General features: G+C 40.5%; 2 protein-coding genes, 1 long non-coding RNA gene and 1 pseudogene across 5 annotated transcripts; 2 read left to right on the forward strand and 2 right to left on the reverse strand.

The window, feature by feature from the left end:
• The first annotated feature begins 30,111 nt into the window (after positions 1-30,111).
• On the forward strand, positions 30,112-170,910 carry MARK1 (microtubule affinity regulating kinase 1). Of its 2 annotated transcripts, XM_055581927.1 has the most exons (18): positions 30,112-30,308; positions 111,340-111,543; positions 112,796-112,849; positions 124,556-124,604; positions 125,706-125,771; positions 129,768-129,838; positions 134,376-134,432; positions 140,314-140,550; positions 140,638-140,757; positions 145,981-146,080; positions 147,118-147,230; positions 150,233-150,386; positions 150,695-150,888; positions 154,376-154,476; positions 155,924-156,088; positions 158,426-158,680; positions 164,860-164,904; positions 168,786-170,910. In XM_055581927.1, exons 1-18 carry the CDS (start codon positions 30,258-30,260, stop codon positions 169,138-169,140), a joined length of 2,391 nt encoding a protein of 796 aa, XP_055437902.1. In that variant the 5' UTR covers positions 30,112-30,257; the 3' UTR covers positions 169,141-170,910. The 2 variants fall into 2 exon arrangements, 1 of the variants encoding a protein (XP_055437902.1); XR_008714818.1 differs by lacking the exons at positions 140,314-140,550; positions 140,638-140,757; positions 145,981-146,080; ... (6 more) ...; positions 164,860-164,904; positions 168,786-170,910 and adding an exon at positions 130,252-130,318.
• Positions 89,477-91,084, reverse strand: LOC129652864 (craniofacial development protein 2-like; annotated as a pseudogene).
• LOC129652865 (uncharacterized) lies at positions 115,876-118,726 on the reverse strand. The gene is made up of 3 exons (XR_008714819.1): positions 118,668-118,726; positions 116,561-116,652; positions 115,876-115,977 (listed from the first exon to the last, which is right to left on the reverse strand). It is a non-coding gene; the product is annotated as an uncharacterized LOC129652865 (long non-coding RNA).
• A 20,056-nt stretch (positions 170,911-190,966) lies between the features above and the next one.
• Positions 190,967-203,601, forward strand: C5H1orf115 (chromosome 5 C1orf115 homolog). Of its 2 annotated transcripts, none has more exons than XM_055581930.1 (2): positions 190,967-191,351; positions 201,124-203,601. In XM_055581930.1, the coding sequence occupies exons 1-2, from the start codon at positions 191,055-191,057 to the stop codon at positions 201,241-201,243; spliced, it is 417 nt and encodes a 138-aa protein (XP_055437905.1). In that variant the 5' UTR covers positions 190,967-191,054; the 3' UTR covers positions 201,244-203,601. The 2 variants fall into 2 exon arrangements, with proteins under 2 accessions (XP_055437905.1, XP_055437904.1); XM_055581929.1 differs by lacking the exon at positions 201,124-203,601 and adding an exon at positions 191,838-192,233.
• The last annotated feature ends 35,982 nt before the right edge of the window (positions 203,602-239,583 follow it).

The following is a 239,583-nucleotide window of genomic DNA, read 5'->3' on the forward strand; positions in this document are numbered from 1 at the left end:
CCAAAGTATTGGAGTTTCAACTTCAGCATCAATCCTTCCAATGAATATTCAGGAATGATTTCCTTTAGGATGGACTGGTTGGATCTCCTTGCAGTCCAAGGGACTCTCAAGAGTCTTCTCCAACACCACAGTTCAAAACCATCAATTGTTTGGTGCTCATCTCTCTTTATAGTCCAACACTCATATCCATACATGACTACTGGAAAAACCATAGCTTTGACTAGACGGACCTTTGTTGGCAAAGTAATGTCTCTGCTTTTTAATATGCTGTCTAGGTTGGTCATAACTTTTCTTCCAAGAAGCAAGCATCTTTTAATTTCATGGCTACGGTCACCATCTGCAGTGATTTTGGAGCCCAAGAAAATAAAGTCTGACACTGTTTCCCCTGTTTCCCCATCTATTTGCCATGAAGTGATGGGACTGGATGCCATGATCTTAGTTTTCTGAATGTTGAGTTTTAAGCCAACTTTTTCACTCTCCTCTTTCACTTTCATCAAGAGGCTCTTTAGTTTCTCACTTTCTGCTATAAGGGTGGTGTTGTCTGCGTATCTGAGGTTATTGATATTTCTCCCGGCAATCTTGATTCCAGCTTGCGCTTCATCCAGCTTGGCATTTCGCATGATGTACCCTAAGTGGATTAATAAAATACTAATCCTCAAAGATTGACCACAGGAGAATGACCAGCTCTTCTCTGGACTTTTAAAAGCACTGTATGTTTTTTTTTCCTCCTGTCTCATCTGGCCCTTTTCCAGGCAAGTCCCGTTCAAACAGCCTTGCTGCAATCTCCAGTTTCTACTTAGGCAGCTTCAGAGCTAGACAAAGGCAACAACAACTAGTATTTATCAGGAATATACCAGGAGCCAGGCACCGTATTATATGCACTACCATGATTTATTCATTTCATGCTCATAGCTATCCCATGAAACAAATACCACATCCATCTCCATTTTACAGATGTGAAGACTGAGATACATGAAATTAAATGACTGCTAGTCCTCATTCCTGTCTGGTTGGCTCTGTCCTGGGTCACTTCTTACTCAAAACTGAGAAAGTCTTCCTGGTGATGAATGATAACTAACCTGGGGTGAATATCACAGTCTCCTGGGTTTTCAAAGTACACTGAATCAGAGACTATGCAGTGAAAGGGGTATTTTGAAAATTCTCCCTAGTTAAACTGAATAATCACCCTCAGAGCTTCTTGTCCCATAGATGTGGGACTAGAAGTCAGAAGTCCGAGGCTATCTCCATGCCTGGTGACCACGACCACATGGATTTCAACCAAACCATCAGCCATAGTTTGTAGAAAGAAAGCAAAGGTGAGATGAATTAGAAGATTGGGATTGATATATATACATTAACATGTATAAAATGGATAACTAATGAGAACCTACTGGATAGCTCAGGGAACCTTCTCAGTGCTCTGTGGTGACCTAAATGGGAAGGAAATCTAAAAAAGAAGGAATACAAACACACACACACACACATATATATATATATATTCACATAGCTGATTCACTTTGCTGTACAGCAGAAGCCTAACACAACATTGTAAAGCAACTATACTCCAAAAAATATTATTTTTAAAAAAGTCAATTTAAAAAATGTAGAAAAGTTACCTCTCAGACTTGTCAAATTGTACCAATGTATAAAAAGAGCCTGCTATTCTGTTGAGTGGTCACATCATTTTAGCTACTTCCAACATAGACTAACGCCTCCATGGGGACTTCCACCCATTTGGGAGGTGCTGTGCTTCTGGGAGGTGCTGCCTGCTCCCTCCCTTCCCTTTGTGGGGAATGATGGAGGAACACCCCTGGGGATTGGAGGATGGGGACTTTCCCGTTCTTTTCTTCCATCAACACGGGCTCTGACACAGTCTAAATTCCACTCATTCCTCCTGTCTTTCAAGTAATGTTGGACATATTATTGGGTATCGATGTTTCACTGCCATTTCGGGGAGCCCCTGCCTTGAAATTAGAGTCAATATTAATAAGTCCAAGTCCACAAAGTGTTCCAGACTCCTGTAAGTGTGTAGGGCTGAGGTGGAGATAACTTGAAAATATGAAAGGAAAAGCTACTGACATCTTTTCTTGACTTGACCCCTGCCTGATCATCCCCCCTTCTCTAACTGTATCAGAAGTTTCAGAATTACTGACCAAGGTGGGAAGACCATCCTTATGAAAGCAAGGGACAGACTTTCTTTCAAAGGACATGTACTCTTTGCATATAGTGCATCTTTATCTCAGAATGCATAGCAGGAGCTCACGGGCACGTATGCCCTAGCCCTAATCCTTTAAGGTGGAGCTTCATCTAGCATCACGTAGTTTGTGCCCACCTAGCCCATCACCAAGGCCACTGGTGTATTTACAATAGTGTTCTTTTTTGGTTATACTTGCCACAGGTTCTTCACTTTGAATCCTTTGCAGGACTTTCTATAGTGTCACGGCATACATGGTTTCTCCCTAAAGATTTTATTTTCTTGTTTTTCCAGAGAAGCATAAGAATGCTCCTACTGAATACCAAGGATGTTTATTAGAATTTTTAATTTTGAGAAGAAAGTTTCTCTCTCTCTCTGTCTTGATTTGGAATCTAGACCTGAAAAAGTGGGCTGCTTCTCTGTCTAGTTTTTTATCACTGCATTGGAACGCTCAGATGTGTACATAAAAACTCAGGTCATATTGATGATAAACATAAGTAATGTGCAAAGAAAATCTACTAACAGACGTATCAATATAAAACGATATCCTGTATTTCTACAGCTCACTTCCTTGCTTCACTAGGGTGTTGATAAATATTAGCAGATTTTCTCTATCTTCCAAGGTAATTGGAAAAACTTGCATTTGTGGTGGAGGCTAGATAAAGTCTCTGCTGAGTCACATACCTGCCATTTAAGAGTGACATTTTGAACAGCTTTCTCACAGGTATGATCTGGTTTCTAGTTCTTTTGATGGGAGAAGAAGAGATTGATGCCACAGGATAGGGATGCCATATTTTGGGAACACTTGGGGTCTTTTGATGCTCTGAAAGTTAATCCTTCTCACAAAACCGCCTCTGTTATTGGCTAATATCTGCAATACAGAGCACTTTCTTCTTGCTCCGTTATGATGTCACATGTGGTTATATAGGATCATAATATTGGTTTAAATGCAATTATTTCAAGACTATTTAATGGACATTTATTATTTAAGAGTGCCTTTAAGGTCACTTGCAATCAGGAAGGAGAAACTACCTTCTACAACCTCTCTACTCTGCTAAGAAACATACGTTCATTATTGAAAATACCCGCTAATGACTTGGGCTTATTTGTTAATTTAGGAGGTTTATTTCTTGATGAAACGGGGGTGCAGCTATTTGGCTACCTTAATGGGGTAGCAAAGAGCCTTTTGAAGAGAAACATTCACTCTCATTACTGCACTGTTTCTAAAAAGCTAGAAGCTGCTATTTAGAGGCGTTCCTAGACGTTCTCCCCATATGAATTCATCTTTCAAGCCACCCTCCTCAAGGTTATTATCCCACTCAGGCAGAGACTGCTATTATAGAAAGTCAGAGAGCTTTCTCCTATTCACTAGTGACCTCTAAGACGTCTTCACCAATTATCATTTCGATTCTAGTCTCTCCTAAGCCACTGTCGGTAAAATCTATAACAGTTGTTTGAGCATCTTCTGCCCATGATCCTTCATCCCAGGATAGCAGCTGGCCTGTCTCTGAATTGACAGCAATTCAGCCCTCCCAGCTGTTAGGAGGTCCCAGGGAGCATTTATAACATCAGCCTTCAGATGTCTGTGGAGCTGAGGGCAGCTCTGTGTTCTCTCCTGTGGCTTCTCTTGTGTAGAAGCAGGGCTTGGCGCAGGAGAGAGAAAGGAAGGTGGCATCAAATGACTTTTTAGATTTTTGGAGCTGGAGGGGCTCTTGGAGTTTATTTAGGCGATCTTCCTCATTTGTTGTTGTTTAGTCGCTAAGTCACGTCCAGCTCTTTTGCAACCCCACGGACTGTAGCCCACCAGACTCCTCTGTCTCTGGAATTCTTCAGCCAAGAATATTGGAGTGGGTTGCCATTTCCTCCTCCAGGGCATCTTCCCAGCCCAGGGGTCAAACCCAGGTCTCCCGCATTGCAGGCAGATTCTTTACTGTCTGAGCCATCCAGGAAGCTGCCCGATGATTAAAGGAAACCAATTATTGGCTTCCTCTGTTGGCAGGCAGATTCTTTACTATTGTACCACCTGGGAAGCCCATCTTCCTTATTTGTCTTTATCTTAACATGGAAATATGACATGAAAATGTTTCTGCTACCGGCAGCAGTGGGATATCCAATCACGGATTTCACCAAAAGTGTAGACCAGTAGAAGGAGGAGGGACCTCCTAGGATATTTACACCCCACCCCCTGCCCCCCAGGAAAGAACAGGGAGAGAAGTGATGTAAAGTCTGTGCAGCCCAGCACTGGGCATTGGATATGAGACAGTGTTCTGGCTTTCCACTGCTCCTAGCTTGGGAGAGGAAAACAGACCAGTCAGTCAGTCCCTCTTCTGACCACGGTAATAAATGCTATTATAGAAGCCTGCACTTTGCAGAGAACAAGGTGGAGGGCATTTTAATGTGATTGTGCAGCAGGCCTTCAAATGCTTCTTGCAGGAGGTAAGCCTGGAGCTCATTTTGAAGAATGTTAGAATCAGCTGCTCTGGGGGTAGAAAACCTGAATTCTGCATGCAGCAATCTCCCTCCTGTGACCTTGGACTAAAATCTCGTGATAGGAAATGCATGTGGCCAGAAAACCTTATGTAAGAGCATAGAGAAAAGCAAGGCCATGTTCCTTTCTTAACTGTTCTGTCTTTGGACCTCGTAGGTAGGTGAGAAGACTCGGAGAGGAAGTCTTCATTATGGGGCTTGTCAACAGCACTGGGCCCTGGGAATCTGGTGACATTTTGTGTGTGTGTGTGTGTGTTTGAAGTGACAAGTGGAAACAATTGCTCTCTGAGGTCTTCTACCCAGAAAGCCATAAAGGTTTGCAAGTGAGGGTTTCTCTGATTGCACTGGGCTCTTGTACAGGCTATTGCTGTTCACACTTTGGACACATGTGACATTGCTTCTGCCAGTAGCTCTTTAACAGCAAGATCAGGGTCCTTTTTTCAGACTTAAAGGCTCTATCTTGTTGTGGCATATTTAATAATTTATTATTTACATGTACTATCTTTTTTGTGCCATGTACTAGACTAGAAACCACTATACCAAAATGACACGATCACAACCCCTAAGACGCATGCAGTTCAGTAGGTGAGACTAACAGAAAATCCATAGTTACAAGACACTGTAATAAATCCTGTGACAGTCTCCAGTATTGGCAGGTGGGTTCTTTACCACTAGCAGCACCTGGGAAGCCCTCCCTTCCTGTATATTCCCTTTATTAAAGAATGAGGCCATCATCAATTCTAGTGGCCCCTGAGTTCTTAGTTAGAGAAGACTCTTGAGAGTTCCTTGGGCTGCAAGGAGATCCAACCAGTCAATATTAAAGGAAAGGGATTCCCTGATGGCTCAGAGGGTAAAGAATCTGCCTGCAATGTAGGAGACCTGAGTTTGATCACTGGGTTGGGAAGATCCCCTGGAGAAGAAAACGGCAACCCAGTCCAGTATTCTTGCCTGGAGAATTCCATGGATGGAGGAACCTGGCAAGCTACAGTCCACGGGGTTGCAAAGAGGTCAGACAGGACTGAGCAACTTCACTTTCACTTTCATATGTGCTCAGTTGCCTCAGTCGTGTCTGACTCTTTGTGATCCATGGACTGTAGCCCACCAGGCTCCTCTGTCCATGCGGTTCTCCAGGCAAGAATACTGGAGTGGGTTGCCATTACCTTCGCACTTTCCTAAATCAAGTGTTATTTTATTTAGATGTCTTCCCTGACTTTTTGCCCCTTAGGGTTGGGAGTCATTCTGTACGTGCTCATGGACGTGATTCCTCTGCTCTTCCCACCAGAATCTTGTAATGCTGTACCGTGATCGTCTGCTTCTCGAATTGTCCGCCTCCCTCACTAGGAGGCAAACTCTGGGCGAGCAGGGCCATGTGTACTTTGTTTGCCATTAATATCTTAGAGCATAGCAGAAGCTCTTGCACTCAGTAGGCATTCAGTGAATACTTGGGGGTTGAATTAAGTCTTTTCAGCAACTCAGATTCCTTCCTCTTTTTTTTCCCTTCATGCCTCTGCCTCTACTGCTGCCTAGCCTCTCACTGTCTCCCATATAGATTATGGCAAAGCTTTCATCCCCTCAACACCCCATTATTCTCATCTTCCCCATCATCATATGCACCAATGACAGATACTTACGCCTATGCTCTTGCGATTGCTTCCTTGAAAAGAGTTGGCTCTTTGTTGACTATTCGATTAAATTCAAAGTCCATTCATCATTTCAAGACTTCGATGTTCCAGGCTGACATAAACATACAAACTAAGGTGCCTTTTATTCCCAAATATAAACTCCTATCTTCAGACAAGCTGATTTTCTTACTCATTTTCCATGCTGCTGCTGCTGCTGCTGCTAAATCGCTTCAGTCGTGTCTGACTCTGTGCGACCCCATCAACGGCAGCCCACCAGGCTCCCCAGTCCCTGGGATTCTCCAGGCAAGAATACTGGAGTGGGTTGCCATTTCCTTCTCCAATGCCTGAAAGTGAAAAGTGAAAGTGAAGTTGCTCAATCGTGTCTGACTCCTAGCGACCCCATGGACTACAGCCTACCAGGCTCCTCCGTCCATGGGATTTTCCAGGCAAGAGTACTGGAGTGGGATGCCATTGCCTTCTCCCGTCATCTTCCACACATCCAATCAAATTGCCAACATCCATTAGATCATTGAAAAAGCAAGAGAGTTCCAGAAAAACATCTACTTCTGCTTTATTGACTACACCAAAGCTTTTGACTGTGTGGATCGCAAAAAACTGTGGAAAATTCTGAAAGAGATGGGAATACCAGACCACCGAAAATGTGTATGCAGGTCAAGAAGCAACAGTTAGTACTGAACATGGAACAATGCACTGGTTCCAAATCGGGAAAGTAGTATGTCAAGGCTGTATATTGTCACCCTGCTTATTTAACTTATATGCAGAGTACATCATGAGAAACACTGGACTGGATGAAGCACAAGCTGGAATCAAGATTGCCGGGAGAAATATCAATAACCTCAGATATGCAGATGACACCACCCTTATGGCAGAAAGTGAAGAAAAACTAAAGAGCTTCTTGATGAAAGTGAAAGAGGAGGGTGAAAAAGCTCCTTTAAAACTCAACATTCAGAAAATGAAGATCATGGCATCTGGTCCCATCACCTCATGGCAAATAGATGGGGAAACAATGGAAACAATGACAGACTTTATTTTGGGGGGGCTCCAAAATCACTGCAGATGGTGACTGCAGCCATGAAATTAAAAGACGCTTGTTCCTTGGAAGAAAAGTTATGACCAACCCAGACAGCATATTCAAAAGCAGAGACATTACTTTGCCAACAAATGTCTGTCTAGTCAAAGCTATGGTTTTTCCAGTGGTCATGTATGGATGTGAGAGTTGGACTATAAAGAAAGCTGAGGACTGAAGAATTTATGCTTTTGAACTGTGGTGTTGGAGAAGACTCTTGAGAGTCCGTTGGACTGCAAGGAGATCCAACCAGCCCATCCTAAAGGAAATCATTCCTGAATATTTATTGGAAGGATTGGTGCTGATGCTGAAACTCCAGTACTTTGGACACCTGATGCAAAGAGCTGACTCATTGGAAAAGCCCCTGATGCTGGGAAAGATTGAAGATGGGAGGAGAAGGGGACAACAGAGGATGATATGATTGGATGGCACTCAATGACATGAGTTTGAGTAAACTCCAGGAATTGGTGATGGACAGGGAAGCCTGGCATGGTGCAGTCCATGGGGTCGCAAAGAGTCAGACACAACTGAGCAACTGAACTGAACTGAACTTCCATACGTGCTGGACTCAAGCTTACCTTGTTTATGCCTTGTGTGTGCTTTCTCTGTCCCTCAGTCGTGTCCGACTCTTATGACCCCATGGACTGTAGTCCACCAGGTTCCTCTGTCCATGGGATTTTCCAGGCAAGAATTCTGGAGTGGGTTGCCATTTCTTCCTCCAGGAACGTGAAGTCACTCAGTCGTGTCCGACTCTTTGGGACCCCATGGACTGTAGCCTACCAGGCTCCTCTGTCCATGGGATTTTCCAGGCAATGGTACTGGAGTGGATTGCCATTTCCTTCTCCAAGGGATCTTCCCAACCCAGGGATCGAACCCGGGTCTCCCACATTGTAGACAGACGCTTTACTGTCTGAGCCACCAGGTAAGTCTAGGAGTCTCTTCCTCCAGGAGATCTTCCCAACACAGAGATTGAACTTATGTCTCCTGCATTGGCAGGCAGATTCTTCTGAGCCACCTGGGAAGCCCTCTACTTTGTGATTTCCCCCAATTGTCTTTTCTTGTCTCCCTTCTATCTTTGTAAACTCTTTTCATCCTTCAGAGTTCAATCCCAGGCCCACCTATAAGCAGCCTTCCTTCAGCCATTCGTGCACATATTAATCTTATAACTGTGTAACTATCTCTGAAATTTATAGCCAGTTATACAATGTCAGGATCCTCCAATATGTTTCTAATTTCATAGACAATTCTCTCAACTTGATTTTAAGATGCTTGAAAAATTATGCCTTGAAATAGTGTGCCAGAGCCTGACCTAACATGTGATTGATTGACATACTATTCTTCAGTCTGTGGACGGATTGATATATCAGAGCAGTTGCTAGATATCAAGACATCCTGCAAAGTCATGCAAGAAATTCTCCAGGCCAGAATACTGGAGTGGGTAGCCTATTCCTTCTACAGTGGATCTTCCCAACACAGGAATCAAACTGGGGTCTCCTGCATTGCAGGCAGATTCTTTACCAACTGAGCTATTAGGGAAGCCCTGCTTAAATTTTAAGTACTTTCAAATTGTGTTACTTTGTTATCCAATGACGTAAGTAGAAGTCCTACACATCTCAACTCCATCCCAGGAAAATATTTCTTTTTTCCTCTGTCATTCAGCCTATTCTTTTTAAAAAAAGATTGATGAATAGTTAATTTATGATGCTGTGTTAGCTTCAAGTGTACAGCAAAGTGATTCAGTTATCTATATATATCTATTCTTTTTTGGGGTTCTTTTCCATTATAAGTTAGGACAAGATATTGAATATAGTTCCTGGTGCTGTATAGTAGATCCTTATTGTTTATCTAATTTCTATAGTAGTGTATGTATATAGTAACCCCAAATTCCTAGTTTATCTTCCCTCCAGGCAAATATTTCTTAATGGAAATACAAGAATTGCAAATGGTGACATTTGGATTAAGTCTCAAGAATTAAGCAGCATTTAGTTGTTGCAGTCAGTGGGGTAACCAGAGCCTTACTTGGCAACCTGAACAAGCAGCAAGGAAGAGAAGGTGGAAATGCTCAAGGCAGGGCTTACTGTGTGTGCCCTCCACCCTCTATCTCTATGGAAATGGAGGATGGACTTATGCTGATAGGGCATTTATAAAAGAATAAATCACAGTTCCTGCCCTCTAGAAACTTGAATTCAGTAGGGTCAATAGAGGAGCATATGCATAATTATAATACAAACAATGTGTATTATGTGTGAAAGGTGTATGTAGGAATAAGCTGGAGAGAAACCCGAGGTCTTGGGATGGGGTACTGAAACAAACTGCCAAGTCTGAAAGAGAAGCCATGCTGAGGAACAAAGACGCAAACTTTGGTTTCAAGCCCATTTGAGATTAAGGCTTTTAAGTAGAAATATACTTAAATTTCCTTGGAGCTAGGTCAGAAATGAATGACCTTGGTGGGAGTGTCATTTGGGGAGTCAGGAGCAGAGAGATAATGATGGAAGCATGTAGACAAGTCGCCCAGAGGTTACAAGTTAGTTTTTCTACATGTTATTTCTTCATCTCTAAACCATGTTAACCATACTTGATTTCTACTTCACATGAAGTTCTGAGAATTAGATCTTGCAAGTGCTTTACTGAACTTAGGTACTGACAGATCAAGGGGGTGGGCTTTCATCTTGCTGCTGCGAAGTTCCTGGAGACAAAGGGGCAAGAGGTTGCTGTCCCCTCACACTCCCAGGTGCTGCAGCTGAAAGGATCATCTGTGATCCCTCCTCCCCTACGTCTAAGACACGCCTGAAATGAGCCTGTGGTTCTGTTGGGCTGACCAAAAAGTTCGTTCAGGTTTTCCATACTATCTTATGGAAGAACTCAAACGAACTTTTTGCAACCCAATACAATGGCACCCCACTCCAGTACTCTTGCCTGGAAAATCCCATGGACGGAGGAGCCTGGTAGGCTGCAGTCCATGGGGTCGCTAGGAGTTGGACACAACTGAGCGGCTTCACTTTCACTTTTCACTTTCATGCATTGGAGAAGGAAATGGCAACCCACTCCAGTGTTCTTGCCTGGAGAATCCCAGGGACAGGGCAGCCTGGTGGGCTGCCGTCGATGGGGTCGCACAGAGTCGGACACGACTGAAGCGATTTAGCAGCAGCAGCAGCAGCATATACACTATGGTTCTTCTTTCAAACCACCTAACTATAGAACAAATCACCCTAAGGAATTTCCAATCAACTCATATCAGCATTGTAATAGTTACTGTAAGCTCATAACCTACCTCTATTAAGGTCACCAGCAGATTTCTAGTAAGCAGGTCTTGTGTGGAAAGGGTCTGGGAATATGCATTTTAAGTCACTGCCCAGGTGATTCTTATATATATGCAAGTCTGAGGACTAAATCTCTACATCTGCAACTTTCAACCCATTTTGGCCCTACCGTGTAAGAAATATATTTTACAAGATCTCATACACATACATGATAAAAGTGTCATGAAATAGTACAGATCCTGAATACATGTGAGGCTGGTGATGATTATGACTGGTGATTATTTCATTCATTTTAATTCATTTTTTAATGTCCATAGTGATTCATAGTACAGATCACAACTTGTACTTTGGAAAATACCGTGTCTAGATGGAGAGGAAATATTATATAAGGCTTGAGGTTAATACTGTAGAAAATCATTTATGATTGCTTAAGTTAGAGGTTTTAACTTTTTTAAATGCAACTCTTGTAATCTGATCAACACGAAGGCTTCATCTTATAGAAAAAGTCACAAGCACACATACTTTCTCATATCTTTTCAGGGAGTTTTTGGATCTTCCTCTGTCTCAGAACTCTAGATAAACAACCGTTCATTTAATTGCAACTCTATCAGAAGCAAGAGTAAAGAGTGGGCAACCTCCTGTCATGATGTCATGGTGGGGAGGGCTTGGTCTTTTCATCTTACAGTCATAAAGACTGATACCCATTGGCAGTTCTTTTTTTTTTATGATTATCTGATATCACAGGAATGTGGTCATTAGAGAAAAATGCTGCCAGAGGATAAGAATGGCTGATGGGAAAAAAATCTAATTTTTTTTTTTTTTTTTTGGAGAAGAGGTCATTACCAAAGGCCAGAATACTGGAGTGGGTAGCTGTTCCCTTCTCCAGGTGGTCTTCCCAACCCAGGGATCAAACCCAGGTCTCCCGCATTGCAGGCGCATTCTTTTCCAGCTGAGCCACAAGGGAAGCCCAAGAATACTGAAGTGGGTAGTCTATCCCTTCTCCAGTGGATCTTCCCAACCCAGGAATCGAACCAGGGTCTGCTGCATTGCAGGTGGATTTTGTAACAGCTGAGCTATGAGGAAAGCGAAAGTAAAGTGAAGTCACTCAGTCGTGTCCGACTCTTTGCGACCCCATGGACTGTAGCCTATTACGCTCCTCCATCCATGGGATATTCCAGGCAAGAGTACTGGAGTGGGTTGCCATTTCCTTCTCCAGAGGATCTTCCTGACTCAGGGATCGAACCCAGGTCTCCCACACTGTAGGCAGACACTGTACCATCTGAGCCACTAGGGAAGCCCACCAAAGGTGGCAGAGGTCATTAATACAAAGCGTAGGAAGGAGGAGGACTTCTTCAGAGCCTGACTCTCTTGGGCCGCTCTGGCTCTGGGTCAGGAATTAGGACGTGAAAGATCTAGCTTTAGACTGTGACTAAGCACCTTCATGGCATGTCTCAGGAATCCCCAAGGTAGCCCAGAAATGGTATGTGACTTTGGAGTTGTTTGGGCAAGCCTAGAATATTTAGCTTTCTTTCCAAGAAGGCTATGTAATAAAGAAGAGTCAATTTTTACTCTTCCATGCTTGATCTTTTTCTTTGTCCACTTTTGTTATTATAATCACACATAAAGGCCTGCCTCAGAGAATCCAGCCCCTCTGCCTGACCGTTAAGCTAAAGTGCTTTTGTTCAGAACACTGTTCTGCTGTAGATGGCAAGAAGGAAGAAATGAACACATTCCTTGTATGATGCTTGCCATTCTAGGAGATACTTGCAAGATTAAATGAGTTTTTACTTTGTTTCCTCACCTCCCCAATCTCTGATCCATAAAAGAACCTGGCATCCAGATCCTGGGAAGAGAGTTAATTTGAGACATTAGTCTCAGTCAGCTGGCTTTATGAATAATGTCATATTCCTTGCCTCAACACCTTGTCCCTCGGATTTATTGGCCTCTTGTGCAGCAAGCAGAGTGAGCTTGGACTCGGTAATAGCTGTTTAATTAAGGAATGACTCAGATGTATCTCTGCACTTGAAATGGAGACAAAAGCTGAGAAGATGCTCTGCCTCCCAGCACTGAAAACTCCTCTGTGCATAGTCATGCTTCAGTTTTAAGAAGAGTTTCTGGGAGGGCACAGGAGAGAGTAGAGGAAAGAGAGTTTGGGGTGTGCCAACTGAAAAAAAAAAAAAGCACAACCTAAAAGTTGAGAGTTATGTTCTATATGGTGCACTTTATGAGGACTTCAAGCCCAGGACACAGCATCTCAGATAATGCTGAGAAAGCTATTCTAAAGAGGCAAGGAGGGATGTTGGGATATATAGAAGTTTCTGCAGTGAAAGACCAGGTAGTCAGTGCAGCAAAGGATTACTGTTAATAAAACCTGATAATTCAAGTTAAAAGAATTTAGCACTTTTCTACATACTGGAAGATACAAAGTCTGGACTCACTGAAATCTTTCGTTTGATATGCTATGGAGCATATGAGCTATGCTATGAGCTATGCTATGAGCTATGAGCTATGCTCAGCTATGGAGCAGCCGGGATCCTGTGTTTTCTCATCCTGAGGCTCCTCTGGGTACACTGTTGGGAGGTGGCTGCCATGGCTGACTGCCAGGTGGGGGGGCAAATCCTGCTTCCATCCTGAGTTCCCTCAGGGCAGAGGGCCAGCTGCAATGTGATGGCTTGATGGCCACAACACTCTTTATTTACTGATATGGCAGGCAATATTTGAGTTCTCAGGAGGGTGCTTTAGAGCAGTGCTCCTCAAAACACAGTCGTTCCCTTCACCAGTGCCACATCCAGAAGTGTTCATCGTCTCTCAGCAACACACTAAGTACATGTTGAGAATGCTTAGAAACATCTAGAATTTTACAGTGATTTTATGTCTGTGGGGTCTAATAATATTTAACCTTTTATTGTGTGTGTCTAATTTTAAAATATTAGTATTTATATGAATAACATGTATTTTTACAAAAGTGCCAGCTGGGACAGATTTGAAATTGGGATGAAGGAGGAAACAGAATAGGTCCTATCTTGAAAGCAGGACTCCATCTTGGGCCGGACTGTGGACTTCGAGCTGTATGCCCAGTATCTATGGAAATGACATACCAACTGGAAAACCAGGCCCCTGGAAGGAAGAACCCTAGGGCTCTCCGTTGCCAAAAAAATACCCTAGTTATCTGTGTAACCGAATAGAATCATACATTCTATTAAGCTTATTGGGGTGTGACCACAGGCCTATTGATAATTGTCCACTGTTAACTTCCTAGGCTTAAGGCCTATGAATCACGGGTTAACTTTGATTGTATCTTTCTTTCTCCTTTGTTCAGACTAGTTTCAGGGAATTGGGGGAGGTGGGTTTGGGCACTTACACTTAGGGTATATAAGGTTTTCACAAAAACTGTTTGGGGTCCTTGGCTAAGAGGAGACTCTGCCTCGGGCCCCCCGGTGTAATAAACTGCACCCCACTGTCTGCATCGTCCTTCTGAGTGAGTTTGTTTTCCAGAATGCGTGGCTACAACGGGGGGAGAGGGAAACCTGGCCCTTGAGTGTAATTCTTTTGAAAAGCACTGCTCTAGAGCAATAAGACACGAGTTCAGAAGCCTAGAAGAATGATGCAAAGACCAGAGCAGTGAACACCTCCCTCAGAACCGGGCCTTGTCTCCATGAATATGATTTCCAGTGGCACTTTGGTCGTCATCTGAGAGGGCTGAGGTGGATGAGGAGTGCTCTATTCTTGGAACATGACGTCATGGAGATTTTGAATTTTTACCATAAATAGAAGGGAGTGAGTACTTTAAAGCCTATGTGTGCATGTTTGGGTGTGTGTGTGTGATTTTTCTATTGTACCTCACTAGGGCTTTGAAGATATTTTAGAAGCATTTATTATGAAGTGAAAATGGCTCTCTCCATTTAATAGGTAGCAAAACTGAGAGCCAGGGAACAAGCACTACACAGTTACATTATCTGTGTGACTGAACAGGATCATACATTCAGTGTGGCACCTGAAACCAGAAGTCAGACCGAGAGTTCCGACCATTCCATCCATCTGGTCTGGCTTAACATCTAGACCCTGCTTTTTCCCCAGAGGAGATTCTGGGGAGTCAGGACACTGTTCATGCATTGTTTATCATTTAACGTTCTTGCTATCACGAAGAAATGGTCTATAAAAATAACAGGCAGCAGAGCAAAGCAAACATTTCTTCAGTAATGCATGAAGCTATCTTAGTGAAATGAGTTTCCACATGTCAAACTGCAAAATAGTCTTGCAGTCCAAATAGTTGTGGTCTTATTTGGGGAAAGAATGTCAGAAAACACACAATAATACATTTCAATTTTAAATTGAAATTGTATTTACTCAGGGAAAGAGAGAGTTTTGTGATATTTCTATTTTTGGGTCTAATAGACCCAAGGGAGTGAGTTCTGTTAGAATTCAGAGCAGCCCAAAGACAAGGAGGATTGAACGGTCCCCCCGGGACAAAACTGTTAAGGAATTAAAAAGAGCAAGCGATGGTTCCCAGCATTATTTTAAAGCTGGCTCAGTAGAAGCTCATGGTTCTATTCAGGGAAAGACTGACTTTCACGTATAAGCACACAGAGTTGAGTCCTTAAATATTTTTGCACATGAATGATTTTTCCGGACTGCTGAAAACTCTGTGGCTATCCAACAAATCTGCTTGTCATCTCCTGTCCCCAGCATGCTCATTCTTGTCTCCGTGCTGTTGCCCATCACTTGCTCTTCACAGAATGCCTGATTCACACCTCTTCTCGTATATTGGTCTTTTTGTCTTTTAAAATGCAGCTTAAAGCTCTGCTCCCCAGAAAGACATTTTTAATGAGCCCCATGTAACTCTGACCCACTTAGCTGTTTCCTCATGGCCCTAACACGTGCCTTGCGTACTATCTTCCTATGCAGTTATTTTCCTTTATAGTTGCTTTTGATTTTGTGGTGTGTGTATGTGTTCAGATCCTGGTGGTAGATCAGGGTGAGTGGAGATGAGAGCAGGGGTCTTGGTCTAACTGACTCGAGCATGAGCTCCTTGAGAGTAGGGACAATTCCTTCTGCTGGCATCTGGGCACAGTGGAGTCTGACATATTCTATAACGGCGTGCATGACTCTGGACAAGTCCCATAGGGCTCCTGTGGAGATTAAACAAAACAATAAATGGAAACTGCCGGGTGTTCAGTAGGTTGTTAAATAATAGGAGCCTTCTATTTCTGCAGATTCTAGTATAGAAGGCACACGATGGGAGCTCTCACTTCCTGATGGCTGGTTGTTATGTTGCTGTTGTGGTTTGCTTACTAGAAATGGCCCACATTTACTCTCCTGGGCTGGATAGATGGTCATTTAGTCTGACACTGGCATTAGGACACACCCAGATTTCCATTTATGGCTTATCCTTTGAGGCAGGTGGTTATGAATTTAGTGACACTTGCTGGACTGAGGTCATTGCCTGGTTTCCCCGTATTCCAGGAGCATAGCTAATAATAGTAATTAATAATAATAATAATGATAATAATGTAAAGCACTATAGAATTTAAAGAGTCTTTCATTCAATTAAAAGAAGAGGAAGAAGAAACAATAAATAACATTACTGAGAGGCAGTTATGGTGTTTAGAACTATTTAATGTATCTTACGTGTATTAATTTGCTTAATCCTCAAAAGAATTTGGCAAGAAGGACTGGCTGCATGAATTGTGGGCTCAGGGCAAGTCCCTCATTTAAAAATTATTCAGAATTTCAAGGTGGTGGGAGCAATGGATTAACTTAAGCTCAGGTTCAAGCCCAGGTCCTCATGAGTAGGGCCCTGTGTGACTGCATGGATTGTGTGCCCGCAAAGCCAGCCCAGCCTACATGAAAGTTATTGTTATTCGTACTTCTGGCAATTTATATCTTTTAGTTCAATTGACAAAGAGGACTGAAAGTTTCCTCAGTCTTCTGAGAGTGGACAGGCAGGGTGGAGTCTGACATATTCTATAACGCCTGCCCTTTCTTCATTGTACCAGTTCCAGACATTTTCTCAAACATCCACCTACTGTAACTGCTAGACAGGAGTTCATATCCACAACCTTTGCCCTGTGGGAGCCTGTCTATTCATAAGTGTGTACCAATTGAATACACTTGGAGTTATTTACGCTTGATAGTTGCCTACTCCCACTGACAGTAAAGATCTCACAGGCTTTGAAAATAAACTTACAGTTACCAAAGCAGAAAGATGGTGGGGGAGGATAAATTAGGAGTTTTGGATTAACATATACACACCGCTGGGTTTCCCTGGTAGCTCAGCTGGTAAAGAATCCGCCTGCAATGCAGGAGACCTGGTTTGATTCCTAGGTTGGGAAAATCCCCTGGAGGAGGACATGGCAACACACTCCAGTATTCTTTCCTGGAGAATCCCCATGGACAGAGGAGCCTGGCAGGCTACAACCCATGAGGTTGCAGAGTTAGACACAACTGAGTGACTAAGCACAGCACAGCACATACTACTATATATAGACTACTATGTATAAAATAGATAAATCAACAATATAATCAACAAAGACCTACTGTATAGCACAGGGAACTCTACTTGATATTCTGTAATAACCTATATGGGAAAAGAATCTGAAAAAGAATGGTTATATGTATATGTATACAGCTTCCCTGGTGGTTCAGATAGTGAAGAATCTGCCTGCAATGCAGAACACTTGGGTTCGTATAACTGAATCACTTTACTGTACACCTGAAACTAACACAATATTGTAAATCAAGTATACTCTGAGATAAAATAAAATTTAAAAAAAATCTAATGCCTTTAACTATATAATTAGTCCACAAGCTCTCTCACAACCCTCGCCCAGGCAACTCCTCTGTCTCCATCTCTACACATAGGCTTAAAATTCAACATTAAAAAACTAAGATCATGGCCTCCCATCCCATCACTTCATGGCAAATAGATGGGGAAAGAATGACAGACTTTATTTTCTTGGACTCCAAAATCACTGCAGATGGTGACTGCAGCCATGAAATTAAAAGATGTATGCTCCTTGGAAGAAAAGCTATGACCAACCTAGACAGCATATTACAAAGCAGAGATATTACTTTGCTGACGAAAGTCCATCTAGTCAAGGCTATGGTTTTTCCAGTGGTCATGTATGGATGTGAGAGTTGGACTATCAAGAAAGCTGAGTGATGAAGAATTGATGCTTTTGAACTGTGGTGTTGGAGAAGACTCTTGAGAGTCCCTTGGACTGCAAGGAGATAAAAATAGCCAATCCTGAAGGAGTGAGTGAAAGTCACTCAGTTGTGTTTGATTGTTTGTGATCCCTCAGCCTATACAGTCCATGGAATTCTCCGGGCCAGAATACTGAATTGGGTAGCCTTTCCCTTCTCCAAGGGATCTTCCCAACCCAGGGATCAAACCCAGGTATCCTGAGTTGCAGGTGGATTCTTTACCAACTGAGCCACAAGGGAAGACCAATGGAAATTACTCCTGAATATTCATTGGAAGGACTGATGCTGAAGCTGAAACTCCAATACTTTGGCCATCTGATGTGAAGAGCTGACTCATTAGAAAAGACCCTGATGCTGAAAAAGATTGAAGGCAGGAGGAGAAGGGGACAACAGAAGATGAGATGATTGGATGGCATCGCCAGCTCGATGGAGATGAGTTTGAGAAGGTTCCGGGAGTTGGTGATGGACAGTGAAGCCTGTTGTGCTGCAGTCCATGGGGTCGCAAAGAGCTGGACATGATTGAGAGACTGAATCGAACTGAACTGTCCTTTCCATAATCACACCCCCTCATACACAAACACATACTCTCCAGGCTGTAAGTTACATCTTTTCATTATTTCTTTCCTGATTCTTGTTTGCTCTTGGTTTTCATTCTAATCTGATATCCATATAAGAACATCAAAGAAGCTACATAATACAGTTTTGGCCTGGATCCTGCCTGTAGGGCCAGACTTGCTTTTACTTTATGTGTAAGAAGGTAAACTCAGCTATTCACATATATTCCTGTCCCTAACACGAACCTCCATGTCTCAGCTGCACTGATGTTCTCATTTTCAGGAGGCTAACAGTGGTTTTTAGGGTAAGTATAACGGAAGGGAAATGAGGGAGATGGGTGTGGGAGTCAGCAATCCTCAGGTAGATGCCTGGGTGTACAAGCAAGAGACTCAGAAATGAATGAAAAGAGGCCTTGATTTGGGGCTGGAGGATCCAGGTTTTCAGATGTTTGTTGTGAAATGTGTGCTACCAGGCAGTCATTTCACCTTTGGAGACTTGGTTTCTCCTTTGGGGAATAAACTAAGAATTTTTGTCTGCTTATCAGACTTTCAGTGTGGATTACATGAGATAATGCAAAGAAACAAGTTTAGAAAATACACAAAAACATTGGCTTATTCTATTTTTATTGAGATATAGTTGACATATAATATTAGTTTCAGGTATATACCATAATAATATGATATTTGTATACATTGAGAAATGATAACCACAATAAATCTCATTAACATCTATCACTTTACAGAGTTACAAAAAATTTTTAAGATCTACTCTTTTAGTAACTAGGATATATGTGATTATCATATTATTAATGTAGTATTATTGACTACAGTCACCATGCTATACTTACTTTCCCATGACTTATTTAGTTTTAGCTGGGAGCTGGGAGTTTGTAACTTTTGACCACTTTTATCTACTTTGCCCTCTGTCACCCCTCGCCTCTGGCAACAATCAATCTGTTCTCTGTGTATGTGAAGTTTTTTCTTTTTTAAGATTTCACATGTAAGTGAGATCATATGATATTTGTCTTTCTCTGACTTTTTTCACGTAACATAATGCCCTCAAGGTCCGTTCATGTTATTGCAAATGGCAAGTTTCCATTCTTTTTAATGGCTGGATAATATTGCATTTTATACATATATATATTCCCACAGTTTCTTTATCCATTCATCCATCGGTGGACACTTAGATTGTTTTCATGTTTTGGCTATTGTAAATACTGCTGCAATAAATATGGGGGTACATATATTTTTTATTCAAATATAACTGCTTTACAATGTTGTATTAGTTTCTGCTATACAATTAAGTAAATCAGCTATATGTATACATATATCCCTTCTCTTTTGGACCTCCCTCCCAACCCACCCCACCCTTCTAGGTCATCACAGAGCACTAAGTTGAGCTTCCTGTGCTTTATAGCAGCTTCCACAATCTATCTATTTTACACATGGTAGTGTATTACATTCCTAGAAGGCAATGGCACCCCACTCCAGTACTCTTGCCTGGAAAATCCCATGGACAGAGGAGCCTGGTGGGCTGCAGTCCATGGGGTCGCTAAGAGTAGGACACGACTGAGCAACTTCACTTTCACTTCTCACTTTTATGCATTGGAGAAGGAAATGGCAACCCACTCCAGTGTTCTTGCCTGGAAAATCCCAGAGACGGGGGGTCGCGCAGAGTCGGACACGACTGAAGCGACTTAGCAGCAGGAGCAGGAGGAGGAGGAGGAGGAGGAGGAGGAGGAGGAGGAGCAGCAGCAGCAGCAGCATATTATATTGGCTTCCCTGGTGGCTCAGATGGTAAAGCATATGCCCGCAATGCGGGAGACCTGGGTTCCATCCCTGGGTCGGGAAGATCTCCTGGAGAAGGAAATGGCAACCCACTCCAATACTCTTGCCTGGAAAATTCCATGGACTGAGGAGCCTGGTAGGCTACAGTCCACAGGGTCGCAGAGTTGGACACGACTGAGCAAATTCACTTCACTTCATTTCAGTGTATTATATACACACACACACACACATATATATATGTCAATTAGTGTTTTCACTTTCTCCTGATATATATATAGAAGTGAAATTGCTGGATCATGCGGTAGTTCTGTTTTTGATTTTATGGGGTATCTTCATACTGTTTTCCATAATAGTCGCCAAATTTACTTTCCCACCAACAGTGCACAGGGTTCCCTCTTCTCCATATCCTCACCAGCACTTGTGATTTCTTGTCTTTTGATAATGATCATCCTAACAGGTGTGAGGTGATATCTTGTGATTTTGATGTGCATTTCCCTGATAGTTAGTGGTGCTGAGTACCTTTTCATATGTTTCTTGGCCATCTGTAAACACTGCCTCTCATACCCATTGGGCACTTAGCAATTAACACAGTATTTGTTATTCAACTTCTCACATCATTCTATCAGGTGTTCATGTTCCTTAACTTTATGAGCCACATAACCACAAGCAGAAGTGATTCTGAAAACAATGATAAAACAATGAGAACATGTCTTAAAATAGTCACTTTTAAAGGTTCTATACTTATTCCAAAGAGGCTGTTATCTTTCAACTCTTTAAACACTTCTTTGAAACATGATCCAGCTTGAAGACTACAAGAAATATTTTGCAAATATTACATTTCTAATATTTGATCAAATGTGAGATTATGCAATTGAATCACCCATACTATGCCATGGAGTTTGTTCTGAATGACTCTTCATTAAAATAAACCCTTGAAAGACGACGACTTACCACCACTGAGAATATACAATAGCTTGTGTCACAGGCTCCAGAGGCAATTACAAAAGAGGGCTTCCTAATGTGTGACATCACAGCACTACAGACTTCTTCAGAGTGACAACCTGGAATGCTCAACTCAACTTATGATGCTACGTAAGCCTTGCTATATTCATGTAAAAATTATTTTTAACATGTCAGTGTCAGACTTTGGTATATCTCCTCTTAGCATGTATAGCACAGAGCACATAGTAGACATTAAACACTCGGTAATGTGCAATGGATTTGTAGCATGGTGTTAAGGTGGAATTAAGATTTAATATGAGATAAGGAGGCAGCAAGAACAACTGAAAATATTACAAAGGAAATACATTTTTTTCACATAAAAGTAAACTTGGATTCTAGCCATGGTAGTCTTCTAAGATGCATATTTCATGGCTGTGATGCCTTTAAAAAGAGGCATTTCTAACTTTAGGAATTCGGATACTTGTTTTAGAACTAGAAAAGAAAGAGACTGGCAAAGAGTGGGAAAATTTCATCTGGATCCTTGGCAACTGACCTATTAAGCAGTGGAAGGGCCTAAGGGGTGACTGTGAAGAGATAGTTTGAAAAAATTGAGGGAAACCTAAATTGGTTCCTTCATGTATGAGTGGCAATATACCAAGGTTGTCTGAAAGAAATCTAGGATCTGGAAACATATGTTTAAATTCAGAGAAGTTATAAAACTGATGATTCATTTCTCCAATCACTGTTGAGTTATCCCCATATTCTAGGCACTGGAAAAAAACACCCACAGAGCCTCCTTATCATCATTACTGTAAGAGCTGCATAGGAAAATAGAATTTTCCATTAAAATGAGTAGTGGGGCTTTTTTTCTTAGGACTGACAGGAAATTTCCAAAACCATTTCTTTATCTGAAAAAAATGTTGCTAAAATGGTTATAAATGCAGATTCCTGTCTATTATATGATTCTTGCTGAACTAAAATACTGACAGTTTATCTGGGGCTAATAGAAAAAGGAAAAAAAAAAAAAAAAACTACCAGTGATTGAAGATAAAGCAGTCCCTAATGATGAAATGTGGTAAATATGCTGGTGTCAAGATAATAAAGGATAGCATTACAAAATGTGGATCAAATACAAGCCACCTGGTCATGAAAGCATCTTTATTATGATTTTAAAGTACCCACGCTACTCGTGGAACCAGTTGAAGCCGTTTATACAAAAGCTTACTGGAGAAAGGCCAAAGTATTAAGAGAGAAAGCAATTACCTTTGGATTGAAGAAAAGATCTAACTACTGAAATTCATTACTTAAAAAAATAAATTAGACCTGGGAGCTTATGTTTGTTAAAAGCGCAAAATAACCAATGCATAGTTTCAGAAAATGGTATTTGTTTATGGAAGCCTCTGCTTTTGAACTGTCTAGACACTGAAAGTGCCTAGCCAAATGTTAACTTCCTGTGGATGGGGTCTTTTGTCTATTTTATCTACTGCTCTTTCTGAAGAGGTTAATATAGTGCCTGGCGTTAGCAGGGCTCAATATTTTTAACGAATGAATGAATGAATGAAAGAAAAGCGAAGTAACAAGTGGTGTCCATATTTAAGTAGGAAGGAAAGAAAATCATCAAAGTGTAAGTAACGTAACATTTAATATGGCAAAAACAGTTTGAAGGGATTGAGTAAATTAAGTAGAGTTTATGGAAAGAAGCTACAAAACTGATATTTTTATACTCAGAAAATAAGTATAAGAATTTAAAGGAACCATTCATCCAGTGTACTATCCATGAAGTCAGCTAATCAAATTACAGGTTGCTTAAATGGATGTTGAATTACATTATGTGTCAGTTTGTAGTTGTAAAGGCCAAGTGAAAGATGACCAAACTCTTGTTTTTGGGTGGCTACCATAAGACTTTGAAAGATTGTTTAGCTTCCTATGTGACATTACAAAACTACAGTTTGAGAAGTACAATAGTGTGGGTGTATCCACACTTGTATGAGTCTATACATAACCAATGTCCCTGTACTTGAAGATGATGCTATTAAGGCTGATTTTCATCTGTGGTTTTTTTGTTTTTTTTTTTTTGATGTTGCTAAAGACGCATGCATCACTCATCTCCAGTAGTCATTTTGCTCTTCCAATTTGCACTGCCAAGTGATGCTGCGGTGCTCAGTCTGCTGTTTTTGCTTAGAAAGAGCCACCTGATCGCTGATGACTCCTCCCTGGAGTTGATTTGCCAGCTTTATTGCTTTCAGCACTCCGTCATTGTGTGATTCCACTTTTAATTTTTCAGCCTACCTGTAAGTACTTCCTCCTAAGACTTACTGTTAGTACACCTTGGTTTATGAAGATACTCATTTAAAAGACTGTTTTATTGAAATATCAGTGAGCAGTAACTCTTCTGTATGGATAAAAATGAATGATTACAGTAAAATCACAAAATAGTAAAATGAGCAGCACTGCATTAAGCAACTGCTCTACAGGAGATAGAACAGTCTCTTTGCTATGCAATCAGTAACATTTATTTAGGAAGATATTTTGTATACTGTGTGAACTCTTGGGTATCCCTGAAGTCCCTGGTTGTAAACTTGAACCATTCTGCTGTAACATCTTTTCATTTCCATGTAATGCATGTATACCTGTGGTGGATTCATTTCGATGTTTGGCAAAACCAATACAATATTGTAAAGTTTAAAAATAAAATTAAAAAAAAAAAAGAAACTCAGAAGAATGTGGAAGTTCTGGAAAATTTACAACAGGAGACAACTCAGGAAAAGTCATTTAGGAAATTGAGTATCTGCTAATTTCTAGGTACTGCTGCTAGGCGTTGGGTGAAAAGTTAAATAGGACATTTTCCCCTCCTTGACTCAGCTCACAGTTGGTTGGGGGACCAGTCAGGTACACACAGCTCAAACGGACCAACAGTAGAAGACTGGGCAAGGTATAGACAGTGGGTGACACTCGGTCATGTCCGACTCTTTGCGACCCATGGACTGTAGGCTGCCAGGCTCCTCTGTCCATGGGATTCTCCAGGCAAGAATACTGGAGTGGGTTGCCATTCCCTTCTCCAGGGGATCTTCCTGACCCAGGAATCAAGCCCAAGTCTCCTGCATTGCAGGCAGATTCTTTACCATCTGAGCCACCAGGGAAGCCCGGAGATAGTGGGCCTGGGGGAGATTAATTAACTCTGTGGTATGGGGAGGAGTAAGTATGTCAGGGAAGCCTTCCAAAAGATGGTTTTTAAAATTCAACTTGAATTCCATCAGGCAGAAAAGAGGGGAGAATATTCCAAAAAGCGAGAACAGATGACAAAGGTGCAGAGGAATAAAGCAATATGCCACATGTGGGGAATTCCAAACAGTGAAATATTGCTGAGCCTAGAGTCCTTGGGGGGAGCGGAAGGAGAGTAAATGTCACCTTGACAGTAATTGTGTTTGCAATGTGCAGAGTGGCCCAACCTAAATAACAAAGACAGTTTATAAGATAAAATATATCTTTTGAGACCCTTTTCCATTTCAGTGATTCACCATTTTGAGTCGTGATTGTTGACATGCAGTAAAAACTTACCTTGTTAACCATAGGAGAGCAATCAGGATCCAGTTTATTTTATGAAAGGAACTAACTATGTTTCTCTTTAGCTGGGATAACTCTTGGGTGCTTTACAAAACCTCCCATCTTGTAGTTTCCTTGTTGTGGGTTAAATGAGAGATTGGAGACAGCTTTGTAGCCTATTGAAACAAAGTATGCCCTCAACAAACAGTTATTGATTGACTGGTCAAGTCTATCAGACACTGGATACATTTAAAGCACATGATAAAAAATGTACAGTTTTCTGAATTTGTTATAAGTTCTGCTGAATCTGTCACATTTGATAAATTGGTCATAAATGACTATTATCTGTGAACATTTGTATGAATTCACCATGTTTTTTATTTAGCTCTGTAAAAAGAATATTATAATGCTAACTGCCAGTAACTATTAGTTGAAGAATACATCCTTTGAGCAGTTCAATGCTTGGCATGTGGTAGAGCAGCACTTAATAAGTGTTTGTTGAGTCAAAGAACAAATTATTAACAACTTCTAATCAAGGCCTTTGATTCTTCAGCAATTAAATCTCTTTATTCTCATTTTTTACTTTATGGAGAAATGCTGACCAATATGATTTAAGTCACATACATAATTTTATGTTTTTCAGTATCCACATTTGAAAAAGTAAAAAGAAACAGCTGAAATTAATTTTAATAATGTATTTTATTTAACCCATGTCAATATATTATGATTTTGATATATAATCAATATAAAATCTATTAAAGTGATACCTTACACTTTTTCCCCTAAGTATTTAAAAATCAGCATGCATTTTATATTCAGAGCACATCTCAATCCAGATGATAAATTTTCTAAATTTATCTAAATCTGTATTTAGATTTAAGAATATCTATAGTTGCAAAGATAGATTCATTTACCCAAGTTTTACCCAACATAATTTAAAATTTTCCAATAACTGATTCAAATATCAGTTTTCAAATGATTTGAAGTGATATCAAATGAAAAAGTTAGTTCCTCAGTCACAGGGGCAACCAGTCAAGAGCTCAGTAGCTGCCTGTAGTTAGTACCTGCTGTATACAACAGTGTAGTTCTAGAGAATTCTGCTCCATAGAGCTGCTGGAAGACAGTGCTCATTCAGCACATTTCAGTATGGGTTTAGCACCTCATATATATTTTAAATTTTTCTTCTGTCTTTGCATTGTTTCAATTTTTTTCTGAAACCTGTATTATCCTAACACCTTAGAGGTTAGAAATCTCTACATTAAACATGCTCCATTTAGTTAATAATCCTAAGGAAAATTACTAAAAGCCTTAAGATATTCCTTTGGTTATTTCTTCATAGTCACTAGCACAAGAAGCTATACATGTGACACACAAAAATTTGCTTATGAGCAGTCTCACTATTAAGGACTATGGCTAAACAGTTTTCATTCAATCACAGTACTGCCTCATGCCATTCTAAGGAGGGGTGAGCTCACATTGTAGTACACACTCAATTTTGTAGTTGTTTTTCAGTCACTAAGTCATGACCAACTCTTTGTGACCCCATGGACTGCAGCACACCAGGCTTCTCTGTCCAACACTATCACTGGGAGTTTCCTCAAACTCATGTCCATTGAGTTAGTGATGTCATCCAACCTCTGTCATCCCCTCTCCTCCTGCCTTCAATCTGTCCCGGCATCAGGGTCTTTTCCAATGAGTCGGTTCTTTGCATCAGGTGGCCAAAGTATTGGAGCTTCAGCTTCAGCATCACTTCTTTCAATGAATATTCAGGACTGATTTCCTTTAGGATTGACTGGTTTGATCTCCTTGCAGTCCAAGGGACTCTCAAGAGTCTTCTCCAGCACCACAGTTCAAAAACATCAGTTCTATGGTGCTCAGCTTTCTTTATGGTCCAATTCTCACATCTGTACATGACTATTGGAAAAACCATAGCTTTGACTATACAGACTTTTGTCAGGAAAGTGATGTCTTTTAAAAGACACAATGACTTTTTTCTAACCCAAGTAAAGTGAAATTTATGTACCAAGCCTAAAATTGTGGGTATGAATAGGATTGTTTGAATGCCATTTTTGGATAGAGTTGTTTCTAGTCTATTTTGTTAACCATAATTACAGATTTGATTTATCCATCTAGTAACAACTGTCTTTGAATATAGCTCCATTGCTATACATCCACCTTTATGGGTTGATTAAAAAAAATAAGTATCCCTCATTATAGTATGTAATATTCAGTAAGTTTCAACATGTGAGCACAGTGTAGCAAATATAGCTAAGGGATTTACTGAAGACTTTTAAAAGTTTTTTAATGTAAAAAATTTTTATTGAAGTATAGTTGTTTACACTGTTGTGTTAATTTCTGCTGTACAACGAAGTGAATCAGCCACATATATACATATATCCCTTTCCTCTTGAACCTCCCTCTCTCCATCCCACCCCCCTAGGTCATTACCCAGCACCAAGCTGAGTTCCCTGCACCATACAGCATGTTCCCACTAAGCAGCACACACAGAAATGCACGTATGTCCATCCCAGTCTCCCAATTCATCCCCCCACCCTTGTTCACACGTCTGTTCTCCATATCTGCATCTCCATTCCTGCGCCTAGGTTCATCTGCACCATTTTCCCAGATTCCACATGCATGCATTAATACACGATATTTGTTTTTCTCTTTCTGACTTACTTCACTCTGTATGACAGACTCCAGGTTCATCCATGTCTCTATGAATGGCTCAATCTCATTCCTTTTTATGGCTGAGTAATAGTCCATTGGAAGGAAGATGTAGCATATACATACAATGGAATATTACCCAAGACTTTGAATGTGTACGTCAAAATTTTAGAAGCTATTAGGCCAGACGTATCATATCTCAGACGTATAATGACCTTATAGGGTCAGGGGAGGGCTGTTGATCTTTTGACCACTGCAAGATTGAACTGTACCATATATTCCAGTTATCTTTTTTTCTGTACACCATTAACCTGGTGCATCCATGATTTTGAATAAGCCAGTTGAGTGGAATTTTGTAAAATGGGAAGAAATATGCCTGTCTGGGTCACCACACGGATAGATAACATGTGAGTGGACACTGAAAAAACAACATCCAAGCTACCAGTTCAAGGACTGATTCATAGTCCAATGGGGTTGAACACACTTTCACAGATGCTTGTTTCCTCTCATGTTAACAGGTCTATGGGGTCGCACAGAGTCGGCCATGACTGAAGTGACTTAGCAGTAGCAGTAACAGGGTACTATTGCCACATAAGGTACTCTTGAGTGGCTGCACCGTGGATTGTAGCAGTGCCTGTAGTTGATCAGAAAAGTACAAGCTTCTATTTTGGCAACTTCAGTACATCTTGATGATTCAGGACCTCTGCAGAAGGACTGAGAAAGCTTGGCATTCCCAATTGCACACCATTTTTTAGTATGCAGCCTTGTAGTTCTGAAGCCTGAATTCTGTTAGAGGAATGGTGATGAACACCTAAGGGATCTTGTGACTTTTTTACTGGCTTTGTGAAATTGAGATGTGTCTACAAATAAAATGTTAAAGAAATAAATACATAGATGATGGTCTAGAAGCAAATTTATATGCTGGGTGAGATTTTTTTCCTCAGAGGACCTCCGTGCCTGGTATTTTTAAGTCTTTTGTACCATGTTTTAAGGGTGAAGCGTTAAGTTTTCAGAAACAACCTTTAATGAGTCAGGGTAAAAACCATCTGGTGCAAATGGATGAACTTCAGGAGAAAGGAGGGATTTCCCATCATCTTAAGATTCCCATTGGGTTTGAGAAAGTAGCTCAAAAAACTGGATTTATCCCCTTCTATCTCCTGCTCCTTTTATCTTCCAGTCATGAAAGAATGTGAAAAAGACATACTGGAAAGACGAGGAATAGGGAAATGGTAAGGTTTTTGTCCTAGAGGCTGAGTGTGCAAAATGTAAGCTTTCAAATTAGATAGAAGCAGCATTGCTTTTTAGGGGCTAATGGGCCCTGGGTAACGCGTTACAGAGGTGGGTCTGCAGGATGTAAGACGTGGCAGGTGGGTGGCAGGGTGATAAAACCACCTGGAGGAGGTGGGACAGGACAAATCAGAGCCAGCTCTCCGCCCTCCCTAAACAAGCTCGCCTAAGTGACACTTCCTTGCGTCCCAGGAAGTGACGATCAGCCAGAGTAGACGTCCTGACTCCCGGGTCTCAGCCACTCCGGGGGTGCCGCGGTGGGCGCCTGGCGACCTCTTCCGCCGGCCGAGTTCCCTAGGAGGCCATCCTGTCCCGGCACATCGGCGAGCCGTCTGGCCGGAGCCCATCGCAGAGTCCGCAGCACCGCCTCCGAGGCTGCTGGCGCTTTTAGGGGGGCTTTTATGCCCTCTTTCCCAACTATTAGGGTGACCCTGAACCCAACGGCTCCCGGGGGAGGGGGACCGAGAGGGCTCGGGGGAGGACAGAAACCGAGAAAGCTGGGGAACGGCGAAGGAGGCGATGAATTTAAGAATAGGAGAAGTCCCGAGATAGCAGATAGGATCCAGCGTAGGATCATGCCCATTCTCCCCCACCCCCCCCCCGCAATGAAACGGACAAAAAAGGACCACTCAATTGCATCAGCGCCCTCTCACCTCCCCACCCCCTCCGCCCCGGCAAAACCCAAACACTAATCAAAAATTAAATCCACCAGAAGCTCTGAAAGACTACCGTACTCCGCGGGTGGGGGCGAGAAACAAAAATAAACACGGGGACAGACGGGCGATGGAGCGCGGAAGGAGGAGGAGGAGGCGGCCCCGCATCCCTAATGAGGGAATGAATGGAGAGGCCCCCCTCGGCTGGCGCCCGCCCACCCGGCGGCGGCCGCCAAGTGCCTCTGGGCGCAGCGTGCCGCGCCCGCCGCTCCTCGCGCAGCCGGCTCGGGCCGCACCTCCCGGTTCAGGCGCGGCGGCGGCGGCGGCGGCGGAGACCGCGCGGGACTCTGAGTCTGGGCTGGCGCGCCGGCGGCGCGGGGGCGCCGCCGCGCTGGGCCCCGGGCGCGTGGCTGCGGCTCGGCCGGGCGGCGCCGCTCACCTGAGGCGGGGCGTGGGGGCGCGGCGCGGGCGGTGCTGTCAGGGCCGCGGCTCCCGGCTCCCGGCCGCGCTCGGCGGGACGAGCCAGGCAGTGATTTGCGGCGCCGCTTCGCCTTCGGCCATGGTCCGGAGAGCCTAGCGGGGCCCGGACCCCGCCCCCCCCTCACCGCCCCTCTCCGGCTCCCGCCCCGCCTCCCAGCCTCGGCGTCGCGTCCCGCCGGCCTCGCCGCCCGGCCCGCGCCGGGCAACCGCCCTCGCCCGGAGCCCTCCCTCGCCCCGGCCCGCGTCCCCCCGGCGGCGCCGCCGCGGGAAGCGGCTCCCCCTCCTCTTCCTCCGCGTCCTCTGTCCCCCCCGTTCCCCCGCCGCGGCCGCTTGTTGCACCGCCCGCGGCCTGCGGGAGCCGCTCTCCCCGGCCCGGCCCCGGCTTCGCGCGTAGCGGCCGCAACCCCTGCCTCTCGCCCCCGGGGCCCACAGCAAGCCCGGGCCCGGCCCGGCCCGCGAGACCCCGGCCCGACCCCGCCGCCCGCACAAAATGTCGGCCCGGACGCCATTGCCGACGGTGAACGAGCGGGACACGGAGAACGTGAGTAGCCGGAGCCTTCCCGGCAGCGGTGGGGCCGGGCGCTGCCCCCCGACCGCCGCTTCACCTTCCGCGTGGGCCGCCCGGGGTCCTCAGGGCGGCCACCCGCCGCAGGGTCTCCACCCGGAGCCCGGCGTGACCCTCGCCCCCCGGCTCAGCCCCTGTCCTCCTTTCCAGCCCCATTTCGCTGCTTTCCTCTGAAGGGTGAGGGTTGGGGGCGCCGTCGGTGGCGCCCTCCCCGCGGAGGTGATCCTCCGGGAGAAGGATGGGGGTGATGGAGGGCAGAGAGGCACAGGGAGATGGCAGAGTGGGCATCTCGGCGGGCTTTATTTCCACTCGGCATTCCGTATTCCCCACCCGAATGTTTGCTTTAGGATCACAGACGAGCCGGCCGACTGCCTCTTCTCCCCTTGCTTTTCTGGCTCTTTCGGTCCTTTGCACCCCACCCCCCTGCATTGCCCATGACTTTGCTTTTTATCACATTAGGTCCACTGTTGGGTCTTGGGCACCAAAGGGGAACGGTCGGGAATGGAAGGGACGAGAAGGGGAGTAGAGACGGGTGTGTGTGTGTGTGTGTGTGTGTGTGTGTGTGTGTGTGTGTGTTGGGGTGTGAGTTTATACTGCTGTATGATACTCTTCCATAGAAATGAGTGGAAGAATTTCACCACCCGCTTCTGTGGTCCCAGGGTGACGGCAAAATGTATAAAAGCCCAGTGAAGCCAATGGCTTTTTACTTCTCTTCCTCAAGTCAGTGGTAATAATTCAGGGCAGGTTTTACTTTAAATACCTCTCCTCCTCCTCGGAGTGTCACAAGGTGCATTTCTTTGAAGGAAGGATTTTCTGTGCCTTTGATCAAATTGCCCTCGGGAGTTTTCATCTCGCTGCCGTTGTCCCCGGTGTTTAAACTTCTGAAAACCGAAAGAACCAAATCAGTTGTATTTCCATGTTCTGAAAAGTACAATTGTGTGTGAATGCATGAGTTCCTTTGTGGCAAAGGGTTTAAAAAAAATAAATTTTTGTTTTGTTTTGTTTAAAGCCCTCATGACCTGTAAAGAGGGCCTTGGCTGATGTTTCTGACCGGTTTTGAGTACCCCTTAGAGGGGTACTGAGTTTTGGCCTGCTGTCCAATCTCTGTCAAGTCAACTCCATGACTCTCCAGCTCTTGGTTGGAGAGGCTTCATAGGGTTGGTAAAATAAAATAATGAAGGGCTTTGGCATTCTTAGACAAAAGATGCAAGAGAGAAAACATACAAACTCACCGCCAGAGTGTTGGAGGGAGGTATATAAACAGTTTATTTAATCTTGGAGTGTAGAGGAACGCAGAAACTTGATAGAAGGGAGACGAAATTCTGGTAAGAGACTGTCGAAGATCCAGGAAATTTCAGAGTATGCTTATGTGCTGTTTAGTGTCCTGCATTTCAAATGGTAAAGATACAGTGCAAGGCTGCTGACACCGTAAATTATAACTTAGTTTACAACATAACTGTTTTTTAAAAGCCTGTTTTTAAAAATATAATTGATACATAATTTTGGTTGGGAGATTGAAGAAGAGGACAGGAAAAAACCCAAAATTGGGTTAAAGCTGGTTTTAAAGCCAAGGTGGTACAGGATTTTTCTAATAGAAAATCTTCAAAAAACAGTGTCATTCAGTATGAATGAAAAGTAGGCAAATGATGACCTTTGCTTTTATGAGCAAAACACTGTGTTTTTAACCTAAGATAGGTGGAAAAATACATTGTTCTTATTTTCTTTTGGACTGTGACTAGTACAGCTTCTTCCAGAGTCTGATGTCTGCTTTATACAGACATGAGATAGCATTATACAAATATCTATCAGGGAATAGTACAAAATGCAGCATCACAGGTAAGCCGGAAAAAGGGGGGAGTTCAGTTAAACAATAGCAGTGTACTACATTTTGCTTCTGAAAATGAATATGCTATGTAAACTCATCTGCTCTGTTTCTGGACATGGTTTTTCTAAGTTGCTTTTATGATCTTGTCCCTTGTTGTTGGTTCCGTTGTGCATAACTCTTAGGCTGTCTTTACCCACATCCTGACTTTCTCCTGATTGCCATGGAAAGTATCTGTTGTACTATAGCTGTTAATTTATCAGCAAGTATGCACTCAGTTTTGTTTTTGAGCTACAAGGGATGCGGAGGTAGTATTAACATTTAAGACAAGGCCTCTCCCCTCAAGGAACTTAAGAAGGAAGGTAAATAGAGTCCCAAAGAAATAATGTACAGTAGAAAGCTGTGTGTAAATATGGCTGAATTGTTTTATAGGTGCTGGAGGTTTTTAATCAGCAGGATCACCAGTGATGGCTATTGAATCACCATTCGGGGCTCTGTCTATTCTCTGGTTGGTAGTAAATGTCATTACTCATTCTTGCTTGCTTCTCATCAGTGAGATAAAGCAACAAATCTACTTGTTAGCTAATATACAAATACCAGTATGGTAATCAAAATGAACATTTGTTTGTAGCTGTTTTCGGTGAAATTGACATTAAAAAAAAAAGATTGTGAAAAATTTACATTCGTGTGACTATCAAATGCTGGTAAGCCTTTTGGAATATTAAGGACATAACTAAACACCTTTTATGATTGCTAAAAATAATTTAAACAAAATAATTAAAGAACCTTTGAATTTTATTATCATTTGCACTTGTTATAAACATTTTAATTATACATGAATGGATTTGGTATCTTTGGGAATATGTAGTATCTACCCTTCACTAATATATATTGAGGGTATATAAGTAAACAATATTATATATAAAACAATTCAGAAGACTGATGTTACAGCACTGTTAACATTAGTAGTAAATATTCTCCTCTTTACTACTCATGTATAGTAGAATGAGAAAGAATTGCTTTTCTTTGAGAACATTCTGTGTGTTTTTTCAGAAGTATTTTCTTAGATGAAAGGTTTGTATGTGCATTGTTAATAGGCCTCAAATGGCTAAATACAATAGAACAACTGATGATTAACTTTAAAGGCAATGAATACTTCCTAGTGAAGTAGAAAACATATGTTGAGTATCGTAGAATTAATTTATGCAAACTGTGTTTGATTTTAGGTTGTAAATAAATCCAGAAAGAGAATGGATATTTGATTGGATATTTCCTTATTTTACCTCTATTAGATTATACTTGGATAATTGCAGCATGGATATAGAGAATTTATTGCCATTACTCTTTTGTGCTTTTAAATGAAACAATTTTTTTTTCATGTTTTAAGAAACAATTTTTCTACACAAATTTTCTAAACAATTTTCCTGAAATATGTTTTAGGAAACAATTTTTTTTTCATGTTTTAGGAAAACTAATTTTGCTGATTGCTATGGATCCAAAGTGTCCCAGCTAGCTTTCTGTTGTGAAATTTTGATCAGTACGAAGGAAATTAACTTGATTCCTTCTTGGGATCTTGTAAAATGGACTTTGGATAAATTTATCTTGAAACTTTTAATAACGAAACTCTTGATGATGATTCTTTTCAAAAATCTGAAATTCACTATGGTGACCATAATGGTACTACTAAGGTGGATGTCAGTAGTTTGCCTAATGGGAATAACTGTTAATTATGTGAAAAGGCAGGAGAGAAGCATGCTTTTGCCACTATTGTTGGGTTTTATCAGTACCATGTGCGTACATCACATGTCACGGGACCTATCACATTGCCTTCTAATTGCTAATTTACTTTGTCTCCTTAGTTGTGTATCTCCAGTGCCAGCACAATGACTGGCAGTAATATATAGAAGAGCAGTCCTATAATATTCCTCGTTTGAATTTTTTCCTTTGTCATCAGAATATATTAGTAACACTGGGAAGGGACCATAGTACAAAGCCCTCAGAGAGTGAAGTGACCTGCCCAAGGTCATAACCAATCTCTGATGTCTTCTACTGTTGCTGTGCTCATGCTATTGCTTCTTCAGGTTTTTGTTTTGTTTCTGTCTCAGAGATTTTAAAAGGACATTCATGATGATATGAAATAATTAGAGGAAGAACAGGGTATGCCATGCTCATCTGATTCCTGAACCTTTGCTCAAAGAAACCTTTGTTGTCCCAAACTTTCTTTAAGAAGACTTTTGAAATGATTGTAGCCAACATTGCTGTCTGCTGTAACTGAACATCTGTGTATGTATAGCCATACCATTGGTTTCCAGAGTGGGTATGCAGGACCATCCATTGTGAGAAAAAAAATCTTTGCCTTCTATCATCTTCCTTCTGACCTCAATGCTATTATTAACTCTCCTCCTCCTCTCCCTCCCCTCCTCCTCTAAATCTTAGGTTGTTTAGAATCAGCCACGTATTTTAAAATGACTGTTCCTTTGCCATTTCTTTTCCATCTCAGGTTTTCCTTTGGAGGTCATTTTCCCTTTTGTTTATAGATATCTTTTGGTGATAATTGTCATAAACTTTTTTTTTAATGTAAAAATATATTTTGCTCGTTTCTTGAAAGATAGCCTTGCTCAGTCTCCAATTCTGAGTTGCTTTTCCATTGTCTACTTATCACCATTGCTTCTGTTCAGAAGTCATCTGCCGGTATGTTGGTGTCTTTTCTCTCCCTCTTTTTTTAAGATTCTCTCTTTTTCTCAAGTGTTATGCTTTCACTACAGTGTATTTAAGTATAGATTTCTTTTCTTCCTGTTTGCATCTCCTGTCTTTGAATTCCTATTTTTTTTTATTAAAAACTAGAATACTTATCAACTATTTTTTTTTTTAAACACGGCCTTGCTTCTGGTCTCTTTAGAATTTTATTTTGGTACTCTGATTAGATTATGTTGGACCTTAACTCTCCCATATCTTAACTACTTTTTATTTTTTTAATTGAAATACAGTTGATTTATAATATTGTGTTAGCTTCAGGCGTATACCAAAGTGATTCAGTTATATATGTATGTACATATATGACACATACACATATATATTTTCCAGATTCTTGTACATGATAGGTTATTGTTACTTGTGCTATACAGTAAGTCCTTGTTTAGCTGTTTTGTATATAGTAGTATGTATCTGTTAGTCCCAGACTCCTAATTTATCTCTCCCTTCCCGCTTTCTCCTTTGGTAACTGTAAGTTTGTTTTCTGTGTCTGTGAATCTGTTTCTGTTTTGTAATAAGTTTGTTTATATCATTTTTTTAGGTTCCACATATTAATGATACCATATGATACTTGTCTTTCTCTGTCTGACTTCTTCACTTGGTGTGATAATCTCTAGGTTCATCCATGTTGCTGCTGCAAATGGCATTATTTTATTCTTCTTTTATGCCTGAGTAATATTCCACTGTGCATATATACTCCATCGTCTCTAGCCATTCATTTGTTGATTGCTGTTTAGGTTTTCTTCCATGTCTTGGCTCCTGTGAAAATTGGGCTACATGTATCTTTTCGAATTAAAGTTTGCATCTTCTTTGGATTATATACCCAAGAGTGGGATTGCTGGATCATGTGGTAACTCTATTTTTAGTTTTTTTCCTGTAATTAATCTTTACTGAAGTATAGTTACTTTACAATGTTGTGTTATTAATAGTTTCTGCTATACAGCAAGGTAAATCAGCTATACATATATATCCCCTCTTTTTCGGATTTCCTTCCCATTTAGGTCACCACAGAGCACTAAGTAGAGTTCCCTGAGCTATATAGTAGATTCTCATTAGTTATCAGTTTTATACATAGTGTATATATATATGCACTTCCATATCCTAGCTATTGTGAATAGTGCTGCAGTGAAAAGTGAGGTGCATGTATCTTTTCAAATTATGGTTTTCTGTGGATATATGCCCAGGAGTGGGATTACTGGATCATCAGTCAGTCAGTTTAGTCACTCAGTCATGTCCAACTCTTTGCGACCCCATGGACCACAGCACGCCAAGCCTCCCTGTCCATTACCAACTCCTGGAGTCCACCCAAACTCATGAAAATTGAGTTGGTGATGCCATCCAACCATCTCATCCTTCGTCATCCCCTTCTCCTCCCACCCTCATTCTTTCCCAGCATCTGGGTCTTTTCAAGTGAGTGAGCCCTTCACATCAGGTGACCAAAGTATTGGAGTTTCAGCTTCAATATCAGTCCTTCCAATGAACACTCAGGACTGATTTCCCTCTGAATGGACTGGTTGGATCTCCTTGCAGTCCAAGGGACTCTCAAGAGTCTTCTCCAACACCACAGTTCAAAAGCATCAATTCTTCGGCGCTCAGCTTTCTTTATAGTCCCACTCTCACATGCATACATGACTACTGGAAAAACCATAGCCTTGACTAGATGGACCTTTGTTGACAAAGTGATGTCTCTGCTTTTTAATATGCTCTCTAGGTTGGTCATAATCCAAGGAGTAAGCATCTTTTAATTTCATGGCTGCAGTCACCATCTGCAGTGATTGGGAGCATATGATATTCTTTTTAGTTTTTTTTAAGAATCTTCATACTGTTCTCCATACTGGTTGTACCGATTTATATTTCTTTTAAATCACAGTTTCAGTTGCATTACTTGTGACTGATTTGTTCGTATTTCCATATCTTCCTGGTTGCATCTTGGAAAGCTGTACCTTCCTAAACACTCGCTCGTTTCTTCCAGGCCCTCCATTTTGTTGGCACGCAGTTGCCTTTAGTAGTCTCTCACGCTCCTTTGTATTTCTGTGGTGGCCGATGTGGTGTCTCCTTTTTCATTTATAATTTGATGGATTCGTGTTCTCTCCCTTTTTTTCCTCGATGAGTCTAGCTAAAAGTTTATCAGCTTTATCTTCTCAAAGAACCAGATTTTAGTTTCATGGATCTTTTCTGTTATTTTCTTTGTGTCTCATTTTTCCTACTCTTTTCTTTATGACTTCTTTCTTTCTACTAACTCTGGGCTTTGTTCTTTCTCTAGTTGCTTTGGGTGTAAGGTTAGGTTTGTTATTTGAGATTTTTATTGTTTTCTGAGATGCTTTATTTCCTTTTGATTTCTTCAGTGACCTGTTGATTGTTTAGTAGCATATTGTTGGCCTCCGGACGTTTGTGTTGCAGTTTTTTTCCCTCATAGTTGATTTCCAGTCTCATAATGTGGTCGAAAGAGATGCTTGGAATTTCAGTTTTCTTAAATTTACCGAGGCTTGTTTTGTAGCCTAACATGTGACCTGCTTTTGGTCTGTTGTGTCATTTAAGGCCAATGTTTCCTTATTGATTTTCTATCTAGATGATCTATCCATTAATGTCAGTGGGGTTTTAAAATCCCCTACTATTACTGTGTTACAGTTGATTTCCCTTTCTGTCATTTAATATTTGCTCAAAGTATTTAGGTTCTCCTACGTTGAGTGCTTATATATTTACAATGATTACATCTTCATGTTGGATAGACCCCTTGATCATTAGGTAGTGCCCTTCTTTGTCTCTTATAATAATCTCTATTTTAAAGTCAGTCTGGTGTAAGCATTGCTATCCTAGCTTTCTTTAAATTTCCATTTGCATGGAATGCCTTTTTTCATTCTTTCATTTTCGTTCTGTGAGTGTCTTTATATTTGAAGTGAGTCTCTTGTAGACAGCATGTAAACAGTTCTTGTTTTTGTTTCCATTTAGCTATTCTATTTCTTTTGATTGGAACATTTAGTCCATTTAAATTTAAGACAGTTATTGATATGTATGTTCTTACTGCCATTTTGTCACTTGTTTTGGGTTGTTTTTATAGCTCTTTCCCCCACTTTCTTTTTTGTGTGTGTGTGATTTGATGACACAAAATAGATATACACATTTTGTGTATATCTATTAACATTTTTTGGTTTGTGGTTATCATGAGGTTTTCATCTAGCTATACACACACACACACACACCCCCCCATGATTGTTATAATTTGCTGGTCTCTTAATTGTAAATGCAGTTTTAAAACTCTGCCTTTGTACTCCTTCTCTCAAAGTTACTTTTTTTGATATCATAATGTGTATGTATATATATCTAGTTATTTTCTAGATTAACTCCTTATTGTGAATATAGATGGCTTTACTGCTTTCATGTTTAAACCTCCTGCTGGCTTTGTGTGTGGATGATTTCCAACCTTTATATTTGCCTCTACTGATGAGCATTTTCGTTTCGTGATCTTCATGTTTCTAGTTGTGGCCTTTTCTTTTCTTGCCTGGAGAAATTCCTTTAACATTTGTTGTAAAAGTGGTTTGGACGTGCTAAACTCTTAGCTTTTGCTCATCTGTAAAGCTTTTAATCTCTCCATCACATCTGAACAAGAGCCTTGTTGGGTAGAGTATTTTTGGTTGTGGGCTTTTCCTTTTCATTACCTTCAATATACTTTGTCACTCCGTCCTGGCTGCAGGGTTTCTGCTGAGAAGTCAGCTGATAGCTTTATGGGAGTTCCCTCTTACGTTGTTTGTTGCTTTCCCCTCGTTGCTTTTAGTACTCTTTTTCTTTAATTTTTGTCATTTTAACTACTATGTGTCTTTGTGTGTTCCTCTTTGGGTTAATCCCCTATGAAACTCTGTGCCTTGTGGACTTGGATATATGTTTCTTTTCCAAGGCTAGCAAAGTTTTCAGCTATGCTGTTTTCAGATAAGTTCTCTGCCCCTTTTCTCTTCTGGGACCCCTATAATGTGAGTATTAGTGTGCTTGATGTTGTCCCAGAAGTCCCTTGAACTATCCTCATTTCTTTTCATCCTTTTTACTCTTTTTCTCTTCAGCATCAGTGATTTCCCCTACTCTGTCTTATAGCTCGCTAATCTGCTCCTCTTATCGTTTAGTTTACTGTTGATTCTCTTTACTATATTTTTAATTTCTGTTATCATGTTTTTCATTGCTGTTTGGTTGTTCTTTATGTTTTATAACTCTTTGTTAAAAACTTCTAGCTTCTCTCTGTGCATCCGTTCTTTTCTGATTTCTCTGATCATTTTTATGATCACTATTCTGAACACCTTCTTGGGTAGATTACTTACCTCTAATTCAGGTAGTAGTTCTTCTGGTTTTATCTTTTTCCTTTGTCAAGAGTTTTATCTCGTTCCTCTGTCACCACATTTTGCCTAAGTTATGTTTTATGTATTTATTTTTTGTATCTGGTAGGTTGGCTACATTTTTCAGTCTTGGAGAAGTGGCCTTTTGTTGAAGACTTGCTGTGCATCCAGGGAATGAAGTCCTCATCTCCGAAGCTGTGTGCTCTAGGAGTTCCTCCTGTGAGGGCTGCATGGATCCTTCTGTTGTTGTGGCCTGTATGGGCAGTCTCATAGTGTTGGTTGGCTCCCAGTCCAGTAGTTTGCTAGACCCTGCCTCGTGGAAAGGCTGCTGGCTGCAGGTTAGTGGCACTGGCGTGAAGTGGCTGTTTGTGGAGTCCCTAGGTTCCCCAGAGCTTATACTGGCTCATTGCTGGACACAGTCATAATCCAGAAGATTGTGGGGCTGTTGCTTGCCCACTGGTGGGTGAAGCCAGGTCCTGGGGTTGATGCTGGACTGCTGGCAGACAGCATTGGACCCTGGAGTCTGGTTGCAGGGCCTAGGGATCCCAGAGGTGGTGTCAGGTCACCCGTTGAGGGTCTGGTTGCTGACTGAGTTGGATATGAGGTCGGGCTGTCCTGAACTTGGCCTGCTAGGGGCAGGGTGGTGGTCCAACTGGTCTCCGGTCAGGGTCTGGATTGCTGTGGGCAGGCTGGACCTATAGGCTATTGGATTATGGTTTTCTTACATCTAGTGTCTGTCCCCTGGTTGGTGAGGCTGCTCCAGAGGCTAAAGCAGGCTTCCTGGAAGTCAGGGGAGTTAGGATATGAGATTTTGGAGCTGGTGGGTGGATCTGGGTCCTGGGTCCTCTGGTGGACAGGGCCATGTCTTGAGGTGTGCTTATAGCTGTTGTGGGCTCAGGAGGTCTTTTTAGCAGTCTGTCTGCTGTTGGGTGGGGCTGTGTTCCTTGCCAGTTAGTTACTTAGAGGCCTTCCAGCACTGGTGCCTACAGGCTGTTGGGAGTGGGGGCAAGCCTTGGTACTAATGAGTTAGAGGGAGGATCTTATAATGGCACCTGCCAACACAAGCATTCATGAGGTAAAAGCCATCCCTCGTGTGAGCTGCAGCCACGCCCTGCCTCTCTGGGAGACTCTCCAAGGTCAGCAAGTAAGTCTAGTCCAGGCTTCTATCAAATAACTGCTTTTGTCCTGGGTCCTGAAGTGTGTGAAATTTTATCTGAGCCCTTTAATGGTGAATTCTCTACTTCCCCCAGTCCTGTGGGGCTCCCGAAATTATGCCCTGCTGGCCTTCAAAGCCAAATTCTCTGGGGGCTTGTCTTCTTGGTATGAGACCTGGGGCTGGGAAGCATGATATGTGACACAGACCTCTAACTCCTGTGGGAGAACTTTGGCAATGATTCTCATTTGTGGGTCACCCATCTGGGAGTATGGGACTTAACTAGGTTTCGAGTCCACAGACCATACCTGTCTTGTTGCATTTCCTTTTTTATGCCTTTAGTTGTAGATTTTCTGGTGGGTTTCTGATCTTTTTCACCGATGGTTGTCGTGCAGATCATTGTAATCTTGGTGTGTTCTTAAGACGTGTAGAGCTTAGGGTCTTTCTACTCAGCCATCTTGGCCCAGCTGAACTCATGCAGTATTATTCATTCTGTGACTAATTTAGAACAGTGTCCTCTAAGTGCATCCGTGTTGTAGCATATAACAGAATTCCCTTCCTTTTTATGGTTGAAAATACTCCATTGAATGTGTATTGCACATTTTCTTTATACACTTAGATAATGATGGACATTTGGGTTGTTTTCATATCTTGGCTATTGTGAGTAATTTTCCAAATTTGCTGGCATATTGAGTGCAGCACTTTCACAGCATCATCTTTCAGGATTTGAAATAGCTCAACTGGAATTCCATCACCTCCACTAGCTTTGTTCATAGTGATGCTTTCTAAGGCCCACTTGACTTCACATTCCAGGATGTCTGGCTCTAGGTCAGTGATCACACCATCGTGATTATCTGGATCGTGAAGATCTTTTTTGTATAGTTCTGTGTATTCTTGCCATCTCTTCTTAATATCTTCTGCTTCTGTTAGTTCCATACCATTTCTGTCCTTTATCGAGCCCATCTTTGCATGAAATGTTCCTTTGGTATCTCTGATTTTCTTGAAGAGATCTCTAGTCTTTCCCATTCTGTTGTTTTCCTCTATTTCTTTGCATTGATCGCTGAAGAAGGCTTTCTTATCTCTTCTTGCTATTCTTTGGAACTCTGCATTCAGATGTTTATATCTTTCCTTTTCTCCTTTGCTTTTCACTTCTCCTCTTTTCACAGCTATTTGTAAGGCCTCCCCAGACAGCCATTTTGCTTCTTTGCATTTCTTTTCCAAGGGGATGGTCTTGATCCCTGTCTCCTGTACAATGTCACGAACCTCCATCCATAATTCATCAGGCACTCTATCTATCAGATCTAGGCCCTTAAATCTATTTCTCACTTCCACTGTATAATCATAAGGGATTTGATTTAGGTCATACCTGAATGGTCTAGTGGCTTTCCCTACTTTCTTCAATTTAAGTCTGAATTTGGCAATAAGGAGTTCATGGTCTGAGCCACAGTCAGCTCAGTTTTCATTCCAATCCCAAAGGAAGGCAGTGCCAAAGAATGCTCAAACTACCTCACAATTGCACTCATCTCACATGCTAGTAAAGTAATGCTCAAAATTCTCCAAGCCAGGCTTCAGCAATATGTGAACCTTGAACTTCCTGATGTTCAAGCTGGTTTTAGAAAAGGCAGAGGAACCAGAGATCAAATTGCCAACATCTGCTGGATCATGGAAAAAGCAAGAGAATTCCAGAAAAACATCTATTTCTGCTTTATTGACTATGCCAAAGCCTTTGACTGTGTGCATCACAATAAACTGGAAAATTCTGAAAGAGATGGGAATACCAGACCACCTGATCTGCCTCTTGAGAAACTGTATGCAGGTCAGGAAGCAACAGTTAGAACTGGACATGGAACAACAGACTGGTTCCAAATAGGAAAAGGAGTACGTCAAGGCTGTATATTGTCACCCTGTTTATTTAACTTATATGCAGAGTACATCATGAGAAACGCTGGACTGGAAGAAGCACAAGCTGGAATCAAGATTGCTGGGAGACATATTAATAACCTCAGATAAGCAGTTGACACCACCCTTATGGCAGAAAGTGAAGAGGAACTCAAAAGCCTCTTGATGAAAGTGAAAGAGGAGAGTGAAAAAGTTGGCTTAAAGCTCAACATTCAGAAAACGAAGATCATGGCATCTGGTCCCATCACTTCATGGGAAATAGAGGGGAAACAGTGGAAACGGTGTCAGACTTTATTTTTCTGGGCTCCAAAATCACTGCAGATGGTGACTGCAGCCATGAAATTAAAAGACGCTTACTCCTTGGAAGGAAAGTTATGACCAACCTAGATAGCATATTCAAAAGCAGAGACATTACTTTGCCAACAAAGGTTCGTCTAGTCAAGGCTACAGTTTTTCCTGTGGTCATGTATGGATGTGAGAGTTGGACTGTGAAGAAGGCTGAGCGCCGAAGAATTGATGCTTTTGAAGTGTGGTATTGGAGAAGACTCTTGAGAGTCCCTTGGACTGCAAGGAGATCCAACCAGTCCATTCTGAAGGAGATCAGCCCTGGGATTTCTTTGGAAGGAATGATGCTAAAGCTGAAACTCCAGTACTTTGGCCACCACATGCGAAGAGTTGACTCATTGGAAAAGACTCTGATGCTGGGAGGGATTGGGGGCAAGAGGAGAAGGGGACGACAGAGGATGAGATGGCTAGATGGCATCACTGACTCGATGGACATGAGTCTGGGTGAACTCCGGGAGTTGGTGATGGACAGGGAGGCCTGGCGTGCTGCGATTCATGGGGTCGCAAAGAGTCGGACACTACTGGGCGACTGATCTGATCTGATTGTGAGTAATGCTGCAAATATCTCTTTGAGATACTGATTCCAGTTCTTTTGAATAAATACCTAAATGTGAGATTGCTGGGTCATGTGGTGGTTCTATTTTTAACTTTTTGAGGCATGTCTACACTGTTCTCTGCACCATTTTACAGTCCCTCTAACAGTGCACAAGGGTTCCAGTTTCTTCACATCCTTGTCATTACTTGTTATTTTCTTTTTTTTAAGAATAAATTTTAAAACATTTATTTCTTATTTATTATTGTGCTGCTCTGAGCCTTTGTTGCTGTGCCACTGTCTGCAGCTGTGGTGAGCGGGGGCTTCTCACTAGTGCGGTGCACAGGCTTCTCATTGTGGCGGCTTCTCTTGCTGTGGAATGTGAGCTCTAGAGCATGGGAGCTTCAGCAGTTATGGCACATGGGCTTCCCTGACCCGTGGCATGTGGAATCTTCCCAAACCAGGGATAGAACTTGTGTTCCCTGCATTGGCAGACAGTGGCATTCCCATTGGACCACCAGGGAAGTCCTGGTATTGGTTTTTGATAAACACATTATAACACATGAAGTGATTCCTCATTGTGGTTTTGACACGAATTTTCCTGATGGCATTTTCCTAATGCTAATGATTAGTGATGTCAAGCATCTTTTCATATACCCGTTGGCTATTTATATATCTTTGGAGAAATATCTACTCAAATTAAAAAAAAAAAAATCACTTTTTTTTTTTGCTGTGATAACAGTTTCTGAAATATTTTGGCTGTTAACCCTTTTTCACATATATGGTTTGCAGATCTTTCCTTTCATTCCATAGGCTGCCTTTTCACTCAGTTGATTGTTTCCTTTGCTGTACAAAAGCTTCTTAATTTGATGTAGTCCCATTTACTTATTTTTGTATTTAGTAGTCCCACTTACTTATCTGTATTTACTTTTCTTGCCTAATTGCCTTGGCTAGGACTTTCAGTACAGCAGCCTTCTATATCTGCAGGTTCTGCACCTATGGGTTTAATCAGTTGTAGATTAAGAATATTTTAAAAATAAAATTACAGATTTTCATAAAGCAAAAGTTGAATTTGCTGTGCATTGAGCTATTTATGTAGTTTTTATATACATTGTGCTATTACAGTACTTAATAATCATCTAGAGATGATAAAAGTATATGGAAGAATGTGTGTAGGTCATATACAAATACTCTGCCTTTTATATAAGGGACTTGAGCATCTGGACTTTGGTAGCTGTTGAGGGAGGGGTCCTGGAAGGTTATTTCCTAAGCATACTGAGAGACAAGTGTATGGTGTTGAATATAAGAGGCAAGAGTGGGTATCCTTGCCTTATTCCTAAATTTAGAGGACTTTTCACTGAGTATGATGTTAACTGTGGACTTTTCATATGTGGCTATTATTTGTTGTTATTCTTCAGTCACTCAGTCATGTCTGACTCTTGCAACCCTGTGAACGCTAGCCCTCCAGGCTCCTTTGTCTATGGGATTTTCTGGGCAAGATTACTGGGATGGGTTGCCATTTCCTCCTCCATGGAATCTTCCCAACCCAGGGACTGACCCCACGTCTCCTGCTTCGCAAGTGCATTCTTTACCCCTTAGCCACCAGGTAATGTTGAGGTAATTTTCCTGTTCCTAGAGAGTTGAGAGTTTTTATCATGAAAGGAGTTTGAATTTTGTCAAGTGCCTTTTCTGCATCAGTAGAGATGATCATGTGTTTTTATCCTTTGTCCTGTGTGGTGTATTACACTGATTATCATATGTTGACTCATCTTTGTATCTTGGGGATAAATCCAACTTAGTCATAGTGTATGATCTTTTAATAGGCTTTTAAATTTGATTTGCTAATATGTTGCTTAGGATTTTTGCATTTTTATTCAGCAGGGTTCTTGGCCTTTAATTTCCCTTTATTGTAGTGTCTTTTTCTGGCTTTGGTGTTAGTGTAGTGCTGGTCTCATACAACGAGTTAGGAGGCATTTCCCTCTCTTCAGTTTTTGGATGAGTTTGAGAAGGATGGGTATAAGTTGTTTATATGTTTTATGGAATTCACCAGAAAAGCCATCTGGTACCAGGCTTTTCTTTGTTGGCAGGTTTTTGGTTACTGATTCAATCTCCTTTCTAGTTACCTATATCCCTAGATTTTGTTTCATTATGATTCAGTCTTGGTAGATTGTGTTTGTAGGGATTTCTTCATTTCCTCTAGGTTATTATTGGTGTGTAATTGTTCATAACAGTCTTTTATGTTCCTTTATATTTCTGTGGTATCAGTTGAATGGTCTCCTTTTTCATTTCTACTTTTATTTGTGTCTTCTCTCTTTTTTAGTTAGCCAAGGTTAAAAAAAAAAAAGTCGTTTGTTGACTTTCTCTATTTTTTTTAATTCTCTATTTCATTTATTTCCACTATTCTTTTAGTTTTAATTTCTTTCTGCTAGCTTTGGGCTTAGGTTTCTTTCTCTTGGTTCCTTGAAATATAGTTAGATTATTATATACATACATATTTAAATCCAGGCATTTATTGCTATAAACGCCCCTCTTAGTACTGTTATTTCTGTGTCCCATACATTTTTATATGTTTTAATTTGTCTCAAGATATATTTCTAATTTCCTCTTCGATTTCCTTCTTGATCTATTGGTTGTTCAAGACTGTGTTAATTTCCACATACATGTGAGTGTTCCATTTTTTTCTTCCTCTTATTAATTTATAATTTTATACCATCAATTTGGATAAGATATTTGGTATGATTTTAATATTCTTCTATTTGTTAAGACTCATTTTGTCACCTGGAGACATATGTGTGCTTTTGAGAAGAATGTGTATTCTGCTGTTGAGTAAAATGTTCTATTTCAGTTCTCTTCATCTAGTGTATGGTGTTGTTTAAGTCTTTTGTTTCTTTCTTGATCTTCTGTTGGGGTTGTATCCATTACTGAAAGTGAGGTGGTAAAATCTGTTGTTATTGTGTTGCTGTGTATTTCTCCCTTCGTTTCTGCCAGTGTTTGCTTTGTATTTAAGTGCTCTGAAGTTGAATCTATAAATAATTGTTACGTCTTCCTGGTGAATTGACCTTTTTATCATTATATGATGTCCTTCTGTGTCTTTTGCAACAGTTTTTGATTTAAAGTTATTTTATCTGCTGGTTACCATTTGCATGGATATCTTCTGTCATGATTTTAGTTTAAGCATATATGTGTCCTTAAATCTCAGTTGAGGCTCGTTTAGACAGCATCTAGTTGGAATTTTTTTTTTTTTAGCCACTCTGACTTGATCAGGGAGTTTAATTTATTTATATCTAAAGTAGTTATTGATAGGGAAGACTTTGCTGTTGCTATTTTGTTGTGTTTTGCCTTATTTTTCTTTTTTTGGTCTCAACATCTCTTGCTGTCTTTATATATATTTTGGTTTATTTTTTTGTAGTGACATGCTTTATTCCTTTCTATTTTTCTGTGTGTGTTTATCTTTTGTATTTTCTTTGTGGTTACCATGGGACTTCCCTAAAATACTTCATAGTTGTAGCAGTCTGTTTTAAATTGATAACTTCAATTTCATACAAAAATTCTGTACTTTTATTGCTCCCACCTCAATACTTTATACTATTGATTGTGCAGATTTGTCTTTTTATGTTGTGTGTCCAGTAACATACGTTTATAGTTAGTTTTTAACATACTTCTTTTTTAATGTATCAGACAGTGCGTTATGCACCATCATTACAGTGTTACAGAATTTTGTATTTATCTATGTATTTCCCTTTACTGACAGACTATGTTTATATGCTTCCTTGTTACTATTTATTTCAATTGGTGGAAAATAGCAGTACAGTGTGTTGGTTTCTGGAGAAGGCAATGGCATCACTCCAGTACTCTTCCCTGGAGAATCCCATGGACGGAGGAGCCTGGTGGGCTGCAGTCCATGGGGTCGCTGAGGGTTGGACACGACTGAGCGACTTCACTTTGACTTTTCACTTTCATGCGTTGGAGAAGGAAATGGCAACCCACTCCAGTGTTCTTGCCTGGAGAATCCCAGGGACGGGAGAGCCTGGTGGGCTGCTGTCTGTGGGGTCATACAGAGTTGGACACGACTGAAGTGACTTAGCAGCAGCAGTGTTGGTTTCTGCTATACAGTAACATGAATCTGTCTTATTATATATACATATCCCCTCCTTCTTGAGCCTGCCTCCCTGCCCCTTGTCCCACTCCTCTAGGTCATCACAAAACACCAGGCTGGACTCCCTGTGTTATTTAGTTAACTTTCCACTATCTATCTGTTTTACACATGGTATTGTATATTTGTCAGTGATACTTTCTCAGTTCATCCCACCCTCTCCTTTCCCCGTGTCCCCTTTCCACAAGTCCATTCTCTACTGGGTTCATCAGTACCATTGTTATAGATTCCATGTATGTACATTTATGTATGATACTTTTCCTGTTCCTATTTAGTGTCTTTTTGTTTTAATTTGAATGATTTACCTTAACATTTATTGTAAGAGAGGTCTAGTGGTGATAAACTCCCTTAGCTTTTATCTTTGAAAATTTGTCTTTCCTTCATTTTGAAGGACAGTTCTAGATACAGCATTCTTAGTTGGCTGGTGGTTTTTCTTTTTCCCCTTTCACCTGTTTGAATGTATTATTGCCCCCCACCCCCAGTCTGTCAATTTTCTACTGGGAAATCTACTGCTAGGTTTTTGGGGGTTCATTTGTGTGTGGCAAGTCCCTTTTTTCGTGCTGCTTTAAAACTTCTGTCTGTGACTTTTGAGAATTGGATTGTAATGTGTCTTGGTGTGGACATCTTTGGGTTTGTCCATGCTCTTTCAGTTCTCTCAGGTTTCTTGAATCTGCGTATCTGTTTCCTTCTCCACATTTGGGGATTTTTTCTCCTTTACATTACACTTCGTTCTTTCTTATCTTCTGGGACTCCCATAGTGTAGATGTGTGTATATGCTCAGTTCCTCAGTTGTGTCTGACTCTTTCTGACCCATGGAGCCCACCAGGCTCCTCTGTCCATGGGATTTTTCAGGCAAGAATACTGGAGTGGGTTGCCATTTCCTCCTCTGGTGGATCTTCCCAACTCAGGGGTCAAACCTGTGTGTCCTGCATCTCCTGCATTGCTGGGTGGAATTTTTACCACTGAGCCACATAATCTAGATATTGGTCCTTATAAATACCATAGGCATCCTATTTTTACTTTAGACTTTCTTCACCCTGTTTTATTTGTTGTTGTTGTTATTTTGTTTTGTTGTTTAGTCACTAAGTCACGTCCAACTCTTTTTCGAGTCTGTGGGCTGCAGCCCTCCAGGCTCCTCTGTCCATGCGATTTCCCAGGCGAGAGTGGTGGAGTAGGCTGCCATTTCCTTCTCCAGGGAGTCTTCCTGACCCAGGGATCAAACCCATGTCTTCTGCATTGCAGGTGGATTCTTTCCTACTGAGCTACCAGGAAATTTGTTTTGACTAGTTAATTGCAAGCAACCTGTCTTCAAGTTTGCTTATTCTTTATTCTGCTTGATCAAAGATTGGTGAACCTCTTTAATGAGGTTTTCAGTTTGGTTATTGCATTCTTCAGCTGCAGAACTTCTGTCTGATTCTGGATCTTCGTTGGAATTCTTATTTTCTTCATGCGTCATTTTCATAAGCTCATTGAGCATCTTTACACCGTTATTTTGAGCCCTTTGTCAGGTAGTACATGTAGCTGTTTCTTTAGGCTTGATTTCTAGAGACTTTCTTTCTTTCCTTGCTTGGATTATGGTGTTTTTTGTTTGTTTTCTTAATTTTCTTTTCATGTTCCTTGTAGTTTTGTGTTGTTACTCACACAATTTAAAAATGGCTACCTCTTCTAATCTTTCTGTACTGCCTTGATACAAGGAAGGAGTTTCACCGTTCACCTCAGCTGGAGATTCTCAGAGCTCTCAAATCTTTTCTGTAGTTGTCTTTTTCACTTGTCTGGGTAGACTCCTGATGAGGAAAATGTTAGGATTTTTTTTAGGGTGGCAGCTTGCAATCTTTTGCTCCCTCTGGTGTCTGTCTGCTGTACCATGGTTTCTCTGAAGCAGCACAACACACTGAACAAGTCTTTTTCTTCTCAGCGGCCACTCGGCATCTAGCATATGCCAATTCCCATCAACACCTGAGTGGAGCTGGATGGAAACCAGTCCCTTGGGCGATCCTCTGAAAAGCCAGAGTGTTGGATGCATGCTCCACTCTTCTCTTTCCCCATCTGTTGAATTTTTAGTTTTGTTAATTCAGCTTTTCATCTCTGAGGTTTTCTCTTAGGTCAGTCTAGCTTTTTAAATATTCTTTTCATCTTTGCTTACTTTTGTGATTTAATCTACATTTTCTTAAACATCTAATACATAGTTACTTACATTCTGTATCTGGATATTCCATTGTCTCAAGTCCCTGGGGATTTAGTGCTCTTGTTTGTGTCTACTTACTCACTGTGACTTTTTTCTTCTGTATTTACTGATCTCTGCTGATGAACTCATATTTGCCTGATTTTTGTCTGTGTGAAAGTTGGGAGACTAAATTGAGGATGGTTTCCTCTGCAGGGGGTTTGTGTTTGTGATTGCCCCTAATAGGAGCCCCTACTGACCTGGTTACACTTCAGTCTCCTAACAGGGGTCCTGGCTCAATGAGGGTGTTTTAGGTTGCAACTCTCCCTCCTTGTAGTGGGTCCAAGGCTTAGTATTTGACCCTAGAGCAATGCTGGCTTTTGTAGTAGCTTTTAGCTGGAATTTGCTTTTTATGTATTTGTTTGTTTGGTTTTTTTCTTAGATGTTTCTCTTACTCCGTTCAAGCTCAACAATGCGTTTTAAAAAGTGTGCTTTATCTTGGAGGACCCACTACAGTATCTTGCCTGTTATACTGCAGAAAGGCTGGAATAAGTTTTTTGAAAATGGGAGTTCAGAAATGTTTATATTCCTATAATTTATTAACCTAAACTGTGTGTATCTGAAGTACTCATATCTGTATACTTTAAAATGTAGATTCCAAGCTGTTTATAAGTCTTGTAGATAAAACAAAAAAAATCTTAGTAAACTGTGGAAGCCATTTGTTACAATTATTAAAATAGTTACTTTTCAAGAACAGCTGATTGTCATCAGGTAGGTGTCTCCTAAATTACTTTTATAAAAATTTTTCACATAATTGGTGGATGGATTGAAATGTGGACTTTATAAATAAATAAATGTAACCAGAAATGAGCTGCTTTTATTTGTATGGGGTACTTTTTTTAAAGTCCATGATAGTCATTGAAATTAAATATTGACATAAGCTTAACTTACAATCAGTCCTTCAATGTCTGTATCACCAATTGTTAAACCAAAATTTTAAAAATCAGGAAACACGTTTATATTGTATAATATTAGTAATAGTTTATTAATTACTATAAAGTTTGCTCTACACTAAAGTTTTAGTGTATTTCCAAGAACCTTTCACCTGTTTTATATTATGTTTTTTATGTACAAGCTCTGTTAGTAAAGTAATACATATATAATTTGTGTCGATATTCTTAAAGTGGTCTGTGCCTGAAGATTTTAAAGATTGGGCACTTGATCTAAATTTTGAAGGCCATTCTATATCATAAAGGTTAAGACTGTTCTACAGTTCCTCTGTGTATAAACTTTATCTTCCTAACTCAACTGAAAGTTTTCTGAGGTTAGTGATTACTTCCAAATTACTTGTGTATGTTGTATGTTACTTCCCATAGTATTTGGCACATTTTTTGGCCCTCAGCATTTTGATAAATCAGGGTTATTTTTTCTCAAATATAGTGAGTTCACAGAACAGCTGGGGCTACCATTTCAAATTCTCATGCCCTAACCCCTGCTCTCTCCCAGTCCATATTCTTACTCAGTTTCTCTAGGGTAGGGCCCAGGTAATTCTGATACTGATATCTACCACCTAGACTTTGTAAAACACTGAGTTACGATGATGAGGATGATGATGGTTACTGTGTAATAAGTCCCATCTTTTGACTAAAGTGGAAAGAAAATTATCTTTGGTTACTAAAGCAAGTGGGATAAGAGACATGATGAATCAGTCCTTTTGGTAGGTGATGACAGCAGTAGAAAATACTGGAATCGTCTTGCTTGAAAATAATAAGGTACAAGTGTGGTGTTTGTAGGTGGAAGGTGGAAGGAGGGGATAATGAGGAATTTTGTTTTCTTCCTATCTCATAGCTTTATGTGGTTAACTATTTGAGAGGGAAGGTGCCAACATCAAGGAGTTACCTGTACAGTGCCTTTGATTGTAGGTTGCCTCTTTCTTCTGAGGAAGTACTAGTTAATATTGTTTTGGCTTCTATGAGTTTAGTTCAGGCTGTAAACAAGTTAGAAGCTGAGAAACGGACCAAAATCTTAATGAACTACCTGTAAGGTATATAGTGTCAGGTTTATTTTGAAACTTTAAAGCATGACTACCTTTCCTTTGGGCTTCCCAGGTAGCGTGATGGTAAAGAATCTGCCTTGCCAGTGCAGGAGATGCAAGAGACACAGCTTTGATCCCTGGGTCGGGATAATCACCCAGAGTAGGAAATGGCAACCCACTCCAGTATTCTTGCCTGGAAATTCCATGGACAGATGAGCCTGGTGGGCTACAGTCCATGGGGTGGAAAAGAGTTGGACGTGACTGAGTGAATGAGCACGCGGTATCAAGTACCTTTCCTTTGGGGACCAACGGTGCTGCTTTCACAGTTTCAGAAGAAGGTTTTCTTTATTTCCTTTACTGTTTATTTCAGCTCAGCTGTAGATAATCGAGATACAAAGGCAAATGAAACCTGTTCCCTGCTCTGGAGGGACTCAGAGCCTGGAGAGAGAGAGTCATAGAGACAAACAAGTGCAGTAGGAAGTTACAGCTCCTTGTCGTCTGAGTGGTCAGAACACAGACTGAAAGAGGGTGGGGGAAAGCAGGAGGCAGTACTTAAGAAAAGTTAATAGCCTTTGAACAAAGGCTCGAAGGTAAGTCATCCTTTGCTAACAGCCAGCTCTGTGGAAGATTGGGTTGATGGGAGGAAGAGAATATTGGGCTGAAGGAGCATTATGCACGTGGAGTCAGAGGAGGCAAACAGTAGCCCGGAAATGGCCACATTTAGTGAGGGCCCTGCAGCCTGCGTTAGCAGGAAGTGGTCCTGGGGACACTGGTGGCCCTTGGGTGATGCAAGTAAAGGGTCAGCATGATTAGATTTGTATTCTGGGTATGCTGGTGTGTTTTAGAAACGTTCCAGTTTTTAAATTGCATGCCCTGCTTTCTCATGGCTCTTGAAAGAGCTTTTAATAGGGGACTTATAAAAATTTATAATAGGAGACTTAATTTGGCCTACTGGGAGAAGGGTTTGGTAAAGGAGAAATGCCAGTCCATCTTGGTCCTTGATCAAACTTCGGTTAGGCTCCTTTGAACCTTCTTTTCAACTCAGCCTCCCTGTCTGTCCTATCCTTGCAGAGCCTGCACAGCCCAGTCTCAGCAGAGTTCGGTGACGTCAGTTAAGTGAGAATCCCCAAGTCTTGCTATGTGACCACCCTGGATATCTAATCAAGTTTTTCATCCCCTATGTTTGATGTCCAAGTTCTTGACCTGTAAGAATCCTGTTAGGGTAGTTTAGCAAGAATCCCCCTACCCTTGATGTTTCCTTGTAGTAATTTTTTTGCCACTGGCACCCTCCCTGTGCCCCTTGGCTGTAAATCTCCAGATGTCTTTGCTGCATTCAGTGGTGATCTCCCTCCCTTGTTGTAATATCCCTATACAGTAATCTTCAATGAACTCTTCCTGCTGTTATAACAAGTATCCAGATAGTTATTTCTTTGACACTAGTTAAGAAAAGACTCACATTTTATAGTGAAATCCCATACACATTTCACTATGGTAGTAGGTATTGAGAATAAGGTTAAAGAAGCCCAGAGTCGCCTTAAAAAAATGAGTAGGTCAGAAAGTAGAGCCTCTCTGGACTTAGGGCAGAAGAATAGGGTGATGTAAGGGGCTTAGGACAAGGATTTAGCAAATGCTTGAGGTAGGTAACTCATTATCTGTTCATGGCACCCTGTCTTTGTGATTTTTATTAGTAGTGAATAGAGTTGACCTAAAGAGGAACATTGTTTAGCTTCTAATGAGTCACTAGCTAAGTTATCTTGGGTAAGTCATTTACCCTTTCTGCTGGCACTCATTGGTATACCAGGAAGATCCCCTGGAGGAGGGCATGGCAACCCATTCCAGTATTCTTGCCTGGGGAATCCCATGGATAGAGGTGGCCTGCTGGGGTTTCCAAGAGCTAGACATGACTTAGTGATTGAGCACACACGTGAATTTTGGTACTTCCTTTTTCACTACAGAATTATTTGTTGACTGAATAGCACTACTAAGTCATGCCATTGGTCCTTCTGGCCACTCTAGATTCTTTCTGTTTGCTGCTTAAATACCAAAGCTAGAGGGAAATAAGTTCTGTGACAGTGGCCACGTATTTAAACATGATGATTGATTCTTCAGTAAGTTCTTAAAGACCAGTGGCCAAAAAACATGCTAAGGAGGAAAGCCTTGAAAAGGTTGCTGCCACCTTGGTTGAGTACTTCCACCTTTTTCTTCTACCTTCCCTTCCTTTCCAGGAGGGGTAGAACCAAGGAGGGAAAAGTGTGTCAGGCAGGAGACTGTGCCCTCTCTTCTGGTGGAGTTGAGTATCACGCCGAGGATTCTCCCTTGTGTGCCCTTAAAGGACAGCCCTCTCACACTGTACTGAGATGTCCTTAAGTCAGTTCTGTATGCAGTGCTACAAACTCCTAGAGACTGAGATCCCTGCTCCCGATTGCCGTATCAGTCAGGCAGTGGTGCTGGTATAGTTTGCTTTCAGAACCTTTCAGAATTGTTGCTGTGTCATATTAAATAGCAAGAATATGTCAGCAAAATACACCCTGTCCAGAAGTCCTTTGGCACACAGTCCTGTACACCTAGTAGCTACTTGATGGCACTCTGGAAAATGATGAAGTACTTTAAGAATCTGAGGCGGTGCTCTGTAGATAAGGTATTTGCCTTTTAAATTATGGTCATTTTAAAAATGAATTTCTGAGGTGTTTTGAAGATTATTTCTCCCTACCCTTCATGTTCATGTTCATAAGTCATCAGTTAAAATTTTTCTATAATTTAAAAGGTTTATTCAGAAAGTGTATTGACATTTAAGTTGATATGATTATAGCTTATTATATTCAGGAAAATTATGGAATTTTGTTAGCTTAGTAAATATATCTAAACTGAAAGTCTTAGACTAAAGCATTGACTACTGGAGTATTTTAATGTTTTAAAGAACAAACATCCATTGTCATTTCTGACATGAGTTTGCTGTATGATTTTTGTACTTGGGGGACTTGAAAGAACTAGGAAGTTTCTAAAACAGTATACTGTATTTTTAGATATAATTTAGGCCCATGTTTTCTTGTATCCCCTGGTGACTCAGTTGTGTCAGCTTGTAAGGTCTTCTGGCAAGTTATAGTGAAAACCCTCCCAGGGGAGTGTCCTGGGGTTTAGGGGAGTGTCTCAGGGAGGAGTGTCTCTGGAAATAAGACACAGGCCAACCACCCCCCGTCCACCTTCTGAAGAGGGGGAATCACCCTCTGTATACCCCAGCTCAGATACAAAAGCCATGTCACTCCAGAATTTAGGGCATATTCAAATCCAAGCTTTGCCATTTACTAGCTCTGTGACCTTGGGAAGACACTTCATTTCTTTATGTTTCAGGTTCTTTATCTGTAAAATAGAATAACAATAGTGACCATCTTCTAGGGTTGTTGTGAGGTTTAAATGATTGGATGTATATCATGCCCTTAGAACAGTGCCAAACATTTAGTAGAAGCTGTGTAATGTAGCTGCTGCTACTACCACCATTACTACTACTACTATTACATTTAGGTAAAGGAAGTGAGTGTGCCAAGGTTTTAAGTGCTTACCTTAACTACTGGATAATACATGATTTCAACTAGAATTTCTGTATTTTAGGTCATTGATTTATTCCTTTTTATACCAAAAAAGTATTAATTGTGGTAAATTTTAATACATTAAATTTACAGTGTGAAGGATAACGTTCTGGCTCATTGAAATGCTTCTATTAAGTATAAGAAAGCCAGATGGAAGTCTGAATTATGTGCAGGTGGCTGGTAAACAAGGACTTGGAGCAGGGCACAGAGAAGGATAGGCGTGTGCTGACATCAGTGTTCTCAGTGGCAGTGGACACACCTGTGATACGTGTAATGCTTAAGAGCATACATTCTGTAGACAAGACATCCTTGGGGTGGCTTATCCCCAGCTTAGTCATTTATAAGGTGTTGCATGGCATCACCAACTCGGTGGACTTGAGTTTGAGCAAAATCTGGGAGATAGTGAAGGACAGGGAAGCCTGGCATGCTGCAGTCCATGGAGTTGCAGAGTCGGACATGACTTAGCGACTGAACAACAACAAAGGTGTATAATATTAGGCATATTTCCTTATCTGTAAAATGAATAAAATGCTTATCTGTTGATTAGATTGTCAGGTTTAAGTTATTAGATACACATTACATACTTGGCAATAGTTAGGTCTTCAGTAATGGTACCAAAGAAACAAAACCAAGGTGACAAGAAGAGTCACAGTTGCTCATCAGGATGTGTTGAAGATACATAATTAAACTTACTGGTGTTTGGGCTTCCCTTTTTCCCATGCTTACCATTTTCTTCATGTCAATCCACTCATTCTGCAGACTGAGTGCAAATATCCTCACATTGATTACTGCTTTAAACATGCTAATGGAATCTCTCTCTTGAGACTGCATTGATTTTACTGAACCCAAATTTAAAGGCAGGTTTTAAGTCAGGCATTTACAAGTTGAAGATAATTTTGATGGTGACATCATGTATGCTGGAATATAATGTTCTTCCATTGTCTTTTTTGAATTGTGATACTTATATTTTGCCCCTTAGAAATGATGGGTAATGGCTTGATGAGCAAGATTTTGGTGAAGTTCTGAGTTCTTCTTCTCATTCTGTATTGCCTTCCTTCTCTTTTAAGGAAATAACATTTATCTTTCTAAAAGTAATGCTTGATAGCTATTTTCTCTTCAGAGGTATTAATTTCATCTTTGTGAAGTTTACATAATAGTGACTTAAATTAAGGAATATATTTCCATGTTTGACTGCCTTTCACAAGTAAGACTATGCCAATCTTACTTATGTTATTACATCTGAATTCAATCTGGGAAGCAGGATCCTATGAATGATACAGATTAAGGCTTTTGCTGCTACTGCTGGTGCTAAGTCACTTTAGTCATGTCCGACTCTGTGTGACCCCATGGACTGCAGCCCACCAGGCTCCCCCGTCCCTGGGATTCTCCAGGCAAGAACACTGGAGTGGGTTGCCATTTCCTTCTCCAATGCAGGAAAGTGAAAAGTGAGAGTGAAGTCGCTCAGTCGTGTCCAACTCTTAGCGACCCCATGGACTGCAGCCCACCAGGCTCCTCCGTCCATGGGATTTTCCAGGCAAGAGTACTGGAATGGGTTGCCATTGTCTTCTCCAAGGCTTTTGCTATGGCATTAAAATTACAGAGTTGTGAGAACTGGCTAAGTGTTTTATATATGGTTGCTGCTTTGGAGTCTGGTATTAAGAGGCTGAAATTACAAGGCTTTCCAGTCAGGAAGGAAAGACGAATGTGAAAGTAGGGGAGAACAAGACATGTTGGCGTCTCTGAGGACAGACTGGAGCTTGTGTGTCTCTCACTGCCTTCCAGCCTCTAAGGAGGGTGGCCTGCAGGGAGCTGACACCCTTCATGTAGAGCTGCACAGCCACCTGGCTCAGTACTCAGAGCAGCTGAAGCACGTGGTCCTGGGGCTGAAGGAGCTGCGAAAGCCTGGCTGCTGTTCCATGCCCACAGGCAGGCCAGCAGATTCTCTCACAGCTGTGTCTGGCCCTGCAGGGACCTTCAGAGCAAATAAATGTGCCAGTACTAACCCAGATCATGGCTCAGTGCGTAAAGAATCCGCCTGCAATGCAGGACATACAGGAGATGTGAGTTTGATCCCTAGGTTGGGAAGATCCCTTGGAGAAGGAAATGGCAACCCACTCCAGTATTCTTGCCTGGGAAATCCCATGGACAGAGGAGCCAGGTGGGCTACAGTGCAAACGGTTATAAAGAGTCAGACATGACTTAACAACTAAACACTAGGAACACTAACCCAGGACCATAGAGGGAAGGGAATTCTGGGAAATACAACTCTAACCTAGCTAAGTTCACATACCAGAAGCCACCACAGCCTGTCCCATGTCACCTTGGACATCCCTTTTAAGTATGGGATGTGGCCACACCAATCTTAGCCATACTTAACTTCCAAATAAAGTGAAAGTGAAGTTGCTCAGTTGTGTCCGACTCTTTGCGACCCCATGGACTATAGCCTACCAGGCTCCTCCCTCCATGGGATTCTCCAGGCAAGAGTATTGGAGTGGATTGCCATTTCCTTTTCCAGGGGATCTTCCCGACCCAGGGATTGAATCCCAGTCTCCCACATTCCAGGCAGACGCTTTAACCTCTGAGCCACCAGGGAAGCCAAGATAGTAGCAAATTATGCTTTTGCCTAATATGACACAGCTCTCATAGGTAGACCAAAAACATGTTAACCCTCTCTTTAAAAGAAGATAGACATGAAGTACCTTTATCCCTCTTTGGGTAGTGTTCACTTCTGAGTCACATTCTCCTTTTATACCTTGTAACTTCAATATTCATATAAAAAGCTAGGGGAATGGGGAAGGGGAATAAAAAGGAAGAAATAATTGGTTGATATATAGGCAGATATATTTATAGTAAAATAAGGAAGAAATAGTCATAAGTATTACAGTCCTTGGTTTATAGCTAGTCACGTGGAGATAGGTGGTGTTTATAATTACTTTCTTCTACTACTAATTCCATATTCCCTTTGCCCTCAGTAAACACTTCAGTTGATTACAATTTCTTGCCTGGTGAGGTAACCCAGGACTTCATTTCTGAAGAGTCTGGGCCATCAGAAGCCTTACTTGTATTGGGTTATTGTAATTTTCCATTGACTTAATCTCAGGACATGAGAGTAATAAGAGGTGCCCCAGAGGAGCGTCTGCATTTGGATATACTCCTCTTCAAGCCTTTGCATAATAGCAACCCAGTTTCCCCTTGGTAGTCAGGATCAGTTGCCCTAGCTAGTATAATAACCTTCTTTGCCTACTGATTCACTGCCATGAAGCAGTCTCAACTTGCAGTTTAATGGATCATTACTACGACATCTGGTGGAAGCATTCCTCCCTTAGGTGCTAAGACTTCTCTGGTAGCAGAACCCAAAGTTGTAGAGACAAGAAAGAAAAAATTCACAGGTGGATCACTAAGGGTAATCGAAAGAAGAGCTCCTCTCATTTCTGTCTCTTGATTCCTGGACCTGTGAATTCTGACTATGGAGTAAATAGCACCATATAATAGTCACTGATTCAGAGTACATATTGCATCCTGGAAGATGTTACCCTAGCTCTGCAAAGTGTCACCCATCTGGCATCATAACAGAATCTTTAAAAAAGGCCATTCCACTGGTTTATCAAGCCAGCTGCTTCAGGATATTGGGAACATAATAAGACCAGTGAATTCTTCAAACTTGAGCCCATTGTCTTGCTTCATTTGCTATAAAACAAGTTCTTTGCTTAGAAGCAGTGCTGTGTGGAATATACCATGACGGCAAAAAATAGATTCTGTAAACCTCCTCATGGAGGTTTTAGCATAAGCATTATGGACAAGGAAGGCAAATTTGTATCTACAACAAATATTTATTCTAGTGAGAGCAAAGCACTGCCCCCTTCTATGATGAAAGTATAATCGTATAGTATATGATAATCAGCCATATAGTCAACCTGCTACCAGGCTACCTGTACTTGCTCCTTCTGGGAATTGTGGTGTCATTTGAGGACCTCAGTGTTGTTCTTTGCACTTGGCAGATTGGCCTTGGTGAATGTTAGTCTGTGTTGCCTGGAAGATGGGTGACTAGAGAAAGAGGCTGACTGATACCAATCACATGAGTCATCCCTGGTGAGCTTTCACATGGTGCAGCTCTCCACATGCTGTGCTCATTTAGGGGTATCTATTAGCATACTTCTTCCTTGTCATTAATTTTCAAATCATGTTCCTTCCAGGTCCTTGATTATTCAGCCAAACAACGAGCACCAATGTGCGAATCTCTGTAGAATCTACACACTCTCTTTCTAGGCAGAGGAAGCATCCAGGCTCCCTGCTTAAAGTTCCACCCATGGGGAATTTTCTTTTTGCTACTCTCCTTTAGTGCCATCACAAAGTGGGGCTGTAGTGCTACAGCTGTCCACTTTTGGGTGGTACCAGAATATTGTGCAGAAACGAGTGTGAACTGGATGTGGATTTATTTTTCTTCCTCTATCAAGTGGCCATAGAAAGTGTCCCATGAGGCCATAGGTGTGGGTTTAGAATAAATATAGAGAATAAGCAGGGAATCCGGAGTATGGGCCAGGGACACTTCAGCTATGTGGATGCAGCTTGTGTATTCAGTATCCGCTCAAGCCTTATTTAATATACACCACTTCCATCTAATAGTGGAATGTTGCTGTACATGCCCAAATTTTCGGCTTGATGAGTTGGACAATACCCAAGTCATAATGGGAAGCTCATGTTGAATGATCAACTATTCAGTCTCTCCTGGGGCCCAGTATCAAGTCAGAAGCAGTTTCCCCTAAAGAGAATAGTTATTTGCCAAGGGTGGCATAGTTTTGCTTCAAAGTCTTGAAAGTCTGCACCGTGATTCACATGTAGGGGCCTGCCAAACGCTCAGTACTTGACCTCTCTTGGTCACAGATGCTTCTTGTACTGGTGAGTCTTCTGAGCTCCAGTGGCAGGGCAGGTTGACAACAGCCTTATATCTCCTACAAAGTCCTGCTTTTCTGGCCCCAGTACACAACTGGCAAGCTTTTGGATTGCCTGTAATGAAAATGAAGTATATGTGTTGCCTTCATTCCATGTCCATGGCTTCCCTTTCTTAAAAATTGGGGAGGCCAGGTGCAGCAATTTGTTCTTTACTCTGAAGAAGATATCTCGACACATCCCAGATGATTAAACTGTTCGAAGTTTCACTGAGGAGACAGGCCCTTGGATTTTTGTGGAATTTATTTTCTCTGGCTTACACATACCTTAATCAAAGTATCAGAGTAGTTAATTCCTGCTTACCAGATCCAGTCAGCATGACGTCATCCATGTAACAGACCAGTGAGATATCCTTTGGAAAGAAAGATAAGGTCCCTATGGACTAGATCAGTGGTTCTCAATTGTGGACAGTTGGCAGAGGACATTCAGCCATGCCTGCAGACATTTTTGGTTGTCGTGTGTGTGTGTGTGTGTGTGTGTGGCGGGGGAAGCTGCTAGTCATCTAGTGAGTAGAGACCCAGGGATGCTGTTAAGCGTCCTGTGATGCACAGGACAGTCCCCTACAGCAAAGAATGATCTGGCCCCAAATGTCTGTAGTGCCAAGATTGAGAAAGTGTGGACTAGATTACAAGATAAGGCTGGAGGTTTGAAATATGTCCAAAGTAGCATAGTGAATGGAGCAACAAGCTGCTTCAAATATTCTAAGATGTATAGAGAAAAAAAGCATTCATCAGCTCAGTAGCTGCACACTCAGTACCAGAGGGTATGTTGATTCGATTCAGCGGGGAAATCACTTCTAGAATAGTGATTGGAATTGGAATTACCAACCAATTAAGTTTTGATAACTTAGTCATTTTTCAGAATGTATCTGTGTTTTGCTGAGACCAAATAACTGAGTTGAATGAAGATGGGGTGGGAATGGATGTATTGGGGGATTACTATCCCTGCATCTCTGTGCTGTCACTAATCTCTGCAGTCCCTCAAGGAGCCAGGATTGCTTTGGTTTACTGTTTTGGTAAGACTGCATAATTCTAATAATTTCCACTTGCCCTTCCTCAGACTAATGGCCCTCACAGGCCGGGGAGCCAGGTTTAGGTTCTGGCAGGTGCTGAGTTTGTGTATTCCAACTGTGTATCCCAGAACTGGGGAAATAACCACAGGACCCATCTGGGGACCCGGTTCTTCTGTGAAGTGAGCCCAGTTCTAAAGGTCATTGATCATCTGATTTCCTTAAGCCCCAGCTCTGACTGGTAGAACACGGTGGAGTTTTAGGTTTGGAGGAGTTATTGTTAATTTGGAGACAGTTTGTATTTTTTTTTTTTTTAACTCCACATCACCAGTTCATAGTCATACTAGTAAACTAACTGTGTCATACGGACACAGCTCCATTTGGGGGAGAGCTAGGAGGAGGATTTACAGTATGCATTTGGGGATAAGTAATATTGTCTTTCTTGTAGACCTATCTTTCCCTTCATTCGAGGGGCTTTAGGTCTTGAAAGTACTCAAGTCTGGGAATTGTTTGAAAGCTGTAACTATATTTTAATTCAAGTCACAATGTGAGCTACAAAAGCACCTGACTTAGAACCAGAATGTAACACTTTGGCTTTACAAATCTTGTACAAGTTTCTCATGGCCAATAATAACTCAGAAACATAGAGGGAAGGGAATTTGTGGGAGACATCACAGCTTAGTTAAAATGATGGTACAAAACCACCACAAGTTGAGTACAAAAAAGTTATTACTGATATTGACCTTGGGCTGATGTATGTTGCTTGCATATAGTGATATCTATTGCTGCCTCAGTTTATTTACCTATTTGGAATAGCTGACATCAGGGCTATTGAGGGTGGCTGTGTACAAGTCCAGAGGTACCATTGACATGGACTGGAATATGAAAGTTGTGCCCTGACTTTGTGCAGCTCAGCACCCTGGCCAGGGTTAGTGTGTGGCCTTGTGTGTGATCGACAAAGCTTCTGATGGTTTGAGCTTTTTTTGATCAGAATGTTAATTGGTGATAGCTTTTGATAGATTGTGGTTTTGATGACTATACTTGCAAGGAAGTGAGAGTATACAGTTTATTTAGAAAACCCATAAGAGACGTTTTACTCTATAAATTTTGGACAGTATTCAGAATGGTAGCTTTGGCAAGTGAGATGCTTCTGAAAAAGTTTCCCCCCTTCTAAAACATGGCTGAAAATCTAAATATTTTAGTATATGTTTACTTAGAACAATTTGGTATGTATATTCAATATTCAACTTTGTGGTGTGTTTTAGCTTTCATTAGTGAATAAGCATCTAATGATCAAATGAAAACCAGGCATTTAAGTTATAGTTAAGTAAAAGGATGATGGGTAGTTGTTTAATATTTACAAACACAAATACACAGATTTTTGGGGGTAGAGTTTAGTGAATTTTGATAAAAGTATAAACCAGCTCAATCAAGATAAAGAACATTTCCATTATTCCAGAAATTTCACTTCAGCTTTTTTCTAATCAGCACACTCTCCTCTTTATGACTATAGATTTGGTTTGCCTGTTCCAGAACATAAGTGAATCAAACAGTGATTCTTTTTTTGTTTCCCAGGTTTCCTTATTTCATTCGTTTGTCTGTGAGATTTATCCATGTTGTGTGTATATCAGCCAGTAATTCCTTTTCATTGCAAAATAGTGTTCTTTGGTATGAAACTACCACTATGTGTTCATCCATTCCACTACTGACAAGCATTTGGATTGTTTCCACATGGGGTTATTAAAAACAAAGCTGTTATGAACATTCTTGTACACATCTTTTTTTAACTTATATTTTTATTTCTTCTGGGGGAAAACATAGGATTGGAATTGTTGAATTGTAGCAAAGGTATATTTTTAACTTTTTAAGAAATTGACAAGATATTTTCCAAAGTGATTGTACCATTTTACACTCTTACCAGCAATGTGTGAGTTCTGATGATTTTTCACCAACATTTGATGTTGTCATTCGTTTTTATTTTAGGCATTCTGGTGGATGTTTAGTAGAATCTCCTTATGATTTTCAATTTACATTTCATTACTAACGATGATGTATACTTTTTTAGTGTTCTTATTGTCCATTTGTATATATTTTTTTATGATGTATATGTACAAATCTTTTGATTATTTAAAAAATTGGATCATTTGTTTTTGTTTTGATTTATAGGAGTTTTTAAAAAATAATGTATTCTGTAGAAGTTCTTTGTCAGAAAATATGTCTAAAATTCAAAGGGAAACTGTTGGAGATAAAAGTTTGGGAGTCATGTGGTATAGCTAATATTGAAAGTCACAGGACAGTAAATTCGCCTAGGGAAAATGTGTAGAAAGTGAAGAAAGAAAGTGTTAGTCTCTCAGTTGTGTCTGACTCTTTGTGACCCCATGGACTGTAGCCCACCAGGCTGCTCTGTCCATGGAATTCTCCAGGCAAGTATACTGGGGTAGGTTGCCATTTCTTCTTCCAGGGGATTTTCTGAAGCCACGTCTCCTTCATTGCAAGCAGATTCTTTACCATCTGAGCTACCAAGGAAGCCCATAAACGTGAATACAGGGAGTACCAATACTCGGGTAGAAGGAATTGACATGGCTCCTTCCTTCTTGCTACAAAAACATGAATTGGCTTAAATATAACTTTTTAAGTGTATTTACTACTGAGCTTTAAAGGAGGAAGGAATGAAAATAAAAGCCAAAAGGAAAGCACAAATTGACAGCATGACAGCCCTTCATGTGTACACATTGTGAAATGTGATTCCAGCACCTTTATATGGATAGGAGATAGAACACAAACAAAGAAAGTCACTAAATCACAAGGGAAGAAACAAAATAGTTTTTGTTTAGTAAATGAACTAATATATAAACGAACTGCTGTTCGTTTTTGAATAGTAAACGAACAGATAAAATCTACACAAACAATTGGAAAACAAGTTAAAAGATGGCACATATTTGTTACTAATTACTTTAAATGTTACTGGATTAAATGCTCCGAACAAAAGGCATAGGGTGACTGATGGGATGAAAAAACAATAAACTTCATTATGCTTCCTAAAGTGATCTACTTTAGGCCAAATACATATACAGGCTGAAAGTGATGGGATGGAAAATGTTACTTCATGCAAACAGAATTGACAAGAAAGCAGGGATAGCAATGCTCATATCAGACAAAATAGACTTTAAAAAAAAGGCTGTAACAAAAGACAAAGAAGGCCTTTATATAATGATAAAGGAGTCAATACAAGAAGAGGATATTACACTTACTAACATATATGCACCCAGTACATAAGCACCTAAATATATAAAGCAAATACTAACAGACAGAAAAGGAAAAGCTGACAATAATACAATAATAGTGAGACTTCAACATCCCACTTACACCAAGGGAGAGATCATCCAGGCAGAAAACTGGTAGGAAACGGTGATCTTAAATGATACAGTGGACCAGTTGGACTTGATAGATATCTGTAGGATATAACATCCCAAATCAGCAGAATATAAGTTCTTTTCAAGTGCACATGGATGAGTTCTCTAGGGTAGATCACATGCTAGGCCACAAAGCAAATCTCAACAAATTTAAGAGGATAGAAATTAGATGAAGCATTTTTTCCAGCCACAGCAGGATGAAACCACAAATCAATTGCAGTTAAAGGAAAATTAGAGAAGCACAAACACATGGAGACTGAACAGCATGTTACTAAAAAAGTAAAAAAGAAATCAAGAAGGAAGTCAGAAATATCTCAAGATAAATGACTTGACTTGAAGACACAGCACTCCAAATCTGTGGGATACAGCAAAAGCAGTTCTAAGAGGGAAATTTATAGTGATATAGGTCTTCCTAAAGAAACAAGAAAAAAATCCCAAATGACCTAAACTACTACCTAAAAGAATTAGAAAAAGAAGAATTAAACAAAACCCAAAGTCAGCAGAAAGGAGGCAATAATAAATCAAAGAGGAAAAAAAGTTAGGTAGAGATTAAAAAAAAAAAATAGGAAACATCAGTGAAAGCAAGAGTTGATTTTTTGAAAAGATAAACAAAATTGATAAACCTTTAGCCAGGCTAATCAAGAATGAAAGATAGGGGACCCAAGTAAACATAATAAGAAATAAGAGAGGAAAGCTAACAACTGATACCACAGAGATACAAAATATTGTAAGAGAATACTATGAACAGTTATATGCCAATAAGTTGGACAACCTAGAAGAAATGTACACGTTTCTAGAAACATACAGCTTGCCAAGACTGAATCAAGAAGAAACACACAATTTGAAGAGAATGATCACTACTAGTAAAATAGAATTTGTAATTAAAAAAACAAAAAAACAAAAAAAAACTGCCAGCTAACTAAGGTCCATGACTGGATGGCTTCACTGGAAAATTCTCCCAAATGTATAAAGAAGAGTTAATACCAATCCTCAAAATATTCCAAAATCACTGCAGAGGAGGAAATACTCCCAAATTGATTTTATGAGACCACCATTACCTGATACCAAAACCAGATAAAAACACTACAAAAAAAGAAAATTATAGGCCATTGATATAAAAATATATAATATTAGTTCACCAATGTACAAAAAAAGTATCATATGCCATGATCTAGGTGGCTTTACTCCAGAGATGCAAGGATAGTTCAATATTTGCAAGTCATAAGTGTAATACACCATTAACAAAAGGAATGGTAAAAAGCCACATGATCCTCTCAATAGATGCAGAAAAACCATTTGACAAAATTCAACATCCATTTATGATAAAAAAAAAAACAAAAAACTCGCATCAAAGTGGGTATAGAGGGAACATATCTCAACGTAATAAAGGCCATAGCCAATGTCATACTCAACAGTGGAAAGCTGAAAGCCTTTCCTCTAAATTCAGGAACAAGATGGGGATGCTCACTCTTGCCAGTTCTATTTAAATGGTAGAACTTGCTACAGCAGTCACACGAGGAAAAAAAAATGGTAGGGAAGAAGTAAAATTCACTATTTCAATGATATGATAACTATATATAGGAAACTCTAAAGTATCTACCCCAAAACTATTAGAACTAATAAGTGAATTCAGCAAAGTTGAAGGATGCAATATTGATATACAGAGATATGCCGCTTTTCTATACATTAATAGCAAGCTATCAAAGAGAGAAAGTAGAGAGCAATCCTGCTTAAAAATCACATCAAAAAGAATAAAATACCTAGGAGATAATAAGCTTAACCAAGGAGATGAAAGACCTATCTTCTGGGAAGTATGAAACATTCATAAAGGTAATTGAAGATGATACAAAGAAGTGGAAAGATACCCCATGCTTCTGAATTATAAGAATTAATATTGTTAAAATGACCACACTACTCAAAGCAATTTTCAGATTTAATGCAGTCTCTGTAAAAGTACCCATGACATTTTTCACAGAATTAAACATAATCCTAGAATTCATATGGAACCACAAAGAACATGAATTGCTAAAGCAGTCTTGAGAAGAAAGAGCAAAGTTGGAGGTACCGCCCTTTCAGATTTCAAACTATACTATAAAGCTACAGTAATCAAAACAGCTTGGTACTGGCACAAAACCAGACTTAGAGATCAATGGAACTAAACCCATACACATATGTTAATCTATGACAGTTAATCTATGACAAAGGAGACAAGAATATACAATGCCAAAAATGGAATCTCTTCAATAAGTGGTGCTGGGAATACAGGACAGCTACATGTGAAAGATCAGAACATCACCTCCCACTCTATATAAAAGTAAACTCAAAATGGATTAAAGACCTAACTGTGCAACCTGAAACTGTAAAGCTCCTAGAAGAAAACATAGTAACAGCACTCTGTGACATAAATTATAGCCATTTTATTTGGATTTGGCTCCCAAAGGAAAAGAAAACCAAAAGTAAGCAAATGAGGCCTAATTAAACTTAAGAGTTTTGCATAACAAAGGAAACCACCGATAAAAAGGACAATCTGTTGGATGGGAAAAAATATTTGCTCTTGATATGGCTGATAGGTCAAAATATATAAATAGCTCATACAACTCAATATCTCAAAAGCAAACCAATTATAAAATGGGCAAAAGACCTGAATAGACATTTTTCCAAAGAAGAATACACATGGCTAACAGGCATATGAAAAGATGTTTAACATTGCTAATTGTTAGAGTAATGCAAATCAAAACAATGAATTATCACCTCATCTCACACCTGTCAGAGTGATTTTCATCAAAAAGCCAACAAATAATAAATGTTGGAGAGGATGTAGAGAAAAGAAAACCTTTGTACACTTAATGGTGGGAATGTAAATTGATGTAGCCACTTTGGAACAGTATGGAGATTAGTCAAAAAAACTAAAAATAGAGCTACAGTATGACCCAGTAATTCCATTCCTGTATGTATATCCAGAAAAAAAGAAAACACTAATTCAAAAAGAGACATACACCAGTGTTCATAGCAGCAGTATTTACAGTAGCCAAGATATAGAAGTAACCTTAGTTAGTGTCCATCAAGAGATGACTGAATAAAGAAAATGTAGCATATATGTAGTCAGTGTTACTTAGCCTTAAAAAAGAAGGAAATTCTGTTTGCAACAGCATGTTTAGACCTTGAGACTATTACAGTTAGTGAAATAAGTCAAACAGACAAAGACAAGTAGTATGTGATGTCACTTATATATGAAATCTAAAATATGATACAAACACATATATTTAGGAAAACAGAAATAGACTCTCAGAAAACGAACTAGTGATTACTGGAGGGGAGAGGGAAGGGGGAGGGGCAAATTAGGAGTAGGGGGTTATAAGGTACAAGCTACTACATATAAAATAGATAAGCAACAAGGATATATTGTATAGTGTAGGGATTTATAGCTATTATGTTATAATAACTTTTAATGGAGTGTAATGTGTAAAAATACTGAATCACTTTGCTGTACACCTGAAACTATATAATATTGTAAATCAGCTAAACTTCAGTTTAAAAAGGCAGCAAAATATACCTAATTGAAAATAGCCTTGAAGACTCATATATACATCTGAGGAGATGATTTAGAGTGAAACATGAAGAAATGGACATTGAGAGTACTGAAGAGTGATTAACAAATATGGAGCGTAGAATGAAAAAGTACACTGTACCTTTAATAGACACTTGAGAAGGAGATAAGGAAATCCTTGAGAAGCTGTTTTTGAAAAGATGATGGATGAGAGTGATCCACAGTTGAGGACATAATGTGTCTTTAGATTGGTACACACTGAATACCTAGCAGAATAGAGAAATCCATACCCAGTGAAATTGCTAACTCAAAATAGAGAATCTGAATAGCAGTCAAGAGGAAACATGATTTCTGAAGTTGTTACTTAGATGAACAGTAAGTTTTTCATCAGCAGTGAAGTGAAGTCGCTCAGTCGTATCCGACTCTTTGCTACCCCATGGACTGTAGCCTACCAGGCTTCTCTGTCCGTGGGATTCTCCAGGCAAGAATACTGGAGTGGGTTACCATCTCCTTCTCCAGGGGATCTTCCCGACCCAGGGATCGAACCGGGTCTCCCGCATTGGGGGCAGATGCTTTAACCTCTGAGCCACCTGGGAAATATATAAAATTGATATAATCTCTTTAATATGACAGAATAATCATAAACCACAAATTATCTTCTTAGACAGTCCTTTAAGAGCAAGGACAAAATAAAGGTATTTTCAGACAAATAAAGACAGATTTTTCTACCCATGTATTTTGACTGGCACAAAACCCGACGTAGAGATAAATGGAACAGACTAGAGCCCCCAGAAATAAACCCATGCTTGTATGTTAATCTATGACAGTTAATCTGTGACAAAGGAGACAAGAATATACAATGGCGAAAATGGAATCTCTTCAATAAGTGGTGCTGGGAATACTGGACAGCTACATGAGAAAGAACATCACCTCCTACTCTATATAAAAATAAACTAAAAATGGGGTAAAGACCTAATTGTATGGCCTGAAATTATAAAACTCCTAGAAAAGAACATAGGCACAGCACAGCACTCAATACAAGAAGAGGATGTTACACTTACTAACATATATGCACCCAGTACACAAGCACCTAAATATATAAAGCAAGTACTAACAGACATAAAGGGGAAAACTAACAATAATACAATAATAGTGAGACTTTAACATCACACATACATCAAGGGGGAGAGATCATCCAGGCAGAAACCTGGTAGGAAAACAGTGATCTTAAATGACACAGTGGACCAGTTGGACTTGATAGATATCTACAGGATATAACATCCCAGATCAGCAGAATACAGATTCTTTTCAAGTGCACATGGATGAGTTCTCTAGGTTAGATCACACACTAGTCCACAAAGCATATCTCAACAGATTTAAGAGAAGTATGTTGTCTTTCTCAGCAAATGTAAGAAATTACAATAAGCAAACAATTTCAGGTTGATCAATATAAATATGGACTATAACACAAACAAATGGTAATTGTTTATTTTAGGATGCTGGGAAAAAATGAACAAAAATGCTAGATAAGAATAACAGGGGAATCATTGGAGTGAAAACTTCTGAGACCTTGGTTTACTGGGGAGGAGGATGTAAAATGGATTATTTAAAAATTTAAGGCATATTGTGCATTTTAAATTTTAAATAAAAGAAATGGAATGTATACTAGCTTTAGTGGGAAGGAAAATTAAATCCAGTAGAAGAAAGAAAAAGAAAAAAATTGATAGAATGATCATAGGATAGATATAAGGGGATTAAGCTCCCCATTTAAAATATATATATATTTTTTCTCTTCTTATATAAAAAATAATAAAAATCTAACTCCAGCAATTAAAAAGTGAAAAATTTTAAAGTTTAATGTGAATAAAATGTTGAAAAAGGTAATTAAACTGGCAAATTAAAGATGAACCTCATGGCTCAAATGGTAAATAATCCACCTACAATGCAGGAGACACAGATTTGATCCCTGGGTCAGGAAGATTCCCCTGGAGAAGGGAATGGCTACCCACTCCAGTATTCTTGCCTGGAGAATTCCATGGACAGAGAAGCCTGACAGTATACAGCTCATGGGGTCTCAAGAGTCCAACATGACAGTGACTGAGCATGCCTGCATGAGCATAGGCTGCTGTCAACTGGAAGCGGTGTTGGCTTCTCTGTTAAGAATAATAAGTAAATAATAAAATAGGTAAAATTAAAAAATAAAGATAAGGAATATTGGAACAAGTAAAATAAGTTTTATTCAGTGGACATGTACAGAATGTATACTCAAAACAGAATATCCTGTTCTTGAACGTATCGCTGGACTGGAAGAAACACAAGCTGTGGAATCAAGATTGCCGGGAGAAATATCAATAACCTCAGATATGCAGATGATACCACCCTTATGACAGAAAGTGAAGAGGAACTAAAAAGCCTCTTGGTGAAAGTGAAAGTGGAGAGTGAAAAAGTTGGCTTAAAGCTCAACATTCAGAAAACGAAGATCATGGCATCCGGTCCCATCACTTCATGGGAAATAGATGGGGAAACAGTGGAAACAATGTCAGACTTTATTTTTTTGGGCTCCAAAATCACTGCAGATGGTGACTGCAGCCATGAAATTAAAAGACGCTTACTCCTTGCAAGGAAAGTTATGACCAACCTAGATAGCATATTAAAAAGCAGAGACATTACTTTGCCAACAAAGGTCCGTCTAGTCAAGGCTATGGTTTTTCCTGTGGTCAGGTATGGATGTGAGAGTTGGACTGTGAAGAAGGCTGAGCACCAAAGAATTGATGCTTTTGAAGTGTGGTGTTGGAGAAGACTCTTGAGAGTCCCTTGGACTGCAAGGAGATCCAACCAGTCTATTCTGAAAGAGATCAGCCCTGGGATTTCTTTGGAAGGAATGATGCTAAAGCTGAAACTCCAGTACTTTGGCCATCTCATGCGAAGAGCTGACTCATTGGAAAAGACTCTGATGCTGGGAGGGATTGGGGGCAGGAGGAGAAGGGGATGACAGAGGATGAGATTGCTGGATGGCATCACTGACTCGATGGACGTGAGTCTGAGTGAACTCCGGGAGTTGGTGATGGACAGGGAGGCCTGGCGTGCTGCGATTCACGGGGTCGCAGAGTCAGACACGACTGAGCGACTGAACTGAACTGAGAGTAGTTCAGCTAAAGTACAGTTAAGATGTAAATTTGCTGCTCTGAATACACATAATAGAAAACAAGGGACTAAGAATTAATTAGGAAAAAAAACCCGATGTAAGTTGAATTTTACAACTTAAATTTAACAGGTAAACATAAGGAACGTAGAAGGAAGAAAATAATGAAAATTAGAGCAGGTGATCAGATCAGATCAGATCAGTCGCTCAGTCGTGTCCGACTCTTTGCAACCCCATGAATCACAGCATGTAAGGAAATGGAAAAACAAAAACAGGAAACATCAGTGACACCAAAAGCTGGTTCTTTGAAAAGATGAATAGAATATGTTTAGGACGGGGCCGTGGTACATGAGAAGAGGAACAAAGGGCACTGAAGTAACTGTTAGTAGGCTAGGCAGAAAATCTGGAGTTGTGTTGCAGAAGCCAAGAGAATAAAGAAAGAGCAGGCAGCTGTGTCAAATGCACCTGTTGGGTTTTTTGACATAGAAGTGACTAGTACCCTTGACAAAACTAGTCCCAGTGAAATGGTGGAGACAATTCTGCTTGGAGTGGGTTGAAGCAAAGATTGGGAAGTGACAACAATAATTTACCAGCAGTCACAAAAGCTTCTTTTGATAACTATTTTTATGTGTAGAGAGGGCTTCTCTGGTGGCTCAGATAGTGAAGAGCCTCCCTGTAATGCAGGAGATCTGGGTTTGATCCCTGGGTCACAAAGATCCCCGGGAGAAGGGAATGACTACCTGCTCTAGTATTCTTGATGGAGAATTCCATGGACAGAGGAGCCTGATGGCTACAGTCCATGGGATTGCAAAGAGTCAGACACAACTGAATGACTTAACATTTTTATGTATAGGAAGTAGAGTTAGAAGGGGCATATAGTTACAGGACAATTTCCTCTTTTAAAATCAGATGCAGGAATATGTTTATGTGATATTGGACAGTCTGTTTGAAAACTGATGACTCAGGTGAACAAGAGTAACTTTAGGAACAAAACCTCTGAAAAGGTAATGTTAAATGGGATCCATAGTATGGAAGGTCGGAGAAGACAATGGCACCCCACTCCAGTACTCTTGCCTGGAAAATCCCATGGATGGAGGGGCCTCGTGGGCTGCAGTCCATGGAGTCGCTGGGAGTCAGACACAACTGAGCGACTTCACTCTCACTTTTCACTTTCATGCATTGGAGAAGGAAATAGCAACCCACTCCAGTGTTCTTGCCTGGAGAATCCCAGGGACGGGGGAGCCTGGTGGGCTGCCATCTGTGGGGTCGCACAGAGTCGGACATGACTGAAGCAACTTAGCAGCAGCAGCAGTATGGAAGGTGAGTTGGTTTTCTGGCAACAGGAAGGACATTTCACAAAAGTTGTGGATAGGTCGTAGTTTTGATGTGGATAAAACACTGAGTAGCTCTCGAATTGTCTCTGTATTATTAATGAACTATAAAACAAAACATCCTTTGGTGAGTGGGGATATAAGAGGAGGGAGGAGAAAGTGTGAAATGAGGGTTTTAAAGGGTAAAATTAGTGTTCTCAAAGTCTAAAGGATTGTCAGATGATATTGAGTCCTCATTTGGGATTTGTGGCCAAAAATGTAAGTGAATTGGGTATACCACTTGTAAATGTGTCTCTTAACGATGTTGAACAACGTTGAGCGGGTATTGAGTTGGAGCATGATTGAGTTTCACAGCAATGAGGGTTTGCCATGCAAATGTGAAAGAGGTACTGAAAAGCAGAGGAGTCAAGGAATTTTGTAAAGGAGCAGCTACAGTAGAGAATCATAGCATATTGCCTGAGTGAGGAGATACATGAAGACATGACCGGGATGTATGGTGGTGAATGAGGAAGGGTCAGTGGACTAGAGGTTTTGAGGTTGAAGAAAACTGACTATTCCAGCGCAAGACTATTTGAATATTCTGGGGACAAGAGCTAATTATTTCAAATCAATGCTGTAAATGCTCTCAACACATCTATTACAAGACTTAGGATACATGAAAAATTAAAAAGTCACAAAGTCAAGAATATAGTTTGATTATAGTGTTTATATCAGTGCATCATAAGATTTAAGAATTTTCTGGGAAGGTCTGTGCCATTCTACTCTTGGACACGTAAATGATGAGGAAAATTGTGTTTATATTGTCTATAAATTGTTTATAAAATAAGTTGTTTATAAATTGAGTTATAATTTAGATCTGCTCAAATAGCATAGACAATGTTGTTGCTCATTTGCTAAATTGTGTCCACGTTTTGCGACCCAATGAATTGCAGTATGCCAGGTCTCCTTGTCCTTCACTATCTCCTGGAGTCTACTGAAACTCATGTCCATTGAGTTGGTGATGTTTTCTAACCATCTCATCCTCTACCGCCCTCTTTTCTTTTTGGCTTCAATCTTTCCCAGCATCAGGGTCTTTTCCAGTGAGTCTGTGCTTCATATCAAGTGGCCAAAGTATTGGAGCTTCAACTTTAGCATCAGTCCTTCCAATGAATAGTGAGGTTTGATTTCCTTTAGGATTAACTGGTTTGATCTCCTTGCAGTCCAAGGAACTCTCAAAAGAGTCTTCTCCAGCACCACAGTTCGAAAGCATCAATTCTTTGGCACTCAACGTTCTTTTTGGTTCAACTCTCACATTCATACATGACTACTGGAAAAACCATAGCTTTGATTGTACAGACCTTTGTCTGCAGAGTGATGTCTTTGCTTTTTAATCCGCTGTCTAGGTTTATCATAGCTTTCCTTTCAAGTAGCAAGCGTCTTTAAATTTCATGGCTGCAGTGACCATCTGCAGTGATTTTCCATTTTTTCCACCCTCTATTTACCCTGAAAATATAGAAGGTATGTGCTTTGTGTGCCAAGTTGCTTCATTCGTGTCCGACTCTTGGTGACTCTATGGACTGTAGCCCACCAGGCTCCTCTATCCATGGGATTCCCCAGGCAAGAATACTATAGTGGGTTGCCATTCCCTTTTCCATGGGATCATCCTGACCCAGGGATGGAACCTGTGTCTCTTACGTCTCTTGCATTGGCAATGGGTTGGTTCTTTACCATTAGTGTCACTTGGCAAGTCCTTAGGCAAACTATAGGCAATGGTTATAGACAATTGGTTAAAGAAAATTGGGCTTGGGTGAGTGAAGAGACAGTGTTAAATAAAAGATCCAGTATTCTGCATTTGGAGTTTGGCCAGGCAGCTGTTAATTGGGTTCTGTTTACTTCTAAATGTTCTAGATTTCAGAATTTCACTGATAATTTTTTTTAATAAGCAAAAATAAGAACTTTTTTATTTGTTAAGTAAATGGGAAAAAATCTCACCATGAGTTACCAACATAATTACTTAAAAGAAAGGACAGCTAACTATAAATGAGTAGAAGGGCAGAGCCTCAAAATAGAGAATAGTCCTTTTAAGAGAGAGCGTTTGGCAGTCTTGCACTGACAATGTATATTCATTCACATACATACACAAATATGCAGTCCTTAGTTTGCTGAGGACCTGTGTAAACTTCCATCTGTTGGGGAGGATTTCAGAAACACCTGCCTTGCTCATTTGAGGACCTCGGCAGTAACCTAGTTTGTCTCTTGGTGATACTGTTATCAACAAAAACGGTAGCTAAGGGAGAATTTTAGCATAATGAATTAAGGAATTTGAAGTTCCACATTAGAATCATCTGATGATTTCCATTAAACGGTTGGGACCTTTACAGACTCCCACTTAGCCCAGTCCAATTACTTTCTGCACAAATCCTCGTCTCCTCCTCATACTGCATTTAAGCAGGCCAGAGATAGGCACAAAACTAAGATATAAACTTTTTGACTGGGTAGGACTGTCTTTCATTGCTGTATCTGTGGAATGCAGGTCATAGCCTATTGCTCAATAAATGTCTGAGATGAATTTGATGAAGTAATCTACTCCAAGGGCAGCACCTAATAGTGGAAGGGAAAAATCCTTTCAAGCTGTAAATTAGTATAATTCTTGGTTTTGGTGAATAGTAAATAAGATCTGCAAAGACTACGAGGATAATTATTTCAAGATATAACACTGAAGCCTGACTTATTTACCTGAATTCATTACCTAGATAATGTTGGATGCCATTTATTGAATGCTTACAACATACGTCTCCTATGTTGTGTGTTATTCGTCCATTGACTCAGCAGGTATTTATCAGGTTTCTACTTGTGGGTATTGTGCACCGCTTCTAGGCACCAGGGCTGTGGAAGTAAGACAGACAAGATTTTTTTTTATACTTTTAATGGGGAGGTCATATTGAAAACAAGTAACTTTTAAAATGATTTTAGATAGTAGTAAGTGATATGAAGGTAATAATGGAGAGTTAAAGAATGGGGAGAAACTGGTGGGAGAATCTCAGACCTGGTGGTTGGAGAAGGCCCTCAGTGCTGGTGCGAGATGATTGAACATGGCGCTTTGAAACAGGTCCTGTTATCACCGTGTTTCCCAAGGCAAGTACTTGCCCAAGGTGGCACAGCTGGTAAGTCCCAGGGCCAGGATTCAAGCCAGGCAGCCCCACTCCAGACCCATTTCCCTTAATCACTGTGCTAGAGTTTGTGGACCTGAATTATCATTCATGTTTTCCGTGGAAATATTTTCTTTGAACTCAGCCATTTTTTTGCTTTAAAAACTGATAACCCTCTTTCTCCAGACTTACTGCTCTCCTCCTTTACGCACTGTCTTCCTTTGGGCCATTTCCTTGTAAATCAGCACTTCTGTTTGAGGACAGCAGTAGAAAAGAGAAGGGCTGCCAAATGAAAATGGATTACATGCTTATTCATTAAAAACATTAGTTTGCTGAGGGACAGAGTAGAGAAACTATTGCATTAAATGGCTTTTAAGTAGCCTGTGGATTTAATTTCTCTCTGTTCTCTGTAATTTTAATTTAATACAAGTGCTTTAGCATCTTTTGGTTTATGATTCTTTGGCCTGTAACTTCTTTTTGTGGCGTAGAGTTTGAAACTCTGTTTAACTGAAGGCTGTGTGTAATCTAACGAGGATCAGAGACTGCATGCAGGAAGCCCCGTCTCAGGTCTTATATTTTTGGATGTTTGCTTGTTCATTTTACACATGAAAGTAGGCCAGATATCTTGTACAAGATATTTTGCTGGATCAGAGAGAAGCCTATCAGCATCTCCTTGGAGATGTACAATTAATTATTTAATTATAGTGATAATTGCTAGAAAGGTGAAAGACCAGATGTATATGCAAATTATTTCCTATGTATACTTTCTGAATAGGTCTCATATGGTACAAGAGGGATGAAAGATTTACTGAGAATAACTGTCTGATGCTGGGAAACAGCTCTAGTGGGTAGAAAAATGGTACCCTGTGTATACCTGTTACTAATCAATTGCTGTCTCATATCAAAACTGTTTGTATTTTTCCCACTAACTTCTTATATTTAGAGTCATTTCTTATAATCATGGGGGCTTCCCAGGTGGCTCAGTGGTAAAGAATCTGCCTGCCAAGCAGGAGACCTGGGTTCCATCCCTGGGCTGGAAAGATCCCCTGGAGAAGGGACTGGCAACCCACTCCCGTATTCTAGCCTGAAGGATTCCATGGACTGTATGGGTCGCAAAGAGTTGGATACGACTGAGCGACTTTGACTTCAGTTCACTTATAGCCATGTTCCTTCAGCAGTTGTAGGTTCTCGATTAATGTTCGTTAAACTCAACAATGTAATGTTGTGGTTTACAGATTTCATCCTGTCATACTGTTTTTTTCCATCTTGAAGTCATACTATTTTTTTCATTTTTAAGAGAGTTTATTCAAATTTTAAAGGGGGAATCCTCCAAAATAATTTTTTCTTTATTTTCTTTATTCTCATTCTCTTCTTTACAAGATTACCTCTCTTTCTCTTTCTGTATTTTTTGAGGGAGGAACATGCCTTATTATAATTTAGGCCGGTACAAAGATAACCTATTTTATGTAAAAGGATATAAAATTCCAAGTGTGTACCATTCTACTTTTATATCTCAGTAAGACATTGTTTAAAGCAGTTCTTGAATAGAATAGTAGATGTGAAAAATGACTGGAATTTAAGGGGGAAATTAAATTACTACATTTTAATCACATCTGTCAGATATTTTCCCATTCCTCTCTAACTGAGCCCTTAAACTGTAAAATAGATGATCAGTTTTCTTAGCCGTGACCATCACTTGGAGCCTGTGAATATCTTTGGTTACCTAATGACTGATTTCTGGTGGTGCCACAATAGAGAAGTTATTCTGGGAGCCACCAAAATTCTGATGATGAAGTTGAGAGTGCTACTTTGATACCCTCTTTGGTAAACTGGTCCATGATCTCAGTTTGTTGACTCTTTCCTCAGGGTTTCGTAGGTATAGAAGGAAATGCTGAAAGATGAAAGTATGCTTTTACTTGCATTATTCTGTGAGGGCTGGGTACATGGGGAGACCTTGGTCTTGTGTCTGCTGCAAAGATGGGCATTTGGAGCAACAGATTGTACTGGGAGTGGGTGGAGGGAAGGCCTCCCCAGCCCAGAAGCTCCGGTCAAGGAAATTGCCCAGGTCTTGTGGCCAGTGAGCGGTACAAATGAGATTTCTCGTTGTCCACACCCTTAAGAATTCTCATTCTTTGCTCTCTTCCTCTCTCTGTCTTGTTTTTAACTATTGGCAAGACTGGACAATCATAGGCCTCTGGCAGAGCCTGCCCTGCAGATGAATGAGAGCTGCTAAGGATGTGTGTTCTCTCTAAGTGCTCACCTCTGAAAGGGTTCAGAAGGACTGCTTTTGCTATTTTCAGATACAGTTAATGTTGGGATAGGAGGAACATTTAGGGAGGTAACTTAGCCTTCTAGTGGAGAGCATAGGCTTTAGTGTGAGCTGGACCTGGCCTTGAATCCTGCAGCTGCCATTTGCTAGGTGTGTGGCCCACTGGTGGTTTGTTCTGCTTGCTAAGTTTCTAGTTTCTTATCTATAAAGTGGGTAATGTAATCCACTTCTCAAGTTTACCCTAAGGACTAAATAAAATCATGTCTAATTAAGCACTCATCACAGAGGACATGGTCAATATTGAATAAATGATGGCTACTGTTTCTATTCTTGAACTGGTAGTAATGTTATTCCTGTTTTCAGGGATTATGAGTAGATGCCAATGTATTCTGGTCATAGTAGAGTTAGGACAAAAAGAGCGAGGAGCAGCCAGAGGAGAGAACCACCATTGAAAACATAAATATAAGCTGTTTATTCTTCACTGGTCTCTTAATGGATAATCTTGAGCACACCATTTCACGATAGCTCTAACCACTAGCACTTTCTAGTCTGGATCTTCATCTGTACACCAAACTAGTTGTGCTTAAAACTGTTACTGATCAAGCATGTTACTCCTTGCGAACCATTGCTAGGGATTTATTTTATTTCATTTTGAAAGAGGAAGTGATACAAGTGTTATATTGATAAATACACTGTGCTTGCCATGCTCAGTTAATATGGTTTTTAGTTTGATGTAGTCCAGTTTGTTTGTTTTTGCTTTGTTGCCTTTGCTTTTGATATCAGATCCTAAAATTGAAGGTAAAAACATCAACATGTAGGAGGTATTCAGTTAATGTTTGGTGAATATTCAGGCAGAATTTACCTTGCTTGTCACTGATAGAAACTAACTTATTCAATAGTCTTTTTACTTAAATATTTTTTTATGACAGGTGATGCATTCAAATGGGTGAAAATTTTTAAAAGTTCAAAAATATATGCCTTTTGCTTGTCTAGTCCCTCGTCCTCATAAGTTTTTTCTAGAGATATTTTATTAATATGAGCAAATATACATGTCCTCCCACCAGACTTTACACACGGGGCAGCCCTTGATTTGTTTTAAGACTATATCCTGGAGGTTATCCCATATCACTACATAAAGGTCTGCTTTAAAAAATTGCTTAGTACTCTACTATATGGATATGTTTAACCATGTTTCCTACTGATGGCTATTTAAGTTGTTTCTGGCCTTTTGTTATTATAAATGTTTTGTTGCAGTGAGTAAGTCTGTCTTATAAATGCCACCTTGCGTTTCTCACATTTGGGAGTTTATTTGTATGCTAAGTTTTTTTGAGTAGTGGAGGGTTGCTACCTCATAAAGTTTGTAAGAAGCCTCTAACAGCGCATAATAAATATTTGTGCTTTACCTGAGAGGGAAGGAAGGATAGTTGGGTAGGCTCTTGTAAAGTAAGCCTTTTAGTATTGAATGCTTCTTTAGGCCTCTTCAGAAACCTGAATAGCTGCCTAAAAGCTAGAATTGTAGCTCTGGTGTTTCCTCCTATTTTAAAACAACTCTTACAGAGACTGTATTTTTTTATAGAAACACTGAAAGATATTTGTTCCATTTTAGTATATGACAAGGTCATTACAGCATGTTCCAGTGTTGATTATATGCCAGACAACATGTTAAATGCTTTGTTTCATGTTAATTCTCATTAAAAACCCTTTGAGGTATAGGTAATACTGCCATTTTATAGATGACTCAGCTGAGGCTTAGGGAAGTAACTTCCCAAAGGTCACAGAGCTGTTGAGTGTTGTAACGACACTTAGATCCTAGGTCTGTCTAGTTTTGAAGCTTATTTTCTTAATGCCCACATGACTCCTACTTTCTTTCAATTTGTATTTACCTGGTGTTTTGGTACATTCTGTTACTTTTAACTTTTTTTACTCCATTTGTGTTAAAAGTGTCTCTTACAGGCAGCATAGAGGTGAATTTAGGCGTACCTTTGGAGAATCCCATGGACAAAGGAGTCTGGTAGGCTACAGTCCATGGAGTCACAGAGTTGGACACGACTGAGTGACTAACGCTCCCCCAGTGTAAAAGTCTTTCTTTTGAATAATTTTAAATAACCCACTTATGCTCTGATGATGATAGATTTAGCTTTGTTAAATTATTTTATTTGAACCTTTTTAGTGCTGCTTGATGTTGTACATTGTCAGGCACTTTAGATACAATAGTGAACAAGCTAGACAAATACCTCTCTTCTTCCAGTGGGTGGAGGGGGGTGGAGGGAAAGCTAATACATTAATAAGTAAGTACAGCAGGGGCAATGTGGTGTCAGATAGATCTGAATGAGCCTCCCTGAGAGGGTGAGATTTGGGGAAAGATTGCTAAGGAAGTTGACCGGACAGGTGTCTGAGAGAAGAATGTTCTGGGCAAAGGGAATAGCTAGACCAAAGGTCATCCTATACAGGTGTGCCCCCATGTTTGAGGAGCAGCTGTGAGCCCACACTGGCTGAGCAAGGGGAGTGGAAAAGGAGGGGTGGTAGCAAGTGAATTCAGAGAGGTAATAAGGGGCCAGAATTTGTGGGGCTGTTATAAGGACTTGGAGTTTTACTCTGAGTAGAATGGGGTAAATTTAGAAACAGTGACCTGTTAGGAAGCTAATGCAGCAATCTAGGTAGCTTCAGACTTGAGTGGTTGCAGTAGGGATGGTGGGCGTGGCTGGATTCTGGATATATTTTAAGGTAGAACCAATAGGATTTCCTGACAGTGAATGTAGGATGAGAGAGTCGGGGAGGGTTGGAAAGGTCCAAGCTAAGATGACCCTAGAGTTTGGGTCTGAGCGCCAGAAAGGGTGGATTTGTCTTCACTGGGATGAAGAAGGCTGTGTTGGGGCAGGTTTTGTATGGGGGATGGAGATCAATTTGGTACAAGCTGAGGCTGGGATACCAATAAACATCTATATGGACATGTCGAAGTGGCAGTCTAGAGTTGGGAGAGATAAATGGAGATAGAAATTTAGGAGCTGTCTGTATATACAAGTTATTTCAAGCTATGAGGCTGAATAGGATCACCAAGGGAGTTAGTATAGTGTGGACAGAGAAGACAGGAATACTAAGATCTGAATTCCTGGAGCTTTCAGTATTAGGAAGTGGAGGAGAAGAGAAGCAAACAGCAAATTCTGAAAAGGTGCAGTCAGGCGGGAGGAATACGTGAAAGACAAGTAAAGAAGGAACTTAAGGGGGAAGGAAGGAGGGATCAACTCTTTCAAGAGGTATGTGAGGCAAGATATTTTCTCTCTGTTCTGGTCTCTGCTTTTCATCTCATTCCCCCTCCCCTCTTCATTGGATTTTTCTTGTGTGAGAGGTGGTGTAGAATAGTGGTTAAGAATGTGACTCCTGGAGGTATACTCCCTGGGTTTCACTCTCAGCTCTGCTTTGTAATAGACCGCTGAGGGACACTGGGAGCCTGATCAGACTGGCTCCTGTGTCCTTTTGATACAACTTCATTTTAATAATTGCTAGCTTTTTTGCTTCTGGCACAAGATGTCCGAGGTTTATCTTGTAAATCTCCTGCCCGCCCCACCCAGACCTGGAATCAGCCAATTTTTTTAAATGAGAGTGCCATTGTAATTCGGTTATCTGTGTTATCAGGAAGTAGGCATTTTGCTAAAGTAAAAAAGCATGAGTTCATACTGATATTAGCACTTCAGATTTAATATTACATGATTTTACATTGATTTTATGATGACATTTTTAAATAACATGAATACGTAATTACTTACTTGCTTTATATATGCATATGTTCATATATAAAATATAGTCTTCAAAAAATATCACTATTCATCAGACTACTAAATGGTATTTAACTGTTCTTTGCCTAAAAATGTTATTCCACTAAGAACATAGTCAAAACAGAGTTCTAAAGTCCTTAAAATAATGTTTTTCATTTTGTTTTACCAATTTGACATATTGTTAAGTTCATTTGTTTTGTTTTAAATATTTCAAGATTACTTTTTACTTTTAGTGTTGATTTTGTTTGTCCAGTGTTTAAAATATTCACGTGGTTTCTAAATTGAAGCTGTGTACTCTTGTCTAGAGAATCCCATGGACGGAGGAGCCTGGTGGGCTGCAGTCCATGGGGTCTCTAAGAGTCGGGTATGACTCAGTGACTTTACTTTCACTTTTCACTTTCATGCATTGGAGAAGGAAATGGCAACCCACTCCAGTGTTCTTGCCTGGAGAATTCCAGGGACAGAGGAGCCTGGTGGGCTGCCGTCTATGGGGTCGCACAGAGTCAGACACGACTGAAGTGACTTAGCAGCAGCAGCAGCAACAAGGTATATTCAGCACCGTCTTACTTCCTCTCGTTCTTGTTCCCTCCCTCTCCTATAGGTAACCATTTTCCTTAATTTTCAGTTTATCTTAGTGTTCTTTTGCAAATATAAGCAAATGTGTATATATGTTGTAGAGAAGGTTTAATTAAAGTGTTTGGTGTTTTTTTATCTCCTTTCCTGTGTCCTAGAGTAATTCTTCATGATTTCTTCATAGTTCCCCCACCCCCGCCTTCCTCCAGTGTCTAAGCATAGGGACAGTGCAGGAATCTTTTACTTAATAGTTCATCCTCCAAATAGGGAATTTTATCTAGGCTTGCTATTTGCCCAAGAATGATGTATGTGGATTCTCCTTATTTCCCCTTTAGTGGAAGTAGCACTTGATCTGACAGCTAGGTTTAAGTATACATGCGTTCATATTCTCTTTTTAGTTCTTAGTAGCTTGAGAGAAGTGATGAGTGGGAAGGGGATTAAGATTGTGGTGGAGGTTGGGGCAAGTGGGGTCAGGTAACCTCTGCTACTACTAAGTCACTTCAGTCGTGTCCGACTGTGCGACCCCATAGACGGCAGCCCACCAGGCTTCCCCATCCCTGGGATTCTCTAGGCAAGAGCACTGGAATGGGTTGCCATTTCCTTCTCCAATGCATGAAAGTGAAAAGTCAAAATGAAGTCGCTCAGTCATGTCCGACTCTTAGCAACCCCATGGACTGCAGCCTACCAGGCTCCTCCGTCCATGGGATTTCCCAGGCAAGAGTACTGGAGTGGGGTGCTATTGCCCAGTTAAGCTGTATTTTTTTAGGACAGTTTTACTGAATTTTAGGGGTTTTAGAGTCATATGTAACCCGTAAGGAATACTCCTTTGATTTTGGTCATTCTGTCCTGAATGAGCAGATTTAAAACCCTTTTTGCTAGTGAGGAAGCTGAGTTGGAGAAAGTTAAAATGATCTTACCACATGGTTCTTTTCAATATTAACTACACCTGCCATTTCTTCTGTGGTCTGCCTATGCATCTGATCATCAGCCCTCCTAGTTAGAGATTATTAATAAGCCCTTCTGAAACTAATCACTTACCGGTTTTTAATCTAAAGTTTGAGGAATGGGGTTGTGGTTACATTATTATACTCTAACTTGGTTCTTTCGTATTTTCTACCAAAGGGTTATACTGAAGAAGTTATACAAAGTACTGTTACTTACCATTTGCCCCCAAAAGCTTTACTTCAAATTATAATTTTAAAAAATGTCTCTAACTACATTTATAGTTTATTGCACCTGAGTTTTGAATCCCAATAATGAAATTTGTTATTGGATTGAATTTAGATAAGTTATTCAACCAGTTAACTGGATGGCATCACCGACTTGATGGACGTGAGTTTGAGCGAACTCTGGGAGTTGGTGATGGACAGGGAGGCCTGGCATGCTGCAGTTCATGGGGTCGCAAAGAGTCGGACACAACTGAGTGACTGAACTGAGCTGAACTGAATGTATGGTACCTAGTGGACATTCAGTAAATGCTGGTTCCCCCATCCCTGGCCCATTCTCTTAGATAAATTAAAAAAAATAACTTGTTTCATTATATTGAAGAGTTAATGTATTTACATAATATTATAAAATAACTTTTCAAGTATTTTAAAAGATACATTAGAAAAAGAAAGTGGTCCCTCTATTTCTTTTTCCTGATACCCTAGTTCCTACCTGAAGTAAGAACTACTTACATTTAGGTCACGTGTATAACCTCCTGGAGATCTTCTTTTCTTATCAAAGCTTGGGGATGGTTGTACATGGGTACACACACATACAAAAACAGACCTACCATACGTACATACATAACCAGTTCCCTACTGATGAACACTGATGCTTGTTTTAGTTTTTGCTGTTACAGAAAGTGCTGCAATACATTACTTTGTATGCTCTCGTCTTTCTGACTCATTAGTGATCATGTGTATGGAATAAATTACTAGAAGTAAGATTTCTAGTCTAATTGTAGGAATTTCTTTGATAGGTATGACCAAGTTCCTTTATATAGAGACTGTATTAATTTTCATTCATCTGTGCTATATGAGTGTGCCTATTTCTACTATAGCTTTAGCAGCTAATGCTGTCAAATTCTAATCTGAGAAATGAGGAATAGTGTTTCATTGTAGCTTAACAGATTTGTATTTGACTTGTTATGAATTTTATATGAAAAATATTAACACATTCAAAAATGATGTATTTGTCCTTTCCATGAACTGTTTGTACCTGTCCTTTGTTTATTTTCATTTTCTCTTTGAATTTTTTTTTTAATGATTTGCCAGAGGTTTTAGTATTTAAAAAATGAACCATTTGCCTGCCACATGTTACAAGTATCTTCTTCTTGTTTTATTATTTCTCTTTTTACTTGGGTTTGAGGAGAGGGTTTTTTGTTTTTTAATTTTAGATTAATTTTTTATTGAGGTAATTTTGGTTTATAACATGTAAGTTTCATGTGTACAGTGTTATACATCTGCTTCTGTATAGCATACATGTGCTCACCACTAAAAGTTTAGTTTCTATCTGACACCATACACTTGATCCCCTTTACCCACTTTCCCCCCTCCTTCCCATCCTTCCCCTCTGGTAACAGCTACTCTGTTCTCTGTGTCTATGTATTTGTTTTTGTTTGGTTCTGTTTGTTCATTTTATTTTTTATATTTCACATTTAAGTGAAAATCATACTGTATTTATCTTTCAATTTCACGATACTCTCAAGATCCATCCATGTTGCACTCTCAAGATCCATCCATGTTGCCACAAATGGCAAGATTTCATTCTTTTCTATGACTGAACGCTTATCCCACTGCATATAGAAAGTGCAGTTTCTTTATCCATTCATCTGCTGATGGACTCTTAGGGCGTTTCCATGCCTTGGCTCTTGTAAATAATCCTGTTACAAACATGGGAGTGCACATATCTTTGTGAGTTAGTGTTTTTGTTTCTTTGGATATATTCCCAGGAGTGGGGTTGCTGGATCCTGTAGTACTGTTTTTAATTTTTGAAAGGTATCTCCATGTTTTCCACAACAGCTGCACCAGTTTCTATATCCCCACCAATAGGGTTCAAAGGTTCCCTTTTCTCCACATCCCTATCAATGCTTGCTATTTCTTGCCTTTTTGGTAATAGCCATCCTGACAGACATGAGGTGATAGTTCATTGTATTGTTTTGCATTTTCCTAATAATTAGTGATTTTGACCATCTTTCCAAGTGCCTGTTGACAATCTATATGTCTTCTTTGGAAAACTGTTCAACTCCTCTGCCCATTTCTTAATGGGGTTGTTTTTGTGTATGATTTCTTTGTATATTTTGGATATAACCCATTATTGAATATATTGTTTGCAGATATTTTCTCCCATTCATTAGGTTGTCTTTTGTTTTGTGGGTGGTTTCCTTTACTGTTCAGAAGCTTTTAGTTTGATGTAATCCTCATTTGTTTATTTTTGCTTTTGTTTTCCTTGCCTGAGGAGGTATATCTAGAAACATATTGCTAAGACCAGTGTCAAGGAACATACTGCCTATATTTTCTTCTAGGAGTATTATGGTTTTAGGTCTTAAATTCAAGTCTTTAATCCATTTTGAGTTGCTTTGTGTGTATGGTGTACACTAATGGGCTAGTTTCATTTTCTTTGCATGTGGCTCTCCCAATTTTCCCAGCACCACTTATTGCAGAGACTGTCCTTTCTCTATGTTCTATGCTTCTTTGTCATAAATTAATTGTTCATATATGTGTGGGTTTATTTCTGGTTTTTCTTCTGTTATTTTGATCTCTGTATTTCCTTCTCTGCCAACACCAAGCTGTTTTGATTACTATGACTTTGTAATGTAGTGAGATCAGGCAGTGCAATACCTCCAACTCTGTTCTTTTTCTTAGGTTTGCTTTGGCTCTTTGGGGTCTTTTGAGATTCCATATAGATTTTAGAACATTTTATACTAGTTATGTGAAGAATGTCCTTGGAATTTTGATAGGAATTTCATTGAATCTGTAGATTGCTTTCAGTAACATAGGCATTTTAACAATGTTAATTTGTCCAATCTGCAAATGCAGAATATCTTTTTTTCTTAGTGGTAGCTTTATTTATTTTTCTTAATATACACATTTTATTGAAGTATAGTTGACTTACAGTGTCTCAGGTGCACAGCATGGTAAGTCAGTTATACACATACACGTATATTATTTTTGAAACGATTTTCCATCATAGATTATCACAAGATACTGACTGTAGTTCCCTGTGCTAGACAGTAAACCTTTGCTTACTGTAATTAGGAATGTAGCATTCTATTCATACTAAGTCTAACAAGTGGAATCAAAATGTCATAAATTTTTTAGTTAGGTAAAAATTCATGTTTTCTAAAATATATACATTATACATATCATTTATTTATATATGGGAAATTCCCTGGTGGCTCAGATGGTAAAGTGTCTGCCTGCAATGTAGGAGACCTGGGTTTGATCCCTGGGTCAGGAAGATCCTCTGGAGAAGGAAATGGCAACCCTCTCCAGTACTCTTGCCTGGAAAATTCCATGGACAGAGGAGCCTGGTAGGCTACAGTCCATGGGATCACAGAGTCAGACACGACTCAGCAAATTCACTATGTATATGTATACAAAAAAAAAAAAGCATTTCAACTACATTTGATAAGAGCTTGAGAAAACATAAAAAAAAAATATGGAGAAATTGGAAAACATAAACTAAATGAAATGGGAGCACTGAATATGAAATGGAAAAAGTGAAACAAACTAGATAGAAGTAAAAGATCATCATATAGTCCAGTTTTTAAACATGAATGCTCATTAGAAACATATTTGAAGCTCCAGACGAGAAAAGCAATACCTAAGCATTTGTATTTTTCAAAAAATTTCAAGGTAATTCTGTTAGGCATCTGGATTTTAAAAAGTGATTACAAGTTTTTATATTAAATTGTAGCTTTGGTGATACAGAGTTCTATTATTTTTCTGCTGACCAGTCATGATACAGTGGTATTAAGTGAGTAATACTTGCATAATCACGATAGTAATAGATGTTTATCTGTTTTCACAATCAATAACCAGACAAAAAATAAAAGATAATTATAATTGCAAGCCATAATGTGAACATGATTAACCTAACAATATAAAATAATTATATACAATTTGGTGGAGTGGTCAAGCAGAGTGATGTGGTAAGTGGAAGTGCATGCATGCACGTGTTTTCATTTGCCCAGCCAGTCTGTGTCTTTTGGTTGGTGATAATCTGTTTATATTTAAGGTAATTATTGATATGTATGATCCTATTACCACTTTCTTACTTTTTTGGGGTTTATTTTCTGTAGGTCTTCTCCTTTTCATGTGTTTCCTGCCTAGAGAAGTTCCTTTAGTATCTGTCATAAAGCTGGTTGGATGGTGCTGAATTTTCTTAACTTTCACTTGTCTGGAAAGCTTTTGATTTCTCCATCTGAATGAGACTATTATTGCTGGATAGAGTATTCTTGGTTGAAGGTTCTTTCCTTTCATCACTTAAAATGTATCATGCCGTTCCCTTCTGGCTTGTAGAGTTTCTGTTGAGAAATCAGCCAATAGCCTGATGGGAGTTCCCTTGTATGTTATTTGTCATTTTTCCCTTGTTGCTTTCAGTATTTTATCTTTGTCATTAATTTTGGTCAGTTTGATCACTGTGTCTTGGTGTGTTCCTCCTTGGGTTTATCCTACTTGGAACTCTGTACTTCCTGGACTTGGTTGACTATTTCCTTTCCCATGTTCAGGAAATTTCCAGCTATTACCTCTTCAAACATTTTTTTCCAGCCCTTTCTCTCTCTCTTCTCCTTCTGGGATCCTTATAATGAGAATGTTGGTGTGTTTAATGTTGTCCCAGAGGTCTCTTAGACTGTCTTCATTTCTTTTCATTCGTTTTTTATATTCTGTTCTGTGGCAGTGATTTCTACTATTCTGTCCTCCAGGTCATTTATCTGTTCTTCTGCCTCAGTTATTCTGCTGTTGATTCCTTCTAGTGTATTATTCATATCTGTTTGTTTGTGCTTTAGTTCTTGTAGGTCATTGGTAAACATTTGTTGCATCTTTTCCATGTTTTTCCTGAGATCCTGGATCATCTTCACGATCATTATTGTGAATTCTTTTTCTGGAAGGTGGCCTATCTCCACTTCATTTTGTTGTTTTCCTGTGGTTTTATCTTGTCCCTTCATCTGGGACATAACTTTCTGCTTTTTCATCCTGATTAACTTTCTATAATGCGATTTTTGTTTTAACCTATGAGAATGTGCTTCTTTTTCCTTCTTCTGTTTGTCCCCTGATAGATGAGGCTAAGAGGCTTGTGTAAGCTTACTTATGGAAGGGACTGGTGGTGGGAAAACTGGGTCTTGCTCTAGTGAGCAGGGCCTTGCTTGGTGAAGCTTTAATCCAATTATCTGCTGATGGGTGAGGCTGTACTCCCTCCCTGGGAGTTGTTTGGCCTGAGGTGACCCAGCCCTGGACTCTACAGGCTCTATGGCAGGATTAATGGTGAGCTCCAAGAGCCAGGGGGGACCTTCCCCACCTGCTGCTGCCAGTGTCCCAGTCTCTTGGTGAGACCCTGCCGACCCATGCCTCCGCAGTACGCTCTCTAGCACTAGCAGGTACTTTTAATTCAATCTCTGTGGGGTCACTGCTTCTATCCTCTGCGTCTTGGTGAGTGCAAGATTTTGTTTGTGCCCTCCAAGACCACTTGGCTTCCCTGGTGGCTCAGACAGTAAAGAATCTGCCTATAATGCAGGAGACCCAGGTTCAATCCCTGGATCAGGAAGATCCCCTGGAAAAAGAAATGGCTACCTACTCCAGTATTCTTGCCTGGAGAATTCCATGGACAGAGAAGCCTGACAGGCTACATAGTCCATGGGGTCACAAAGAGTTGGACACGACTGAGCAATAAACACACACAAAAAACCAGAGTTTTTCCAAGAGAATACGCTGGTCATAGCAAACACCCTCTTCCAACAACACAAGAAACAGCTGTACACGTGAACATCACCAGATGGTCAGTACCGAAATCAGATTGATTATATTTGCAGCTGAAGGTGGAGATGCTCTATAGAGTAGCAAAAACAAGACCAGGAGCTCACTGTGGCTCAGATCATGAACTCTTTATTGCAAAATTCAGAATTAAATTGAAGAAAGTAGGGAAAACCACTGGCCCATTCTGGTATAACCTAAATCAAATCCTTTACGATTGATTACACAAATAGATTCAAGGGATCAGATCTGATAGAGTCCCTGAAGGACTAGGGACAGAGGTTCATAACATTGTATAGGAGGTGGTAATCAAAACCATCCCTAAGAAAAAAGAAATACAAAAAGGCAAAATGGTTATCTGAGGAGGCCTTACAAATAGCTGAGAAAAGAAGAGAAGCAGAAGGCAATGGAGAAAAGGAAAGATATACCCATCTAAATGCAGAATTTCTTTTCCACGGGGATGGTCTTGATCCCTGTCTCCTGTACAATGTCACGAACCTCATTCCATAGTTCATCAGGCACTCTACCTATCAGATCTAGGCCCTTAAATCTATTTCTCACTTCACTGTATAATCATAAGGGATTTGATTTAGGTCATACCTGAATGGTCTAGTGGTTTTCTCCACTTTCTTCAATTTCAGTCTGAATTTGGCAATAAGGAGTTCATGGTCTGAGCCACAGTCAGCTCCTGGTCTTGTTTTTGCTGACTGTATAGAGCTTTTCCATCTTTGGCTGCAAAGAATATAATCAATCTGATTTCGATGTTGACCATCTGGTGATGTCCACGTATAGAGTCTTCTCTTGTGTTGTTGGAAGAGGGTGTTTGTTAAGACCAGCGCATTTTCTTGGCAAAACTATTAGTCTCTGCCCTGCTTCATTCCTTATTCCAAGGCCAAATTTGCCTGTAACTCCAGATGTTTCTTGACTTCCTACTTTTGCATTCCAGTCCCCTATAATGAAAAGGACATCTTTTTTGGGTGTTAGTTCTAAAAGGTCTTGTAGGTCTTCATAGAACCGTTCAGCTTCAGCTTCTTCAGCATTACTGGTTGGGGCATAGACTTGGATTACTGTGATATTGAATGGTTTGCCTTGGAAACGAACAGAGATCATTCTGTCGTTTTTGAGATTGCATCCAAGTACTGCATTTCGGACTCTTTTGTTGACCATGATGGCCACTCCATTTCTTCTGAGGGATTCCTGTCCGCAGTAGTAGATATAATGGTCATCTGCATTAAATTCACCCATTCCAGTCCACTTCAGTTCGCTGATTCCTAGAATGTCAACATTCACTCTTGCCATCTCTTGTTTGACCACTTCCAATTTGTTTGATTCATGGACCTGACATTCCAGGTTCCTATGCAGTATTGCTCTTTACAGCATGGGACCTTGCTTCTGTCACCAGTCACATCCACAGCTGGGTATTCTTTTTGCTTTGGCTCCATCCCTTCATTCTTTCTGGAGTTATTTCTCCACTGATCTCCAGTAGCATATTGGGCATCTGCTGACCTGGGGAGTTTCTCTTTCAGTATCCTATCATTTTGCCTTTTCATACTGTTCATGGGGTTCTCAAAGCAAGAATACTGAAGTGGTTTGCCGTTCCCTTCTCCACTGGACCACATTCTGTCAGATACAAATAGCTGTGAAAAGAAGAGAAGCGAAAAGCAAAGGAGAAAAGGAAAGATATAAACATCTGAATGCAGAGTTCCAAAGAATAGCAAGAAGAGATAAGAAAACCTTCAGTGATCAATGCAAAGAAATAGAGGAAAACAACAGAATGGGAAAGACTAGAGATCTCTTCAAGAAAATCAGAGATACCAAAGGAACATTTCATGCAAAGATGGGCTCGATAAAGGACAGAATGGTATGCACCTAACAGAAGCAGAAGATATTAAGAAGAGATGGCAGGAATACACAAAAGAACTGTACAAAAAAGATCTTCACGACCCAGATAATCACAATGGTGTGATCACTGACCTAGAGCCAGACATCCTGGAATGTGAAGTCAAGTGGACCTTAGAAAGCATCACTACGAACAAAGCTAGTGGAGGTGATGGAATTCCAGTTGAGCTATTTCAAATCCTGAAAGATGATGCTGTGAAAGTGCTGCAGTCAATATGCCAGCAAATTTGGAAAACTCAGCAGTGGCCACAGGACTGGAAAAGGTCAGTTTTCATTCCAATCCCAAAGAAAGTCAATGCCAAAGAACGCTCAAACTACTGCACAATTGCACTCATCTCACACGCTAGTAAAGTCATGCTCAAAATTCTCCAAGCTTGGCTTCAGAAATATGTGAACTGTGAACTTCCAGATGTTCAAGCTGGTTTTAGAAAAAGGCAGAGGAACCAGAGATCAAATTGCCAACATCCGCTGGATCATGGAAAAAGCAAGAGAGTTTCAGAAAAACATCTATTTCTGCTTTATTGACTATGCCAAAGCCTTTGTGTGGATCACAATAAACTGGAAAATTCTGAAAGAGATGGGAATACCAGACCATCTGATCTGCCTCTTGAGAAATTTGTATGCAGGTCAGGAAGCAACAGTTAGAGCTGGACATGGAACAACAGACTGGTTCCAGATAGGAAAAGGAGTTCGTCAAGGCTGTATATTGTCACCCTGTTTATTTAACTTATATGCAGGGTACATCATGAGAAACGCTGGACTGGAAGAAACACAAGCTGGAATCAAGATTGCCGGGAGAAATATCAATAACCTCAGATATGCACGTGACACCACCCTTATGGCAGAAAGTGAAGAGGAACTAAAAAGCCTCTTGGTGAAAGTGAAAGAGGAGAGTGAAAAAGTTGGCTTAAAGCTCAACATTCAGAAAAACGAAGATCATGGCATCCGGTCCCATCACTTCATGGGAAGTAGATGGGGAAACAGTGGAAACAATGTCAGACTTTATTTTTCTGGGCTCCAAAATCACTGCAGATGGTGACTGCAGCCATGAAATTAAAAGACACTTACTCCTTGGAAGGAAAGTTATGACCAACCTAGATAGCATATTCAAAAGCAGAGACATTACTTTGCCAACAAAGGTTCGTCTAGTCAAGGCTATGGTTTTTCCTGTGGTCACGTATGGATGTGAGAGTTGGACTGTGAAGAAGGCTGAGCGCCGAAGAATTGATACCTTTGAACTATGGTGTTGGAGAAGACTCTTGAAAGTCCCTTAGACTGCAAGGAGATCCAACCAGTCCATTCTGAAGGAGATCAGCCCTGGGATTTCTTTGGAAGGACTGATGCTAAAGCTGAAACTCCAGTACTTTGGCCATCTCATGCGAAGAGCTGACTCATTGGAAAAGACTCTGATGCTGGGAGGGATTGGGGGCAAGAGGAGAAGGGGACGACAGAGGATGAGATGGCTGGATGGCATCACTGACTCAATGGATGTGATTCTCAGTGAACTCCAGGAGTTGGTGATAGACAGGGAGGCCTGCGGAGAAGGCAATGACACCCCACTCCAGTACTCTTGCCTGGAAAATCCCATGGACGGAGGAGCCTTGTAGGCTGCAGTCCATGGGGTTGCTGAGGGTCGGACACGACTGAGCGACTTCACTTTCACTTTTCACTTTCATGCATTGGAGAACGAAATGGTAACCCACTCCAGTGTTCTTGCCTGGAGAATCCCAGGGACGAGGGAGCCTTGTGGGCTGCCGTCTATGGGGTCACACAGAGTCGGACACGACTGAAGTGACTCAGCAGCAGGGAGGCCTGGCGTGCTGCGATTCATGGGGTCGCAAAGAGTCGGACATGACTGAGCGACTGATCTGATCTGATATGAAATGCAGAATTCCAAGATTAGCAAGGAGCGATAAGCAAGCCTTCCTTAGAGAACAGTGCAAAGAAATAAAGGAAAACAATAGAATGGGAAAGACCAGAGACCTCTTCAAGAAAATGAGAGATACGAAGGAACATTTCATGCAAAGATGGGTACAATAAAGGACAGAAACCTTATGGACCTAAGAGAAGCAGAAGATATTAAGAAGAGGTGACAAGAAAACACAGAAGAACCATAGAAAAAAAATCTTAATGACCCAGGTTACCACGATAGTGTGATCACTCCTCTAGAGCCAGACATCCTGGAGAATGAAGTAAAATGGGCTTTAGGAAGTATCATTACAAACAAAGCTAGTAGAGATGATGGAATTCCAGTTGATCTATTTCAAATCTAGTATACCAGCAAATTTGGAAAACTCAGCAGTGGCCACAGGACTGGAAAAGTTCAGCTTTCATTCCAATCCTGAAGAAGGGCAATGCCAAAGAATATTCAAACTACCACACAATTGCAGTCATTTCACATGCTAGCTTCAACAGTACATGAAGTAAGAACTTCCAGATGTACAAGCTGAATTTAGAAAAGGCAGAGGAACCAGAGATAGGGGGGGAAAAAAAGCAAGGGAATTCCAGAAAAACATCTGTTTCATCGACTGTGCTAAAGCCTTTCACTGTGTGGATCACAACAAGCTGTTGAGGACTCTTAAAGAGCTGGGAATACCAGAACATCCTATCTCCCTCCTGAGAAATCTGCATGTAGGTCAAGAAGCAACAGTTAGAACCAGACATGGAACAACACACTGGTTCCAAATTGGGTAAGGTGTAGGTCAAGGTTGTACATTGTCACCTTGCTTATTTAACTTTTATGCAAAATATGTTATGTGAAATGCTGGACTGGATGAATTACAAGCTGGAATCAAGATTGCCAGGAGAAATATCAAACCTCAGACATGCAGATGATACCACCCATATGGCAGAAAACAAAGAGGAACTATAGAGCCTCTTGATGAAAGTGAAAGAGGAGAGTGAAAAAGTTGGCTTAAAACTCAACATTCAGAAAACAAAGATCATGGCATCTGGTCCCATCACTTCATGGCAAATAGATTGGGAAACAGTGGAAACAGTGACAGACTTTATTTTCTTGGGCTCCAAAATGACTGCAGATGGTGACTGCAGCCATAAAATGAAAAATTGCTTGCTCCTTGGAAGAAAAGCTGTGACAAAACTAGATAGCATATTCAAAAGCAGAGGCATCACTTTGCTGACAAAGGTCTGTCTTATCAAAACTATGGTTTTTCCAGTAGTCATGTATGGATATGAGAGCTGGATCATAAAGAAAGCTGAGCACCAAAGAATTGATGCTTTTGAACTGTGGTGTTGAAGACTCTTGAGAATCCCTTGGACTGCAAGGAGATCCAACCAGTCCATCCTAAAGGAAATCAGTTCTGAATATTCATTGAAAGGACTGATGCTGAAGCTGAAGCTCCAATACTTTGTCCACCTGATGCAAAGAACTTGACTCATTTGAAAAGACCCTGATGCTGGGAAAGATTGAAGACAGGAAGAGAAAGGAACGTCAGAGGATGAAATGGTTGAATAGCATCACTGACTCAATGGACATGAGTTTGAGTAAGCTCCAGGAGTTGGTGACGGACAGGGAAGCCTGGTATGCTGTAGTTCATGGGGTCGCAAAGAGTTGGACACGATTGAGTGACTGAACTGAACTGAACACTGATGTTGGCATCTCACAACTTCTTTGGATTTTAATGTGTTCCTTAGATAAAATTCTGTAAACATTTTGTCACTTTTATTTTGTCATTCATGGGTCACCATTTAATTGTAATAATTTTCTGGTTGTTAGTAAGTCATGATTACTACCCAGAAATAGTTTATAATTATTACCCAGAAATAAGTGGGAAAATGTTTCTTTGTATCTTATTCTGTATCCAAGTGAGTTATGATTTATAGAAATCAAAGAAAATTAGCCATAATAGTTTAGAAAGTGTATCACCTACAAACCTATCTGAAAAAAAACTCAAATAGAAATAAAAATTCAACTAGAAAAAGTGAACCAAAGAAAGGGAATTGTAGGATGTAAGAAACTACAAGAAACTTCCTGTCATGAATAATGTAACCAGTAGTGATTATAGGTAATTAAAAATAATTTCTAATAATGAAGCTGTTATGTTTAATGCAGTTCTCTAAAACATTTTAAAAAATGGAATAGGCACATGTTAAAAAAAGAATGAAAAATATGCAAAATACTTCTTGGTGATGCCTTCTTTTACAAGGCATTCTATACTTAAGGCATCTGGTTACTGTCCTTCCAGTTGCTGCTGCTGCTGCTGCTGCTGCTGCGTCGCTTCAGTTGTGTCCGACTCTGTGTGACCCCATAGATGGCAGCCCACCAGGCTCCCTTGTCCCTGGGATTCTCCAGGCAAGAACACTGGAGTGGGTTGCCATTTTCTTCTCCGGTCCTTTCAGTTATCACCAGTCTAATCACCTGGGTTTCTGACTACAAGTGCTTGGCCATCTAATGGTTTTCTCAGCTAGTCTTGGTGCATTTATTCTCTGATCTCATTGGGCCCTCTGCTATATTGGCTACTACTCCCTATCCAACAGTGTTTGTTTGTTTTTGTCTTCTGTTTCTTCTTTATCCAGCTTAGATTTTTGACCCATCATCTCAGTAACTTGCAGTAACCTAACTTGTCTTGCCTCTTTCTCTTTGGTGGTACTTGTTTGACAATCTCCAGGCCAGAGTTAACTCATTTATCTGCTTCCTCAGTAATCTGTCTGTGGGCGGTTGAGTATTGCTGGGAAAAAAAAAAAAATGACAAAACTGGACAGATTAGAGCCATAATACATTCATGGTCATCGATATCAAGGAGTCTGTCAGTATTGCTCAGCAGCCCTACCAGGTTGCTTTGGTTAACTCATTTTTCGTTTTTCTAAACGGAGTATTTCCAATCTTTTTTTACTCTCTGCAAACCTCTCTTCACTCTTAGAAGGTGACCTTACCTCCAATCACCCAGAGAAAGGAAGCGCAATCAGATTTGAACTCCCTCAGCTTCCTACCATCAAATGTGTGCACCTTTCTACATCTAGATATAACTTCTCTTCCTTTCTACTTTTTACAGGAGAAGTGATGTCTTTCTTCCTGCATAAGGGCAATCTCTCCATCTGTGCCCTGAATCTTCTCACTGTCCACCGCCCCAGGAACTTTCCTTATCTTTTCCGTCTCTTGTCTTATCAGTGCCTCCCTCTCCACTGGATCCTTCCTTTGGGATTTAAACATGCTCAAGTCTCCTCCATCGTAGAACAAGCAAATGAACAATAATGTCCTTTATTTCCACACCTTTTTTCCTTTTCCATTTGTCATCCTCCTGCCTCTGATTCACAGACAGACTTATCAGCGTCATTAACTGCCCTAGCAGCCTCCATTCCTCACTTTCCACCTTCTGCCAGCTCACTGCACCTTGACTTTTACCCATAAATTTTTAAAAAGTAAAACAAACAAACAAAAACCTCTGTATGAGATCATCTATTTGTCTAGCATTCTAGAAACGTTAAGAGTATAGTATTAGAAAGCAGATCAGTGAGAGGAGGGCGTTGACGGCAAAGGGGCACAGGGATGTTTTTATTTTGATGAGATGTTTTACGTATTTGTTACTGTGTTTCATGACTTTACATGTTTGTCACAAGTCATATGCTTAAATTTGGTGAATTTCATTGTGTGTTACTTATTCCACAATGAAGCTGACAGAAAGTTTGGTAGAAACATCATAGTATACTACTTGGTTTCTAATGATGAACTTTTGAATTAGCAATGAAAGCATTTTGTTTAGAAACATTTAGCCAATTTTAGAAGAAAAAGCAAAAAGAGAAGGTTCTGGGGAGCAGGCTTGACATCTTAAAGGGTGATACAGAGGACTGATATTTTTTGTTCATAGCCTGTTAGAGTTAGTTGACATTTTTGACCACATGCATGTATCATTTTGCTTACATGCTCACTTGCGCCCGACTCTGCAACTCATGGACTGTAGCCCTCCAGGCTTCTCTGTCTGTGAAATTTTCTAGGCAGGAATACTGGGCCAGGTTGCCATTTCCTTCTCCAGGGGAATCTTCCCGACCCATATATTGAACCCATATCTCTTACATCTCCTGCATTGGCAGTTGGATTCTTTACCAGCTGAGCTACTGGTGAAGCATCATGTATCACTTTAGTGAAAATTGACTTTAAAATTTAGGGCAATGCATTGCTAGAAATAACTGTAGAAAGACCAAAAATGGGCACAGAACTCAGCTAAGTAGAGGGGTTTGGAATAGAAGTTCTGATATGGTGTATGGCTTTTCCTGGGAGGAAATGCATAAGCTGAATATGAAAGGATGAGTTCAGAGTTCACCAAATGAATCAGAATCTAATTGATTGTTAAGGATGCTTTCTGTCTTGTAACTTTTTTGAACTCAAGTAGTACTTCCCGAAGATATTTTATTATTTACTTGCATTTTCTAGGTTTATATTCAGGTCAACAGTGGAAAAATGATACAAGTAAATCTTTCCGCTTTGTTTTTCTTCTTCAAAAGCATTACTGATCTATCTAGCACTACTCTAATGTTGAGTTTTTCACGAGATCTTGTCTTGTTTGTGTTTTTATGGATTATCACTCAGAGCTACTCTGTTTTTCAAATTGAAGTGGTAAGTTGTAATGTTTTTCTTACATAGAATTAAGTTTGCCTTTTTAGGTCATATACCTAAATGACTGTAATGATAGGTCTTTAGTATGTTGTTGAATAGTGGTGAAGATTTTCTTTAGGGTTCTTGGACCTCTATATAGTATAGGCAGACCTCAGAGATATTGAGGGTTTGGTTCCAGGCCACTGCAGTTAAGGAAGCACATGACTATTTTGGTTTCCCAGTGCATATAAAGTTATGTTTATACTATACTGTAGTCTTTTAAGTGTGCAATGGCATTATGTCTTTAAAAATTGTGCATACCTTATTTAAAAAATATTTCATTACTAAGATATACTAACCCTCATCTGAGCTTTCAGCGAGTTCGTAATTTTCTTGTGGTAATAACATCAAAGATCACTGTCACAGATCAGTACAGTCAATATAATAATAATGATGAAGTTTGACATATTGCTAGAATTACCAAAGTGTGACACAGACACACACTGTGAGCAAATACTTTGAGGAAAAAAATGATGTCAGTAGACTTACTCAATGCAAAGTTACCACAAAGCTTCAATTTTTTTAAAAAAGCACAGTATCCATGAAGCACAGTAAAGCAGAGCACAGTGAAACAAGGTGTGCCTGTAAACTGTATTGGCCGCCTTTCTTCATTAGCATCATACATGTGAGGTATTTAAAAGTCAAACCAACTTCTGGTTCCTAAAAAAAGATCAGAGATCTCTTACAGTAAGAAAGTTTGTAAAATTATACAGTTACTTGTTACAGACAGGCAGGATCACTACGCTGTGCAGCTTTTACCCCCTAGGTTCATGCAGTGCATAGCTTGGTAGCTACTGGAAAGTTTTGGTGATAATTTGTTTTAATAACTATTTTGTCATCTTTGTTGGACTTCATTTTTGTGGTTTATCTTTCTAAAAATTGATACATGACTGTCTTGTCAGATCTGTTGTCATCTGATTGCAATAATGCGATGTATAAAAGAGATGTACATCTTTATAAGATAAAGTTGAGTTTTTAAATTTATATTTTAGGTGAGATATTTAAACTGTAACATGTTTAGTGGGTCTATGCATGCAACACCCATTATTTGAATGATAAAGAAATGTAAAAGAAACCGTGCTTGGTGACTTTGAAGATCACAGTTTAAAAGGAGATAGTTTCCAAAGAAAAGGCAATTGTATCGTAAAGTAATTGTTGTCTAGAAGAATGTACAGGCGTATCTCTCTCATTGTACTTTGCTTTATTTTGCTTCACAGATAATGTGTTTTTTAACACATAGAAGGTTTGTGGCAACTCTTGAATCAAGCAAGACCAATGGCATCATTTTTCCAGTAGCATTTGCTTACGTCCTGTCTCTTTCACATTTTATTAATTCTTGAGCTCTTTCAAACCCTTCACCAGCAAAAATATTGAGTTTGGAGGATGCTGGCTTGCTTCATTGCTTTATTGTACTTGGCTGGAACCGAACCCATAGTGTCTCTGAGGTATGTCTCTCACGTGCTATAGGAAGAGAATACACAGCCTTCCGTTTTTAGTAAGTATTCTTTTTCTGATGTGTAAGTTTTTTGACACTTAAAACTACTGCTTTCACTGAAGCAACTCACCATTGTGCTATTTAAAAAGAAATTTCATCTTGAAACACTAAAATTGTGGAAGGAGGGAGGCATCATTATATGATCATACAATAAAGGAAGCGTACCATTTGAGAGAATTTTTCTGACAGTTAAACTCATTTATTGCCTGATCCTTGTGAAATAGGCATCGTCATTATTAATGGTATTTTCAGTCATGCTTTTGTACGACATGTAGCTGTTCTTTAAGTCGTTCTTTGACAAGCCACAGTTGTTAATGTCTATATGCAGTTTTCCAGGAAGGTAATTCGATACTTAAAGCTTAAAAAATCTGGAGTAGGGTTCTTGCCTTGGAGACTGTGACTCATGTGCTTTAAGAAATCTGTAATCTACCTCAAATTAATAGTGTGTTCAAATCTTCCTTACTCATACTGGGTTTTGAGTGAAGTTCTTTATTGAGAGAGTGTTGTTAAAATCTCCAGTCATAGTTGTGGATTTGTGTATTTTTGCCCTTTGCTATTAGTTTCTGTTCACTGAAACTCAGTTATTAGGCACATACATATTTAGGATAGTTATGTCTTCCTTAGAGTTGATCCTTTTATCATTATCAACTGTGTGTCTTTATTTTGTTAGTACTGCTTGTTTTGAAGTCTTACTTTGTCTGACATTATTATAGCTTCTTTAGCTCTCTTTTGCTTATTACTGTTTGCATTAGTATTTCTTTTCTCATAATTTTAGTTTCAACCTATCTGTATATTCATAATTAAAGTGCATCTTTTAATTTAAAAGCTCATTTAATCCTGTCTTTGAATTGAAATTCTTGTTTATGTTAAATATAATTATTAATGTTTGGTAAGTCTTTAATTTTTTTCTTTTGTTTTTCTTTTAGTTTCATTTTGTTGTTGTCTTTGGTGGTGTTCCTCTCTTCTTTTGTTCTTCTCCGCTTTTGAATCAATCAGTTAAGTTTTAGTATTCCATTTAAAAAATAATTTTGTTTATTTATTTTATTGCTGAGCAGGCTTTTCTCTAGTTGCGCTGAGTAGGGACTCCTCTTCCTTGCAGTGTGTGGGCTTCTCGTTGCAGTGGCTGCTCTTGTTGCCGAGCACAGGCTCTGGAGCTCGTGGGCTTCTGTGGTTGTGGTTCCCTGACTCTGGAGCACAGGCTCAGTAGTTGTGATGCATGGGCTTTGTGGCATGTGGGATCTTTCTGGACCAGGGATCGAACCTCTGTCTTGTGTATTGGCAGGTGGATTCTTTACCACTGAGCCACCAGGGAAGCCCTAGTATTTCATTCTAATTCCTCTGTTGACTTACCTATGCTTCTGTATCTTTTTCAGTGTCTTTTCTCCCCATTGGTTGTTCTAGAGATTACAGAATGCACCCATATATTACTGCAGTCTACATAGGGTGATATTGCAACAGTTCAGATAAAATTAAGACTCTTAAAAGAATCTTTTAATTTCCCTGATCTTTGTGCTTTTTTTTTTCACATACATTACTTCTTATAAACTCCACAATATGGTGTTACCTTTTTTGCTTTATATAGTCATATTTCTTTTAAAGAAAGATGAAAAAATAAATATTATTTATATTTCTCACATATTTATCATTTCAAGAGCTCTTTTTTCCTTTCTGTAAGTTTAGATTACTATCTATGTTCACTTTCTTTTAGCTGGAAAAATTATCCTTAGCATTTCATATAGCATATGTCTTCTGGCAGCAAATTCTTTCAGTTCTCATTCATCTAAAAATATCTTTATTTTGTCTTCATTTTTTATTACAATTTTTATTCAGGTATTATTGATTTACAATAATTGTCTTTTTTAAAAGAATATTTTCATTGGGTAAAGGATTTTGGGTTGCATTTATTTTTTTCTGCAGTACATCAAAAATCTTTCATTGCCACCTGACGGCCATTGTTTCTGATAAGAAGTGAGCTGCTGCTGCTAAGTTGCTTCAGTCGTGTCTGACTCTCTGCGACCCCATAGAGGGCAGCCCACCAGGCTCCCCCATCTCTGGAATTCTCCAGGCAAGAACATTGAAGTGGGTTGCCATTTCCTTCTCCAATGCATGAAGGTGAAAAGTGAAAATGAAGTCGCTCAGTCGTGTCCAACTCTTAGCAACCCCATGGACTGCAGCCCAGCAGGCTCCTCTGTCCATGGGATGTTCCAGGCAAGAGTACTGGAGTGGGGTGCCATTGCCTTCTCCAAGAAGTGAGCTACCATTTGCATTGTCACTCCTTTGTATGTATTGTGTTGTTTTCCCCTAACTCCTCTTAAGGTTCCCCACCCCACTTCACCCATCTATACATAATTTTTTAGTAGTTAGACTTCGTGATGTACCTCCTTTTGTTTTTCTTCAAACTTATCTGGCTTGGCATTCATAGTTTGGGGGAATTATATGGCCATTATTGCATCTAGTAATTTTTTCTCCCTTCTTTCCTTCTTATTCCTTCTCTAGTACCCCATTTACACATGTGTTAGTGTGTGTTATTGACCCACAGATCATGGGGCTCTCTGCATTTTTGTTTAATCTCCCTAGTTCTTTAGATTGACTAATTGATATTCTCAGTTCTTCAGATTGGCTAATTTTTATTCATCTGTCTTCAAGTTTGTTGACCCTTTCTCTTTTGCAGTCTGCTATACACCTGCCCAGTGAATTGAGTTTTTAAAAAGTATTATACAATTCAGTTCTAGAATTTCCATTTACTTCTTTTTAACTATAGTTTCCATTTCTCTTCTGATATTTCCCATGTTTGTTTCTTCTAATCATATTATCCTTTACTTTTAGAAACAGGTATCATAACTGCTTTAAAGTTCTTGCCTGTTGAGTCCAACTTCTAGAACATCTTGGTGTCTATTTCTGTTGACTGCTGTTTCTCTTGATAGACTCATTTTTCTGTTCCATCATGTACTTAGTAAATTCTGATTGTATATAGGATATTGTTGATAGTACTAAACAGAGTCTCTGGATTTATTTATCTTCCTCTGAAAAGTGTTGATTTGACAGGAAGTTAATTTGGCTTAACTCAGTCTTCAAATTCAGCCTTTCCAGTAGTGCTCAATAGGCAAATCTGTAGTTTCCCTGACCTTCTATCTGTCTCCTTCTGACATGTTTTTTGGAGTTTCTCTTGCTCACATTTGGTTTAGGGCTCAGCAAGGGACCTGTAGTTTGTGTGAGGACTTCAGAGTTTTATTCTCCATAGCTTTATTTTCATCAGAGTTTCCTTTTTCACTCTTAAATCAATTCTTTTTTTTAGCCATCAGCTCCATCCTCTGACTCCTTAAGCCAGTAAGACTGTTGCTCTGCTTGAATTTCAGTCACTGGGAGCTTGGTGGATCAGAGTTTGCCCCCAGGTGGAAACTAAAAATTTCACCCTATGTGGTTCCCTTTTTAAAAAGATCAGTCTCCTTCGAGTTTTTGGCTTCTTTCTGTAGCTCTTCAGGGCCACCAAACAATTGTTTTTAATATTTTGTCTGGAGAGTGTATTCTTATTTACTGGTAGATTAGTCAGATACAACTATTTATCCATTATTAGAACCATAACTTCCCTACTTTTTTTTAAAAATGGCTTTGAGAAATAAAAATTTGGTTATTGTTTCTAAATTGTTGTGGCCTGTATTGCTGCTAATATCAACTGACTAAAGAGTAGTTATGGTGTGCAAAGTGGCATGTTCTAGAGTCCTGGGAAGTGAGTTGTGACATCCCCAGCTTCAGGTCTAATATATGATATATAACTTCTCAGGAATATTCTTTCTTTATCATGTATTTGTGATTCGATTCATTCATGTATTCATGTATTCATTCATTACCTAATAGGTTAGCCAAGCTACACCATCTTTTGCCCTCTAAATCTGACTCTGTATGATTCAGTGTGCAGGGGCTCTATATCTGTAACTTTAACAGTTTGAATTCTAGTAGTATTCAGTTGGACAACTGAATTTTCAACATGTAGGCCTTTGAAAAAGATCCTCCATTTAATATACCATTTTCTTAGGTACCTTTCTTCTTTGACTTTACAAAGTGTGCTCTCACCTTGGGGTTTTTCTGTTTATTCATTTCACTGCCTGAAATACTCTTCTCCTGTTTCTCTAGCTCATTGCCATCTGTTGGGTCCAGCTCAAACATCATTTATTACATCTAGTCCATTAGCAGCATTCACCCCAACTCCCTCCCTAGACACTCTTGTCACATCTCCTCATTTTATTTCCTTTTTACCCCATATTACCAAGTATAGTTATTTTATTTTGGCTATTTGCATAGTCTTGTTTTCTTCCACTCGAACACAAGTTTTATCCTTCAGAATTTTTTTTCAGGCTACCAATAGACTTAAGAAAAATTCCTTTTTTTTTTTTTTAACTTAGCCTAAGTTGGTTTCTGTTGCTTAGAGACAAGAAACCTGACTGTACCGAAACTAGTACAGTTTCTACACGGTCAGGTTACAGGCAACCTGACTGCCTGCAACCAGAAGTCATTGCAGGCAACAAACACTCAGGGAAATGGCAGAAATTTGGGATTGGTTTTCTGGCCTAGGAGATGGGGTTTTTTTGTTTCTTTGGTTATGACCAACCTAGACAGCATATTAAAAAGCAGAGACATTACTTTGCCAACAAAGGTCCGTCTAGTCAAGGCTATGGTTTTTCCAGTAGTCATGTATGGATGTGAGAGTTGGACTATAAAGAAAGCTGAGCACTGAAGAATTGATGCTTCTGAACTGTGGTGTTGGAGAAGACTCTTGAGAGTCCCTTGGACTGCAAGGAGATCCAACCAGTCCATCCTAAAGGAGATCAGTCCTGGGTGTTCATTGGAAGGACTGATGTTGAAGCTGAAACTTCAATACTTTGGCCATCTGATGTGAAGAGCTGACTCTTCACATGGAAAGGACCCTGATGCTGGGAAAGATTGAGGGCAGGAGGAGAAGGGGATGACAGAGGATGAGATGGTTGGATGGCATCATTGACTCGATGGACATGGGTTTGGGTGGACTCCAGGAGTTGGTGATGGACAGGGAGGCCTGTTGTGCTGCGGTTTATGGGGTCGCAAAGAGTTGGACATGACTGAATGACTGAACTGAACTGAATCAACAAGCACTTGTGTGGTTCTTACTATGTGCTATTCTGAGCACCTTTACAGAAATTATTTTATGTAATGCTCAGAATAGCTATGAGGTAGAAAAATCCCATGGACGGAGGAGCCTGGTAGGTTGCAGTCCATGGGGTCACTGGGAGTCAGACACGACATGAGCGACTTCACTTTCACTTTTCACTTTCATGCATTGGAGAAGGAAATGGCAACCCACTCCAGTGTTCTTGCCTGGAGAATCCCAGGGACGGGGAAGCCTGGTGGGCTGCCGTCTCTGGGATCGCACAGAGTCAGACATGACTGAAGTGACTTAGCAGCAGCAGGCTTTATTATTAGTTCCTTTAATAGAGGAGGAAACATGCACATAAAGATTAAACAACTTGCCCAAGGATGCATAGCTAGTGAGTAGAAAAATTTCATTTCAGTTGGTATTGAAAGCAGGGAAAATTCTATTATTATTCAGGAATTCTAAGTCTGATAATCCATGGGATTAGTTTCTTGAAGAGCTAATGAAATCGCTACCTGTAATTACTTTGAATACAGTACATCTCAAGCCCAGATTTAGGTTCATGTTGCCACTGCTGCAGAAAAATGAAGGAATTCAGTGTCTACTGGATTGAGTGGACAACTTGAAGAAAGAAAATAAAATCTGAATTTGTATTTTCAGCTAAAGATGAGGGACTAGAATTTATAGCCATTATATTATTGAGCTTGCATAATATCTTGTACAGTTGAGATAGTTCTTAATTAAACTTAACTATGACTTCAGCCCGACGAGGGCATGGCAGCCCACTCCAGTATTTTTGCCTGAAGAATCCCAGTGGACAGAGGATCCTGGCAGGCTACAGTCCATGGGATCAGAGTTGGACACAACTGAGTGACTAAGCACACACAGCACAGCATGACTTCAGCCCATGCTGGATAAACATTTTTTTTAGGCTTCCTGTTTGAGAGTTAATATATTGATCAGCATGGAGTGAGATCAGTTATCTCAAATTACTCTTCAGAAAGTTCCTTTAAGGAAAGATTCTGCTGCTGAGTGGTGCTATGGCACTCCTAAGGAAAAATGGGGGTTTGAGGGGAGGAATATTTGTTTAGGTCGGTGTTTTATAATTAGAATCATAATATAAAAAATGTGCTTTATATTCCATTATAATTTCTAATTTAAGACTCCTCTAAATGCATTCTGAGAAAGTTGGATGGCTCCTAAAAAGGGTCATGCTTAATGTTGAAAGTTAGGAGATCTCATATTTAAAAAGGATTTTGGAGAATATATTACCTTTTCCAATTCTAGGAGTGGGATAAGAAAGAATAGTATTTTTGTAAGAGCCCTCTCTCCCCTCCTCTCCTAAGTACAGACACTGCCATACCTATATTTTCTTAGAATCTCCTTCTCTGTTGGTAGCATTGGCCAGAAGCAATTTAGTCCTGCTTTTCAAACCATGACGTTTTACAGTAGTGGTTGGCCAACTGCATCCTATAGGCCAAATGCAGCCTTTGGGTATGTTTTTATATGGCCCTGAGCTAAGAAGTTTTCTTTAAAAATGAATACCCAACAGGGACAGTGGAGTCTGCAAAACCTGAAATATTTATTGTCTAGCTTTTTATAGAAAACTTTGCTGACCTCTGTGTCTCACCATACTTGTTGAGGATATACAGAACAGTCAAGAATGCTGCCCCTAAATATTAATAGGTTACCTGATCAAGAGTTTCTCCTTAGGGAACTGATTATACTGCCCTCTCTTTTGTTGTTTGTATCTTAGCTAAAAGTTGAACAAGTCTGATAAGAATCTCCTAATTATTCATTTTTCCTTTATGACCTCTTAATTAGAAAGTAGTGATAGCTCTTATGTATCAGCTATTGTATTGCTCTGTAACAAGTCATCCCAACACCCAGTGGTTCAAACTCACAAGCATATGTTGTTTCTTATGAGTCATGGGGTTATCTGGGGATCAGCTGAGTTAATCTGACCTCAGCTGGGAGTGGCTCTGCTCAGTGTGTTTCTTATAGTCCTTCTGGTATCAACCTAGACACGCCCTTCTCGGGGGGATGGCAGAAATGTGAGAGAGTACGTTGAAACACAGCAGGGCATCTTGATGACTAGTATGGGACTGGCTTATACCACCATTTTGAACTCATTCTCTTGGCCAAAGCAAATCATATGACTGGATGCCCAAAGAGTGTAAAACTATATTCTGCCCTCAGTAGGAGAACATTGGAAAGTTACATGGCAAAGGATGTGAAAATTTGGAGCTAATAATTCAGTCTATCAGTTTGGTTTATAGTCAAAATATGCTTTGCAACCAGCATTGAGATATAACTCAAATATCTTAACTCATTCTGCTTTTAAGAGATCTGCACAGCAAGACATCATTCCTCGTAAGTCATCCCAAGTATAGGTGTCAGGAGCACAGGGACCATAAGTTTCTTTACTTGGCTGATTTGTATTTGTATTGTCTTTTTTTGTGCCTAACACCGTATTCAGTATTGACCATCTGGTGATGTCCATGTGTAGAGTCTTCTCTTGTGTTGTTGGAAGAGGGTGTTTGCTGTGACCAGCGTGTTCTCTTGGCAGAACTATATTAGCCTTTGACCTGCTTCATTCTGTACTCCAAGGCCAAATTTGCTTGTTACTCCAGGTGTTTCTTGACTTCTTACTTTTGCATTCCAGTCCCCTGTAATGAAAAGGATATTTTTTTGGATGTTAGTTCTAGAAGATTTTGTAGGTCTTCATAGAACTGTTCAACTTCAACTTCTTTAGCATTACAGGTTGGGGCATAGACTTGGATTACTGGATATTGAATGGTTTGCCTTGGAAATGAACAGAGATCTGTCATTTTTTAGAGTGCATTGCCAAATTCAGACTTAAAGAAAGTAGAGAAAACCACTAGACCATTCAAGTATGACCTAAATCTAACCCCTTATGATTATAAATGGAAGTGCCAAATAGATTCAAGGGATTAGATCTGATAGACTGCCTGAAGAATTATGGACAGAGGTTCGTGACATTGTACATGAGGCAGTGATCAAGACCATCCCCAAGAAAAAGAAAAGCAAAAAGACAAAATGGTTGTCTGAGGAAGCCTTACAAATTAGCTGTGAATAGAAGAGAAGCAAAAGGCAAAGGAGAAAAGAAAGGATTTACCCATTTGAATGCCGAGTTCCAAAGAATAGCAAGGAGAGATAAGAAAGCCTTCCTCAGCGATCAATGCAAAGAAATAGAGGAAAACAACAGAATGGGAAAGACTGGAGATCTCTTCAAGAAAATGAGAGATACTAAGGGAATATTTCATGCAAAGATGGGCTCAATAAAGGACAGAAATGGGATGGACCTAACAGAAGCAGAAGATACTAAGAAGAGGTGACAAGAATACACAGAAGAACTATACAAAAAAGATCTTCATGACCCAGATAATCAGGATGATATGATCACTCACCTAGAAGCCAGACATCCTGGAATGTGAAGTCAAGTGGGCCTTAGGAAGCATCACTACAAACAAAGCCACTGGAGGTGATAGAATTCCAGTTGAGCTGTTTCAAATCCTCAAAGATGATTCTGTGAAAGTGCTGCACTCAATATGTCAGCAAATTTGGAAAACTCAGCAGTGCCACAAGACTGGAAAATAATCAGTTTTTATTCCATTCTCAAAGAAAGGCAGTGCCAAAGAATGCTCAAACTGCCGCACAATTGCACTTATCTCACATGCCAGCAAAGTAATGCCCAAAATTCTCCAAGCCAGGCTTCAATAGTATGTGAACCGCCAACCTCCAGATGTTTAAGCTGGTTTTAGAAAAAGCAGAGGAACCAGAGATCAAATTGCCAACATCTGCTGGATCATCAAAAAAGCAAGAGAGTTCCAGAAAACCATCTATTTCTACTTTATTGACTATGCCAAAGCCTTTGACTGCGTGGATCACAACAAACTGGAGAATTCTGAAAGAGATGGGCATACCAGACCACCTGACCTGCCTGATGAGAAATCTGTATACAGGTCAAGAAGCAGCAGTTAGAACTGGACATGGAACAGCAGACTGGTTCCAAATAAGAAAAGGAGTACGTCAAGGCTGTATATTGTCACCCTGCTTATTTAACTTCTATGCAGAGTACATCATGAGAAACGCTGGGCTGGAAGAAGCATAAGCTGGAATCAAGATTGCCAGGAGAAATATCAATAGCCTCAGATATGCCAGTGACACCACACTTATGGCAGAAAGTGAAGAACTAAAGAGCCTCTTGATGAAATTGAAAGAGGAGAGTGAAAAAACTGGCTTAAAACTCAGCATTCAGAAAACTAAGATCATGGTATCTGGTTCCATCACTTCATGGCAAATAGATGGGGAAGCAATGGAAACAGTGAGAGACTTTATGTTTTGGGGCTCCAAAATCACTGCAGATGGTGATTGCAGCCATGAAATTCAAAGACGCTTGCTCCTGGGAAGAAAAGTTTTGACCAACCTAGACAGCATATTAAAAAGCAGAGACATTACTTTGCCAACAAAGGGTCGTTTAGTCAAAGCTTTGGTTTTTCCAGTAGTCATGTATGGATATGAGAGTTGGACTATAAAGAAAGCTGAGTGCTGAAGAATTGATGCTTTTGAACTGTGGTTTTGGAGAAGACTCTTCAGAGTCCCTTGGACTGCAAGGAGATCCAACCAGTCCATCCTAAACAAATCAGTCCTGAATTGGAAGGACTGATGCTAAAGCTGAAACTCTAATCCTTTGGCCACCTGATGCGAAGAACTGATTTGATTTGAAAAGACCCTGATGCTGGAAAAGATTGAAGGCGGTAGGAGGAGGGGATAACAGAGGATGAGATGGTTGGGTGGCATCACTGAGTCGATGGACATGAGTTTGAGTAAGCTCCAGGCATTGGTGATGGACAGAGAAGCCTGGCGTGGTGCAGTCCATGGGGTCGCAAAGAGTCGGATACGACTGAGCACACACTAACTAACAATTCGTATTAATTTCTGGAGTTTAGGGAGATTTAGATCTAACAATGAAAATTGACCATAGACCAATACTTAAGAAGATGGTGTGATGGTCCAGTAGTAGAAATTTTTCCTGGATATAAAGATAGCAACAAAAAAGAGGGGTAATCAGTTCTGCTTTGTGAAAGACATAGAGTACTTTGTTGAGGAGGAGATAAAACTCAATTTTGAATGATAGAGAAGTCCATAGTTCCTGCTGGACAAATTCAGGTAGAGAAGTACTGTTTGTAGGAATTATTATAGTGATCTATTGAGTCTGAGAAAATGATTATAATTAAAATCTCTTATTTATGCTCAGATAATAGAAAAGTCACTAAGAACCAGTGAATAACTTTGTGATTACTGCCTACTTATATTATTTATTGCAGTAGTTTTCAAATTTGCCTGCATCAGAATCAGGACTGGCTAAAATACTCCTTACTGGGTTCCACCCCCAGAGTTTTCTGTTCGGTAGGTCTGGAACAGGGTCAGAGAATTTGCGTTTCTAGCATGTTCCCAGATGATGCTGATGTTGCTGGTCCAAGGACAGCACTTTGAGAAGTATTGGTTTATTGAACTTTTCCTATATATCTGGCACTCTACGGTGTGGTAAGTGTGTAAAAGTGGAAAGAAAACATGTCTGTCCTCAAGTTGCTCATGGTGAGGTGGCAGACACAAAGAAGTGAGTGTATGACAGTGCGGTGGATCGAATCACATGGAAGTACAGTTTGCTGTGAAGATACCCCAGTGTGACTCTTAACTCAAAATGGCTGCAAGTGTGTGTGAGACACAGAAAATCCTTTACTCCTGAGCCAAGTTTTTAAAAAATATCAAAGGTAAAAACAAATAGAAAAATGATCTTGAGTCCTGCTTTGCATGAAATTAGTAAATGGAGTCCTCTTCAGAGTTGTCTTTAAGAAATTTCTAATCAAAAATTTTTTAGACATGTTTTTGGTGGTATAGTTTGGACAACATATGTCTGAATTACTTTGCAAATAAAAGCTGCCCACTTCTTTTGTTTATTTGTTGTACTCATCTTCAGCTGTTTTTAAGATGTCAGATAATGATGTTTTGATTGTCATGCATAATTCTACATTTTTACAGAAAATGCTACAAATTTTATTTACTTCGGAAAGCAGACAAAACTAGCCAAGAGCAGGGATACTCAGAGCTGGGGAAACAGGGTTCCTTAGGCAGCCTTACCTGGGACTTGAGGTGCTGAGCCCCAGGGTAACACGGTCAATTACTGTGATTGTGAGCCAGCGTGAGAAGCTGAGACAAAGTGACATCTCTGCCTTGAGAACGGCAAGGAGGAAGAAGGCAGTGGATGTAAGGGCATGGATCCAGCAGGGCTGTCGATGGCTTCTTCTTGGGCATGAGAAGCTGGGTGAGGGGCTGAGAAGGAGTTGATTAAAGGTATACCTGTCGTGGGAAAGGGCTTGGTTAGTTGGCCAAAGTTATGTGCCCAGCAAATCAAAGAGTGACCAGGACAAGTAGTTGGACTGGTTTAGAGAAACAGAGCTGTACTCGTGAAGTTGTCTTGGCACTGAAGACATTCTGCCATTGTAAGGAAGCAATCTGGATCTGGATTGACATCTCAGCCTACACGGGTAACACCCTTAGGAGAGTAATGATCTGTGGGGCTCCTGGCTATCTAACTATTTATATCTTTTTAAAAGCAAAAGCATATGTCTAAAGCTATGCAGAATATTTCATTTTAAATGATTATATTCCCCCTGGCAAAGGGAACTAAAGTCAAGTAGAAATTGCAAACAGAATGCCCAGAAATGGTGTAGTGCAATCTGTTTTCATTAGAGATGAATTATTTTTTTTCTCTTTATTTTTAATTGAAGAATAATTACAATACTGTGCTGGTTTCTGCCATACATCAACATGTATCAGCCATAGGTTTATATATGTCCCCTCTGTTTGGAGCCTGCCTCCCACCTCCTACCCCATCCTACCCCTCTAGGTTGTGAATTATTAATGAAAATTGTTTGTAGTGTTATTTGAACTGTCCTTTAATTATATAGTTTAATTAATGATGAAATCTTCTAACCTTTTTTTTTAGCATACATCTGTGGATGGATATACTGAACCCCATATCCAGCCAACCAAATCAAGTAGCAGACAGAACATCCCTCGGTGTAGAAACTCCATTACGTCAGCAACAGACGAACAGCCTCACATTGGAAATTACCGTTTACAAAAGACAATAGGGAAGGGAAATTTTGCCAAAGTAAAGTTGGCAAGGCATGTTCTAACCGGTAGAGAGGTAAGTTTTCACGATGCCTTTTAATACTTACTTGGACCTCTCCAGAGTCTTATTAAAAAAGCTTTCCTATAGCTGATTCTGGAAATAAATTAACAGTTAAACATTGGGGTATGTGTGAATGGACTGTACATAGGTAGAGTTATGCCTAGCACAGAAAAATTGTCCTTACGTATTAGCATCTCTTATAAAGCAGATGTGCTGCACATGAGGTTTTCTTAGCCTTCTGTCTTTTCATTATATGGTTTCCATAAACATTTCAGATTACCCTTGCTACCCAACCCCAGGAACAGGGCTAGGATAACTTCTTATTAATTACTACTTAAGCTGTACTGTATATAGGAATAGAAATCTGAGGTTGTACACATGAAACTTACATAGTGTTAAAAGCCATTGTTACCTGAATAAAAAATAAATTCTAAATACTACTACTTGAAGTAAATTAGGTATAAATGTATAGGAAATTAGCTACTAATTTTTAATCTATTTAGAGATTATATTGAGCAAGTGTTATAGATGTTTTTCTCAGATAATAAGAGAATCAGGTTTCTAAAATCCTGTGTGTTTCAAAGTAGGTATATTTACATAGTAAAATATATGTTTAATAATAATAATATATTTAATAATTTATATATTAAAGACTCAAAATAGTTAAACATCTAACACTCTACATTACATGATCGGATCCAATTAGGACATTATGAAAAATGTGTCATAAAACATTCTTGCTAAGTTTCCAAACTTGTTTTATACATATTATTATTGTTACTTATGGTTAAATTTAGTCTTCTCTATTTTGACCCCAGGAGCTATTAGGACACAGGTTATATTAGACAAAGATTTAGAGGATGTTTAAACCTGTTTCGTTAGTTTGCTGTAAGTTTGGGTGTCCAGTCTCTCTCCCCACATACTACTTAACTTACTAAAAGTTTATAAGCCTCTCTCTTCTGATAATTATGACTTATCAAGATCATGAGTCAAATATTAAAGTACAAATGATTTTTACTTTAAAAGGGGAACCTTGGAAGAACTTAACAAAGGTGTAATTTCACTGACTTAGAATCAAATAGGTTACAGACTTGGGTCAATAGAATATATTCTAAGGCTGTCTAGTTATCAAAACTTTACCATCCAATTATGTTAATCTCCAGTATAGCTATATCTAATTAGGATGAAACAAAAGATGTTTTCTTTATAAATTTTATTCTGTAAGATATGTATTCTCAAATTAAAATTTAATAATTCTCTTTTTCAGGTTGCTGTGAAAATAATAGACAAAACTCAGCTAAATCCTACCAGTCTACAAAAGGTATTTAATTATTTTAATAGTAAGTAATTATAATATGAGTTTATAATCAATATATGATACTTGTAGAATCAGTTATTCTAAATTTCCCATTAGGTACAATTCTACATTTCATCAGTATATGAAGAAAAGACTTGATATCAACATAATATATACATTTGTTAATATTTAAGTATTTATCAAATGTTTGAAAAATATCTACTCCTCAAATGCATTTACCGTGTCAAAGGAACTTATGTCTTTTAATACAGTAGGATAAAACTTTTTGTATCAGATATTTCGAAGTACTTAGGATTTTGCTTCATTCTAATCAACTTATGAGATACTGTTGTCAATAGGTGGGTTTCCTATTGCTTCAGTTGCTTCTCTTCCTTCCTCCACAAAAACTACAGTAGAAGACTACTGTAGAAGTTACTGTAAGCTAACTTAGAGTAGAAGTTACTATAAGCTAACTTACAGTAGAAGATACGAACATTTCTTCAAAGGGTGAACATACAAAACAGCATGCTGCTGCTGCTGCTGCTAAGTCGCTTCAGTTGTGTCTGACTCTGTGCGACCCCATAGACGGCAGCCCACCAGGCTCCCCTGTCCCTGGGATTCTCCAGGCAAGAACACTGGAGTGGGTTGCCATTTCCTTCTCCAATGCAAGAAAGTGAAAAGTGAAAATGAAGTCACTCAGTCGTGTCCGAGTCTTAGCAACCCCATGGACTACAGCCTACCAGGCTCCTCCATCCATGGGATTCTCCAGGCAAGAGTACTGGAGTGGGGTGCCATCTCCTTCTCCATAAAACAGCATAGGGACCAAAAAAAGCAAGTAGGATGGGAATTGACCTGGTAAATTTAGTAAAGCTGGTTCATGTTGCTTCATTAATTATTTGGGAAAACTTTCTCAGATACACATTTTAGTACTTTGAAAATGAAGCAAATGTTTTAGCATTTGTGCCATATATGTTGTTTATATATAGCTCACTGTGTAGTATATAAGATATATATGTGTGATTATGTATAAAGTACATTATTATTTTTATGAGAATATAATGGGATCATGGTCACATATGTAAGTGTGGTGTAAATAACTGGATTTCTAAAACAGAATTCTATAAGAAAGTTTTAGTGTGGTGTGTATAACTATACTTGTGATTCTAACATTAAATGAAAATTTTGGGTCAGTGATAATCAAGACTTTCCACTTGTCTCAGTACCAGATAACTCAGTTTATTTTATATATTTCTACTTAAGAGATTTGGATCTGTCTTTTTACTTACTGAGATTCCTTTTAAATTTGCCAACCAGTATAGCTTTTCATAGTATTGGTATTTCTCATCTGTATGAACATGAAAGGTTTGCTGGATTTTTTTTTATTTCTCTGTGAGTGTGAGATGATATATACCTTGTTGGATGTTTTTTGGGAGAAACTTCCAGTACCTGTCTCTTAGCTAATCATGACTTAGTGGTATGAGTTATAAAAAGGCATCTTCCTTGGGCAGAAAAATTATCCAAAGATGCTGTTTCTTCCTGTGTTAGAGCCACAGTGGGGCAAATTTTTGCCCACCCCTCTCCTGGGAATCCCTTTAAAACACAAAGACTGCATAACAGCCCAGAGGCCCTGTTCATGGCCCAGCTAGCCTTTTCTCTTTTCCGAGGTTAATCTGTGTGATACTCTGGTAAATTATGTGATTTTGAGTGACATGTAGAACTAGTTCAGGCCTGTTGTGCTTGTTGGATGCAGGGCAGTGTGACCCCCACTCTGTCTTTCCCAGAGGGGCCCAGAGAAAGTTGTGGAACCAAAGTCACGCTTGTTGAAACATGCAGCAGACATGCAGATGTGAAGCTGAACTGTTATTCAGATTAAAAATATACTTGGTGATGTAATTTCTGTTATAGATTCTGCTAAATTCTGCTAATCTTGCTGATAAAGGGTTGCTTTTCCAAACGGGCATATAAAAAATGATGGCAATTTTGTTTTCTTAAATCTGTGAAAATAAAAGCAAAGATTGAAATTTACTAAATGTAGCCAGTACACCATGTGTATTTTGTTGTTTTCAGAATAATTTTTATTTATGTTCATAGCTTCGCTTTTTGTTAAAAGATTTAAAAAAGAACAGATCAAGGCTTGCTTCATTTTCATGCATTGTAGAATATTCAATGTTTGGCCTTACTCAGTGAATGCTAGGAGCACCTCATATGCCAGTCAGTCATATCTAAGAAATAAAAATATAAAACACGGAATTAAAAGTAATCATTTTTTTCCCCCTTAGCACTGACAGTCAAGTAATAGTAAAAAAATAGCAAAATGGCTTTCCGTGCCTTAGGTGTGCTTCCTAAAAGGCAGATTATGATAGCACATATTTGCAGTAAGGATTCATTTTAATCTCATCTCAACCCAAAAGTATTTGGTTAAGTCTTGTTCTGAACTTGATCTGAATTTAAGCTGGTCCTTCTTGTTTATTCTTTTTTGTATAGCATATTAATAGGGAATATTACTTTCCTTTGCCAACATTGGTGATAGATGAAAGTAAACTAAATTTGATACCCAACCTATTCCAAACTTCTGAAATATAGAGTTCTTAAAAACAGTTTGGTCTTTGGAATTGTTAGCATCTTTAGTTTCAACATTGCTCACGTAATATCTTGTATTATTTGTATTACATATTTTAAATTAATGGAATCCAGTTTAATACGTTTTCATAGGTTAAGACTGTTTAGCATAGATGTTATATTTACTTGTTCCTCTTTGAAGCATGACTCCCACCTCACATATTAGTGGTTTTTTAGAGTAGGGTCTATGAACTATACTAGTGATTCTCTGGGGATCTTTTAAGCAGCCTATTACTGATGGAGAAAAAGCAGAATGATGAAGCAGTTTTATTCATAGTTCACTTACTTGAAATGCAAGATTAGTTGTTGTTTTCTCTGAAATTCCACCAAGTTTTGAAACTTGGACATATTAATTTATAACAGATTGACAAAGTTTTTGTTAGTTTGTCTCAGCTCACAATCATCAGGGTGCAGTTTATCTTCTGTATATTACTTATTAATTTGCATATTTTATTGTTTTACTGTGTTGTATTATATTTCAAAATCACAAAAATAGCACAGTGGTTCAGAAGTCATCTGCTGAGTAGTAAAACCTGCAATGAAAACAGAAACAAGACTACTAAAACTCATTAATAATGAGAAGTGCTGCATCCCAGTTACATAGAATAGGAATCCTTATGACAGTGATCACAAGCAGGGCAAGTATAAAAAGTTTCGAATTAACATCTAGGAGTCAAACTTACTGAATGAATAATTCATTTACTGCTAGTGTGTTATCTGTTGTGTAAAAATGTTGTCTAATGGTAACCTAAGCCATTTATACTTCAGTGAGTTTTCAGATGAAGCCCAGAGACCTCTCTGGTAAGGTAGTTAAGTTTTCCAGAATATCTTCAAAATAATCTGTATCATGTTGATGAATTTGGTCAGTAAAAGTAGAGAGGAAGACAGAATCATGGAAGCAATTCAGAATTACATTTCTTTTAACAAATCAAAAAACCGAACTTTTAAAGGCAGTCCTATAATTATTGACAAATATTTTGGATCAAGAAGAAAGCAGAAGCTCCTTGGCAATACTCCTTAACAAATCTCCCTGTTGAACATAGGCTGAAAACCAATTACTCTCACATATGCTTGCTCTCTCACATATGTCACTTCGTAGCTGCAAAAACCACTTACATGCTGAGTACTTCTTGTGTACAGTTCTTTCCATGTGTGTAGATGATTTGAAGGAAAAGTCTTGACCAGTTCTTTCGTGGATAAATGAAAACCTAAGTCATAAGAGAAGAATTAGCGTTTAGTAAGCTGGTTGTAGACTGCAAAAGTTGTCTTTGAATCATTACTGAATTTATATATATAAGTTCAAACACCTACAAGGAGTGATACTGCTGTGTGAATACATAGGATCATACCTAATGCCGAGTCACTCACTGCTTCATTCTTCATGAAATTTTTGGTTGGTAACATATCTCTGACCTTGATTTGATTTTAAAGGAATGCTGGAAACAGGGACTATCATAAAATCTTGGCTATTGGGAGATGTCTGTGTAGCACACAGTGTGGAGAATTGGAAAGTGTATCTTTCACACTGAAATATGATGAATTTGAGGGAGCAGGTGTTCAAACAAGTTTCTTTTTAAATTTATTTTTAATTGAAGTATAATTACTCTACAATATTGTGTTAGTTTCTGAACAAGTTTCTTTTAAAAAGTGATACTAATAATGTTAATGTCTAACTAAAATATCAACAGTTTAAATGTTAAAGATAACCAGATTTTTTGGAGAGTTGCTCTTGTTTAATCGCTAGGTTGTATCTAACTCTTTTGTGACCCCCTGGATGGCTTCTCTGTCCCTGGAATTTCCTAGGCAAGAATACTGGAGTGGGTTGCCATTTCCTTCTCCAGGGGATCTTCCTGATCCAGGGATCAGACCCGCGTCTCCCACATCTCCTGCCTTGCAGGCAGATTCTTAACTGCTGAACCACTGGGGCAGCTCCTTTTTGGAAAGACCAAACTGTATTTCAGGCAGTTCACTAACCAAAACTCTGAGTTTTCTAAACCCTGTTTTAGCCTTCAGTTATTGGACAAAGAGTTCAATAACATATTATAGGCAGGTTTAACATAACAAATGTTACATCCAAATATGAAGACTACTTTCCAGAGTAAGCATATCCAAAGAGTATATTAAGAACCATTTGCTATTATCCTTCAGACTGAAATTTCTAGTCTTCTGACTTTTTAGTGTGATTAGATCAATAGCCTAGACTCTGTCTGAGAGCTGTGCATAAGCTTCTTAAAGAACTGCTTTTGTAAGGCTGGGTGCTCTAATTAATCTGAATGTCTCTGACATACCTCCCAGTATTTCCTTCGTTCCTTTCACTGGTCAATCTGTGATTATAATTTAGGATTTTTTAAACTTAATAGAAATAAGGGGAAAAAAAAAGTAAAGCTAGAAATGGAAACTGCCTTAGGATTAAAGCTGCATGTCATTGAGTCCAATACATATGTTAATTAATTAATTCTTAATATAGCAAATATGTATTGAATGAAGATTATATTTCCCCTTATGTTTCCTCTGTGTTTTTGGCTCCCTCTTTTCTGTTTCCTTTAAATGGAGTCATATTCCTTTTTGTTTGCCGCTCAGTGTTGGAGTTTCACAAGGCATGGTCCTAGGACTCTCAGTGTTCTCTTCCAAGGCTGTCTCAAGGGTGACTCTGGTTTAAATGGTCACCTATAAGCAAACACAGATTTATTTCTTCAACTCAGAACCCCTCCTACATTTGCTTGTAATCCCTCAAAGATAACCCAAACTTATATCCAAAGCTGAACTCATGACCTCCCCCCGCCTGATCAGTATGTTGCCCGCCTGTTGCTCTTCCAGTGTCCTGTCTCAGTGAGTGACACTGTCCCCAAATTGTGCAGGCCAGAAGCCTCAGAACTATCCTTGGCCCCTCCCTCTCCCTCCTCCTTACCATCTCAGTCCTTGAATTGTTCTGATTTTATTTCTTAAATGTCTTTCTCATCCCGATCCTCTCGACACCGCTGCTGTTCTCTCTTCCTTGGACTACCCCAGTAGCTTTCCACCTAGGTTTTCTGCACTTTGCATCCCCCCCAACACCCCCCACCACGCACACACACACTCACTCACACATATATATGCCCTTTAAAAAGTCATCAAGAATGCAAAACCTGTCTGATTATATTGTCTTTCTATTTAAACTTTTAGATGGCATTCCATTTTTTGTAGTTTGGAAATCAAGTTCATTAACATGGTGTTCAGATCCTACCTTCTTTTTTCATCTCATGGTCCCCCAGCTTTCCCTAGCTTCTCCCCACTCTTCTCATCCCCTCCTTCTCTGATTCCGCTGCCTTTCTTTCATCTGGTCCTATTCATACTGTTTCAGGCATCAGGCCTTTGCAGCTTTTCACCCCACCCTGTTCTTAAGCTTTTACCACTCCCTCTGGGCTTCCCTGATAGCTCAGTTGGTAAAGAATCTGCCTGCGATGTTGGAGACCTGGGTTTCATCCCTGGGTTGGGAAGATCCCCTGGAGAAGGGAAAGGCTACCCACTCCAGTATTCTGTTCTGGAGAATTCCATGGACTACAGTCCATGGGATTGCAAAGAGTCAGATACAATGGAGCAATTTTCACTTCACTTCACTTAATTCTTGCTCACTTCTCACATTTCAGCCTTAAGAGTAATTTCTTCAGGGAAGCCTTTCCTATTTCCACAACAGGTGTTAAATCCTCCTGCCCTTCTTAAAATTAAGCACCCACAACCAAGAGTTATTCATAAAACATCGCTTTAGTTTTGCTTGAATAGTACTATTTGGATTTTGCTTTTGATGCTTGTATTTCTGCCTCTGATTCTGAAGACCTCTGTTCTAATTTCTCAGTCTTTTTTGGCTGAAAAATGTACATCTATTTCTGTATTCTCAAGAACTATGTAATATTTTCACAGTTATTTTAAGAGTCATACTCCTGGCTTTTCTAAGTTGGGAAGTTTGTTGATATAGTACACTAGTCTATTTTTAATTTTTGGATGGAGACTTCAAAATATCTTTCCCATTTAAAAAAAAGTTGCTTTCTCATGATATTTATTTATTGGGCTGAAATGTTTCATTTCTGATCTTTTTTCTTTTTTTTTTAAATTTTTTTTCCTGATCTTTTTTTATAAGATAAAACTAGAGATACAGTTGAAGCCCTGTGTGTCATTTCTTGGCTCTATTCCTGTCTTTCTACCTAGAAATAACTTCTATTCTGAATTTGGTCTTTCTTATTCCCATTCATTTGTTTAAAAAATTTTCACATGTGTATCTTTACATAAAATACTGTATATTATTTATTTTAAGCTTTTTATTCTTCTGCAACTTACTTTTTTCCATTTAGCATTGTCTTACAGTTTTATTCATGTTAGTGTGTATAGTCTAGTTCATTTATTTTCACTATTATTATTTGCCATTGTACAAATAAGCCAGTTTACCCATTCTCTTAGTAGATATCTACTAGTTAGTCCATCTTTCTGTTTATATTTAGATTGTTCCTGTTGTTTTAGTGTTTCCTTTTTTTTTCCCTATTTAGCTTTTTGTTTTTGCTGTTACAGACAATGCAGCAGTGTTTATTGTCATGTACTTATTTTTCTAAAGAAGTATAGAAGGATATATATCTCTCCAAGTAGAATTGCAAGGTTGAAGGGCATGCATATCCTCAAATTTATTAAATAATGTCAAATTGCTTTTAAGTGGCTACACCAACATCTACTTCTGCTAACTTTGTATGAGATTTACTTTTGCTCCACATTGTTGTCAGCACTTTATATTATCAGATTTCTTAATTTTTGCCAATCTCGTAGAAGGTATCTTGTTTTGATTTTCATGATTTCTGCCTAGTGAGATTGGACATTTTTCAAATTTAATCTATTTAATGTTTAGTATCTTCTCTCTGAAATTATTTGATTTGATATCTCAAATAATTGTATTTACTTAATGGCAACTTGAGCCCACAGTTGTATCCATACAAGCCGTTGAGAAAGACTATAGCACTATAAAATTAGTACCAGTTCATAAAAAAAAAAAAGTTATCATTCATATATGAAGGTAAAATTTAGGCAAAGTGGCAGAGCCTATTATTTTGCATTTAATAATTGATGACAAGTTGTCAAGTTTAGAAGTAATACTAAGCATTTTGTGTTTTTTAGTTAGAAATCATCTAATATATACTAATTTAAGTATATTGAGATTTCTTTTTCTGAACTGTTTCATGGGGAGAGCTTAAGTTAGCCTATGTTTTAATACTGGTAGTACCAATAACTTCATAAAATATTTGATGTCCTAATAATAATGTCTGAAGTAAAAGAGGAATGAAATGGTAATGCTAGAAATTAAAAAGCTGAGAGTTTAATCTGTAGGGTTCTGTTAATATAGTCAAATTGTATATAAAATCCCTCAATGACTGGTGTCTCTGAGAAGGTGTATACAAAGCCCTTTCTCTTAGATCTGAACATCACCTACAGGGTACAGCAGCACCCACACTTCACGTTAATAGGCCAGTAAACTGCTGTGAAAGATACAGTTGAATTTTTACAAGGTTTGAGGTGAAGGCAAAGAAGGGCTTCTGCCCCTCCTCAAACCCAAATCAGAGCAAAATACCTGAAAGGCCAAGAAAGCTGTGTTAAAAGGCCAAGAAGAGATGAATGTCAGCCTCCTCTTATGAGCCCAGCATACTGTGACTCTGATGACAGCCTGGAAGAGCTCTCCTTGGGGGGACAAGGTTGACCACTGCCTTTGGCCAGAGTTCTTCTCTATCTGCCCAAGAACACGGAGATGATGAAGAAGTCCTTTAACATTGACAGGTCCCAGGACAGCACAGTGAGCAGGTCTGGTAGAGATGATGATGGCAGTTTGGTCCCTGACTATGATGCTTTGAGAATAAATAGGATGAGCATTGTCTTAGCCATGTCCACTTGACTACTAATAAACAGAATAGACTTTTCCACCATCAAAAAAGTAATAATAAGCAGAAGGAATGGAAGAGGTTGGAAGGAACAGAGTAGTTGAGAGAAGAAATAAATAAGACAAATATGTATTGATTAACACTAATGGAGTTTGCCTAATCCTGATCCTTAACTCTAACCAGGAAGGACTGAACTGAAAAGTGAATACCTCTCCACAGAACTGAGGCTTGTTCACTAACTTCAGTTATCTAAAACAGTCAAGAATCAAGGAGGAAACCACAAAAGCCTCTGAACAACTAGAACAACTGTCACAAAGTCCAGACAGTGAAGTCCCTGCCCTTCAGTCATGGAAGACCCATCCATCTCAAGCCTTCGCTCAGCACTTACTTCTCTAATTCAACACAGTCTTAAAACCCTGGCCTTAATTCTCAGCCGACAGAAAAGTTGAACCAATTGTTTGAAAGGTATTAGTGAATCCAGAGCTCTCCTGCTAAATTTGTATATGTTAGGAACATCATGATGTCACAGTTTCAAGAGGAAAAATAGGACTAGAAATTAGAATCAGAAACTCAAATAGTAATGTGGGACTATTTAATATGTTCACGAACTTCTGTTTTTTTCCTAGTTAATTCTCACGTGCGTTTTAATCACACTGAAATTTTTAAAGGTGGGAAAGCTCGTATAAATGCTGGTCTAAAACAATGGCAGACTTTTGTTGTCCTTACTTGGCCTGGATATATGATGCTTAGTTCGCTCAGTCATATCTGACTCTTGGCAACTTCATGGACTGTATAGCCCACCAGACTCCTCTGTCCGTGGCGTTTTGCAGGCAAGAATACTGGTTGTTGTGGTTCAGTCACTCTGTCATGTCTGACTCTTTGAGACCCTGTGTACCGCAGCATGCTAGGCCTTCCCGTCCTTCACTGTCTCCTGGAGTTTGTTCAAACTCATGTCCATTGAGTCGGCGATGCCATCCAACCATCTCATCCTCTGTCGCTTCCTTCTCCTCCCACCTTCAATCTTGCCCAGCATCAGGGTCTCTTCCAATGAGTCAGTTCTTCACATCAGGTGGCCAAAGTATTGGTGCTTCTGCTTCAGCGTCAGTCCTTTCAATGAACACCCAGGACTGATTTCCTTTAGAATGGACTGGTTGGATCTCCTCGCAGTCCAAGGGACTCTCAAGAGTCTTCTCCAGCACCACCATTCAAAAGCATCAATTTTTCAGTGCTCAGCCTTCTTTATGGTCCAACTCTCACATCTGTACATGACTATTGGAAAAACCATAGTTTTGACTAGTGGGTTGCCATTTCCTTTTCCAGGGGTTCTTCCTAACCCAGGGATTGAACCCACATCTCCTGTGTCTCTTGTAGTACACAGGCGTGCAGTGATTTTTACAACATTTCTCCATCTCAGAGTAACCTTCTTAACTTGGTCTAAATGTTCAGCTCTCCTTTCTCCCTCACCTCTCTCTCTCCCCCTTTACTAAGGAAGAGCAAGCATGGATAAGATTGGCGTCTTTGCTAATAAGGGTGTGTTCTGAATGAAAAAATCACATATGTGTAAGGAACTCACTGTCTCTCCCTCTTCTGCTCCCTTTGACTCAAGTGACTGGTGCAGAAGACTTCTACATTGTCCAGTCTCTCTTCTGTGCAGCCAACTGGAATATTAGAGTTTAAGAAGGGATTATGGGGAATCATGAAGAAGAGCATCATAAACCTTTACTGAATCCATGTGCTACTCCTGTTAAATTGACCCAAATTCTCTAGGTTTGGAAGGTTAATGACAAATCTAGCTGACAATTTAAGTGTTTCTTTAGGAATAAGGGTGATTGGCAGGGCATGATTCTGGCACTTCATTGTTCCAAGTCAATTAACCACTTAAAACCCCCATCATCACTTCTTCCAGCAGCAGCTGCTCTTCTTCTGTCCATAGCTGCCTGTCACTTTAAGCCAGCACATACCCAGCTTATACACACATTTATGCTGTTGCTTGTTTTTGTTTTTTTCCCTCACTCCTTGTCAAAATCCATTAAAGGATAAAATAGGTAACCAGCGAGGACCGACTGTATAGCACAGGGACTGTACTCAATATCTTGTAATAACCTATAATGGGAAAGAGTCTAAAAATGAACATATATGGATATGTTCATATATGAATCACTTTGCTGAACACCTGAAACTAATACGACTTTTTAAATTAACCATATTTCAATAAATTTAAAAAAAAATCCACCTGAAGAAGAGGAAGCTATCCATAGAACAATATATTCTAGACGTCTTTGAGATATAGGAACCCGATGGCTGTATATTATTGCTTTAACTAGAATAAATTAAAACAACAGATACCACTTCACACCCATTGCATTGCATGTGTGTGCTCAGGCATGTCCAACTCTGCCACCCTATGAGCTATAACCTGCCAGGCTCCTCTGTCCATGGGATTTCCCAGACAAGGATACTGGAGTGAGTTGCCGTTTCCTTCTCCAGGGGATCTTCCTGACTCAGAGGTCAAACCGAAGTCTCCTGCATCTCCTGCATTGCAGGTGGATTATTTACCTCTTGAGCCATTGGGGCTTCCTGCACACCTATAAAATGGTGAAAATCCAGAACAGTAACAACACTGAATGGTGGCAAGGATGTGAAACAACAGGAACTCTCAGCTGCTGATGGGAATGCAAAATGGTGCAGCCACTTTGGAGGGTAGTTTGCTGGATTCTTATAAAACTAAAGCTACTCCACTATACCACTCAGCAATCATCCTCTTTGATATTTACCCAAGTGAATTGAAAATTTATGTCCACACAAAAGCTTAATGGTTTATATACCTTTATTCATAATTGCTTATAGTGTGATCAACCAGTAGAGATAACTAAAGAGTCAGGCCCCCCACCTCCTAAGAACGTTGTTTTTGAATAAAAGTCATAAGAATGTACATTTAGTTTCATTTCCATAGTATTTTTCTTTTATTCCTACTAATGAGTATTTGAATGTTTTTTTATTGTATATGGTATATACACACACACACAGAACCATTTGAGTTCAATTAGTTAACATTGTCCTGGAAGCCAAGTCTTAGTAGAGTTGGAATTGTGAAATAAATCTCTTATTTGACCAGAATCCTATAGTGTCTTACAAGAAGATAAATTTCTTCAAATAGATGTTTTGATTGGTTCTCTGTTGAGTATTCTTTTTTAGCAGAAATGTTTCCTGTTTCCTTTCACAGTTGTTTCGAGAAGTACGAATAATGAAGATATTGAATCACCCTAACATAGGTATGAAATTTATATTTCACAATTAATGATAAAATATTTTCCTTAAATACTATTGAGGCTATTTAAAATGATACAGTTTTAAGGATGTTCTGTATAAAAAGAAGAAAAGTGATAACCTAAGTGATAATCTCAGAAAGTGTTACTTTGGAAAAATATTATAAAGAAGTTAACTGAAGGCTACAAATTGTATTTTTCTACTACCTTGCTATCTTCTACTCTTCACTAAAATAATACATATGACTTGGAGTTGCTGTATACAGGTGTTTCTTATATCTCCTTACTAAAAATCTCTCTAAAGATTGCATGCCATTTAGATATGGATAAGAAATAATTCCAGATATTTTGGCAGTTTGGACTTGGGTTTGTTCATAGTCTATAGACAAAATAACTAGTTTGAATTTTAAAGAAAATAAAGATTTTATTTCAATTTTAGTGAACTTATTTCCGTAAGTTCTATTTTCCCCTCATATTTACAGACAAATTTATTTGTAAATTAATTTACACCATATTACTCAAAGTCATTGGATTATAAGAAGTAAAAAGCAATTATTCTTTTAATCTGTTTATTCTTGAAGTGTGGTTCTTGCTCACTAAAAAAATCTTATGTTTAATTAGAGATACAAATGCAATTCCCTGTGGTATATAATTTCAACTACATAAGTCTGATAATTTAGTAGATTTTAATCAGAAACTTAAAATATCACATAATTATAAAATATTTTATTTCTGTACCAAAGATTATTTAACATTTTTGATTGAATCGTTATGATAATAGTATCTTTTTAAGCATTCACAATATTTTATTATTCTGATTTTAAGATTTTCCTTTTTATTATTTTATTCTAATTTGAAAGGGGATAAGGTTTTTAATCCTAGAAACTTAACTCTCTTTTGACCCAGCAGTTGGTTCCAAATCATTTTGTGATAGTTATCTACCATGGTAGTAATAATCCTTGGGAAAACTTTTAAACTTTAAATTGTAAGTAGTAATTTTTAGTAAATGCTCAACTTTTCCTTTGGTTTAGTGTTACTTTAAATTTTCTTAAAGCATATCTAGTATGCTCACAATTACAGAGTTATATCTCTAATTTCTTTTTTCAGTAAAATTGTTTGAAGTTATTGAAACAGAGAAGACTCTCTATTTAGTCATGGAATACGCGAGTGGGGGTAAGGATGAGGGGATTGAAAAGTTACCTTTGATGAGACATGTTGAATTATTAATACCTGAAAGCTCATTATAATATCTATGTCTTTATTTTGTTAATGAATCTGTAGTTTTATTAAAATGCCTTTCATTGGTGTCTTTAGGAAAATTCATTGTTTGATTTCAAGACCTATTGATCCTACATTTAAAAATTGGACTTTGGCTTATTTAAAAATTACTTAGAGACATTTTTCAAAATTAAATTTGCATTGTTATCTATGAATGTTATCTATGAATGTCATCTATGAAACATTCATCTTAATATTGTATTATTATTATTATTTTCTAATACTATTTTCTCTTGTCTATAAATAGGAAATCTCAAACCCAGAATGTTTTTAGTAATGTTTATAGTAAAAGCCTGTTCTAGGTCACATTTTTGTTTAATTGATCACATATCACTGCTGCTGCTAAGTCACTTCAGTCGTGTCCGACTCTGTGCGACCCCATAGACGGCAGCCCATCAGGCTCCCCCGTCCCTTAGGATTCTCCAGGCAAGAACACTGGAGTGGGTTGCCATTTCCTTCTTCAATGCATGAAAGTGAAAAGTCAAAGTGAAGTCGCTCAGTCGTGTCCGACTCTTAGCGACCCCATGGACTGCAGCCTACCAGGCTCCTCCGTCCATAGGATTTTCCAGGCAAGAGTACTGGAGTGGGGTGCCATTGCCTTCTCCGTCACATATCACAGATTCTCAATATACATACATCTTCAAGATAATCTATAAAATGTTTCAATTTAAACAAGTATTGATCTGTATATTTTATAAATTAGAATACTGAGTTGACAGGGGAATGGTAAGATATACTTCTAGTAGAATACAATGTTTATTTTGACTCTCTAGCATCAAAATAAACCCTGATTATTAGAAAATCATTTTCATTTCCTGCACTTTCCTCAAATGAGAGATACATTGCCGTAGAATCACTGTTCTTTTAGGCATAAGCCTTAACTTTCTCAGAAATAGGTTTAAAATTTATGGAGTTAAATACTTTAATAAGTAAAAAGAGGATCTTGAAGGTTTTAAGGAATCATAGAATTTAAACAATTAAAGGAGGGCATTGGAAATCATTTAAACCAACTTGTCTAATTAACCTTTTTTTGCTAATTAGTAGGAAAACAGTGTTGAGTCTAGTTTTGAGTCCTTTTAGCTAAAAAAGGATGTAGATTTTTATGATGTTCTGATTTTCTGTAACTTGAATAAAGATGATTTATTTTAATCTACAACATTTAGACTATGTATTTTTATAGTGTCTCTTAGATTTTTAAAAAATTTACTACAAATACTAAATATTTTAATTACTTTTTTAGTTTTTTAATAGATTCGGGTTTTTGCATCACTTTTTTAAAACCCTAATACTTCATGTAAGTTTTTTACATAAACCAAAAACCTAAATCATTAATGTTTTTTATTATCATAGGATTTTTAAAAATATTAATTGTCATGCAAACTTGCATAAAATGTTAGTCTATAATAAAATTAATGAACCTTCAAATACCACATAATGAATTCTTTCTTCACTAAACTCTTCTTGGTTAGATGTAAATTAACAGTTCATCAGTATGGGAACCCTGTGTGTTTATAGTTCAGTTAAACTTTTTTTAGTGATCTAGTCTCAAGAGAAGGGCTAGACATGGCTTTGATACGAGAACTTACAGACAGCTAAAGATAGATGGGCGTTGTTCAATTTTTATGAAGGTCCACCACAAGGCTGGGTTAATACTAATATGCGTACTGCTCTAACAATTAATGGTAAGTACAGTCAACTCTCTATTGGTGCTAATGAAGGGGAGCAATGGCTGGAGTAATAGGCAGCACCTGGGGTCCTCACTGCTCTCCTTCAGTAGCACTGGGGGGCAGTGGGGTATAGTGTAGGATAGAGGGGTATGTACTGTAGCTCATCCCAAACCAGGTGGTCTCTTACTTAATTCTTATTCCTGGTGATAGGTTTCCTATGAGTCTTGCCAGTCAGTGGTACTGTAACAAAACCATCTCAGTTCTGTAGCAGTAAATCTAGAATCGACCTCTTGTCTTTTAAACCTATAAATGACAAGATGACTCTGGAAAATAAAACAATATGTTTCCTCTAAAATTTATAGATATTTTAGGATTGAATCTGACATGCACACTAGAAACTTAGCATGAAAAACGGCCTCTTTGAGGAGTACATCTCTTGACTCTGATTCATTCATGGGGCAAAAGATCTTCAGTGATTAGAAAGAACCATGTTTTGTTCAAAGGAACCTATTAAAAGTAGGCATCAGGGCTAATCCACAATGGTGTGTGTATTTCTCCTGTTGTTCATGCAAACATTATTTATTAAATGTTTACTATGTACTAGGTGATATTCAAGGTGAGAACAACACGTGGATAAACAGATACAACGTCATTGTCATCAAAAAGATGACATTCTAGTTGGGGAAGCGTATCATAAACACGTAATATATAATCAGTAAAAGACTGGGTCATGTAAACATCTAGGGTATGGACATTCCAGGCAGAACTTGAGGGCAGTCCAGATTTTTGAACCCCTGCTGTATGTATAATATCTTTCCCAGCCTAAATTCACATATCTAGAGTTAACTGCTATGATGGGTCAACTAAAGCATCTATTCATTTCTCTGTTTTTATCATCCCATTTAATCATTTAAGTATGCTTTATATAATCTGCTAACATTGTAGACGTATTAGTTTCATCTGACATACATACATCATTGCATTTTGATTTTTAACATTTTACTTATGTCCTAGGATTGATATTGCATATATGTATATGTAATATATCTGTATACCTAGATACAAATATATAATTTATTGAGTGCTTACTATATGCCAGTCACTGTGCTAAGCACGTGCATTATTTCATTAATCCTCACAACAGCCATGTGAGACAGGCAATAGGGAGAAACGGGGTCTTAACATAGTTAAGAAATCTTCCTAATATCTCCCCATAGCAACTTAGGGCTAAATCAGGATTCATACCAAAATTAGTCTGATTCTAAAACCTGAGTTTTTAACCACTTTGCTGTACTTTATAAGAACTCTTTAAGCCACTTGGTGAGTTTTTAATATACATGTATGTCTATATGGTGCAAATCATAAGGATATAAAATTTTTATCCTTACACTGAGGTATTTTATCTTTCATAATGTAACTGAACATTAGGTTTATTATTATTAATTAGAGAAAAATGAAAAAAAGCTTACGTGTAAAGAATCTATTAGAAAATTTTTACAGTTTCTAGTATCTTTAAATTCTTTCAACAAATTTGTAATGTGTGTCCACTTTGTGTCCTGTCACGGGGACGGGCATGCAGGTAAAGTATGGGTGTGATGACAGCATTCAAGAAGGTTGCAGCTCCGCTAGGGTAATAGGAGATGCAGACAAGGATGGTTTCATTCTGGATAGCAAGGAGTTCAGTACCAGTGCAGGTGAAATGAGTATCGTGAGAATGAACATGATCAAAATATGAAGGATAAGAATGAAATCACTGTGGATGGAGATAGAGGTGGAATTTGACCAAGATTAAATGATCAGTAGACTTTAAGAGAGTGAGCCAACATAATATGACTTCTGGTATTTTATTTGAAATGTAAGCCCCAAATACAGAGCCAAATGTAATTTTTGGTTGCCCATGCTGTGGCTTCCCTTTATTTGAATGGATAATAAAGAGTTGACTGTATTTTCACATAGTACTGGAAAGAAGAAAGAAAGTTTTCTTAATGTTTTTATGATTTTTTAATTAAAGAAGTTTTGCTGATTCATAAGCTGCTACCAATATTCGGTTTTATATGTCTTTTCCCCTTTTTTTCTATCATGTAATAGTTATAATTTATGTAGAACTATCAGAAAAGTGTGGGCCAAAAACTTCTTTAAAAACAAGGCAAAAACTTGACATTGCATATATTGTTAACTGAAAATCTATGTATATTTTACTGCCTGCTTTACCTTTCTGATTCAGGTGAAGTATTTGATTACTTAGTTGCCCATGGAAGAATGAAAGAAAAAGAGGCCCGTGCAAAATTTAGGCAGGTATGGAAAGTAGTTTTCAACTTTGTTTTGCTGATATTTTTAGTGATGTACAATGGACAGTATCACAAACCAGAATTCATAGTACATGGTACTTTAAAAAGAAAAATTCATACTTTCTTTTTTAAGATGGAAAACTGAAAAAGAAATTTGTAAAATAGTTATATTTGGTTATTTTTAAATCATATAAATAGTAAAATGTTTATAGTTGAGACTTTTATTAATAACTCTTTGATAGTCTTGGAAGTAGAGACCTAGAGTGAGATAGAAAATAAATACTTAAACATTTATCCAGTAATTATTATTAAGTATTATTACCTTTATGTGTACAACATAACTGTGTACTATTTAAAAAGGTTTTTGTATTTTTTTAAGTAATTAAAGATATCTTGCTTTTGGAACTCCTATTTTTGTAGGTTTAAAGACTATGATCAATTTTATTTAGTCGAGTAGGGAAGGAACCTTGCCAGTGTGAAGAATATGGTAAGATATTGGTATTTCCAGGTCGACTTGATTATGATTTGTTACATAAATGATAAAATAAGAAAAAGCAATTTAAGTTCATCTAAGCTTTTGTGTCTAATTTTTAGGAATGAAGTAATTAAAATTAGCATACTTTAAAAATCACTGTAGCAATGCCAGATTAATAAATTGTAAATTGTTCATAAAATTTACTGAGGTGTCAACAGATAACTTATTATATCCAAACTTTGCCTTAGTGAATTTAAAATACTCAATAAAAATAGTTCAATATGTCTTCTGTAAGCATGATTCTGCAATTAAAGTGATCCTATAATCAGTAAGATTGGGTCATACTAATATGAAATGTTCCACTGTGAGATTTGTACATATATGTTAACATATAAACAAGTATAGCAGTCCTGAAGAAGATGGGAGGAAAATACCTTTTGGACTATTTTATTGACATAGCACTCTCCGAATTAATCATGGAGTAGGCTTATTTTGGGAAACATCTATTATTAATATCTCACAGAATCATTATTTTTTGGAACACAATATATAAAATGCTTTAGACCAAAGATATACACAGCCATTCATTATATTTGAAATGAATCTTATAAGCATTTGACTTAAAATAGCTGAATCTAAAGACAACTGGTAATGAGGAAGCAACCTTGAGAAGCTGGACAGCGATCAGCCACATACTATTAAATTCTTTTCTACGATGGGTTGCAAGTCCAGGTTTACTTATGTAAAGGACTACAATCATCACTTCAAATGTCGTCGTTCTCTCCATCTCAGTCACTCTAGCTTTAGTAGCCAACTAAGAAGAAAATTCCAATTGACATTAGATATTTCCATTGAAATCTAAATCGGTATTTGAAGGACTGTCACTGCTCACTCTTTTTAGTTGGTTGGTTTTATTTATTTACTATTAAAAACATACTGTGATTGAAAATTGTGCTGGGTACTATATGGAATTAGAGAAGGTGAAAATGCCTGCTGTTTTAAAGAGCTTACTCATCTTTACTGACAGGTGTGAGCAGGATAGGAGGCTGGGACATAGATATTTTCATAAAGATCCAAGTAATTATTAAGTGGGTCTTTTTTTTTAAGTGAAATCTGGATTACTTTAAAATGAGATCAGAGGTTGAATATGAAATGAATTCTATTTAAAATGTAAAACAATGGAAGTTTAAAAAATAATTCTCTATTATAAATATTAAATGTATTTTACCATCTATGTGTGTTCCCCCAAATTAAATAGATAACCAACTCACATTTTTAAAAACAATGAAAACACATACACAATTTTGTAGTTATTTGTCAAAAAGTTGTTTTTGTTTTTGTATTTATTTTTGCTAAGTTTATTTTTCTTTATAGGTTTAATTAAAACTCTAGTTAATGTATATTTATTTTATTTTTATTTGGTCTGTATGTCATGCAATTACTTTTAAGAGTTTAACAGTGAAGGGGAATATACTATATTATTAAGTGTATATACACACCTATACATGTATGTCCTTGACTCTACCATGAAGTATAGCAAAGACACTACAACAATTTAGGACCAATTTAGCAGCTATTGCTCCTACAGTACCTCTGCATTCCCTTAAGATTTGAAGGCCTGCAAGAAAACCATAATGTTGATTCAGCCCTCTCAATATCAAGGCTATGACTTGAAGCTTGGGAATTCCTGACCCACTTATAAATAATTGCAAAGCAAACCCCACAATTGCACCTCATGGCATAACATTGACATGTCTTAGGGTCAGTGTGGGACTGATTGTCAATCATGTTTTTGAGATCCGTAACTAAAGGATCATAAAGAAGTTCATACATTGCATTTGTGGAGGTACAGAAGGTTTGAGATGGGAGGGCCTGGCCATAGATTAATGCAGTAAAACACAGTGAGTGAGTCAGAAGCCAGAGCTTCTTTCATTGTAGAAATTGTATCCTACTAGATCAGTGTGGTGGATCTACTAGATCTTTCCCTTCTTAAGTCTTTAAGATGCAGGAGATTTTTATTCCAGAAGTGCCTATAGAACTGCTTTCATACAAACTATCCTGTTTAAGGTGAAGTTCATGTTTGGTAACCAAATCATTATCTGTAGCATGCCTTCTTTACTGTATCAAGAGAAGGTGACTTGAAAAACATAATGTTATCAGCAAAGTTCTGTCATCTATGATACAAAAATAGCCTTATAGTATGAATGTCCTATGGCCTATATAATGTATTCAGTAAGTTGAATTAATATTTACATGTAAATGTATATCTCTTAACTAATGAACATATTTTGGTGAAAATTAGATATTACAATTTGAAGCATATTGCTTAAGAAAATGAACCCTACATATTACTTGTAGGGTTCTGCTGTTTTTGGGGGACTCACACTTCAAATTGATTATAATCATTCACAGTTGTTCTGCTCAAAAACATATCATGGTTCTGTAGCACCTGCTTAGTTTGAAATTCAGAGACTTTTACCAACTTGTCTATCCAGGTTTAACTCCCAGTATTACCATTTTCCAACCTACTTTCCAGATACATTGTGTTGCCTCCACAGTAGGCATTTCACCCCCTACCCTCTACATCCCCATCCCCAAGCCTCCACATTTTAAAATATTTCTGTCCTTCATGTTGGCTTAGGTCAAATGTTAGTATCACCTACCAACTGGAAATTATTCTTTATTTTTATGCTTCCTTCTCTTCTTTGTACATCTGCTTCTATGATTCTGCCTTGTTATATATATAGTTACTCATATACATATTTTTTCCTCCTAATCAGACTGTAAACTCCTTAAGGACAGGGTGCCCATGTATTGTTCATTTTTGTGTTCCCCTTGCAACTAGCACATTTTCTTGCACATAGCAGGTACTCAATAAACTGTTGGATCAAACTGACTTAAATAGAATTACATCTTACTCATTGTATGTTGATTTTGTTTTGAATTCATGTCTTCTCTGTCTTTGAACCATTTTAATATACATTAGAATAATTTTATAATACTGAAATATCAGCTTCACTTGTACTACTTCGAAGTTCTGTTTTTTTTCCCTAACCAGTATCCTATTAGCGTGGTCATACTTCACATCACCTTTAGACTTTTAAAAATCTCATTTCTGTCCCCATTTGTAAATGCCTAACCAATACTCAACATTCAGACTGTGTTTACATTTAACTGACTCCACAGACCTGAATGTTCTGCTGTGCTAAAATGGCCATACATATATGTACAAAGTAGCTCTTACCTGATTGCTATCAGATAGTTTCCATTTCTGTATTTTATGTAATAAAAGTATATAACTATCATAGATTTGCTTATAACCTATTTCTCACTTGTATCTTTGGCCCTTAAGCCATTGGGTTCTTTCCTGTTTAGCACTTATCCCCAAAGAGCCCTAGGTAATAGAAATTAAGACTGCATACAGAATCTAGTTACAAGGTAGAATACTTTGCCCAGCTGAATTAGTGACAGGTTTAAAATTATATTTCATTTTTATCCCTTTTCTTTTGAAAATTAGGTTTCCTTTTAAGGCTCAAAAATTTTCCCTTTGCTTTGTAATATATGAACAGACAAAAATACAGTATTGCTAAATGCCCTGTTGATAAATTCTGAAGTCAGTTGACCTCCCTGAGAAACATGCCTTGAGTACATTTAATGGAATTCCTAAAATAGAGTTTTGCATTTTGAACTTGAGCCAACTATCTTGAAATGCTGATTCATGTGTGCCAAAATTCTTATTCTAACAGTGGAGTAAACCATTTGACCCAAATCTATGAAGTATACATTTGATTGTGTAAACAGAGAAATATGACAACCTATAGGAAAAATCTTCATGCACTCTGATATTTAGTATATTTTAGCAAAAGAACACTACTTTTCCACATTGTCTGAATTTAAAAGTGAAAATTTCATCACTTTAGTACATATGGTTTTCTGAACTAAAGGAACAGTGAAATTACTAAATGTAACTTTGAAATCCAAGCTATTAACTTTCTAATTGGAATAATAATTGGGAAAAATGGATGCTTTTACTATAATTTTGAATCTTTTATCCAAATATTTATTTCAGATTGTATCTGCTGTACAGTATTGTCATCAAAAGTGTATTGTTCATCGTGATCTTAAGGTAAGCAACCGGTTTAATAACAAAAATTTATTATTAACAGATATTTGATAGAGCTATTTTTTTGATTGCATGATTGTACCAAACATTATAGAAGAAATTTGGTTTTTATTTAATTTTTACAGCAGCTTTTTATAAAAGGCAGTATATTTTCTTTCTTTTTTTTAAATTGAAATATAGTTGGCTTACAGTATTATGTTAGTTTCAAGTGTACAGTGATTCAGTTATATATTATACATATATTTTTTTCAGGTTCTTTTCCATTATAGGTTATTACAAGGTATTGAATGTAGTTCCCTGTGCTATACAGTAAATCCTTTTTGCTTATCTGTTTTATGTATGGTATTTTGTATCTGGTAATCCCATACACCTAATTTATCCCTCCCCTCTTCCTTTTCCCTTTGGTAACCATAAGTTTGTTTTCTGTATCTATGAGTCTGTTTCTATTTTGTATATAGATTCATTTGTATTATTTTTAGATTCTACATGTAAATGATATTATATAATATTTGTGTTTCTTTGTCTGACTTACTTCACTTAGTATGATATTCTCTACTCCATCCATATTGCTGCCTATGGCATTATTTCAATCCTTTTTATGGTGAAGTAATATTCCATTGTGCAAGTACACACACACACACACACACACACACACACACACACACGGTGAAGTAATATTCCATTGTGCAAGTACACACACACACACACGCACACGCATCTTCTTAACCCAGTTATCTGTTGATGGACACATGGGTTGTTTCTGTATCTTGGCTGTTGTAAATAGTGCTGTTATGAACATTGGTTTGCGTGTATCTTTTCAAATTGAGTTTTTGTGTTTTCTGGATATATGCCCAAGAGTGGGATTGCTGGGTAATGTGGTAGCTCTATTTATTAGTATTTTAAGGAACCTCCTTACTCTTCTCCACAGCCGATGCACCAATTTACATTCCCACCAACAGTGTAGGAGGGTTCTCTTTTCTTCACACCCTTTAAAGCATTTATTAATTGTACTCGTTCTGATGATAGCCATTCTGCCCATGGTGAAGTGATAACCTCATTGTGCTTTTGATACACATTTGTATGCATTTTTCTAATAATTAGCAGTGTTGAGCATCTTTTCATGTGCCTGTTGGCCATTGTGTATGTCTTCTTTGGAGAAGTGACTATTTAGGCTCTCTGCCCAGTTTTTGATGGGCCTGTTGGTTTTTTGTATTATTGAGTTGTATGAGCTGTTGATATATTTTGAATAGTAACCCCTTGTTAATAAAAAGTTTAAAAAATTGCAAATAGTTTATCCCATTCCTTGATTCTCTTTTCGTTTTGTTCATGGTTTCCTTTGCTGTGCAAAAGCTTTGAAGTTTGATTAGGTCCTGTTTATTTTATTTATTTTTGCTTTTATATCTTTTGCCTGGGGGAATAAACTTAACTAAGGAGGTAAAAGACCTATATGCACCTATAACACTGCAAACTATAAAATATTGATAAAGAAAATTGAAGATGATCCAAAGAAATGGAAAGATACCACATACTCTTGGATTGGAAGAATTAATATTGGTAAAATGCCACACTCCCCAAAGCAATCTACAAATGTAACATAATTCCTATGAAAACTTCCATTACAGTTTTCACAGAACTAGAACAAATAATCCTCAAATTTATATGGGACCACAGAAGACCTAGAATTGCCAAAGCAATCTTGAGAATAAAGAACAAAGCTGGAGGCACAGCCCTCCCAGACTTCAGATGATACCACAAAGTTACTGTAATCAAAACAGCTTAGTATTGGCATAAAAGCAGACACATAGATCAGTGGAACAGAATCAAGAGCCCAGAAACAAACCCACACACCTACAATCAATTAATCTATGGCAAAGACAAAGGAGGCAAGAGCATACAGTGGATAAAAGGCAGTCTCTTCATCAAGTGGTGTTGGGAAAGCTTGACAGCTACATTTAAGTCAGTGAAATTAGACCACTGTCTCACACCATATACAAAAACAAACTCCAAATGGTTTAAAGATCTAAATACAAGGCATGACACCATAAAACTCCTAGAAGAGAACCAAGGCAAAACACTCTGACATAAATCATAGGAATATTTTCTTAAAGTATTTTCACTGAGCAAATGAAGAAAATGTGGATGAGAGCTTATCTAGCATTAAAGGTTAAGAGGATTTGATTCTGTTAATTAGCTTCTCTGAATACATAAATGTGTAACTTTGTCCCTAATTAAAAATGCCAGAGGCCCCATTCCATCAGAAGCAAGGTCAGGGTACATATCCAGGTTTGTCTGATGTTAGAGCCAGTGCTCATCCTTACGTTGAAATTCAGAGAATATTAGGAAAATTTTAATGTTTTTATGAATCCCTGGTGGCTCAGTTGGTAAAGAATACACCCGCAATGCAGGAGGACCTGGGTTTGATCCCTGATTTGGGAAGATCCCCTGGAGAAGGCAGTGACTGCATGCTCCAGTATTCTTGTCCAGAATCCCATGGACAGAGGACCTTGGCAGACTACAGTGCATGCAGTCTCAAAAGAGTCGGACACAACTAAGCGACTAACACTATTACTACTATGAATATCAAATGCATGTGAATGGCACCCCACTCCAGTACTCTTGCCTGGAAAATCCCATGGACAGAGGAGACTGGTAGGCTGCAGTCCATGAGGTCGCTAAGAGTCGGACAAGACTGAGCGACTTCACTTTCACGCATTGGAGAAGGAAATGGCAACCCACTCCAGTGTTCTTGCCTGGAGAATCCCAGAGACAGAGGAGCCTGGTAGGAGGCCGTCTGTGGGGTCGCACAGAGTCGGACACGACTGAAGCAACTTAGCAGCAGCAGCAGCAGCGTACTTTAGACTAAGTTATGTGTGATAGTCAAGAAATGATGGTGGCAATGAACATGGGAGGGCAGATACCTCTTGGAGGAACTGATTTCATTTTCTTTAGGTAGACTGAGAAGGCAGATGGCTGGATCATGGGGTAGTTCTAGTTTCAGCTTTTGCAGAACCTCTGTACTGTTTTGTAGAATGGCTTTACCGATTTACAGCCCTCCCAACAGAACACAGTGTTCTAGTTCCTCACATTATTGATGACACTTATCTTTTATTTTTTCATATGGCTATCAAGTTGTGAGATAATACCTCATTGTTTTGATTTGCATTTTGATCTGCATTTCTCTGATGATTAGTGACGTTGAGCAACTGTTCATATACCTGTTGATTGTTTGTATGCCTTGTTTGGTAAAATGTCTATGTAGATGTTTTGCCAATTTTTTAATCTGGTGGTTTGGTTTTTTGGTTATTGAGTCACATGAGTTTCTTACATATTTTAAATATTAACCCCTTTCAGATATGTGGTTTGCAAATATTTTCTCCCATTCTGTATGTTTTCTTTTCATTTTGTTGATGGTTTCCTTTGCTGTGCAGAAGCTTTTTAGTTTGATATAGTCTCACTTGTTTATGTTTGCTTTGGTGGCCTGAGCTTTTGATATATAATCCAAAAAGTTAATAATTGGTAACTTCCTTGGTGGTCCAGTGTTTAAAACTCCAAGGTTCCAATGCGAGGGGCACAGGTTGGATGCCTAGTCAGGGAACTAAGATCTCACATGCCGTGCGGTATGGCCCCACCCCCAAAAGTTAGTAATACTGTATTAAGTAGTGGAAGTTTGCTTAGAGAGTAGATTTCAGGTGTTCCCATCATTAATACCCAAAAAAAGGTAACTGTGAGAAAATGTTAATTAACTTTAGTAATCATTTCACTATGTGAATGTATATCAAATTATCATGTTCAGTTCAGTTCAGTCGCTCAGTCATGTCCGACTCTTTGCGACCCCATGAATTGCAGCACGCCAGGCCTCCCTGTCCATCACCAACTCCCAGAGTTCACCCAAATCCATGTCCTTTGAATCGGTGATGCCATCCAACCATCTCATCCTCTGTCATCCCCTTCTCCTCCTGCCCTCAATCTTTCCCAGCATCAGGGTCTTTTCCAGTGAGTCAGCTCTTCGCATCAGGTGGCCAAGTATTGGAGTTTCAGCTTCAGCATCAGTCTTACCAATGAACACCCAGGACTGATCTCCTTTAGGATGGACTGGTTGGATCTCCTTGCAGTCCAAGGGACTCTCAAGAGTCTTCTCCAACACCACACTTCAAAAGCATCAATTCTTCAGTGCTCCACTTTCTTTATAGTTCAACTCTCACATCCATACATGACCACTGGAAAAACCATAGCCTTGACTAGATGCACCTTTGTTGGCAAAGTAATGTCTCTGCTTTTTAATATGCTGTCTAGGTTGGTCATAACTTTCCTTCCAAGGAGTAAGCGTCTTTTAATTTCATGGCTGCAGTCACCATCTGCACTGATTTTGGAGCCCAGAAAAATACAGTCAGCCACTGTTTTCCCATGTATTTGCCATGAAGTGATGGGACCAGATGCCCTCCTCCAGGGGATCTTCCCAACCCAGGGATTGAACCTGCGTCTCTTACATCTCCTGCATTGGCAAGTGGGTTCTTTACAACTAGCAACACCTGGGAAGCCCAAACAGTTACATATATGCATACAAATGAAACCTTCGTATATAGTGTTAAAATTCAGTCTTTGTCGTTGTTGTTCAGTCGTTCAGTCGTGTCTGACTCTTTGTGACCCCATGGACTGCAGCATGCCAGGCTTCTTGTCCATCACCAACTCCTGGAGCTTACTCAAACTCATGACCATCAGAGTCAGCGGTGCTATTCAACCATCTCATCCTCTGTTGTCCCCTTCTCCTCCTGTCTTCAGTCTTTCAAGCATCAGGGTCTTGTTTCCAGTGAGTCAGTTCTTTGGGTCAGGTGGCCAAAGTATTGGAATTTCAGCTTTAGCATCAGTCCTTCCAGTGAATATTCAGGGTTGATTTCCTTTAGGATTGACTGGTTGGATCTCCTTACAGTCCAAGGGACTCTCAAGAGTCTTCTCCAGCACCACAGTTTGAAAGCATCAGTTCTTCAGTACTCAGCCTTCTCTGTGGTCCAAATCTCACATCCATGATGACTGGAAAAACCATAGCTTTGGTTATATGGACCTTTGTTGGCAAAGTGACGTCTCTGCTTTTTAATACGCTCTCTAGATTTGTCATAGCTTTTCTCCCAGGCATCTTTTACTTTCATGGCTGCAGTCACTGTCTGCAGTGTTTGCAGTCCAAGAAAATAAAGTCTGTCATTGTTCCATTTTTATATACCATCTAATTGCCATGAAGTGATAGTGTTAAAATTCAGTCCTATATAGATGTAATTCTGAACAATTAGATATTGAAGTACTTTACTGGGCTTCTCAGTTTGATGTTATATTAAAAATGAAAGACAAGAAATTAGGCGATTGAGACCGACATATATACACTATTATGTGTAAAATAGATAACTAAAGAGAACATACTATATAGCACAGAGAACCCTACTCAGTGTGCTGTGCTGACCTAAATGGGACAGAAATCCAGAAAAGAGCAGATGTATGTATGCGTATAAATGAGTCACTTTGCTGTACAGCAGAAGCTAACACAGAACTGTAAAGCAACTCCAATAAGAATTAGTAACAAATTTTTAAAAAGTAACTGTGAGGTAATAGATGTGTTAATTAACTAGATTATGGTAATCATTTCACAATGTATAGGTTTATTAAATTATTGCTTTGTATACCCTTTTAAAAAGTAATGCTGTAAAGCCTAGATATATTCAATTTTTATTTGTCAATCATACCTCAGTGAAGCTTGGAAAAAGTTTTTAAATAATAAAAAATTCACATAATCTTAAAAAGAGAGACAAGAATACATGTTTAAGATCTGAACAGTTATAATGAACATTTTATTTTATGTAGGCTCTTTACATTGTCCTTTTTATTATTTTCTTCTTAGGCTGAAAACCTTCTCCTTGATGCTGATATGAATATTAAAATTGCTGACTTTGGTTTTAGTAATGAATTTACAGTCGGGAACAAGTTGGACACATTTTGTGGAAGCCCACCTTATGCCGCTCCTGAGCTTTTCCAAGGGAAGAAGTACGACGGGCCTGAAGTGGATGTGTGGAGCCTCGGCGTCATTCTCTACACGTTAGTCAGTGGCTCCTTGCCTTTTGACGGCCAGAATTTAAAGGTATTGGCTAAATTCGATATTAATGTTCTATCCCCAATCACCTTGATTTCATCAGCCAGCAGTAAATGCTTTCTTTTGCTTTCTAAGGAACTGCGGGAGCGGGTCTTACGAGGGAAGTACCGTATTCCCTTCTATATGTCCACAGACTGTGAAAACCTTTTGAAGAAATTATTAGTGCTGAATCCAATTAAGAGAGGCAGCTTAGAAGTAAGTAATTTTTTCTACCCTATATTTGAAGTTTGACAATTAAAATATTCGAGGAACTGACCCGTGTGTTGAAGTTTGACAATTAAAATATTCGAGGAACTGACCCGTGTGTTTTTAGTAAAATTGCCGGATCATCTCATTTGTCTTTTGTTCAAGCTAGAGAAAGTCACATGATGTTTTCACTACTCAAAAGTTGTGCAGTGGGTTTCTCTAGAGATTCTCATTTCTTCTTCATCCTGCAATGAAGTATTCGAACAACATCAAAATAGGGATAAGACTGACTTAGTTGGAGAAGAAGGAAAACCTAACCTTGTATATAGGAAGTACAAATATTTCAAGGATGAAAGAAGATAGTGAAATTTGAATCCAGTGAATACTCCATGACTGTATCTGATAGTAAAATATTCAGTAGAACCCTCTCAACATTAGTACAAAAAATTTGATATATTTAATAACTAGAGCATGTTGGAAACAGGTATTTCATTTCTTACCACACTGTTTTGCTGCCTAATACATTCCATATATGTGAGATATTTATAATAGTAGGTGCTATTATAAAAGTATTAAGTATGTTGCACCCACTGATGTTAGAGGCTCATGTAACCAAAAAGATCTAACATTTTTTCCTTCTGGTGCTGTAATCCGAACAACTTATTAAGTATTTTGCCCCGTGTGTTTTCAAGAATATTTTCACCTGTACTAAAGTAATTTCAGAGATTCAGCATGTATTGTTCTCTAGTACTTTTTTGTTTTCATTTATTTGCCTTAATAGATAGGGTAGAAAATTCAGAGAATTAACCTCACTTAAACTGTACTTTTTTAGTGTAGCAATGGGGCTTTCTGACACGGACTCCATGCTGGTTAGGAGACAGCCTTATAGTGAGCCATCCCTGTGTACAGAGCTCTCAGGTTAGTTTGGGCTTTGTAACTTTATTACCACAGTACTTTTCACTGAAAGATACAGTGTGTTTGGATGGAAGTTTAGGGATGGTGACTTCCACTGGGAAGTTAAATGCTTTATATCAGTGAATCAGTCATCAGATGTTTCTTACTGAATTATTTGTTTAAATGTGATTAGTTCCTTCCTATAATTTTTTTCTGTTTTGTTTTTTTTTTCCTTTGGGGGTCAAGCGACATGTTAATAATGTTTTAATAGATAAATCTATGCAGTAAAAAAGCCCACTTTCATATTACTGCTCTTCTAAACTTACTTTCAACCATTATAATAGAAAATTAAGTGCAATAGTTAGAATTGTGGACACTTATCAGTTCTAAAATTTTATAGGGACAAAAAACTTCTCTTAATCCTGCTTTGTGACCCATTTTTATCACTGGAGTCAAATTTATATGCATGTCACTTAATAAAAAAATCTCCAGAGTTGAGGCATCAGCTCAGCTAATCAGCAGAGCAAAAAGACCAACAAAAATTATTTAAGGGGAATAGATGTTAAAATCTCTGTGTACAGTTGATAAGATGTACTTGATGTCTTAACGATGATTCATTTACAATAATGGCCAAATATTTAACTCTTTTATCCTTAACATTAAAATGTGAAGGATTACAGTATTAGAATTCTCTGAGTAGAATTAAAAATCCAAATTATTATTATGAAAACATTTGCTCATCAGAAGTTCAACTTGATGTATTTGAGTATAGTCTGAAACCTCCTGTTTCAGCTTATCAAAACTGCGTTTTCCAGCTATGGAACCATGAGTCTACATTGGAAATGCTACCATAATATTGCAGATATCACTATACAAAGGCTGTTCTGCTTCACAATTCCCAGAACTGACTTTCCAGAGAAACCTGATACCAATTTAAATAAAAGATTTCTTTTCCCAAATCTTAAGAAACTCCCTTAGAAATAACAATGATATTAAAAATTGTATTAGTCTTCACTTTTATCTTCATATGAACTTTATTGTCAACTTTGCAATTAAAATAAATCTATGAACTTTTAAAAACAGCCATTTTCAAAACACCAATCTGCAGTATGTAAACAAATTTTTATACAGTAATATGCCTTCATATTGCTTTCTTTTTTTTTTTTTAACTTAAACGTTTATAGTTTGTACTCTTTGCTTTATCATGAGAATGATTTCCTTCCCTTTATGTATCAAAGTTTAACTGTTTTCTTGTTTGTTGTGTATTTGAACTGTTTTCATTGTTTTTGCTAAAATTAATGTGATAAACTTTTTTCCTTCGGGATATATACTTAGATAAATACTCCATGCCCATAGTTTCTGAGTCAGAAGGTAATAAGCAGTTTGCTAGGTCCTGTGTAGCATTGCCAAAAGATTGTATGTGACCCAAAGCACTTGAGGGTATCTGTTCACAGCTTGTTTCTGTATTGGATAGAATAATTTCTAGTAATTGGTGTCTTTATGGTAGTAATACAGTCATAATCACCTTAATTTGTGTTTCTTTCATTGGAGATGATGCTCAGTGTTTTTAATGAATAGGTTAAGGGTGCTTCTTCATGTCTAAGCTCTCTGTATCCCTTTAACTGCTTGACGGAAGGAGTCTGGTTAATCAGCTTTATAGACTTATATCAACTTTGTACATTTTGATATGAAATATTTCCCAATTCCCATTTTTTTTTAAATGGAACTTGATGTATTATTTTTCAGTGTTATTTGAGTATCGTGAATTACTGAGTAAACTCTAGTCTTTCCTGACTATATAATTTGCTAATATTAAAATTTGATTTAAAGAATCGTGATTCAAATAATCTGCTTATTGTCTTATTAAACTTCTTATTTAACTTACACACCTTCTTGTTGCTTCTTAGATATGACTATGTATTTCTTAGGGCCTTATAAGTTACGTGCCTTAATCCTCCATGAGAACAAGATTAATGAAAATGATTTCATATTATCCTTGCTTGACCTTTGATTGTTTCTAGATCTAAATAGTTATATAGCTTTCTTAGGCTGTGTATATGAATGCTTTCAGCTCTTCCTAATTGGGATCATAATGGGAGAGACAGGATCACACATGATTTTAAAAGGATTTGTGTTTCATGCTGTGCACTTTTTTTCCCCCTATTTATTAGAATATTGGTATGTCTGAATTTTTTTTTTTAGAAAGAAGCTGAAAAACTCTTCTGCTGTCTCATCTTTGTATATTTTCTTTAATTTTTCCAGCCCTTAACCAAAATGTTTAAAATAATAACAGTTTGAGCCTAAAGCAAAGCGCTTCCTTACTGCTTTTTCTGTGTAATTTTTAGTCCTCAAGAAGTATTTTTCTACTTTTAACATTTTTTTCAGCTAAGATAATTTTAAAAATCTTGCTTGTGTCTGCCTAGTACAAGTGGTAGTAAAGCAAAAAACAATAATAACCATTTTTGAAATGAAAATTTCTGAGTACAAATTTGGATGCATATGGGGTATACTTTACAAAGGCTAAAACGATTTAAGAAAAAGTATTTTCATCTGGCCAATCTAAAGTCCATAGTCTTTTAATGTGTGGACCTATGTGTAGGGTTTTTTTTTTCCTATTGTTAATTTGTCTAATTCTTCATAATTCTGTGTCCATTATTTTGCAAGTAGTCATCTCCATTTACTGGCAGTGATGGCTAAAGTAAACTTTCTTCAGTTTTGGAGTCTGGTTTGTCCTCTTGTTTCTTGTGTTGAGGTATCTCAAATGAAATCTGAAATGGATTAGTTTGTTCACCTGGTCTAGTGCAGTGTATTGGCCATTGAACAATAGCTCCCTATTGCTCCTTCCTCCTAATGCAGGCAAACAGCATTCTACTTCCTGTTTCTATGAGTTTTATTTAAAACCATCCTTTATATAAGTAGATCTTTTATTTAAAGGATCTTATAAGTAGATCCTTTATATAAGTAGAATCGTGCAGTGTTTGTTTTCCTGTGATTGGCTAATTTTTCTTAACAGTGTCCTCAGAGGTCATCCACATTATAGCATATGTCAGAATTCCCTTCTTTTCTAAGGCTAACACTTCACTGTATGTGCATATCTCATTTTCTTTATCCATCCGTCAGACATTTAGACTCTTTCTACATCTTGGCTATTGTGAATAATGTTGCAGTGAACATGGGTATGAAATAGCTCTTCAAGATCCTGTTTTCAGTTACTTTGGATATATACCTAGAAGTGGGATTGCTGGATCAGATAGTTGTTCCATTTTTAGTATATTAAGGAGCCTCCATACTGTTTACCATAGTAACAATACCATTTTACAGTCACACCAACAGTGCACAACAGTTTCAGTTTCTTCATATTCTCACCAACACTTGTTATTTTCTTTTTTTTTTTTTTTTGACAGTTGCCATCCTAACAGATATGAGGTGATATCTCACTGTGATTTTGATTCCCCTGATAATCAGTAATGTTGAGCCTCTTATCATACACTTATTGGCTACTTGTATATATTCTTTGGAGATATACCTATACAGGTCCTTTGCCCATTTTTTATTTTGTGCAATTTTTTGTTGTTATTGAGTTGTAGAAGTTGTTTATATATTCTGAGTATTAACCCCTTATGTGATATATGGTTTGCCAATAGTTTCCTCATTCCATAGACTGCCTCTCCCAGGTTGCTTTTTAACAGCCCAGGGTTGACTGTTGTTTGAGTGTTGGCTTAAATTTGACTCTGGTAATGCACACCAGTGCCTGTTTTCACACTGATTCTTAATAATTCATAGTTCTAGGCTTAAATCTTAACTGTCCTCTCTTCCCATATTCTCTAAGCTATCATCATTGACTAACCCTGATTTCCATCTCCTATGATCTCTTCTTTCCTAATGTTTTAGTGAGGATTTTAAAATATAGCAGATGATTTTAAAATCAGCATGGTAGATATTTGGTAGAAGACCAGGAGAAAAATCTCTTCATTATTCTTAACTATAAAAATACGAAGCAGAAGTTAAAATCCGTAGGTTTTTATGTTAAAATTTTCAAATGTGAAAATACTCCTTTTAGAGGAACATAGGCAGCAGGCAGTGTATTTTGAGTCAGTTCATTTGGTGAGTGTGCAGGATGATGGGTATAGTTGTCATAAGATACATTAATACAAGTATGTCTCAGGCCTATACCTTCTGTTGGCCTGCTAATTAAACTAGAAACAGTAACTTTAGTTTGAAAATGTCACATGATTCTTGTTGATTAAACTAGCAAATTTCACATTTACTAAAATATGAGCTAATATAAGTGGTTGAATGTCCTGATTGGCCAAATATAATGTAGAGTTTATTTCCTAGCAAATAATGAAAGATCGGTGGATGAATGTTGGTCATGAAGAAGAAGAACTAAAGCCATATGCTGAGCCTGAACCAGATTTCAATGACACAAAAAGAATAGGTAAGCATTTAAGTATTGTGAGAGGTGCTGTCCTCCCTAGGCTAAAAGTCAGAGTCCTTTAGTCTACCAAAATTGTGTTTCAAATGTAAATGGGAAGGAGTTTTTATTTGAAAAATGCTTACATTGTCATCTTTTCTTTCTGCAGATAATACGCTAAACATTGAAAAATTCAAGTTCCTTAGTTTGTTCTCATACATTATAATCTAAAACATTTGTTGGCAACAGTGATATAAAAATGGAAACAATGTAAATAAGCCTCATTCTTTTCTTTCAACAGTTCCTAACAAGAGGAATGACTGATTTAAGAATCAGCACTGTTCAGACTGATAAATGTCAGCAAAATATAGCACGTATTTTAACCAAAAATACAGAGGCACTGAGTTAGCAGGAGGAGCACTTTGGTCCCCTCTTGGTTTCCCACTAACTTAGCAGGGTCCATCCTCCACACCCAGTCAGTGTCTGCTTCAAACCTCCTCCCTCTTCCTTCTCAAAGCCATCAGAAACTCATAACCGAGTCACCTCAGCCATGTTCCTGTCTTGCTTGAGGGAAAAATGGCAAAGGAGGAGCATTTGAGGGAGTTAGAAATCTGATCAGAACTGTGGAATTCAAGCCTTCCAAAGAATCAACCTGCCTACAGTTCAGAAAACAAATTTGTCAAGTGATGAGAGAAACTGCTCCATGAGTGGCTGAGTATGTGTTGCAAGAGAGAGAAGATACTCTGTGTATGTCACAGACAGATAGTATGTCTATCTGGACAAAGGAACTCAGCTCAATAATGTGCTAGGCAGAGAGAAATGGAGTAGGCTTGGGAGTATATTGACTCATGAGAGTGTTTCTGCCTGAAGAATTGGGGATGTGAAGTATCTCACTACACAGAGTCTGTATATTAGTAGTCCAGAAGTTTTTATATTATAGTTACACTTCAAAATGTTAGAACTTAGTTTTCATATCTAATGTGGACAAACTTGACCATTTTTGTTGGTTTGTTTACTGAAACTTGTTTTTCGAAATTTTGCATTTTGTTTTTTATTTCTAGATATCATGATCACCATGGGTTTTGTACGAGATGAGATAAATGATGCCTTAATAAATCAGAAATATGATGACGTCATGGCTACTTATATTCTTCTAGGTAGAAAACCACCTGAAGTAAGTTTTTCACCTTTTCACATTAATGTGAATTATTTTTTAAGCTAAGTTACAGCTTAAGTATAGATATAATATTAGCAAATATATTCTAGGTGGTATGAAAAAAATATAAAAACACTAACAATCTTATTTATTAGAATTCAAAATTCACAGTGCTAAGTTATGAACTAGTCTTATTTCTAAACACGAAGAGATTGTTTCGAAAGAGTAGGCATACTATCTTGCTTAGCTCTGAGAGGCCTCATTCAGTCAGGTCCTTGAGAACAGCATCCCCCAAATGCAAGAGCCCTTCCAAAGGCAACATGGTTATTCCAGGTGCACAGAATACACAGTAACTGAAACAAAGGGACATACAGCATTTAAAACAAAATATAGGTGGGAACCCAGGAAAAGGTCATCTTGTGATATGTTTTGCCTTGTAGTGGGTCAAGTGTTTTTATACATCAATTGGGAAGTCTCAGGACCAGTCGAGATCTATCTTAGGGAGAGAGAGAGTAAAGAAGTCACTATGCCAGTGGTTATTGAACCATAAAAGCAAATGATCCTTTGGGCCAGCAAATATAAAGGTATAAATTGAGAGTCAAGAATAACCCAGAGCTTTGACAGTTGGTGGGAGGCATTTTGTAGAATAGGATTAAATTATTTATAAGTAGATAGTAACTATTAGTGAATCAGTACATTCAGCTGATATTTATTGTATCTGCTCCGTTCCAGAAATCATGCCACATACTGGAATAGAAAGATTAGAAGGTCTGTGCTCTCAGGTTGCTCTCAGTGTGGAGGGGAGGGAATCAGTCCGTAGTGTGGTACGGTGTGGGATATGCTCTGAGAAGAGGGTGTAAGAGGACAGACACCCACAGCAAGCCAAGGCATGTAAGAGGTAGAATTAACAGTGTTTGATAACCTGTTGGAAATGAGAGAGAAGGGACCCTCAGACTTGTAGTGTAGGTGACTGGTTTTGTAAGACGTATTTGTCAAGATAGGAAAAGAGTGAATCTCAGGGGGAAGATGGGAGGCTTGTTCAGTTCGGGGTGGTTGAATTTGAACTTCCTGTTGGTTGGAGCTGTTCAGTAGTCATTTGGATATAAAGATCTGGATCTGAAGGGAATGAGTTGAATAGCATTAATAGATTTGTGAGTTGTCATCAGAGGACCACTTAGTAATGTGCCAGGAACTGTTTGAAGGACTTTACTTTTTAAATTCATCTAATCCTCTCAGGTAGGTACTGTTGTAGCAGAGGAAAGGGCTCTTCAGTAGAAATGCTAAGAGCTGGGGCAGTGGTGTCAGAGAAGCCAAGCCAAGAGAATTTTAAGAAGTGGGAAGTATTATAAATAATTATTTCTAAATACTTCAACCTGTTTTTACTTGGATTTTAGATTTTACTCCTGAGATCTTTAATTTTCCTGTTAATATAAGTTTTATAAGCATACAACCTAGCCCATGCATGAATTAAAATGAAGTTTGAATTGCATTGATATAAATTAGTAAACCTACTGTAAGTAGCAAGAGCCTTAGCTTTGCAGCCAGGGTCATTGGGTTTGAACTCCTACCCATCCTCTACCCTAGCACAGCCACTATCAAGCTGTGTGACTTAGGCAATTTACTTAATTTCTCTGTGCTTCAGTTTCCTGGTCTATAAAATGAGGATGTAATGGCATCCTAAAGGAGATCAGTCCTGGGTGTTCATTGGTAAGACTGATGCTGAAGTTGAAACTCCAGTACTTTGGCCACCTAATGCGAAGAGCTGACTCATTTGAAAAGACCCTGATGCTGGGAAAGATTGAAGGCACGAGGAGAAAGGGACAACAGAGGATGAGATGGTTGGATGGCATCACCGTTTCAAAGGACATGGGTTTGGGTGGACTCTGGGAGTTGGTGATGGACAGGGAGGCCTGGTGTGCTGCAATTCATGGGGTCGCAAAGAGTCAGACACGACTGAGCGACTGAACTGAATGGTACCTACGTCTTAGCATCACTGAAAGAGTTTAAATGAATTAATACTTCTCAAGTCCTCAGAACACTTTCTGGCACATTACTATGTCCTTTGTGTTAGCTGTTGTCTTTTAAAATTTTCATTATCAGTATTACTCTGCTCTTTATCATTAGCAGCTTTGCATATTAGATTTCCCATTGGAAAGCCAGTGATTCAGTCAGAAGTTACTGACAACAAAATACTTTGGTGTTATAGAGAGAAGGATAGTGTATCAATCCCCAGTTTACCATGCTTAGTTCTAAGAAATTTCTGAGTCACAGCCAATAAACCACATTTTTTGTTCTGTGAATGTGGTGGAGAAAGCCAAACAAAACAAAAAATATGTGTGTGTATGAAGTAAAAATTTTAGGTTTCACCCTAAGTTTGAATCCCAACTATACCTGAGTTTGAATCCCAAAAATGTCTCTTGAATCTCTTAACCTCAATTTTTACATCTAAAAAGTGCAGGTTAATAGATCATAGGCTTGCTGTAATGATTAAAGAAAGTAACATATACAGAAACTTTAGCATGGCAGCTGAGTGAAGTCACTCAGTCGTGTCCGACTCTTTGCGACCGCATGGACTGTAGCCTACCAGGCTCCTCCAGGCAAGAGTACTGGAGTGGGTTGCCATTTCCTTCTCCAGGGGATCTTCCCAACCCAGGGATCGAGCCCAGTCTCCCGTATTGTAGGCAGACCCTACAGCCTACAGGGAAGTCCAGCAGGGAAGTCCTCCAGCATGGCAGCTAGTATATAATAACCATTCAAGAATTGGTAGCTGTTATTTGGACCCAGAAGGACCCAAAGCCATTTGATCAAGATAACAGAAGATGACATGTTCTTGTGGAAGGATGTTCTAGCTGGTCCTCTCCCTTCCTGTTTGCCAAGTTTCAGTTCTGTATCCAAACTTTATTTTCTTATTTCTGATTGCTCCTTGTATGACTTGGAATAAATTGGAAAATCAAGAGTGTATTTTGTTTCTATGAACTTGTTTTGTTTTAAAATGCTGGCCGTCTTTCTTCTTCATATAGTTTGAAGGGGGTGAATCGTTATCCAGTGGAAACTTGTGTCAGAGGTCCCGGCCCAGCAGTGACTTAAACAACAGCACCCTGCAGTCCCCTGCTCACCTGAAGGTCCAGCGGAGCATCTCGGCAAACCAGAAGCAACGACGCTTTAGTGATCATGGTGGGGGAGAGTCAAATAAGTGCAAAGACAAACCAAGTCTGCCCAAACTTGCATTTTTTGTTAAGCATTATACAGTTCACTTGTTTATGTCCTTGTTTCATCCCCAGTTATCACAGATTTATATTACTGAATGATTAATATAATCCTGTTTTCAGGGGCTGACCTAATTTTTGTAATCAAACAGTTTAATCTTAGCTCAAAGTGTAAAGTATGCAAACAAAGATTATTTTTAATACAAAAGTTTCTGTTTGTGAGAAGAAAATATGTCAGTTGTTTTTCAGTTAATTATGCTTTTTTAAAAATTACAGCTGGTCCATCCATTCCTCCTGCTGTATCATATACCAAAAGGCCTCAGGCTAACAGCGTGGAAAGTGAACAGAAAGAGGATTGGGACAAAGATGTGGCTCGTAAACTTGGCAGCACAACAGTTGGATCAAAAAGTGAAATGACTGCAAGCCCTCTTGTAGGGCCAGAAAGAAAAAAGTCTTCAACTATTCCAAGTGTGAGTAATTATTCTGGCATATTGCAATATGCTGTAGTTATTTATTGTTGAAATTTTTTTATTTAAAGGTTAAAAATTTTTTTTCAAGTTTCAAAATTTAAAGTGAATCATACATTTAAAGAACATGCAAAGGGGGCCAACCTTCTAATAAATGTAGTTTAAGAACGAAAAAATATGAATTCTTTAAATAACATTTACCTTATCACAAGGAAAGTACATTAAACTTTCCTGCCTCAGTTTTCACGTTTGTAATATTTACTTGATGGTATATTTCATTGGTGCATTTAATTTTATGTTTACAAATAAGCTGTTCAGTGAAGGCAGACTACAGCAATAATTAATTTACAGAGTTAATTCACATTATCTACTTAAAACAGAAAACTATAGAAATTAGATAATGAGAGCTGGAAGATAGATTGAGACATCTACCTTAAGATAACAGCAAAGAATGAAGAGAAAATACAAAGGAAAGCCAAGATGTACAAAGGATAGAACTAGAATTAGTATCATTTAGGAAGTGTGAGTTTAGAAAGGAAAAGGGGCAAAATGAAGGGGAAGAACTATTTGAAGAAATAATAACCAAAAAAAGTGATGGAAAACTTCATATTAAAATGACTCAAAAGGCATACAGAAGACAGAAGGAAAACTTATTCCTGGGCTTATTAAAGTGGGATATATGGATACCAAAAACAAAGAGGAAAAACTGTAAAGGTTTCAGAATGAGACAGGAGGTGACCTAAAAAGGAACAAGATGCACACTGACATCGGATTTCTCAACATGGATGCAGAAGATAAATGGATAAAAAATATTTTTTTTTCTAAAGTATCAAAAGCACATTGAACCCAGAATTTTATACCCAAACAAACTGTCATATAAATGTCAGTCATTTCAGTTCAGTTGCTCAGTCATGTCTGACTCTTTGCAACCCCATATGTAAAGAAGAATATTCTTATGACTAAAGTATTTCAACTCTTGTGATACAATGACCCACTTGAAAACATTGCTGTCTGAGGAAGTATTCTTACAGGAAGAGAAAGGTATCTACAATACTCTGTAAAATATATGGAAGTTGAAAGCAATCAGCTAATTTATTACAGTATGTATGGGGATAACATACACAAAAAAGAAAAAAACAATAATGAAAATTCAGAACCAAAATTTTGGACAATATCCAGGAAGTGAAGATAGGGATAGAAATTAAAGGAAAAAGCATATGCCTTAAAAGGGAAGATGGGAGGGAGGTTTAGGAAATCAGTACAGTCAGCCCTTGATTTCCATCTGTGACTGGTTGAATCTGTGGACAGGGGACCTGTGGATACATGGAGGGCTGACTATACTCAGTCATTTTATATGAAAGACTCGAGCTTCCACAGATCATGGAATCTGCAAGAGTCCTGGAGCTAATCCCCATTGAATAACAAGGGACACCTGTAGCAGTAACCAAAAATGAGTTCAGAAACTTAAGGACAAAAAATATAAGAACAAAAAATGTATAAGTTTTAAGCCAATAGAAGAAAAAAAAAGTGATTTAGCTTATGGAAAGTAGGGAAGGAGAGAAAAAAGAAAAAAGCAGTTTAAATAGAAACATGAAATAAGGTACCAGAAAGCCTAACATAATCGTAATTGTAAATGGGTTAAACTCCCCAGTACCTATTGTTTTATACATGTAATGGAAACCATATGTTTTAAAAACATGTGGTGTGATCATTACCTTTGGTCTATGAAATAGCTATATATAACCACTTTAAGAATTAATGGATATAGCCACTTACATTCCAGCTGATCTGTTTGGAAATGATGTAACTACAATAGGGTTTAATATATTTTTATAAGCAGTTTTTTAGACAAATCACTTCCTCTTACTTACATATCAACTAGAAGACGGTTGCCAGAGTGTCATCACCTCATATAACAGGAAGAAATAATTTCACCTTTTATTGCATGCCGTTCTGCTATGTACCTGTCATTTCAACTCAGCTTGGTCTTATTTTCCATAAATATACTCAGCAGTTTCCACCCGTCTCTATCTGGTGCTCTCGCTTAAAGTTCCCCCTCACATTATGAAAATCACATTTCTGTAGATCATTTCGAGTCCTGCCTTCCGCCTGGAGCCTCCTGTAACTGAATACTCTAAAATTACCTTATCAGCCTTTCTGATCACCGGACCACATTATTAGTTAAATGCTGCCTTGCATTGTTCACTGTTGCTTCCCCACATTTATATCCTCCTGTTATATACCAGCACACTTGCTTCCTCTAGTGGGCACGTGCATAGTGGGTGTCCAAAGCACAATCTTTTTCATTTAAAGAAGGCATTGGCTTAAATTCAGATTTACTGTGCCACACTTATTTTTTTTTAACATAAGCCAAAAGATTCTGGTTGAGAAATTTTTCTCGTGGCCACTTAGTATTAGCATCAATGGCATGAAAGGGACAAGCCCAGGGAAGCAGCCTGTGGCAGCACAGACTCAGAAGGCTGAGTTTTGAAGAAGCGCTTCACCCGTCACACTTGGAGAAGGAAAGCGGTGTTAACTGAAGACAGCCAGAAACGTTTAAGAGGTCTCTAAAGGGGAGGTATGGTAGCATATCCAACAATGAGTTTATTCAACATTAGATTTTTGTTTAAAATTAGGTTACTCGTGTGACAATTCAGCCAAGACAGTGAAATGATCAAAGATGGATTCTTAAGTTGCTACATTTGGTTCCCATGGGATAATTTTACAGACCTCTAGTAATCTCTTTGTAGTTTTATAGTTTTCCAGGATTTTTTTCCTCCTTTCTATTATTTATTTCCAGGATTTTTCCTCTAAATTTTTAACTTCCAGTTAATTTCCTCTTAAATTTTAATCTTCAGTTAAACCTCCTCAGTAGTCTCTAAAAGCAAAGTAAGGAATAATTACATGTTCAAAAATTAGGGATTTATTAGTTAAAAGAAAACTCTGTATATCTATTTAGTTGGAAAGAGGAAATATTCCCCTCGGTGGCACAGCACACATTTTGGTCTCTTCACATGGCCAGTGGCTATGAGGGTTTCCCAAGCAGGTGCAGAATGGACACCCACAGGCTTCCGAGTGGCCTTCCACTGTCAGGGCCCCAGGGTTCCTGTTTGTGATGATAACTTAGTGTGGAGCTAAGTGACACTTAGTGTGGGGCTGTCGCTGGTGCATGGTCCCTTCAAGCTACCTGTGCACCGCCCCCATCACCAGTATACAGAGGCATGAATAAAGCCCAGCTCTTTTGTTACTTCCAAACAACTGCTTCTGCAGGACAGTTAGCTAAAAAACGGTGAAGCACTTGCCGTGCTCTGACTTTTACTCCTTCAAGAGAGAGGTGGGAGATAGAGCTTATTAATATAAGATTCTGATAAGTTAAAATTCCACCATGGATTTTTCTGGAGTTACTTGCCGTTTGAATTCATTTCTTTGACTTTCCACAACTGCAGCTAGAATTTTTTAATGTGTGTCATTTTTTTTCCCCTCCTTAAAGAACAACGTGTATCCTGGAGGTAGCATGGCAAGAAGGAATACGTATGTCTGTGAAAGAACCACAGATCGATACACAGCGTTGCAAAACGGAAAAGACAGCAGGTAACTGTCACCATGCAGGTAGGACTGCCGTTGTCATCGCTTTGCGTTAGTAGTGCTCTTGGTACAACTCCTGTAGCTGAACACGTGAAAAGGAAAGGAAACAGAATTGCTAGTTAGATGGCAACCAGCCATGCTTCCTAAGGCACCTCCTCATGTTTAGCAGAATGGAGCAATGGAAGAATATTTAGGGAAAATAGGAGGTAACTCGCTTAATCTACGATTTTCTAAATAAAATCCGATAGTAAATAGTTCCCTATAGCAAAACCTATCAGTGTCCTAATCTTATCTTCATTACTTGAATCTTGTTCTTTTATAAAAAGTATTTATTTTTATTTACTTATTTGACTATACCGGGTCCTAGTTGTGGCATGTGGGATCTTAGTTCCCTGACCAAGGATCGAACCTGAGATCCCAGCATTGGGAGCTTGGAATTTTAGCCACTGGATCACCAGGGAAGTCCTGACTCTTACTCTATTATACCTCTGCTGCTTCCTTCTTACGTTCTCCCTTCCCACCCACCCTGTACAAATACAGGAATTATATACGAATTATATATGAATCATTACATACGAATACAGAAGACTGTGTTTCCCTTCCTCTAAAGAAATGTGGGCATCTCAACTGATCATTGAGACCCCACTGTTCTCAGAGTGTTTTATTTCAAATAATGATAAATCGTGTTTTATTATTTAAAAAATTTGACTTCTTTTCATCGTGAGTTGTAAGGACTGCTCATCAGTAGATCACAAAATGATGGAGTTTATTGTAATAAATTGTTTGGTTCCATCCCTAGTCATTTTAGTAGACTTGACAGACCATTCTTACACTTGTTTCCTCTCAGTTAATAGGCACTTAAAGTAAATGTTACTATGAGGCATACAAAGGTAAATGAATCTTCCTTGGACATAAGAGCCTTTAGGCTAGAGAGGTTGTCAGGAATTGATTTCTATTTTACTCTTTTCCCTTTACTAAATCTTAATCTGCAGCTCCTTTAATCTGTAGCAGTTTAACCTAAAACTGAGCTAAAAGCACTTTGATGATGTTTCAAGAGAGGGGATTTTTGCTGCAGTTATGAATTCTTATTGAATGGTGGGCAGTGAGCCACGTCAACACATCGCTCCCAACTGTGCTTTTTTTTTTTTTTTGAAAGTGTGAGGTGTCTCTGGTCATAATTATTTTACCAATAAAAATAATGTTACAGATATCAGATTCACATATAGAGAACAAGAGTGTGTGAAATCTTTTCCATGGAAGGTGGTGATAAATTCACTCTGTGCACTTTTAAAAATATTGTTGTTAGTAATAATACCATTGTTGTTGATTTAAGTGTTTGTCATGAAAGATATTAGACTTTTAAAAATCTAATTCTTAAATTTTAGTAAACTACAGCTTTTCTTCTTTTTATATCTCTTCTTTTTATATCTTCTCAACCGGCTTACGTTGAAAGCCTTACTGAGATGTCCGCGAGCAGCATGTCCTCTGCAGGCTCCGCTGTGGCCTCCGCTGTGCCCTCAGCACGACCCCGCCACCAGAAGTCCATGTCTGCTTCCGGCCATCCTATTAAAGTCACACTGCCAACCATTAAAGACAGCTCTGAAGCTTACAGGCCTGGGTAACATCCTGGTTGCATTTCGTTTGTCATTAAGAGTTTTTAAAAAATTTAGCACCATATAAAAATACCTGATAGCCATCACATTTTAAGAGCTTTTTTGAAAAGACTCAGTGTATAGGGCAGAGGTAAAGTTAATTGTAACATAAACTTGCTACATCCTCCAGCTGTTATCAGAAATGTTGCTTATAATTTAAGTCATTTTCTAGAGGAATTTTCTTCAAGGATTTTGTTTTAAACCCATCCATGAAATAAAGGGTTGTTACTAATTTATCATTTAAATAAATTGAATTTTTATGGTTTAAAAACAAACAGAAACATTCCAACCCACAAGACTAGGGGTTGAGACCTGATTAATCTTCTTGGCTCCGGCCAGTCACTGGTACTTAAGAAGAACTTTTAATTTTCCTATCAGTGAAACAAATAATCTCGAAGATCCCTTTCAGTTATAAAGCTAAATTATTTTCTGGTATTTCTGAATGTTAAGAATTCTCAAATTCAAAAACATGTTTGATAGCATTGTTAATCATATTGTTGGTATCTGGTAGCATTTACTATCACAAAGGAGTGAATTATAAATAGGAAATAAGCCTTCAATTCAAAGCCTTTTGATAAACAATAAAATTTGTGTTCCACATTGCTGACTGGTTTAAGAGAACAGTGGAGGGACAAAAAATTGCATGCAATGCCCCTTGTTTGGTGTTCCTGATACTGAATTACAGTATCAGGAATATATATATGATCAGATCAGTCGCTCAGTCGTGTCCGACTCTTTGCAACCCCATGAATCGCAGCACGCCAGGCCTCCCTGTCCATCACCAACTCCCGGAGTTCACTCAGACTCACGTCCATCGAGTCAGTGATGCCATTCAGCCATCTCATCCTCTGTCATCCCCTTCTTCTCCTGCCCCAAATCCCTCCCAGCATCAGTCTTTTTCCGGTGAGTCAACTCTTCACATGAGGTGGCCAAAGTACTGGAGTTTCAGCTTTAGCGTCATTCCTTCCAAAGAAATCCCAGGGCTGATCTCCTTCAGAATGGACTGGTTGGATCTCCTTGCGGTCCAAGGGACTCTCAAGAGTCTTCTCCAACACCACAGTTCAAAAGCATCAATTCTTCGGCGCTCAGCTTTCTTCACAGTCCAACTCTCACATCCATACATGACCACAGGAAAAACCATAGCCTTGACTCGATGAACCTTTGTTGGCAAAGTAATGTCTCTGCTTTTGAACATGCTGTCTAGGTTGGTCATAACTTTCCTTCCAAGGAGTAAGTGTCTTTTAATTTCATGGCTGCAGTCACCATCTGCAGTGATTTTGGAGCCCAGAAAAATAAAGTCTGACACTGTTTCCACTGTTTCCCCATCTATTTCCCATGAAGTGATGGGACCGGATGCCATGATCTTCATTTTCTGAATGTTGAGCTTTAAGCCAACTTTTTCACTCTCCTTTTTCACTTTCATCAAGAGGCTTTTGAGTTCCTCTTCACTTTCTGCCATAAGGGTGGTGCCATCTGCATATCTGAGGTTATTGATATTTCTCCCAGCAATCTTGATTCCAGCTTGTGCTTCTTCCAGCCCAGCGTTTCTCATGATGTACTCTGCATATAAGTTAAATAAGCAGGATGACAATATACAGCCTTGAGGTACTCCTTTTCCTATTTGGAACCAGTCTGTTGTTCCATGTCCAGTTCTAACTGTGGCTTCCTTACCTGCATATAGGTTTCTCAAGAGGCAGGTGAGGTGGTCTGGTATTCCCATCTCTTTCAGAATTTTCCACAGTTTAGTGTGATCCATTTACACATATTAATTTTGAAATTATTTTCCATTATAGGTTATTACAAGATACTGACTATAGTTTCTTCTGCTATTCAATAAATGTTTGTTGCTTGTTGTGTTATCTATTTTTTAAATTAGAAATCTAGCATTCTATTCATACTAAGTCAAAGAAATTGAATCAAAATATAAATTTTTTAGTTAGGCAAAAATTCAATAGGTTTTTAAAAATATATGTATCATACATATTATTTTTATATAGGTACGCAAAAGCTTTTCTACTATGCTTGATGAAGGCTTGAGAAAGAATATCAAAAAAAAAAAAAAGAGAGATGGAGAAATTGTTTCAGTCCTTTCCTAATCTTCAGTAACGAAATTTTTATAAAAGGCATTTAGTCCGAAATGATAGTGTCTCAGTAATTACAGTGAACACAGGCATCACATCTGTCACCAGAACGAATAGAACAGGGCCGATTAAAAGTAGCCATGGCAACTTTCTAACAGTTTTTAGCATGAGCAAAACTGTTCTCCGTGGTTACCCTGTGTAACGCATCTTCCTGTGTCTCAGCAGCACAACCCAGCGCGTGCCTGCTGCGTCGCCATCTGCTCACAGTATTAGCGCCTCGACGCCCGACCGCACCCGCTTCCCCCGCGGCAGCTCCAGCCGCAGCACCTTCCACGGGGAGCAGCTGCGCGAGCGCCGCAGCGCCGCCTACAACGGGCCGCCCGCCTCCCCGTCCCACGAGCCGGGGGCCTTCGCGCACGCCAGGAGGGGCACGTCCACTGGTATAATAAGCAAAATAACGTCCAAATTCGTCCGCAGGTCAGTACCAACGCACTGTTTTGTTTCTTTTAGGGAGTAACGGATGTTTGCTTTTTTTTTTTTTTTTTTTCTTTCACCTCTACAGTGATTTTTTTCCAAAATGGGTTTATGACATTTCATTAAGACATGCTCTTTTTACAGAAACTTGAAGAAAAAGATCATGGAGGACATAGTCTTCTTCCTTAAGAAAAAAAAAAGAACAAAATGAGAAATTTAAAATTCTGTAAAATACAGCGGGAGGAACATAACTTGACATAAAAAAATGTGTGTTCTAACAAAAAATGTTCCCTACTTAAAAGCCTCTGTTTAGAAAAAGGAATTAAATGTGACTACATTTGTCCTTCAGATGGTACTTAAGAATACTTTTAAATCGCTCACTAATGACACACATACACATGTAAGTCCCCCTTTTATTCTGTCTTATAGAAAACCTATTATGTGCTGGAGTCACAGATATTCCTTACGTAATTTAACATCATAAAATCTTAACATCAGAACACAGTAAACACAAAAGGAATACAAGTGTAGTAATCTAATTCAGTAATACTGTGAAATTTTACTCCTTTCTAAAAAGTAACATAAGTATATAATAGCCGTTGATTCTACGAGTGCCAGACGTGGTGCAGGTTATTGTAAGTTTAGTCCACTATCAGGTCCTGCTAAAGGCCCATGAAAGTCCCGTATGTACAAAGCTTTGTGCTCAGTGCTGAGCAGGTTTCAAAAATGAAGAGACAGCATCTGTGCCCTCAAGATTCCGCCCCAAAAGGAGCAGACTGTCTGCCATGGGCCACAGTACAGAATGAGCCCTGAATGGAAAGAGACGTGTGGGCGAGGCCCTGAGGGCTCCCACTAGGGAAGAAGTTAAATCTCTGTACTCGGTAGTTATTTGAGCAAATAAGAAGTTATGGGTAAGAAAGTATTATACTTACTATAAAAAATATTACTTAAATACTTAATTTTCAATGTTTTTAGTGTTCCTAGGGTTTCAGAGAGTGGGTGTAGAAAAGAGAAGCAGTGTCTATGGTCTCTTCCCTTTTTGTGGAACTGTATATAGACTCTATTCATGGATTGGTTTGCCAAGATCACGCAGCTGCATTTGTAACTTTAAATACCCTCATGCAAAGTCAGTTTCTAACCATATCAGACAGTGATTTTGTACCATTTGGGCGGTTACGACACCACAGTGATAAAGACCTGAAAGCTCCCCAGCAGTCACCACGACCGTGGAAAGTGCTGGGTGACCCTCTGTGGGGCACCAGTTAGATTATCAGTAGTTGGCATTTGACTGGCAATTTAAATCCATTTTTAAAAACAGTACTTTCTTATGGTTAAGCCAGAATTGATTTTAAGGTGAAGGAAAATAGATTTTGAGTTTAATGCCTGATTACTAATTATACATGAAGTATCATGCAAAATATTTCTATTTGCAATAAAATTTAGATTAGAGAGAGAAACATACTAAGGAACACTGGACAAGAAGTCAGGACCAGCTGTCAGAGCCGGAACATGCCTTAGAGATCATCATTGGGAGGTTAGGATGGAAGATTGTCACGTAGGCGTTCAGCAAAGGTGGACGCCTCCCGTGGGCCAGGCTCTCATCCAGGTGCTGTTGCTACAGCCCCTCCTTTCCTGCCAGTTCCTGAATGTCTTGTGACCCTCCCCCCCTTACTGCTGAAACCTTTTCCTCCCTTGGCCTTCTGCCTTCTTGGGCCCCCTGTCCCTTCTGAGGCTCCTTTGCTGGTTCTTTTAGGTCCCCCTGCCCTTCCCTGACCTGCCTGCCTCAGGGCGTGATTTTTGGACTCATTGTCTTATCTGGTTTTCCTTACTCTTGGTGATCTCATTCAGGCCCATGCCATTAAATTCCATCATATGTTAACAGTCTCAGTTTATATTTTTAAGCCAGACCGCTCTTCTGAAGGACAATCTTGTATCCAATTGTCTACTCGGCCTCTCCACCTGGTTGTGAAATAGACACCAACAGAACCTGTCCAGGATTCAGCCCTTGCTTCTATTCCCCAAACCTGTGCCTCCCTCAGCCTGTGCCGTTTTAGGTCATGGCGACACCGTCCTTCCGGTTGCTGCGGACCCTGGGCCTGGATTATCCTTGCCTCCTCCTCCTCTCTTCATCCCACATGTCATTCCGTGAGCAGTTGTTTTGGTGCTGCCTTCACAGCATTTCCAGGATTTAGCGGCGTCCAGCCCTCCCAGCACTGCCTCCACGGTCTCAGTCACTGTATGTCTTCCACCTCCTCACAGGTACCCTAGCTTCTGCCCTTGTCCTGTTCTGTCCTCAGCAATATAAGTCCTTGATGTAAAATCCTCAGCTTGCTTTTTGTCTCAGAATACAATTCAGAGCCCTCCCAGTGGCCTCTGTAGTCTGGCCACCCTTTCCTGCTCTGACTCCATCTTCTCCACTCCTCTCCTTTCCCCGCCAGCCTTTCAGGGCCCCCGACTGTCCTTGAGCGCACCAGGCATACCCGTTCAGGATTTCGTACTCCCCTGACACCTGTGTGGCTGGCTTCTACACCTCATTCAGGTCTTTACTGGGCTGTCACTTCCTCAGGGAGGTCTTCCTCCACCCACTGTTGAACATCACCACCTCTTCCTCCCAACACTCCCTCTTCCTGCTTTATTTTTCTCCACAGCACTTGATACTACGTGAAATAGTGGATTTCCTTGACTTAATTGTTCGTCATGTGTCTCTCCCAAGAAGACACTCTCTGTGAGAACAGGGCCTTGCTCTGTTCTATGCTGAATCTCCTGCCGAAGAGTGAATGCTTCTCTGACGTGTGGTGTAGCATTCAGTGGTTGTTTATCCCATGAGTAGATGAATAATGTGGAAGACAGTTTAAAAAGTAAAGAAAGTTATTAAACATTCTGATAAGTGCTCTGAAGGAAACAGGTCCTGAAAGAAAGGACAAGGTTGAGAGAATAAGAGTGCTCAGAGCCAGCCTGTGGGGGGTGCTAGTGTGAAAGTTTCTCAGGTTCCACCATGCCCTTATTCCCCTTTGAACATTGTCATTTAGTGGAGGGTTTGAGGGGGCAGAGAGAAAGAAGCGAGGGAGGAGGTTGTTTGCTGTTGTTTGTCAGAAATTAGAGGGTGTTGTGTTTTTTTTTGCTATGATGGGTCCTTTGTGCAGGCTTTCTCTAGTTGGGGCTAGTGGGGACGACTCTTCTTTGCGGTGTGCGGGCTTCTCCCTGCAGTGGCTTCTCTTGCAGAGCACAGGCTCTAGGGCACCTGGGCTTTAGTAGTTGCAGCGAGTAGGCTCAATAGCTGTAGCTCGTGGGCTGTAGAGTTGGGGCTTGTTAGTTGTGGTGCAACAGCTTAGTTGCTCCAAGGCATGTGAAATTTTCCCAGGCCGGGGACTGAGCCCATGTCCCTTGCATTGGCAAGTGAATTCTTATCCACTTACCACCAGGGAAGTCCAATAGGGTTTTTTAATGTCTTGACTTTTAACATATTTTAATTAATTCTGGATTTGGTTAGAGAAGAGAAAAAATGCTCAGTTCTGCTCCGAGGTCACTTGTCACTCTATGAACAGCTTTGGCTTTACAAATATATTTGTGTTCACAACAGTGCCATAAGGGTAGCATTTTGTGGCTCGAGGTGGGGCCATCTCATTCTGCTTCAGATGACTTAATGCAGGAAGACAGGCAAGAATGAATTTCCATCCCAGGGATGAACCCACTGAGCTCTTTAGCAACAGACAGACTGGACATGCAGCTGATCTTTATGCATTTTCAGCCTGTTGAGCTTTGGGTGTTAGAGGCTTGGCGATAAACTAGATAACTTTTTCAGTGGCTTATTTAATATTCTCAACTCAACTGTCAAGTTATCATCCTTCCCACTTGTCTTCTTAAGCTTGTCCTGGGCTCAAGCCCGGCCTTTCTCTGTGTTCCCTTTGGCTTCCTCACCTCACTCTACCTAAAGCTGGAAGAAATGGAGCGACACACTGACACCTCCGTGGGATCCACACCACACCCCATGTGCTGGGGGCAGGGCTGGCTCATGCCCAACTCACAAGCCAAGACACCTCACAGGTTCAGGAACCAACTCAGTCGATGTGCTACTGAAGCCTTTAAAAGATGGGGGATAAAAATAGGATGTTATAGGGAAAAAGTAAAGGAATTTGGATTATTAAGCTTTAAGCAAAAAAGGATACAGAATAGTTCAGAGTTAATCATTCATGTATTTGAAAACCATTATCACAAAGAAGCCAGCTAGTAGTTCTCCTTGGCCAGTAAGAAGCTGGACGCCAGAATGACCACATGAAACAGTTGTTTTCTGGGCTTAAGAAAGAACTTTCTAAGTAAAGTGATTTACACTAGAATAATCCATCAGGGGAGGACATAGACGTTCTATTTCCAAGTATTTAGAATGATTTGTTTTGGACGAGTTCTGTATACCTGTTGTGTAGACTGGAGATTATATCAAACCTCATAGTTCTTACATAGGGAATACCCTGATTAGTTCAGCTGATTATATATAAGGTATGTGGCTTTTTTAAACTTGTAAATGTTGGAGAACCGTGCCGCATGCTCCGCATGTGCTGTTACAGCCAGCTGCGCTTCTCTATCCCCAGGTGCCTCCTTCCGTGGCTGCTTGGAGCCGACTTACGCACTATTTGAAACCATTGCCAAATAGCAGAAGTTCTTCCAGTCAGTGTCCTTGTGGCATCCAGGCAGGCACGAACAGGATATGGGAAATGATGTGACGAGTCAGTTGCAAATAGTTAGCTGCAAGGGAAGTAGGGAGGGCCTAAGGTGTGTTTCATTCCTAATGCTTACAGTTGGGCAGCAGTCTGCCAGCCATAGAAAAGTCCAGTGCAACAGAGATCCCTTCCTGTTAAAGGAATTTTATCTTAGCAGCAGGAATCAGCAGCATTATTATCTTTCTTGCCCAGTCGAAAGACTGCCCCTCAGTATCTATCAGTATATCTACATGTAACTCAAACTGCACACTTCATTTGAGCCTCCTCAAAAATGTGTTGGATTTCAGTGTGCTGTAGTAAAAATAGGTTTGTGTAAATGGCTTTGAACTTTTGTTATACTTCCCAAGGAAGATGCCAGTTATTAGAAATTTAAGAAAACCTATTTGAATGTGAGAGTACATCTTATTATCCTTTTTAATTCAGATAGGAAAATAGTTTTTACCTAATACACTTGTCGCGAAATTCCTATAGTTAAAGAGCCTGAGAAGTATATAAGGCATTCATATTTTAACCAGTTGAAGTTTTAGAGCTTGTTGTACTGATATACAGCATTGTTATTAATTTGAGGGATGAGGAAAGTGGTACTGATTTTATTCCTGTTGCATTCATTTTACATAAATAATGTTTCTGGAATGGTTAAAACATTAAGAAAATGTTAACTTAAGGGTTCAAGTTGTTGATTTTTCCCAGCTATTTACTGTTTTGCTATCACAAGTCATCTCAGTATATATTTCAGCTGGTTTATAACTTGATATTCCTATGTAGATAATTACCTTTTAATATGACAAATTACATTCAACTAAAGAACAGTTAGTGGAGTTTTTCTGGTTTTATTTCACAGGTGGATATCCAGGTAAGATCAGTGTTTCTTTTAAGATTGAATTCATGTTTTTAGACACATCTGCTTGGATAGGCTGTTTGGTGTGCTGTAATATTTTATCATATGCATGAATCATTCGCATAACTTCTGAAGTAAGTTACTTGCATATTTAAAAACTAGTATTTATTTTCAGAAATACTTATATGCTGAGCTTTATTTCTCACTGCAAGGTTAATTTATATTTTTCTGAATTGAGCGACTACTCCAGTTATGGTTAATAACCATTATGAAGTTAAATCTTGCTGCTGATAATTATTAAATAGTTTTAACTTTAGATTGAACTAAAAGTGAAAAGATAAATTATGACTTTAAAGTCATGGCTGGAAATTGGAAGATTACGTAAAAATCCTAAACCATCACTTAGCATGTCCTCTCTGACAATACCCAGTAGACGCTCAATAAATGATAGTCAAGTGTGGTTATGATGAAAAACATAAATGATATTAGACTGACTAGTAATAGAGATTTTTCATGCTGGAAATTTGCTCAACAAGTTAATTTTAATTTTAAAATCATTTTAGATACAGGTTTTCTTGGTAATTTTTTTCACTTTTATCATTAAATCTCAACCTTCACTTTGTTTTGAGGGATCCAAGTGAAGGCGAAGCCAGTGGCAGAGCCGACACCTCAAGGTGAGGAGCCACTATCACTCCTTGGCTGCTAGGTCCCTGTGTGTGCAGACGCTCTTTTGAAGTACTTAAAGCACTGAATGAACATGGAGAGAACTAATAACTAGATAGAATGTGCATTTATAGTTTTTATATTGGTATGGGTTCTCCTAATGTTGCCTAGTATTTATTATTAACTTTGTTTGTGTTTCCTAAACATTATTTTGAACTGTATGCCTTATAGCCTTTCTGTCCTATTAAAAAACATGTCTTAAACATGCAGAAGAATTAATAGATTAAAATGTACTGATCCTTTTCTCACAAAAATGATGTAAATAAAATTAATCAAATAACCCAGAACATTGAGGTAACCAAATACATAGGAAGCTGTGATGTTAGAAATATATTTTAGGGGACTATTCATTGGTGGACCACATTTCAAAACTCTCACCCTGCCATATTTTATGGCTTTTTTGACACTTGATACTGCTTGTGTATTCATTTTGGTGATGGATCGCAAACTTGCGCACAGTCAGAATAGGGTGGAGGCCTGGATGAAACGGGTGGCTGGGCCCCACCCCCAGGGTTTGTGATTGGCAGGGAGGGGCATTGGCGCCACTGGTGTGGACCACGGTAGTGACATGTTAGTGCTTGTGTTGTATTTATAAATGGGAAGTTTAAGAAACGAAGACGTTTGATTATTTTGAATGTACACCAGCATGAAGGGGTAACGCATAAAGCTTAGAACCTTGACAAGCAGTTCCTCAGTAGGACAGAGGCCTGGCTTCATTCAGGGATTATATTTGACCAGCTACAAGTCTCAGTTTAATTTCTTCTTTTAAAATTACTTGAAAAACAAGGCACCATGAGCTTTGGAAACCCTGATGGTTCAGTAGTTAAGACTGCACTTCCAGTGCACATGTCGCAGGTTCAGTCCCTGGTTGGGGAACTAAGATCCCACGTGCCATGCAGCCAAAATCAAAAACCACCGTCAGCTTTGGAAAAGCTTTATTGAGCATCCCTATGTAGTCTTTTTTACAAACTGTGCTGTGTATGTGTTTAGTCATAATAGTTGAAATGTTTCTTTTTTGGGATTAGGTAGGGAGCCAGAGGGAGGCAGAACAATTTTCAGCCTCCTTTTGCCTATTAAATAAATACAGACTCTTGTGGTTAGCCCCTCCCTCGCTGAGTCACTTAGTCTTGAGCCCCCTTCTTCCAACTCATCCTGTCTTTCTACTCAGTTTTCCTCTTGAAACATTTAATAGCATGTAAGGTCACAAGTGGCTGCTGATGCTGCATTTAAATCTGCATGCATTTATCTTTTTAATGTAGCTACATGTCTATCTCTCTCTATCTCTCTCTTTTTTTTTTTTTTTTTTTTGCTGTCGAACAAACTTATCAGATACCTACTATCTGTAAGGTACCAGCTGGTCATTTAATCCCCATGACAACCCAGTGAAAGGTGGACATTTTACAGATGAAGAAGCAGTAAGGAGCACTGGTGGGACCCAACCTGTTACAGTGAGGTTCTGTCCTATTCATGGTGGTGAATAGCGCTGGCTTCGAGCCAGACCTCATGGGTGTGAGCTATGCTGTGCCACTTACCTCGCTGTATACCTTTAAGAAAGTTACTTTAACTCTTGGCGCCCATGCTTCCTCACTCTGACTGCCTCCTAGGGTTGTTGTAAGGGGTAAATGAGTAATTAACACACGTTAGGCACCTAGAACAATTCCTGGTACCTAGGCTTCCCTTGTGGCTTAGCTGGTAAAGAATCCACTTGCAATCCAGAAGACTTTGGTTCAGTCCGTGGGTTGGGAAGATCCCCTGGAGAAGGGAAAGGCTACCCACTCCAGTAGCTACCCACTCCAGTGGGGCTACCCACTCTGGCCTGGAGAATTCCACGGACTGTATAGTCCATGGGGTCGCAAAGAGTCGGACATGACTGAGCAACTTTCACTTCACTTCACAGTAAGTACTCCTCCTAAGTCAGTGTTAGCTATTACTGTTGATGTCAGTATGTCCAGGCACTTTGTACAGTTAATGTTACAACGGTGGTGATGCATTTGAGATAAAGGTAGAAAAATACCTTGTATGTGCCTATTGTCTTAAGGTCACCAGGTTTCCTTGATGGAATGGAAAGAAAACTAGACTTGGAGTAAAACATCTGATTTCTGGTCTTTGCTTTACACCAGAAGTGATTTAAGTTTCCCAGTTGTCAGTTCTGTTTTTAAAATGAGTGTTCAATCACATGACCTCCTGGGTGCGTCCCCGCCCTGGCACCCTGATCCCATGGCCCATGTTGTGCATATGGTCCTGGTGAATGACTCTGGTTGGATCTGCACACACACCCAGAGACCTGTGATGTCATAGCTTAGATTTAGTGAACAAATAAAAGAGATTAATAGAGAAGACACTGAGATATGCTCTCCATAGTTGCTTGATAGTCTTTGGAAATTTATTTTCTACACTTAATCTTTTCCCAGTTTTCTCAAGTTGGCATAGTTGGCAGAGGTTTGTCTGTTGAAATATCTAAGAATGAGGAGGAAAACAGATATGTAAATGAATACATAAAAATGTGTAAATATAAATGTATACATGAATATTATATGATAATATTGATGTAAAATTATATACAGACAAAATATTTATATAGTAGAATATAAATTCCTTTAAAATTGTATCCTTTTTTTTCTTTAAATCACACACAAGTTAGATTAGCAATTTAAAATTGTAACAAAACTGCTCAACAAATTTAATTACAGCATCTTCTGAATCATAAATAATTATTAATTTTACTTTTCTTTGATTATTTGAAGTAGATTTTCTGATACTATATTATTTATGGGGGGAGACCTCCGATAAGGAAAATCCAGTAAGGTTGACTCATTTAAGTCAGTCTCTTGCTATTTGCTTAGCACAGTTCTAGATGTATGAGATACATCAGTGAACAAAACCAACAAAACTTGCCCTATTGGAATTTACAGTCTAGTGATGAAGACAGACGATACATACAATAAATGAACTAAATAGTATATAAGAATGTGATAAGTACTAAGAGGAAGAATAGAGCAAGGTAAGGAATTGGCTGCCCCAGAGTAGGCATAGTTATTATAGACCACATGGAGAAAGTGAGCAGCCGTCTGAGGGAAAAGCATTTATGGCAGAGGGAACAGCCTGTGTAAAAGCCTTAAGGCAAAAACATATCCCGTATGTTCAGAGAACAGTATGGAAGCCAGTAAGGAGGAAAATAATAGATGAAGGGTTAGGGGTGGGAGTTGGAGTGTAATAGGCCACTAGGAGCCCCGTAGACTATTTTAAGGATATGTTTAGCAGAACATTGAAATCTGATGTCTGCACTCCTGCATGTTACCCCACACACCACATTCTTTCTCCTCATCATCAGGTACAAATAATCCCACAGTAGCCATGACTACTCTTCTGGTCCCCAGACCTCCTATGCAAAAAAAAAAAAATAGAAAAAAAAGGAAAATTTTTATTTATATTTCAAAAATGTGTGTTTATAAACAACTTGCTTGTGGTCTCCATTTTGTATAAATGTATAGAAAATGGAGAATCTGCATTTTCAAACAAATATGGAGGAAAAATATCAAGTTGTTTGCTTTCGGATGCAAACATTTCCCACAAACAAATATATTTAAGAAAATAAGCTGTTTTAAATGGAAGATATTAATACGAGTCAAAACAGATGGCAGCCTGGAATCTGATTTTTGTAATAGCAAGATGATACAGATCTTTGTATCTACTTGAAGGTAGTCTACAAACTGGGTCATTTTATTAGTCACTGGGTTGTGACTGCTTATATTTTGTGTGCGTTTTGATGTCTTTGCTGACAAGAATTTTTGTCTTCATTTTCCCCCCTCCTCGCTCTGTCCTCTTATTCCAGAAGTACAACAGGGGAACCAAAAGAAAGAGAAAAGGAGGAGGGTAAAGATTCCAAGCCACGTTCTCTGCGTTTCACGTGGAGCATGAAGACCACTAGTTCAATGGACCCCAATGACATGATGAGAGAAATCCGCAAAGTGTTAGATGCAAATAACTGTGATTATGAACAGAAAGAGAGGTTTTTGCTTTTCTGCGTCCATGGTGATGCCAGGCAGGATAGCCTCGTGCAGTGGGAGATGGAAGTCTGCAAGTTGCCACGACTGTCCCTCAACGGGGTCCGCTTCAAGCGAATATCCGGGACGTCTATTGCCTTTAAAAACATTGCATCTAAAATAGCAAATGAGCTTAAGCTGTAAAGACACTCGAATTTACAGGATCAGGGAAGATACACCCGTATATGAGGTACAGTTTTTGAATGTACTGGTGATGCCTAATGTGATTGGCCTGTGAATCTCCCCATGTAGAATTTGCCCTTATTGCAATAAGGTTATACATAGTTATGAACTATAAAATTAAAGTCAGTATGAACTATAATAAATATCTGTAGCTAAAAAAGTAGGTTCACATGTACAGGTAAGTATATTGTGTATTTCTGTTCATCTTCTGTTTATAGAGTTGTATAATAAAACAGATGATTGCTTAAAAACTTGTATAGTTGTCTAGATTTCTGCACGTAAATGTACGTTTGATGCTTTGAGTTGAAAATGTTCTTTCTGTTATTTACATTCTGGTGGGTTTTTAAAATTCTTATCTCCATCATGCAATTTTGAAAATTGTGTCCAGAGTTTAAAAAGTGCACAGAAAACTAGTCTTTACAATTGTAGCATGGACTTTTAAAAGTTATTTTTAAACCATATTTAAATTTGAACCAGAAGCTGATAAATAGATCAGCTTTGTTATACACAGAATTACTTCTGCTTATCTTTGCTCTTATCCTTGTTATCAGACAAGGTTTAGTTGAGAAGATACAAAATGTTTACAGTGTTGGCACTTAGAGGTTTTAAAATATAAAGTACATGAAAATAATAATAGCTTTGCTTGAGCTAACTAAGAAGTCCTGGGGAAGGAGTTAAATCTACATAAAATTTCTTTTGAATTTGAAAGTGTTTCCTGGCCCACTACTAATTGGAGCGGCAAAATTAAAGAGAGTCAATATTTTACCTGGCTATTATCATGTAAGGTGTCACTTAGGTTTGCTGCCTTCCAAATCCCATGACATTAATTGTGAAAGTATAATATAATAATATTGCGACCGTTTCATAGCACAAACTCATCTTTACAGTGTTGAACAATGCATCAGTTAAGAAATAATGCCACCTCAGGAATTAATGGGCATTGGGAATGTTTGCCTCATGCTCCCTTCAAGCCTCTCCATCCACCCCTGACATAGTACTATCTGTCATTACATAAGAGACTTTGGAGCAAAACATGCTATTTATAATAGTATATTATTGATTTACGCTTATGTGGTTGTTCAGTTGGTTCCCATGTGACCTGTTTTAGTATTTTGCCAGATTTCTTGTATTTATTCCACATCATTATGCCTATAATGTGCAACTTTGTAATTGGGCATTTGCCTACTTTTCTTTCATAATTAGTGATATATGCGATGTAAAACCACTAGTAAAGGTACATTTTAATACTTGTTATTTTCTACTGAATTAGCCTTGGAGGTTGACTGTGCAATGTTATTTAATGTTGTAATTACTGTAATATCAGCATATGGGCCCCATCTGCACACTCCTGAGAAATAGAAAGTGTATTCCAATTTCATCAGTTTAAAGAGAAATAAAGCTGTGACAAAATACTGTCCTTCTAGCCTGCATTAGAAAGCTCTAAGCGTAGGTGATGTGCCATTCCACGATGGCTTCCAGACTAGGGTGACCTGTACTGTACTGTGATGTAGCTTTCTTCTGTAACAGCTGTGTTCTAAAATGAAGTGTATTTTTGCCTTAGCAGAGGATGGTGTTTGGAAACAAAAAAACAAAAAACAACTGTGTAGCCCCCATTTAACCTAATGTTCATTCAAAAAAAAAATGATGCAAATCTTTATTCACTTTCACTGGTGCACACTGAAATTTTACTTGAACAGTTCTCATAATAAAGCACTTGTCTTTTGCTCTTTATCAGAATGTGAATTACCTGTTTTCTAGTGCAAAAGTCTTCTGTATGGGGAGTTTCTTTTGTGTGTGCTAAATTTTAATTAACAGGGTAAAATCTATGTAGGTTTTTGAGATGTCATTATGACAAGAAAAAATTTAATCTTTTTATTGGAATTCCTATCAATTAAAACATTTTTTGAAAAATAGACATGCTTTTTCCAAAGTAGAAACTGACTGATTTTTTTTTTTTTTTAACATTTTCTCACTCTGGTTCTCTCTTCTGTGTTTGTAGCAAGGAATTTTACTTCAGTACTTTTTAATGAGCTAAAAATGAAATCTTAATATTCACTTTAGGTTTTTCCATTTTATATGGCAACATAACTTTTTTTTGAAGATTTAGAGGAGTTTTATAGTATGTTTGCATAAATAAATACCAGATTATGTTCACTGGCTATGTGATATCAGGATTTCCTTCATTTCTGTTTAAATATTATTTGATATAACATGGCTAATATTAAATTATTTTGTAGAGACAGTATTAATTTGATAAATAGTAAGATGAAATATGCTCCAGAATCCTGACTTGATAATATAATCTAAGAAGGGATTTGATTTAAAATCCAAAATACTTTATTGTGAAGTGATTTTCACCAACAGGACTGTTTCACAATGTGGGTAACAAAAAGGACATGTGATGGAGTGAGATACCAGTTTACTGTAAATAAGTGACTTAATGTATGTGTCTGTCCATCAGGATCTCTGCTTTCACTTTAAAAATATCTGTTGATCAATAGATATTTAACTCCTTTAAAATGTATAAAGGAGTTGTAAAAGGGGGTTTCCTACTTCTGCAAGATTTTGGTCCGTTTGGGAAGACAAAATATAAACACACCCAAACCAAAAATACACACCCAAATAGAAAACAGTGAAAGTGCTCAAATAAGCACAAAGAATAGATGCTGTAAGAATTCAGAGAAGGGGGGTTCTGTATCAGCATGAGAAAAGAAGGGCATTTGAGGGATTTGAGGATGGATAAAATTCAAGAAGAACGGAGGGAACATGTGAGAAAGGGCTGGAAGTTAGTAAGACTATAAGACACATTTTAGAAATGAACCACTTATTTTATGGTGTGACAGGGTTTACCTAGGTTGATGGATAGAAGATTATGTAAAGCATTGATTGGCAGCCTCAGCTTGAACCTATGATTAGAGGGAAGCAATTTGGGCTTTTGAAGCCCAGGAAATACCTAATAAATTGATTGTAAATGAGCAATTCATTAATTTGGCAATTTTTTCAAGTACCAATATACATCAGATTCTAGGTTCTGGGGAAACAGCAGTTAAAAAAAAAATCTGTATCTAATAGAAATCTGTGGGATGATTGAAAGCTAGATAGAGCCAGGAAGATCTTTTCAGAGGCTATTAGCTGTAAAGCGTGGATGAAATAGTCTAGATAGAGATGGTTAACATAGCATTGAAAGGAGGGTATATTTGAGAGACATTTCTAAAGCTGTATCAACAGGATAGCATGAGTAGAATGTGGCCCATATTCTACTGAGTGGAGTGCAGGGAGAGCTTCCTGGCATAATGATTCAAGTTGTCAGCTTGCACATGATTCATCCAACATGGATAAGTACTAGAGTTATATCCTTCCACCTAAAGCAAGAAAACAAAGACAAAACATGAAACAACAGATTCGGATGGCGTTTTCATTTTGATGGAGTGTTTTCAAGACATGTTTTCAGCCAATGAAGGACAGTGATCCCTAAGAGGAAACAAGTGAAATGAACCTTGTGACTGACCCAGCTGTCTGCCTGGAGAGAGTTTCCAGGCTGTGATACATGGAGGGGAAGCCCATGTGGAACCTGGTGTACACCGTCATTAAGGAGTCCGAGCTGGGAGACCGGGGAGACTGAGGCAGCTAAAGTCTGGAGGGAGACCGCTATACCAAAACTCCAGAGGTAAGCAGAGATCAGCACACACGTGGAGAAAGAAAACTACACGAAACCAATGAAAGGACCACCTGAAATACTGGAACAATCCTCAGACCTCACACAGAAGTAGTGCCTGCTCCAACCAGCCGTAGTGAAAAACCTCGTAATTCAGGGGTCATGGGGAGAATACTCAGAAGCTTTGCCTCAGCGATGGAAACCAGTTCACCCCAGATTAAATACTGTGTTGTTCCTGCTTAACAAAGTTTAGCAAGCAATGTCCAGAAGAACCATTTCTAAGTAACTATGTTCCAGAACAGAGCTCAAGAATCACCTGACATGGTAATAGTCATAATATCTATCCTCTATTCACAAGTTTTCCTGCATGCAAATATTAATGTTCTAACTGAACTATTTAAAAAAATTAGATCACACATTTAGGTAGAAACTTGTCTACATCGCATTTTAATTTTTTTAAAGCCAGCATGGTTAAAAATTAAATTTTTTTCATTCATCTCATTGGTCTGTAACATTGTATTTTCTGTATATGCAACAGAACAGTACATGTTCATGAGTATAATGCAAGAGATGTGTGAAACGGTATATGATGAGGAATTATCTGAAAAAATTATAGTACAGCCAGTGCATATTTCAGTTTTTTCAATGCTCTTGGCACATACTATATGTTTTGGAAATAAATCCCCCAAAACTATTTGTAGATATGGAATATCATATGTAAGTGACATCATCATTAAGAAAAAGAAACTTAGATAACTGCTGCTGTACTGTATTATCATTGCAAATAGACATGTTCTGTAAAATTTCCTAAATAATTGCTGCTTGCTTAGCTTACCCTTAGTGGTTTGATGGTACTACATTTGATAATATAGACCAAATGTATGGAAATGACATTTCAATCTTGATCTTAATTTTCTAAGGAAAAAAAATGTCAAATTTTAGTGATATTCACTTCAAAATATGAAACTGAAAAAAGCTGAGGAAGACTAATCTCAGATCATCTCTAGGTAAGTCATGTTTTAACATAGATGATGTCACAGAAATAGTAAAGCAAGTAAAACAATAGAAAACCATCAATTAACACCTGTTTATTGTGAGAAATCAAAAAAATTAAAATATAGACTGTCCAGCCCATGTCTACTTACATATAAACAAAACCAACTAAAATTAACTATGGATTCTCAAAATGTTGATTTTATTAAGGTGGAGCCTGAGTTATATTGGGTTTATTGTTTTCTCTTTATGCCATCAGTAGCTAATTTATTCTGTGTGAGATATTTTAAAATTTGATATCACCATACACACTTGATACAAAATTTTCTACTCTAATGGAAATTTGTATAGGAAATTATTACCATGTCTAGATTAACTAATAATAAACTTGGTCAAAGGATCAAAATACCATGGATTGAAAGACTCATACAGTGCTGAATCTGCACTAAGCTGTCCCCCAAAACTGGTCATGCTACTACTGCTGCTGCAAAGACAAGGCTCCTGCTGCTGCTAAGTTTCTTCAGTCGTGTCTGACTCTGTGCAGCCCCATAGACAGCAGCCCACGAGGCTCCCCGACTCCAAATATTTGCAGGGCCAGATGCAAAGCACAAAAAAGATCATGTCCCTAAGCACACCCTTCTTTCCCATCCTCATCTCTCCCAGCTACATCCTTCGCTGGGAAGGGCTTGAAGCACAAGCACATGGAGAAATGAATATGCATGTATTTCATTTAACCAATTATGAGTAATCTATTATTCAGCTTACTCATGTTTTGATTTTCCAAAATGTTTAGCTTAAATTTAGACATACTTCCCATGACATGCATTAATAATAATAACAAAAGCACAAAAGGAAGAAGGGAAAGGTTATCTGGTACAAGGTTTCCTTAGTGAACCCATGCTAATTGCTAATAATTATCTTTCATTTTCCTTCTTAATGTAATTACTTCCTACATTACTCAAAAAATTTTTCTAGAGACCAACATTTGCCTGTTTTGGTAGTGTCTTGGTGCCTCAGTTATTTCTTGGCTCAGTTTTGCAAAGGACATTTATAGCAATTTGGAAATCTCACCTGTTGAACTGTTTCTGTCCCCTTGAATGTTACTTCCCCATCTGGGAGTTATAAAATAATTTTTAATAGCAATAAAAATAGTCATATACACTATACTGTTAGTAAAGCCTTTTATTCTTATAAAAGCAGCATGTGTTCAAAATTTTAGAAAGTATAGATAAGCTGGTTCTTGTTCAAGATGGTGATCTGGGAGGAACTTGAACTTGGCTACTAGCATGGATACACTGAATCTACAACTAAATATGTAACCAACCCCCAATAAGTCCCACTCCATGGCTCTGTGAATCACAATCAAGCATTATTGAACTCCTAGCTACTCCTGAGGAGCAAAGAGATTGAACCTCAGGCCTGAAATGATAAAACTTCTAGAAGAAAATATAGGTGGTCTTTTTGAACCACAGCACTGTCAAACTGGAAATCAACTACAAGAAAAAAACTGCAAAAGACACAAATGTGTGGAGGCTAAAAAAATGCTACTAAGCAATCAATGGGTCACTGAAGAAATGAAAATGGGAATTTAAAAATAACTGGAGACAAAAATGGAAATGTAACAATCCAAAATCTATGGAGCACAGCAAAAACAGTTCTAAGAGGGAGGTTAATGGCCTACCTCAGGGAATAAGAAAAATTTCAACCAATCATTGGAAGGACTGATGGTGAAGCTGAAACTCCAATACTTTGGCCACCTGATGCAAAGAGTTGACTCATTGGAAAAGACCCTGATGCTGGGAAAGATTGAAGGCAGGAGGAGAAGGGGACGACAGATGATGAGATGGTTGGATGGCATCACAGACTCAATGGACAGGAGTTTAAGTAAACTCGGGGAGTTGGTGATGGACAGGGAGGCCTGGCGTGCTGCAGTCCGTAGGGTCGCAAAGAGTCGGACACGACTGAGTGAGTGACTGAACTGAACCTTACACCTAAAAGAACTAGAAAACATTGAACAACAACCCCAAAGACAGTAAAAGGGAAAAAACACAAGAACAAGAAATAAAACAGAGGCTAAAAAAAAAAAAAAAAAAAAAAGGAAAGAATGAAACTAAGAGCTGGTTCTTTGAAAAGACAAAATTGATAAGCCTTTCACCAGACTCATCAAGAAAAATTAAGGCCTGAATAAAATCAGAAATGAGAAAGAAGTTATAACCAACACTACAGAAACACAAAATATCCTAAAATTACTACAAATATATGCCAATAAAAATGTACAACCTAGAATAAAAAAGGATGAATTTTTAGAAACACCATCTCCCAAGACTGAATCAGGAAGAAATAGAAATATGAACAGATCAATTACCAGTGTTGAAACTGAATCAATAATTTAAAAAAATAATCTCCCAATAAACGAAGGTCCAGGACAAGAGGGCTTCACGGGTGAATTCTAGCAAACATTTCAAGACTAGTAAACACCTAGCCTTCTCAAACCATTCCAATGTACCAAACAGGAAGGAACATTTTCAGAACTCATTCTATAAACCCAGCATCACCCTGATACCAAACCCAGACAAAACACCACAGAAAATGAAAAGTACAGGCATGAATCAATGATTAACATAGATGCAAAAATCCTCAATAAAATATTAGCAAAGTGAGTTCAACCATACATTAAGGGCTCATACACCATGATGAAGTGAGTTTTGTCCCAAGGATGCAAGAATGGTTTGATAGCCACAAATCAATCAATGTGATATACCATATTAACAAACTGAAGAACAAAACTCATGTGCTCAATATATGAAAAAAATGCTTTTGACAAAATTCAACATCCATTTATGGTAAAAATTCTCTTGAAAGTGCACAGAGGGAAACATATCTCAACACAATAAAGGTGATATATGACAAGCCCACAGTTAACACCATACTTTACAGTGAAAACCTGACTTTTTTTCTCTAAGAAACGAGAAAGGAAGCCCCCTTGCACTGTTTGCAAATGGCATTATACTATACGTAGAAAATCCTTAAAATGCCACCAAAAACGATTTTAACTAATAAATGAATTCAGTAAAGTTGCAGGGTACAAAATTAACATACATAAATTTTTTGCATTCCTATACACTAACAGCAAACTATCAGAGAAATTAGGAAAACTATCCCATTCACAATTACATCAGAAAGAATAAAATAGGAATAAATTAAGCAAGAAGGTAAAGACCTTTAAGACCTTGCAGAAAGAAACAGAAGATGACTCAAACAAATGGAAAGATGTTCTGTGCTCATGAATTGGCAGAATTAATGTTGCTAAAATGACCATACTATCCAAGGCAATCTACAGATTCAGCACAGTCCCTATCAAAATACCAATGGCATTTTTCACATAACTAGAACAAATAATTCCAAAATCTGTATGGGGACACAAAAGACCCCAAATAGCCAAAACGATCTTGAGAAAGAAGAACAAAACTAGATGCATCAAGTGCCCTGATTTCAAACTATATTATAGATCTACAGTAATCAAAACAGTATGGTATTGCCACAAGAACAAGCACTCAGCTCAATGGAACAGAATAGAAAGCCCAGAAATAAAGTCACATATTTGTGGTCAATTTATGACTAAGGAGGCATACCAATGGGTAAAAAACAGCCTCTTCCATTAATGGTTTTGGGAAAATTGTACAGCTATGTGCAAAAGAATCAAACTGGACTACTATTCTTAATACTATATACAAAAATAAATTCAAAATTGATTAAAGATTTAAATGTTAAGACCTGAAACCATAAAACTCCCAGAAGAAAACACAGGCAGTATGCTCTAAAGTGAAATAAGCCAGTCACAAAAAGACAAATGCTGCTTGATTCCACTTAGTGGTGTAGTTCACTGTCAACTTCATAGGGACAGAAAAGGAAACTGTGATTGCTTGGGGCTGGGGGAAGGGGAAGTGGAGACTTGCTTAATGAGTATAAAGTTTCACTTCTGTAAGATGAAAGTAATTCTGGAGATTGGGTTGCACAACAACGTGAATATACTCAACAACATTGAACTCTAGACTTATAAATGATTGAGAGGGTCAGTTGTATATGCATGCTGCTGCTGCTGCTAAATCACGTCAGTCGTGTCCAACTCTGCGACCCCATAGATGGCAGCCCACCAGGCTCCCATCCCTGGGATTCTCCAGGCAAGAACACTGGAGTGGGTTGCCATTTCCTCCTCCAGTGCTTGAAAGTGAAAAGTGAACGTGAAGTCGCTCAGTCGTGTTGTGTCCCACTCTTCATGACCCCATTGACTGTAGCCTACCAGGCTTCCTCTATCCATGGGATTTCCCAGGCAAGAGTATTGGAGTGGACTGCCATTACCTTCTCCGTGTTTATGCATATCTTACAACAATTAAGCAAAAAGAAGAGCAGCAACAACAAAAAGGGCAGAAATAAACCTAGCTCATAGGAGTCATGTCTTCACTGTAGGCTTCAGTTCAGTTCAGTCCCTCAGTCATGTCCGACTCTTTGCAACCCCATGAATTGCAGCACGCCAAGCCTCCCTGTCCATCACCAACTCTGGGAGTTCACTCAAGCTCATGTGCATCAAGTCGGTGATGCCATCCAGCCATCTCATCCTCTGTTGTCCCCCTTCTCCTCTTGCCCCCAATCCCTCCCAGCATCAGAGTCTTTTCCAATGAGTCAACTCTTCGCATGAGGTGGCCAAAGTACTGGAGTTTCAGCTTCAGCATCAGTCCTTCCAGTGAACACCCAGGGTTGATCTCCTTTAGAATGGACTGGTTGGATATCCTTGCAGTCCAAGGGACTCTCAAGAGTCTTCTGCAACACCACACTTCAAAAACATCAGTTCTTCGGCACTCAGCTTTCTTCACAGTCCAACTCTCACATCCATACATGACCACTGGAAAAACCATAGCCTTGACTAGATGGACCTTTGTTGGCAAAGTAATGTCTCTGCTTTTGAATATGCTATCTAGGTCGGTCATAACTTTCCTTGCAAGGAGTAAGTGTCTTTTAATTTCATGGCTGCAGTCACCATCTGCAGTGATTTTGGAGCCCCAAAAAATAAAGTCTGACATTGTTTCCACTGTTTCCCCCATCTACTTCCCATGAAGTGATGGGACCAGATGCCATGATCTTCATTTTCTGAATGTTGAGCTTTAAGCCAACTTTTTCACTCTCCTCTTTCACTTGCATCAAGAGGCTTTTTAGTTCCTCTTCACTTTCTGCCATAAGGGTGGTGTCATCTGCATATCTGAGGTTATTGATATTTCTCCTGGCAATCTTGATTCCAGCTTGTGCTTCTTCCAGCCCAGTGTTTCTCATGATGTGCTCTGCATAGAAGTTAAATAAGCAGGGTGACAATATACAGCCTTGACGTACTCCTTTTCCTATTTGGACCCGGTCTGTTGTTCCATGTCCAGTTCTAACTGTTGCTTCCTGACCTGCATATAGGTTTCTCAAGAGGCAGGTCAGGTGGTCTGGTATTCCCATTTCTTGAAGAATTTTCCACAGTTTATTGTGATCCATACAAAGGCTTTGGCATAGTCAATAAAGCAGAAATAGATGTTTTTCTGGAACTCTCTTGCTTTTTCCATGATCCAGCGGATGTTGGCCATTTGATCTCTGGTTCCTCTGCCTTTTCCAAAACCAGCTTGAACATCAGGAAGTTCAAGGTTCACATATTGCTGAAGCCAAGCTTGGAGAATTTTGAGCATTACTTTACTAGCGTGTGAGATGAGTGCAATTGTGTGGTAGTTTGAGCATTCTTTGGCATTGCCTTTCTTTAGGATTGGAATGAAAATGGACCTTTTCCAGTCCTGTGGCCACTGCTGAGTTTTCCAAATTTGCTGGCACATTGAGTGCAGCACTTTCACAGCATCATCTTTCAGGATTTGAAATAGCTCAACTGGAACTCCATCACCTCCACTAGCTTTGTTCGTAGTGATGCTTTCTAAGGCCCACTTGACTTCCCATTCCAGGATGTCTGGCTCTAGGTGAGTGATCACACCATTGTGATTATCTTGGTTGTAAAGATCTTTTTTGTACAGTTCTTCTGTGTATTCCTGCCACCTCTTCTTAATATCTTCTGCTTCTGTTAGTTCCATACCATTTCTGTCCTTTATCAAGCCCGTCTTTGCATGAAATGTTCCTTTGGTATCTCTGATTTTCTTGAAGAGATCTCTAGTCTTTCCCATTCTGTTGTTTTCCTCTATTTCTTTGCATTGATCACTGAGGATGGCTTTCTTCTCTCTTCTTGCTATTCTTTGGAACTCTGCATTCAGATGCTTATATCTTTCTTTTTCTCCTTTGCTTTTCTCTTCTCTTCTTTTCACAGCTATTTATAAGGCCTCTCCAGACAGCCATTTTGCTTTTTTGCATTTCTTTTCCATGAGGATGGTCTTGATCCCTGTCTCCTGTACAATGTCACGAACCTCCGTCCATAGTTCATCAGGCACTCTATCTATCAGATCTAGGCCCTTAAATCTATTTCTCACTTCCACTGTACAATCATAGGGATTTGATTTAGGTCATACCTGAATGGTCTAGTGGTTTTCCCTACTTTCTTCAATTTAAGTCTGAATTTGGCAATAAGGAGTTCATGATCTGAGCCACAGTCAGCTCCCGGTCTTGTTTTTGCTGACTGTATAGAGCTTCTCCATCTTTGGCTGCAAAGAATATAATCAATCTGATTTTGGTGTTGACCATCTGGTGATGTCCATGTGTAGAGTCTTCTCTTGTGTTGTTGGAAGAGGGTGTTTGCTATGACCAGTGCGTTCTCTTAGCAAAGCTCTGTTAGCCTTTGGCCTGCTTCATTCTGTATTCCAAGGCCAAATTTGTCTGTTACTCCAGGTGTTTCTTGACTTCCTACTTTTGCATTCCAGTCCCTTATAATGAAAAGGACATCTTTTTTGGGTGTTAGTTCTAAAAGTCTTGTAGGTCTTCATAGAACCGTTCAACTTCAGCTTCTTCAGCATTACTGGTTGGGGCATAGACTTGGATTACTGTGATATTGAATGGTTTGCCTTAGAAAACATGTAGGCTTACATGTTCTTAATTACTATTGTTTTCTAAAGTCAGCATATATAATTTAATGCCATTGGCTTCATTTAGCAGGCCTCTTCCAGTGTTTCCCTTCCAAGACAGGTAATTCCATATTGTATACTTTCAGGTAACTTTGCATCTTAAAATCACCTTTTGCCTCTTTAAGTGTACTGATTTGTGGCAAGAATACCTGGAAAGTACTAGAAAACATGATGCTGGAGATTCTTGCCTAATGGCATTTCAAATTTACTAGCATCTAAATGGTTTCTGTTCTCTCTTTAAAAAGATAGCACCAATTCTTGTTGATGTATGACAGAAAACCACAAAGTTCTGTAAAGCAATTATCTTTCAATTAAAAAAATTTTTTTAAAAAGGCATTCCCCCAGTACTTCCCTGGTGATCCAGTGATTGAAAATTCACCTTCCAAATAGAGCTCTTAGAATATGCCTGGCTCTTTGTAAGACGCTAATAAATGTTAGACACAATGAAAGTTTGCTGTCATTATTTTTCTAATTTGTTGCCAGTATTTCTCAGCTTGCTGTTTGCCTTTTACTTTCCTTCTGCTATCTTCTGAATTACTACCTATCCTTTACAATTGCTTTCATCATTCAACCATAAAAAAATATCCAATCCAGAGATTTAATAAATGTTTATTTTCTTTCAATTATTAAAAAATCCAGACTGAGAAATTGGTTCAGATTTTTAAACTCTTGTAAACATTGTATTTGTAAGGCCTCCTCAGACAGCCATTTTCCTCAGCGATCAATGCAAAGAAATAGAGGAAAACAACAGAATGGGAAAGACTAGAGATCTCTTCAAGAAAATTAGAGATACCAAGGGAACATTTAATGCAAAGATGGGCTCAATAAAGGACAGAAATGGTATGGACCTAACAGAAGCAGAAGATATTAAGAAGAGGTGGCAAGAATACACAGAAGAACTGTACAAAAAAGATCTTCACGACCAAGATAATCACAATGGTGTGATCACTCACCTAGAGCCAGACATCCTAGAATGTGAAGTCAAGTGGGCCTTAGAAAGCATCACTACGAACAAAGCTAGTGGAGGTGATGGAGTTCCAGTTGAGCTATTTCAAATCCTGAAAGATGATGCTGTAAAAGTGCTGCACTCAATATGCCAGCAAATTTGGAAAACTCAGCAGTGGCCACAGGACTGGAAAAGGTCCATTTTCATTCCAATCCTAAAGAAAGGCAATGCCAAAGAATGCTCAAACTACCACACAATTGCACTCATCTCACACGCTAGTAAAGTAATGCTCAAAATTCTCCAAGCTTGGCTTCAGCAATACGTGAACCATGAACTTCCTGATGTTCAAGCTGGTTTTGGAAAAGGCAGAGGAACCAGAGATCAAATGGCCAACATCTGCTGGATCATCAAAAAAGCAAGAGAGTTCCAGAAAAACTGCTGCTGCTGCTAAGTCGCTTCAGTCATGTCTGACTCTGTGCGACCCCATAGTCGGAAGTCCACCAGGCTCCCCCGTCCCTGGGATTCTCCAGGCAAAAACACTGGAGTGGGTTGCCATTTCCTTCTCCAATGCATGAAAGTGAAAAGTGAAAGTGAAGTCGCTCAGTCGTGTCTGACCCTCAGCGACCCCATGGACTACAACCTACCAGGCTCCTCTGTCCATGGGATTTTCCAGGCAAGAGTACTGGAGTGGGGTGCCATTTCTGCTTTATTGACTATGCCAAAGCCTTTGACTGTGTGGATCACAATAAACTGTGGAAAATTCTTCAAGAGATGGGAATACCAGACCACCTGACCTGCCTCTTGAGAAACCTATATGCAGGTCAGGAAGCAACAGTCAGAACTGGACATGGAACAACAGACTGGGTCCAAATAGGAAAAGGAGTTCATCAAGGCTGTATATTGTCACCCTGCTTATTTAACTTCTATGCAGAGTACATCATGAGAAACGCTGGGCTGGAAGAAGCTCAAGTTGGTATCAAGATTGCCGGGAGAAATATCAATAACCTCAGATATGCAGATGACACCATCCTTATGGCAGAAAGTGAAGAGGAACTAAAAAGCCTCTTGATGAAAGTGAAAGAGGAGAGTGAAAATGTTGGCTTAAAGCTCAACATTCAGAAAACGAAGATCATGGCATCTGGTCCCATCACTTCATGGGAAATAGATGGGGAAACAGTGGAAACAGTGTCAGACTTTATTTTTTTGGGCTGACACAACTGAAGTGACTTAGCAGCAGCACAATCACTGCAGATGGTGACTGCAGCCATGAAATTAAGAGACACTTACTCCTTGGAAGAAAAGTTATGACCAACCTAGATAGCATATTCAAAAGCAGAGACATTACATTGCCAACAAAGGTCCATCTAGTCAAGGCTATGGTTTTTCCAGTGGTCATGTATGGATGTGAGAGTTGGACTGTGAAGAAAGCTGAGCGCTGAAGAACTGGTGCTTTGAAATGTGGTGTTGGAGAAGATTCTTGAGAGTCCCTTGGACTGCAAGGATATCCAACCAGTCCATTCTAAAGGAGACCAGTCCTGGGTGTTCATTGGAAGGACTGATGCTAAAGCTGAAACTCCAGTACTTTGGCCACCTCATGCGAAGAGTTGACTCATTGGAAAAGTCTCTGATGCTGGGAAGGATTGGGGGCAAGAGGAGAAGGGGACAACAGAGGATGAGATGGCTGGATGGCATCACCGACTCAATGGACGTGAGTTTGAGTGAACTCCGGGAGTTGGTGATGGACAGGGAGGCCTTGTGTGCTGCGATTCATGGGGTCACAAAGAGTCGGACACGACTGAGCGACTGGACTGAACTGAACTGAAACATTGTATTCCCAGAATATCACGGACAGATGTGGCCTGAGAAATCATTTCATTCACACCCTCGTTTCTCTGATGAGGAAACAGAGATCAAAGATGTTGTTGTAAGTGGTTTCATCCAATCTGGTCAGGAAGGTTTAGCACTCTGGGCTCTGGAATCCCAGCTTGCTGTTTTGCCAGTGCTTTCTAAATTCTTCACCAACAAAGTTGAAAAAGTGAAAGTGTTAGTCGCTTCAGTTGTGTCCTACTCTTTTGGACTGTAGCCCACCAAGCTCCCCTGTCCATGGAATTCTCCAGGCAAAAATACTGCAGTGGGTAGCCATTCTCTTCTTCAGGTGATATTCCCCACCCAGGGATCAAACCCAGGTCTCCTGCATTGCAGACCAATTCTTTACCATCTGAGCCAGCAAGGAAACCCAAATAAAGTTAGTCACTCCGTTGTGTCCAATTCTTTGTGACCCCACGGACTGTAGTCCCTCTTTATATTCCTCTTTGTGGAACCAACTTTAGAAGTTTGTTCTATTGAGCTGCATTGGAGTAATAATGCATTTGTCTGTCAAAGATTCAGGTCAGGGTGATATAACCCCTGCCCCCATATTGAATGGATATTCCCAGACCAAAGCACAGAAATGCCAGACCATTTCTTTAAAAATGTTGACATATTGAAATTGTTGTTGCTAAGTCACGTCAGTCGTGTCCTACTCTGTGTGACCCCATAGACGGCAGCCCACCAGGTTCCGCTGTCCCTGGGATTCTCCAGGCAAGAACACTGGAGTGGGTTGCCATTTCCTTCTCCAATGCATGAAAGTGAAAAGTTGAAAGTGAAGTTGCTCAGTCCTGCCTGACTCTTCGCGAACCCATGGACTGTAGCCCACCAGGCTCCTCCGTCCATGGGATTTTCCAGGCAAAAGTACTGCAGTGGGGTGCCATTGCCTTCTCTGGAAATTGTTGTTAGCTCCAGTTATTTGGGCTTCTCTCACAGGTCAGCTGGTGAAGAATCTGCCTGCAGTGCAGGAGACCCCGGTTCGATTCCTGGGTTCGGAAGATCCACTGGAGAAGGGCTAAGTTACCCACTCCAGTGTTCTTGCCTGGAGAATCCCAGGGACGGGGGAGCCTGGTGGGCTGCCGTCTGTGGGATCGCACAGAGTCGGACACGACTGGAGCGACTTAGCAGCAGCATACACTCCATGGGGTCGCAAAGAGTCGGACACGACTTTCACTTTCACTTTCCAGTTATTACTAGAGAGAACCACTAGAGGGCAGAGAAACCCCCTGTCTGGGATGCAGTGCTTGTGCCCTACAACCCACAATGGTTGGAATCCTAGGGACCTGTCTGCACAACAGATATCCCATTGCCCCTGAAAAGTGCTTGTTCTCATGGCCCACATTCTCTAGATTTAACGAAGAGCATATTTATTTCTTCTGCCTTCTCATGGATTTGAGGCTAAAGTCCTTTGCTGCTTCAGTTGAATTTTGCCCTTTGATTCACTCAGGTTGTTAAATCTGGCTGCAAAGACACCTCAGTTGCATTCCATTGGATCTCTCATATCAAAAGGTAATGCTTTCATAAATTTTCTGGAACTTGTAGAATTCTGCATTCTTTTCACATTTTGTGAGTCTAACAGGGTCAAACCCCTAGGAATATTAAAATACCATCTTTTTAAAACCCATATCTTTTTTAAATTTATTTATTTTAATTGGAGGCTAATTACTTTACAATATTGTATTGGTTATACCATACATCAACATGAATCCGCCACGGGTGTACACGTGTTCCCCATCCTGAATCCCCTTCCCACCTCCCTCCCCATATCTTTTATAACTACATTTTTTTATACTGCACATATTTTTCCTCAGACTACTGTGATGAGCCAATGGTTTTTCATTGACTCAATTGGTTTCATTTATTTGTGGTCTTTAGTTTTGTGTGTGTGTGCATGTTGAGATTAAAAAGCAGTCTGGCTTTGTAGCCTACTAGCCCATGTAACCTAAAATGCACAATTTTTAAAATAATATTTATTTAATATTGGCTGTACTGGGTCTTTGTTGTTTCACGGTCTTTACTTGCAGCAAGTGGGGCCTACTCTAGTTGTACTGTGCGGGCCTCTCATTGCTGTGGCTTCTCTTATTGTGGAGCACAGGCCTGTGGCATATGGGGTCTTCCTGGATCAGGGAATGAACCCGTGTCTCCTGCACTAGCGGGCAGGCAGATTCTTATCCACAGAGCCACCAGCCAAAATGCACAATTTTTAAATGTGTCTTTGCTTTCTAGTTAGCAGATATCCCAAGGCCATCTTACACCTTCCTCATCCCAGGCATGCAATCAGCCAGTTTTTCCTAAACCCCATTACCTTTCCATGGAAATTGATATGAGACCAAACTATTGGCATGAGAGGTGCTTATCTGATTTTATGCTACTAGGATGATATGACCTATAGGCCATTTCAGTAGACAGAGATGGAAAAAAATGTCCACCTCCCAATCTATCTCTCCAGACACATACGTGTGTAATACATTCATAGGCATTTTTAGTTTAGTCCTTATATTACTTCACAACCATAGTATTTAAATTCTTAATTCTATATTTAAACTATAATTATGCCTTCTTTTCTTTTATCATAAATGACACATATAATTGTCACTGTGAAGCTCTTGATTTATAACAAAGCTAACAGAATTACTAATTTATTTTACTTGCCAATAAAAGGAAAAAGATCCAAAATAGTGATACAGTATGAATAGTAATTATTAGACTGCTAAATGAAAGTAAAATTTGTATTTGTACTTGCTTTTGTACTTAGAGTACACCAGAGGTTATAGAGTAAAATTACTTTGGTTTAGAGAACTCTGAAATAATTCCTCATTCTGGGGTTTAGCAAAGTTCTGTCCAAATGTTTCCATTCATTTTTGGTTTGAAAGGGTCAACATTTGACATTTCTGAGTTTTTAATATTTTAGTTCCTGCTTTTTACTTTGGGCTATATTCAGCCACTGGCAAAGAATAAGTCAGTTTTAAAACTTCATATCATTAAAACAAATAGAAATAATCATAATATTTCAGTCTTCTGAGTATTGACCAAGAATTTCATTTAGTCGTTTTATGGCTCACCTACAATGACTCTAGGCATAGCTATAGGTGTAAGATTTATATATGTACATTCTGGACAAACCCAGACAAGCCCATGATGACAAATTCATCCTATTCAATTTCTCTTAATATGTTTAGAATCTACAGTTTCATGTCTCTAATTAAATTTTCATTGCACTAAATTCTATCCTAAGAGAGTTTTTTAATAATCTTCTCTGCTCCCTACCCCTACCATATTCGTGTTTCTTCCCTCTTCTTCCTTTCTAATCAATGCATCATTCATGCTAACTATTATTATATCAAACTAAATAATTATTTGGTTTTACTATATACAAGCCAAAATGGTTTTCTGTGTTGCTGTTTTCTAAATACAGTACCAGTTATTAAGATATTTTAATACACATCCAGGAAAAATGGTGTTATTTATTATATTAGAATGTATATACATATATTATTATGCATATTATATTTATATATATAAATATTTGAATGATGCACTGTTGGCAAAGGAGAATGCATATCAGTGCAGGTTTTTCAGGTTTGGTCAGAAATATTCTTTTAAGTCATAAGGTCATAATTTTGACTTTTTTCTCTACACATACATTTTTCTATTATCAATATTCAGTGCAAATAGCTTGGGAGTTTTGCAAGTCATCAGTGGCTTTTGAATAAATCCAACCAAATAAGATACAATTTTATTATAGTGTTGAAGGATGATTTTGACTATTACATGTTCTACTTTAAGGCTTTGTCCACAGGTGAATTCTGATGTAGAATGATGCACTGGTGGTGGATATAGGGGAATCTTGGTGAATGGAACTCCAGAGAGTGACAAGCTCTCATGGATGGGCAGGCAGGCGTGCAGCCTGCATTTTCTGGGCAAGTCGCTGAGCTGTGTGGGGGACCAGAGAGGGGGGCCTGCTTGGCACTGAGAGGTGATGCCTGCGGGTGAGGAGGAAAGAGCCAAGCTTTTAGTTACCTGGGGCTGGCAAGCTAGCCTGGAATTGGGAAATGCCCCAATTAGAAAATAAACAAGTCACTTGGCCCTGCGATGGTTCCCTTATCCCCAGAATTGTGCTGAGAAAGCAGCAAAGGGGCTGCACTGGGAAGCACGTGGACTTTCTCGAACTTTCCAACCGTGGTGGATGCCAGAGCCTTGCTGGAGTTGAAGCCAGGGGTGAACAAATGCTGACGCTGTGCGCCAGTTCCCTTCCAGTCCCAGTGCCTATAAGATCAAACACCTTGGCCTCTTGACGCTGGTGACCCAGAAGTTTGAGGTTTGGGCTAATCAGAAGTGTTATTGTTGCTGTTCAGTCGCTCAGTCATGTCTGACTCTTTGCGACCCCATGAACTGTAGCCCACCAGGCTCCTCTGTCTGTGGGATTTCCCAGGTAAGAATACTGGAGTGGGTAGCCATTTCCTCCTCCAGGGGATCTTCCCCACCCAGGGATCAAACCCAGGTCTCCCTTGTTGCAGGTAGATTCTTTACTATCTGAGCCACCAGGGAAGCCCCTCTTTCTTTCCAAATTCATATATTTATTGCAAAACAAAAGATATAAAACCTTTATAGGTCTACATATGGAAACTTTATTTTCAATTAAATATCTGTAACTATCTTAGGCAAGTTAATTCAAATAAACAATTGTTTTTAAGACTCTGAGACAGCTTAAGCATTTTTTATTTTAACTCAATAACCGATGATACATTTTCACGAATCTGCCTGCAACTCAAGAGACCCAGGTTCAATCCCTGGGTCAGGAAGGTCCCCTGGTGAAGGGAATGGCTACCCACTCCAGTATTCTTGCCTAGGAACATGCTATCCCTTGGGCTAATTATTAGCAGGTTCTGAATTATTACCAGGAAGGAAAGATTCCTAAGGGTGGGCTCTCAGCCCTTTCCACTCACTTTCCTGGGAGCAGAGACTAGGAGATGGGCATCCTCCAGAGTCCTTTGAGTACTGGAGGGAATTTAACAAGTTAACTTATAATCAGGGGCACTCCTGAGAGTTTTGAAAGGCAGATTAGGGTGAAAGCCCTGTTTCTGCTGTTTTTGCTGCTTCTGCTAGTAAGCACAGCCCTGCAGGTGTTGAATTTCTCTGAGGGGAGAAGAGAGGATTAATTTTAAATAAAGTTCAAGTCTCTGGGTATTACATGGAATTGGATATTGTAAGATTTAAAATTATATAAATTGAGAACATATTTGCAACTTTGGGTTTTGATTATGAGATTAGAAAAAAAATATGTATACATATGTAAGACTGTCATGTAGAAACAAGGGAGCCACACCCCACTATGAATAACTTCTAAAGAGATGATAGTGAGCAACATAACATGGGTTCTGATTACATCTCCTTGAGTCCTGTTTGCTCATTGATTATAGAGACTTCATCTGGGGATCAATTTTCAATTGCTCTAGTGTTTTACTTTTAACAGGCAAGTTAATGTTGTTGTGATATTTGAAAATTATTTTGTTTGGACAAAAACACACCATATGGGGACTTCCCTGGTGGTCCAGTGGCTAAGAATCCACTTTCCAATGCAGGGGTTGTGGGTTTGATCCCTGGCCTGGGAACGAAGATCCCACATGCTGTGAGGCAACAAGAGAAGCTCCTGTACTGCAGCAGAGACCCAGAACAGCAAAAAAAGAAAAAACACAGGAAACAAACAAAACACATTCCACGGACATTTCTCCTATGTCTCCATTTGTTATGTAGTTGGGAGTCGGAGGGTCTCTGAAGCCCATTTTTCACATAGAAAAGGGACGATTAGAGTCTGTTTTTGTTTATAAATTGATAGTTATCTTAGTAAAGTTACAAATTCATAGATCAAGCTTCCCATAATCTTTTAACCTTCAGTACTGTTTTATTTCATTTACAAACCTAGTAAAATTTAACAGTCACTGTAATGGGTTTTTATCATTCACTTCATTTAATTATCTTAAACATTTTAAGTGACTTTTATAAACTTAATATACGTGATTTTCTTTTCAAGTCCTTCAACTTTGTACAGGACTATGTAACTCATAAATATAGTAAATTAACTTATTTTTATATTCCTTTCAAGTTAAACTTATCAGTCTAAATAAATTATTTGATTTTACAATTTAAGTTGAAATCACAAAACTAATTTTTTATATTCTACTATGTTAAATTATGACTATTTTATATACTTACAGCAGTATATCCAGTTCTTAAACATATCACACATTTTGATAGTATTAAAATATTAATGAAATAATAATACATTGTTTTTATACTTAATGCTAAATTTCCAAGAATTAACAGGTATTCACCTACATAAGAAAGTAAGATATCCCAAACAGATTGAGATGCACAGTAATCTGAGAATGCATGTCTACCAGAGTGATATTCTTGAAAACTGTGATTTTAAAGATTACTTCATATGATGTCATATGCTTGTTGTGCCAGAATTAACTTTTCCAGCCCTGTTGGTTTGCCTCCCTTTTTCACTGGAGTCAGACTGTGATGAACATCATCCACGCACTGCTTTATGTTTCTGAATGTTTCCTTAGCATAGGCACCTGGAAAGTTACAACTGTTTTTCAGAACTCAATAAATATTTTCTGATTGCCTTTCCAACAGCCTATCTCTAGTTTGCATTCCATTGAATACTGTACTATAACCATCATTTTCACCATATCCTCACCACCACTGAATATCACTCAGTCGTGTTGGACTCTTTGCGACCCCATGGACTGTAGCTCGCCAGGCTCCTCTGTCCATGGGATTTCCCAGGCAGGAATACTGGAGTGGGTTTCCATTTCCTTCTCCAGGGGATCTTCCCGACCCAGGGATCGAACCCAGGTCTCCTGCATTGCAGGCAGACTCTACCGTCTGAGCCACCAGGGAAGCCCACGCATGATCTTTATTACTATCATCTTTTCCATCATCATCACCGTCATCATCATCTCTGCTAGTCTGCACGTGGGAAAAGGAAGTCTCACTAGTTGGGGTTCACTTCTTTCGTTGTAAGTGCGGTTGAACGTGCTTTGCATATTAATTGTCCATTGACCTTTCGAGATATCCCTCACCCAGTGGCTGGGATCCTGGCCATTGGGGCCGACCAGCCGAAGGCCAGGCCCGGTGGAGCCACCGCCATCCCAGGCCCCACGGCCAGGGGGCGCTGCGATGCCAAGTCCTCCCGCCCCGTCCGGTTGGCCCGGCTGGGCTGGGCCCGGTCGCGCTGGGCAGGGGTGGGCGGCGCGCCTGGAGGTGCGGGCTGGGAGTAAAGGTTGGTGTCCCCGACCTCAGCCGGAGGGCCCGCGGCATCATGACGGTGGGAGCCAGGCTCCGAAGCAAGGCGGCGAGCAGCCTCCCGCGCTGTGGGCCCCTGGCCCGGGGGCGAGGGCGGACGGAGGGGGACGAGGAGGCAGCCGCTATCCTGGAGCATCTAGAGAACGGGGCGGAGGCGGCGGAGAGCGAGGCGAGCGCCAGGCGCCCGGAGTCCCGGGGCGCACGGAGGGTGCACCTCGCCGTCCTCCCAGAGCGCTACGAGCCGCTGGAGGAGCAGGTGCCAAGCGAGAAGCCCAAGAAGAGGTACCGGAAGAAGCTGAAGAAGTATGGCAAGGTAGGCATTCCACCGCCCCCAGTGCCCTGGGTCGGGCATCCAGACGTCTGCCAGAGAGCTGGAGTCCGATCCCTACAGCCTGACACTCTCAGCCTCTCTGCCCTGCCCTGCGCCCCTTCTGCTCCCGCGCCCGCCACCGCCCTCCCGCCCCCCGCCATTCTTTCCTGGAGCCCCGAAACGGCTCCGTGAACTGGGCAGTGGGGCGAAAGTGACTGCGGAGAGGGATCGAATTAAACGAGAGGTTTCCCTGCGCACAGTTCCCCGGCTTCCCCCATGCTGGCGGGTGAATAACATTCCCAAGGGTCGATTACCAGGTGGTTCTTGTCCTAGGGGTGTCTTCTCACTCCCCTGTGTAGTCGGGAGGACAGGAATCAGTGCCCCTATTTTACAGATGGGAACACTGAGGAATTAGCGTGTTTTGGTGACTTGTAGAAGACAGCCCAGTTGGAAAGCAAGGAGTTACAACCCAGTTTATCTGTTTTCCAGCAACATCCTCTCAAGGACATCCCACTAGCTGAGAATTGTTGGCGTAGTACTCTTGCCTGGAAAATCCCATGGACGGAGGAGCCTGGTAGGCTGCAGTCCATGGGGTCGCTAGAAGTTGGACACAACTGAGCGGCTTCACTTTCACTTTTCACTTTCATGCATTGGAGAAGGAAATGGCAACCCACTCCAGTGTTCTTGCCTGGGGAATCCCAGGGACGGGGGAGCCTGGTGGGCTGCCGTCTATGGGGTCACACGGAGTCTAACACGACTGAAGCGACTTAGCAGCAGCATTCCCCCTAAATATTCTCAAGGTGATTTCCAGGGCCTGGGAGCGCAACAGTCCCTAAGTATTCACTCGTTGAATCTACTTTTCTTCCAGAGTGTTTCTCTGCAAACATACTGTTACTTGCCTGGGGGTGGGGATGGGGAGGGGGAGAGACAGAGAGAGAATATGAATATGGGATACAATGGCAGTTTCTTTCTCAGAGATCAAAGCCCCAAAGCAGTTCCCAAGTTCTTCTGCCTGTAAACCCTTAAAGCTCCTGCTGCCTCAGGCCCCTGGAGCCGGACAAGGCAACAGGAGCTCACTCTGTCTTGGCCAAAGGGCAGGGGCTCCACCTCATTTTTGTCCCTCCAGTTATCTGTGTCCTCCAGCAATCTCTTATCATACCTGAAACTGACTCGTCTCCACACCTAGCAACTGAGCTTTGTCATCTTCTTTAAAGGTGCGTCAGCAGCTCTGGGACCAGTAAACAAGTAGGCAGTGGTAAAGTATATTAATAAATCTATATTAGTAAAAAGTATAAAATTGGGACTTTCAGGCTTAGAGTCATGCAAGGATGAATCATTCTTTTTCCTTTTTTCCCAGTTGAGCACCAAAAAAATCATTGTTTGCCTCAGTTGGTGAACTGATAAATGTGTGAATCCCAGCTCAGAGGCTGGCTGAGCTGAAGATGCTTTGGGAGTTCTAACAATGTGCCAGACGTTGTGCTGAGCACTAGAGATCTAAAATGGGTATGATGTAGTCGTGCCCTAGCGGAGTCATCCTGGGGAGACGCTGGCATATGGGTCACTGCCCTGGAGCTACATGGAAAGAGCCTGGGCATTTTATCTTCAGGAACAAGGTTGTAAAGTCAAGTTTTTCAGATCAATGGTGACATGGAAACTGGGCACAGAAGGATGAGTCAGGGCTTCACAGGTTAATGATGAGGTACTAGTTCACATTCACTAGCGTGATTATTAGAAAAACAAAGAGAAAATAGCAAGTGTTGGCAAGGAGGTGGAAAATTAGAATTCTTGTGTGTTGCTGGTAGAAATGTAAAATGGGGCAGCTGCTGTGGAAAACAATTTAGCATTTCCTCAAAAAATTAAACACAGAACTAACATATGGCTAGTGTATAAATACACAACAAGGACCTACTGTATAAAGCACAGGGAACTAGAGTCAATATCTTGTAATGACCTTTAATGAAAAACAATCCGAAAAGGAATATATATATTGGTGGCACAGTGCTAAAGAATCTGCCTGCCAATGCGAGAGATGAAGGAGACTTGGGTTCGATCCCTGGGTTGGGAAGTTCCCCTGGAGGAGGAAATGGCAACCTGCTCCAGTATTCTTGCCTGGAAAATTCTATGGACAGAGGAGGCTGGCAGGCTACAAGTCCGTGGAGTTACAAAGAGTTGAACACAACTCAGCACGCATGCACCATATGTAATGGTAGTTCCAGTAATTCCACTCCTAGCTGTATACCCAAAAAAGAACTGAAAATAGGTACTCAAACAGGTATATATGTATATGTGTTCAGAGCAGCATCGCAATAGCCAGAGTGGCAACAACTCAAATGTCCATCAATTGATAAGTGGGTAAACAACATGTAGTACACACATATGGTGGAATATTATTCAGCCATGAAAAGGAATCAAGTACATGCTACAACATGGATAAAACACGGTGCTAGTTGAAAGCAGCCAGACATACAGGGTCACGTATCATGCGTATGATTCCATTTATATAAAATATCCAGAATGGGTAAATCAAGAGAGACAGAAGGCAGATGGTTGCTTGCCAGGGACTGGAGGGAAGGAGAAATGCAGAGCAACTGCTTGCTTAATGTGTATGGCTTTGCCTTTGGGGTTGATGAAAATATTTAGAAGTAGATAGAAGTGGTGGTTGCATACTGTTGTGAATGGGCTCAATGCCACTGAGTTGTTCACTTGACAATGGTTAATTTTTACATTATGTGAATTTCACCTCACCTAAAACAAACAAACAAGAAAGAATTCCACCAGATAGAAAAAGGTTGGGGTACAGGGCAGAGCGCTAGCAGAATCGAGGCAGTGACAGCTTTGCAGGGTCACACGCTGGTTCAGTAGACCAGGAAGCCAGGTGAGGACGCTGTCACGTTAGAGGTGGATGTGCCCTTTCTGCCCTTCAGTTCCCAGGGTGCAAATGAGCCACCCCTCTTTGTTGAAAATCCATGACGTTAGCCAAGGCTCAGCTAGAAATGTTGGGAGGTGACATTTTGCCAGCTTTTGTCACCAGGCAAAATTTTATCTCATGTGGGTCAGGGGAGTAAGAAGAGATCTACAGATAGCTCCATGGAAGGGCGAAGAAAGTTCCTTTCTATCTTTTAGCCACTCAAATCCTTCATGCAGGTGCTTTCCTGCTTCTCTTTTTTGGGAAAAAAAAAATTTATTTTTGGCTGTGTTGGGTCTTTGTTGCTATGCTTGGGCTTCTCTCTAGATTTGGCCAGAAGGAGCTGCTCTCTAGTCATGATCTGAAGCCTTCTCACTGCAGTGACTTCTCTTGTTGCAGAGCATGGGCTCTAAGGCAGTTGGGCTTCAGGAGTTGTGGTGTACTGGTTTATTTACTCTGCAGCATGTGTTATCTTCCTAGACCAGGGATCGAACCGGTTTCCCTTGCATTGCAAGGTGGATTCTTAAGCACTGGACCACCAAGGAAGCCCTCCTGCTTCTATGTACAGAAAGGTGTTTGGCTTTTGTGAACTGTCCTAGGATAGGCCCCCTACCCTCTGCTAACCCATGGTCCTGAGTAAGGTCACCCCAGGGCTGTTCTGGGTCCAGTGTCTGGCAGGAAGCTCTGGGCTCTGAAGGCTGGGTGCCCAAGACTCTTGGTGGTCAGGGGCCCCAGTTGATTTTGAAGTAATAGAATATTCAGATGGAGCCTGGGTTGCTGGGAAAGTGCCCGTTTTTTGAGTGAAGGAGGTGGAAGTACTTCTTTGCTCTTACAGTCTGCTGGGTGCTCCATTGCACACACAATGTGCCATAGCTCTGACTCCTCTTAACGACCTTGGAAAGCCCACAGACTCCCATTATGCAGTGAAGGAAACTGGAGTTTCAGGAAGTTAAGCTGTTTGTTCAAGGCTGCACAGCTTGAGAGAAGCCGAGCTGGGCATCAGGACCCTCTCCTGGCCTCTGCCTATGCGGAAGCAGTTAGGATGGAGGCAGGAGCAGGTTAAGGGCGCCAAACCCCAAACATAGCTTCAAATAGGAGGTCATCTTTCCCAGGCACCTCTGGGAGCCACAGGAAGAGGTGTAGGTTAAAAAAGTTACTAAATTTTGCTAATCAGGCTGCTTGAAGGGAGTTAGGAGAGGGGAAACAGAGGGTGTGGAATGACCTTGAGTTCAAGAAGGTATTGGCCCCACGTCTATGTGGGGTTAGGACATGGGCCTGGAGCCAGACTGCCAGGTACAAGCTGTGCTCAGCCTCCTGCTGGTTGTGTGACTTTGGGCTCTGCTCTCCTTTCTGCCTTGGTTTCTCTGTCACATGGGCTGTGGTAAGGAGTGAATGAGTTCATCCACGCAGAGGTCTTAGAATGCACCTGGAATGTGATGACGGTTCTATGACTGCTGTTGACTGTTTTCTAAGAGATGGAGGAGAGGCCTCATACGACTGGTTCTTTTCTGATTTTGTTTAATGAGCTGTATCTCAGGGGGAAAAAAATCAGCTCCCTGGAGAAGGAAATGGCATCCCACTCCAGTATTCTTGCCTGGAGAATCCCATGGATGGTGGAGCCTGACAGGCTACATACAGTCAGTCCATGGGATCACAAAGAGTTGGATATGACTGAGCGACTAACACTTAGCTGACCAGCCACCTCAGCTTTGTGCCTGGGGTGTGAAGACTGGATTTTATATTCAGGGGAAAAGGACCTTTGTTGAGAACTGGTTTCCTTTTGGAAACTGGACCCCGACATCCTTGGGGATTAGTTGAATTCCCGGGAACCCCTAGAAAAGCCACATTCCCTGTATTAGATTCCCTGTAACAGATTACCACAAATACAGTGATTTAAGACGATACAAACTTGCTTTCCTACAGTTCTGGAGACCAGAAGTCCAAAATCGGCCTTTCTGAGCTTCAGTCGGCAAGCTGATTCCTTCAGGACGCTCCAGGGGAAAACCGTTTCTTTGTTCTTTTCAGGTTCTAGAGGTGCCTCCCTCCCCGCCACCCTGCTCCACGTCCAAGGCCACTGGCATAGCATCTGCAGATCTCTTTCTCTCTGTCCCTTTGCTTCTGTCACTGCATTGCCTTCTCTCTGAGTCCTCCAGAATCACTTTTATAAGACTGGCTGTTCTTATTTGGATCCTTACATTAGTAAAGATATAAGAATCCTTATAATGATTGGGCTCCCCTAGATAATCCACAATCCATGGTAGTCCCTCCAATTCAAGATCCTTCATTAACTGACGTCTGCAAAGTCCCTTTTGCCAAATGAGGTGGCCTATACACAGATTCTGGGGATTCGGACTCTCGGAAGAAGGCATTATCCAACCCTCCACACTGTCCTGTGATCCCCCAGGCCCCTCTGCCCGTCTGAGAGATCATTTGGTTTGAAAAAGCTCTATTCAGATCAAAGATTGCAAAATCTGCTCCCTCCAGTGACACTGAATTGGTCGATGGTAACATTTTGCATTTCTTTGCATCACATTTCTCAAGTTCTGTGTTTTGACTTTGTTCTAGCTAATGAGCTATTTTAGTAACATCTTTTTCTCACTGCAAAGATGAAGTGACAAGCAGTTTTTTTAAAATAGCAGGCAGAAGGAAGTGGATGTACAAATACCATAATGTCAAGTTTAATGAAGGCGGTCCATGATTCTAGGTGCTTTGCTTATAAAGGGTGCTCTGGACTGTTAGAGGACAATTTTTGTGGTTATTTCAAACAGGTAAGTAAAATTCTCCCACTGAATCTTATCACACATTTATAGAGATGTATCTTTTAGTAGCATCACCTCTCTACCCCGGACACACACCCTAATGTCCCATTGAGAAGTTAATGACACAGTGTCCCAGGAATCAGTGTCTAAAAATGCCATCAAAATTACCTTCATCTCCCAGAACTCCTCCTTTGGCCTGAGATCAACCAAAGGAAACACTCAGGCCCTTTCTGGATGTGGGGCATACAGTATTGAGCAGGACCTCATTCTGTTATCCCAAGGTCGATGAAAGCCGAAATAAGCCAGAAATCATAAGAAAGTACAGTCTTAAGAAACTTCCCTCAACAGACAACAAAATATCTTAGATTTTAAAATTACTACCACAAACCTAAACTACTATAAAGTAAAAAGAAGCAGAGGTTATTTTCCAGTACTGCCGGATTTGGTGCCAGGCACTGTTCTAGTGGGCTTTGCTCGTAAATAACCCGCCTGCCAATGCAAGAGATAAGGGTTCAATCTCTGGGTAGGAAAAATCTCCTGAAGAAGGAAATGGCTACCCACTCCAGTATTCTTGTCTGGGAAATCGCATGAACAGAGAAGCTTGGTAGGCTGTAGTCCATGGGGGTCTCAAAAGAGTCAGACACAACTTAGCAACTGAAAAAACTGTTCTAAGTACTTTCCTTGCATAAACCCATTTAATCCTCTTTACCCAGTGAGGTGGTTACCAAATATTATATAGGTGAAGACACTGAGGCCAAGGAAAGTTAAGTAAGTGACAGGGGTGGACTTTATGCCCAGGCTACAAGCAACTGCAAGGTTACATCTGCCTTCATGAAAGAAGGGAAGTGTATGTGGGAGTGAAGGACACAGACCCTGAGATGAGATTTCTTTGGGACTGAAGTTCAGCTCTGCCTCTTACCAGCTGTATAATCACAAATAAACTTAACTCCTTGGTGCTCCCTTCTTGTTGAAGCCTAATAACCAAAGGCCTCTAGGAACACACGAGTAGCCAGTCGAAGTTAGATTTGTCTATTTGTTGCAGCAAGGAAGAGTGTTTGCCAGAGGAATCATGAGTCCTCAAAAAGCAGAGACCTCAAATAGAGAGGTAAATATCTGAGTAGGAGCCAAAGATATAAATTTGGAATTTATCAGCATACAGGAAATACTCAAAGTCATTGGAAATGGATGACATCACCTGTGGAGAAATTCTAGGCCAAAACATGTTTTAAAATAAAAAATAAGGAACAGTACTGAAGAATAACATTTTAAAGTTTGATTGAAGGAATAATCCAGTGAAGAAACCTGAGGAGGGCCATTAAAAATAGAACAAAATAATGCCATTTGCAGCAACATGTGTGGACGTAGAGATCATCATACTAAGAGAAATAAGTCAGAGTCAAACATCAGATGATGCCACTTATATGTGGGCCTTCCCTTGTGGCTCAGCTGGTAAAGAATCTGCCTGCAATTCAGGAGACCTGGGTTCAATCCCTGGGTTGGGAACATCCCCTGTAGAAGGGAAAGGCTACCCACTCCAGTATTCTGGTCTGGAGAATTCCATGGACTGTGTAGTCCATGGGGTTGCAAAGAGTCAGACACGACTGAGCAACTTTCACTTTCATATGTGGAAACCAAAAAAAAAAAGAGAGATAACAAATGAACTTACTTACAAAACAGAAATAAACTCACAGACATAGAAAACAAGCTTATGGTTACCAGAGGGGGAGGAGGGATAAGTTAGAAATTTCGAATTAGCCTATACACTACTGTACATAAAATAGATAAATAACAAGAACCTACCCTATAACACAGGGAACCATATTCAGTATCTTATAATGACCTGTAATGGAAAAAATCTGAAAAAGTCTCTATCTATCTATATAGATGGATATATAATATATCCTTTTTACAATGTTTCAGACATACAGCAAATGATCCTGTCATATATATATATATATATATATATATATATACACATATACATATATGTGTGTATATATATATTACCTGGAGAATCCCCATGGACAGAAGAGCCTGGCAGACTACAGTCCATGGAGTCGCAAAGAATTGGACACAACTGAGTGACTAAGCACAGCACACACATATACAGATATATTTACCCTACTCCAGTACTCTTGCCTGGAAAATCCCATGGGTGGAGGAGCCTGGTGGACTGCAGTCCATGGGGTCATGAAGAGTCAGACACGACTGAGCGACTTCACTTTCACTTTTCACTTTCATGCATTGGAGAAGGAAATGGCAACCCACTCCAGTGTTTTTGCCTGGAGAATCCCAGGGACGGGGAAGCCTGGTGGGCTGCTGTCTATGGGGTCGCACAGAGTCGGACATGACTGAAGTGACTTAGCAGCAGCAGCAGCTGTATATCTGAAACACTGTAAATCAACTATACTTCAATTTAAAAAATGTTAAAAAATAGAAAAGAAAGCTAAAGAAGGACTTCGTGTGAGGTAAGGGAAAAATCTAAATGACTGTTTCATGAAGTATCCAAAGCGGCCAGGAGTCAGGAGGAAGACAGAAAGGTGCTCACTGGCTCAGACAACGTGGTGGTGTCAGATGGCCATGGCCAATCCATCCTGGATGGGTCAGAGTAGAGGACGAAAGAATAAGGAGTGGGGATGTAGAGGCAGTGTGTGCAGATGACTCTTTCCATTGGTTTGGCGTGACGTGGGCAGGACCTAGAGAAGGCCGTGGAGTTAAGGGGACAGCTAAGCATATGTGTGAGCTAAGGGGGGGTGATCCAATGGGGAGGAAGAGGGTGATAATGTTGGAGAAGAGAAAGCTGGGGGGAAGGGGAAGAGGGTACCAAAAGCAAGTGGCAAGGGAATGGCCGTAGGGGTACTTTTTCCCCCTGGGACATGGCTAGGTGGGAGGAGAAGTCAGGGCAGGTGTAGACAGTGGTAGAGCATGACTGGGTTCCCCAATGACTTCTGAGACTTTCAGTGAGAGATAAAGTGGGATCATCTAATGAGGGTATGGACACAGTGTGTGTTCATGTGTGCTGGGGGCTTGTGGAGAAAGGAAGACGTAAGAAATCCTATCTGGGAGAGAGGGACAGTCAGCCTACTGGACCAACGGACCAGGCTGGTCAGGCAGTGTTGGTGTCAGAGTGAGGCTTGCAATTGTGATCAGGGATTTTAAGTGGTCATTGGAGCTGGAAGCATTGAGGACGGACAGACGAGATGTATGATGGCATCCAGGTCACCTCCACAAATGTCGTCGTCATGGAGACAGAAGTTGGGGGTGGGGAGAGAAAGGGGGGGGCAGCAGCACTGTCAGTATTAGCTGGTGGTGGTGGTCTTCATTCCTTTGTTGCGACTGCATTTGAATCCCTTGGTACCCTCTGACCGGCACCAAGCCTTCAAGACAAGGAAGAGGAAGAATGGATACCAAGAAAGTAAGGCCCAGCCCTTACCATTAAGGAGTGTAGAATTGTATCAGGAACCCCAAACCGTGGGCACAACAATGACAGAGCTGCAGGAGACTTTAGAGACACAAAATGTGGATCAGACGGGGCGTGTCCTGGGCTGAGACGGAGGACTGGGTGGGCTTTCAGCTCAGGTGAATGAAGGAAGACTTGACCCAGCCCTCCTCCGATCCAGTAACAGAGGAGAGTAGGCTTTGTTTCAAATAATACAACACTATTGGTTTGGTTTAAAATTTTACAAATATTTATTTGGTTGTGCCAGGTCTTAGTCGTGACATGTGAGATCTAGTTCCCTGACCAGGGATTGAACCCAGGCCTCCAGCACTGGGAGCATGGAGTCCTGCCACTGGACCACTAGGGAAGTCCCCTCGTTTGGTTTTAGAACTAGCAGCTTCACGGTTGTCTCCAAGAAGATCTTTGAATTACCTGGAAACTTGTGGGGCTGGAAAGCCCTTGTCAAGGTGCTGAGGTCTGTTCTGATCCCCCGCATGTTCTTCCGATGGGGTTCCATGTGGGGTGCCAGAGAGGTGGGAAATTGCTGACTTCCTCGTTTGCCCTGGGAAAGTGAGGCGAGATGATTCTGTATGTATGGCACCATTATGCATGAAAGATCACAAAGTTGCCTCATCTAACCCTTTGCTTTTCTCCTCTGTTCCTAAAAAATAGAACGTTGGGAAGGTTATCACCAAAGGATGCCGCTACATCGTGGTCGGCCTGCAGGGATTCGCCGCCGCCTACTCTGCCCCATTCGGCGTGGCCACCAGCGTGGTGTCATTCGTCCGCTAGTGGGAGCTGCCTGGGTGGACCCTGCAAAAATAATCGGAAGCCTCTGTTCTGGGAACAGTCCGAACCCAGGAGCATTTCAGACTTGAGCCCACAGAATACTCGGAAGAGAAAAAAACTGTCTTGGTTGAATTGGATGAATGTCATGGATGAGTCATCCCCATCCATCTGCTGAGCGTCCATATCTCTCGGACACAGGTGGCTCTAGTGGACAATCCTGCAGAGAATTAGGCTGAGGTCAGGTTTGGGATTAGCAAGAGTTTGCTAAAACTGGAGCTCCCCATGAAAGATGGCAGGGGGTGGCTGAGAGGCAAACACTTGGCCGGAGCCAGTGCTCTGGGTGGGCAGCAGAGTGGTGAATAGGGATGAGGTGGGAGGTGGGGGATTTTGATTTGGAGTGAGCCAATTTGCTCGATTCTGGAAAGTTCTCAGGCTGACAGAGCTCCCAGCCTGTGCCTGCCTCGGTTCTGAGGGTACCCAAGGAACTGTTTGTTCCTAAAGTCATCCCCGCATCTCCTTTCTGCACTCCTTTGCCACCAGAAGTTTAATTACAGGCTTGAGAAGAAGGAGGAAAGAAAAATCTCTTTGAAGGCACCAATGCTTTGAAAACCATGTTGACACTGTGTCATGACTGTTTCAAGTAGATGAAAGCTTGTCACTTCCACCTTCTCTGACATGAGTGTGGTGATGGGGGAAGGAGGATCAGCAAGTTCAAGTGTGGGTGGTTTGAGGGAGGGAGGGCTCCTAACGGCGGCCGGGCCCAGTCCAGCCCATTCCAGCCTGGCCGTATGTGGGGCTGGCCAGAGCCACCTGCAGGCAGATAGCCAGCTGAGGTCATGGGCTTCCTGACCCAGCTGCCAGGTACCATCAGCCCCGTTATCCTTGGCATCAAACCGACAGCGGGTGCTCTGTCTTGAGAGAAAAACACCTAGAAAGGAAGTGTATGATTTAGAAAAGGAACCAGAAAGTAGGAGAAGGTATGAAGGAAGCAGGAGGATGCTGGATGAGAGAAGTGGAAGCACGGGGACCAGCTCTGGGTTATCAGTGTTGAAAAGTCTTAGGCTCTGGATGTGGGCGAGGGGAGGCTAGGTGGTCAGCCAGTGCCACGCTGATGCTTCCAGACCCTCTGAGGCCCGTGAGCTCACACTGGCTGCCCTTGGAGTAGACTTTCCTCTCCTGTGCTGCCCAATTTGACATCATCTCAGCTGGATTCAAAAAGTTGGGGTAGGTGAGAGTCCTCGGCCTGGAGGATGATCTGTGGACTGCCACTGAGTCATTGGATAGGGAGGTGCCCACTGCCAACCCCCACAACACGCCCCTGTTCTGACCTGGTTTCCAGAATAATAATTTCCAGTTCGAAATAGGTATTATGAACCAGACTGCAGGTTCGGTGATGACACCTACTTGTTGCCCTGTGAAGTTTTCCTGGGGAATGAAGGCTCAGTTGCTCACGCTTCACCCGTCAAACCTAGCCAGGAAGTGGAGAAGGTTGGAAGACAGACAGATGGACAGAAAGAGGAATGAGTGGAGGGGAGAGTGTTGTAGCTATGAAGCTAGATTCTGCTTCACGTCCTGGAGGCTCATCATTGAAGGTGAGCTGGGACCTAATTCCTGCATCATTCATATTTGTGACAAAAAGAGAATAGAAATGGCCCTGTGTTAGCACCAACGGCACATTTTCACACATGTAAGATAATTATAGCATGCCCGGCCACACTGGGGGTCAGGGAAAAGGAGACATCAGTGGAAAGAAAAGCAGAGCTTCGTTTAGTGGGAAAGAGAGTCAGGACTGCTGATCATAGGAAAGGCAGAGGGGGGAAGGAGCCTGCGTGGGTTGGGAGCACGCCTTCCTGGTGGCCCAGCACTGCAGACTTGACCCAGAGAACCCTGTTGAGTTTCTCGGGGGACCTCGAGTGTGACCTGGGAGGGACAAGAGCGGCCAAGGCCCATCCAAGGGCGAGCTTCCCACCCCAGCCCCAAGATAGAGACACTGTAAGGCCAAACACATTTGGCCCCTACGTTTTGGAATTCTGGTTAAGAATTAACCCAGAAATTACAAAAGTCGAAACTTCCCAGGACCATCCCTGTGAAGGTCTGTGCACAGAAAATGAACCGTTCTAAACACTCAGCTGAGTTGTCATTTCCTCCAAGACAGGGTACCCATGCTGCAGTTTACCTTTCTGCCTTTTCTTTCTCTTCAGTTTTTTTTTTTTTAATATCAGCATCCACACTCTACTAAAAATTGAATTTTAGAGCTTTCCCTTTACATGATTGACCAAGAGGCTTCTTTTGTATGTTTTCTTCATCATAGTCTGTAAATAAAAGACCTGATTTGTCTAATGTTTCTATGTGTGAAGTTTTTCTCCTCCACCCCAGAGAGTGAGGGATACCTCCCTGGGGCCCCCAGCAGGAGCCCAAGGCTTCTCCCCAAGACCAAGGGAAGGGATAGGGACCCTGACTCCCTGGACACAAGGTCGGGGGGAGTGAGTTCTCCAGAAGCTCAGTAGAAGAGGTGTCTATGTAGGAGCCTCAGCTCATGTGTTGGTTAAAAATGATTTCCAGAACCTCCGATTTGGATTTAGAGAGTCTAGAGTGGGGCCAGGAATCTGCATTTTCTACCACAGTCTAGAAGATTCTGAAGTAGTCACTGACCTGCCTGAACTGGGAGATGCTGGTGCCAGGGACAGCTGCAGGTTGCATGGGCCAGTGGGCTCCAAAATGGAACCTGGGGTCAGCCAGGTGTCAGTGCTTGATGAGCCCATGAAGCATGCATACTCATTCAGCCCTACCGGAGCATCCGAACAAGCTGTCATTACCCATCCAGACAGGGTAGGGGCCACGCATGTCAACCCACCCTGAGGCTTAGGACAAAGCAGAAGCCAGATCCCTGAGGTCCTCCGTTGCCTTGGAATCACCCACACTGGCCCCTTGCCCACCACTTGTGTTTTGTCGGAGAAGCTCCAACTGGTGTCTGACCAAGAAGCGCCCGGAAGCAGGATTTGAACTCACACCTCCCTGTGCATTCACCAATATTCCTGGGCATGCAGTGCCCTCAGCAGAAAGTGGTTGTGGGGCTGGGAAGCCCTCAGTGCGATTTTAGATTCAGGCAGCTGCTGTGACAGGTTTTGCACCTATCATGCCTCCCCCATCCTTCTACAAGAGCAGAGATGAACTGAATTTAACTTTGTGATGCCATCATCCCCCAAAATGTTGTGAAACGGTTATAGATGTTCCTGTAAGTTTATTTCATCATGCCATGCCCTCCTCCAGGGGATCTTCCCGACCCAGGGATTCAAACCAGTGTCTCCTGCAGCTCCCACATTGCAGGTGGATTCTTTATTGCTGAGACACCGGGAAAGCCCAATACAAATTATACACAGAATTAAAACAAATGCCCTCAGCATCCTTGTATAGGCTGCATCTGTGAGGCTCCATGATTTTGCCAAAAGCCTAGATGGTTCCTGAATAAGAAAAGCTCAAACTCCCTGACCACTCATGGTGGAAATGGGGAAAAATTAATAATGCGTGGCCCAACAATCCCACTACTGGGCATATAGCCTGAGAAAATCATAATTGGAAAAGACACATGTAGCCCAATGTTTTTAGCAGTGCTATTTACAATATCTAGAACATGAAAGCAACCTAGATGTCCATCAACAGATGAACAGATAAAGTTGTGGTACATATATACAATGGAATATTATTCGGACATAAAAAGGAACATGTTTGAGTTAGTTCTAATGAGGTGGATGAACCTAGAGACTGTTATACAGAGTAAAGTAAGTCAGAAAGAGAAAAAACAAATTTTGTATATTAACGCTTATATATGGAATCTGGAAAAATGGTGCTGATGAACCTATTTACCGGGCAGGAATAGAGACTTAAACATAGAGAACGGACTTTGGACACAGCAGAGGAAGGAGAGGGTGGTTTGAATTGAGAGTGTAGCATTGAAACATATACATTATCACATATAAAATAGATAGCTAATGGGAAGTCGCTGTATAACATAGGGAGCTCAGTCCAGTGCTCTGTGACAACCTAGAGGGGTGGGATGGGGTGGGAGGTGGCGGGGGGGAGGTTCAAGAGGTAAGGGACGTGTGTATATTATGGCTGATTCACACTGTGGTAAGCAAGACAATGTTGTAAATCAATTATCCTCCAATTAAAAATAAATTTAAAAAATAAAAACAAACTACAAAAAAATAATACATGGGATATTGTTTTTAAGAGACAAAGTTGTTTCGAGCCAAGCCACTCCATCATAGCCAAAGAGAAAGAAAGTCTCTTCAGATTTTCTAGAATGTGCAGTGCTGGAACCCAGTGGGTGCACAAGCCACACAGGAGCAGAGGGAGAGGGAAGAGGAATGGAGGCAAAGGCAGAGGGTTGCCTGCCCAACGCCCCAGGGCTGCCTGGTGCCCTGCACCCTGCAGTTCCATCTAGAGACACTTTAGGACCAGGACCCACCACCTTCGAGCACTGGCTCTGCTTTTTTTAAAAGTGTTTCTCAGGTGATTCCTCTTGCAGCATCTGTTGACAAGGCTCTAAATAAATGTATCTGGTTCAAAGCAGACAGAAGAATCCCGGCAAATGCGCTGACAGACACAGAGCTGAGAGGGCATGCTTTCTTCCCTTGCTTGCCCTGTAATTCCAGAGTGAACCACTTCCATGCAGACTAGCTTTCCTCATTGAAAGTGAAGGGAGATGACTTGTATTGTTTTGTTTGGGTTCCTATAGAAGATGTTTAGAATTGCTGCAGAAGTAGAATGTGGTGATATAATCTTTCTTTTCCTTCCCGCCTTTCCCCAGGGAGACCTATCCATCAGAAAAACCCTTTACTTGTTCAACTTCGTTAACCATTTTTTAAAGAGTCTTGAGTTAGGTATTTGGCTTCCCAGGTGGCTCAGTGGTAAAGAATTTGCCTGTCAATGCAGGAGACACAGGAGATGTGGGTTTGATTCCGAGTTGAGAAGATCCCCTGGAGTAGGAAATGGCAACCTGCTGCAGTATTCTTGCCTCAAAAATTCCATGAACAGAGGAACCAGGCGGGCTTCAGTCCATGGAGTCACAAAAGAGTCAGACATGACCTAGCGACTGAGCAAGCATGCACAAGTTAGGGATTATCACGCCCACAGGAAAGGAGCTAGGAAGCAGAGACATTTTATATTGTGGGCAATGGTTTGTGTATTTTGAGGTCTTTGGAGTTGAAAAGGGCATAGATGATTTATGCACTTTTTGTCATCACTATTATTTTTCCAAACAAAATCAGACTTGAATTTGTCTTTCTTCATTTCATTTCAGTAAATCAGTGAGCTGCTCCTGTGGCTGGACTCCGTGCTACCTGCTCCCCCGGTCGTGGCTTTGTTGTCAGTAGGATCAGAGAGGGGAACCAAGATGCATCAAACACCTACTAGATACTAGGCTGTAAAGAAAAAAATGTCACCTGTCATTCCAGTTCTGCAAGGATCAAGCCATTGACCACTGCAGATGCCCAACTATAGGGCACTGCCCTCAAGGGGAGTTCAGGATGGGGAAAAGCAGGAAGCAACCTGTGCTTTGGATATACTGGCTCAAAAGTTAGCATGCATATCTAAGGAAAAAATTTCAATGACCTAAGATTCTCCCATCTTCTCATGCATCAGTTCAGTTCAGTCGCTCAGTCGTGTCTGACTCTTTGTGACCCCATGAATCGCAGCACGCCAGGCCTCCCTGTCCATCACCAACTCCCGGAGTTCACTCAGACTCACGTCCATCAAGTCAGTGATGCCATTCAGCCATCTCATCCTCTGTCGTCCCCTTCTCCTCCTGCCCTCAATCCCTCCCAGCATCAGGGTCTTTTCCAATGAGTCAACTCTTTGCATGAGGTGGCCAAAGTACTGGAGTTTCAGCTTCAGCATCAGTCCTTCCAAAGAAATCCCAGGGCTGATCTCCTACAGAATGGACTGGTTGGATCTCCTTGCAGTCCAAGGGACTCTCAAGAGTCTTCTCCAACACCACAGTTCAAAAGCATCAATTCTTCGGTGCTCAGCTTTCTTCACAGTCCAACTCTCATATCCATACATGACCACTGGAAAAAACCATAGCCTTGACTAGACAGACCTTCTCATGCATAGAAAAGCACTAAAACCATTAACTTGAAACATCTGATCTTTGTGATTATCAATCATATTTTTATGCCTGATTGCATGTTTTCCCCAGCAAAAAGAAAAGAGCATACATTTTCATCTTTTAACTTGGAATTTCAATTATGTACATAAATAGCAACAGGAGAATGAGGAGTTCTAAGGTTTATACTTTATCTCCAGGTGGTTAGCTCACTTATGGTATGGGATCACTCCAGATAGCAAAGAGACCCAGTATAATTCTCCTGCCTCCTCCCTTACCTCTTGGTGGGCTGCCCTGAGATCAAAGACTGAGCCTGGAGTCAGTGACAGAGACATCAGTGGTTTGAAGACTGGGGGAATGTCTGAAGCAGGGTCCTGCAGTGACACGCTTTGCTCCCATGGGCAGAAGGAGGTTAGCAGTTACAGGGGGTGTTAGGTCAGGTTGGCACAATGGTTACCAGGGAAATCTGCAAGGGGGTATGCCCTTCACTGCCCCTTTCATAAGCTGTTAGGAACAATCATTAGCTGGGGCCTGAGACAAGTATGTAGGAAGCTCAGTCATATGAGTAGGGTATAGGTGAAGCAGGCACTGGTCCAGCAGAAGGTGGGGAGGGGGGGATGTACAGAGAGCATAAGAACAGCCCTCTGGAGTGGCCTGACCATGCACTTTTTTAGAGCAGTTCCTCAGAGCTAGCTGAGAAGCTGTCTCCTGGGCTATAGTCCTCAGTAAGATCCATGAATGAAACTTAACTCACAACTTCTGCTTTTTGCATTTTTCTTTCAGTCCATAAGGCATTGTGCTGGGTGGCTTCATGTTATTGTTGTTTAGCCACCAAGTCATGTCCAACTCTGTGACTCCAAGGACTGTAGCCTGCCAGGCTCCTCTGTCCATGGGGATTCTCCAGGCAAGAATACTGGAGTGGGTTGCCATTTCCTCCTCAAGGGGATCTTCCCAACCCCGGGATTGAAAGTGCGCCTCCTGCATTGGCAGGTGGATTCTTTACCACTGAGCCACCCGGGAAGCCCGTGGTTTCACGACATCTGTTTAATTCTCCATTTCATCTCCTTCTCACTAACAAAATCAACATGATAGCTATTATTATTATCTGAGTTTTATGGATAATGAAACTGAAGCTCAGAGAAGGTAGGGGATTCTGCTCTAATGCTGTGGCCAGGAAGCCTGAAACCAGGACCCACAGCTTCCCTTTTTGGCCAGTTTCAGCGGCCTCTTGTTTCCTTTCCTCTCAGGCTCCTGTTACCACCAGCAACCATGAGGAAGAGCGATGCTTTAAATGGAATTACATCCAATGTGCATTCCTGGTTCTGACATTATGGATCCAGGTAGTTAAAAAACCCTCCAAACAAAACATGAGGGAGACTTTCCCTGGTGGTCCAGTGGCTAAGACTCTGAGGTTCCAATGCAGGAGGCCCAGGTTCGATTCCTGGTCAGGGAACTAGATCCCACATGGTGTAATGAAAGAGTTCCCATGCTGCAGCTAAAGATCCTGCATGCCATGACTAAGACCCAGCACAGCCAAATTAATAAACAAATATATTTAAAAATTATATTAAATTTTTAATTAAAAATTTTAAACATTAAAATATTTTAATATTTTAAATTTAAAATTAATTTAATTAATTTAACTAAATTTTATTATTAAATTTAATAATAAAATTTAATTTTATTAAAATTTAAATTATTAAAATTAAAAATATATTAAAAAAACACCTCAGGGTGCTTACCCTCCCATCATACTCTGGATTCTTGAGATGCTGTGCTTGCTGAGTTGCCACTTTGCCATGGCCAAGGCAGAGAGTGGGGACAAGGGCCTGGACAGCAGAAAGGATCTGTGACCCCAAGTCAGTGCGGTTGAATTTATTTTGCCATACTCGCTTGGCATGATTTCTGCAGCCACAGCTACTGTTCTCATTGACTGGTAACTGTGCGTCCATGGAGCCAGTCCTCCCTTGTTTGTCCCTGGGTCCCTGGGCCACGTGCCAGAGCCCCAAGGGTAGCAGGAAGCCACCCTGTAGAACAGGAACAGCGCTGGCATCCTCCAGCCCTGTGGCCCTGGGCAAGCTCCTCAGCTCAGCTCTCCCTGTGTCCTGACCTGTGGGAGGGAAGGAAAAGAAGGCCTGAGAGATGGAGGAGGTATGGGGTGGAGACTACAACGGAGGAAACCCGGCAGTGTGGAGGGGTGGGGAAGCGGAGACAGCCTGCCGCCACATTCGTCCTTAGTGTTTTTCTCTATTGCCCCGAAACATATCCTTTATCTGCTTTGAGTGGCTTCCAGGGTCCTCCAGATCACATGAGAGCCCCACCTGTCCCTTTGCTGGAAAACAACCCAGGCTGCAGGAGAGCTGGGCTGTGCTGGGGGTGTGAGTGCAAGAGCGGTAGGAGGAACAAGATCACCGGCTGCAGAGGATGGACAAGGACAGGAAAGGGGCTGTTTACAGCTTCTAGTCTCTTCCAGCCACGAGGAAGGACTCTGAACTTTCACCCTGAATGGTTTTTTTTTTCAGTTTGGTTTGCCAGTGGCCTTGTTTCCAAACACCCAGACTGGCCTCATCTGTAACATGGGGATCCAGAAGTCCTGACAATCCTCTGGGGCACAGACTGTTCAAAAGACAAACAGGCAGCCTGAACGTCAGTGGGAAAGCTCAGGAGGGTGCGGACGGTTGGAGACTCTTCCCTCCCTCCATATAGCTGCAGGGGAACTACTGGCTAGGTATTATAAACTGTGAGGACCAGGGAGGCAAATACACACTCACATTCTTACCTGGAAAAATCTCATTGATTTTTTTTCTTTCTCTCCCACAGGGCTACAGTCCATGTGGTCACAAAGAGTTGGACATGACTGTGCCATTAAGCACATATGCCCTTAAACAACATCGCTCCCATTCTTTTGCTCCCAGGCCCTGGAGATCACCATTTTGTTTTCTGTTTTTACAAGGTTAGCTTTTTTTTTTAGATTCCACATATAAGTGAGATCACACAGTATCTGTTTTTCTCTGTCTGACTTAGTTCACTCAGCATGATATTCTTAAGGTCCATCGTGTTGTCACAAATAGCAAGATTTCCTTCTTTCTCATGGCTGAATGAATAGTCCATTGTATGTGGATATCACGTCTTCTTTACTACAATACATTTCGAGTGCTTACTGTGTTCTGTGTTGACTGAAAAAAGAAAATGCCTGAGACCTGTGAGTTAAGTTTTATTTGGGGCAGAATGAGGACTCTAACCCAGGAGATGGCCTCTCAGATAGCTCCGGGAACTGCTCCAAAGAGATGGGGGAGGTCAGAGTATATGTGATTTTGAGGAAGGAAGATGCAGGCAAGCTCACGTTTTGGCAGGTTGCTGCTAGTCACCTGGAGCAGATGTCTTTTGTGCTTTTCTAGATGGGACAAGATGCAAGAATTTGGGTTCATAAAATCTTCTCCTGAGTATTTCTAATTATCTGACAGTCTGTTCTGCCCATTTTCCCAAGAGCACAGCATGCTTTATTCCTGATCTCCGCCCTGAACTCCTTTCAGGGGGAGTGTTAAAGGTCAGAGACTACAGGGGCTGGTGACTTCATTCTTGCAGAAGCAGATGGCGAGTGCCAGTTTCTAGTCAGCAGCCGGCACCATGCTAGGTGGTGGGACTGCTCCACTGGAGGCATCGGGACGAGGGGTTCTGCTCTGTACCCCAGTGGCAGACGGGCCGTTGCAGATTCATGGGCAGGGTGGTTATTGGGGCCGCCTTGGGATCAATCCCCAAGGAGAAGGGGGCACGCACCTTTAATCGAAGCTGCTCTCAGGGGCTGAGGCAATCCTGAAAGGGCTCTTCACTGAAACGCTGTCTGCACACAGCGCTCCCAGCAGACACATGTGGGTGGTACATTGCTGTGTCTACACCCTCTGACCTCGCCCCACTAACCACTTTGTAGAGTTATTCGAAGGAGTTGTCCTTGCTGTTGTTCAGGCACCCTTTGTAGCCTACCAGGCTCCTCTGTCCATGGGATTCTCCAGGGGAGAATCCTGGAGTGGGTTGCCATTTCCTTCTCCAGGGGATCTTCCCAACCCAGGGGCCGAATGTGCCTCTCCTGCTTGGCAGGCAGATTCTTTTTTTTTTTTTTTTTAATAATTAATTTTAATTGGAGGATAATTACTTTACAATAGTGTGATGATTTTTGCCATACATCGACATGAATCAGCCATGGTTACACATGTGTCCTCCCCATCCTCAACCCCTACCCCCTACCTCCCTTCCACCTCCCACCGCACCCTATCCCTCTGGGTTGTCCCAGAGCAGCGGCTTTGGGTTCCCTGTTTCACACATCAAACTCACACTGGTCATCTATTTTACATATGGCAATATACCTGTTTCAGTGCTGTTCTCTGAAATCATCCCACCCTCGCCTTGGCAGGCAGATTCTTTACCACTGAGCCACCAGAGAAGGCCATCAGGAGGAGAGAGTGAGTTAATTCTCACCACAATGAAACGCATAGAAAGCACTCAATATTATGTCATTGTGGTGTTCCTATTTCTAGAATAAACAAAGGAAAGTTTGGCCCTGAGGGAACTTGCAGTCAATCAAAGGGTTTCAGAAAATCCCATGTGATAAGCGTGTGCATGTGGGGACCCAGGGACTCAAAAGGAGGGCCCCTCCACCCATCTTGAGAAGGCTTTCCAAAAGGCAGGGGTGAGAGAGCTGGGGCCTGTAGGTTAAGCAGAGCTGCCCAGGCAGAGGAGGAAGGAGGGGCTTCAGATGATGGGAGGCCCCGTGCAAAGGCCCAGAGGTGAGTACCCCAGGGTGGCTGGAGAGGGGCCACTGGCAGGGCACGGGGAATGGGGAAAGGCCCCCATCTGAGTCACTGACTCTGGCAATTGAAGGCCTTTGCCAAGGATGTGCCTTCTGCTATGAGTGTAACCATTGCCCTTCACTCTCCTGATTGGCGGGGCTGGAACCTGGTCTCGCAGACACCCTAGGCCTTAGAGCCAGGGAGGCCAGTGGGCAGGAAGGGGGTGAGGGAGCCGCCCCCACCTGAGAGCTGCACTGAGTCCCTTCCTGTGACCTGAGTCTTCATGGGCACCTGGAAGGGGTTGTCCTGCTTGGCTGGCAATTGCCCATCCTCTGCTAACACAGGAGGGAAGGAGAAGGGACCTGGGTTTTCCCTTTCACCTGCTCTCAACCTCAGGAAGCAATCTGAGCATGGCACAGGGAGTCAGGAAAGCAATCGCCTGCGTGGCCTTGAACCAGTCACATCACTTTCTGGAAACTGGGCATCCTTTTCTGTAAAATTATAAGTTTGAAATGGATGGTCCCTCCTTGCACTGGTATCTGAGTCAGAGGAATTTTCTCAGAGCCTACTTCTTACAAAACCACGGGCACTGTCGTTTGATCCTTGTTTAGCTTTTACTTCTTCAAGGGGGTCGTTTCCTATTCTGCCTTCCTCTTGAGCTCTTAAGAAGCTCTCAAGGCCACTGACAATCAGAGGCCTGCCGCCTGCTTTCAAACAGCCCCCCACGGAGGAAACAGAAACAATGGGAATTGCTTCTCCAGCAGCCCAGGTCCCCTGCTAATGAGAGATGTCAAAGTTGTTTATCTGGAACTAGGCTGTTCTCCCCAACCCCACCACACCCTCTGCCCCCTCTCCCTCTAGGCTGAGGTTCCCTATGGCCAGGACTGCCAGGATTGGTCAGGATTGGCCAAGAGAGGCCACCTTCTGGCCTTCGCCCCTTTCCATCAGCCACCTCCCAGCCCTGCACTGGGAGTTATCTTATCTTTCCCAAGGCTCAGCTCAAGGCCTCCTCCTCCATGCAGCCTTTCCTGAGCTCTGCTGAATGAATTGGTTCTTCTGGACACAGCAGCAAATCTTCACCCTGTTTTTTTCTGCTCTCTGTTCGAGTTAGCTGTTAACACAGTTGATCCCACAGCCTTATGCTTGCATACAAATGGCAACCCGCTCCAGCATTCTTGCCTGGAGAATCCCATGGACAGAGGAGCCTGGCGGGCTACAATCCATGGGGTTGCAAGAGTCGGACACGACTTAGCCACTTAAGAGAGAGAGGGGGGGGCTCCTAAGTGGAGCCTGCTAACGCAGGAGACATAAAAGATGCAGGTTCGATCCCTGGGTCGGGAAGATCCCCTAGAGAAGGGAATGGCAACCCACTCCAGTATTCTTGCCTGGAGAATCCCATGGACAGAGGAGCTTGGTGGGCTACAGTCCATGGAGTAGCAAAGAGTTGGACACGGCTGAAGTGACTTAGTACACACATACAAACGTGCTGGATGAATGTTACTGGTGGGAAAGGCAGGGACAGAAACAGCACAGAGCTCTGTAGGAAGCCTGGTAGTGCATCTGGGACAAAACTGGTCCCTCTTTACTGTTTTCTGGCCAATACAGAACAAGAATCTGTGCTGAGTGCACGGTCTCCAGACACCTCCGTGGGATAGCCCTGCTCAGGAACAAGGTGGTAGGCAACCATGAAGTTCTCCTTCTGTAACTCCTCATAGCTCTAGAAGAATCATCGAAACAAACCTGCTGCTGCCCTCAGCTTCCTGTCACCCTGAGCATGTGGACTGTGTGCATGAGTGGCGGGGAAGGTGAGACCCTGAGTTTCAGTTCAGGGCTCTGGTCATGGCCCTGCCCTAGCTATGACCTGGAAGGGAGTGGAGTTTGCTCCATGCGCTGCCCGGCCTGACTCACGAGCAGCAGGATGCCCAGAGGGAGCTGGGGGTGCGGTAGGAGCAGATGAGTTCAGGGAGGTGAGGGCTGGGGGCCATGGAGCTGGCGATGGAGACATCCTGCAGGGTTCTTAGTGACAGAAGGCACGGCTGCTGGCTTTGAACAGGTGAGGGGGGACCTGACTTCTGTGATAAAGTCCCTATGAGGAGAGACTGTCATCAGCCTGGTATTTGGTATTTGGTATTTGGATGAAAATACCAAAGCAGAGATGGTGAGAGACTTGCCTGACCTCTCTCCCTCCCCCACCATCATCAGAGGGTGTCACCTCCATCCCAGAGCCCTGCTCCGGGCCATCCCAAAAGGCATTTGCTTCACTCTCAGCTGCTCCCTCTTTAGGGGGTCTCCCTTCCCGCACTTGAGTCAAGCTCCCTGAGAACTGGGGCTGTTTGCTTCCCGGCTGCATCCTCAGTGCCTTGAAGATGCCTGGTGCACAGGAGGAGTTCAATGAGGCTTTGCTGATGAGGGGACAAGAAGAGAGGGAGTGCAGACAGCCTGGAGAGGGGGTGCTGGAGCATCTGATCCTGAGTTCTCGCCAAGGCTCAGTAGTCAAGGTTCCCATGGGAATTCCTGGGGCTCTAAGCCAGCCTGAGGTCAGGTGTGTGGGCATCTGCCTGGGACTTCTCCCCACGCCGCCAAGGCATTGCCCCTTAAAGAGTCAGAGAAGGGCGCTTGGCTGTCTGCTGTCATTCATTGATCAGTTTCTTCCGTCTTTCACGTATTCAGTCACTCAGCTGTCCACTAAGCATTACCTTCACACCTACTCTGGGCCGGACACTGAGATAGGAGAGCCTGCAAGTAACCAAGTTCGAGTGTCTGTCCCTTGGATCCTTGGGGGGACAGACCAAAGGGAAAAACAAATGAGTGTACAACTGCTACGAGAGAAGGAAGTGAGGGACCTTGAGAGGGTGGGCAGCCAGGCCTGTAGGAGGGCAGGGCAGCCTTGGGGCAGGGGTCCCCGCCAGGGAGAAAGCTTTGCAAAGCTGTCAGAAGCAGGGCAGCCTGCAGGAGGTAGGGGACTCAGAGAAAGGGAAGCCAGTGTGGCTGGAGCACCCAGAAAGGGAGAGGGTGGGAGGGGAATTCCGGGGAGAGGTGACAGGCAGGCATCCAAGGGCCCCCTGGGCCTCAGCAGAGAGGGTGAGTGGAGGGGCTTGTCCTCAGAGGGGGTGGGGGGCGGTGGTGGGATCCATGGTTTGGAAAGACCCCCCCCCTCAAGCCCCCACTTAGCTACCATGGGGACTGACTGGGCCTGGGTGGACCCTGCCCTGAGGGGGCTTCTGGGTTGTTCTGCAGACAGAGCCTGTGATCAGGGTCCCGGAAGGACAGTGCTCACCGGAGTCCCATTTTTTTTTTAATTTTTTTCTTTTGTGTGTATGTGTTTAATTGCTTTACAATGTTGTGTTACTTTCTGCTGCACAGCAAAGTAAATCAGCTGTATGTGTCCATGTATCCTCTCTCTCGGTCTTCCCCTGTCCCCCTCCCCCCAGGTCCTCACAGAGCACCGAGCTAAGCTCCCTGTGCTGTGCAGCAGCTTCCCACTAGCCGTCTATTATTTTTTAAAATGAATTGTTTCTTATTATTTTATTTATTTTATTTGTAATTGGAGGATAATTGCTCTACAATATTGTGTTAGTTTCTACCACACCTCAGCCTGAGTCAGCCATCGGTGGACCTCTGTCCTCTCCCTCTTGAACCTCCCTCCCACCTCCCACCCCATCCCACCCCTCTAGGTCGTCCCAGAGCACCAGGTTTGAGCTCCCTTCCTCACAATGCAAATTCCCACTGGCTATCTACTTTACATATGGGAATGTGTGTTTCAATGTTGCTCTTTCAAGTCATTTGTCCCTCCCTCTCCTTTCCCCATTGTATCCATATTGCTGCGCAAGGCAGTGTCTTTAGGTCAATGCCACTCTCCCAATTCATCCCACACTCCCCTTCCGGCTCTGTGTCACATGTCCATTCTTTACGTCTTTGTTTTTATTCCTGCCCTGCAAATAGGTTCATCAGTACCCTTTTTCTAGATTTGATAAGTGCATTTTTAGAAAACAGAAGTGGCAGGACTTGGCAGGGCGGATGGAGAGGAGAGGAATTGAAAAATTCTCTGGCTTCTGGCCCCAACAACAGGGGAAGTACCATGTGGGGGGAAAGAAACAGAAGAATGGCAAAAGTCTTTTGAGCTCAAGGCCGAAAGGGCCATTTGTTTGTTTAATTTGTACAATGCCTATGTGCTGGGCCAGAAATACAATATACACAAACCAGCCCTAGGTTTTTCTGCTGCAGCCACAGTATTTCCTGCACTGCTGTGGTCTTTTTTTACCTTGGAGCCTGGGCAGTCACATGACTGGCCCAGTCCCTGCCCTTGGCCTCCCAAAGGGAGACAGGGACTCAGTGTACACTCTTCCTGCTGGTCTCTGCTGGCACCGGGTTTGCTTAAAGGCACATTCCAGGCCTGGGGGTGGGAGGGAGGGCTGGGAGGGTTGTTTGTGTGCGTGCACGTGAGGAGGGCCATGTGGAGGGAAGGAACACATGCGACTCAGTAAAGTCCAGGCCCTGCTGGGTGCTTAACATCATTGTGTTACTTAATGATCTTATAACCAAGCACAACCTTATGGGGCTTCCCCAGGACACGTCTTCCCCCTTATCCTCTGCTTTAGCTCCTCTCTGAAGAGAACTGTATTTGATGCACATTTCCCGAGTTGTTTCTCAGATGTGAAAACCCCCACCAAATGGAAGATGCTAACTACATGATGACCATGAGTACACAGCCCCAGGACTGATAACGTTAACTCCTGTGACTCCACCCTGTTCCCTCATCACCAGCCAATTGCGCAGGATCTGATCACATACCCTGTGACCCCTGCCCTCACTTGAGTTTTTAAAAAAATGCTTTGCAGAAACACTGTGAGAAGCTTGGGGCTTTTTAGAGCATGAGCTACCCTTCTCCTTGCATGGCCCCACAATAAACCTTTCGCTGCTCCAAACTTGGACGTTTTGGTGTGTTTGACCTCACTGTATGTCAGGGACATGAACTTGTGCTAATGATATAGATATTACTGTCTCCATCATTTCAAAAAGGAAATGGAGGCGGAGAGGCCTCACGAGTGTGCAAAGTCCTACATGAGACTGCTTAATTCCCATAAATCCAAACCCCACCTTCTTGGTCATGTTTTCCTTTCAGGTGGAGACTGAACCACACTTGCTGCCCTGTACCCTTTCTTCCCCACCCTCCCACATAGCTTATGCTGGATATCCAAGTGGTCTTTACAGTCTACAGCCCCCTCCCCACCAGCACCTTCTCATATCTGGGTCGCCATGTTGGTTCTCCCCAAGCTCAGGTAGAAGCTCCTTTGTGTGGCTTCCAAAACAATTGGCCTTCACCGAGAGGAGAGTGTGTGGACTCCCTGTTCCCTGGAGAAAGGTGTGTCCTGCTTTCTTCCCACCCCATTGCCTGTGTTATGCAATTAAGGGATGCTTCCCCTGGTGTTGTCTCAAGAGGAGGAGGGAGGGGAGAGCCAGCTGTGGGAAGTAGGGTTTGATGGGTCAGGATGGGAGGGCCTCAGGGGTCTAAGAAAGGATGTCCCTTGGGGAGCCTGCCATGTGGACTTTGGCACCAACAACTCCAGCAGCTGCCGAACCCAGCATAACTCTGTGTGCTGGACCCAGACGTACTGTGCATGAGTTCTTTTAAACCGTCTAGGATTTAAATTCTTGAAAGGGCTTTTGTTTTATTAACATTTATTGTTTGTCTTCTGAATATTTTAGCCACTGAAGATTTGAATGGAAGAAAAGAGGAAAATGAAAAACACTGGTAATTGCATGAGCCAAAGAAACTAGAGTGGGCTTTTGCCCGATCACTCTAGGTCAAGTCTTCAGCAGCACTGTGCGAAGTTGATTGTGTGGCCTGCACCATAATCTATTATTATCACTTATTTAGGAGGTTTCCAACTATCTCTTTAAGAAAAATCTTTGCAAGGTGTTTTCCAAATGGTGTGACACTGTGGTGTGCCACCCAGCATGAAAAACCGAAGACTAAGGGGACACATAACCGACTCCAGTGTTCTCGCCTGGAGAATCCCAGGGACAGAGGAGCCTGGCGGGCTGCCGTCTATGGGGTCGCACAGAGTCGGTCATGACTGAAGCGACTTAGCAGCAGCAGCAAAGGGACACATTTCCTTGGAGCTACTGTTTATGTGATGATGGAGGCATTTTTCAACCCCTGTAAAAAGGATACATTGCTTGATAAATGATGCTGGGGCAATTTGCTATTTATATACATGTGTGCTCAGTCGTGTCCTACTCTTTGTGACCCCTTAGACTGTAGCTCACTAGGCTTTGTCCATGGAATTCTCCAGGCAGGAATATTGGAGTGGGTTGCCATTTCCTTCTCCAGGGGATCTTCCTGACCCAGGGATTGAAGCTGGGTCTCCTGCATTATAGGGAGATTCTTTACCACCTGAGCCACTCCACTTTTAGATTCTTTTCCAATGTGCTGCTGCTACTGCTAAGTCGCTTCAGTCGTGTCCGACTCTGTGCGACCCCACAGACAGCAGCCCACCAGGCTTCCCTGTCCCTGGGATTCTCCAGGCAAGAACACTGGAGTGGGTTGCCATTTCCTTCTCCAATGTATGAAAGCAAAAAGTGAAAGTGAAGTCGCTCAGTCGTGTCCGACTCTTCGCGACCCCATGGACTGCAGCCTACCAGGCTCCTCCGTCCATGGGATTTTCTAGGCAAGAGTCATTACAAAACATTGAATAGAGTCCCCACAATGAGATATCATGCCAGATCCACCAGTGGCTATAACCAAAAAGGTAGATAATAACAAATATTGTTGAAAACGTGGAGAAATAGAAACCCTCATACATTTTTGGTGGGAAGGCAAAATGGTACAGACACTATACAAAACAGTTTGGTGACTCCTTGGAATGTTATACGTGGAGTTGCCACATGACCCAGCAATTTCACTCACAAGTATATACCCTAAAAAAAGTGAAAACATATGTCCACACAAAACATGTAGACTTCAGCCTCACAGTTATCCAAAATGTAAATAAAACCCAAGTGAAGATTAAAGCAAAGAAAGATAATGTAGCAGGGTGTTCTTTTGTCAGTATTTGAAAGAATACAGTTCTTTCACCCTGAAAGAACTGACAGTTATAAACTGACTGGTTTAGCCAGAGGTGGGGAACAGTTGGCTAAACTGAAGAGGAATCATGCCAAAGAACTACTGCTGGAACTGGCTTCCCTGCAGACTTCCTTTGTTCCTTTGGATGAAGCTATTAAATCAATAGGTGTGCAAATGCCATTGAACATGTCATCATCCCCCAGATTGAATATGGCATTGCTTATATCATCAGAGAACTGGATGAGAGAGAGACAGAAGAGTTCTGCAGATTAAAGAAAATGCACACACGTGGTAAGTCGCTTCAGTTGTGTCCAACTCTGTGCAACACTATGGACTATAGCCTGCCAGGCTCCTTTGTCCATGAGGATTCTCCAGGCAAGAATACTGGAGTGGGTTGCCATGCCCTCCTCCAGGGGATCTTCCTGACCCAGGGATTGAACCACTGTCTCTCACGTCTCCTGCATTGGCAGGTGGGTTATTTACCACTAGTGCAAAAATACAGAAGAAAAATATTCCTAGGGAAAAATCTGAGAAGGACTTGGAGCATTGAAGTGCAGCTGAGAGGTGAGAGAGAGAGAGAGAGATCAGTCACTCAGTCATGTCCGACTCTTTGCGACCCCATGAATTGCAGCACGCCAGGCCTCCCTGTCCATCACCAACTCCCGGAGTTCACTCAGACTCACGTCCATCGAGTCAGTGATGCCATCCAGCCAGCTCATCCTCTGTCGTCCCCTTCTCCTCCTGCCCCCAATCCCTCCCAGCATCAGAGTCTTTTCCAATGAGTCAACTCTTTGCATCAGGTGGCCAAAGTATTGGAGTTTCAGCTTCAGCATCAGTCCTTCCAAAGAAATCCCAGGGCTGATCTCCTTCAGAATGGACTGGTTGGATTTCCTTGCAGTCCAAGGGACTCTCAAGAGTCTTCTCCAACATCACACTTCAAAAGCATCAATTCTTCGGCGCTCAGCCTTCTTCACAGTGCAACTTTCACATCCATACATGACCACAGGAAAAACCATAGCCTTGACTAGACGAACCTTTGTTGGCAAAGTAATGTCTCTGTTTTTGAATATGCTATCTAGGTTGGTCATAACTTTCCTTCCAAGGAGTAAGCATCTTTTAATTTCATGGCTGCAGCTAATCTCTTGGCTGAAAGAAAAAGATAAGGACCTTCTGTTTGAATAAGCTTTCCTGCTCTGACTCCTTCAGAAAGGCAATGCCAAAGGCAATTCAAAGTACCGCAGAATTGCACTCATCTCACACACTAGTAAAGTCATGCTCAAAATTCTCCAAGCCAGGCTTCAGCAATACGTGAACTTCCAGACATTCAAGCTGGAAAAGGCAGAGGAACCAGAGATCAAATTGCCAACATCCACCGGATCATCGAAAAAGCAAGAGAGTTCCAGAAAAACATCTATTTCTGCTTTATTGACTATGCCAAAGCCTTTCACTGTGTGGATCACAATAAACTGTGGAAAATTCTTCAAGAGATGGGAATACCAGACCACCTGACCTGACTCTTGAGAAACCTGTATACAGGTCAGGAAGCAACAGTTAGAACTGGACATGGAACAACAGACTGGTTCCAAATAGGAAAAGGAGTACATCAAGGCTGTATATTGTCACCCTACTTATTTAACTTATATGCAGAGTACATCATGAGAAACACTGGGCTGGAAGCAGCACAAGCTGGAATCAAGATTGCCAGGAGAAATATCAATAACCTCAGATATGCAGATGACACCACCCTTATGGCAGAAAGTGAAGAGGAACTAAAAAGCCTCTTGATGAAAGTGAAAGAGGAGAGTGAAAAGTTGGCCTAAAGCTCAACATTCAGAAAATGAAGATCATGGAATCTGCCCATCACTTCATGGGAAATAGATGGGGAAACAGTGGAAACAGTGTCAGATTTTATTTTTGGGGGCTCCATAATCACTGCAGATGGTGATTGCAGCCATGAAATTAAAAGACGCTTACTCCTTGGAAGGAAAGTTATGACCAACCTAGATAACATATACAAAAGCAGAGACATTACTTTGTCAACAAAGGTCCGTCTAGTCAAGGCTATGGTTTTTCCTGTAGTCATGTATGGATATGAGAGTTGGACTGTGAAGAAAGCTGAATGGTGAAGAATTGATGCTTTTGAAGTGTGATGTTGGAGAAGACTCTTGAGAGTCCCTTGGAGATCCAACCAGTCCATTCTGAAGGAGATCAGCCCTGGGATTTCTTTGGAAGGACTGATGCTGAAGCTGAAACTCCAATACTTTGGCCACCTGATGCGAAGAGTTGACTCATTGGAAAAGACTCTGATGCTGGGAGGGATTGGGGGCAGGAGGAGAAGGGGATGACAGAGTATGAGATGGTTGGATGGCATCACTGGCTCGATGGACATGAGTTTGAGTGAACTCCGGGTGTTGGTGATGGACAGGGAGGCTTGGCGTGCTGCAATTCATGGGGTCGCAAAAGGTCAGACATGACTGAGTGACTGAACTGAACTGAACTGAACATGATACCATCTTAATCATAGTGTGTAGGTTAGATGTGTATGGCTATTTATTTTTGGCCTGCTGCCGCTGCGGCTGCTAAGTCGCTTCAGTCGTGTCCGACTCTGTGCGACCCCATAGACGGCAGCCCACCAGGCTTCCCCTGTCCTTGGGATTCTCCAGGCAAGAACACTGGAGTGGGTTGCCATTTCCTTCTCCAATGCATGAAAGTGAAAAATGAAAGTGAAGCCGCTCAGTCGTGTCCGACCCTCAGCGACCGCATGGACTGCAGCCTTCCAGGCTCCTCTGTCCATGGGATTTTCCAGGCAAGAGTACTGGAGTGGGGCGCCATTGCCTTCTCCGATTTTTTGGCCTAAGGCTTTACAATTTCCCTGGATGTCCTTTTATGGAACTACCTTTGCAGGATCATAATTCAACAACCATTTATCACCAGTGAGATTTGTAGAACTTGCCCAGAAACTTGTAGAATTTATTCTGCAGAAGTGCCACCCTACTTCACTTCCCAATCTGTTAAAACTGATTTGCTTACCAAACATATTAAGAAATTCCCCTTAGGAGACAGCAGTGGTCTCAGGCCAACACACACAGGCCAGAGATTGCTGGAGGGCTCTTTGTTCCTACCTACTCGCACACTTTGGCACCACTGCCTGAGATTGCTACAGCCACTCTTGTGTTCGTTACTGTGGGACTTCTCTCCTCAAGCTTCATGAAAACCTTCACTTACTTTTCCTTGTTTAACAGGCCTCTGTCTTGTCTGTCGTGGAACAGTTCTGTGAATTCACATGTGACTATGGTATAAACACTAAAATGAATTAAAATGAAAAAAAATTGTAGCAGCTCTGGATACTGACACACATTCACACGATTTACGTATCTGTTTCACCACTGATGGACATTTGGTGGGTTGTTTTAAGCTATTACCAATAATGTTTGCAAAAATATGCTTGTACACGTCTGAGTTTTCTAGTCCACTAGTACTATAGTAGACTACTAGTAAACGAAACTGCTGTTTTTGTAATGACTGATGTTACGACTGTCAGAGACTCTACTGTGAGTCATTGCTTTCTCAGATATTCAAGATACTGCGAAAAAAGGGAGTGATCAGTTTGGTCTACAGGAACCTGAGAAATGTTATTGATCTCATCATGGTCACAGTGAAGGCAGGATTGTTTCTGTTTATCATTAGATGCTTAGCATCTACCAGATATAATTGGTATGGAACTGGGTTCCATACCATGTCAAGTCAAGAAAAAGTAATGAACATTTTCTGAAGGTTTTAAAGATGAAGCTTATGTTTCCTTATTGTAATTCAATTCAGTTCAGTTCAGTCGCTCAGTTGTATTCGACTCTTTGTGACCCCATGAATCGAAGCACGCCAGGCCTCCCTGTCTATCACCAACTCCCAGAGTTCACTCAGACTCACGTCCATCGAGTCAGTGATGCCATCCAGCCATCTCATCCTCTGTCGTCCCCTTCTCCTCCTGCCCTCAATCCCTCCCAGCATCAGGGTCTTTTCCAATGAGTCAACTCTTTGCATGAGGTGGCCAAAGTACTGGAGTTTCAGTTTTAGCATCAGTCCTTCCAAAGAAATCCCAGGGCTGATCTCCTTCAGAATGGACTGGTTGGATCTCCTTGCAGTCCAAGGGACTCTCAAGAGTCTTCTCCAACACCACAGTTCAAAAGCATCAATTCTTCAGTGCTCAGCTTTCTTCACAGTCCAACTCTCACATCCATACATGACCACTGGAAAAACCATAGACTGCCTAGATGGACCTTTGTTGGCAAAGTAATGTCTCTGCTTTTCAATATGCTATCTAGGTTGGTCATAACTTTTCTTCTAAGGAGTAAGCATCTTTTAATTTTATGGCTGCAGTCACCATCTGCAGTGATTTGGGAGTATCTTCTGCTAATTAACCCACTCTGTGGCATGACCCCACAAACCGTTCAATCAGTCTTGACAAAAACAGCCAGTGTGGGGAGATTTTGATGCTTATATTTTGAGTCCTTGGAGTCCTGAAATCTTTAAAAATAGTATCCTAATAACTAGCTAGAAAAGTTCTAGTCTCTAGCTTTGTGAGTTCCCTCTATAACACTTGAAATCCACAAGACCTTCCCCACAGAATATAAATATCCAAAAGCATACACATTCCTATACATATAATTGGGGAAAGCTGGTCCTTTCTTCATTGTTCTTCAATATTAAAACAAGCTGTAAGGTGGGAAGGAGGTTCACAAGGGAGGTTCACAAAGGAGGTTCACAAGCCATATGAATACTTACGGCTGATTCACACTGTTGTATGGCAGAAACCAACGTAAAATTGTAAAGCTATTATCCTCCAATTAAAAATTAAAAAAAAAGAAAAAACAAGTCGTAAATACTTTGAACTGAAAGAAATTATCAGAAGCAGTGTAAATAGGTTAGGAAAATTGTAGGATATGAGAGCAAGCATTTGTCATTATGAAACTTTTAACTAGGGGAACAACTGGACAAAAGGTAGGCCTTAGGCCTTAAAAAAGAATTATTCAAGCCACAAAAGAGAGGAAATACTCCTAGGTGTGACATGTGTACAAATCCTCTCTTCCTCTAGCAGCAGTCACCTCAAATTTGATTATGGGATTTTGCATTTCCTTTTTAAACTTCTCTAAATAGCTAGTATTATGGTGAGTCCTCCATTCAAAAGGATGCTTTAGAGGGGAACTCTCTGGTGGCCCAGTGGCGAGGACTCTGCTTTCACTGCTAATGGCCAAGGTTCAATCCCTGGTTGGGAAACTAAGATCCTGTAAGTTATGTGGCGCAGCCACACACACACACACACACACACACACACACACAGGTACTTTTTTGCCTTTTTCAACAAGGAAGGACTCTCTTTCAACTCTAGCCAGAAGTTATTTCTCCTCCCTTTGAATTACTAGGGGCTTCTCTGGTAGCCCAGATGATAAAGAATCTGCCTGCAATGCAAGAGACCTGGGTTTGATCCCTGGGTTGGGAAGATCCCCTGGAGAAAGGAATGGCTACCTGCTCCAGTATTCTTGCCTGGAGAATTCCATGAACAGAGGAGCCCCGTGGGCTACAGTCCACGGGTTTGCAAAGATTTGGACATGTCTTAGCAACTAACAGTTGAATCACTAGATTCCAAACTCCCACATAACTTTACTGATTTTCACCTTGTATTTTTATTTATTTATTACTTTATTTATGCATTTATTTTACACACTTGATTCTAAGTTTCTAGGGAGAAGAATACCTCTAAATTCATTTTGTAACCCTACTGAATCTTGCATATAATAAACGCATGCGTGCATGCTCAGTAGCTTCAGTCGTGTCTGAATCTTTGCAACCCTATGGACTGTAGCCCACCAGGCTCCTCTGGCCATGGGATTCTCCAGGCAAGAATACTAGAGTGGGTTGCCATGCCCTCCACCAGGGGATCTTCCCAACCTGGGAATCAAACCGGTGTCTCCTTCATCTCCTGCACTGCAGGCAGATTCTTTACCCACGGAGCCACCTGGGAAGTCCAATATAATAAATGTTCAATCATAATTCATGCATATCAATATTAAAGATTGTGATGCACAGGCAAGACTGAAAGAGATTCACGCAGGGATGGGTTGGGGTGGAGGGGGCACTTTACTAAACCTACTGGTTCTCTACTCTCATTCTGAGAGAGAGAGTGAGATACACAGTTTCAAGCTGTCAGAGGCTGCTGTCCAAAGTGAGAGTTTATTTGTCTTTCTGCTCCTCATGAAAGATTCTTTCAAAGGTAGCAATTGTGGAGTTAGTTTTAAAGTAGCATTCTCTGCCCAAGAACAGTCATTCTTCAAAGCTCCTTTGTCAGAAGTTTCGACCTAAAATCAGCAAGGACTCCTCCTGTCAATGTTTTGGCACACCATTCAGGCAGATGTACTTCCTGTTGTGTTTCACACATCCAGGATGATCTCCGATGGACACCTTACCCACGGTGTTAATATTTCAGTTCTGTCCTCTCATTCTACATCCATGAAAACACACAACTCTGGCTACTTCTCAATGGATGAGCTGTGCTGTATATGAGCTGTCTATTAAGTTGATGGAATTTCTATAGCAGGATGCATTAAGCCCATTTTAACAAAAGTTAGCAATGACATCGGCTTCCCTTGTGGCTCAGATGGTAAAGCATCTGCCTGCAATGCTGAAGACCTGGGTTCGGTCCCTGGGTGGGGATGATCCCCTGGAGAAGGAAATGGCAACCTACTTCAGTACTCTTGCCTGGAAAATCCCATGGACGGAGGAGCCTGGTTAGGCTATGGTCCATGGGGTTACAAAGAGTCGGGCACGACTGAGTGACTTCACTTTCAGTGATGATATCAGCGTTAAGTTTCATTGCACATTTTAAGGGGAACATGAATAGAGAAAGATCCTCTCTCATTTCTTCATTCTCTTTTTGATCACACTCTAGCCAGGCTCCTCTAACTTGATGAGACCTTAACCTTGGCCTGTAAAGACTGAAGCAAAAACTAAAACATAGTTTCTAACAGCTCAAGGCTAAATAGCAAGCGTGAACCTATCTCCCCATTCACCAGCCTGCCTGAGAAACTCAAGACTACTGAAAGAAAGAATTCACTGTTTGTTCCAGCCAACATCTAAAGATACAACCTCTGTGTCCCAGTCCCTGTGGGAGGGAGACAGTGGGCAACCCAAATGACTGTCACACAGACTAGGCTCACTTTTTGCAGTTTTTCACTTCTATGACTCTTCCAAGACCAAGCTCACTCTCTTCCCTCCTTTCTCAGTCTCCTCTTACAATTCCCAGTCACCTCTGTACAGATCAAAGCTGGATTCAGTTCAGGTTGGACTCTGCCTTATTGCAACATCTATTATGGATTAAAATCTGTCCTTACCATTTTAACTGGTGTCTGGCTTTGTTTAATCTCTTTGACAACAAAAGTTTACCTAAGATTGTCTAGACAGTCCCTTAATGGTTTTGTTTAAGAATGAAAGGGGTATTGGACAATAAGAGGTAAGAATGAAAATGGTTAAAAAGTACAAACTTCTGGGACTTCCCTGGTGGTCCAATGGATAAGACTCTGAGTTCCCAGTGCAAGGGGCCCAGGTTCAATCCCTGAACAGAGAACTGGATCCTATGAGCTGCAACTAAGGCTCAGCACAACCAAATAAATAAATGAAAATAAATGTTAAAAAAATACAGACTTCCAGTCATAAGATAAATAAGTCTGGGGATATAATGTACTGGATGGTAGCTATAGTTAACAATACTGTATGTCAAAAAAAGAAAAATATTGTATATTAATGCATATATATGGAATCTAGAAAAATAATACTGATGAACCGCATAACAAAGAAGAAATGGAGATGCAGAAGTAGAGGATGGTCTGGTAGACACAGCAGGGGAGGGAGAAGGTAGGACAAACTGAGAAAGTAGCTTTGACATGCATACGCTACCATGTGTAAAACAGCTAGCTGGCAGGAAGCTACTGTATGGTACAGGGAGCCCAGCCTGGCGTTCTGCGATGATCCGGAGGGGTGAAATAGTAGGGAGAGGGAGGCTCCAGAGGGAAGGGAGATATATATATAATTATGACTATTTGAGCTGAGGTATGGCAGAGACCACCACAACACTGTAAAGCAATTATCCTCCAATTAAAAAAAGGTTAAAAAACCAATACTGTATTGTATTTTGGAAGTTGCTAAGAAAGTAGATCTTAAAAGTTCTCACCACAAGAAAGAAAAAAAAAAATGTAACTATGTGAGGTGATGGATGGTAACTAAATGTATTTAACAGTATACACACATCAAATCATTATGTTGTACACTTTAATAAAATGTTACAGTCAGTTATATCTCAAGAAAACTGGGGAAAAGTGGAAGGGAAATTTATATATCATTGGTGGGAAATGTAAAATGATACAGCCACTGTGGAAAATGGTCTAGTAGTCCTTCAAAAAGTCAAACTATAATTACCATATGACTCTCCCAATTCCATCTCAATATATACACAAGTGAATTGAAAACTGTCTCACAAAATTTGTGCAGGAATATTCAAAGAAGCATTATTAATAACAGCCCAAAGTAAAAAGTTACACATAGATAAACAAAATGTAGTACATACATTTATACAAGAAGGAATGGAGAATTCCTGGTGATCCAGTGGTTAAGATTCCTCACTTCCAATCCAGGGGGCATGGGTTTGATTCCAGGTCAAGGAACTAAGATCCCACTTGTTGAGTGTCATGGCCAAAAAAAAGAAAAAAGAGGGCTTCCCTGGTGACTCAGTGGCAAAAAAAATCTCCCTTCCAATGCAGGAGACAGGAGTTCAATCCCTGATCTGGGAAGATCCCATATGCCATATGCCGTGGAGCAACTGAGTCAATGTGCCACGACTGTTGAGCCTGTGCTCTAGAGCCCAGGAACCGCAGCTACGGAAGTCCACATGCCCTCGCGCCTGTGCTCCACAACGAGAGAAGCCACCGTAGTGAGAAGTCAGCACGCTGCAACTTGTGAGCAAGCCCTGCTCACCATAACTAGAGAAGAGACTGAGCATCAGTGAAGACCTGGCACAGCCAAAAAGAAATAAATAAAATTATTTTAAAAAAAAGAAAAAAAGGAATGAAGGGCTGACACAGGCTGCAGTGTGGATGAACCGTGAGAACATTACACTAAGTGAAAGACAGCAAACACAAAAAGTCACACGCTATATGATTTCATTTACATGAAATACGCAGAACAAGCAAATCCATGTAGACAGCAGATTAGTGGTTGTCAAGGGAGAGGGAGTGGGGGAGGAAGTTGGAACTGACTCCTGACAGGTATGGGGTTTCTTGCTGTGGTGATGGAAATGTTCTGGAGTGAGTTAGAGGTGATGATTGCATTACTAAAGCCTACTGAACTTCAGGGTATGTGAGTTGCACCTTAGTTTCGAAAGAGAAACTGACAATACTTGCAGCTCAAGTGTTGTATAGTAGATCATACCTATGTCATTATTTTCTGGTATTTTCATACTCACTAAAGGTGTTTGGGCTCCTCCTGTGGCTCAGCGGTAAAGAATCTGCCTGCAATGCAGGAGACACAGAAGACTTGGGTTCAATCTCTGGGTCAGAAAGATCTTCTGGAAGAGGAAATGGCAACCCCACTCCAGTATTCTTGCCTGGAGGATCCCATGGACAAAGAAGCCTGGCGAGGTTGCAGGGAGTCCATGGGGTTGCAAAGAGTCGGACATGACTGAGCATATGACTCACACTAAAGTGTTCAAGACTTTGGCAGGTTAAATTTTAAAAAAAAGTAGAATGAAAGGGAGCCTGGCAAATAGGTTATTGTGTGACCAGTTGTGAGTGAGGAGACATCTTGCATATTTATTTTCTTGGGGGATTAATGGGAGAAAGGAACTTTGGAGAGACAGGGCGACAAGCACTTACTGTAGAGCAGAGCAGCTGTGTTTGGGCAAGGACAACCCCAAGCAAGGAGATTCTCTTCCCTTCCCAGACAACCGAACTGCTATAGCTTCATCCTTCACTCCAAGCAGAGCACATGGTGCTCAGATGAAAAGCAAATCTCCCTGCAGCAGCCAAAGAAAGCAAACACAAAAAAAGCAATTGAAAACTGAGAGAGGAAGCAGGATTCTGCAACCTAGCTGATAACATCCTTAGAATCAAACCCTCCAAGATGCATGGTCATGGCCATTACAGGAGCCTAGGGGACACCCAGGACCAGGTTGTCCAGAGGAGAGATGGAGAGATGGTCCCTGGCCTTCAAGGTCATTGGCCCAACCCCCTCCAGCTTTGCCTTCGACATCAAAGGGATATCAGTGCCCTTCCGGTATAGGAAGAGACCCAGTGAGTTCCTTTGATCATCTATTTATTCACCAAATATAAACTGAGATTCTACTGTGCCCAAGATACACAGGTAGGCACCCAAGCCCAGCGATGGAAGGCCAATCTCACAGTGAGGAAGTCGGCCATGACAGACATACCTCAGCTTCTTTCTCAGGTCTGCCCAGTCCTTGCTTCCTTCCTTCAGCTACATACTCTTGGTGTCCTGGCTTCTTCCGGGGTCTTTGTCTCTCCATCAAAGGGAAAGTGTGAGGAAGCAGCTATGGTGGGGCACCTGCCTCTTTCTTGCTGGCTAGGTGCTCTTAGGCGAGACACGGGACCCTGTGTAACTGGTACAGGAGTGGGCAACGTACCCTATTTCTGTCAGAGGACCGCTCAGAGGACGGAGTAACAAGGTGTCCTTAACAGAGTTGTATTGATTGCAAAGTAGTATTCAAGTGTCAGGAGTAATAGAAAGTGTGCTTTGTTTCTCCACCTTTTATTTCAAAACACGTGGTTTGCAAGTAGCTCTTGGTCCTGACTTTTCACTGAGCTGGGTCAAGGGAAGTTGTGCCTTAGGACTTCTCTCCAGGAAGGAAAGGAGGACTTCCTTTCCCGCCTGTGGAACCAGCTCCCAGCACTTCCTCCCCGCCCTCCTCTCCCAAACGCTGATCACAGCGCCCTCTGGTGGAAATTTAGAGCAATTGCCCTATAGACCCAAAGTGAAGTGAAGTGAAGTCGCTCAGTCGTGTCCGACTCTTTGCGACCCCGTGGACTGTAGCCCACCAGGCTCCTCCGTCCATGGGATTCTCCAGGCAAGAATACTATAGGCCCAGGGCAAGCCCAAAGGCTCAGAGTAGCGTGGAACTCAGGGCAGGCTGGAACTGGGGTGCTACATGGTGGGAGGGGGGGCGATGCCTACAAAGAACAGGCTCCAGTCAGGTCCTACTGATTATTGTCATGCAGAATATAGACCACACATTACCAGTTATTTTGGATTTCCAAGACAAGCCAGAAACTTCTCATTGAAAAAGCCAAAACCAAAACCAATTGTAGAAGCCAAAGAAATCAAGCGGTGGGCAAGAGTTTGGGCCTGCAAACCGTCAGGAAGCTTTGATTTCCGTGGAAAAGATGAAAAGCACTGATATTAGTTAATCCTGACATATAAACAAGGAACAGTCTTGGTGACAGAAAATCTTATATAAAATCTAAAATCACAACTATGAAAATATTTGACAAGGAAGAAAAAGATCAAGTTTATTCACTTGCTTCCGAGGTTTCCCATTATATTTATTTTTTACACTGATTTTTTAAAATTTCTTATATTAACCAGGGGAAACTAGGAGATTCATTAAAAAATCTGAGAGGAAAACACAAAGTAGAAAAAATTATTTTCATCTTTTTTCTGTTATTTGGAAAAAAAAAAATTATCTTAAAGGTACCTATTCACCAGCTTCCGGAGTACCAATGTCCATGAGGGTGTATTTGAATATTTTAGGAAAGAAATCCATACTCCCCAGTACAACATACGAAGCCTGCACAATTTAGCCTCATCCAGCCTACTGGCCTGACTTCCTACTATTTCCCACAGTGTCCTGATCATCATACCAAACTCTCTTCCTCCAAGAGCATTTTGGGCCTTTTCAGAAAAGTGTATTTCTTACTTCTCTGGTGGTACAGTGGATAGGAATCTGCACTTGCCAAATGCAGAGACATAGGTTCAATCCCTGGTCAGGGAACTAGTTCTCACATTCCGCAACTAAAGATCTCCAATACCGCAACAAAGACCTGACACAGCCAAATAAGTAATAATAATAATCCTTAAAAAAAAAAAAAAAAAAAAACCCTCCGGTTTCCATGCTACCTGCTACCAAAACCCCATTTACAGGATACGTCCTGAAGCCTACAGGCATAGTAAAAGCCCACCCCCAATCTCTGCTTTCAAAGTTCTAAGCCCATATCTCTAAGATAACAATCATTTTGCTTATATTATAATTATTTATCTATGCATCTTGGGCATTGGAATCTACCCACAGGTGGGCTGTGTCTCTGACGGAATGTAAAATGTTGAAAACACCTCATAGATTAGAAGCTGATAGGGTTAGGTTTTGCTCACCCAAGGCCTGGACAAAGCTAGATTTGTTGTAAGTAGGATAATTTAAAATACATTTAAAAATGGTTTTATTTTTAAATTTTTTGAATAAGTCATCATTTTCACTGTTCAAAATGCCAAGGGTATAAATGTGTGTACAAGCTGAAAACTTTTCCTCTCTCCCATGTATCCAGCCACCCAGTGTCTCTTTGAGTAAATGATGTTCCTCATTGTTTATATCTTCTGGATAAAGTCCACATTCCCTTACACACAGTGTAAATTGTTTTCTACTTGGGCTGGTCTGTCTTCCCAGTCCTCTCTCTACCTCCAGCCTTGGCCTTCTACTTTCCAGGCTATGATGAATTTAGCTCCTCAAAATGCCCTGCTCTCTGTCACCTTCTTCCTTCACCCTGTCACCTTCTTCCTTCACCCTGTCTTCATTTAGCAAAATGTTTCTGATCAGGTTGGCTTCAGCAGGTCTGTGCTGGTGTCCAGTGGGTTCCAAGACTCTCCTCCCCTCATTTAATTCTCCCCTTGAACCTAATTCCCTGTTTACCGATGTTTATCCTTGGAAGGCTCTGGACCCCTTGAGATCTGAGACTCTACTCATTACTCAAGACTAGTGACCAGCGTCTAGCCCACAGCAGGGCAGGAATGAAAGCTGCTCGCCTCTCACTGGACTCGTTCTCGGGGATTTCTGAGCTCTCAGCCTCTGGAAGTTCTGGGATACACGTTTGCCAACGGAGGCATAACTTCAAAGGCTGTCTCTACCACAACGCCCCCCCCCCCCCCCCCCCCCCGCTACCTTGCCCCCAACTGGAACGCAACCTGGATGTGTTTCCTCCGCGCAGCCTGAAGGAGGCGCCGGACTGACACACGAGTAAACCTGTGAGGGCTGTTCTCCCAGTTCAGTCCCCATTGGGAGAATCTCCCAGTTCAGTCCCCATTGGGAGGACGAAGAGAGTTAGTCACGCAGAGGCACAAACTTGTGGGCCTGCAGAGCTAGTTCTTTTCGGGAGTAGATAAAATAGCGGAGTGCTTTCATCATCAGCCTCTTCCCTGAGTCCAGTCAGCCCTTGGACACTGAAAAACCAGAGTTTCTGCTTTAAAGGGCTGAAAGGAAGATTCTGGGCCATGGTGATCCTTGCTCCCTCCTCTCTGTGGGGACTTTATAGATGGACACTCAGCTGTCTCCCGATCATCCACCCCTTCCTCCTGCCTCCCCAGGGCAACTTAACTGCCTTCTCTCAAACTTCAGCCCCCACCTCACTGAATGCCAACTTACTCCATAAATTGTAAAGTACTGTAAAATGCAAGGTGATTGTTACCATTACTACTATGGATATTTTAACTCAGATTCTTAATGACACTAAAATTTACATATAAGATAGTGACTCTGGACTGTCACAAACACCTACCATACATATATATATTTTGTACAAGGAACCAGAGGCCCTAAAGAGGCTATCTTATGTATTTAATTAGGATTTTATTTACTCAATTTTCAAAATAAAATCTCCTTATAGTTTTAAGCTCACTTTACATAGCTGCTGCTGCTTCTTTCTTTCTTTTTTGTTACAATCACTTTTTTAAGGAGATCTTTGATTAATGTTTGGCCTTACAGACTTTTGAATTGCATTCTTTAACTTACTGTTTTTCTGTTTAAGTACTTCATTGTTTGACTAACAGGCATTCCAATGCATTTCAATAGCTCTTGTAATGTAATAAATTCAGAAATTATATTTCTTATAAATAAGAAAATTCTTAGGTTCCCTTAAATTTCCCAACACTGTTTACAAGCCTAGAATTTTTTTAGTTATGACATTTATCATTAAAAAATCTGAATCAATTACATAATTTAATTTAAATTGGACTCTTCAAAATTCCCAACTATTCTCTAATATAGTAATCTCTCTTAAGTGCTACAAATTCTTATGATATCAAATATACAAAATCATGCCTATATTTAACATTCATATAGTAATGAATGTAATGAATGTTTACTTCTATATTATCTCTATAGTTAATTCCAAATCTTCCTGTTATTTCACTAAATAATTTAAAATATCTATTCATTTATTTTATTTATTTGGTTGTAGCATGTAGAATCTAGTTTCCTGACCAGGGACTGAACCTGAGGCCCCTGCCATGGGAGCTTGGAGTTAGCCACTGGATCACCAGGGAAGTCCCAATATAGGTTTGAAATATTTGTACATTATCAGATGGCTTCCCTGGTGACTCAGTGGTAAGGAAGCTGCCTGCCGATGCAGGAGACATAAGAGATGTGGGTTTGATCCCTGGGTCAGAAAGATCCTCTGGAGGAGGGCATGGCAACCCATTCCAGTATTCTTGCCTGGAGACTCCCATGGACAGAGGAGACTGGTGGGCTAGTCCATGGGATCACAAAGAGTTGGACACGACTGAATTACTTAGCATGCATGCACATTAATTGAAATAAAAAAGGGCAAGTGGTCACCAGGGTTAAGTTCAACTAAGGGAAAAGACAGGAATGTTCTTGGGGTGCACAAGTTCTTGGTGAGCAGCAATCCAAGACATGAGGATGGAAACTTTGTGCTGGGGTGGGGAGGGTGGTAATAAGTGAGGGATGAGAAAGTGTTTATAGATGGTGACTAAAGAGCTCATTTAAAGGTGTGATTGTAAAGACAAAGAGAGAAGGTATATCAGGAAAGGTCTTTAAAAGATGAAAAATACTTCAGTATTCTTAGTGTGTTTAAATAATGGAAGGAACTAAGTCAGTGAGAAGAGGCTGAAAGTTCCATAGAGAAAGATGACAATGTGCTGGTTGGAGAGTCTGTAGATCCCAGGGTAGAAGCAGGATCCCATGCACAGAGGCTGAATGTGCCTTCGGCATCGGGAAGGAAGAAAGCGAAAGTCGCTCAGTTGTGTCCGACTCTTTAGTCCATGGAATTCTCCAGGCCAGAATGCCTTTCCTTTCTCTGGGGAATCTTCCCAACCCAGAGGTCAAACCCAGGTCTCCTGCAGTGCAGGAAGATTCTTTATCAGCTGAGCCATAAGGGAAGCCCACTGGTAGCAGGGGAGACCTGCAACCCACCGAACAGGAGGGGAAGGAGAAGGTGGACAAGTGGGTGGCGTGAGAGTTTGTACCCTTAGGGGCTGGATTGAGGGAGCCGTGTCTGGTGCCTTCCACTGCTGTGAATTCAGAGGCCAGGCCATCTACTCAGAGTGAGACAGGGAGGCTGAGGGAGGAGGATGTAAGCAAAGTCATGAGCCAGAGAAATCACCGGGGGAAAACACGGCATCGCTGGTAACCGTTTGGTGAGCCTCCTTTCCTGTGTGCGTCTCCCAATTCCAACTTCTCAGAAGATCTGGTTGGGTCGCTTTGTTGCTATACAATATGGATTTTTCTTATTAAATAAGGTTTTGGGTCAAGTCACGTCATAGATGGTTGATTCCCTTATTGTTACTTCTGGTTTCGTGATCAGGGTGGTAAAGGTGACTCCTTCAACCCACAGGACACATTTGTATGGAAATAACCCCAAGGGGGCTTTTCTCAGAAAGGGACTGTGGAGGCGGCTCCAGCAGTGGTAGAGCTCATACCACCTTCAATTCCAAAGTCCCTCTGTTTGCTGGGAACAGAAAGATTACATTTCCTCCTGTCTCCAACAGCCTGCACACTCTCTAGTCTCTCTACCTCTCTGCCCATGTGGCTGTGGGACTGGGTTCTGGCTTCTGCATGTGAGTAGAAGTGAGGTATAGATGGGCCTCTGGGTTGGACAGCTGGTATTTGTCAAGTGGAGTAAAACTGAAGCTTTGTTCTCACCCAGACACCCCAAGGTCAAAGCTAGTGGCAGAAGCTGAGCTCTGCTGAAGTAAAGAGTAAAATGAAGTAAGATGACTACTCCTGAGGTCAAGGAAAACTTTCCTTTTTGCCCTTGCACAGGAAGGCTCCTTGGGGAGGCAAAAAAGAAGGGATGCCATCCCATAATAAGTTTGGACATGTATCCACAGACCTCTGAAGTGGAATTCATCTTAGTAAAAAAAAAAGTTGCCCACGCATATTGGGAAGGGTCCTAGGACCAGTCAGGTGTGAAAAAAGAAACAACATAACTGGCCAAACAACAAAGGTCCATCTAGTCAAGGCTATGGTTTTTCCAGTGGTCATGTATGGATGTGAGAGTTGGACTGTGAAGAAAGCTGAGCGCTAAAAAACAAAACTAGTGGAGGTGATGGAATTCCAGTTGAGCTATTTCAAATCCTGAAAGATGATGCTGTGAAAGTGCTGCACTCAATATGCCAGCAAATTTGGAAAACACAGCAGTGGCCACAGGACTGGAAAAGGTCAGTTTTCATTCCAATCCCAAAGAAAGGCAATGCCAAAGAATGCTCAAACTACTGCACAATTGTACTCATCTCACATGCTAGTAAAGTAATGCTCAAAATTCTCCAAGCCAGGCTTCAGCAATATGTGAACTGTGAAATTCCTGATGTTCCAGCTGGTTTTAGAAAAGGCAGAGGAACCAGAAATCAAATTGCCAACATCTGCTGGATCACGGAAAAAGCAAGAGAGTTCCAGAAAAACATCTATTTCTGCTTTATTGACTATGCCAAAGCCTTTGACTGTGTGGATCACAATAAACTATGGAAAATTCTGAAAGAGATGGGAATACCAGACCACCTGATCTGCCTCTTGAGAAACCTGTATGCAGGTCAGGAAGCAACAGTTAGAACTGGACATGAAACAACAGACTGTTTCCAAATAGGAAAAGGAGTACGTCAAGGCTGTATATTGTCACCTGCTTATTTAACTTCTATGCAGAGTACATCATGAGAAATGCTGGGCTGGAAGAAACACAAGCTGGAATCAAGATTGCTGGGAGAAATATCAATAACCTCATATATGCAGATGACACCACCCTTATGGCAGAAAGTGAAGAGGAACTAAAAAGCCTCTTGATGAAAGTGAAAGTGGAAAGTGAAAAAGTTGGCTTAAAGCTCAACATTCAGAAAACTAAGATCATGGCATCCGGTTCCATCACTTCATGGGAAACAGATGGGGAAACAGTGTCAGACTTTATTTTTCTGGGCTCCAAAATCACTGCAGATGGTGACTGCAGCCATGAAATTAAAAGACCCTTACTCCTTGGAAGGAAAGTTATGACCGACCTAGATAGCACATTAAAAAGCAGAGACATTACTTTGCCAACAAAGGTCCATCTAGTCAAGGCTATGGTTTTTCCCGCGGTCATGTATGGATGCGAGAGTTGGACTGTGAAGAAAGCTGAGTGCTAAAGAATTGATGGTTTTGAACTGTGGTGTTGGAGAAGATTCTTGCGAGTCCCTTAGACTGCAAGGAGATCCAACCAGTCCATCCTAAAGGAGACCAGTCCTGGGTGTTCATTGGAAGGACTGATGCTGAGGCTGAAACTCCAATACTTTGGCCATCTCATAGGAAGAGCTGACTCATTGGAAAAGACCCTGCTGCTGGGAGGGATTGGGGGCAGGAGGAGAAGGGGACGACAGAGGATGAGATGGCTGGATGGCATCACCAACTCGATGCACATGAGTTTGGGCGAACTCCGGGAGTTGGTGATAGACAGGGAGGCCTGGTGTGCTGCGATTCATGGGGTCGCAAAGAGTCGGACACGACTGAGCGACTGAACTGAACTGAACTGAAGCAAGAGCAATATTTGTCTTTTAGACTTTTTCTCTGTTTCCTGGCTTGGTACTCTAATCAACTAAGTTTTATTTAAATGTATCAACGCCTCAAGGCAGACAGTGATGTCTCAGTAAGCAGAAGTTGCCCCCAAACTGACAAATTAGGGGAAAAGTCAACAACTGAGTCACATATGATAAAAGGGTATTTTTCTAAACTTACAAAAGTCTCTTATAAATCAACAATAAAAAGATAGACAAGGCAATCTTCCAAATCAAAAGGGAAAAGAAAAGCAAATAAGCAATAAGATGAATAGATCCTCAACCTTCCATTGCTTCTCGTAAATTATAGCAATGAAGATACTAGGGCTGGTAGTGTACACATTACTACTAAGGAATATCCTTGGTCCCTGAAATCACCCCAACCCTGAGCTCTGGTGAAATGGTAGTTGGGGTAGCCTAGGTGCCAGGTGATGGTGGGTGAGGGTAGCAGAGACTTGGTGCTCATCATGGCAAAGTTCCTCACTTATTTGGCTGTTGGAACTGATGCCAGCCAGTATGGATCTAGAAAATACAGAATTTCGAGCTGATATCTCAGATCTCGAGCCATCATTTTACAGATGAGGAGATGGAAGCACAGAAAGGTCAAGTTACCTGTTCAGGTAACTATTTCTCCTTTGATGTTCCACATACTACTCACACTCACTAATCCCAACAGAGCTCATCATCTTTCTCCCCATACGAGCTTTTCTGGAATTCTTTATCTTGAAGAATGTCACCTCCCACCCACACCTAGACAGCTACGCCAGAGAGCTGGGAGTCACCATGGACCCCTCTCCCTCAATCTCAGTGATCCATCTGTCTCCACCTCTTGCTAATTGCCGCCTGTCTATCTCTCCTATCCACAGCCCCGTTGCCAACTTTTTTTGTTTTTGCCACACAGCGAGGCTTGTGGGATCTTAGTTCCCTGACGAGGGGGTGGAATCCAGGCTCCCGTCAGTAGAAGCACAGAACCCTAAGCCACAGGACCGCCAAGGAGTCCCCCACCCCCCATCTCCATTTCCATTATTGTTTTTCCCTGATTTGGGATTATTTCAGCCTGAACTAGGGCGCCTCTCATTTAACCACCTTCGGCACTTTTCCTTCCCAGAGAAGCCAGAGTGACCTTCAAACACCGGAGCCTGATCGAGCCTCACTGCTGTTCTGAATCCTGAGGCGTCTCCACGTTAAGATGAGACTGGTGTGTTGTGGTGTGGCCCCGCCCACCTGTCCTACCTAAACTCCCTGGCTGCAGACACAGGTAGGATTTCTAGTGGCTGTTCAAACATGCCATATGTTCTTGTTTCTTCAGTGTCTCCACGTTGCAGGGGCTGCTCCTTTGGCCCAGAATCCCCTCTCGGGTCACTCTCCAAAGCTTGAACAAAAGCTTGAACTTTTTGTTCAAGTCTCAGCTGAAAAGCGCCTTCCTCTGAAGACACGACTTGCCCTGAGATTTCCTTGCTTCTTCTGCTCACTTGCATTGCACCCTGACCTTGCCTGCCCTCTGACAATATCCTCCCAGTCTGTCTTCCTGGGGCTCTGTAAGCTCCCAGACTGGGGGTAGCTTCTTCTAAATATTAAATCCCCAGGGCCAATCTAGGGGGAATGAGCAATAACTGTGTGTGGAAAGGAACAGATGCTTAATCAACAAGACAGTTTCTCATGTCCGGGAGCTCAAGGACAGTGTGGGGGATGGGTTCATAAGGACCTCGTGTTGATGGTAGACTCGTGGGGTCTGGTATCTGGAGAAGTGAAGGGGACCAGGTGCAAGTTTAAACACACACCTCATTCACAACACCACATTAGACAAAGAAATCCAAGTCTTGATCTCTGAGCATGATGAGAATATGTGCTCTTTGAAGAGAGAGAGTGCACTGGCCTGGAGTTGCCAACAGGGTCTGTTTATAGGGAGATTTTGGCTTTCACTTTGCAGGAGGAAGCCTGGAAGGGAGCTTGGCTCCTCTGCACCCTGCCCTCCTCTGCTCTCCTCCCAGCCTGGAGGGCAGCCCTCTTCTCCTGTGAATGACCAATCCTGATGGTGGGAGGTGGCTTGTTGGTAACTCTACAGAACCTGGCAGCAGGTTAAAGGACAATCTTTGAAAAATAAACAAAGGACCTCAAACCTTAACTTCTCTAAGAAAATCCACCGTTTACCCATGAGCTTTTGTGAATAGAGGTGGTAAGGAGTAACAAGACCTGGACTTCAGTTAAAGCAGTAAAAAGGAATTTTATGGGACCAGTAGGGAAACATCTACTTCTGCTTTACTGACTATGCCAAAGCCTTTGACTGTGTGGATCACAACAAACTTGTGGAA

Source organism: Bubalus kerabau, chromosome 5 (genome assembly GCF_029407905.1).
Source record: "Bubalus kerabau isolate K-KA32 ecotype Philippines breed swamp buffalo chromosome 5, PCC_UOA_SB_1v2, whole genome shotgun sequence".
NCBI lineage: Eukaryota > Metazoa > Chordata > Mammalia > Artiodactyla > Bovidae > Bubalus > Bubalus kerabau.

Coding starts and splice junctions, on each gene's coding strand:
- MARK1 (XM_055581927.1), top strand. CDS start 30,258: ATGTCGGCCCGGACGCCATTGCCGACGGTGAACGAGCGGGACACGGAG. Junction 147,231..150,232: donor TAGGTAGAAAACCACCTGAA/GTAAGTTTTTCA, acceptor TTCTTCATATAG/TTTGAAGGGGGTGAATCGTT. Junction 156,089..158,425: donor TCTGAAGCTTACAGGCCTGG/GTAACATCCTGG, acceptor CCTGTGTCTCAG/CAGCACAACCCAGCGCGTGC.
- C5H1orf115 (XM_055581929.1), top strand. CDS start 191,055: ATGACGGTGGGAGCCAGGCTCCGAAGCAAGGCGGCGAGCAGCCTCCCG. Junction 191,352..191,837: donor AGCTGAAGAAGTATGGCAAG/GTAGGCATTCCA, acceptor TCTGTTTTCCAG/CAACATCCTCTCAAGGACAT.